We start from the raw sequence: 278554 nt of genomic DNA, 5'->3' as shown, positions 1-278554 counted from the left end.
TAAATACACCTCCCTGCATAGGTAATATTTAGAAAGATTTTTTGGACTTCAATTTTTTAACCTGAATTTTAAAGCACATGACTGAGTATTTAGACTGAACTTTCTTTCACAGACCTCTTGTTTTTATCACCTACCATCATGAACAGTAGAATTATAGTTCAGTCTTGGAAACATCCTTCAGCTAAGTGTTTGGATTACAACATTTTGGGCATTAGACATGAGACACCTAGTAAAAAGTTCATGTGTGAAGTTAATAATTACAGCAGTGATGGCACAAATAATAACAAAAATACTGAGTATCTGCCACGTTCCATAAACCATACTAAATACTACATGATATTTCACTTAATCTTCAAAATTATAAAAGGAGGGAGAGAGATAGGTACTACCCATTTTACAGATAAAACTGACCCTCGAGGGATAAAGTGACTTGCTTGAAATCATACAGCTAGTTAGGAGCACAGCTGGCATTTGAACTTAGGCCCAACTCCAAATTTTTATAATGTTTAAACAGAAATTAAGGGTAATTCCCTGTTACTTCCAGTAGAAAAAAATGAAAATTGCATGATAACCTTATTGAACAAGAATTCCTTTCCTTAGAATACATCAGAGCAAAATACAAATTATTATCTTGTGGCTGACTTCAAAAACAATGTTGATGACTGACTTTCTTCTTTGTATAATATTTAGCAGTTCTGAAACTATTTTCCTAGAAATATTTTTCCTTCTTTGTTTAGAAATGAAAACATAAAATGTGTAAAGGATAGAATCTTCAATAAATGGTGCTGGAAAAACTTGATATCTACATTTAAAAAAGAACAAAAGTAGATCCATTTATACACAAAAATCATACTCAAAATTAAAGACTTAAACACAAAAAGTAAAGCCATGAAACTCTCAAAAGAAAACATAAAAGGAGATTTCATTGATATTGGGCTCAGCAATTGTTTTTATTTTTGAATTGGACATCAAAAGCATATGCAACAAAAGCAAAACTAAAAAAAATGGGACTACATCAAACAAAGTTTATGCACAGTAAACAATCATCAAAATGAAAAGACAACTTAAAAATGGGAGAAAATATTTGTAAATTATATAACCAATAAGAAGTTAACATCCAAATATATAATTAATGCATACAATTCAATAGTAAATCATTAAATAACTCAATTAGAAAATAGGCAAAATACCTGAATAGACATTTCTCCAAAAAAGACACTCAGATGGCCACCAGGTATGTGAAAAGATACTCAACATTATTAATCATCAGGGAAATGCAAATCAAAACCACAATGAGATGTTGCTTCAGTCCACTAAGAATGGTTATCACCAAAAAGACAAAAGATAACAAGAGTTACCAACAGTTTGGGAAAAAAGCAACACTTGTATACTGTATGTGGGTCTTTAAATTAGCATACTCATTACAGAAAATAGTATAGAGGTTACTCAAAAAATTAAAAACTCCAACTATTATATTGATTTGGTCAGTGTATTGGTTAGGGTTCTCTAGAGGAGCAGGATTAATACAAAATATATGTATAACTATGTAAGGGGATTTATTAGGTAGGCTTAGGGTCAGAGGTTTGAGAGTTAACAATCACCATCAATTCACTAGAGAGACAGAGGATCCAGTATCAGCTCAGTCTAAGAATATGGAAGCCACTGAACAAGAGGCATCAAGAATAGATAGCACCAGCCAAAGGCTGAAGGCCTGGAAACTCACGGGGAGATAGTGATATTAGTCTGCATTGGAAGGTTGAAGAAACTAGACACTGAAGTCCAAAGGTAACAGCAACAAAAGGTGCACCCACTGAAGCAAACTGGAGCTCTCCAAATGCACCAACTCCCAACCCCTATTTCTTAAAAAAACAAATTCAATCCAGACTACAAGCCTACTGGTTAGTGACACTCACAGATGGGGTGGTTCTTTCCCCCTCAGTTTGCTAGTGTGCCAGTCATCTCTGGAAACACCTCACAGTCACACCTAGGGCTGTGCTTTACTATCTGCTAGGCATTTCTTAATCTGGTCAAGCTGACATATCACAACACAATCTACCCCTTGTCAATTTGACAACCAAACACACCTCCTTAAACCATACTTAATCTTCACATAAACAATAACAAGTTGATAATTCCACCTAATCTTATACAACTATTTTGTGTACAACCAAAAGTGCAATAATTCCTCTCCTGTAGTCTCAGCAGTTCCAGCATTCTTCGAATGTCCAAGTAAAGGACTCTTCTGAGACTTGAGGAAGACTCTTAGCTGTGAACCTCTATAAAAATCAAAAGGAAGTTATATAACCCCAAGGTACAACAGCACAGGGGCACCGGGTAAACATTCCCATTCCAAAAGGGCAGGGGGAGGATGGAAAAAAAATAGACCAAAGCAAGACCAAAACCAGCCAAAGCAAACATGAAGTCCTAAGACTCTATATCTGACATCTTCAACACATACTGGTGAGACTTGAGTTCTAAAGGGCTTGGGCAGCTCCAACTCTATGGCCTTACTTGTTGCATCCCATATGGCCTCTTTCTTGGGGTGGTTCTGTTAATCTGAAGCTTCCCTCAACAGACATTCCATGTTTGGGGCATCTCTGACTTCCTGAAGTCTTTACCACATCTTTGGCTTCAGTTTCACAACTTCATACACTGTCTCAAGGACTCCTTGCCTGAACTCGCATGCCTTCATTTGAAATATGGGTGAAAGCCTCCCTGATCCCATAACTCTTGCATTCTACATGCTGATAAAACCAACACTGCATGGAAGACACCAAGGTATGCCACAGCATGGACAGTATTCAGGCCCCTTCAGTCATGGCAGTGGCAGCATTTGCATGCATGGACAGTGAAGCAGAATGAAATGAATGAATCCCGGAGAGCTAATTCCCTAGATAGCCCTTCTCTAGCAGATGTCCCAAGGATACTCTTTTCAAGTGAAAGATTTACACTTTTGCATTTTTTGGCCTACAATGAGTGGGGTTTTACCAATTCCTGAGATGCCTTCAAGGCATCTTTTTCCTTGTCCCTGTAGAAAAGTACTTAACTTCTTTTCATTGACACTGGTCTCTTCAGCAACCACACATCTTTTGGCCCCAACTTTACCCATGGCTCCTTTTGGGCCAAAACATGTTTTTCAAATTTATCCTTTTTTCTTTTTGCCCCTAATTCTCACTATAAAAAACACCCATGTGACAGCCTAAATAGTGGATTGCCTCGAAATTTCCTCTGCCAGATCAATCAATCCATCACCCTTAATCTCAGTTCCCTCAAAATCTCATGAAAAATGAAATGATAGGCAAATTTTTTGCCACAGTGTATTACACATGGCTTCTAGTCTAATTGCCAATGGAGCCTTTGTACTCAACTTTACTCTCTTGAGCCTGGCCTTTACTACCCACATTCCTATCAGGACTCTAATCTTTCGAGCTATGGCCAGAATCATCTATCAGGCTCTGCTTACAACATTCTAAGACTGCTCTACCCTCTATCTCCCAAACTTTCGAAACTACTTCCCTAAACCATTTCCAAAGACTTCCAAATCACATGATCAGGCACAGTCACAATAATGACCATTCCCCAATACCAATTTTCTATATTAGTTTTCATGTTACGAGGACACAATACCTGAGACCTACAGCTTAAAGAAGAGGTTTAATTTATCTCATAGTTTCAGGGGATTTGGTTGATGTCAGCTAGGTCCAAGGGAGTAGCATCATGGTGAAAGGGTATGGTAGAGAAAAGACAGATATTTAGTTCACAGTAACCAGAAAGCAGAGCAGTATAAAAGTACCAGAGAGGGAGGAGCCAAAGTCATACCTTGATGACCTTCCCAGACACACCTAGAAGAGTACTTTACTAATCTGATAGGCATTTCTTAATCCAGTCAAGTTTATATATCATGATTAACAGTCAGTCAGCTGTCCTATTGCTAGAGCAAATTAACACTACAGCTTAAAGGAAGAGAGATTTATTTTGCCTCACAGTTTCAGAAACTGTAGTCTATGGTTTACTGGCTCCAAAGGAGGACCATCATAGTAGAAGGGCATGGGACAGCAAAGTTGCTCAATTCATAGTGACTGGGAAGCAACACACAGGGGAAGTGTACCAGAGAGGAAGGGGCCAATGACCAGATATAGTCTCCAAGGTCACACCTGTACGACCAGCCCAAAAATACAAAGAAATGTGCTTGATTAATTTTTCTAGCCAATCAGCTTGACAATCAATAATACACGCCATCCAACAACTGCACATCTGTGTGTATTTTTAAAGGAAATAAAATCAGTATCTCAAAAAGATATTTACACTTCCATATTCATTGTAGCAGTATTCACAATAGGCAAGATATGGAAACAAACTAAGAGTCTATCAGATAAATGGATAAAGAAAATGTGTGTGTACATGTGTGGATGCATGTGTGTGTATATACAATGGAATATGATATAGCCTTTAGAGAGAAGTTCTGTCAATTGCAACATTATGAACGAACCTTGAGAACATTTGGCCAAGTAAAATAAGCCAGACACAGAAAGACAAATACTGTGCTATCTCACTTATACGTAAAATCTACATATGTCAAACTCCTAGAAATAGAGTAGAAGGATGACTATCATGGTTTACAGTATAGAGGAAATGAGGAAATATTGATTAAAGAGTGCAAACTTTCAGTTATAAGTTCTGGAGACATAATAACACCATGGTGATTATAGTTGTTAATGTTTTGTATACTTGAAATTTGCTAAAGAGTAGATCTTCAGTGTTCTCACCACAAAAAAAATGAGGTAGTATATATGCTGCATGAAATGATGATGGTAATTATTTTTTTAATGTATACATATATGAAAATATCACAACATATGCCTTAAATAAATACAAATTTTATTTGTCAACCATACATCACTACAGCTAAAAAATGGCTCTATTTTTCTTAGAGACTTGCTTTAATATTCTAATATACTCCAAAATAATATGTTATATTCAGCTCTAACAAATATATTAATAATTTAATGCATATATTCATTGTAGTTTATAAATCATGCAAAACATTCAATCATTTGGCAAATTTTTATTGACCCCTATTATGAGTCAGGTACCATGCTAAATGTTAAACATGAACTACAGCAAATACTGAAATGGCCCTTCAATTAAAGAAGCATATAGTTATAATGAGAGAAAAACATTAATCACATGACTACAAACAGAAATATAAAATTGCAGCAATGTCTATTCAGAAAGCAGAATTCCTAAATTTCCTAATTCTCCCCTTTCACATCCCAAAATTATACTTTTCATTCCAGATCAAAATCTATTGTTTCATCTCTCATGCAGTCTGGCTTGGGGTTCTACCCATTCTTCCAAATTTGACTTTTCTTTCTCATATATTTTCTGCCTCCCCTTCTTATCACTTTGTGTTTCTAATATCTCAGTACTTCCTGGCACAACTTTAACTTGCTCCTTTAACTTCTGCCTTAAGAGTTCCTAGGATAGGGGCTGAGGATTTAGCTCAGTGGCACCGTGCCTGCCTCACAAGTGCAAAGTCCTGAGTTCAATCCCTGGTACCAGAAAAACAAAACGAAACAAAAAAACAAAAAACAAAATGAGAGTTCCTAGGACAGATCACTATAGACTCATGACCTAAAACATAAGTAGGCTTTTTAGTGAAAAAAGAAGGATCAAAATCTGTAATGGATCTGGAGCTCCCACTCACCCGAATACTTTAGCCACTCACCTCACCAGAAAGTTGAAATCTACCTCTTTAGTCTGCCAGTCCAAGCTTTTAAAATCTGACCACAGTCTAACTGCTCAGCCTTAGATTACTTCACTTCCCTGCTGGAATCACCTCCCAAGCCAAACGGACAAATCAGTGATCTATAAATATATACTTGCTTTTTACTCTTCCATCTATCTGCTTTTGTGCATGCCATGTCACCACTGAGATTTCCCACTCCCCTTCCCCGTCTCCTCTACCTTTTAGTACTCTAAACTCCCTCCTAAGTCCAGCATGAATTATTGACTGGACATCTGTACTATTGTAATTTTCTGATCTGTGTTTATAAGCTTTATCTTCTCAGCTAAATTGTGAGCTCTTTGAAAAAATTGGCCATGCTCTAAGTCTGTCATAGTACATACATATGTATGTGGTACTTAGTAAAATTCATTGAAGTCCCATCTCAGGACAAGGAAAGTTTATTCAGATAGCTTATAAGACAAATATTTTAAACAGTAATTATGTGAATATGGTTTCCTTTGAACATTACAGATTTGAATCTTCCTCTTTTTTTCACTAAAAACTCATAAAACAAAACAATAAGATTTTTCTTCTTGACTACATAGGAAAAATAGTTTAATTGTTATACATGTGACTTTCAATGGGATAATTCAAGCAAAGAGAATAAGCGATAAAAGTACTTCTTTGTATTAATCAAGTCTTCTAGCTGCAAATGAGAGAAACCTAACTGACAACTATCTTAAGCAAAATTAAAGGTAATTCATTGATTGATATAATTGGGAAGACCATTCGTAAATCTAGTTTTAGTGACAGCTGGATCCAGAAGGATTAATGCTACTAACAAATCTCACTCTCCTTTTCTCTGAGAGTTTGCCTGATTTTTTATAACTCCAGACAACCAATTTTTGTGTGGTAGGTAAGAACAAAACTACCTATAGTTTCTATTTCACATTGTACCAGATTTGGCCCCCCAATTAAATAAAAGTTATCAAAGCATATATTCTATCTAGTGCTCATTTTCTTGCTCCCTCTTTTCTCTCTCCTCCCATATCTATAAAGTTCAGGGGAAATTATTGAACCTGGAATAGGTCATATATCAACTTTAGAAAAGTCATCTGTAAATAAATAAATAAACAAACCTTGGCCTGTGGCCAAGGTGGTAGGAGAAAAACATTGATTGCTTGTCCCTCCAAATCCACATAAACATGAGCAAAGATAAGGACCAGCTGCTTTGCTAAAAGAAAGAAGGCACATAAGGAAGGAAAAATAATCAGATATTCCTTTTAGTCAGAAAGTACCTTGGAGTCCTAAATCATCTACATTGACTCTAAATTCTGAGACATTCGTTCATCCATCCATACCCAAGTATTTATTGTGCAACTATTACACACCAACCAGTACACTGCTAAACTCTGTGAGTGACACAAAGATTATTTACTTTCATATATCCTAATTATAAATGAGTATGATTATAGATAATGCTGATCCACAGTAGGATATGATATGTAACATAAAAGTAGAGGTAAAGGTAAGGATTTGGAAGCCATACACATAGAAGTACAATGTAAGCAGTGGAAATAGAGACCAAACTTCTGAAGAATGAGAAAGAGAGAATAAAGAAAATGAGAAATACAGACTAAGGAGAGAAAGGAGAATTAGAATAAAATATTTTCTTCATATTCAAGATGTAGTTCATAAAGTATAAGCTCCTACAAGAGTGAAACTTGAGTCTATGTTTGGGCAACAAAAATAACAAAAAAGAAATGAAATAGGGCTAGAGTTGTAGTTCAACAGTGAAGAACTTGCCTAGCGTGCATGATGCTATGGTTTCAACCCCTAGCACCATAAAAAATCCTCAACACGAAATAAAATACCAATAACAAAATACCATTCTGAGTGCTTATTACATAAAAAGCTTTATCCTAAGTTCTTTCCATAGATTATCTCATTTAATTCTCAAAATAAGTCTATGAAATGAATATTAATATCTCAATTTTAAAGATGAGGGCACTGAGATTCAAGATTGCTAAATGATCTTCCCAAGGAAATGGTACATTTTGTTTTTTACCAGGCTGATCCAGATCAAGAGTGTGCCCTCTTTAGTAGTACATTATAGAGAATATTTTCGGTAACAACTTCTCTTCATGTCTAGAAACAAATTAATATAAATTTCCAGTAAATTTATGTTCTTTGAGTTTTTAGTTACTGGGACAGTTATTGGGACAGTTTCACACTGTCCCAGCCTCCTGCCTAATGTAAATACAAACTTCATTCTCTCCCACTTCATTCTGCTGGCCAGTCATCGAAAAGAGGTGTTGTTTGTGAAAAGAATGAATAAGGAGGACCAGAAAAAGGACCATTATTATGGCATAGAATAGGCTTTGAACTTTGTATTAGCAACAGAAACTTCTGCGGTATTGCAACGGGCCAAACTGTGACTCAGAATCTCACCTGATTTGGAAGTAGGTTCTTTGAAGAAGTGATTAAGCTCAAATGACATCATGAAATGATCCTAATCTAATAAGACTGATATCCTTAAAAAGGGGGAAATTTGGGAGCAGAGACAGACATGCACAGAGGAATGACCATGTGAGAGATCTCTACAGGGAGGTCATATAAAGACAAAGGCAGAAATCAGGATGATGCATCTATAAAGCAAAGAATGTCAAAGATTGCCACTAAACTGGCAGAGCAAACAGGGCACCACTCTCAGGATGCCACTGTGAATGGCAGTTTGGCTTAGAACTTACCATGCAGCTCTGTCCCAAAGAAGAATCATTCTGGGAAGTCAGTCAAGCTTCTAACACAGAGTTGTTATTAGGGAAACATTGAGAACTCTCCAAGCTCTTTCTCTGTAACAGAGCTGCATGTCCCAAAGGGACAGATTCTTCTTCACAGTTCCTTCCTGAGGAGAAGGAACCCACACTGTTGGCACTTTCCAGAGTTAGAAGATAATAAGTGTCTGTAGTTCAAGCTACCCAGTGTGTAGTACTTTGTTTATAGCAGCCTTAGAAAACTAATACAAGTATTTTCAAGAAATCTTATGACAATCCAAGCCTCTTGCTAATGAACAAGGCAAATCTAACCCTTTCTTTTATGAAGATGGCTACACAGCCTCAGAACCAGTTCACAATAATAGCTTGATGATTAATCTTCCAGTAGTGACTTTATGGCCTCACAGGAATTCTTACAAATAATTTTGCATAGGTATTACATTTTGTGTTTCTTAATATGCTGTCATCTTTTGCTGAAAGGTTATTTTTTTTCTGGAGAGCATGCTGGTTTTTCTATAAGAAACCTGACACCAGATTCATAAGTGATCATTTAATATTTTTTTTTATTTTTGGTTTGCAAGGCATGTCCAAATACTCAGAAAGGTTGTTTACCCATCAGTTCATAGGTCAAATTCATATTAAAATGTTCCCAATGGGGCCGGGGATTTGGCTCAGTGGTTTCACTGCCTGCTGTGCAAGTGCAAGGACCTGAGTTTGATCCCCGGTACCAAAAAAAAAAAAAGTTCTCAAATATCAAAAAAGTGCTTTATTTTAACAGTAATCAATAGTTCATCTACTGGCTAATTTTAAAGGGTTTGATGGGAAGTGTGGTGGAAAAACCTTATTTGAGGTTTTGTGAAGACAAAATCATGGCATGAACCATAGTTGAGATCAGCATTAACAGGCACATTACCAAAGAATGTACAGAACTAAAACGTTAAACATTTACTGTGTTCCTAAGTAAATTTCCCATGTGAATAAAATATATTATTGTTGAACACCAGTCAGTTCCCCTTAAGGAAAAAGTCATAAAACAAATGTCCCTCTCGATTTACCTTTTCTAGAGCAAGTGGAACTTGAGGGATATTCTGAGCCAGCAGAATGGTCCCTACTGTGCATTCTTTGGAGAAAACCATGACTTTCTTTCTTCCAGTGATACTTCACAGAGCCACTGATCTCAGTTTTGGACCTGACATGCTTTCCCTTTTCCTTCCCTCCATCTTTTCTTCCTTCCTTCCCTCTTTTCATCCCTCCCTCCCTTCCTTCTTTTCTTCTTCCCTTTTTAATATTGACATGTTTTCCCCACCAAAGTACAGTATTATATGTTGGGGTTTATAAAGGGGTCCCATTGTTTTATATACAAAACTATCAAAGTTTAACGAACTGTTTTAGTTACTTTTGATCATCGCTGAGACAAAATACCCGACACCCAAAGTTAAAGGAGGAAAAGTTTAATTGGTCTCCCAGTTTGTAGAGGTTTCAGTCCGTAATCACCTGGCTCCAAGGCAGTGCAGCATGGCAGAGGTTCATCACAGAGGAGAAACAGAATAGGCAAAGCGGGCAGAAGGCAGGAAGGTAACAAAGCAGTGAAGTAGTGAGGTAGCACCAAGCAGCAAGCAACAATCAACAAGCAATGACAGCAGCAGCCCTCTTTCTGTCCCTTAAATTCCATCCAAGCTACCTGCCCTTAAGGCAGGTAGCACTCACACCCAGAGTGGGGCAGCCTTAATTCTAGCATTGCTTATGAATCAATCCCAGAATCACATCCTTAATTCTGGCATTATACACTCCAGATCCAGCCACCTCTGAAAAACTCCACCTATGACTTTGGGAAAACATCTAGATACAAGTCATAACTCAAACTAAAGAAGCATTGTAAAGCAAGTCACTCTGTTTCTAATTTTATCAATTCCAAGTGTGAGTTTCACAGTGTAATATGTCAGGGATACAAGTTTGGGATCCAAATAGCCCTTGTTTTTTAAACTGACAGTCCTTTTATTAGTGATACACAACTTTAGGAATAGTACACAGGTATTCTATGCTTTCTTGCCTATAAATTAAAATAATCATTGTACCTCCATTATATGGTTGGTCTGAGAACTAAAAATAGATAACCTGAACAGCACCTAGCACAGAGAAACCCACGTAATGAATACTGAATAAATGTAGGCCAGTAAATGTGCTTTTGAAGAAAGAAGGCACCAGTCATATGGCGTTCTAAAAAAGTAAAAACTATAGCAATGGTAAAAATTATCAGTGGTTTCCAGGGTTTTGGGGGGATTAGATGATGGATGAATATGTTAAACATGAAAAAATTTTTAGTGTGGTAAAATGCTTCTGTAATGGATTCATGGCACTATACATTTGTCAAAACTCACAGAATGGGAATATAGAGTGAACATTATTGTATCCGTATTCAATGTAAATTTTTTAAAAAATAAAAACTATTTTGGAGATCAGAGTATCCCAATATGGAATGTGGAATGTGACAAAACTGTGTTACAGATATACAAAATAAATACAGTGGTATTAAAAATGTGTGAAACAACCTTGATGAAGAGGGAGGAATGGTGACCTAAATAATTTTGGAAATGAAAAGAACTTATAAGACAAAAGCAAAATAAATTGTACATCAGCTGTATATTCAAGTTGATAAAATTGTTCTTCATAGATATATGGATAATAACTGCTATGCATACATACTAGAACTGAGTAAGTAAATGAATATAGGATGGTAGGAGTCAAGTTTCTTGCTGCTGGAGTGGTAGACTACAGATAAGCAAGGTGAACAAACTATTAATGATCTGTATGGTAATAGATTAAAGTGGGAGACATTAGTATGAACCAATATTTAGCTTACTATAAATACAGATGGTCACATATAGAAACAATTATAAAATGTGTATATACATGAGTTACTACATGCACACATATTCCCTATGTCTGTCAGTGAAAAGTGTTAAGATGTAATGATGACACCTCACCACACAAATATAACACCCAGGTCTTGTTTTCTAATACCATTTTCCAGTAAAAAGAATCAGGGCTTCTTGAGAAATGGCTGATTCTTAGAATTAGTGCCAGAAGATGAAGAAATTCTAAAAAATAACAATAAAGAAATAAATAAAAGGCTAGGGAGATAGCTCAGTTGTACAGTGGGCTTGGGTTTGGTCTCCAGTATCTGACCCCACTGGGGAAGAAAAAAGAAAGAAGAATAAAAAGAAAAATACAGAAACCACAATGAATGAAGTGTAAAAGGGAACATAGTAGTCAACTAAGAAGGACCCTAATGTCTCAAAGCCAGAACTTCAGCAGTAAAATATAGTATTGGCTTATAATCTGAAGTAAAAAATAAATCTATGAGTCTATATTGATATGATAAATAATCCAATAAATAAATAAATGATGGAGAATAGAAAAATCTTCTATGAAAAAGAATTCTAAAACAAGTGTAAACACTGCTCTGAGAGAGGTGGAGCATAAATCTCCACTCTTTAAATGTGAGTGCATAGTGATTTTTTTCAATGAGTAGTATTTAAAGGGAGAGGAACAAACCACTTCACATTGGAGAAATCTGACAAACACTGGCCTAGCCAGGGGGTCAAGTTAAACATCAACAGTAATATATCACATTGATAGAATGTACTCTTTTCTTTGATGTGACAAGAATGACATTTTACTTGTTTGATCTTCATCCTAAAACCTCAAAACCTAGTCTTATAATGACCAATCTCAATTGAGGGACATTGTACAAAATATTTTATTAGTACTCCTCAAAACTGTCAAGATCATCAAAAACAAAGTCTGAGAAACTGTTACAGCCAAGAACAGCCTAAATAGTCATGAGGCTTTAAATGTCACATGGTATCCTGGTTGGGATTCTTAAACAAAACAAAAAAAAGAAAAAGGAAAAAACTGAAGAATTCAGAAAAATTACAGACTTTATTTAAAACAATATCAATATTTTTCATAACTGTAACAAATGTACCATGTAAATGTACAAATAGAAGATGTTGATAATAGATATAAATAGAAAAATTAATAGAAACTATTACATTAAACATAAAAACCAACATTACTAATTTTTTTAATTTGGTTGGGAAATTAGAATAAGGAATATCTACTAATCACGAGGACTTGGTAAAAACAAATGTTCTCAATGACTGCTTCAACTCACCCTAGCATAATTCTTATATTTGACTTCAATTCAAGTTGATTTCTTCTTGAAGTTGGAACCTGTTGGAATTGCATGTGGTATATTCAACAGAATTACCACTCACTTCAATTTACCTAAGGGAATCTGTGGATGGCAGTAGCTTTCACATTTAATCAGCTCCTAACACTCTAAATACACTATCATTCATCACTCCTTAATGTATAGATCAATGGTCAAACTACCCAATTTAATCAGTGAATATCTATCAAAAATGTAAGAAGTAAGTTATAAATTAAATTGATTTCTGTATTGGTTAATGTTCACTAGAGGAACAGAATCAATAGAAAATATTTGTATAATTAATTACACAAGAGGATTCATTAGATAGGCTTACAGGATAAGAGGTGGGAGAGTCCACAATGACCACCTGCCTTCAGGATCCAGTAGAGGATCCAGTAGCTGCTCAGTCCAAGAAGGTGAAAGCCATAGAACAAGAGGGATCAAGGATGCACCAACAGTCTGAGACTGAAGGACTAGCTCCCTAAACAGTTACGGCTATGAATCTGTGCTGGAAGGCTGAAGATTCTAGAGTCTGATGTCCACAGGCAACAGCAGCAGCAAAAGAGGCACCCACTCAAGCAAAATGGAGCTTCCAAAAATGCAGTCGACTTCCTCTTTCTTTCCCTTTCCTTTCATCCAACCTGTAAGCCCATTGGGTGGTGCCACCCACAATCAGGGTGGGTCCTCTTCTCTCAATTTGTTTGCCTGCATGCCAGTTATCTCTGGAAACACCCCACAGACACAGCCAGAATTGGCTTTACTAATCTCCTAGGGTGGCACTTATTAATCCATCAAGTTTCCATCTCTATTATTGTTCTCAAGTCTTGCATATCTAGAGTCTGATATGAATATAATATAAGTATAACTTAGAATTTTATTTTTCTAACACACATAATGACACGGCCCTTGACTTGGGCAGATGAAAATAAAGATAAAAGGACTGACAAACTTTAGTTTTCAAGAGCTCAAAGCCATTTAGTAGCAGAAGCAGAGTTCCAAGCCAACTTACCTATTCCTAAACCCAGTGAGTCTTCCCCCTTACCAAATGTCTCTGTGTACATACAAGCCTGAGCCAACTTTAATATACACTTGGTAATACGGGCCGTCATTTTATTTAGTGTGTGTTCTCTTCTTAGGACAGCAACAGTGTGCCTGATTTCCTTTTTCTCCACATCTTCGCCAGCACTTTTTATCTTTAGTATTTTTGATAGCAGCATTCTTGTTGAGGTGAAGTGATATCTCATTGTGGTTTCAGATTGCATTCCCTGATGACATGTGATGTTAGGCATGTTATATTCTTATTGGCTATTTGTATAGTTTTATTTGTGAAAAATGTCTATTTAGATTTATTGCCCATTTTTAAATTGTATTTTTCCTATTGAGTTTTTAGAGTTATTTCTATATTCTAGATATCAATTCTGTGTAAGATATATAGTTTGCAAACATTTTTCCCAATCTGTATGTTGTCTCTGCAATCTGATTTTATCCTTTGCTGTGCAAAAGCTTTTAATTTTGATATAATGCTTTTAATTTTGATATATTTGCTTTTGTTTCCTGTACTTTTAGTGTATTAGCCAAAGAAATACTTGCCCGTTTTAATGTCCTGAAGCATTTTCTTATTTTTTTTTTTAGTATTTCAAAGTTTCGGATCTTATATTTAAGTCTTTAATCCATTTTGAGTTGATTTTTGTAACTGATAGGAGATACAGGTTTAATTTCATTCTTCTCCATGTGGATATACAATTTTCCCAGTGCCCTTTATTGAAAAGACTGTCCTTTCTCCCATGAAAATGTAGTACTTTGATCAATTTTCTCACAGGACAAAGTTGAAATGTACATTTCTAGATAGGGACCTTACCTCTACACCTCTCTCTCTGATATCATTCCTTCTTTGTTCATCTTTATTCCCTTGTGTCTCCCCATCAAATTCCTTTCCCTTTCCATCCCTATTGTGGATCTCTCTCCTTGTTTGTTGTCTCTCTCCTCTTTGAATTTGTCTTTCCCTAATCTTTCATTTTTCTCTCCCCTCCAGATATACTGTTTCCTTTCTGCACTGTTTCTTTGGCTTTTTAGGAAAGATATCCACCTGGCCCTGTCATTTCCCTTCTTTGTTGCCCCATCTTAAAGCAAACTAAATCAGAACTCTTTATATTGCTCTGAAATTTAGCAAACACAATCATATATTTACTTTTCTAAAACAGGTATGTTGCCCTACATTTAACTTTGGCCTTTAAATTGTCTTCTCCTACTAGAAGAACAGTTTAGGTATGCATTGTAATACCAAATAAATAATAGGTAAGTATTTGAAATTTTTCAATTATTTTAATTTTCCTGAATGCATGTGAACTTTAGAGCATAATGTCATATTTTGCATTTGGAAGAACATGTGCTCTATTTATGAATGAATCTAAACTCTGATCTTTCAGAAGCAGCATTTCAGAATTTATATATAACAAAAATGAACTTCTGCCATTTTATGCTTTTACCTACAACTTCATTGATGTTCTTTCATTATTTTCCTCTATAATAATATTATGCAATTATTGTACTTATTATTGAAGACATCTTAATAGAGCTTTTAATATATATATAACTCAAAAAGTGTAACTGAAGGAATCTGACCACTGCCACCCTGATCTGAGTAAAGACCACTTTACATCCCTTCCCACTGCTATGCTTCTACACCTGCTGCAGATGTATCATCATGGGTTGATAAGTCCCAGTAATCACAGACACACCCTATAATTCTCAATCATTGTTCAGCCCTGCTCTTGACAAACAAAATGTAACTCCTTGTACATTTTCAAGCCCTGTTCTGGGCAGATAGCTACAACTCCTTTGCACTACACTCTCCCTGTCAAACGTCCCATTCTGACTTTCCTTCCACCTTTTTTCCTTTCCTTCCAGCCTTTTTTATGCTGATGACCCTATAAAGATCTTATAGCCAGTACAAGAGTTAGCTGGTCTATTCTCTAGTGCCAGAGCAGTCCACCTCAGATTTGTTCTGAAATAAACCTGTCCTGTTGAGCTTGTACCCATATTTCTTTTCTTTTTTTCTAACAGGAATATCTCCACATAAGGCACACTGACAATATTTACTTTCAGCTACAGCCTTCTTAGAAAGGTACTTTGTACAGAATTATTTTTATTAGTTCCATTCTAATAAGATTGAAGTCCATTTACAAATTAACATATAAAATAACATTCAAATGGGTTATTTCTTAATTTAGTAATGATTTGCTTCAATAAAAGTCTAAGTTTAAAACTATACACAAGTTCAAGAAATGAATAAGACTGAGTGAAATGGAGAGAGACCAATGTTCTTTTTCCAATGACATATATATGTAAACAACGGGACTCAGTGGAACAAATGGTACTCAGTATAAAAGTATTCTCCCACTACCTTTTCATTTTGAAAACATGACATATTTGCATCTATTTATCTGATAAAAGATACAACAATAAGACACATCCTCACACTGATGAAAGTCCCCCATGATAGAAGATTCTATTGCCCCTGATATTATTTGTATGTTCCTGGTATGTTCATGTGGCAGGTCCTACCATGCTAACAGCTCTGGCCTGGCAGGAGTTAGTTTTAAGTCCCAGAGCCCAAAGAGGATTTTTTTTTTTACGAAGCAATACATCTTTGCCTCCTGAATTTAGGAATAAATAAGCCCACTTTTCAGAAAGCAAAATGTTGCAAAAAGGAATCTCTAAGTTCACAGGGACCATAAGTGAGACAAAAGAATTGAACAAGAATGATATAAAAACCTGGGAGCAATACTTACTGGGTGCACACACATCAGAACTTCGTGGGTGATATTAGAACAAACTGAAGTAATAAGTGAAGCAATAAGTGTTGTAGAAACTTATGACTATTGTAGACACTGCTGAGACAAAATTCTGGGCACTCACAAGTTAAAAGAGGAAAAGTTTATTTCAGCTCAGAGTTTGTAGAGGTTTCAGATCATAGTTGGATGGCTTCAAGACAGGGTGGCATGCTCCCAGCCCAGAGGAAAGGGCTTTTGGACAGCTGTCTGTCCCGCTGCTCCCAGCCCAGAGGTAGGGGTTTCTGAGCTACTGTCCCACAGCTCCTGGACCAGAGGAAGGGGCTTCCCAGCCACCATCCCTCCCGCTGCTCCCAGCCAAGAGGAAGGGGCTTCTGGGGCACCATCCCTACCATCATTCCCGGCCCCTGTCCCACCTCTCCCAGCTCAGAGGAGGTGAGCTGCACCGGCGCCAACAGCAAACCCCCACCACCCCCAGTTGAAATGAGAAAACATGTAAATAAGTCTCAAAACCAGACTTCCAGATCACCTACAGCAATCCCAAAGGGAAATGAGATGGAACACTCTGATACTCAATCACCTGGACCCACTCAACTGGCAACAAAAAGGGATCTGGAAAAAATGAAATGAAAAATAATTTCTCAGATAAGAGGAGAAATTGTGCCACTAGTGCAAGACATGATTAATAAATCTAGAGAGGAGCTCAGGAACATGATGGAATCCCAACATAAGAAACAAATGGAATCCATAAAACCGATGCAAATAGATTTCCAGGACATGAAAAACTCCACTGAAAGTCTATGCAGCAGAATGAGCCAATGTAAGGAAAGAATTTCAGATATAGAAGATAAGATTGCAATTAATGACCAGGAAAAGAAAAATTACTTCAAAATTATAAGGGACCATGAGAAATCAATCCAGCAGCTGCTAGATGATCTAAAGAAGAATAACATAAGACTGATTGGAGTCAATGAAGAAACAGGAGAGAGTGGAGATGACATAAAAAACTTTTCACAGAAGTGATGGCAGAAAACTTCCCAAGCAGGGGAAAAGAACTTGACATACACATAAGTGAGGCATATAGGACTCCAAATAGCCTTGATCAAAAAAAATCTACACATAGGCTTATAATTGTTAAGATTCCAGAAACTCAACAGAAGAACAAAGTTCTCCAAGCAGTCAGAGAAAAGAAACAAATCACGTACAAAGGAAAGCCCATCAGAATCACAGCAGACTTCTCAACACAAACCATCAAGGCAAGAAGAGCTTGGAGGGACAGATTCCAAGCCCTAAAAGAAAACATCCTCCAACCCAGATTGATGTACCCTGCAAAACTCTCTTTCAAAATGGATGGAGAAATAAGATACTTTCATGACAAAGAGCACCTTAGGAACTTTGTGAATACTAAACCAGCACTCTAAAGAATTTTACACAATATCCTAGGAACAGACATTGAGGTTCACAACCACAGGAAGCAAAGCAGAATGAACCCATCTGACATGACAAGAAATTAAATGTAAAGGGGGAGAACCCAACAAAAAGAAAAAGTCATGGCAATGACAAGTCAATACATTTCAGTTATAACCATCAATGTTAATGGTCTCAATTCACCAATCAAAAGAAATAGACTGGCAGGATGGGTCAAGAAGCAAAATCCAACAATATGCTGCATACAAGAAACACACTTAATTCTAAAGGAAACTCATAGACTGAAAGTTAAAGGGTGGAAAACAGTACTCCATGTGACAGGAACCCGAAAAAAAGCAGGAGTAGCTATCTTCTTTGCAGATCAAGTACATTTCAAACCAACACTGATTAAGAGAGATGAAGAAGGACACTACATCCTTGGAAAGGGAAGAATCCAAGAGGAAGAGATGACAATCATAAATATCTATGCACCAAACACTAGTGCACCCAACTCTATAATACAAATACTAACAGACATGAAAAGTCATATATGCACTAATACAATTGTAGTGGGGGACCTCAGTACCCCACTGTCACAAATAGATAGATCAACTAGACAAAAAAATAAGTAATGAAATACTAGAACTCAATAAAACTCTTGAACAAATGAACGGAACAGATGTTTACAGAGTCTTCCACCCCACAAAATCAGAATACACATTCTTCTCAGCTGCACATGGGTCATTCTCCAAAATAGACCACATACTCACACATACAACATGTTTAAGTAAGTGCAAAGGAACTGAAGTTATCCCTTGTATATTATCAGACCATAGTGTGATGAAATTGGAAATCCATAGCAAAAGAAGCTCAAAAAATTTCATAAACACATGGAAATTGAACAACACACTTCTGAATAACCAATGGGTCACAGAGGAAAATAAAGATGAAATCAGACAGTTCCTTCAATTCAATGACAATGACAATGCAACATATCAGAATCTATGGGACACAATGAAAGCAGTCTTATGAGGGAAATTCATAGCAGTGAATATGCATATTAGGAAAACAGAATGAGCCCAATTAAACAACCAGATGCTGAACCTCAAGTTTCTAGTAAAAGAAGAGCAGGACAACCCCAAAGATCACACAAGGGAGGAAATTATAAAGATCAGAGAAGAAATCAGTGCAATGGAGACTAAGAGAACAATACAAAAAAATCAATGAAGCCAAGAGTTGGTTCTTTGAAAGAATTAACAAAATTGACAAACCCTTAGCCAACCTCATCAAAAAAAGGAAAGAAAAGGCCCAAATCCATGCAATTAGGAATGAAAAGGGTGAAATTACAACAGACCCAGCAGAAATCCAGAGGATCATCAATACTTACTTCAAGAACCTATACACCAATAAGATGGAAAACACAGAAGAAATGGAAAGATTCCTAGATACATATGAATTACCAAATTTGAATGAAGAAGACCTAAAAATTCTAAACAACCCAATATCAATCAAAGAAATTTAAAAAATAATTAAAAACTTATCAACTAAGAAAAGGCCAGGCCCTGATGGCTTCACTACTGAATTCTACAAGACATTTAGAGAGTAACTGCTGCCACTACTGTTTAAACTCTTCAATGAAATTGAAAGGGAAGCAATACTCCCAAATTCATTCCTGGAAGCAAGCATCACCTTGATCCCCAAAGCAGAGAAAGACCCAACCGAAAAGGGGAACTATAGACCAATTTCACTAATGAACATAGATGCAAAAATCCTTAATAAGATTCTGGCAAATAGAATGCAGAAGATCATCAAGAAGATCATACACCCTGATCAAGTGGGATTCATCCCAGGGATGCAGGGATGGTTCAATATATGAAAATCAATCAATGTAATACATTATATCAATAGAGCCAAGGACAAAAACCATATGATTATCTCCATAGATGCAGAAAAAGCATTTGACAAAATCCACCATGCATTTATGATAAAAACCCTACAAAAACTTGGAATAGATGGTCTCTACCTCAAACTAATAGAAGCCATCTATGAAAAACCAATAGCCAATATCATACTAAATGGTCAAAAACTGTGAAATCCTTCACACTCAAATCAGGAACAAGACAAGGATGTCCACTATCACCACTCTTGTACAATATAGTTTTGGAAACATTAGCCATGGCAATTAGACAAGAGAAAGAAATAAAAGGAATAAAGATAGGAAATGAAGAAGTCAAATTGTCATTATTTGCAGATGACATGATACTCTGTATAGAAGACCAAAGAACTCCACCAAAAGTCTTCTAGACTTAATAACCAAATTCAATAAAGTAGCTGTTTACAAGGTCAACACACAAAAATCAATAGCTTTCCTCTACACAAATGACAGACTCACTGAGAGAGAAATAGGGCAAATAATTTCTTTCACAATAGCATCCAAAAAACTGAAATACCTAGGAATCAACCTAGAGAAAGAAATCAAAGAACTCGTCTCTGAAATCTATAGCACTCTGAAAAGAGAGATTGAAGATGATATCAGAAAATGGACAGACACCCCCTGCTCCTGGGTAGGAAGGATTAATATAGGGAAAATGGCCATACTTCCAAAACTGCTATATAGATTCAATGCAATTCCAATTGAGATCCCAGCAGCATACTTCACGGACCTTGAGAAAACAATCCAAAAATTCATTTGGAACAAGAAAATACCCAGAATAGCAAAAGCAATTCTAGGTAACAGAGACATGGCAGGGGGTATCATAATCCCCAACCTGCAACTATACTACAAAGCTACTGTGATAAAAACAGCATAGTACTGGCAAAGAAACAGACCTGAGGACCGCTGGAACAGATTAAAAGATGCAGAAACAACTCCAGACACACTTAGCCATCTCATCTTCAATAAAGGAGCCAAACACCCTCACTGGAGGAAAGATAGCCTCTTTAATAAATGGTGTTGGAAAAATTGGGTTTCACCTTGTCAAATATTAAAACTAGACCTATATCTCTAACCATGCACTAAACTAAAATTGAAATGGATTAAAGATCTAAATATTAAATAGAAACTCTGAACCAGTTGGAACAGTGGTTAGGTAGAACTCTTGAAGACATTGTTGTAGGAAAAGATTTTATGAACAAAACTTCAGTTGTCCATGAACTACCACAAACAATCAACAAGTGGGATCTCTTCTTAATAAAAAGCTTCTGCACAGGGCCGGGGATTTATCTCAGTGGTCTCACTGCCTGCCTTGCAAGCGCAAGAACCTGACTTCGATCCCCGGTACCAAAAAAAAAAAAAAAGGCTTCTGCACAGCAAGAGAAACCACCAGCAGTGTGAAGAGACAACCCACAATGTGGGAAAAAATCTTCACCTGCTTTTCCTCCTACAAAGGTCTACTATCTCAAATCTATGAAAAACTTAAAAAAGATCGGACCTCCCAAATTTGAAGACCCAATACGAAATTGGGTATCTGAAATGAACAGACATTTCTCAGACAAAGAAGTAGAAATAGCAAATAAATACATGAAATAATGTTCAACATCACTGGTCATTTGAGAGATGCAAATGAAAACAATGCTGAGATTCCACCTCACTCCAGAAAGAATGGCTGCTATCATGAAATCAACCCATAACAAATGCTGGCTGGGCTGTGGGGAAAGAGGAACCCTGCTCCACTGATGGTGGGAGTGTAGAATGGTACAAGCACTGTGGAAACCAATATGGAGATACCTCAAAGAACTAGGACTGGAAGTCCCATTTGACCCTGTTATTCCCCTGCTGGGGATCTTCCCCAAAGAATTAAAAGAATCATACTACAGTGATATATGTGCACCCATGTTCATAGCAGCACAGTTTGTAATAACTAAAACTTGGAAACAGCCCAAATGCCCATCAACTGGAGACTGGATAAAGAAAACGTGGGGGGGTTTTAATAAAATGGAGTACTACTCAGCCATAAAAAATGAGAAATTAGAGATATTTATAGCTAAGTGTATGCACATTGAGGCAATACTCTTAAATGAAATAAACAGGACTCACATGTATATATACCGAATAGTTTCTCTGGTGTGAGAAACTGAAAATGTAAATAAGGACTAAAATGTATAATAGGTCATGTGAAATAGGAAGAAAAGGGGCAAAGGGGAAGGAAGTGGGAGGGGAAGGGAAAAGGAAAGAAGGGAATGGAATTAATATGAGAAAATGGAAAAATAGGAACAAAATCTTTGTAAATAGGGAGGACTGGAGAGGTTGAAGGGAGGTCTGGGCAAGGGTGAAAAATAAGAACCAAGAGAGACTATGTAAAGGTACAAATTTCCAATGATGAATGTCATTATATTGTATACCTAAAATGTACCAATGATTAGAATGAATAATTGATAATGCGAAATAGGAAGAAATGGTCCAAAGGGGTAGGGGTAGTGGGAGAGGCAGGGGAAAGGAAAGACGGGAAAGGAAAAATGCTGAGAAATGGAAAAAATGGAAATAAAGTCTTTGTAAATAGGGAAGGGTGGAGGAGGTGAAGGGAGGGCTAGGAATGGGGAAAAAAATAAGAAAAAAAAAGACAGGTTGGCATGGCGGAGGGGCATCACAGAGGAGAAACATAACAGCCAAAGCAGGCAGGAGGCAGTGAAGCAGCAAGGCAAGCCTTCCCTTTCCTTTTATCCCATCCTTTTTGGTGGTGCTATCCACACCCAGGATGGGCTTCTGTCTTCAGTAAATCCACTCAGTCACACCCAGAACTGTGCTAATCAGTGGATTAATTTAGTACCACACACTCTTTAACCCAGTATCACACACCCTAGATCCAGCCTTCTGAGAAAAGCTCCACCTATGAACGCATGAGGTTTTTGAGGTGACATCTAGATACAAGCCATAACACTAAGAAAAAAGTTCTTTTTATCATGTCTTTAAGAAAAAACTACTAAATTCTTTCTACTTCACTTTTCTGGCATGCATTCTCTGTGCCTGCATTTCCTGTGCTTAAAACTGGGAGTAACAGAACAGATCTTACAGAGTTTTTTGTAGATTGGGTTGGTTAATTCATTAAAACACTTAGAATCCCACCTGAAACACAGTGCTACTTCAATTAATGGTAAGTGGTGTTTCTGCTGCTGTTGCTATTTTTGTTGGTATGATGACATTTGGCAGTGCCATATGTAGCTTGTACTACTTATGTAGTTGCAGTACTTCATGGAATCTGAAAATCTGTGTATCTGAAACCTATAAGCAGCTTAAACATTGAAAACTTTCAAGTTTACTATCTTGCTAACTAGGATGGTTAAACTTAATTGTCCACTTGGCTACTCAATTGAGAGATTCCTGGAGAGGAGGTTGATCATTGGAAGTGCTAAATTCATCAGTGGGTTAATCCACTGACATTCATAACTGAATGTGTTTTGAGGAGTTAGGACCCAGTTGGTGTTGGGTCACTGAGGGCTTGCTCCTCCCTGTTCCCTGTCTCCTGGCTGCCAAGAAGTGAGCAGCTTTGTTCTATCATGCCCTTCCACCATGATTTTCCTGCCTTTAAGCCAGTGACCGTGGACAGAAACCATAAGCCAAATTAAACCTGTTATTTTTTAAATTGCAGGTGTTGGGAATTTTGTCCCAGCAATGAGAAAGCTAACTAAACAGTAACTCAGAGTATTGTCATAGACATTTTATAGCCAAGCACATCTTCATCAATTTTTAATTACCCAGAAAAGAGGCTATATAATAAATCTGGTTTTATTTAATATACTTAAGCAACCATGCTTTAAAAAGCTTTAAGAAATATAGAAGACAAGCTCAAATTAAGTTCCTAATTTTCAGGGGAACAACCAATATGAGAGGCTAAAAACATCCATGGAAAGAAAAGTCATTCAGAAATTATAGGTTTAGCCTATAATCATAGCATAGATAAGAAATTTTCCAATTTGTTAAATTGTTGACAAAATAGCTGACAATATCCCTCCCTATTCCCATGGACAATCCCTTCTTATACTGACTCTGGGCTTGGTTATGTGACTGGCTTTTGTTAATAGGATAACAGCAAATGTGATGCAAGCAGAAAAAGCATAATTGCAAATATATACATATATATATGTGTGTGTGTGTGTGTGTGTGTGTGTGTGTGTGTTCAAACAAAGAGAATTCCCCTTTACCCCACTTTTTGTTCTATTCTGGTTTCCAACTGAATGGATTTTGCCGATCAATATACAAAAGGCCATCAGCTTTACTCTGTCCACTGATTCAAATAATAAGTCACCTGGAAACACTCTCACAGACACATTCAGAATAATGTTTAATCAAACACATAGGCATCCAAAATCCCAGTCAAACTGACACATAAAATTAACCATCTCAATACTCGTACAACGAGTTTTTCCTCTTTCTTCCGGACTCTTCCCTTCATGATTCAACAGATACAGGTCAGCCTATTGTACAGGGAAGCTTTCCTGACACTTGCAATTTAAAGGAAGAGAAGTCTAATTTTGGCTCATGGTTTCAGAGGTTTTAGTTCATGAGCACCCATCTCCAAGGCAGAAACATGGTGAAGGAAAGCTGCTTCATCTCATGATGGCCAGGAAGCAGAGAGCAGGGGAAGAGCACCAGAGAGGAAGGAGCCAGGAACCCAGATATAGGCCGCAAGGTCACTCACCCATGACCCACCCAGACACATCCAGAAGTGTGGCTTCCTAAACGCCTACACATGTGTTAAGCCAATCAAGTTGACAATCAAGATTAACAAACACACTTGCTAGTGGCTGAAAGATCACATTCAGAACAGACAATGTGACTACCTGTCCCTGAGACCCTAGCTATGCAAAAGAGTTCCAGCCCAGTGCAACCAGACCAAACTAAGAACTATTCAAAAAACATAGGAAATAATTGTTGTTTAATGTTTAAGCCACTAAGTATTCTGGATAAGTTTTTAATACAAAGAATATTGAATTGCCTGTTGAACACAATTTTGAAACCTGATGTCATACTAAAAACTGAGGCCATATTATTATCTATGCTTAACAAACCATAGAAAATTCTACTCTAAAAATTTCTTAAATATACAAAATTTATAAAATAATTATACATTGATTTTTTTGTTATTAGCATGAAGGGATTTATATAAACAGATGTTAAAAATAAAGTTTAATTTGAAAAGTCCTTGTCAAGTAGGCACAAATACAAAATGAATCTCAAATCAAGCTAAAGAAAAATAGCAAGAAAAAATGTAAATATTGAAAATACTGGATAGACTATTGTGATTCTAAAAATGGTACATAGCCATTAAGTTCAAGTACCCTGAATATAAAGTAGTAGTTTTTTTATAATATAATTCTCATGCAATAAAATCCATCACTTAAAGATATACACTTCTCTGTATTTTAGCTCATTCACAGTTGAACAACCATCATACCTAATTCCAGAACATTTTAATCACCCCAAGGAAGAAATCCTGTACCTCTTAATAGTTAGTAATCCTTCCTCTTTCCCTTTCTTCCTCTGACCTGGCAGACACTAATCTACTTTCTGTCTTTGTGGATTTTCCCATTTTGGAGCTTTTACAGAAACAGAATCATGTAATATGTGTCCTTTCATGTCTGGATTATTTTACTTAGCATAATACTTTTTAGATTTATCTATTCCTGAGTTGACAGACACTTAGGCTATTTCTGCCTTTGGTTATTATGAATATTGCTATAAACACTCCTGTCCAACTTTTTGTATGAACATATCTTCTTTCTTCTCCTGGATATATACATAGCAACAGAAATGCTAGGTCACTAAGTAACTCTGTGTTCAACTTTTTAAAGAACTACCAAATATTTTCTGCAGTGCTTATTACTATTTTTATTCCTATCAGGATTAGACCAGAGTTTAAATTTCTCCTCATCCTCTACATTTCATCATTATTATTGATTATCATAGCCATCCTACTGATTATAAAGTTATAGCTCAGCTTTGTACAGATTGAGTCTCCCTTACCTGAAATACTTTGGAATAACAGTATTTTAGACTAAAGAATTCTTAGGCTTTTGGAATATTTGCATATACATAATGTTATATCTTTGGAATATCTCATGTCTAGACATAAATTTTATTTAATATATACTTTATATACATAGGTACAATGTTTTCAGTGCACTTGCATTTTGGCTACAAACCACCACATGAAGTTAGCAGTGGAATTTTTCATTTGTGATGTCATGCCAACACTCAAACAAAATTTCAGATATTGGAGTATTTCAGTTTTGGGGTGTTTGGATTAGAGAACTCAATTTGTAGTAAATCTTGGAATCAGGAAGTATGAGATATCCAACTTTACTTATTTAAGATATTACTGGCTATTTGGGGTCCATTGCATTTCTAAGTGGATTTTAGAATTAGCTTCTACATGTCTGCAGAAGAAAGGAGTCGCTATTTTGATAGATAGCGCCTTAAATCTGTATATCAGTTTGGGAAATATAGCCACTTAGTATATGTGCTGCCAAAGGGAGCACAAGGGAAATATAGCCATTTAAACAATATTCAGTCTTACAACCCATGAACATAGGATGCCTTTTATTTATCTATTTCTTCTTTATTTTTCAACAATATTTTCTGGTTTTAAATGTACCCATTGAGCACTTTTTTTAGATAAACATAATCTTAAATATTTGTTCTTTCTGATGCAATTGTAAATGGAATTTTATTTCAGGATTTTGCATTGCTATTGTAAAAAATACAATTGATTTTGTGCATTGATCTTGTACAGCTATGCTGAGCTCTTTTAATAGCTCTAATACTGTTTGTGTACAGATTTTTAGTGTTTTCTATATACAAAATAATGCCATTTTCAATGAGAAGTACTTTTTCTCATCAGATGCTTTTATTTCTTTTTCTTACTGTACTTCTCTGACTGGAAACTTCATACAATGTTAAGTGAAAGTTGTGAGCATGAAAAATCTTGTCTTGATAATAGAGGGAAAGCATTCAGTCTTTCATCTTGACTATTATATTAGACATAAGTTTTTGAAGATGTTCTAAATTAAATTGAGGAAGTTTCCTTCGATCTCTAATTGGTTGAATGCTTTATCCTAAAGTGGCATAAGATTTTGTCAACTGTCTACTTTTTTGTTTTTTTTTATTAAGATAATCATATTGTTGTTATCTTTATTTTGTTAACATGGCATATTATATTTACTGATTCATAGGTCAAATCATTTGTATTCCTAAAATATAAATATTACTGGGTCAGGGTTTATCTGTCTTTTTACATATTTTGGAATTGGTTTGGTAGTACTTTCTTGGGACTGTTATCTCTATATTTATAAAAGATACTGGTGTGCAATTTGCTTTTCTTGTGATGTCTTTGTCTGGTTTGGGTATTGGGATATGAATTGTTTCAGAATGAATTGAAAAATATTTTCTCCCGTTTTCAGGGAAGGAAGGGAAGTTTATATCAGATTCATTTTAATAATTCTTTAAATGTTTGATAGAATTTACTATTTATTACTATTTTTGCTTAATAATGTTTCTGAACTAATGCTGTAAAGTCTTAATTCTTTGACATATGTGACTATTAATGTCTTTACTCAGCTAGCTTAATGATTACTAATGATTAGACAGAAATTTCTTAAATTCCTAAAATCAATAAATCCATCAGTCTTTATTGAGGGGTTTTGTGCATATGTTAGGGCACATCTCCAACTCTACCATTGCTTCTAGCTCCTGCTTCTTCAGGGCTTCAAGCAAGCCAGAGCTAGGAGGTTAAAGCCTTCTCAGATCCATCCAAAGAATGCACACAGCCTTAAACATGTGTGTTACCTTCTAGATTCCCAAGAATATGAGGGAGGTTTTCAAAGCTCCTGTAGATTCTTCATTCCTCAGTTTTCTTTGTATAAGCCCTTTGTTGTTTACTGTTTTTCTCAACTGTTAGCCGCTGCCTTGGTATCACAATATTAAGCACCTGCCTGCAAATATTTTTGGTAAATGTCTATTCCAGGGAAAGGCTTTTGGCACAGGGCAAGATTGAGTCAGGTCAAATAAGGACAAGCTTTTCCTTAGTTAGGTCTACAGGGAATCATCAGACAAATCAAATAATTTTATTTCTTTGGGAATGACGCTCTGGACCTTCTGATACTGAGAATTCAAGCTCCTTTTTTGCCTCTAAGACTGGCTGAGCTGTGAAGTGGGACAAGAGACTAGAGCAAGTTAGAATACCACAAAGCTTGTGGTTCTTACCAACATGCAGCAGTTTGTCTTGCATAAATGCTTTCCGGGATGCTACCAACCTTTGGCTAATTTCCAGAGTTCTGAAAATGTACATTCTAATAATTTTGTCAGGTTTTGTTGTTAACAGGGGGATACAGTTTTGGATGCCATATTCACTACACATCACTATTTGTAGTAAATTGACTCCATCAAATTGAGCTAATACATTAGTCAGTTTACTAGTAGTCACACTAATTTATGACAACCAAGTTTTGCATGTTAACAAATATATATTAAATTAAATACAGTTAAACAAATCATATATTTCAACATCCCAACTATGAAACATGACCACAGGTAATGACACAAGAATATCTTACACAAATATGAAGAACAATGAGAATTCATGTATTAAGGTGACTACTTGAAAGAACTGTATAAGATACAGCTAATAAATTAATAGTAAATTGTGCTTGTAATATTAACTTATCAAAAAGAAAACAAAGACTGTTTATTAGAAACAGGGTACATAAGAACATGAAACCCATTTTGTACTTAAATTCTCATCAAGAATATTGATGATGAAAAATGAAACTAAAAGACACATATTTTTGTGACTGTACCTTATTTCTTGATACTAGCAAAAGCCAAATCTTGACACACAAAGAATTAATTCACAATGAAAAAACTCTAAATTTGGGGGGTATACTATACTGAGACAAAAACAAACTCAGAAAATGCTAGATGTGAAAACCAAGCTGATGCTAATTATTGTATTGCTATTCTTGTATTCTCTGTCATTTATCAAGTATTTTTATATTCAGTCTTCTCTGAATAAAATGAACAGGATTTTTTTTTTTTTTGGTACCAGGGATCGAACTTGGGTCCTTGCGCTTACACAGCAGGCAGCAAAACCACTGAGCTAAATCCCCAGCCCGAAATGAATAGTTTTTAAAACATACTTTGCACATTTGTCTTAGAGAAATCAAGAAGGTAGATAAGATAAAACTAGAAGCAGAATTCCAAACTAAATGATAAAGTAAAATTTATAATAGTGCGGCATAAGTGTCCCTTAAGATGGAGCGTTCAGTATTTAAAAGGTTACTTTAATTTGGTAATTTGGGAGACACATATGAAAAGATACTTTTTAATGATTACAAATAAGTTTTAAAAGCATTATAATTGTAAATGGGTGTAAAGGGCAATTTAGAAATGTATAAAGGGCAATGTTCTTCCTACAAAACCATCACAAACTCCAAGATACAGAGACTACTATTGTCCTCTAAATTGTGCCACATGGTTTTATAAAGCTAATTAACTCCTATAAGGAGAGTAGATAATCCTTAATCTCTGGATTCCAATTAAAACCATGATAATTACTGCATAAATGAAAGTGTTACTATCTTCTCTTGGTTTTACATATGTTAGCCTTGTCTTTTCAATGAGATAATATCCTCCTGAATTCTTAAACTTCTGTATCATCCCCTCCTCTCCTCCTCTTCTTTCATCTCTCCATTTACTGCTGTTTCTTCCATTTCATTCCAGTTCTCTGCTGAGCAACAAATGCTTCAACTCTGCCCTCACTTATTCAAATGATTTTATAACCATAAAGCCTCCTGATTAATTGAAAAAAAAGTTTTCAACTTTATACTGGTGCTGTCCCATCTAAATATAATTTCGAGACTTCCTCTTATCTTATTTCTCATTTTAAAAAACATATTGTCCATTTGGTCTATGTTAGTAGAGGTTTGTTTGTCCTGTTGTCTCCATTCCTAGTCACCAAAATGCAGATTCCCACCCCAGTTATTGCACTGAAATAATTCACATATTTCAATCTCTATCTTACTGGAAATTTCTGTAGCATTTGAAATAGTTGGCCACTTCTGTCTTGTAAACAACTCTTTCTTTGGCTTCCTTAACACTATGACCTCTCAGTTTTTCTTTTCCTTCTCTGGCCCATGCTTCTCAGCCTCATCCTCAGATACTTCTCATGGTCCTTTCCTCTAATGCTGTTTTTCCTCCAAGATCTCCTAATGACTCTCCTCTTTTCACTGTACATTCCTCATGGATAATTTTACTCACACCCTTGGCTAAAATTCTTATTTCTAAATTTACAATTGCTGAATAGTGGTCAGCTGAGAATTTTCTCTGGAGCTTCACATCTTCATACCTACCTCCAACTGCCTTCTGAATATCTCTATTTGTATGCCTGACAGGATTCAAAATCCAATACATCTAACTTTGAACTCATTATTATTCTCATAATTTCTGCTCCTCCTCTACTGATGGTGGAGCAGTAGCAGATATATATCCAAAATTGTTCCTTGCCCTTTTCTCCTTCCCAATAAACCTCCATTTTTGTTCAAACTTCCATACTTCTCTGTGAAATTCCTTAGCTTTAAACCTGATGTGTCATGGTTGGTTGACAGTGCTGTAAGTCAACAAGGTTAGACTTTGCCTTGCCTGTATGTAGATTTGCACAGGAATGTGATACTATTCTGACCAATGAGATGAGCTCAGGTCTGTAGGGATGCTTTGGGGAAAAAAATCACTCAGACACAGGAAGAATCTACTCCCTGTTGCCCTAGAAAGCTGTTGGGCTTGGAATCACACCTGATATTGTTTCAGGCATCTTGCATTTTCAGCAGTACCTTGCCTAAGAAGAAATACATGATAGAATTAAAAGAACAGTGGCAAATCATAGTTAGAGTCTCATTCCATAGGAAGCTCTTCTTCTGAATCATGGCTTATATTGGTTCTCATATTTAGCATGCTTCAGACTCACCTAAAAGACTTCTAGAATAGAAATTCCTCAACTCTACCCTTGGAGATTTTGAGTTAGTGCCTGTATAGCAGGACCCAAGAATTTGCAGCTCTAACCTGCTCCCAGGCAATGCTGGTGCTTTTCAGCTAAGGAATGCATTTCCAAACCATTGTCTTAAATAATTGACTTAAGATTTCCAATGACTTCCAGTAAAAAGCATTTTAATGGATAGAGAAAAACTATGCAGCCGATCATTAAAACCAGAATCTCATCCTAAATTTTTCTTCTTCCCCTACATGTGTACATCTATTGTGAAGTATTATTATTCTACCTTCTAAATATACTCATATTACTCTGTTTTTCTATAGTTCAATTTTCTACAGTTCAAGTTCCTAGTTCAAGCTACCCTCAACTCTCCCTTGGATTTCTGCAACTGGACTTCTACCCCAGCCTTCTTCCCTTCTAGCAGCTCTCCACTTACCACAAAAGAAAGTTTTCAAAAATGTAAATTTGGTCACTTCATATTTGCTGAAAAAAATCAAGGATCTCCAAAGGTCTTCTGGAAATTAGTGCAAGCAAAGTCTGTTCCTTGAAATACAGTCCTTGCTCATGCACACTTCAGACTCATCCTTATCACAGCCTATCTTGCACTTGCCAATTGCTCCTTCCAGTGTGTCTCTTAGTTCCCCATGATCCCCTGGGTCTTTGCTCCCCTGTGCCTTCACATATACTATTTTGTCCTCTTCCACTTTCTTCTCCTTTGCTTTCATTACACTTTCTTGTCTAGATTAAACTTTCTGTTTAGATATGTCTTCCTTGACCTCCCCGGGGTAGACTTGAGACCCTTCCAACTAGCTCTCAGAACACTGTTTATTTCCCCCAACAGCATTTATTTTACTGCTCTGTAATGACCAGGATAATTGCATTTTGGGAAACCAGAGATGATATCTACCATGTGAATTCCTCACAAATGACCACGTTGTCCTTATCATCATCATTTTCATCATCATTTGCATCATCATCATTTCACCTTCCTCCTCATTATCTAGCAAGCAGACACTGAGTTCAGGGGCTTGTAGAACATTCTATTTAATATTCTAACTCCCATTTTGTGCACATAAAGAAACTGAGGTTCAGAGAGACTGAGTTATTTTCCTAAAGGATCTGCTGGTGTGACACAAGATGTGGACACAAGATGTGAAAACAGAGAATCCAACCACAGAATTCACTCTCTAGTCTTCCTTTTTTGTATAATGTCACAGCACTTTATTTTCCTCTGGAAAGCTGTCCTTCTCTTCCCACTTATCTTTCCTCTCCTGAGATTTTATCTGTCAGATTACCTCAGCTCTAGTGTCCCTGTGGCCACACTGACTATGCAGTGGCCTGGGGGAATAGGCTTGCTTGGAGCTTCCCAAAGAAGTTCCAAGTTGGATCCCCATCCCAGCTGAGCCAGGAAACTTCTCAACACCACTCTCTGGAGGATGACTATCCAGAGATCCTGCTTTCTCGCAATACAGGTGAGAAAAGGCCTATATTAGGAAGAGAAGAGTTCTTTTTTTCTAAGTATGGATGTCAGTAAGTCCCACACAAATTGAGAAAACACTAGGTTTTAAGAGTAAAAATAAGTGTAAACGAACTCTTTAATTTTGAAAAAAATATACAGTTTATAGAAAAATAAAAACAATTATTCTAAAATGTAAAAATGAGAAATATTAGTGACGGTACACTATGAATCCCATCCCTAGGTCCCCTTAATCCTTGCCCCTTCCTCTCCTGGTGTGTGTGTCCACACCCTGTCTCTTTGGTCCATGACAGGTTCTATGAATGTTTGAGCACAGGGACTATTCTCCATCCCTGAATACTAAGCATCGAGTACAGCCCTTGATAGAGCAGAGGTGCTTTAAAAAAAAAGCATGAGAGTAGCTGTACATATAATAATCCCACAGTGAAAAACATACATTTCCATCAAAGGTTTTTCTTTAGCAAGGTAATTTAAAAAGGAATCTAGTGAAACAATTTAAAAATTAGACTTGAATCTGTCTGACCAAATGCTGTTGCTAGTATTTCAGAACTAGGGTCTGATAAGTTGTTTTCTATTCTGTCACCTCTGATTTTTTGAAGCAAGAGATTTACATAAACTGTCATCCTGTTCCACATTCCATCCATGTTTTGTTCTATGCGCGGCCCTCTTAGTCTGTAGTAGCATTCCATTATGCTTCCATCAATTCTCTTCACTCTGGGGCAGCTCTCATTCAGCCTTTCATTTTATACACAGGCAAGCAGGCATCTTAACACTATTCAGTGTTCTCAAGTGACAAGGCCACAAGCCCCTTCATACAATGTAGCGGAGGGAAGAAGCAAGGTGAAGGACAGATCTTGGGGCCTGCATGCCATCACTCATTCCTGTTTCTTCTCCAGGCAGAATGTAGACACCTGTCAGCCAGCTGGAGCCATCTATTCTGAAGACTGAGGAATTCTCTCCAGTCAGCACTATGATACTGTCATGAGTAGGAGCACATCCACAAAATGGAAGTTTCCTGAATAAAGAACAACCTGAAGATTGTTTAAACTGGATCACTGAAATTTGTTTTAATACGTGGTGACTCAACTCTGTTTGTTCATTGCAAACATAAACAGGGCTAACTTTTCAGGGTGTGCCTAGTTAAATGTATTGTATATACCTCCATATTAAGACTAACACCTGGTTAGAAACTGCAATTTATTTTGGAGCAAGTGTTTAATTTTCACATAAAACCTAAATTGAGAAACAAGACATTAAATAAGACTAACAGAAGTCAGATCTTGTCCTCATATGTTATACATTTTTTATAGGGAACATTGTTGAGACAATTAGAAAATCTTAAATGGTGCTTAAAGATTAGTGGGCACTAATTTATCATTGTCCCGATTGTGATCATTTACTTGTGTATATATTGGGCACCTATCACATTTGAAGCACACTGTGAGGTGTAGGAAAACAGTCCAAGAATTACTCCAGGTTGCTTACAGTATAACAAGAGATATATTTGCTGCACGTAAAACATGATGAAAAATGCAATTCACAATTGCCAATGACCAAACAAGAGAAAAGAAACTATGATTCTTAATATTTCTTCACCAATGACATAGATTTTAATACTCTGGAAGACTTATGAAGGTTTAGACACAAGTCACTGTGAGCCAAATGTAATTCAACTTATTTCTCCTCTATTGAATTGATAGTGGGAGGTGCGGGAATAACACTATTCTAATATTAGTTTTGAATTTATTTTAATTTAGTGTTAAAAGATAAATGACTCATCATTTTGGAGGCGTTATATGTACCTAATTCATCTCTAAAACTGCTCATTATATCTCTAAGTATAACTTAAATTAACAAATTTTGAGTAGAGCTGATTTTTAAATAGGGCAACAAATACAGTCACCACTGTCTTCCCATTAAGAAATAGATTCTGCCTACACTATATAAAGTAATAACTATGAGTTTCCTGGTTCTGAAATTTGAGACTTTTAATGCCTGTCATATTCACTGTGGTTCTTTCCATTTCCTCAAGAGTTTATAGTTGAGTAGAAGCTTGTAATAAACATGGGTAAACACCAATGTACATACATACAAAACATGTACAAGGGTAATTTAGGCATGAGGGAAAATCAACTTATTAGGGTCAAGTTTCTTCAGTGTGTGGAGATGGCAGGTTTCTTTACCTCTAGGGACAAACAAACTTACTATCCAGGTTGGAGACTGGATTCAGTATGACCGTGCATATGAAGACTAAACTTTAAACATTCCTCCCAGCTCTCTTTTTTACTTTCCAGGGTAGCTATAGGTCTCAGAATCCAATGGTCAAATAGAAAGGACTGATGGCAAGAGGAAACAGAAGGAGAAAGGGAGTTTAAAGACCTCTCTCTTCTACCATGGATTTGGCCCTCTTAATCCTCCCCCCATCTTTCTCTTTTGTTCTGGGGAAGCAAGAAAAGGCTTCTGCTTCCTGGTGTCTGCCCTCTTCACCTTCAGAAGTTAGGAGACACTTCAGCACCCTAGGTACCAGACAGAGCAGGCTTGCTCAAGTTGGGCTTACATTGATCTTTTTCTTGAGGACCTACAGATCTGAACTAGAGCTTCTCAGAATCCTTTCCACTCAATCCCTTACCCCACTACTCTCCAGTGCTTGACTCTATGCTGTGGTTCAGACCAAGAGACCACTATGCACTTCCTACCAAGCCACCCACAGAACATGGTTCCCCTAGCACCCAGCTGCCCGCCTTCCTGCCCCAGTTATATTTGCAGCTAGATGTTGGGACTTGGTAGAAGCAAGATGGGACAAACATGTAACTTTCCAACATCTTCTGCCGCCTCTTAGTAATTCTTAATTCTTGGCTGTCCTTTTCCTCCTCTATCCACTTTCATCATACTAGGCAATACTCTCATGACTTTCCAAAACTGATGAAACCTGTGAGCTTTCCCATTCTTCTTTCTCCCTCACCTGGCACAAAAACTAAATGAATCCTCTCTAGAAAAAGAAAGAGAGAGAGAAGAGGAAAAGGGAAGAAGATGGCAAAAGTTGAGAATACTCATGTGATATCAAATTGTGATTAGTCATGAGAAATAGTACATAAATATTCTAGAGTCATTTCTGATTTTTAAAAATGGGCTGGGAGGGGGCTTTAACTCAGTGGTTCTGCTGCCTGCCTTGCAAGCACAAGGATCCGATTTTGATCCCTGGTACCAAAAAAAAAGGGCTGAGAAGAAACTGACCAAGTACTTATCTTCACCTTCAGAACTTTCTGGATGTCATTTTGCTTGCTTCTGGAAGAGGTTTTTATACAGTTTTTGAGCCATGAGATTCCTATAGTCCGTGGAATCTCTCCTCAATGATTCTAAAATCTTGATTCTTGTATTTTGTATTACACTAAGGCAATTGAGCATGGTTTGTTAGGTTGGAGAAAAAATCTTACTGTGTTTTTGTGGTATATTCCACAAAGTTTATCAATTCTTCCCTTTTATTTATCTTGTTCCTCTAGAAGAAATGTACAAAATTAAAAGAAAGTACCAGTCCATATAACACTATTTGAGGAATCTCAAACTTTGAGCCAACTTTAACTCCTCAATTAATAAACTACTTTCCACTCAAATGTTAGGAAATATAGCCTGAGGTTGTCCTTACAGGATATGTAAAAGGGGCTTGAAAGCATATAATAAGCAGTACAAATTAAGGTGTTACATTTTTTAAATTTACTAAACTAAGATGAACACAAAACCTGTGAAAAAGAACATGAGACTGCCCTTAGAATAACCTCTTTTCTCTAAATATTGTAAAAGATCTTTGCAATGGGGAAGTCTCTGAAACTCACATATTTTTTATAAGTAGGAAAGTTTCTTTTTCTACCATGTGATGTCTGGGCTATAGCTATATGTAAATCTAACCCAGTGAGAGCTATCTTGCATCTTTTTCATTGACATATGTGCACAAACCACAATTTGAAATTCAAATTATTTGCTTGATAAGTTAATCTATTATAACTCAAAGCTATTCAGAAATAGATAAGAAGAACCAAAAGGCCAACTCCCTGGGTGACTAAGAGCTTAACATTCTAAATATAAGGACCTTAATTTTATAATTTGGGCACTATGCAGAAAGAAAGAGATAGACTTAATTTTTTTTTTTACTTGTTGTGTATAGAACTTAGTTTATACATCTTATTCTTTCATGTCACTGAACTAACTCACAAGAGGATAATGTTTTTACCTATGGGCATGAGACTTTGCACACCATAACCACTTAAGCCTTACATTTAGTGAGTATTTCCTTCTATTTCATACAATAATTCTGAAGTGCATTACCAGAAGATCACCATACATTAGTTTTTATTCTATGTTAGTTCTTTTTTTGTTTTTTCTGGTACCAAGGATTGAACTCAGGACCTTGCACTTGCAAGGCAGGCACAGTGCCGCTGAGCTAAATCCCCGACTATATAAGTTCTTATTTGGTGCTTATTTTCTCTGCACTGCCTAATATAATTACTTTCACAAAATTGAAAGGTAAAAACTCTTAGACTTTTTTTGTATTAAACATTCAATACCATGCTAATATGCTAGCAATACAGGATAGATGAGTTTTCTAAGAAGAACCTCTTTTCTTTCATGTATTCATTGTAGGTTGGCCAACAAACTTCATAAATATTACCAAGTCATATTATAAGTCATCTGACTAGTGGCAGCTGATGTAAGAGCAATGAAAATGTAGTTTAAAAAAAATTAAAACCTAAGCTAGTAGCACCAAGACACAAAGAGAAGGAGGAAAAAAATATATATATATATATATATTCCGATCAGTTTAGGGGACATAGTAGGACATAGTAGAGACAAATGACACATCTGAATAGAGATTAAAATATAGACACAAGGTACAGCATTGTTCCCTGCTTTAAGTTGTAAGTGTTGAGGCCAGGAAGGAAACATGGTAATCATGATCCAGTCACAATCAGAACCTGGAGAAATTAGAAGCTTTTGGCCAGATAGCTATGTTCAGGAACCACTCACACGAAGACTTTTCCAAGCTTTGAAAATGTTTATGCAGAAAGACAAGAGCTCAAGAAAACAACTGAGACAGAAAGATCAAAGATAATCGGTAAAAGAAATGGAAAAGTGAGGAGGATATGAAAAACAATGAAATAGCCCAATGTAGGGAAATAGAGAAAAATCTAAGATAAATACAGAGGTCCACCTTATTTGTCGTTTCACTTTCCTTGGTTTCAGTTACCAAAAGTTAACCATGGTCTGAAAACATTAAGTGAAAAATTCCAGAAAAGAAAAAATTATGAGTTTTAAATTGTATGGTATCCTGAGTGGTGTGATAAATCTCACCCAATGCTGCTCCATCCTATCCAAGACATGAGTTATCCTTTTATCCAAAGTATCCACACACTATCCACCCCTTACTCACATCAACTGGTATGGTAATATCAGTTCTAGTAACCCTTATTTTACTTAATGATGGTCCTAAATTTCAAAAGTAAAGATAATGACAATTTTATTACAATACATTGAAAATTGTTCTTAATCCTATCAGTTTTTGTTAATCTCTTACTCTTGTTAATTTACAAATTAAACTTCATCATAAGTATGCATGTATAGGGAAAAACAATGTAAATGTAAGGTTAGGTGCTATATAGAGAAATGATAATACTCCTAAAAAGGGAGACTGAAGAGGATATCAAAAGATGGAAAGATGTCTCCTGCTCTTGGGGAGGAAGAACCAACATAGTGAAGATGGCCATACTCCCAAAATTGTTATATAGATTTACTACAATTCCAATCTAATTACCATTAGCATACCTCATAGAACTAGAGAAAACATTCCTAAAATTCATTTGGAACAAGAAGAAACAGATTAGCAAAAACAATTCTGAGCAACAAAGACAAGTCAAGAGGCATCACAATCCCTGACATGAAATTATACTACAATGCCACTGTTAAAAAGAAAAGAAAAGAAAAGAAAAGAAAACAGCATGATACTGACAGAAAAACAGACCTGAGGATCAATGGAACAGACTAGAAGAGGCGAAAACAACACCAAATACACTCAGCCACCTTACCTTTGACAAAGAGTCCAAACATGTTTACTGGAGGAAGGATGGCCTCTTTAATAAGTGGTGCTTGAAAAACTGGGTTTCTACATGGCAAAGATTAAAACTAGACCCATGTCTTTCACCATGCACTAAACTAAAGTCAAAATGGATAAAAGATCTAAGAGTTAAAACAGAATCACTAAATCTTCTGGAAGAGAGAATAGGTAGAGCCCTTGATAGGGGTAGGCAATGACTTCGTGAACAAGACCCAAACTGCACGGGAAATAGTACAAAGAATCAACAACTGGGATCTCATCTTATTAGAAAGCTTTTGCACTGCAAAAGAAATCAACAACGGAGTGAAGAGACAACCCACAGAATGGGAAAAAATTTTAGCCAGTAGCCCCTCAGATAAAAGACTAATATCTAGAACATACAAAGAATTTTTAAAAATCAGACCCCCTACATTTAAAGACCCAATCCAAAAATGGGCATCTGAAATGAATAGACACTTCTCAGATGAAAAAGTAGAAACAGCAAACAAATATAAGAAAAAAATGTTCAGCATCACTGGTCATCCAAGAGATGCAAATTAAAATAATGCTGAGATTCCATCTCACTTCAGAGAGAATGACTATTATCAAGACATCAACCAACAACAAACACTGGTGAGATTGTGGGGAAAAAGGAACCCTTCTCCACTGTTCTTGGGAGTACAGACTGGTGCAACCACTGTGGAAATCAGTGTGGAGATTCCTCAAAAAATTAGAATTACAAGTCCCATTTGACTCACCTATTCCCTTGCTGGGTATCTTCCCCCAAAACTAAAAGCATCATACCACAATGATATATGTGCACCCATATTTATAGTGGCACAATTTGTAATAGCTAAATCTTGGAAACAACCCAATTGCCCAATTGTTGAATAAATTTAAAAATGTGGTTTTTCTATACAACAGAGTACTACTTAGCCATAAAGAAAGATAAACTTGAGAAATTTATAGCTAAATAGATGCAACTTGAGACTATATTCTTAAGTGAAATAAATCAAACACATATGTAAATTATGCATAGTCTCTCTACTGTGAGAAAGTGATAGGTTAAATAAGGACCAAAATGTATAATAGATAATATGAAATAGGAAGAAACTATTCAAAAGAAAAGGGAAAATGTGGAGAGGGAGGGGAGAAAGGGGTGAAATTGATAAAAGAAGGAAAAAATGAAAACAAAGCTTTTGTAAATAAGGGAGCAGGGGAGGTTGAAGGGAGGGAAGGGGAATGGGAGAAAAAGAGGAATCAAGCTTTATCATGTAAAAGCACAAACACCCTTTGATGAATGTGATTGTTATGTATATTTCAATTTTACCAATAAAATTAATTTTAAAAAATGAGGTTAGGTGCTATCTGCACTTTCAGACATCCACTGAGGATTTTGAAATGTATCCCAGCAGATAAGAGGGGCTACAGTATGTCAATTTTTAGAAGAAATTCCTGAGACCAAAAATAAGCATGCTACTACACAACTAGCAGCAGCCAAAAGCCTTTCCATCATATTTTTAAATAGCAAGGGCTTATCTTTTCAGAACATTTTGTTCCCATCCCAAGCACCAACTCAGCTTTCGCTGTGTGTATTTCACTTCAGGTCAATCTAAAAAGGAACCCTCAATGTCAAGCATCATCACCAGTTTTCATAAAAGTAACACTTCAGAATACCAGTTCTTGAGTTCGGTAGAAATCACTTGATGACTCTTCATCATCAGAGTTCATTGGTAGAAGAATGAATGAAGAAATAGGAATCCACACCATATTACCTCTGTCACTGTAGTGATTTCCTCTTATTTTCCAATCTTCTCTTTCCTTTCAGAGGGAAAACTACAAAGTAAATTCTCCTGTCTCACTCTAAACTACTATACAATGCCACTGAGACCTTCCTTATTTTTTAAAATTAATTTTATTGCTACATTTAAGGTATACAATATAATGACATTCATCATTGGAGATATGAACCGTTACATAATCCATCTTGGTTCTTGTTTGTTCCCCATCCCCCTCCTTCAACCCCTCCACCCTTCCCTATGGGTGGAGTGGACTTTGTTTCATTGTTTCATGGACTTTGTTTCCATTGTTTCTTTTTCTCATATTAATTCCATTCCCTTCTTTCCTTTCCCTACCCCTCCCTCTTCCCCTTCCCCTTTGCACTTTTTTTTCCTATTTCATATTATCTATTTTACCTTTTAGTTCTTATTTGCACTTTCAGTTCCTCACACTCACAGAAACTACTCAATATTTACATATGTGTCCTATTTATTTCACTTAAGAGTATCACCTCAATGTGCATCTATCTACCTATAAATGTCTCTAGTTTCTTGTTCTTTATGGCTTAGTAATACTTCATTTTATTGAAAAACCACATTTTCTTTATCCAGTCTCCAATTGATGGGCAACTGGGTTGCTTCCAAGTTTTAGCTATCACGAATTGTGCTCCTGTGAACATGGATATACATATATCACTGTGGTATGACTCTTTTAATTCTTTTGGGAAGATACCCAGCAGGGGAATAGCTGAGTCAAATGGGACTTCCAGTCTTAGTTCTTTGAGGTATCTCCATACTGATTTCCACAGTGGTTGCACCAGTTTACACTCCAACCAGCAGTGGACTAAGGTCCCTCTTTCCCCACAGCCCCACCAGCATTTGTTATTGGTTGATTTCATGATAGCAGCCATTCTTTCTGGGGTGAGGTGGAGTCTCAGTGTTGTTTTCATTTGCATCTCTCCAATGACAAATGATGCTGGACATTTTTTCGTATGTTTATTTGCTATTTCTACTTCTTTGTGTGAGAAATGTCTGTTCATTTCAGATGCCCATTTTTGGATTGGGTCTTTAAATTTGGGAGGTCTGATTTTTTAAAGTTCTTTATACATTCTAGATAGTAGACCTTTGTCTGAGGGACAACTGTTGAAAATTTTTTCCCATATTGTGGGTTGTCTCTTCACACTGTTGGTGGTTCCTCTTGCTGTGCAGAAGTTTTTTAGTAGGGAGAGATCTCACTTTTTGATAGTTTGTGCTGGTCCATGGGCAACTGAGGTTTTGTTCATAAAATCTTTTCCTACACCAATGTCTTCAAGAGTTCTACATAACCTCTCTTCCAGCCAGTTTAGTGTTTCTGTTTTAATATTTAGATCTTTAATCCATTTTGATTTTAGTTTAGTAGGTGGTGAGAGATACAGGTCTAGTTTTAATCATTGGCAAGTTGAAACCCAATTTTTTGAGCACCATTTATTAAAGAGGTTATCTTTCCTCCACTGAGAGTGTTTGGCTCCTGTGTCAAAGATGAGAAGGCTGACTGTGTCTGGAGTTGTTTCTACATCTTCTAATGTTTCACTGGTCCTCAGGTCTGTTTCTTTGCCAGTACCATGCTGTTTTATCACAGTAGCTTTGTAGTATAGTCTAAAGTTGAGGATCGTGATACGCCCTACCTGTCTTCATTACCTACTATTGCTTTTGCTATTCTAGGTCTCTTCTCATTCCAAATGAATTTTTGGATTGTTTTCTCTGGGTCTGTGAAGTATGCTGCTGGGATATCAATTGGGACTGCATTGAATCTACATAGCAGTTTTGGAAGTATGGCCATTTTCACTATATTGATTCTTCCTACCCAGGAACAAGGGATGTCTTTCCATTTTCCGATATTCTCTTCAATTTCATTTTTCAGAGTGCTATAGTTTTCAGAAAAGAGGTCTTTGATTTCTTTTGTTAGGTTGATTCCTAGATATTTCATTTTTTTGGATGCTATTGTGAAAGGAATTAATTGCCCCATTTCTCTCTCAGTGAGTTTGTTTTTCCTGTACAGAAAACCTATTGATTTTTGTGGGTTGGCCCCATATCCAGCTACTTTACTGAATTTGGTTATTAAGTCTAGAAGACTTTTGGTGGGTTTCTTAGGGTCTTACATAGAGAGTATCATGTCATCTGCAAATAATGGCAACTTGACTTCTTCATTACCTATCTTTATTCCTTTTATTTCTTTCTCTTGTCTAATTGCCATGGCTAATGTTTCCAGAACTATGTTGAACAAGAGTGGTGATAGTGGACATCCTTGTCTTGTTCCTGATTTGAGTGTGAAGGATTTCAGTTTTTGACCATTTAGCATGACATTGGCTATTGGTTTTTCATAGATGGCTTCTATCAGTTTGAGGTAGAGACCATCTATTCCAAGTTTTTGTAGGGTTTTTATCATAAATGCATGTTGGATTTTGTCAAATGCTTTTTCTGCATCTATGGAGATAATCATATGGTTTTTGTCCTTGGCTCTATTGATATAGTGTATTACATTGATTGATTTGCATATGTTGAACCATCCCTGCATCCCTGGGATGAAACCCACTTGGTCAGGGTATATGATCTTCTTGAAGATCTTCTGCATTCTATTTGCCAGTATCTTATTAAGGATTTTTGCATCTATGTTCATTAGTGAGATTGGCCTATAGTTCTCTTTTTCAGTTGGGTCTTTCTCTGCTTTGAGGATCAAGGTGATGCTCGCTTCCAGAAATGAATTCGGGAGTATTGCTTCCCTTTCAATTTTATTGAAGAGTTTAAACAGTAGTGGCAGCAGTTACTCTCTAAATGTCTTGTAGAATTCAGTAGTGAAGCCATCAGGGCCTGGCCTTTTCTTATAAGTTTTTAATTATTTTTTCAATTTCATTGATTGATATTGGGTTCTTTAGAATTTTTAGGCCATCTTCATTCAACTTTGGTAATTCACACATATCTAGGAATCTTTCCATTTCTTCTGTATTTTCCATCTTATTGGTGTATAAATTGTTGAAGTAGGTATTATTGATTCTCTGGATTTCTTCTGAGTCTGTTGTAATTTCATCCTTTTCATTCCTAATTGCATGGATTTGGGCTTTTGCTTTTTCGGATAAGGTTGGCTAAGGATTTGTCGATTTTGTTTATTCTTTCAAAGAATCAACTCTTGGCTTCATTGATTTTATTGTATCATTCTCTTAAGTCTCCATTGCATTGGTTTCTGCCCTGATCTTTATAATTTCCTCCCTTGTATGAGCTTTGGATTTGTTCTGTTCTTTTTCTAGAAGCTTGAGGTTCAGCATCAGCTTGTGTAGTTGACCTCACTCTGTTTTCCTAATGTGAGTATTCACTGCTATGAATTTCCCTCATAAGATGGTTTTCATTGTGTTCCATAGATTCCGATGTGTTGTATTGGCATTGTCATTTAATTGTAGAAACTGTCTAATCTCTTCTTTAATTTCCTCTGTGACCCATTGTAAACTCTTTCAGTTTCTTTTTTTATTGATTTCCAATTTCATCACACTATGGTCTGACAATGTACAGGGGATAACTTCAATTCCTTTGCACTTACTTAAATATGTTCTATAAATGAGTATGTGGTCTATTTTGGAGAACAACCCCTGTGCAGCTGAAAAGAATGTGTATTCTGATTTTGTGGGGTGGAACATTCCGTAAACATCTGTTAAGTTCATTTGTTCACGAGTTGATTGAGTTCTAGTATTTTGTTGTTTATTTTTTGTCTAGTAGATCTATCTATTTGTGACGTCAGGTATTGAGGTCCCCCACTACTGTCATATTAGTGCTTATTTGATTTTTTATGTCCATTATTATTTGTTTTGTATAGTTGGTTGCAGTAGTATTTGGTGCATGTATATTTATGATTGTCATCTCTTCCTCTTGGTAATGTCCTTTGTCTCTCTTAATCAGAGTTGGTTTGAAATCCACTTGATCTGCAAAGAGGATAGCTACTCCTGCTTTTTTTCTGGTTCCCGTCACATGAAATATTGTTTTCCACCCTTTAACTTTCAGTCTATGAGTTTCTTTTTGAATTAAGTGTGTTTCTTGTATGCAGCATATTGTTGGATCTTGCTTCTTGACCTCTTCTGCTAGTCAGTTTCTTTTGATTGGTGAATTGAGACCATTAACATTGATGGTTATAACTGATATGTATTGAGTTATCCTTGTTATGGCTTTTTCTTTTTGTTGGATTCTCCCCCGGTGTATTTAATTTCTTATTGTGCCTGATGGATTCATTCTGCAGAGTTTCCTGGGGTTGTGATCCTCATTGTCTTTTCCTCGGATATTGTTTAAAATTTTTTGGAGTGCTGGTTTGGTATTTATGAAGTTCCTAAGGTCCTCTTTGTCATGAAAGTATCTTATTTGTGCATCAATTTTGAAAGATAGTTTTGAAGGGTACATCAATCTGGGTTGGAAGCTATTTTCCTTTAGGGCTTGAAATATGTCACTCCACGGTCTTCTTGCCTTGTGGTTTTTTGTTGAGAAGTCTGCTGTGATTCTGATGGGCTTTCTGTTCTATGTGATTTGTTTCTTTTCTCTTTCTGCTTGTAGAATTTTGTTCTTCTGTTGGGTTTCTGGAATCTTAACTATTATATGCCTATGTGTAGATTTTTTTTTTTATCATGGCTAGTTGGAGTCCTATATGCCTCACTTATCTCTATGTCAAGTTCTTTCACCCTAGTTGGGAAGTTTTCTGCCATTACTTCTGTGAACTTTTTTTTTTTATGTCATCCACACTCTCTCCTGCTTCTTCAATGACTCCAATCAGTGTGATGTTCTTCTTCTTTGCATTGTCTAGCAGCCACTGGATTGATTTCTCGTGGTCCCTTAGTATTTTTAAGAAATTTTTCTTTTCCTGGTCATTAATTGCAATCCTATCTTCTATATCTGAAATTCTATCCTCACATTGGCTCACTCTGTTGCATAAACTTTCAATTGAGTTTTTAATCTCCTGGAAATGTGTTTGCATGTGTTTTATGGATTCCATTTGTTTCCTATTTTGGGATTCCATCACGTCCCTCAGCTCCTCTATTTTTCATCTTTGTCCACCCCAGATTTATTAATCATGTCTTCTACTGTGGGCACAATCTCTGCTGTTATCTGAGAAATTATTTCTGATTTCATTTTTTCCAGATCCTCTTTCATTGCCCTTTCAGGGAGTTCAGGTGGTTGAGTATCAGGTTCTTCCATCTCATTGCCCCCTGGGTTTGCCTTAGGTGATTTTGAAGTCTGGTTTTGAGAATTATTTATATGTCTTCTCTTTTCACCAGATGCAGCCTTCTGTGCCTTTGTTGAGGTGACTTTTTGCTCCCCCAGTGGTCTTGAATTCTCAGCAAGCCACTGAGCACCTTTACTCTGCTGCTCACCAATACACCAATTCCTGGGTTTAAAGTGGTGGCCTTCTGGATCCCTGAGATGACCTGTTGTTTGGGTGAGCTTCTGCCTGGTGCCTGTGCACACTTGGGGTGTTATCTAGGTGTGCCTCTAGCTGGGGCCCCTATGTAGCTGTTGTCCTGGAGGGCCTTTGGTTGGAGGCTCTGCACCCCATTTCCTGTTGTCTGCACAGGCTTTGGCTAAGGTCATCATGCACTTATCAGTGGTATCAGGTGAGTCTCTGGGTAGTGCTTGTGTGCCTGTACAGCTCTTGTCCAGGAAGGTCCCTGGCTGTGGCCAATGGTATGGTGGGCCACACAGCTTCTCCCAGAGATCTGCATGCACTTACCCATGGAATGGTGGGCCTCTGGCAGAAGCCTGCAAGCCTGTGTAGCTCCACTTTGGCCTGTCCCAGCCTGGGTGGGTGAGCAGGAGCCTCTGGGGTTGGGGCAGACCCCCAACTGGGATCCACCTGCAGCCTTGCCAATCTGGGCCACACAGCTGCTCCCCAGGATCTGCACATGCTCTCCAATGGAATGGCAGGCCTGTGGCCTGAGACCTTTCATCTAGCAATGATAAAGCTTCTGGAGCCTGGAGAGAGAGGAGAAAGTTGTAGCTGTACACTTTCTACCAGTACTTGCCAATGCTTTTTTTCCATACAAAGTAGAATGTTATGAATAACATGTTTTTATTTAACAAATATTAAACTTCTAGGGATCGTATGCAATCATTAAATTCTTAGTTTCAAAGACTAAGAATGTAAAATTCTTATGGTATGATGAGATATAAACCTATATACAACATAATAATTTTTATAAAACCATATGTTTATGTTCTTAAAAATTATTTCCAAAAATATACTGCAATACTAAAGTGTTCCTGAAGGATGAGATTATGGGTAATTATTATTTTCTTTTTTTATCATTTTATGTAAATGTTTTACCATGAAGAAAAATTTTTTGTTTGTTTTTGACCTCAGAAAGAAAAATGTGTCTGTTATTTTGAAAGATGTCTTGAAGTCATACTTGGAAAAATTGTTTTTATAATAAAGTGATAATCTGGTTACTTTGAGAGAAACCAGGTGAGAGCACAAGAAGTCTCTTTTTAAATGTGAAATACATACATATTTCATTTGTTCTTAAAACTCAAGCAATTTGATTTTTTGAGATATCAAGTAGGAAATTCAATCTTTCTAGAATTTAAATATACACTCATGTACAAGTAATACATTAGGATAAAGTAAAAATGAAAAGGAAAGAAAATATAAAAATAATATATGAACTAGAGACATTATTGAAGTTTTTAAAAGATACTACTTTTCATACAAAATGTCATTCTGAAGGATTTTACCAAGTTAATTGTGAAACTTAGCTGTTATCTTCTAAAATTAAGTGAAATGGTGAAATTTTACCTGAGGGCCACCTTTTTGATAAGTTGCTTTCTAAAAGTATACTCTAATAGTGTAGTCTCATATTTGTACTTACTAATCCCTTTAAATAAACTTCACAAGTATTGATGATGCAAGGCACTGACCACAGCTTCTCTTTCTCTCCCTGAAATGGAGATCTTTTTTATTCTGCCCAAATCCCTTGCTAGTGGGTAATAAACTTATTTAGGATATAATGGTACCACTACATTAATATATTCATTTGCCTATTCAACAAATACATATGTATGTCTAATATATGCCAGGCAATGTGTTAGGCTCTGACAATAATAAAATGAGTAAGAAAAGAATTCCTGCTCTTAAATACTTTATATTCTATTCAACTCAAGACACTGATAGGAAACCAAGCTACAGAGTTCACTGTTTGTCTTGAGTCTTAATTACACAATTAAGGACTTGCTTTCCATCTTTGAAAAAGTATAGTCCTTATTTTGAAGAAATTATGTCTAATTTGTTCCGTCCTTTTTTCATTCCTTCCTTCCTTTTATTTTCATTTGGGGGGAATTTTTCCTTTTGTATAAATTATATATACCTTAACTATACAATATGGTAGCCACTATCATGTATGATTATTGATCATATGATGTTGCTAACCCAAACAGATATGGGTGGTAAATGTAAAAATGCACATCTGACTTCAAAATTTTATTATTAAAACAAGAATATAAAATATCTCAATACTTTTTTTATTAATTACATGTTTAAATAATACTGTTTCAGACATAGTGGGTTAAATAAATGTAATTAAAATTAATTTCACCTGTAAGTAAGTAAATATTAAAGAAAATAAAATAAACAAGAAAACAAAACTTATTTCAATGCAACTACTAAAAATTTCAAAATTATTTATGCATCTCACATTATACTATAGAATATATGCATTGCATTAGATGTAGTCAGCTGCTACACTGCGGGAAAAATAGAGAAGCCTATCAGTTCTCAAAGCATATTTATATAAAGTATGATAACATATGCTTTACTTTTAGTAGTTGGTTATAGGGTCAGCCTATGTGAGCAAAAACACAGAGTTCAGCAGAAAGAGAATTGTGTATGAGTCATTAATAGTTTTATGTATCTTATGATGACTAAAATATACTTTAGAAACCAGTGACTCACCTCTGTATTTTATGTTTGGATGTAGGGTGAGAAAGATGTTCTTTTCTGCCTTGAGAAGTTCTTTCATATTATTAAAAACAAATACTTCATGTGTAAAACTCATCAACATATCCATTCTTGAAGTTTTTATGACTTATACTTCTTAATAAGATTATTTGATATTTCAAATACAAATTATATATACATGTCCTAAAGCCAGACAAGATCCTCTTATTTTGTATACAATAGCTCTGTTTTATATACACAGACTTCACAAATCATGAAATGATAAGAATGAAACATTACTTCTTTCTCCTTAAGCATAGAATAAAGAGAGCTGGGGGTGCAGCTCAGAGGCAGAGCACTTGCCTAGCATGCAGAAGGCATGGTTCAATCCCTAGCAGCACACACACACACACACACACACACACACACACACACACACACACGGGATAAATCAAATCCTTTCCCTATTTGTTGTGATTCAGAGTTAGTATTTATAGCCTGCCTTCCCATTAGATGACATTTAGCAGCAGCATTCACTGTTTTTTTTTTACCACACCTATAAAGACACTATGATAGAACTTCCAAAACTGCTTCAGAAAGTGGCAAGAAAGATGGGATAAATGTTTTTGAAGTGCTGGGGAGTATTTTGAGGGGAATTAATGACAATGTGTCTTATTGTAATAAATTTTTTAACTTAAACATTCACTGTATATTTTGACCACAGCTCATATATTGTGTTTTTCAGTAATATAATTTATAGTATTTACTTATAATTCATACCACATTACAGAGTATCCCACATAACTTTTAGTATAATTATTTTATGTTTGTTTGTCTGTTTGGGTACTGGGGATAGAATTCAGGATCTTGCACTTGCAAGGCAGGTGAGGTGCCACTGGGCTACATCCCCGGCCTACTATAATTATTTTTAAAGTGGAGAGTCTTATAAAATAATTCTGGATATGAAAAGAAAGAGTAAAAGAATCTAAGTATCATTTTACCTAAATCTGCACTCACTGTAACTCTCACCTTGAATTACTCTGATATAAATATAATATAAATATAATGCATAGCCATAAGTTCAATGTATAAAAGATATATTCAAAGAAAACATACAGGTATAGTTTTTGTTTAATGGGATAATTGCCATAATATTGGGTCAAAATAAATAAATCAGTTTCTGTTTTCTGATACATTCTTTCATTATTTTTCTCTGGAAGAGCAAAAAACATAAAATTTTCATCTCTGTAATTCAACCACTGAAATCTTGATGAAGATATTCCTTTCATCTGCTTAAACACTGAACAGAAAAAAACATTTTTATGCATTAATTTATTTAATAACATTTTTACTGAGCATCTACAAGAGCTACAGACTATATTAGGCTGTGAAAATAAGATGAAGAGCAAAATAAGAAAATGTAAGAAGGAGCAGGATTTAATTTAGGTCAGGGAAGCTTGGAAAAGCCTCTGTGAGTGACTAGTTTGGAAGAAGAGTAGATTGTGCCTGTGAAGTATTACAGGAGGAGCATTCTAAGAAAGAGCATGTGTAAAGATCTCAGAAACAAATTAACTCCATGCATCCAAAGTATTCAAAGTCAGCAGGTAGCAGAACCCTCCTCATCCAGGAGGATGATGAAAGATGGGGCTAGAAAGATTAACAGAGGTCAGATTATGCATGGTCTTATGAGGGATTTGGCACAACCTAACTGGGATCTGAAGATTGAAGGGTAATAAATAGTATTAATTCCCCAACTTTGATGGCTATATTTTGTTTTTGTAGAAGAATGTACTTGCTTGTGGAAAATATAAACTAAAGCATTTAGAGACACCATACAGGCAATTTACTTTCAAATAATTTGGAGAAGAAAAGTTATTTGTATGGTACTTGAAATTTTTCAATAAGTATAAAATTGTTTCTAACAATGGAAAGAGAAACAATATTGGACAAGGAAAGCCCCTTTCCCCTAATCCTCCAATAACTTTCTATTCAATTCAGAATTAAAACAAAAAATCTGAACAGGATTATTTTAAAGTATCCTGTTAGGAACCCCTGCAGAAGGTCCCAATCTCCTCCTCAGTGTTACAGTGCAAGGTGTGAAGAAAGACTCAGAGACAGAATGAAAATGAAACAGAGAGCTAGGATGGCCAGTGTTGAGTAAGCAGCAAAGACCCTGAACAACCAAAACTGCTGATATTTATTGGTGACACAATCATTGTGAAGTTGGGGTGGGGGTGGGGCTATGTGTGGTTGTTAGGCATGCATTGCTGACATAGGCAAGGCTTGTAAGAGAAGCAACAAAGGATTTTTGTGTTGGGAAGAGAACAAACCAGATATAGGTTGTGGTTAACAATTAACCTTGTCTTTTCAGTTAAGAAGGCTTTATTTCTGGGACTAGAATTTGGATAACAGTCACTCTGACCTTGGTCAGACTCACTTCTCTTTTTTTTTTTTTTTTTTTGATACCGGGGATCAAACTCAGGTCCTTGCATTTTCAACGTAGGGGGCAGAAGCACTGAGCTAAATCCCTAGCCCTAGACTCACTTCTTAAAACAAGCCAATTGCAGGGTTAACTCTTTACAGTCCATACTGCTTACAGCCTGTTTTGGGCATGATCAACAAGGCAGTCTCCCACAGTATCCAAGGAAATAAATTTGTGGGATAATTTATCCTTCTTAGTAGATACTGATTCATGTAATATGTTTCCCATATAACTATAAATGAGGTATTAAGGAGTAGTAGACTACACTGTGTGGACGGATGGTTTGGGACAAGGAAAGAGTAAATTAATTCCTGCCTAGGTGACAACCTTTCTTTGGTATTTATCAATTCTTCCTCACCCAGGTGTTTCAGGCCTACCTGATAGTACTTGAGGAACAAATAGAGACCTACACAGCAAACATGGAAATACCTTAAAATGATACACTGAGCTAGTAAATTGTTCAGTAAAATGCATTTTATCATATCTTGACAGTATGCCTTCATAGTCACCTAAAAGTTGAATTAAGGATTCATAAGTTGAAATTCAGAATTTCAACTCCTTAGAATCTCTCTCTAGAATCTCTTGGAATTTCTCTAAGGAGATGAACTCACACCTCCTTTTCAGCCTCTCAGTTTCCTGCCCACATACATAGGCTGTCTCTCACACACATGGGTGCTCTATACTAGGGAAAAAACACTGTTCCCTATGCCACCAATTCCTGGGTCTAAGAATCAACTGCAGGTATTTGTTCAGTATTTCAGTGATTCTCTTGCTTTTTGTCATGTTATTTCTTATATAACATTCCATGCCTTTTGCTAGACATATACATTCACATCTAATGTTTGCTCAATATTATGTACGTAAACATCTATATTATTGGTTAAGTAGATTTTCTTTTTAACTTTTTTGCACCATATAAATAATAACATATATACGCTCAGCTGGTTTTGTTCTAGAATAAGTCTTGATGTGCAAACCAACTTTATGATTTTCTTTTAAAAATTAAATATATATCATTGTGTCTGAGAGACAATGGACAAATGGACAATGGTCCGATCATATATAAAAACAGAATTCTGACAATCTGCAACAACCAGTAGATGAAATTAACCCAGAATCTCTAGTAGCAAACCCAGAAACTTGTTCTGCTACCTGGAGGTCACATTTGTTGGAAATCTAATCACCATCTCTAGCAATTTGCCAGGGAAGCCAAATAATAACCTCTGCAAGTCAGCCCCAAATGGTTAGGACTTGACTAATAACTGTCAGCTTATCTAATTTTAGCCCTGGCTTTCAATTTAGAACCAGCCAGAGAAAGCCAAATATGTACCCCTAGCCAATTACATGAATGTGAGGTGTTTGTTTAGCCAGCTAACAACTTAACTTTCCCATGGCAACAGCTTCCAACAGTGGAATAATGGAAGTCTACTATTTTTCCCACCATAAAACTTTTTCCCATTCTTCTGCTTGTCTTTGAGTATCTGCCAAAACATGATTAATGGTAGCTCACTCAAGCTCTAAATGTACAGCCCTAGCTTGTTCTCATTTGATTAATCATTTATTTTCACATGTAACAGGCAATAATAGTTTTCATGCTTAATACTATTATTATAATGAAGTTATTGGCAAACATAACAGTAACATGTCTCTGTTATACATTTGTAACTCATTCCATTAAATAATTTAATAAATACTATGAGAGCATTAATATTTCAGTTCTACTGCTAACCTTTTCTAACTAGATATAGCTAGAGTAAAAATGGAACTTAGATGGCCAAAAATCTTCAGAAGCCTTCATTCATTTTTAGAGTAAACAGTGAAGGGAAATTTTTCAATAGCAATTCATGCAGTAAATTATAGATTCTTTGAGTTTTTCATGTAGGAATGAGTCACCACCAAAGGAGTTTTTGTATTTTTTTTTAAGTGTAAAGCCTTTTTACACAATTTGTAAAAAGCCATTTTATATAATTTGCTTAACAGAGGGTGCTAAATTTTAAAATGTAGTTTCTTTATTACTTAAAAAGCATTTGGTGGGGGCTGGGGATTTAGCTCCGTGGCACCGCACCTGCCTTGCAAGCACAAGGTCCTCAGTTCAATCCCCGGTACCAAAAAAAAAAAAAAAAAAAAAAAGCATTTGATAAGTGGAAGAAAACAGCATGACACCATGACACCTAGAGCAGAATTGCAGAATTCTAAGAGTCAACAGAGGTTGAAAGCAACACAGGTCCCCTGATACTGTCTCAGTTCTGATAGTAAGCTGTTTATGAAATCTATGACATGAAGACATTTTAAAATTCAAAACATGAATCAGAAGAAGTCATTTTGAAGACAGATAAAATAACTGGTAATTCTAATTTCAGAGTTTTCTGGTTTTTGCAGATTGTACCAAAGCCATTTCCAAATTGCTACAGCTTATCCTTCTCTCCTTCATTGAGTACATGGCTTCTCTCAGCCTTCCAAATCTCTCCTGAATTCATTTCTTCAACCTTCCCCTTCCCCTACTATATCAGCACTCCTCAAAATGTAGGTGTGGGCTGTGTACACCAGAATCATCAAAAAGGGTCTTTAAACCAGGTGTGGGAGTGCACATCTGTAATCTCAGCTACTCGGGAGGGTGACATAGGAGGATTGCAAGTTTGAGGCTTGGCTGGGCAATGTAGCAAGATCCTGTTTCAAAATAAAAATTAAAAAGAGCTGGGGATGTATCTTAGTGGTAGAGAGCCCCTAGGTTCAATCCTTAGAACTGGCAGAAAAGTGGGAGTAGGGGATGGGGAGATGAAGGGTTGAGGAACAAAGAGGGAGGGAGAGTCTTAAAATGCAGATTCTCGGACTCTTCTGAATCAAATTCTCAGCAGGTGGAACTGGAGCGATTTGTATTTTCCCAACCTGTCCTGATGATTCCTATGCCTATTTGAAGCTGTAAGTTAGTATTTTATGCAATTGTCTATTCAGAAATTATCTTAGAGTCTTTTGGATTCACAGATAAGCTAATATGCTAATGAAGATATACATATATATGTACATATATATACATATATATATACACAGATATACTATATATATCCTAGTTACCAACTACTAAAAGCTTGAAAATAAGAGTCCTCTTTCACTTTTATCGTAGTGTTTTCATTCCAAGTAGCCAGTAATCATGTGACTTTTCCTTTTATTACACATCTGACTGTAGTCAGGTCCATCTTCAAATCAATAACTATTATCTGTGCACCTCCTAGGTACTAGGAACAATGATATGAAAAATAACCCAACACATTCCCCTCTTGGAGATACAGTGTAACTGGCATGAAAGACTCATAAGTAAATAATTCTTTGCACTAAGTGCCATGGTGAAAACATGTCAAAAGTTCAGAGAGCACACAGATAAACGAATGAGCCAATTAATGTTTCCTATGGGCTCTGTGAAAATCCAAAGCAGAGGCAACATTTGAGCTGGTCTTTGAGACAGAGTGAAGAAAGGATGCTCAAGAGAGAAAACAACAGGACAGAGAGCAAGGGGATGAAAAAAGTCCTACCTGTGTGTGCTGCAGAGAGATTGTGGTGGAGCCCAAAACTTGGGCCGTGTCCTTATTATAAAGTGTCTTGCGTGATGTGTAATATTGTGGCAGTAAGGTTGTGGCCATTGGGAGCCACCGGGGGCTGGTGTTTTCCTTTTTTTAAAATTTTTTATATTTGTGAAAATTATTTATATTGGATTTTAAAATTCAAACATGACTGTAAGGCTCAAAATAAAATTAACACATCTCTGTTCCACCACTCTCCATTTCTTAACTTTCCTTAGGCATCCACATACCATATTTAAAGCCTGTTTTTTAGTGTTCAATTTAATATTTCAAAATAAAATGGAGCACTGAGGAAATTTCATTGTGAAATCAACAAATATGAGTATCTTGGAGTCTTTTCTATAAATGATCTCTTCTCCAAAGAGAAATTAGTTCTCTGATCTCCTGCTGAAGGACAAAAGCCTAGTGACCCTGAGGACAGAGCCTCAGAAGTTACTGCTGGGTACACAGATTGCCTCAGTCATCTTTCATGTTTAACCAATCTAGGAGACTTCTTTTGATCTAAAGTTATGTCAATTTTCTTCTATTGAACAGGTCAAAACAGTAATTTTGGTTTTATACCTTGAAGATTCCAAGTTACCTAAATTTGACGTAGGACCTGGATCCAGTCTCTAGTAGATGAAGAAACTGAATAGAGCTAGAGTGAAGGTAAAGTCAGTAAATACTGAAGTCATTTAAAGCAGAAGTCAGTAATCTGTAGTGTGTGGGCCAAATCCTGTCTACCATCTACTTTTGTACAGTCCATGAACTAAGAATGGATTTACATTCCTAAGTAGGAAAAAATCAAATGAAGAAAGTAGTTTAATATGTGAGAAAATTGTATGAAATTCTAATTTCAATGTCCATAAATGAAGTTTTATGGCAATCTGTTTTTTTTAAGGCTAGGGATTGAACCCAGGGCCTCATGAATGCTAGATAAGCACTCTACCACTGAGCTATACTCCTTCTCTTTATGTGGGAGTAGTGTCTATGGTTGCTTTCATGGTACAATTGTATAATTTAGAACTTATGATGATATTACACAGCTTGCAAAGCCTAAAATAGTTACTATGGATTATTTACTGAAAAAAATCTGCAGACTCTCTTTCTAAAACAACTCATCTGGGCAGTGTGAAAAGCAATAGGTCATTTGGCCAAAGGAAACAGATTGCTTGTAGAGAAATTGAGAAGAAAAATATTAGATGTCTATTCCTTGGGCTTCTTGAAATCCCTTTGAATTGTCATTTTCCTGATTGATATTAGGTCATAGATCTTAAGCCTCAGCAAATTTAAATTACTAGTAATTCTCCAAGAAACTTTCCATTTCAACTTCCTGTCTCAGCCTTTCTAATATCATTATTGTCTATATTTTTACTGCATGTCGATAATTATCTGTATATGTTCTATTACTTCACATAAATTGTAAGCTTCTAAGTGGTTAAAAAAACACAAAAATAGATAATACATATATTCTCCTGAATTTATCTATTTCTAAGGCCTAGAACAATATCCTTATACTAATCTGCTCACAAATTTTGAAAATTATGATAATATGTATTATCTATACTCTTTTTTTCTCAGGGAAAGGAAAATAAATTTCTATAAAATATTTTTTCTCGTTTAATGAATTTCAACATGTACTTCTCTAGTTAAACTAGTTGGGAAAAAAAGATACCTTCATAACTCTCTTCTCTTTGGTATTCCATCTCCTCAAAACACACACACACACACACACACACTCAGAATTAGAGAAGAAACATTTGACAGTGAAATAAAAGTCAGAGAAAAGAGAGATTTCAAGTAAATATATGTTAAGCCATAGAGTGAAACAAATAAAATTTAAAATTATTTCTAGTTTATGTCTCTAATTTCCACCCAGGATTCTGGGGAAAAGAGTACTTCATTTTCATTTAATCAAATAAGACACCCATTTGGCAGGGTTGGCCATTCTCTCCGGAGTCTTCATTGATACTTAGTTGATACAAATATCTCTCATTAGGGCCTTAATGGGCTTCTGGCTGATAGCTTCGATTGGAACCTGTGGCTGTGGTTGTGCACAAGTGACCAGGACTCTGTTAACTGTGGTTGAACAGTAGCAAGCAAAAGAAACAAGTTTATGAATAATTGCTTAAAGCCTCTGTCTGAATCGTACTTCTGGATGCTTATGAGATTTCAATAGAAATGTAGATGACTTTTTAAAAATATAAGATGAAAAAATTGAAGATATTCTCCAACGTTGCTCAGTGGTATTGTTGGAAGGAAGCTTTAATGTGTTTGACTTTTAGAACACTTGTCCAATATAGTCAAGAAAGGATGAATTTTGAAAAAAATGAACAGGAAGTAGGAATGGCAGCGTGGACCAAACATTTGCCAATGTAGCAATGTAAAATGTAGCAGAAACAAAGCCTCTGAGAAAGACATTGAGAAATGACAGGAGGTAGAAAACAAATAACAGTTTTTTCTCACTTCTGTAATCCTAGCACACAAGGAGGATGCCGCAAGAAGATCGTAAGTTAGAGCCCAACTGGGCAATATAGCACTTTAGTGAGACCTTGTCTTAAAAAATTAAAAAATGACTAGAGATGTAGCTCCATGTGAGGGCCCTGGGTTCAGTGCCCAATACCACAAAAAGGCAATTTTTCACAAAAAATTAACCAATTCCTTAAAATCTCATCATCTTTTCCTCTACAGTGCTAGCAAACTGATGATACAGAGATACCAAACCATTACATAGACATTTCTCCCAACTGGAGTTATATACATTGAAAACAGTGTATATAGAGAGTATTTTCTAGTTTGTCAGTAATTTTGCTCTTTTTTTTTTTTTTGGGGTACTGGGGATTGAACTCCGGTCCTTGCGCTTGCACAGCAGGCGACAAAACCACTAAGCTAAATCCCTGACCCTTTGCCAGTAATTTTGAATCTCACATATGAAGAAAAATGTATTCTTTTAATAGAGTGTCTGCAGTCAAACCTGAAAATATAACAATGAGTGCATACAACATCCTTCCTAGTAACTTTGAATATACCTCACTCTTCAGCCACATTTCAGGTCAGGTTGTCAATTACAATATGAAGCTGAGAACCTGGAAGGCAGTAGGTACTCAATGATTACTGGGCAAATAAGCCTATGAATGAGCCAATAACTAAACAACTGGAAATGTGGGGGGTTAGATCCACAAATCCTATCAGAGTGGATAAAAGGAGGCACAAAATAGTTTGGATGTACAGACTGGGCATTTTAAATCCAAAAAATACCTAGTGTGAAATACTCCATGATTAGAAATTTTTTGAGCACTAATATGACTTTCCAAGTGGAAAATTCCACACCCAGCTTCATGTGATGGGTTACAATCAAAATGTTGGTACACTTGACAGTACTGTATAAAATAATCATCAGTTTATGTGTATAAGGTATAAATGGAACAAATGAGTTTTGTGTTTGGACTTGGATCCCATCCCCAATATATTTCATCCTGTATGTGCAAATATTCCAAATTTGGAAGAATCTGAACTCTAAAATACTTCTGGTCCCAAAAAATTCAGATAAAGATACTAAACTATATGATGGGAAAAGGCAAACATTTTCAAGACATCATCCAATGTACATTTGGTTATGGAATTCGGTATGGGACAGTTAATGAACACATTTCTAATCATGACTAAAATATTGACAGCACATTAGAAAAACACATTTGTGTATTTCTTATCCAACAGATAGTTGTAAATTAATATTGTTCTTGTGATGACTCTGTGGATACTTTTTATTGGAGAATCAATTATTTTTCATCATTGAAGGAAAGGGTTTGTGATTTGCTATGGAATCTTTTTTTCTCTTCATTCTCTAGCATTTCCTGTAAAAGTACACACTGACATAGTATAGTGTTATTTTATATGTGAATAATATCTATAATTTAGAAAATATGCTGTTCTTCATGAAGGCTGGAGAACTTGCCTTAATTCTTCATGAATATGCACTAGGAATAAATATCCTTCTAACCTGAAAGCCACCTTTTTGAAATTCTCTTTTTACAAATTACAATAATCCTATTGTTTCCATTTATCCCTTGAAAACAATGCTTTTTCCACAGTGTCTCAAAATCATTTATGGGAGGTAAAATACATAATGAAGTGGAATAAATGCAAATGTGTCAAAATGACCCTGGGCTGCAGATGTGGCCCTCAGCTCCAGTTTGCAGGAGATAAGATGACCAGGATTGTGGTAAATTAGAGACATGAGCAAAGTGTAAAGGCTCCAATTTTCTGAAAGAGTACAAAATTCAGATTGGGAATAAGGCTTTTAATGTTGATTGTGTTCATTCTGATAACTAATTACAATGTAAAAAACTATAAATGTCAATACCACAGACCAAACCAAGCTTGTCTGGGCTATGTGAAGCCAGAGAAAGAGCTCACTTCCCTTTTATATCATCAGATTGAGCTGCTGGGGATATTTCACTCTTCATGTGGATTGGCTTCAATTTATCAGCAGTGAATCACATTAAGGAAAACCCAAGAATGTTCTAAATAATGCCAACATACATAGAATAACTCTGTGGCCTCCCAGAGTTTCCACTTAGCAGGTTAACTAATTTTGCGTTGAGAGGTAGTGATATATACTGGTTAAAAACTTAGATCCTGGGGTTACACTGTGTTGTGGCTTGTGTCTCAGTGTTCCCCCAAAGCCTCATGCAGTCTTTTTCAGAGGTGGCTGGATCTAGAGTGTGTGATTCATGGTGCAATGCTGGGATTAAAGGTGAGTGATTACTAAATCAGTCCATCCTAATCCTCCCTAATCCCAGTAGCTAGATAGAATATAAAAAGTTCAACAAAAAAGCTCCTGAGGCCCCTTGTTGCTACTTTGTGGGCGCCATGAATTGTTTCTCCTCTGCAGTGCCCCTCTGCCATGTGCTACTCTGCCTTGGAGCCTGCCGATTATTGACTGAAGCCTCTACACACTGACTGAGTTTGAACCCCAGTTTTGTTACCAGCTATGTAAACTTGGGCAAGAGACCTAATTTCTTCCTGGCTAAGTTTCCTATCTGTGAGATGCAGATCGTGACAGTAATCATGACAGTTCTCATGACAGTTATGGAGATATGTATGTATGCCTACATACTTACACATATAATGCTTAATACCAAAATTCTTGTTAATTATTTGCTGTTATTATTCAGAAGTCATAGAGTTGGTGAAAAGTAGCAAACTTTTACATATCATTCTCACATTAGGCAGCAAGTAGCACCATATGTGGCCTCAGAAAACGTTCTTGTTCAGACAGAACATGTGGGAGAATGAGGTCCCAGTGGCCAATTCCCACTCTTTTTGTCCTTAACACCAGATTCCATCACTTCTTGGAGATGTCATAATTGCATATTTTAATGAGGATATATACAGTAAATTTTAAAAATATTAAAGATTTGAGCAGTTAATACTATGTCAAGCTCTTTCCATTTTTCCCTTTTTGAGAACATACGTTCTAAAGTTAGGGACATCCTGTTTCAGCATTGGAAGGCTGAAAAGTCAAAGTGCTCTTATTTTCCTCTTTTATGGGTTAGTGAAGCATGGAAATTTATTGACAGATGCTTGAGATAGTTATAAGTTGCTATGCTATTTCATTCAAATTCATTTTCACATTAAATAACTCCAGAGCTTTTAAGGTTTTTTAAAAGGTACTCAAAACTTTTCTGAATGGTTAGAAATAGAGAAAACAGGGGGTTACACTATTTCTTATCTATTTTAATCAAATCATATAAGTTTGTTATCATAAACTTACTACAGTGGTAATGGTTACGTGGAATTCATTTTTGAGATGCATGCATATTTGTTCACTGATAAGATTCAAGATACATTCTGCCCTTTAAAGATTCTGTAACTTTCTTTTTTATTTCTTATGTTGTACTCCTATAAATAAATAAAATGATCACACTCACTTTGTATTCTTTTTACTAAGTTCTTCCTTTTCAAGGCAGAAGACAATCAAAAACTCTCAAAATAATCCTGGTTTATTTTATTAGGACTTCCTTTCTGTTCCCTTTAAGTGTTATAGAAAATTCTCCAATGCTCAGTGAAATCCAAAACAGGAACTGAGGAAAGCAGAAATACTGAAGCACAGAATCGCAGAGGATGGAAAGGCAAAGAGAAATAATCAAGTCTATGCATGCATATATAAAGTTCAAAGTTCAAAGAGAGAAGTAAAGCTGACCATGGCGGTACATGCCTTAATCCCAGCACTTGGGAGGCTGAGGCAGGCAGGAGGATTGCAAGTTTGAGGCCTAGGCTATATATCAAGACCTTGTTTCAAAAGAGAGAGAAATGATACACAGAATCTACAAATGGGTGCACTGAGCCTCAAAGCTAACATTGTCAACTGATTAAAATGTTTTTTCTTACCTGCATTGAGTATCCATAAGCTGCTGGAAGTATATTAAAATTACAGATGCAGAACTTATAACATGAACTTCTTTTCTTCTCATAAATATGTCAGAATTCTTTGTATTTTCCAATATGAGGGGTAGATCACTTGCATCAGTCACTTGAGGTCTTGTTAAAACTGCATAACCTTGAGCCCACCTCAGATCTTCTAGATGGGGAAGGCATTTAGAATTTGGGAGTGCAGGTTTAAAACACAACTCAGCTGATTGTTATAAACACTAATGATTCAGAACAACTAACATCGAGGATCTGCTATGTACAGTAACACAGGTAGCATTATTGGAATAGAGAAAAACATCCTACTAAATATTCAAAATTGATATGCTTTAAAATCTCAAATCAGCTGGTTAAACAGCTGTAAGGAATAGTTTCTCCATGAATTCCAAATGTCCCGTCATACATTTGTGCTCACTGATTTTTCATAGGACCATTTCCTCACCTTGCTTTGAGCCCTTGGGAGTCATCCAAGGATGAGTCTTGAAAATCAACAAAAGCACTTAACTTGTGCTAGCTATAGGTCGTATATTTTGCTACCCTTAAATGCACTGCTACTGTTTAACCTTGTAGTGTTTCTCAAAGGGGAGTTTGTCTAAATGCCTTAGCATTTCAGCCCTGAAAAATGGCATAGAGATGGGTGTGGTGGTACAGTCTTGTCATCCTCACACTTGCAAGCTGGGGCAGGAAACCAAGTTGAAGGGCAGCCTGAGCAATACAATGAGTTTGAGGCCAGTCCGGACTACTAGTGAGACCCTGTCTCAAAAAACAAAACAAAAAATCAAACAAAGGCATAGAAACACCCATTGAAAGGTAATGTCTTTGTATCACACCATTTTTCTTTTTCATTTATTCCTTATTCTACAAAGAAAAACCACAATTAAAATTATGCACCATTGTAAGTGGGAGTTAAAATTATTTATCGGATTTAGAAAAGTAACAGCTTTTAAAATGCACTGAATCAAAAAAATGGCATTTCAAGTATAGAAGTATAGAAATACAGATAATCTTCTTGAACTCTGATTTAACTTTGGCTTTTTAAAAAATATTGACTCTATTATTTCCCATCAGTATTTTTAGTACATACCTGGCACTCTTTGCACTATGTGAGGAATTGGGTTTTTTTTCCTGAGATTCAGTTTCAAAACAAAAAAATTTTATCTTAATTTAAAACAATAATGTTTAGTAAATCCCCAAGGATATGTGCCCAATATTTGATTACAAAGGAGTTACTTTTCATTGTTTTCTGAAAATGCATGTATCACATATTTCTTTCATTATTACTATTATCTCTAATTTTTACATTTCTAGTATGCATAATTCATTATTATTATTACCACACTGGAGTTGTTTTCTCAATGAAAGCTATTCCTTTCAGTCAAGCACAAATTGTACCCATATTTGTATTAGACTGGTTCTATAATGTTTCCTCAAAATACTGGTTAAAAATTCCTGTATCTAAAAAGTTGTTGGAGGGCCAGAGATTTAGCTCAGTGGTTGCGCCGCCTGCCTCGCAAGGACAAGGACCTGAGTTTGATGCCCGGTACCAAAAAAAAAAAAAAAAATAGCATAAAAAGTTGTTGGAAAATGGTGGCTAGGAAAACACGATCTGATTGACTGACATTTGACAATAATTAATCACCAGATCCTTCCATACCTTATGGAATATGGGAATGCAAAGAGTTGCTGTGAAACTCAACACCTGAAACTAATTTTTGCACCTGGTCAACTTCACAGTTCTTATTAGTAATCCCTGTCTCCAAAGTCCATTCCACATGAAAGAGCAGAGCTCACACCTATGTCTACAACTAATTATTTTTTTTGGAGAACTTATTTGTACTAGGAGTTGTGTTAAACTCTTTACAATCTTATTTGCTTGTATAATCATTAAATACTAACAATTTTATTGCTGTGAAAACTAAAAGCCTGTGCTTTAGTGAGTGTAGCATATAATTGGAAACACCCTTTCTTGTGACAGTATCTTTGGACTGACAAGCCACTCCAGCCAACCTTGGCCAATATTTGCAGATATTAACAAAGCCTTCTTTTGTAGGGACCCTTAGCCTTTTTAAGTGGACACTTGATTGTCATAACTCCAAGGTGATCAGTAAAGAGACTATGCTCCTTATGTTAGGGTTGAGATAACCAGAGGGGTGAGAATTCCAGGTGACTTCCTTACCAAAGATTATGTAGTTCATTAACAGCAGAGCTAACTTAGAACGTTGGCCTTTTGATGACTCACTCAATGTTTTTGTAGCAGAATCCCCCTTAAATTTTTGGTCATTTGGTCCCAATATCAGAATTTTTATGAATTCAGTTTTTGCAGAAATATACAATTCTGTATGGAATACAAAACTGAGCTGGAGGGAAAAAGAGGTACAGAAACAAAGCAAAGATATTATAAACTGGAAGCCACATCTTAAACATAAAATAAAACATATGCTCTGGAAGTATAGGGCTTGAATCCTCAAAAAATCTGTAAGGCTGACTTTCATAACGCTAGTTCTTTACTTTATAATTTAATCTAATAATAGTATTTGGAAGACAAATCACCTTTGCAGCTTCTTTTGTTATTCTGACTTTTTTTTTTTTTGGTACTGGGGATCAAATTCAGGACCTTGTGCTTGTGAGGCAGGCACCAGAACCACTGAGCTAAATCCCCGGCCCTTCTTTTGTTATTCTATGCTAGGTACAGAAATCATTCATTTGTGCATGACCATTGATTATTAGTCATTGCCATTCTGGACTGGGAAGAACATCTAAGAAAATCTTAAGTCTCAGTCAAAACTGATACCAAGTTAAGCTATTTTAAATTTTTATAGGTGATCTTACAAAAGTAAGATCAGCATCACAACTTATATGCAGTTACTTTATTAATTAGCATTATTTGTATTTTTATCATTCATTATTATAATTTCATATAGCTGAAAAGTAAGTCCACAAACTGTAGGAATATCATTCTTTCCTTTGTCATCTACAGAGATTTTTCTACCTTAAGTGAGTGAACCAAAGCTCAAATTTGTCAGACATCTGCTCTCTTAGCCAGGTTGAATAGTTTCTGTTCCATTTCTCCCTAAGTGTCAATTTTATTCCCTCTCTGAAGATACACTTTCTCTGTGTATTTATTATCCCTGTTTTTCTATATTTTGCCTGTGATTTTACATGTGTAAACTTTATTTTTCTTTTTTCCTTTCTGAGACATGGACACTGTTTCCAAGTTCCCATGCCTTTTAGTTCTAGTACCCATATTTACCAGCCATAGTTTTACCTCAATTCAAATTTTCAGTGGACATACCAACATATCTCAGCCTAGTTTGGGAGCATGTTCCAGTCAGATATGATAAAATAGTATGAAACAAACATAAATAATTCTATCAAAGTTCACCAAATCAGGATAATTCCCAAAAAATAATGAGCCAGGCAAGCACCAAAAATATGTCTATGGTTAGTAAATATCTATAGAATATTTTCCTACATGCCATAATAAAGGAAAACATATGGTGTTACGAAAGCACATAAGCATGCTCTTAAACTACATCAGAGAGCATCATAGAAAGTTCATACTGGGCATGGTGGTACATGACTACTATCCTAGCACTTGGGAGGCTGAGGCAAGAGAATCACCATGAGTTGGAGGCCAGCCTGGGCTACATAGTGAGTTCAAGGACAGCCTGAACTGCATACCAAGACCCTGTCTCAAAAATCCCAACCTCCAAAAACATTCCTAAAGAAGATTTGAAAAATGAATGAATGATAACCATTAGGAAAAAGTAGTGAAACAGAATGTTGAATGCAAAGAAATGAACATATACATGAAATGCTAGTATTTTTAATAACATTAATGATAGCTAACATACATCTCAGGCACCATGACAAATGTTTAACATGAATTATCTCAACTAATTCTTACAAAACTCCTTAGGGTACTCCTGTTTCTCAGGGAATATAATTATGCTAATAAATACAGAAGCATAGTCAAGAATTAATTTAAGGGAAACAAAATTAGAAACTGAAAAAATAGCTATTGTGTTGTTGCATTAATCTTTGTCTGATATGACTGGGAGGGGTATAATCCAAAGCAGTAAATAGAGAAAGGAAAGAAAGGCTAGGTAGAGATAAAATAAAGGAGTCAGAAACAAAAAGTTTAGAGCATATTAGAGGAATGAGGTAACATTAACTACTCTGAAATTTCTATATTGGGTATTTGGGAAGAAAATAATGCCTGACAGGAAATCAAAACTAGAAAAGAAGATGTTGGATTTGAAGCAACTATGAGATACTAGAGCAGAAATGTCCAGTGGGCAAATGAAGGTGCTCAAGAGAAACACAATTTAAATGTAATTGGTCATCAAAAGAGCAGTGTTAGAGGCAACACAATACCAAATTTCAAGATATACTAGCAAACAGTTTTAACAGAAACAGAATGGTACTGGCACAAAAATAGACATGTAGAACAATGTAAAAAAATAGAGGCAGGCAGCTACAGTCATCTGATTCTTGACAAACTAGCCAAAAACTACACTGGAAAAAAAATAGCCTCTAACAAATAGTTCTGGGAAAATGGGATATCTATATGTAGGAATTGTAACTGTATCCATATCTCTAGCTTTGTAAGAAAATCAATTCAGCATGTATCAAAGATCTTGGTACAAGACCCTGAACTTTGACATTCCTAGAAGAAAACAGGAAAAACAACTGAAGTCCATAGGCACAGGCAAAGACCTTATGAATAGGATTTCAGTAGCACAAGAAAGAATAGCAAGAATCAACAAATTGGAGTACATCAAATAAAAAGCTTCACCACAACAAGAAAAATGATCAACAGAGTGAAGAGACATCCCATAGAATTAGAGAAAATCTTCACCAGCTACTGTTCCAACAGAGGATTAATATCCAGAATAAAGAATTCATGTAACTCCAAACACACACACACACACACACACACACACACACACACAGCCCAAATATTTAATGGCCAAATGAATTTAAGAGACATTTCTAAAGAAGTACAAATGGCCCATAAGCATAGAAAAAAATGTTCAATAGCATTAGCCATCAGAGAAATGAAATAAAGTTACACTGAGATTCCATTTCACTCCAGGAAGGATAACTGTTATCAAGAATACAAAAAACAATAAATTCTAGAGAGGACAGGAAAAATGGAATTTTTCTACACTGTTGGTGGAAATATAAATTAGTATAGCCATTATGAAAATCATTGTAGAGGACTCTCAAAAACTGAAAATGAAGATATCATTTGATCCTACTATACTATACCTTGGTACATTTCCAGAAGATTTTAAGCAAGTGTACTATAGATGCCAGGACACCCATGCTTATTGCAGCATAATTCACAATAGCCAGGTTAAGGCAAAAGCCTAGGTGCCCCATCAATAGATGAAGGAATAAAGAAAATGTGGTCTATATGCACAGTGGAGTATTATTCAGCCATAAAAAGAATCATGTCATTTGCAGGAAAATGGATGGAGCTAGGGGCTGCTCAGTGAAATAAGCCAGAGTTAGAAAGTTAACTATCACATGTTTCCTTTCATATCATATTAGGCGAGACAGAGAGAGAGAGAGAGAGAGAGAGAGAGAGAGAGAGAGAGAGAGAGAGAGAGATTGAGTATACCACATTATGCTATGAAAAGAAATAACACCAATTCCAGTTACTCCTCTAAGATTGTCCCACCACCAATAGCATAATGCAAGTTTGACCTTCCTGACTTTCTGCTTTATCTGCTGAGGAGATTAGCCAAAGTACTGAGAAAGTATATTGTAAAACTTTTGGATAACAGAAAATTATATTACCTAAAACAGGATTTTAAAAGATTTGAAGACAATCAGTGGTGGTTTAACATTAAGAAAATTTTGAGCCAGAGGTCCACCATTCTGTTCATACGTGCACAAAGATCCCGGGGAACAGCTGTAAGACCAAGACCCGCATGGCTGCAGGCAGATTCCACCCAGGGGTCTGCACCTACTGACCCCAGAGACTCCTGCACACCAGCCCAAGCCAAAGGCCCACCCAGAAAAGAACTGCACAGGTACAAAAGCTTCAGCTAGAGGCCCACCATACCTTCGGCCACAGCCAAGGACCCACCTTGAAAAGAGCTACACAGGCACACAAGCAATACCCAGAGGCTGGCCACAATACCACTGATAAGTGCATGGAGACCCTAGCAAAAGCCTGCACAGACAACAAGAACTGGGATGCACAGCCCCCAGCCAAAGGCCCTCCCAGACAACAGCTACATAGGTGCCCTAGCCAGTGGCACACCTAGCTATCATCCAAAGTATGCACAGGCCTCGGCCAGAAGCCCACCTAGACAACAGGTCAGCTCAGGGATCCAGAAGGCCATCACTCAGAACCCAGGAATTGGTGTACTGGTGAGCAGCAGAGTAAAGGCTGCTCAGTGGCTTGCTGAGAATTCAAGACCACTGGGGGAGCAAAAAGTCACCTCAATAAAGGCACAGAAGGCTGCATCTTGTGAAAAGAGAAGACACACAAATAATTCTCAAAACCAGACTTCCAAATTACCTAAGGTAACCCCAAAGGGCAACAAGATGGAACACTCTGATACTCAACCACCTAGACTCCCTGAACTGGCAACAAAAGAGGATAGGGAAAAATTGAAATCAGAAATAATTTCTCAGATAACAGCACAGATTGTGCTCATAGTGCAAGATATGATTAATAAATCTAGAGAGGAGCTGAGGAACATGATGGAATACCAACATAGGAAACAAATGGAATCGAAAAAACAGATGCAAACAGATTTCCAGAGGATTAAAACCTCCATTGAAAGTTTATGCAACAGAATGAGCCAATGGGAGGATAGAATTTCAGATATAGAAGATAGGATTGTAATTGGTGACAGGAAAAGAAAAATTACCAGGAGAAATCAATCCAGGAGCTCCAAGACAATGCAAAGAAGAATAACATCAGACTGATTGGAGTCAATGAAGAAACAGGAGAGAGTGCAGATGACATTAAAAAAATAGCAGAAAACTTTCCAAATAAGGAAAAGAACTTGACATACAGATAAGTGAGGCATATAGGACTCCAAATAGCCTTGATCAAAAAAAAATCTACACATAGGCATATAATAGTTAAGATTCCAGAAACCTAAAAGAAGAACAAAATTCTACAAGCAGAAAGAGAAAAGAAACAAATCACATACAAAGGAAAGTCTATCAGGATCAAAGCAGACTTCTCAACACAAACCCACAAGGCAAGAAAACCATGGAGTGACATATTTCAAGCCCTAAAGGAAAACAACCTCCAACCCAGATTGATGTACCCTGCAAAACTATCTTTCAAAATTGATGGACAAATAAGATAGTTTCATGACAAAGAGCACCTTAAGAACTTCATGAATCCAAAAAGGCACTCCAAAAAATTTTAAACACTATCCTAGGAAAAGACAATGAGGATCACAAACCCAGGAAGCCCTGCAGAATGAATCCATGGGGCATGATAAGAAATTAAACACAAAGGGGGAGAATCCAACAAAAAGAAAAAGTCATGACAAGGATGACTCAATACATATCAGTTATAACCATCAATGTTAATGGTCTCAATTCACCAATCAAAAGAAATAGACTAGCAGAAGGGGTCAAGAAGCAAGATCCAACAATATGCTGCATACAAGAAACACACTTAATTCAAAAAGAAACTCATAGATTGAAATTTAACGGGTGGAAAACAATACTCCATACTACAGGACCCCGAAAAAAAAGCAGGAGTAGCTATCCTCTTTGCAGATCAAGTAGATTTCAAACCAACACTGATTAAGAGAGGCAAAGAAGGACCTACATCCTTGGAAAAGGAACAATCCAAGAGGAAGAGATGACCATCATTAATATATATTCACCAAACACTAGTGCACCCAACTATACAAAACAAATACTAATGAACATGAAAAATCAGATAAGCACTAATACGATAGTAGTGGGGGACCTCAATACACCACTGTCACAGATAGATAGATCAACTAGACAAAAAATAAACAACAAAATACTAGAACTCAATCAATCTTTTAAATAAATGAACTTAACAGATGTTTACAGAGTGTTTCACCCCACAAAATCAGACTACACATTCTTTTCAGCTGCACATGGGTCATTCTCCAAAATAGACCACATACTCACACATACAACATGTTTAAGTAAGTGCAAAGGAATTGAAGTTATCCCCTGTATATTATTAGACCATAGTGCGATGAAATTGGAGATCCATAGCAAAAGAAACTCAAAAAATTTCATAAACATGTGGAAATTGAACAGCACAATTCTGAATAACCAATGGATCACAGAGGAAATTAAAGAAGAAATCAGACAGTCCCTTCAATTAAATGACAATGACAATACAACATATCGGAATCTATGGGACAAAATGAAAGCAGTCTTATGAGGGAAATTCATAGCAGTGAATACGCATATTAGGAAAACAGAACAAACCCAATTAAAGAACCTGATGCTGCACTTCAAGCTTCTGGAAAAAGAAGAGCAGGACAACCCCAAAGCTCAAACAAAGGAGTAAATTATAAAGATCAGAGGAGAAATCAATGCAATGGAGACTAAGAGAATGATATAAAAAAATCAATGAAGCCAAGAGTTAGTTCTTTGAAAGAATAAAATTACAAACCATTAGCCAACCTTATCAGAAAAAGAAAAGAAAAGGCCTAAATCTATGCAGTTAGGAATGAAAAGGATGAAATTACAACAGATCCAGCAGAAATCCAGAAGACCATCAATACCTACTTCAAGAACCTATACACCAATAAGATGGAAAATACAAAAGAAATGGATATATTCCTAGATATGTGTGAATTACCAAGGTTGAATGAAAATGACCTAAACATTCTAAACAACCCAATATCAATCAATGAAATTGATAATGTAATCAAAAACTTACCAACTAAGAAAAGCCCAGGCCCTGATGGCTTCACCAGTGAATTCTACAAGACATTTAGAGAGGAACTACTGCCACTACTGTTTAAACTCTTCAGGGAAATTAAAAGGGAAGCAATACTCCCAAATTCATTCCTGGAAGCAAGCATCACCTTGATCCGAAAAGCAGAGAAAGACCCAACTGAAAAAGAGAACTATAGGCCAATCTCACGAATGAACATGGATGCAAAAATCCTTAATAAGATACTGGCAAATAGAATGCAGAAGATCTTCAAGAAGATCATACACCCTGATCAAGTGGGATTCATCCCAGGGATGCAGGGATGGTTCAACATACGCAAATCAATCAATGTAATACACTATATCAATAGAGCCAAGGACAAAAACCATTTGATCATCTCTATAGATGCAGAAAAAGCATTTGACAAAATCCAACACACATTTATAAAAAAAAATTGGAATAGATGGTCTCTACCTCATACTGATAGAAGCCATCTATGAAAAACCAACAGCCAATATCATACTAAATGGTCAGAAACTGAAATCCTTCACACTACAATCAGGAACAAGACAAGGATGTCCACTATCACCACTCCTGTTCAATATAGTTTTGGAAACATTAGCCACGGCAATTAGACAAGAGAAAGAAATAAAAGGAATAAAGATAGGAAATGAAGAAGTCAAATTGTCATTATTTGCAGATGACATGATTCTCTATATAGAAGACCCCAAGAACTCCACTGAAAGTCTTATAGACTTAATAACCAAATTTAGTAAAGTAGCTGGAGACAAGGTTAACACACAAAAATCAATAGGTTTTCTGTACAGGAAAAACAGACTCACTGAGAAAGAAATGGGGCAATTAATTCCTTTCACAGTAGCATCCAAAAAATTGAAATACCTAGGAATCAACCTAACAAAAGAAATCAAAGACCTCTACTGTGAAAACTATAGCACTCTGAAAAAAGAGATTGAAGAGGACATCAGAAAATAGGAAGACATCCCTTACTCCTGGGTAGGAAGAATCAACATAGTGAAAATGGCCATACTTCTAAAACTGATATATAGATTCATTGCAATCCCAATTGAAATCCCAGCAGCATACTTCACAGACCTGGAGAAAACAATCCAAAAATTCATTTGGAACAAGAGGAGACCTGGAATAGCAAAAGGAATACTAGGTAATAAAGACAAGGTAGGGGTATCACGGTAGTCATCTTGAATACTACAAAGCTACTGTGATAAAAACATCATGGTACTGGCAAAGAAACAGACCTGAGGAACAGTGGAACAGATTAGAAGATGCAGAAATAACACCAGACACACTCAGCCACCTCATCTTCGACAAAGGATCCAAACTCTCAGTGGAGGAAAGATAGCGTCTTTAAAAAATGGTGCTGGAGAAATTGGGTTTCAACCTGCCAATGATTAAAACTAGACCTATATCTGTCACCATGCACTAAACTAAAATCAAAATGGATTAAAGATCTAAATATTAAAACAGAAACACTAAACCAGCTGCAAGAGAGGTTAGGTAGAACTCTTGAAGACATTGGTGTAGTAAAAGATTTTATGAACAAAACCTCATTCGCCCATGAACTAGCGTAAGCAATCAAAAAGTAGGATCTTGTCCTACTAAAAAGCTTCTGCACAGCAAGAGAAACCACCAGCAGTGTGAAGAGACAACCCACAATATGGGAAAAAATTTTCACCAGTGGTCCCTCAGACAAAGGTCTACTATCTAGAATGTATAAAGAACTTAAAAAAATCAGACCTCCCAAATTAAAGATGCAATCCAAAAATGGGCATCCGAAATGAACAGGCATTTCTCAGACAAAGAAGTAGAAATAGCAAATAAATATATGAAAAAATGTTCCACATCACTGTTCATTTGAGAGATGTAAATGAAAACAACACTGAGATTCGACCTCACCCCAGAAAGAATGGCTGCTATCATGAAATCAACCAATAACAAATGCTGGCGGGGCTGTGGGGAAAGAGGAACCCTACTCCACTGATGGTGGGAGTGTAGACTGGTGGAGCCACTGTGGAAATCAGTATGGAGATACCTCAAAGAGCTAGGACTAGAGGTCCCATTTGACCCAGCTATTCCTCTGCTGGGTATCTTCCCCCAAAGAATTAAAAGAATCATACCACAGTGATATACGTGCACCCATGTTCATAGCAGCACAATTCGTGATAGCTAAAACTTGGAAGCAATCCAATTGCCCATCAATTGGAGACTGGATAAAGAAAATGTGGTTTTTCAATAAAATGGAGTATCACTAAGCCATAAAGAACAGGAAGCTAGAGACATTTATAGCTAGATGGATGCACATTGAGGCGATACTCTTAAGTGAAATAAATAGGACACACATAGGTAAATGCTGATTAGTTTCTATTGTGTGAGAAACTGAAAGTGTAAATAAGAGCTAAAAGGTATAATAGGTCATATGAAATAGGAAGAAGAGGTGCAAAGGGGAAGGGGAAGTGGGAGGGGTAGGGGAAAAGAAAGAAGGGAATGGAATTAATATGAGAAAAAGAAAAATGGAAGCAAAGTCTTTGTAGATAGGGAGGGGTAGAGGGGTGGAAGGAGGGGAATGGGGAAAAAATAAGAACCAAAATGGATTATGTAAAGGTGCAAATTTCCAATGATGAATGTCATTATATTGTGTACCTTTAATGTACCAATAAAATTAATTTTTTTAAAAAAGAAATGTTTATGGTCATAGATGCAATGTAGTTCTAAAACACTAAATTCATGAGAAAAGAAGTAGTTAACTGCTCAACAACTGTTAATCTGAAAAGATCTTGATTTTAATTGACCACAAGATCAGTTTGGAGCATTGTTATGGTTTGAATCTAAAATGTGGCCCCCCTTTCAGGTGTATGGAAAGTGATTGGATCATGGATGTGCATATTATCAGTGGATTCATCCATTGATGAGTTCAGTAGCTGAATCTGCTGTTAGGAGGTGGGGCCTGGTTGGAGGCGGGTCATTGGGGTTGTGAATAACCCCCTCATTGAATACCCCCTCATTGTGGGTATTCTTGTCCCTGGCTCCTCCCTTCTCTCTCTGCTTCTTGGCTGCTAAGTGTTGAGCATCTTTTCCTCAGCTGTGCCCCTTTGCTATCCTCTTCCTGCCTTCAAGCCTGCAAACCATGGACTGAAACCATGAGCCAAAATAACCCTTTCCTCCTTTAAGTTGCCAGTGTCACTTATTGTGTCTCAGTGAAGTGAAAGTGACTAAGACAAACACTGTGATATACCTACTAAGAACCTAATACAATCTTGGTCTTTATTGGTAGGTTTCATGGATATGACAAAAAATGCTGGTATGCAAATAACTTCATATTGACCTGTTGTACATTCCAGTCTAGTATTTACAATTTATACCTTTGATTTCTACCTGTATCTTAACCCCATATCCAATTAATATTGTCCTATATATTCTATTTTTAAGACTATGTTATGATCTTTGTGTATTGCATCAAATTTGAATTGAAGGTATCAATATGAAATCATTATAATTATATATAAATAATACATATATAATTTGTCAGAGAGGCATACATATTTTTGTATATTTCTTTAGCAAAAACAACAAAAGAGCAATGAGCATATCAAATACTGAGATCTTCATTTCTAAATATTATTTTTTCACTCAAAAGAACTAGGAAGTCTTAAAGAAATAACCAAGTCAAAAGCTGGGACAGGTAAACTATAAAATGAGCTTGAACAAGTTGTGCCTGAAAGCCAGAAAGTGCTAAAATAATAATAGAGTAATGTCACAAAAAAATACAATATTGACTTTTATAGATGCTAAAATTAGTGGATTAAATCACACTCGATCAAAAAGAGATTTACAGAGTAATTTCAGGGTAATCACCTAAGAAATGACTTACTTGTTACAAAAAGAAAAATAGTTGCTTTATAGTAGATTAATCTAACAGTCATAAATTTACTTAAATAATCAAAGTTAATATTACTAATAGTGAAACAAACTGTTATTGTATACTTCCTGTAAGATACAATATCACTTCTGTAGCATTACAATAAAAACGCAATCCTGAAGCTAATTGTGAGGAAACATTAAAGAAATCCAAAGTGAAAAATACTCTCCCTTAAAGCATTAAGATCATGAAACAAAAATAAAGGCTGAGGAACTGTTTTGCATTAAAGGAAACTGAAGAGATATAACAGTACAGCCCTTGATCCTTATTTTATCCTGGAGCAGAAAGAAACAAAAAGAAGAAAGAAAGAAAGAAAGAAAGAGAGAGAGAGGGAGGGGGAGGAAGGGAGGGAGGAAGGAAGGAAGGAAGGAAGGAAGGAAGGAAGGAAGGAAGGAAGGAAGGATTTTGAAACAATACATGAAATTTTAAAATAATTATGAATTAGTAGTATTGTATTGATAGCTTTCAGTTTTGATGAAAGAACTTTGGCAATTTGAAAGACAGTTCTTAGGAAATATATCCAGATGTATTTGTGCATGAAAAGAAGAGAGACTAAATGGGGAAAAATGTTAAGAACCGTTGAAGATGGGAAGCAGGCATAATAGCATTCCTTGTGATGCTTTTTGCAATTTTTCTGTAAGGAATTACTTTAAAATTAGAAATGAAAAAAAAAGTTTTAAATCTGACCCAAGTTGTTAGCCAAAGATTGATTTCTAACTCTGGTGATACATCCAGGGCAAGATAATACATTCTTACTCCACTAATCTGGAAACTTCCATCTGCTATGTAGAAAGTTAAAAAAAAAAAAAAGGAAAATTTTATGAGCTCTTTTGTTTATATTAATCTTACACTCTTGTTTGATGCAATTTAGGTTTTAACTGAAATTTAACCATAGCAGGGAGATTATATTATTATAGAACAATCATCTGGGTAATCAATACCACTCAATACTGAAATTTCAGGAAGTAAGAAAAGTACAAAGCTAGGTCTAAAAGTCTAAGTTTTGGGATACTAAGAAAAAAAACTATGCTACAGGGTTCACAACATCTTGGGCAGTTACAACCTCAGAACACATCTACCATAGCTAATATCAGATGCTAAAGAGAGAATTTTCAGTGGACTACTCCAGCCTTGGTGTTAAAATTCAGCTCTACCAGTCACTGGATAATTTTTTAAAATATCACATATATTTAGTATAGTTATATTCCTAAAAAAGAATCCTACAAAGAAAGTATCACTCTTCCAATTTTATAAATGAAGTAAAGCAGAAATGTTTCAAATGATTTTTCCAAGTTCACATAGTCAGTAGCAATCTGAGGTAGGACTTGATTCCTATAGCACCACTAAAGATGATGCCTATTCTCCTCTCCCTTTTATCTTGCCATGTGAATGATTGAAAGATCCTAAAGACCACAGATATTCCAAGGATGACTTTGGTTAGACAGGATGAGTAGAAGAAATACTATAATAAGAGTCCATGTAGTTAGCCTCTTACCCAGGCATGCTCTTCTAGGAATCTATCCTGAATAATTTAGATTGGGCATTAAGATTTATCCTCATAAATGTTATTTATGTTGGCAAAAGTTAATTTTGATCATCAACTTGATTGAATTGAGAGATGCCTAGGAAATTAGTAAAGCACACGCCTGAATGTGTCTATGAGGGAATTTCCAGAGATGACCTGCCTATGGGCCAGCAAACTGAGGAGGGACACTGGAACATGGGTGGCACCATCTAATAGGCTCAGGGCCTGTATGGAACATATGCAGGAGGAAGCCAGCCAGTGAGCTCTTTTTCTTCCTCCTGCCATGAAGTGAGAGCTCTGCTCTGCCACGTGCCCACTGCCTTCATGTTCTGCCTCCTTACAGCCCAGGAGTGATGTAGCCAGTTGACCATGGACTGAGACCTCTGAAACCATTAGCCAAAATAAACTTTCCCTCTTTTAAGTTGTTTTCCTCAATTTGTCACAGTGAGAGAAAGCTAGCACAATATTCATCCAGTGTATTTTAAATAACTTACTTGTCAAATAACTTACATGCTTAAATATAGAAAAGAACAGAATACAAAATCCTTTAGACAGTATGATTGAAATATATGTAACTATATATTTAGTATATATGCTTTTTACACCCATATACCAGAAGAAGACTAGAAGCAAATACATCAAAATGCTACTATACTTATCACTGGATATTACAAGTTAATTTTGCTTACATTTGTGTATTTTGTTTTTGTTTTCCAAGCTTTTTAATATTAGTCTCAATTAATTTGAAAATTGAAAAAGCAAATTAGCATCACTGAAGAGTCAATATAGTTTTCAAAAAAGTAACAAGGAAAACAATAGACAAGATAAATCTAAGAAAAAAGCCAAAGGTATTTGGTGTCTCCTTTGCCTGCAATCATGAAATAAACCAGGCAGTAGAGACAACCCCAAGCAGTCATAGGATCTTTTGGAAAGTGATTTGAGGCCATTCTCTCTCTCACAAACACATTTACATTGTTTCCCAATGAGACCATTAATGTCATCTTATAAATAAGAGGTGGAAAAAATAATTTCAAGGAAAGCAGGATATATCCACTGTTTTTATAAAAGCACTCAGGGGAAAGGTTAAAATACCGTCTTTGAATTCAGAAATTAAAAAGAAAGGAAACCAGGGCAGTGGAAATATTCTTATGACACTACAATGGTGGATACACGTCATTATATGTTTGCCAAAAACCCATGGAATGTACAACACAAATCATAAATCATGAAGTCAAACAATGCACTTTGGGACATAATGATGTCTCAGTGTGGGTTCACTAATTGTGACAAATGTACCACAGTGTGGCAAATGCTGATAGTGAGGGAGTGAGGGGTGGAGAGAAAGTATGTAGCAACTGTGTGCTTTCTGCTCAATTTTCTTCTGAACATTCTCTAATAAAATAAGGTTTATTAATTAACATTTTTTCAAAGAAATGAAAAGGGAATTTTTTTATTAACTCTAACAACTTTTTATTCACTCCAACTCTAACCCATGAAATTGCTGAGAAAAGCTCAATTGGGTAAATTTAATTTGGATTGGATTTAATCAATTGGATTAAATTAAATTGAAATTTCTTAGTGTCTTTATTTTATACCTGTGTTTCTTAAGAAGAAGGAAATTTATTTTGTAGGAGTGCTTATGTGTGCATGTGTTTGGAGAGAGAGAGAGAAAGAGAGGAGACATAGATGTGTGCGTGTGTGTGTGTGTGTCCACTATGTTTTTATATAACCCCTCGTCAGACACTAGTATTAGCTACTGGATATAAAAAGAATCCAAAGTAAATTCTTGTCCCTTAAGAGACTGCAATCTAGCAGCCAGGTGGACATATAAATAGTCAGAGTGCCTTCCTTGGATACCCATGCTGTGTATTCCATAAAATCCAGGAAACCATCCATTTTATGGACTAGAGAATTAATGATGTAACATGATATTGTTCAATAGTCTTATAAAAAGCTATAAAATGAAAGGAAGGGTGTCATGGGGGAACTAGGCAAGCTACTCTGTCTTTTTTGAAGCAATGGCAGAATCTTCATAGATCAGATAACATAGGACTTGAGATTAGCAGGATGGGAAAAGAAAGGAATGTTACAATCACAAGCAAAAGCAGAACTGGGGAGGGGAAGACAGTTTTCCAAATTTCTAGAATGTGAAACGCAAGATGGGTAGTGGCAAGAGATAAACTGCAGAAACAGGCAACTGGTGAGGACACAGAAAGTAAAACTTGTATCCTGGAGGCAGGGAGTGAAGAGAGATGAAGAGCTTTGAATAAAGACCTGGCATTAAATGCTTATTTTAGAAAAAAAAAATCCTTGGGTAGCAAGAAGATTTTTTTTTCTAGAGACAGGAAGATACACTATTGTAATAATCTAAGTGAAAATAATTTCCCAAACAAGGGTGAGTGGTGTAGTTGAGAGAGGAGGAGGAAGCAGACCAAAAGAAAGGAAGGAGGTAGAGTTCTGGCTCTTGGTGACTAACTGGATGTGGTGGGGAGAGATGAATAGTGGCTGTTTCCTCTGGAGGGACCTAAAAAAGGGGCATATTCCAGGGAGGAGGCGAGCAGTTTAGTTTTAGATGGGCTGTATTAGGAGTGCCTGTGTCATCATCCATGTGGAAATGTTCAGATAACATCAAGGTCATTTCTTCTTCATGGAGATGGAAGAATTGGTGCCTTCAGTATCCCAAACGTCCCTAGATTTGTTGTGTGTGCACACATTCAGGGACCAATGCAGCCTACAGAGGGAAACAGGCCTTGCAGCTCAGGGACCCAGCTTTTCCCATGATGTTGTTCCTGAGTTTCTTCTCTTCCAAAGCATCTATCCCTTTGTGGTGAGACTGCTTCTCTGAGGAATGCTGGCAGGATGGAGCACACATCTTCTCTTTGATCAGAAAGGTGCTTAGCTAACGTCCTTGTACATGCAAAGGAGACGAATGAGCTGAAAATGCACATGGAGCACATTTAAAACACCCAATTCAGAAAAAGTCAAACCAACCACTATCTATGTAGCAATACTAGCATTAAAAACATTTATTAAGAGCGTACTTGATGAAGAACTCTGGCAGGCATTCCATGAAAATCATTTAGCACTGTCTATCACGCAACAGCAGGTAAAGAACAAACCTTCAAATGTAACAGGAAAACTGACAAACAATCACCCTCAGGCAAAAGTGATTAAACTTGAACAAATACAAACATATCAAAGAATACAGTTTGAAGCATGGTAAGCTTAGTTATACATGAGACAAAATAAAATATAGAGCAATAGCTACTTGCTTTACAAGCTATCAAAAAAAAAGCTTCATTGAGGACACAAGGCTTGAATTATTTGTAAAAGCAAGATCTTGGATTTCTAGGATGAGTAGAACTTGCCATGTTAAAAAAAATAGGTTAGAAATAGCTTGTATGAAGGAGCAAGATAATCTGATGAAAGAAGTTATTTTCTCAGAAAGAGAAGATATGTAGAATCATAGAGGTAGAGGGTACATATCATAGTTGCAACTTCCAATGGAAAGACCTTTTGATAACTATGATTACTGATGTAATATCTGTGCTCAATATTATCCAATGAGACTGTGTAAGTTATGAGTACATGTAAAACCACCCCATAAGGTACCATATTAGTATAATTAAGTTTTAAATTACATTACAGTTTTATTATTCATTCTTCCCAGGCTTTGTCTGAGTACTTCAGTTATAGGTTTTTAGTTTTCAAATATAATGAGAACGTGTTTAAACATGGATATTTTAGGTAGTAAAACTACATTTCTATTTCAGGTAAAAGAAAAAAACTGTATGAACAGAAAAACTCTTGGATAACAAGGAAATTATTTTCATTTCTTTTATCTTTAATGATTAGAAAATAGTCTGAAAAAATCCAGAACATTTTCAATACCATAATAGTTCTACCCTCAAATGATGGTGGAATGAGCATGTTTATAATTGCAACCAAACAACTTTCACCACAAATGTCTACAGATGTAAGAGGTTTTTGCAAACTATATCTTATAAACAGAAATGTATCAGGCTAAATTTTCTTATTCCTGTTAACATTGATAATAATATTTGTTTAAAAAGAACAGTCAAATAAAGCCATTTATTTTATACAAGTCAGATGGGTAATATGCAATATTCATTTAGAATGAAATACATATTTTTTACATCTGCACTCCCATGTTTATTGCAGCACTCTTTACAAATGTCAAGAAATGGAGATAATTATGTTAAGTGGAGTAAGTCAGGGACAGAAACACAAGTATTTCATGATCTCACCATATGTGAAATGTAAAAGACTAACCTCATAACAGTTGAGAGTGGAATGACAGTTACCAGTTACCAGAGGCTGGCAAGAGTAAGGAGGAGGGAGGGGTGGTGTATTAACTAATGATCACTTTAAGTGGGAATGCCCAGCTGAACTTAGTCATTGTGGTCCTGATTGCATGCTGCTGATTTCCCAGGAGAAGCTTTGTTGTGGCTGGTTTTCCTGATATGAACTCAACTGTGCCCAGAGGAGCTTGGGTCCTTGCTGTTGCTGGGGATGGCTGCTGTTCTGTCAGGGGAGCTCTGGTCTTCACCTTGAGCATTGCTTCCTGGCTCCTATGCAGATCCCTCAGGACTCTGACAAGGATCCTTCAGCCTGCCAGCGCAGACTTTCTAGCTTCCACCACTGGCCTTTGGGGCTTCCCAGTGTGGATCGTCCATGTGGACTTGCATGAGACACTGCTGTGGGCTCTAGGGCTATGGCTGGACTCATGGAGGACAACACCCTGGGATCCAGGTCCTGGGCTGTGTTCTTCAGGTCTCTCAGGTGGATAGATCTCTTGCACTTTTCTGCATTTGACTTTTTTGGTGAATGTTAGAAGATACTCATATAAATGTATGTGTCTTGTATCAAATCTATTTCCTTGCAAATCACTGACTACAATGGGAGGCCTGGAGAAAGGTGGCTGGTAGCTACTAGTTTCACTCAGGTAAGAGTAAGACGTTCTGGTGCACTATTACATAGTAGAATGACTACAGATAAAAATAATGAATTGTACTATTCAAAAAGCTAGAAGAAAGTATATTGAAAGTTTTCACCAGAAAGAAATGATAAATGTTTGAGATACATACGTTTAACCTGATTTAAACATTACACAATGTATATGTGTCAATTCAAGGCACATGTGACCCAATTAATGTATATAACTTTTGTGCTTTTGTATATCTGATAAAAATAAACTTAATTTAAAATAAAAATTATAATCAAGTATATTTTTATATCTTCCACAATAGAAATCAAGAGGATTCATTTCTCATATTCCATTGTATGCAAAGTAATTATAATATTGGCAATAGCAAAAACAAGTTTTAGTGAGCACCTACTTTGTGAAAGGCATTGTTCTAAGTGTTTTTCATATGCCCACTAATCTAAACCCATAAATCCCCTGTGAGGAGATACTGTATTTGAGGGAAGAAGTTAGCACTATCTATAATCTTAGGCATCAAAAATTTTCAGGTTACAATAATCTACTATATATTTTATGAAGGACTAAAAGAGAAGAGATCTAAGACTCCAAACCCAAAGAAATAATAAGGAAATGAAAAAGCTAATTTTCTTGATTTACACATTATATACATGTATTGAATTATCATACTGTATATCTCATAAATATGTACAATTATTAAATGCCAATAAGATATTTAGAGAAAATTATTTAATGTGTTTTGAATATTAACAGGGACCAGGACACAATATAAAAAATTTAATTCCTGATCAAATATTTGAATGTAATCTAAGAATAATACTAGAGGACAGCCATGTAAATTGGGCTTTACAGAGAACTTAATGAGGAGAAAATAATCTGTCAGGTAGAAAGTAAGGGACTTTTAGAGCCAAGTCAGATTTATCCTAGAAAAAGATTCATAGGGAAAAGGCTATTTGCCTTTCATGGTCATTTTGACTTTGGGGAAAAGCCAGAAATGACCTGCTGCCAGATCTAGTGAGTGAGGTAACACATTGTAATGTTTTTGCAAGCCTTCCTAGATGGCACACAGCAGCAGCATTCACTGTATTTTTGATCACACCTTATAAAAACACTCACAAAAGAAAACTTTCAGAACTGCTTCAGGAAATGGTAAGGACAATGGGATAAGTCCAAAGCTAGGGGGAGTATTAAAGGGAGACAAAGTGTTGACTCACTGTAATAATTTTTTAAAAGTTTAAACATCCACTGTATATTTTGATCACATCTCATATATAAGTATTGTTATGAATATTATCCACTTAACAAAATATTTTTCAAGTATAAAATACTATATAAATGAAATATGTATATTATTTTTGGGTTCAGTCACAAAACATTCTTTTTTTTAATCTCGTTCTTATTGACATAAATATCTTGGCATCAGTTTAGAATTAAGTTATGCTAAGCTTTTGAAATTCTTAGGCAGGTAATGACAGAAAGAGAAAGTATTTCTGTGCTGAGCCTGAGGCAGGATTACATTCCTGAGCCCACACTTCAACTTTTACACTTGAGCATCAAGTCCTCTGTTGTCAACAGAATCTTCTAGCAAAAAAACCTCATCTCATGGTCCATTATAGAATCTACCCTCTAGGCACAGCCCCAGGCAAGGGATATGCCTGAACTTGGAATCAGAGAGAACCGAACAGCAGATAATGCAAATAACCAGCTTAATAAATACACACTGGGTTACAGGATATTCTTTTTAGCTATTCCAGCATATAAATCTTGGGAAAGTTTAAATTAACTGGTTTTTCTGATTAACTGAATGTCACTCTCCATATATCATAGGTCTAATTCCCCCCTCTTCACCACCATGTCCTGTGCAATCAGCAGTAACAGTGTGCCAGAGGTTTAGTAAGGCACAATGACAAATAGAGGAAGTTGAGATAACAGGTCTGTGCCCCTTGGTTATAGAAGTAGTGGCTGGAGCTAGTGAAAACTATCATAAATTGTGCTGAAGGAAAGAAGGCAAGTCTAGAGCCAAGGGTAATAGAAAATTACACAATTGTATCTATCCACTGGAGTCAGAAGGAAAGCCTGGGTGGGGGTCAGTTTGGTGTTGCATGAATAGAGAACCTATGCCTTCTGTTCTAGGAGGTCCAGGGAAACTGCCAGCCTCCCCCAAACAAATCACCTATGACCATCCCTTGGTGCCACCAGTTAAGTCGAAATCATATCGGTGAACATGAGAGAAATGGAGAAAGGTCCTGCTCCCTTGTTTGTGTCTCATAGCTGCACAAAGGGATGTGGTATGAGATGTCTATGACGTGGGTTTTCCCCATAGAAATCTGTGGAGCTTGTGGTTACACTCTGTCTGACTATCAGCTCCTGCAGGTAGGGTCAGCTTTCCAAGACCATCTCTTGGAAAGTCCTTTGAAGGACTGAAGCTCATCACCTGTGCTGAGAACCTGGAAGGTGAAACTAAAGTTGGCAAGGTAACTTTGTTCCTTTTCTCTACCGTGTATCGGCATTGTGCAGGGAGCCCCCACGCATCCAAACATTTGGAAATGACTGAGTTTAAAACTGGAAATAGCTGAAAAAATTCTTAGTTTAGCTGATGAAACAAGACTAATATTCTGTATCAGGTTTAAAAAATGAAAGGTGTCCTTCAAGTCAGAAATTAATTTTAATATTGGAAAATGGTCACTGAACCTCATGCCTGCTACTATAATAATAACAAGTCAAATGTGCTCTTCTGGGGATTTCTGTCCTCCCTAATGTTCTCCTAGATAATCATCTGGCTGCCACTAAAGCAGCAATCTCAGTTGCATGGGAGCCAAGAAAATCTCGGGTCCTATGTTTGCTAATTGGACATAACAATTCATGCTCAGGGGCAGCAGGTGAAATGAGCTTTACTCAGCCAGAATTGTTTTGGCTTTTATTTTTTTGGTTACTCCCTTATTCTAAATTCTCTGGCCCTTCAAGCTACTTTTTGGCCAGTGGTTCTCTGATTCTTCACCCAGGCATAGTAAATACTCATTCCACTCTATCTGGAAATGCTGAGGCTTTCTGTGGGAGAAGATGAGGGTTTGACGTTGGATAGAGCTTTGTGCATCTCTGAAACTGGATCACTTTAAAATTAATAAGAGCTCATATTAAAACTAATTCATAAGGGACTAGAAGTTACAAACATTAGACAATAATATTCTGACATGTGACCTTTCCATTTTAAATATAACACAAAATAGAGCTTGCAAATTAAATTATTGAGAAAAATATGTGGGTCTGTGGTACAGCTCTAGGTTAAATTAAATAAAATTTAATAATCTTTAGTTTTAAAATTAAAAATGGAAGCACAAATGATTGCCTGTGACTGATTGCTGTAGTGGGTACTTATATTATTAAGGTATATTTGGGGAAAGGTTAGGATGCAACAACCAACTAACAAAACTCATGCTTCTATTACTTTTCAAAAGTGTTTTAATGGAATTTATTACATGATATGACCTCTACAGCAGGTCTTATTTTTTTCCCATTTTACAATCAGATGTTTGTAAACTGAGTGGTTAAGTGACATGCTACAGGGTTATATTGGCTTATGCTGGAAGCCAGAAGACACTCCTGCCCTCCAGCCTAGAGTCTATTAATTCATTCTATCTCAATCAACTCTTCCATGCCCCAGAGACACAGCAGAGTAGAAAACCAAGTCCCTTAAACACAAATGTACAGTGGTTCCGGTAGTGATTAGTACTTAAGAGAAAAATAAGACAGGATAGGGGGACTGGGATGGGAATGAGAAATGCCTCTGTGTCTGTTGGGAGAAGGGCAAATTTAATCTTACGGGAAAACGACCGGGAAGGCTACACTGATTACTTGACACCCCTGTCACCTTGTCATATTATTAATTTGTGACAATTAAGTAGAGACATGAAGAAAATGTAGGGATGGATTGTGAAAATATCTGGAGGAAGAGAAACACAGGTTAGGGATTGGCTAAATATGGCCCACCACCTGTTCTTTAGTTTTACTGGCACACTGCCATGGTCAGTTGTTTACATACTGTCAGGGCTGCTTTCCAGTACTACTGAGTAGTTGTGACTCAGGATGTATGTGACCCACAAAACTGAAAATATTTACTATCTAGTTCTTTAAGGAAAAAATTTGCTGACCCCTAGTTTATTGAGAAAGAACAATAAAAGCAATGCCCTGAGGCACAATGTGTGTACTGTGTTGAAGAACAGTGAGAAAGCAAGTGCAGCTATGTTGGAACAAGAGAGGAGAGAGGGAGAAGAGATAAGGAAAGACAGAGAGGGGACTGCATCCTGTAGGGCTTTTATAGGCCATTGTAAAGAACCTTTGATCTTTACTTACAGGGAAATAAGAAAAGTCCCTGGAGGACAGTGAGCACAGACAGGACTGATATAATTTGAGTTTCATTTTAAATTGGCCCTTCTGTTTAGAACAGATGAGAGTGTGTTTGATATAAAGTAATAATCAAGATGAAAAATGATTCTAGCCTGTCTAAGCAATGAAGGTGAAAGTTGTGAATATTTTTCAAATTCTAAATATATTGTAAAGATAGCGATGATAAGATTTGCCAATGAACTTAGCAGAGGTTTGGGGGTGGGTGTGGATGGGGAGAGGTGAGCAGGTGGCCTAAGTTTACTGGTGTGAGCCTGAAGAACATCTGGGAGGGTAGAATCACCTTGAACAGACATATGGAAGATTGTAGGATGTATATCATTGGTAGTAGGAAGAATTTAATTTGGATATTAAATTTTAGATGTCTCCTGAGTATCCAAATGGAGATATTAAAGAGGCATTATAAATTAAATCTGGAGTTCAGGTGAGAAGTTTGAAATGGATATACAAATTTGGGGGTCAGCCATGTTTACCTAATGTTTAAGTCATGAGTACAGAACAGAGTCAACTAGAGAATGGCTGCAGACATTAAAGAAAATGACTCGAATAGCTACCACTTAACTTCAATACATTAGATAGGAATTTTATACTGGGTCTCTAATTTTACAACTCCCAGGTAGGTATTTGTAGCCCGCATTTTTCACATGAGAACATGAAAATGTAACTGTTAAGGGACTTGTCTGACTCTCTTTAGGTTGGGACTAAATTCAAGATGCCTGCCTTTACATTTTAAGCTTTCTCTGTTATTCCATAACATAAGAAACAGAAATACAAAAGTGAACATCAGTTGGGAAGATCTGAATAGTTAAAGCAGAATTTCTCAAGTTGGCTGTGAATTGATGCTAACATTGTCACCAGGTGGGTACTTTTCTAAGTTTCAACTGCAATAAGATATGTTTTTGAGGAAACCACTGGACTTAGGAACCATGATAATGCTCTCATGGAACTTCCTCCTCAATTTACCAAACTCATCATAAACAAGCGCAAATTTCTAGTTTAAGAGTAGAATCAAAGGCAATCATTTCAAGAAATTTATGCATTGACCTGGCATTGCATTTTAGGCAAACTACAAGCTACCAAATTTAGATGTGCTTTTAGGACACTGGACAGTCTCAACCTATATCGAATCAGAGGAAATGAACTTTATGGCTGAAAATTGAATATGAATCATTCAAAACCATAGAGGAACAGAGTATGTTATTCATCAATTGATGTGACCTACAGTGTCATTAAAATTCTTACACTATTGCTTTTACTCTCATAAATATATTGGCCCTACAAAAAATTGTTTTGGTTGACTGATAGTCTCAACCTACTGCTTCCATTGGCTTCTCAAAAATGTGGTCACATCTAACTGCTAAAAAATAATGTGGAATAAAGACAAACCTCATACCACTCTTCTTTTTTTCCTTAAAGTCAAGGCTTGTTTATTTTATTACTACAGAAATGAAAAGAGGCTCAATGCTCTACATTGAAAGGAACTAACCCATATGAAATGTGCAAAGCTCCACATACCCCAATTATGATGCCACACCTTGAGGTTACACCCTTATTACAGTTATGAGGAAACCAAGGAAGTGAAGTTGTACTTAGTCCCTATTGAACAAGATCATGTCTTGGTGGAAATATTTGGGATATGATAGTCTGAATGAAGCCTAGGGGGACTAGTTAGAGGTTGGGATGGTGATTCCAGCACCTTTCCTCATCCATCATCCATGTTCTTCACCCTCAGGTGTTATAGCCTTGCAAGCTCATCATCTGGGACAAAGCATCTTGATGATGGGAGTGTGTTGTTATGGAGACAATGAAATGATAAATAGTTAATAATGCTCAAGGGAATAAAAAGCCTCCCTTGATGCTGGTTTTGCCTTCCATTTTAAGGCTTTTGTTTCCTTATCACTGTGTGGCTATTTCACTGACTGTTTCAATCAAGTTGCATCATAAATCAACTTTCTGAAGAGAGAGGGACATGGGGTACTTGAAAAACCTGCCATGAAGAAGGTATGGAAACTAATAAATGAGTGATGAGAATTCTTGGTAAGTTTTTCTATGCCAAGTGTTTAATCTTCCTTTGAAAATAACATAAAAGAAATATAGAAAATATCCTAAATTCTTTCTCAAGGCATTGGGAGCCCCTCTCCCTCTGTGTTGTGCTGAGAACAAAAAATGGCCAAGTTTTACTTTACATGGATAGTCAGTATCTTTCATACTGACTTTACTAATGCTTGAGTTTACTAACAAACATGTTAATAGGTTAATTAATAGAGATTTTGCATTAAAAGTTGCATGCCCAAAGGAGCTTGGTTTGTGCTATTGACATAAAACCAGAATAGTGTGGTAGCCATTGATGATAGACCAGGACTAAGAAAGAAAATAAAATAATAGTGCAGCATTAAAAAGAGTAGCTGACCAGGTGGCCAGAAGGTAGCCAGCAGGGAGTAGAAGATGTTTGACTCAGAAGTGGAAGAGGCAGATATTCCAATGATAGTTTTGCAGATGAATTGTCCTTGCTGGGCACAGTCAGGGAATCCATTCCAGTTTAAAGCTGAATGCCTGGTGCTGGGCTGAGGAACTGCAGCTTGTGCTTTTCTGCCCTCTGCAGAAAACCTCCAGGATTAATTACAATTCCTCCCATGTTTTTATTGTTAGTACTAGTGTCTTGGTTCCAGAAGATTCTTGGAGAGTGCACTGTTCCTACCCTCCTAACATTAAATTTTTTGTTTTGTTTTTTATCTCATGTGGTAGTCTTCAGTGTTGACGAGAAAAAAGTGAGTTGGCACCTAAAATTCCTAGAGTCAGGTAACTCAGAGATGTGACACAACACTGGGAGCAGCCCCAGAGCCTAAGCAGGAAGGCCTTGTCATGTGGGCGGTCTCAACTGACTGACACAATCTCACAGGCTGCCCTGTCAGGTGACTCTGAGGGGGAGAAGTGGTCAGGTTTTTTGTTAGTATGCTAGCACTCAGTGACTGATCTTAGTTTCCAGATAAAAGACACTAATTTGTGTGCTGACCAGTGTTTCACTAAAGAAAGAGAAAAGAAAAACTAAAGGGAGCTGGTAGTTCCCTTAGAGTCACAGTGGTATGCCTGATCTGTCCTAAGGGGATACAGAAGTCTGAAATATATGGTTCAATTTACAACAGTTGATGAATCTGCCCATGATTTTTCAACTTTGTGTTAGTGTGAGAGTGATAGCATTCAGTAGAAACTATACTTCGAATTCTGAATTTGGATCTTTTCCCCAGCTGAGCTGGTGACATGGCAGCTGGTATGATATTCTCCCTTGCACTGTTTGGAGGTGGCAGCAAGTGCAGCTCTCAGTCAATCCCTCCTGGTCACTAGGGGACAAACTCTAGCATACTGTGCTGCTAAGCTAGAATGCTGAGTAGACAAGAGATATTAAATGCTGTTTTGACACTATATTTTCAGTTATGATGGCTTTATTTGATGTAATCCCATTTAACTTGATATGTATCTATATTATTTTATGTATGTATGTATTTATTTATTTATTTTGGCACTACCGGGAATTGAGTTACCAGGACATTCACACTAAGCTATATCCCCAGTTCTTATTTTACTTTTATTTTGAGGAAAAATTTCACTACATCATTAAATTGCCCAGTGATCTCAACTTGTGATCCTCCTGCCTCAGCCTCCCAGAGAGCTGGGATTACAGGCATGCGTCACCACCTCTGATTTACTATAATTTTTTTTTTGCTTCCCTCCCCGCTTCCTTCTTTCCTTTGCTTCTTATTTGTCTCTGTTTCTTGGTGTGAGTTGAAGGTGCAATGTGAGGTGGGTGTGGGAGGAAGTAGAAGGAAGCACTCTTGTTCAGAATTTATTCCACTACCACACTATATTAATTGTGAGTAATTGCATAAGGTACTAACATGTTAATAGCTCTTCAGCCTTCCAATCATATTTTAATGAGTTATTTAAAAGAAAAGGTAGCTTTGTGGTAAAAGGTCAGCAAAATGCTCAAAATATATATAATGATATATAAATCCTAAAATAAGATACTGAAATTAAAAACACTGGGAGCATTATTCCTTCTTAATTCTATTCTCATTATAGAAATAGCATTTAAAATATATGAGAATCATTGAGGTATTCTTGATTGCCAATGAAGTCCTTAGTTTTAAGAATTTGATAAAATTTTTCATTTACATTACATTACATTTACATTACCTCATATTTTACATTGAATTGTACATTTGTTTCAATTAGTTTTGCTTTGTACTTTTGAAATTTTGTCTTTATTTGAACTAACTGGCATTTGCCTAGATATTTTCATCTACAGTTTAGTGATACTCTTACAAATAATACTAAATTGTGACAGAGGTAATCCATGGAATAGTGAAGGCTCTTTAACATCTACTTGGTCTGTTCTAGAAGGGCCAGAACTTGACAAAGATCACAATATAATGGATGTTATTTCCTGTTCCCAGACAAGAGTTGCTTATTTAGCTGATGATATTGTTGGGTCTATGACAGTACAAATGGTCACTGGAAATTACCCAAGTCATACATGTGGAAATTAAATGATAGTGCTGTCACTGGAAAGCCAGATCCTGATGCAGCAAGGAACTGGACACTCACTTTCTTGGTCCTTGGTTCTTTGTGCTCTTGATGAAACAATTCAGTCAAGACACACGGGTCATGTGGAAGTCTGAGTGGAATTTATTATCAAGTAGATAAAGAATTATGCCTTCAAGCAAGAAGGCAGGCAGTGACACAAAGTGTGAGTTTGCTCCAAGTGTGAATTTGGATACACTTTTATGCACCCAAGAGTTACTCTTGAGGTCTGGAGAACTGGGATAATTATGATGCTGATCAACATTTTCCTTAAAAGTTACATAGGAATTGCGAAATGTCTTCCTGTCCTTTTTAGATAGTCAGTGTTTCCTCATGGGCTTTAATCATGTAAGGAACCTACAAAAGATAAATTCTTAATTCCAACCAGGTCCCAGCCCAAGGTAGGAATATCTTGAAAGAACATTTCCCTTCCTGACATCACTGGGGTATAGGGTATGGCAGCCAGGAATGCAGTATGCCTTGCTCTGAGATGGCTGGTTAGGAATCTGTACAGTGTATAACCTCAAAATGTCATTATTCTTTGTGGGATCATTTTAGGTTGGAAACCTAACAAATGATTATTGTATTATACATTGAAATTTTTCGATGATTAGTGGACATCCCACCTTTCTATACTTAGGCTTGCTAATGTCTAAATATCTGCGTAACAGTACTGCTCTGAAGTACTTAGGACAAAACTTAAGGCCTCATTTTTGCCTCTTTCCTTTCTCTGATAACTCCTCATATCATAAGCAAATTCTCTTGGGTATACCATTAAAATATAATGCAGAACCTGACATCTTTTCCCCAACTGCCACTTTTAACCATCCTGATCCAAACCATCAACTCCTGGGTGGATTATCATGATGTCTTCTTAACTGCAGAGAGAATTGTCAGTTGAAGGTAAAAATGGCAGCTGCAATATGTTTACATTCTTTTACCTTTGATGGCAGGTGGAGTCTAAATTTCTATTCAAATATTTGATTGCAAAACTAGAAATCCACTCAAAAGAAAGAAGGGAGGGAAATATAAATTTAGCTAAATTTATAAGGAGTAAGGCTTTGGAACTAGCAAGTGAAGACTGGAGATTCTCCTTCCCTGGAATTACTGCTATTTGGTCTCAGAGTGTCTGCTTGATCCTCTCACATTCCAAGAGCAAGCACTCTCAGCTTCAGCGTAACCAGACAGAACATGCCACCTGGCCTCTACCTGGCTTTCTCCTAGTTCAGTCCAACTGGAAATGCTGCAATTCAATTCTAAATTCTCAGAAGATGAGCTCTGGGCTTGGTTTATTTCATGATGCCTGCTGATCATCTAATAAACTGGAACCCCAAAACAGGGTCACCTGATTAACACACAGCTGCCCAGGCCCCCATCATTTCAGTGGGGTCTAGGGAGCCCATTCAGAAAAGGGAGCTTGAACTAGGCAAACCAAGTAATTAACACCTATACTACAATTTACCAATAATTTAAATTCAATATTCTCTTAAATGGTGTAGTGAAGCAATTGTTGTCATGCTCACCTGCTTTGAGGGCTTAATAAAATGAAATGAAGACAATAAAAGTTAATGCTAGTAAGACAAATAGATTTGACCTAACTTCTCAAAAGTTTCTCATTGAAATGTCTATTTTCAATGTCCATTTTATCTGAATCAGCATCCAGCCGCCCCTATGATGTCAGTACCAGAGTCTTCATTGATATGGTAAATCTTAAACCAGGTAATGAGGAATGGCAGATTTGGAAATTCAATGAATTCCTGGTCTTTAGCCTTCCATGCTCCATAATTTAGTGGCCTGTCTTTCTTTTGGAGTGTATTCTTTTTTTTTAAAAAAAATTGTCTTTTTATTTTCATCTATTAACTCAATATTGTTTAGGGCCTCCCTGACTCAGCTAAATATAGTCTATCTGTCTTTAAATTGTCTGTGGTATGGTATTATGTCATTATGTCCTGGTTCATTTTTCACTAAGAAGGTAAGAAAGGATTTCATTTGGGAGAATGTCATTCGCCCAAAGGCAGAAAACTATGGAGTTGCTTGGAATCAACATACTGATTTATTCATTAAAATAAAAAAGAAAGAAAGAAACTTTGCTGAGGGAATATTACAGATAAATTCTCTGTTCTGTGATAAATTTTAATAATATAAATTATCAAATTTTTACTCAATTTATTCTAAATTTTAAAGACTTAATTTAAAACTTTTTTCTTAAATTTTTAATTCTAATTTTAAAAACAAACTAGTCAGTTAAAATAATTTGCTATAAATACCAGGAGCTTGAGGATCCATTATTTTATCTTTGTTTTCATGATAGTAGCTATTTTGGGACATCAGTATTTCTGACGAAATGGATTTCTGGGTATGTCCCACTCCCCTGGATTTGGAGGGGATGGATTACAATTCAAAAAGCTAATCTATAGTCATCTTAAAATTCAGGGATCTTCTAAGAACTGAAGTTTTGGGAATGCCAGGATGAGTTTATAATCTGATGACAGTGATAGGGTATGGAAACCAATAAATATTGACCAGGCTTAAATTAGTGACCTCTTGAAGTCTCTTTCACCTCTAAGATCCTGATGGGAGACCTTGGGAAACTGACATTTTTAAGTACCTGTAGAGTGCTAAGCAACGTGGTCCACACTTTTCTGATTTATATTCCCCCAACCCCCAGAGTATCCTCATAAAACTTTAGGAAGAAGATAGTCAATCTCATTTTATACATGAAGAATTTGAACACAGGAAAATTAAGGAATTTGCCCAGCATTGCACATATTACTGGAGCATGGACTGAAATTCATGTGTGGCAAATAAACAAAGCCCAGGATTTTCCCACTACACCACAAAGATTCTATTTAAATTGTCCTTTCTCTAAAGAGTTTTATAAACCAATGATGACAAATTGCTCAACAGATATATTTTTAAACTAGGTGAAAAGACAGACCATATATTCTAGGGGATATGATCTTCTTGTTTTGCAGTTTTGCCTATGGAGTGGTTTGTATTTGTAAAAACCTCTCCAGGTAATCCAGAGAGAGGGTTAGAGGGTAGTCCTCAGAGGTAATCCTGAGCCTCCCTCCTGTTCCCCTGTTCAACTCTAACTCTTCTGACATTAGCTATGCACTGTGTCCCTATTTCCAAGCCTTTCCTGGCCAAGTAAGTGCACCATTCAATTCTCCTCCTTCCTTATTTCACAGCTGAACTCATTATTGTTTTACAATTACTTATTCATGTGAAGTTCGTCCCTTTGAGTCTGTGGTAGGCTTGTTGAAGTAAGACTCACATTTGCGTGTCTTCGGTGCCTAGGCACACTGTGTCATACGTGACAAAAAGTGTCTCAGAGAACTAAATTAGTAAACCAAAAGTTCAGAGCCACTTGGAAATAGTTATCGAAAGTCTTCAACTTTATGGTTTCTTCCTCCAAGTGAATTAACTGCCTACTACAGTAAATATTAAACCACAAATGAAAAAATTTTAGGTGTTAAATACAGCGCAGTCCTGAGACGCAGAAATTCCACAGAGAACTACATTTCCCGAAATGCACGAGAGGCCCAGTCCTGGTTGGTTTGCTGACTGTTCCTGAAGTCAGTTCACCTCGGCCAATACTAACGCCGGAATTTCCTGAACCTGGCAGGTGGCGGCCAATCACAAAGGGGAAGGCGGGCGCTTATGATTTGGGTTCGGTAGACACAAGCCTTTTGTGGGTCTTCTGTGGCTTTTCGCAGGGACCCTGCGGGGGCGGGAAGTCTTTAATCCGGAGATTACCCTCCCCATCCCCGCCCCTCGAATTAGAATCCTCGTCTAGGCTCTTTCCACCTTCATATTTTCCACTCCCTTCCTAATTCAGTCCCAGCCCTCTTTCCTAGCAGTCTGCGGGAGGATCCTTCCTGCACGACTTTCTGCAAACTTGAGCCAGACCTGTCTGTAAACATCCGAGGTAGACAGGACAAGTGAAGCGGCGGGTAGGTGGAGCAAAAACTTCCTCCGGCTCTCCTTTCCCGGAGAAGTTCCTGGGGTTGCCGACAGTCTGATCAGCACTGCAGAGAGGATTTAAGGTCCCGAAAACTAGTGGCAGCGCGACCTCACAGGGCCGGGTCTGGGAGCCGTCCCCTTCGGCAGCCTGTTCTGTCCTAGCAGCGATTTGCCACCGCCGGACTCATTTTACCCACAGCAACAGCTTCAGAAGAAGCTGGGCTTCCCTGTGCCTCTGGGTTCCTCTCCATTTCTACCACCTGTCATTCTTTTGCCACTCGCATAATTTTTGCCCAGACACTCTTTGTCAAAACACTGAATCTAAATCCATCCAAAACGAACCCCTTTAGAATAAAGCGCCAACCCTAATATTGCAGCCAGCGGCCGGGAGCGTGCACCTCGTGAAGGTGGGGGAGAGGAGGGGAAGCATCACCCTTGCTTTAATGGTCAAATGTAAAGTCAAATTAACGTTCCCTGCTGCTTGTGAGTCGCCAACTTTTTACTGTGCCAGCTGCAGCAGAAGCAGCTGCGAACTCTGGTGAGGCTAGACTAGGGTGGGCGAAAGGGAGCCAGCGTCTGGGATTTTCGCAGAGGATCACTGAAGGACCCCGGTTTTCTCGCGGTTGGGGAGGAGGGTGGGGGTGGGGAGTCACGCCTGCGCACGCGCGGTCCCCGCTCCGCCGAGGCCCAGCTGCCGCCAGCGCCGCGGTGGGCTCCGGTAGCGCGGCTGCTGCTGCCTCTGCTGCTCGCGCGGGCTTCGGTGCCGAGTGCCCAGCGCCCAGTCAGGCGAGAGAGAGCCTCCGCCCGCGGCGGCGCCTGAGGAGGGCGGCGGGGTCGGTGGTGACGAGACAGGGTTGGACCGGCGGCGAGGCGCCCACCGCGGCGTCTAGCGTGCGATGCCGAGCGGGCGGCGGCGCTAAGCGGCGGGAGGCCGAGCAGCGGTGGCGGCGGCGGACCGCGGAGGAGCAAGAGGCGGACGCACCGAAGGACTACGGAGCCGGGGCGGGCACGGGGCGGCGGGCCGGGGGCCATGGGCGCCGCGGGGGCGAGGCGGGGCGGCGGCGCGGCGCGGAGCCCGCCTGCGGCCAGGTGAGGCCAGGCGGCGCGGACGCGGGGCCCCTCTACGGCTGCTGCTCCCGCGGGGCCGCGGGCCGAGGAGCTGAGGCGGCGGCCTCTCAGGAAGAGGGGTCGCGGCTTGCTCGCGCTCTCTTTTGCCGTCGCAGCGTTTCCTGTGCAGATTATCTCTGGCTTTCCCCCTCCGCGGCCGTCTGCTTCCCTTCACACTCCCTCTCCGCTGGGTGCTCGGACGAAGCTGCCCTCCACTTCGCCTCGCCCCCCGCCCTGATCTCCCCTCCTGGGCTTGGGGGGGACCCCGCCGGGACCATGAGGAAATTCAACATCAGGAAGGTGCTGGACGGCCTGACCGCCGGCTCGTCCTCGGCCTCGCAGCAACAACAGCCCCAGCAGCACCCGCCCGGGAGCCGGGAGCCCGAGATCCAGGAAACACTCCAGTCCGAGCACTTTCAGCTCTGCAAGGTGAGCGGAGCGCGCAGCCCCGCGAGGCTGTCAATGAAAAATTGGGGTCTTCTGAGGTGGTGACCGCAGCTTTACCGGGCAGGGCGAGGGAAGAGAGTGCCGATGATGATCATAGCTTTTGTAAGAGGCTCGCTCTTCTTGGCACCGTTTCCTTTCTGGGGTATTTTGGAAACTGATGTTTACTACTTTTCCTTAATTTTTTTCTCCTCTTCCCCTTACACATAACACCATTCATTTCAGGGCTGCTTCAGACATATTATCTGACCTTTAATTCGTATCATGACACCGCTAGCAGTAATCTGGACGCTGTCACATTCAAGCATTTTCATATAATTCGCCAACTTCGAAATTTCCTTTGGAAACAGTGTGGAATGAATATTGTTTATCAGAAAGCCAAACCTGTTCAACCAGATCTTAGCTCATCATTTTCCCCTAAAATGTTTATGAGTGGCTTACAATATGAAATCGCACCGTTCTTTTTGTTTTATATTTCGTAAAAAGTTATTTCGTGATATTGCCTCTTAATGGCACGGTATTTGCCACAGCGTTCTGTAATTCAGAAAGAATGATGCAGCGAATTAATTCACCAGCTGCTCGATGAGAAATAAACTTGTCTTGTTATTAATACCTGTCTTTCTTATTAATAGCCATGCGTTCATATGTCAGGGTTTCTTAAAAGTGTGCAATACACTTTTTGCCTTAATGCCCCCAAATTGTAAACTTGTTAGTAAATTTCGATGTGTTCATTTTCATTCTTTTACATTTATAAAATGTTGGGATATAGGTTTGATAATTGCCTTATTATATCCTTGACTTGAAGTACTTAATTGAATGACAGCTTTTCTTAGAAGTACTTGCATTTAGTAGTCAAATAAAGTAACCATGAGGTGATTCCTCCTGAAGCACGAGTCACATTTTAAAAAGAATTTATAAAATTTTGTGTGACTACAACATTTTGGCATCAGGCATAATCGTATAGAGTACTAACAGGAAATTTTATTGTATAGAGTATCAGTATTCTGGAAAAGGAGAAATTCATGTGTAAACACTGCTAATAGATTTTTGTTTCAGGTACTGTTAATAACTTTGTTAAGCTAGAGCTCACTTTTTTTTTTTAAAGGCAGTATTGCATGTATATGTGTTTTTGCATCAGGGATAGTTGGTTCTAATGCCTCTGTTGACTTTTCTGTTTTTGAATTTTGCTTGCTCCCTTGGTTACTGTGGTATCACTTGCCCATCTCTAGACTGTTCGCCATGGATTTCCCTATCAACCCTCAGCCCTGGCCTTTGATCCTGTACAGAAGATCCTGGCAGTGGGAACTCAGACGGGTGCTTTAAGGCTGTATCCTTTCATTTTGTTTTTAAGCTTTTGTTTCCCTCAGTCCTTCAGTGTTGCTAATTAGTTTCAATTGTTTTTAAATGTTTCCTGTTGAATTCCAAAGAAATAGTGTAATCAAGTATCTGTTAGGAGAAATTACTTGGTGCTGGCTTTTCCATTGATTATCCTTTTGATTATTCAAGTTATATGTTGCTGTCCTGGTTTCCAACTCTCAGTATATAGTACCAAAATATATATCAAAATACAGGTGTAAAGTTTTGTTGTACTCTGTTCTTTGCAAAGAGCTAGAAGTTTGTAAGAGGGGGAGTATATCTGCTTATGCCAGTGGTCTATTAAGTTGAAGGATGAGGTTTAAAGACAGTAGTATGGTGCACATTTTAACTGCCTTTTAAAATGTTGTGCATGGTAGATACTGCTTATGACCAATTTATTAGGCTAATGAATTAGAGGTTGGCTTTGAATTTGGTTTCCTACATGTCCATCTAGAAAAATCTAATATTAGCAGAAGACAAATGTAGCAAATTGGTTTTCTGTAAGTAGTTATGAAGAGTTAATAGTTTTGAAAGTCTTAAGAGCATTTTCTTATTAAATGCCTAGGGGTAAATGTACTTTCTTGATACATTTTTCCCTTTTATAGTCTATATTTGTGTTTTATTTATATATATATATATATATATATATATATACACACATACACATATCGGCTTTCAGGTAAAGTATTGATACAGAAAGAATTTTTTTCCTGGTTATGCATGAATTGTAGTGGTTTTGTCATAGCATTTTTTTTTTTCAAACACTTCAAAAGATATTTTCCAACATCACTTTTTTTTTTAGCTTGGGTAATGGAGAGCTCTTCCTCTTTTATACCATTCTGCTTGAAATAAAGTTTATGTTTGCTTTTTCTATGGCATTCAATCATACTTAACTAAACTATTCCTTTTAAACTTAAACATAAGATTTTAAAAAGTTTTTTTTAAAAAAATCTATCTGTAGGCTGCTTCCCACATATTTATTGAGGTACTATGTTGGTAATGAATAGAAAAAAATCATTAGATAATCTCACTGAGTATTGCTATTATTAACAAAAATGGGATAAGTAGAGCTTTACCTATTTATATATTTAGATTTATTTTCATTTGAGTTAAACACATGCCAGACATCTTTGATTTTTTTAAATCATTATTTTAAAGAGGTACTATATGGTATCAGGATCTGCCTCAAGTTTCATTCGTAGTTTAGTATGCTATCTTCAAAATGCTAATGATAGTTTTCAGATAGTGTATTGAACTATGCTGCTACTGGAAGTGTGCCATATATAGTAAATACTAATAGTGCATTTCTGTCTATTTAGAGGGTAAAATTTGACCAGGCTAGATCTGAATCTCTTGATTTCTGAGACAGTTTGTCTAATTGCTCTTGCCAGAATATCCAGATAATTGGAACCCCACTTTCTAGTTTAGGGTTCCTGTTTTAGTATTGTGAAGATGGGAATAAAGTTAATTTTGTCAGTATTCAGCAAAATTCTGTGATGTCAAGACTAGGGCATTGTTCTAGAAGGCCTCTTTGGAATTGAAAATAGGTTTTCTTTTCCCAACAGAATTTCATTACTTGACCAGAAGAAAAAAAAGTGAAGCTGAGTGAAATCAATTATTTTTAGATTGTTTAGCTTTTTTAAAGAGTTCAGTATTTACTGTTTTCTCAGTGTGGTCTCAGCAGTTTCATAGTGTAAAACTTTTTTCTTTTAACTGCCGATCTGGCCCTTGTTTTTGATAACAGGGACCTTGTGCTTGCAAGGCAGGTGCCAGAACCACTGAGTTAAATCCCCGGCCCCAATCAGGCCTTTTTATAAATTAGTTATAAGTAAGTTCAACCAACAAGGTTGATTTTATAAAACCAAATATTTTTCTTGGCCAGTGCATACTTTTAACACTAATGTATCTGAACAGTTAGCAAGTGGACACAAAAGGTATAGTTAAAACGTTAGGCCTAGTGCTAATTGCAATTAAAAGGAAAGATCAAGTGTACAGAATTATTACTTGTCTATCACTTTTGGTATACATGTTTTTATAGTTAAATATTAAATGAATGAAGGTGAATCTGTAATTACAGTTTACACTTATACTCTCTTTTAGAATCCTGTTACTATATTTAGGGTCTGGAAACCTACCAAATTTCTTTCTGCTTTTCTTTGTTATGAGATTTATATAAACATTCCAGAGTGATAAATTGGCTCGCCTACCAGTAAATACCACCTAGTCATTCCTTCTGTTAGGTTTAGTAGCAGATGAGCTTATGAGCTTTATTTATTATGGCTCTGATTTATAGAAAATGACTAAGCCCTTTTTATTTTTATCTTTCTACTTATGTGGCTTAAGATATACATTAAATTCTTTGTTATTTTTTGAAACTAGACACTTAAAATTTTTAGATTCTAATGGAATCTATCTATAGATTCTGTTGATTCAAGGTTTTTTTGTGTGTGGTATTGGAGATTGAACCCAGGGGCTTGAGCATGGTAGGCAAATGGACTTCCACTGAGCTACATGCCCAGCCTCCGCCTATTTAAAAAAACTTTTTGAGGCAGGTCTTGCTACGTTGCCCAGGCTGGCCTTGAACTCCTGATCCTCCTGCCTCAGCCTCCAGGTAACTGGGATTACAGGCATCTGGCTTCAATAATTTTTCTATAGATTCAAAACACTGTATTTAACATGCATATTCATTACAAGTCTGTTTATTGCTCTTTAGTTTTCCCTGTTGCAGTTGGTTTCTTCTGATCCTTCTCTTTATTTTCTCATATTAAACTCTAATAATTTGTAATATATTTTCCCTAAAAGGTGTCTTTAGAGGATAAATTTACTTTTAAATAAAACCTTTTCATTTAACTTCACAGCAAAAAGTAGATTCAGAAACTAGGAGAATTCTAAAAGTGTATCTAAAAGTAAACTTCCTTTTTATACTAATTTGACTAAGAAGGTATCTTCCTAAGTGTTGAAATACTACCCCTAAATGTTGATTTGTCTATTTTGAGTTCAAAACAAAATACCCTCCTCCCCAAATCTGGATGAGAAAGTTATATTAGGATCTAACATTTTTAGACAAAGATTATTAAAAATCTGAATCCTAAAATAATACCTAGCCAATAATGAGTCTAAATAGATTTAATGTACTTGCTTCATATACAGCAAGTAACTGATGTTATTATAAATATACTTAATGCTCTATCTTCTAGGCTTCGGGGGAGAATATGAGGTTGGAATTATTTAATAGGAAGCTGAAAGCAAAATTTTATATATCAAGTTATATAGCGATGATATGACTTAACTGTCTTAATTCTTTCCTTGTAATGTAGAAATACACATGACTTGATCAGAACTATTGAGATAAAATAGTCTATTATCTTTTTGCCTGTGCATAAGTAAAAGGAAAAAAAAGAGGGGAGGGTGTCCTAACTGAGGAATGAAGGTAGTTTTAATAATTCTGCTGTCTCTAAACTTCTGGTTCACTAGTTTAATTTGAAATTGTTTTATAATGCTAATACTTTTTAAGGTAAAATTTTATTTGAAAACACTGAGAATGTTTTATATATTGATATTTCAAGGACCAAGCATAAAAATGGAATTTTAGACTTACTGAATTGGTATAAAAATTTGAGATTTAAAAAAATTGCCAGTAGGCAATGTCTAGTTTGATAAGATACAGTCTTATAAATTGCAGGCTAATATTGCTGGATACAAGCTTATAAAGTGATTTTTATACCTTCTAATTAATTTAACAAGCACTTATCAAGTGTCAGGCAACATTCAGTTATAAATTGAGGTCTGAATTTGAGTTCTTGTTTTTTCATTAAGGAATAATGTGTCCTTGGATTAATTTTCCTTCTTAGTGTAAAAAATAAAGATACTGTATTAGATGATTTCTTCAAAAAACAATTCTGTGGTTTTAAGTAGCTATATATTTTTCTAGGTGAGTAATGCAAAAAAATGAAAATGTGATCCTCACCTTTAAGAGTTTCCAGTCCTAACCAGTGGACTAGAGCCAGTTAAGTATAATTGAAATTAGAGATTTATTTAGGGGTTTGAGGACATTACACAAAGTTAGATTATAGGTGAATTCTGTGTATTTGATGAATGTTTCTGTACATTGGTATATAAGATTCAGAATGGCAGGGAGGAAGGAAAAGGAAAATTATTTTAGGCAAGGAAAAATAGTGTTGGCATAAGTATAGCAAAGAGAATTGTATTAGTTTGAAAAATACTAAGAAAAACTGGATGGATTAGTAATTCTAGTTAAATTGGAGGGGAAAATAAGCCAGTTTGTTGAGTCTTAAGTGTTAACCTGAGGTATCTGCATATTACTCAGTTAGGGATCATAGTTATGTAATGAGATGTTGAGAGGAAGAAAGTGTGGTTGTTTTCATGTGATTAATGGGCCAGAGGTGTCCTGGATGAGACAAGTTGAAACCTCCTAAGTAACTGTTAATCAAACAGGTAGTAAAGTAGACCCAAGAGGTGTGTAAGAATGGGAATTGGAAAAAGACTTCCTGACTTGTGTATAAAATCTTAGGGAGTAACTAAAGATGATAAGGTTTTCCACATAAAGCCATGAAGCAGTTATAAAATGGAAATGGAAAATTTGGCAAAGTGATGATAGAAAAATGTTGAGATTGAAATTATGCCATCTTTTACTTTTATTATAATGCCACTTGGAGAAGGCAGCCTAGATGTCTTATTTTGGCATGGGAATTTGATACACTTTTATGTTTGATTTCCTTTTGGGCTAGTTCTTGGTGATTTCCTGAATTTTGTTACTGAATTATGTTCAAAATCTTTATTAGCTTTTTGGCTTTGACAATTCATTCTCTGTCATTGTTTCTCAATAACAGTTGCATTTTGGGCAGATTAATTCTGTAATATTCCTGATCCCCATCTACGAAATGCCAGTGTTGTCTCCCTTGTCAGTGTGTCAACCCAACCACTCCCACACTCTTCCACGTGTGCTTGGTTGAGAGTCATTGCACTTAGCCTGAGTTCCTCATTAGTGAAAAAAGAGTAAATAATCCCTACCTAGCTCAGGAGATTCCTGTTGGGGTTAAATGTGTATTGTGTAACTTTTAAGAATATACAGCGTCATTTTGGTGAGTACTGGAGACATGATTGTTATTATTCTGAGAGTTTTTCTATAGTTTTAATTTTCAGGTCCTTCATTATATTTCAGCAAATATATGATAGGCAACTAGGTGCCAGGCACTGTGTAGAAAGGCACAATATTTATTTCTGTAGCTGATGAAATCTTTGAAAAAAAGATTTTGAAAACTCCTTTTTTTCTTTTTGAGTTTGACTTTTAAATTGTGTTCTTCTCAATCACAAGTTTCCAAGTTGCTATTTAGATGTAAAGAGAAAATATATATTGAAGTTTCTTGTACATAGTGGATACTAAGTGAATTATTATTTAAAATCAGAATGTTTTACTTGATGTTTATTTTACACAACGTAATTGTATTACTGGAAACTAGATTGATACATGAATTTTGATTGAAGTAGTTTAGAGTAATTAGAATTTAGCCATATTTTTATTCACTCTTCTCCCCCTTCATCCTTTTGTTCATAAAAGAGTTCTAGTCATTTGGAATTCCAGCTAAGAGAGGAAACGGGCTTGAGATACTTTTACTTCTCAACTCTTAGATTTTTGTTAGAGGACTTTGCATACAAGGAAGAATGAGTTCTGTATTATAAGTTGTTGTTCTTTACATGGATGACTGCAGGAGGAATAGGCACGTTCAGAAACAACCACAAACAGAACTGACTGGAAGCAGTTTATTTTGCCATGGATGTGTGTGTGTGTGTGTGTGTGTGTGTGTGTGTGTGTGTATGTGTGTAGGGAAACAAAATGTGATAGAAATGTGATAGAAAGTGGAAGGAATTGAAAAGGTTATGTCAAGTATTGGGAAATCAAGTCCAAGCTTCATAAGCCACTATTCTTTAAATAAAATGGCTTTTATTTCTGGCTGATATTGTCTGTTTCCCATTTGATTTATAGTATAATTTGTTTGAAAATTATAATTTGACTTGACCATCATAAAGGAAAAAATGTGAAGAAATTTTGGAAGAATGACCTTATTATATTTGTGTTCTAATCTTCAGACTAGTTTTGTGTAAGTGAACTAAAATCTCTGTCTTCAGTTCCCTTTCCTATAAAATGAAATTGAATGGGTGATTTCTCTCTGTGTGGAGAATTTGGGAATTCTTTGGATTTTCTCTGTCTAGAGTGATCTATTAAAGAGAATGAAGTACAGTATTGGTCTCCATCCCACTGAGGCTCCCTTTGTGTGATTTACTACATTCATAATCTGTCAGTAGGTACAAGTATAAAGTTTTGTTTACAGAAAAGATCTTGAAAGAGCATATGAATAAATGCACAAACATTTTTTCCTTTCAACAACTCACAGTGAATATTAAAATGGCAGGTTGTAGCATTTTATTTATGTAACAGAAAAAGTCATTGAGATGTAGGAAAGTTGACCATTTTTTACTGTAATTATCAAAGCTTGCCTTCTTTTCCTGAGCATCAGTGGTTGACATATAAGTTTAAAATGAATGTGCCTAAAATGATACTGCATTTATAAACAGTTTTATTAATTTTTATGAGACTTAGTTTAGAGGCTATCTTCTTTAAATTGCTGGTATGTAATTTGGTAATTGTATAGTAATTTGGAAGTTATAACTGGATATGTACATGTAAATAGCTAGACCATGGGATTGAGTAGCAGTGGCACAACAACCAAAACTTATATTTTATTAATTTTGCTTCAACTTCATGTATTAGAGGAGGCACATTAGAAGAAGAAAGTTATTCATCAGAGTGTCAGTATAGTTTTGTTTTGCAGTGTTTAAAAGAATTATGTGTTTAAGTGAGAAGTTGATTTGTCATATTAGCATCATTAGTTATACTTAGTATACTATACATTAGGTACACTTAGTATTTTTGGGATTGTAGATTAAGAAAATAGTTTTTTATTTTATCTGCTTAGGAATATAGTAGGATGTTACAAAGAAGAGAACATTTTACTATATATTGCCTTTATTAAGATAGATTTTAAACAATCATACTATAAAACTTGTGAAGCAAAGCAGAAGTAATAGTTGAGTTGATTTTGGTGACATAAACTAAGAATTCATGAAATTGAAATCATATACAACTGCCAATACATCTGTTTTTCCTTCACATGCAACATAAATTCTAAGGAGAAGAAAAAATACCTTCTGATTTAATTACTCATACTTCTTCCTATAGAGATGTCTAGGCTTCTTTATAATTACTTTGTTCCTTAATTTGAACCAGTTTATTTTTATTTGCAACAATAAAAATGAAGACAATTTAGTGATAGTCTATAGATCTGTTTTTAAAATATTTTTGAAGAATTTAAATATATAGTAACCATCTGCTTTCAGATTTAGCAATTACAATTTCTTTAATTGTTCTCTTCCTTTTTCATTTTAAAGAAATTTTGGACACTGGCTCTGCTTTTGGTTATGTGTAGAAGGCAAGCTGAGGATAGTAGGTAGGGGACAGAATTGTTGACTGCGTTTACTGCTTACTACTCAGTATTCCACAATGGGCTGTGTGTTTAGTGACTCTTTAAATCTAGAATACTCTTTTCCCTCTTTAAATAATTCTTATGTTTAAAGCCCAGTGTCTCTATCTTTGTGATTTATTTTTTCACTTGATTTCTGTTCCACTTCTAACCTATTTAGCTATCTTTTTGTTCATCATCTAAAATCTAAGTTTCTACATTACCATTAGTTGTCAGTAATAGCAGGTAGTTATTAAATGTCTAAAACACTTTTTTGGAAATTACAAGTATGGGGTGGTATTTTCTTCTAAGATAAACTGTCAAGAGATTACTACATACGAGAGGATGCAGAACAGTTTAAAAACTGCAAATCAGGAAAATCAGCCGGTATCCTCTACTTTATCAAGAGTCCAGAAATTACATGGTGGTCAGTTCATATATTATAAAATCAGGACAGAGGGAACATACTCATTCCTAATCGATCAACTTAATATGTTCTCTAATAAGGATTATATAGAAGATACAGAAGGTGTTCTTGTGTGTGTGTGTGTATACATGTTAAAGGCATAAATGTCTCTCCTCCTTACTTTTCCTTCCAGTACTGTGAATTGAACCCAGGCTTCATGCATGCTAGACAAGTGCTTCACCACTGAGTTACATTCCCAGTCTGAATATCTAAATGTTCAGCTCGTGAGTCAGCAAGTGTTTTCTTTAAAGCACTAAATACTAAATTATTTTAGGCCTGATGGTCTCTATGACAACTACTCAACTCTGCTTATAGATAATGTAGTATAAAGAAATGAGTGTAGGTGTGTTTCAGTAAAACTTTATTTATCAAATTAGGCAGTGGACTGGATTTGGCCAAAAGCCAAAGTTCTCTAGTCTCTGCATAAGTTTACAGCCTGCCTTGCTTTTGAAAGTGTATGCAGAAAGAAATATTCAGAAAGGGATTACTGCTGATGCTTTTATATTTAAGTTTCACAATATACACTTGTTATAACAGTTGAAATTTAGCTTTTTTAGTCATAGAGTTAAAAAGTGTCAGTAATTATTTTTATGAGTGCATTTTTGATCTGTGATACAGGCATCGTCTGTTTAATTACAGTTAGGATAATAATAAAAGTGCTTAATTAGGTATCCTTTGAGAATAGTCCAGTGATCAGTTCTATTATTCATGTATTCAGTATTTACTTCATGATTTTAATTAAAAATTTATTTATAGATTTTTCTTGATATTTTCATTAGTACCCTATGGGTATGTATAGATACATTTAGATACAGACCTTTAAAGATAATAAAAACATTTTGCTAGAAGATTGTGACTTCATAGAGGTTTATAAAATTGGTCAAGGATATCACTCTTCGCCATGCCTGCTGGCACATGCCTATTTGGTATTCCCAGCATTCTGGAGGCTGAGGCAGGAGGATCACCGAGAGTTTGAGGCCATCCTAGGCTACATAGTGACTTGGGCCAGCCTGGAGTGTGAAGTGAGAACCTGTCTCAAAAAAAAAAAAAAAAAGAAAGAAAAAACACAAAAATGAAAAATGCATTAAAAAAACTCATAAGGCCCCTAGAAGCAAATTCAGATTCTTGGTTGCGTTCTTTAGAAGCAGGTATGTTATACGCTCCTTCTTGGAAAAAATGTATATGGTAACTTTAATTGGAAATTTAAGTTATATTTACTTATTGAAAATTTTTTTTATAACTATGCCCTCTTTGCATCACTTTCCAGTAGCAGTAAATATAAATATAATTTCAGTAAATATGAATAATTTCTGCTTGCTTCCATTCCTCCAGCTGCTTTAATTCTTTTGGAAATACACGTATATATACCAGTACATGGCAAGTGAAATGGTAATATGCTTAGCATATTTCTTTATATTTATTGATGTTATGAGTTTGACGTGAACACTTATTTAGAATAACTTAGATTCTTTTAAAATGGGGGAGAATATAAAGGTTTTTAAATAAATATAACTGGCAATTTTGAATTATTGGAAAAATAAAGTGTGCCCAATATATGCTATTTGCTAAATATAGACTAGTTTTAGAAATTATATGGCCATTATTAAATAGTACATCTTTAAAAATAATGGAGGTATTTTTATAATAGTTTTTCGTCTTATTTCCCTAGTACAATCTAGAGCTAGCTTTTCCTGATCTTTAGAAAAGTGATTAATCTTATCCTTTCTTGAAACTACATAATTTTTCCTGTAATGGCAGTTTCTCTGCTTTTTCACAGCAGTGTTTTGCTAAAGGTGACTATAAATCTGGTGGCATCAACTACTGCAGTACTTTCTGCTAAATTGCTTACCTTTTGTGTATTTTTTTGTCTTTTGTAAAGGAGAAAAAGTATTGAAATAGATTTTTCCATCTATTCATTTTTGTACTGTATTTTTTTTTGTATTAAATTCTTTTATTGGTACATTGTAGGTATACAACACAATTACATTTCTCATTGGGAATTGTACCTTTACATAATGCATCTTGGTTCTTATTTTTTCCCCATTCCTAGCCCTCCCTTCACGCCCTCCACCCTTCCCTATTTACAAAGATTTTTTTTCCATTTTTTCCATTTCTCATCATTTTTCCTTTCCCTTCTTTCCTTTCCCCTGCCCCTCCCACTACCCCTACCCCTTTGGACCTTTTCTTCCTATTTTACATTATCGATTATTCATTTGCACTGTATTTTTTATAATGTGTGTTTCTTTTTTATTTTTTTCCCGATAGCGGGGATTGAACTCACAACCTTGTGCTTACCAGTCAGGTGTGGCAGCGCTGCTGAGCTACATCCCTGACCCTATAATGTGTTTTATTTTTCTTTAAAATTCACTTTGCCTTTTTTGAGGAAAGAGCTTTGACGTTAGTTGTCTGAGAATGGATGTTAGGATAAAAGGTTGCTTTTACTTATATGTGAGAGTGTACATTTATTCTTGTTCATTTAACCCAGATCACTATTATTTATGACTATATTTCAGATTAAACTGAGTAGTTCATTTAAGAACTGTAAAAGTATATCAAAAGCCATTCTAAAGAATCTACTGTGATGATATATATAACTCATTTTGACCTTTTCAGAGACAATCCTAACTTCAAAACAGTGGATAATGAGAATGACTATATTCAATCCCTCTAATTTGTTTCTTAAAAAATTCTTGTTTAAAATAGTAGTGGAAGGGTTAACTAGTGGCCTGTTTCAACATAGTTAATACTATAATCACCTAATAGCCTAGATGCTGCAATTACTTTGTTTTGTTGGTGTTATATTTACATTAAAAGGAAGCAATTGATTGGTGTAAGCCTTCAAATTCTATAGGACATTTATTGTAAAATGTTGTAATTGCATTGAGGATGCTTTAAATCATATTTGCTTCTTTTGTGACTTTTTAGCATTTTGTTAGGTTTTAAACTGTAGAAATAGTGCATGTTATAATTTCACTTAAATGACAGATTAACAGAATGTTAGAATGTGAGTCAACAGTAAAAATTAACTATATCCACCCATAAGATTATGGGGATGAGGCTATTCTCATTAATTATGATATTAATTGTTAAAACAGACTGTTTTAAGAGCAATTTCAGATTCAGAGTTTCCATATGCTCCCCACCTATACTTTCTTAGTCTCTGGCATTGTCAGTATCCCCTACCAGAATGGATCTACATTGACATATCATTTTCATCCAGAGTCCATAGTTTATTTTACGTTAGGGTTCACTCTTGGTGTTGTACATTCCATGGGGTATGATAAATACCTAATTAATACATGCACACTATTGTAATATCTTAAATAATAGTTTCACTGCTCTCACAATTTTCTGTGCTCTGTTTAGTCATTCTATCTCCAAAACCCTAGTAACTACATAATCTTTTTATTGTGTTCATATTTTTGCCTTTTCTAGAATATTATAGAGTTGGGGTCATAGAGTATGTATCCTTTTTGGTTTGGTTTCTTTCACTTACTAAGTTGGCTTTAAGTTTCTTCTGTGTCTTTTCATGACTTGATAGTTCATTTCTTTTTAGCATTGAAAAATATTCTTTTGTCGGGACATATACCACAGTTTATTGATTCATTATTTGAAGGATATCTATTTCCTTCCAAATTTTACAGTTGTGAATAAAGCTGCTGTGAGTGTCATGTGGAAGAATATATTTTCAGGTTGTTTTGTTTTGTTTTGTTTTGGTAGAGAGGAAATAACAAGCATTGTTACTGCTAAAAGGTATGCTTAGTTTTTTAAGAAACTCCCAACTGTTTTCCAAATGGATGTGTGATTTTGCAGTCCCACTATCAGTGAATAAGGGTTCCTGTTGTTCTACCTCCTTGCCAGCTTTTGATGTCATCACTATTCTGGATTTTTGCCACTGCAATGGATAAGTAGTGGTATTTTGTTGCTTTAATTTGTATTTCTCTGATGATGTGTAGTGCAGAGCAGTTTATGTATATTTCCTACCTATATATCTTCTTAGGTGAAGTATCTGTTACAGTCTTTGGCTCATTTTTAAATTGAGTCAGTTTCTTGTTGTTAGTTCTTTGTATGTCTTTTGCGATAGTTTCTCTCACTCTGTGGCTTTCTATTCTCTTGACAGTCTTTTGTAGAGCAGAAAGTTTTAACTTTAATGAAGTTGACCTTATCGATTCTTTCATGGATTGTGCTTTTAGTGTCATTATCTAAACAGTCATCAAACCCAAGGTCATCTAGATTTTCTTTGTTAGCTTCTAGGAGTTTTACAGTTTTACCTTTTACATTTAAATCTGTGATCTATTTGAGTTAGTTTTTGAGAAGGGTATTAGTCAGCTTTCCCATTGATGGGACGCAATACTCAGCACCCATAATGTAAAGGAAGAGAGGTTTAGTTAGGCTCACAGTTTCAGGGGATTCAGACCATGGTTGGCTGCCTCCTGGTAGACACATTGTGGAAGGATATGGCATCATAAAGCTGCTTAGATCATGGTGGATGGGAAGCAGAACAGGGGAACAGTACCAGAGAGGAAGAAGCCAGGGACCATATACATGGTGTAATAGTCAAAGTTACGCCTCTGTGCCTCACCCAGACACACCCAGAAATGTGCTGTACTGATCCCTTGAGTGGCTCCCAAGTCAGTCAGGTTTGACATGATCCGCCTTAACTATCACATCTCACCCCTAGTTTGTTGTGTCTAGATTTGTTATTTAGCATGTGGATGGGTAGTTGTGGTTCTAGTAACATTTATTGAAAGTATATCTTTCCTCCATTGTATTGCCTTTTCTTTTATCCAAGGTCAGTAGACTGTATTTTAGATCTATTTTTATATTCTTCATTCTAGTCCATTAATCTTTTTATCACCACTACTACATTGTCATGATTACTGTAGCTTTGTAGTCCGTTTTGAAGTTGGAGAGTGTCATATCATTTTGATCTTTTCATTGAGCTTTTTTCCTCCCCACATAACTTTAGCATCATTTTGTTAATATCCACAAAATAACTTGCTGAGATTTTGGTTGAGGTTGGATTGAGTCCATAGATCAAGTTAGGAAGAATTCATACTTGGCAGTATTTATTCTTTTTAATCCATGAGTGTGGAATACTTGTGTATTTGATTTTTCTTTTATATCTTTCATCAGTTTTGTAGTTTTCCTAAAAGATTTTGTACATACTTAGTTGGATTTGTGTTTGAGTATTTTATTTTTGAGGTACTAATGTAAATAATAATTGTATTTTAAATTTCAAGTTTCACTTGTTCATTGCGGTACACAAGAAAACAAATGACTTTTATTTATTAACCTGTGTTCTGCAACCATGCTGTAATCACTTATTAGTTCCAGGAGTTTTGTTGTTCTTTCTCATTGTCTACATAGACGATCATGTCATCTGTGGACATAGTTTTTTCTTTCCTTCCAATCTGTAGACCTTTTATTTTGATTTCTTATTGCCTTAGCTAGGACCTCCAGGATAGTGTTTAAGGGCGTTTCAAGAGGAGATATTCTTGCCTTATTACTGATCATCGTGGGAAAGCTTTGAATTGCTCATCATTAACTACATCAGTGGTAGGTTTTTTGGTAAATATTCTTATTAAATTGAGCTTATAAACTTTCCTTGTGTTCTTAGTTTGCTGAAAGTTTCTGGTCAGAAATGAGTGTTGGATTTTGCAGATGATTTTACTGTATCTGTTGATACATGCATGTACTTTTTCTTTAGTTTATTGATGTGATGTTATATTAGTTAATTATTAAGTGTTGAACCAATGTTGCATACTTGGTATAACCCCTTTTAGTCATGCTGTTTGATTACTTTTGTACTTTCTGGGATTTAGTTTGCTGAAATTTTGTTGAGAAGTTTTGCATCTGTGTTCATGAAAGATAGTTGGTTTATAGTTTTCTTATAATGTGTTTGTCTGGTTTTGGCATTAGAGTGATGATGGCCTCATAAAATAAGTTAGGAAGTATTCCTTCTGCTTCATCTAAAAAGATTGTGAAGATTTGGTATAACCACCAGTGAACCCATCTAGGCCTAGAGCTCTATGGTTTTGAAGATTATTAGTTGATTGAATTTCATTAATGGATGTGAGCCTATTTCATATTATCTATTTCTTTTTGTATATGTTTTGGCAGAGTATGTATTTTAAGAAATTGGTCTGTTCTGTCTATATCATCAGAATTATGGGCATTATTTACAATATTCCTTTATTTTCCAGTGTCCATGGAAATTACAATGGTGTTCTGCTTTCATTTCTGATGTTTCATTTATCTTTATCCCCTCAATTAGCTTGGCTAAAGGCTTACTGATTTTTAGAAGGAACTATTTTGTTTTTTCTCTTTTAATTTCCTATGTTCAATTTCATCAATTTCTGCCTGAATTTTTAAATTTTTCTTTTTTTTTGTAATTTAATTTCCTCCTCTTTTTCTAATTTCTTATTTTAGGTGCCCCCTCCCCCCTTCTTTCCCTTTCCTTTTTCCTTTCCTTTTTTTCTCTTTCCCAACAGAGTCTTGCTGTGTATGTAGTCCAGGCTGGTCTTGAACTCACTATCTTTTTGCCTCAGCCTCCCAACTGCTGAGGTTACATGTGTTTGCCACCAGTCCTGGCTCTTTCTTCTAAGGGATATGGTCTCAGTATTTCCCAGAAACACCCTGAACTCCTGAGCTGAAGTGATCCTCCTGCATCAGCCTCCCAAGTAGTTGGAACTAGAGGTGCATGCCACACCTGGCAGATCATTCTTTTTTTCAATACTATAATTCTATAATCACTATTTTTGCTTATTCCACAAATTTTTATGTTGTGTTTTCATTCTTATTCAAAATATTTTAAAATTTTTCTTGAGAGTTTTTTTTTGGGGGGTTGGGGAGTAGGTACTGGGGATCAAACTTGGGACCTTGTGCTTGCAAGGCAGGCGCTGGAACCACTGAGCTAAATCCCCGGCCCGAGAGATTTTTTTTTTTGACTGCTTTGTTACCAGTTTTGTGTTGTCTAATCCCCACATATTGGGGAAATTTCTTTTGTTAGTGATTTCCACTTTAATTCATGTGGTTCTAGAGCAAACATTGTATGATTTGTTTTCTTTCAAATTTGTTAGTGTATTGTATTGCCCAGCATGTGGTTTATCTGTAATTGTTTCATGTGAGTTTGAAGGACATGGATATTTTGCTGATACTGGAGAAGTAGCCTATTAAATATGTGCATTATATCTAGTTGTTTGATAGTGAGTTCAGCTGTGTTGGTTGTGACCTGCCTGCTCTGTTTCTGATAGAGGTTTGCGATGTGTCAATGTGATTTCAGTAAGAACTGCCTAGCAGATGTGGATGACTGATATGTAGGCCCAGCAAACTGAGCAGGGAAGACACACCTGAGATGTGAGTACACTAGCCAAGAGGCTTGTAGGTTGGACAGAATAAAAAAGAAGAAGAAAGTACAGTATTTTCCTTTTTTGGAAGAGCTCTGGACTTCGCTATTGCCTTTGGATGTTAGTCTTCAGTTTTATCAGTCTTCCAGCACAGATTCTTTTTTGTTTTGTTTTGTTTTGTTTTTTGGTACTGGGGATTGAACTCAGGACCTTGCACTTGTGAGGCAGATGGCAGCACCACTGAGCTAAATCCCTAGTCCCCAGCACAGATTCTTAATGTGGACTCTTTGGCCTTCTGACACAGACTTGCAGCAGTCATTGTATAGTGAGCTTCCAGGCTTTCAGCTTTCAATTGCTACTTTCTCTGGCTCTTCAGTGCGTAGATGGCCACTTTGGATTCTTCCAGCTTTATTCCCACAGATGGCCATTGTGACCCTTCTGGTTCTGATCCTGTAAGTATACCTAATAAATACCTTTGTTTAATTATACATATATTTTAAATTGATTCGGTTCCTTTTGAAAACCCCAAATAAGATAGATTTTGATACCAGAGGAGTGGGGTTTTTGTGACTATACCTGACCATGTGGTTTTGAAGTCTTTGGGAACTGGTTTGTGGGAGTAGTTTGGAAATATTTGGAGATAATCAGCTAGAGAAGCCCTAGAATGTTGTAAGATGAGCTTAATGGGAGATTCCAGTTGGAGCTCAGAAGTCAGAATGTTAATAGAAAGGCACACAGTAAAGACTAGGCTCAGGAGGTTTCCATTGGGAACAAGGATTCCTTTGGCACTTGAACCAGAATTACACATGGTAGGAAATTGATGTACATTTTGCCTATGTCCTGAAACTTTGTAGAGCACTAACATTAAGGGATGGTCTTGTGTATCTGAATGGAAGAAATTTCACAGCCCAGCATCAGCCATGGACATCATTGACTGCTTTTAGCCAGATTTACCATGAAAGTCAGTAGCAAAAGGCAAATATGAAAATGTTTGCAGTTTCATCAAAAAGGAAGCATCTGCAAAGTTGCAGCATGGACAACATGGTTGCTAAAAAGATTAACATTAAAATGAAGCCAAGTAGTTTGGACCAGAACATTAGGAAAGATGTTTTGAAGGAATCTCAGAAATCAGTAACCTCCAGCCTTCAGAGTCTCAAGGGTCCAAAGCAGTAAAGCTCTCATGTGAGAAAAGAACTTCTGGGCCCTCTGCTGGAGAAGGTCCTCCTAGGGCCTGGGATTTGCTTCATTGTGCTCAGCCATCTAGGAACTCAGAGGGCACTGAAGCCATGATCCAAGACAGCTTAATTACTGCTTGAGCTGGTGACATACCTTGGCATCATCCATGTGGTTCTGGTTTTGGATCAAGAATTACAAGGTCATTCATCCAGATTTCAGAGGAAAGCCTGGAAGGTCAGGCAGGGTATCCCTTAGAGGGCAGAGTATGAAGCTGCAAGAGTCAAGCTGAAAGTGCAGGATACCCCAGGAGGTTGGAAATGCCAGAAATCTGGAACATTTGAGGAAAGCCATAGCCAGTGAGCAGAGCCACCTTCCAAGAAAGGCCATGTGAGTTGTAGTGGACAGTTTTGTAAGAGCAGGGCTGTCCATGCCCTTTGGAGCTTAAATGTCACTGCATCCCACCTCTGCTGCTGGACATGGAGCTACAGGATTTGTTTGCTCTCCTAGGTTTCAGTCTTGCTTTGGTCTGATTCCTTTTTATCCCCCCATTTCTTTCTTTTGGAATGGAAATGTTTACCTTGTGCTTTTTATGTTGGAAGTATTTAACTTTTTGATTTTTATAGGGACTCTCAGCTAAGAGTTTGCCTTGAGTCTCAGAGGAGACTTTGGACTTAAACTTTCCAGCAGTGCTGTAACTTAAGATTTTGTGACTCTTATATATATAAAATACATTTTGCATAATGAGATAGACATCAGTGTTTTGGGGTCCAGGGGCAAGATTTTATGGTTTAGATATGAAATGGCCCTAAAAGTCTCATGTGTTTGAAAGGTGATTGTATTGTGTGAGCTCTGTATTCATCCACTAATGAGTTTAGCAGGTGAGTGTGATGGTAAGAGGGCCTGGTTGGAGGTGGATCACTAGGTAAGAGAGCTGGAAGGAATATTTTTGTACCCAGCTTCTCCCTCTCTCTCTCTGCTTTCTGGCTGCTATGGATGTCCCCCCACCTAGGCCTTTCCACCATGCCCTTTTTTGCGTTAGAGCTAGTTGACTGTGGACTGAAACCTCTCAAAATCATGAGCCAAAATAAACCTCTCAGTGTTTAAGATCTTTGTGTTGAGTATTGTGTTTCAGTGATGGGAAAGTTACTATGTAAGACAAGGTGTGTTGAAAGCCTTCAGATGTAAGTCATAGTGGATTCATCTGTTTCTACTTGTAGCTCTTTGCAGTTTTTGTCTCACATATTTTAATACTTTGTTGTTAGGTACATACACATTAAGGATTGTTATATCTTCTTGGAGAATTTGACTTGTTTTTCATTATATGATGCTCCTCTTTATCCCTGATTACATTCTTTCATCTGAAGTATGCTGTGTCTGAAAATAGCTACTCCCACTTTGTTTTAATTAGTGACTGCATAGTAAATCTTTCTCCCTTTACTTTTAATTTATGTCTTTATATTTAAAGCGGACTTTTTGTCCAAATAAACTGGATTTCTTTAGATCACATATAGGTAAGTTTTGTTTTTGATACACTGTGACAGTCTGCCTTTTAATTGGTTTGTTTAGATCCATGGTGGTGAACCTATGGCAAGTGTGCCACAGTGGGCTGTTTGTATCATTGAAAACTCTAAAAGTTTTGTCATCACTGGTTTAGACCATAGCTATTCAAAATGATTATTGGTATAGTTGGATTAATATCTACTGTATTTGTTTTTGTTGTCTGTATTTGTTTCTATTTGATGTGCTTATTTTTTGTTCCTATTTTCATCTTCCATTGTCTTTTTTGAGACAGTCTTGCCTTGTCTATACTGATCTAGAATTCACTAGGTAACCCAAGCTGGCTTCAAGCTTGCAGTCCTCCTGCCGCAGCCTCCTTAGTGCTGGAGTTTACAGGTATGTGCCACTGTGACTGGCTTAATTGAGCAGTTTATATGGTTTCATTTTCTTTCCTCTTAGTATAACATTTATTCATTTTTAACTTATTTTAGCAGTTGGCCTAGAATTTGTAGTATGCATTAAGAACTAATCTAAGTCCACTGTCAAAGAACCGTATACTGTTTGGCAGATATGAGTAACTAATTCTTCTCTCCCATAACTGTGTCATCGCTGTCATTCAATTTAATTATGCATAAGTGTACCTAAATGTATATATACATAAGTGTACATAAACAAATACAGGGTTGCTATAATTACAGTGTTGTTATTTTGAAGAAACCATTATATATTAGATCAGTTAAGTGTAAGAACCTCCACTTATTTCTTCTGTGATGCTGGTCTTTAAGTTTTACCTCCAGGAACATCACTAAGTTCTCACACTGAGCCTTTAGTGAGCCTGTGCATCTGCATTATGAACTTCACAAGTGCTGCTCAATCCTTCCTCTTCACATTCGTCACCTCCTCTTAAGTGGGTTAGAATGGCTTGAGTGAATTGGAGTTCAGTGTTTCCTTTCCTCTACTTAGAAGGCTTGGGCTCACTAGAGTTGAATATTTTCCTATTCAAATTTAGTAAATCTAAGTTTTTGATCTACAGTCTTTGTCTCTAAAGAATTCAAAACAGTTCTTAGTAGGTAAATCAGCCAGCAACAAATTACATCAGTTTTTGTTTGAGCAAGTTTTTATTACATCACTTTTGGAGGCAAATTTTGTAGGATACAGAGTTTCAGTTTGATGATTTTCTTTTTTTTTTTTTTCTCCTGTCTAGATTTTATTTCTATTTTTTTCTCTTGTCTGGATACTTTCTGGGGAAGTCAGATGTAATTTTTATGTTTGTTTTCTTGTAGATAAGGTGTTTTTTGCCTCTGGCTTCTTTCAGCATTTTTTTCTGCATCTTTGATTGTTTTTTTAATCTGAAAATGACAGATCTGATTAATTCTGCTTAGTATTTTCTGAGCTTCCTGGGTCTTTAATTTGGTATCTGATATTAATTTGAGAAATTCTCATTTTTGCTTCAGTTATTTTTTTTCTGTTCTTTTTTCTTTCTGATATTCCTGTTCCACATAAGTTACACCTTTTTAAGTGTACCACAGTTCTTGGATATTCTCTTCTGTTTTTTCAGTCTCTTCTCTTTGTGTTTGAATTTTAGAAGTTCTGTTGAGACATCTTCAATCTCAGAGGTTGCTTCAGCATTGTCTAGTCCACTGCCAAGACCATCAAAGACATTCGTTTCTCTTACAGTGCTTTTGATCTCTAGCATTTTCTGTGATTCCCTTTTCATTCCTTTCATAGTATAGCAGTTACACCTCTTTTTTATTTTTAGCAGTTACTCTACACTATATAATAGCGTTAACAACCCAAGTCTACTTTTCTTTTTTCTTTCTTAGAATTCTGTTTCTGTGCTTACATTGCCCATCTGTTCTTTAGTACTACTTTATCCATTAGAACACTCAGCATACTAATTATGGCTGTTTTAAATTTCCAGTCCAGTTCCAACATTCCTGCCATTTCTAAGTGTGATTCTCAGGCTTGCTCTGTCTCTTCAGTCTGTATATTCGAATGACTTGGAACTTTTTCTTGATATCTGGATATGATATATTGAATAAAGGAACTACTGTAATACAGTCTTTAGTATTAGATCTTAGGATTTAGTGAGCCTGTGCTCCTGCATTGTGAACTTCACAAATGTGTCTCAATCCTTCAACCTCACATGCATCACCGTCTCTTTAAGTGGGTTAAAATGGCTAGCAAGATTTGGAGTTCAGTATTTCCCTTCCATTAGTTGAAAGGCTTGGGCTCACTAGAGTTGAATGTTTTCCTTCCTATAGATTAATTATGCTCAGGTAAAACCATATTAGGTGAGGTTTCAGAAAAATTGTTTTTTCTAAAGGCAGACCTTATTTTAAGAACACAGTACTCTGGCATGTTTAGCAATAGTCTTACCAGAAGCAGGAGAAGACATTTCTTTGATATTTCAATGTGAGAACTTGGTGATGTTTCTGGAGGTAAAACTGAGAAACGGGAAGGGTTTCTTATGACAGGGTCTATCTGGAGTTTTTAACTTTCAAATTTGTCTGCTGTGAGCCTCTAGCAATTAATCAATTCTAGTGCTTCTTTTCTTACCCTGGCACAGGTTCCTGTAGAGACTTTTGTTTATGGGTTTCTGCTTCAATAAATTGTGTTTCTCTGTATTTACCTATCTTTTCAATTTGAGTGCAGTGGTTTGCCTTGTGAAGTCACTTCTCTTGTAAATCTAAGAAGAGTTGTTAATTTTCTAGTTTTTTCTTTTTGTTAAGCATTTTATGTCTTACACAAGCTCCTTATGTGCTAGACCAGAAATAAGTCTGTACTTTTGTTTATATGTGAAAAGATACATAATCTTCCAAAAGAGGTTTTAAAACTGCTATTTGTCAAGTAGGCAAAACTACAGAATAAGGTTATAAAACCTAAAAGTATAAATTGTCTTTTCTAACAAAGGCAGATAGACTCATGGGTCATAATATAAAAAAATGAAATGATCATCATTGTAGTAATGTTGCTAGAGACTTACTAAACTATTGTTTGAGTATATGTCTTTGTTATTTTTTGCTGTACTAGGGATCAAATCCAGGGCCTTCTCCGTGCTTGGCGGGTGCTGTACCACTGAGCTATGCTATACTTGTGGCCATTGAGAATATTTCTATTAAGTCAATTAGCAGCTAATTCAGTTAGGTATAGGAAACCATTAAAAATTTGGGAAATAAGATTTATGAGGAGATATTAAGGGAATTTGTGATTACTCTGTTTGAAGAAAGGAAAAAGAAAATCTGAGAAAGTAAGCATTAGGGTGATGTATTATACATTACAATCATTTGTGGAGCTTAAAAAAAAGCTTACGAATAAGGCAGAAACCCATGCTTTCTGTGTAGAGTCTGATTCAGTGATTCTGGCATGGGATAGGACATCTGCAATTTTTTTGTTTTTAAAGCTCCATGGATGCTTGTGACATAGATAAGAATTGAGAAATACTTGTTTAAGTATTTGACAGTCTGCATAGCAGTATTCTGAGTCAGATGATAGATAAGAAATGTATTCATTACTGTGTGTGCAGAGGGAATATCATTTTAAAGCAGTTACATCTTGAGACCTGTAGTGAGTTAGGAAATACCTTGACACTTTGCTCTGATTCTATACTGTCTTTGGAGAAAGGGCTGTGAAACTGGGAATATATACTTGGAAATATTTGGAAAGAAACTCGAGTTCCAGGTTTGAGTACAGTGTTTTCCTTTCCTAGTAATATATCAGTGAACATGAGAACCAGACTCATAGTAGAAAAGACTACGTAAGTCTGATTATGACACTTCAAAAGTCTAAACTTCAGGTGACCACACTGATTAGGTGAAGAAGGCAAGTGATGTTTTCTGGATGAGAACACCACAGCACAGATAAGTTGCTTTAAATATCACAAATCACTTACGTCTTTCCATTTTTTTTTCCCTGGAAACCTGCTACTTGTAGCAATTTTATTCTCTTATAGTGCTGGGGATTGAACCTAGGCTCTTGCACATGCTAGGCAAGTGCTCTACTGATATCCCAGCTCCAATATTTTTTTGTTTATTGAGACAGGGTCTTCCTATGTTGTTCAGGCTAGACTCAAACTCACTATGTAGCCCAGGCTGGCCTTGAACTCACAGCAGTCCTCCTGTCTCAACCTCCCAAGTGCTAGGATCACAGGTGTGGACCACCATGCCTGGCTCTCCACCTCCAATATTTATTTTGTTAATAGGTTATATGATCTTCAGTTAAGATAAATGTATGGTGTGCTACCCCTTATTGGTCAGTTTCATTTATTCGTCATAACTGTGTGGAATTACAGTTGAAGAAAACAAAGCTTATATGCCAAGTGATTTGTTTATGTTCACACAAAATTACAAGTATTGATCCTATTCTAAAACTCATCCTCTTTTTCGCAAATGTTTTCATTAGTATTCTTTGACCATATTACAACTGTACTCATATTTTAACTTTGTTATTGAAGAATAATCACAAAAGTCTAAGACTTTTTTATGCCATTAAAAGAAGAAAATCATCCACTGACCTTTTGTTTACAAAGTAGTAGGGCAGCTTGGGATAGTAACACCTTGAAGGCTTACTGGTATACTTCCAGGTGTGGTATAGGTACTCTGCTAAAAGTATAAGAATGCAGTAAAGGAAATATTAACAGAAGATACTATTGTTTTTAAAATTAAAATTGTGCCCTTGGCTTTATCTTTTCTTCTGTAGCAAGGGGAAACAATTAGCCTTTAAAAATCTTTCTTGGAGGCTGGGGATTTAGCTCAGTGGTTCTGCCACCTGCCTTGCAAGTGCAAGGGCCTGAGTTCAATCCCTGGTAACAAAAACAAACAAAAATCTTTCAGGGCCAGGAATTTACTTCAGTGGTTCCACCGCCTGCCTTGCAAGCTAAGGACCCGAGTTCGATCCCTGGTACCAAAAAAAACCAAACAACTTTCTTGGTTTGGCAGTAGAGTATCTGCTCAAAGAAAGTTACTTTCACAAATATTATAATACATATAATATATTTAATTAAATACATAATTTATTAGATACTTTAGGATAATTTATTAGACACTTAAGAGTTTATGGAAAATATACTAGTCTTATACTTGTCTTTAGACTTTGCAGGATGTAAATGCATATTTTTAGAAACTATCCAGGATGTCATAGTTCACCATTTGCTATTTTATATGTACTTTACAAAATCTCCCATGCCTACCTATGTTGGGAAATTAAATATGTCACCTTTGTAGAGATTAAAACAATGCTATGACTTTCTTTGTCTTAGTTGACAGGAACTGATGAAAGATACTCTGGGAACATCCATGAGCTTCAAAAATGTTAATAATTTGCTAAGTATGTACCAGTCTTGATATTACAATATGCATAAAAGCAAAGGTTGTCACAGTATGCATGTCAGCCATTTTCATAACCCACAGTGGTAGTAACAGCATTGAAAACTTACTCAGGAACTGTATTTTCAGGTTTTTCAGAACTCATTGTTGGCTGGTTCTGTTGGTTGCTGTTTTCACTGCATTTTCATTCTACCCTGCTGACAATCCTAGAAGCTGGTATAGGCAGTAAGAGAAACTGTTGCTGTGATTATAATAACAATTTAACAAATGATTGGAAGGTAAAATGAACAGGTTATAAATGTAGATTTGTGAAATTTTAAGAGATATAATACACACTAGAGATAGTGTACTTCAATCTGTTGGTAAAGATAGGACTAGAATATGTTATCCTATACTTTCGCTTTTCAAAAATTTGTTAACATTAGACCTAAAAAGATATATCTGGATATAAGAATGTCTCTTAGATTTTAAAACACTTAATTATCCATAAATATTTGTTAGGTATTTACTATGTGCCATATACTTTTCCAGGCTCTGAGGGCAAAGAGATCCTATTGCCATGTTCCCCATTGTCCTAAAGGATACTAACCTGTAGGATGGATTGCTTTCAATTATATAGTTTAGTCACAAAATGTACCAATGAAAAGAAATGTATACATAAAGAATCCAGTATAACTATGTAACAAGTAAGAAGAAAAACAAAAGAACTGTCTGGGGATGTTGAAACAGTGTAAGAAACGCTCACATTTTGAATAAGAACTCATATTTTGAAAATAACTGAAAAAAATTTTTTTCAGTCAACATTTTTATCCACAAAATTCTTTTATACTTTAGGATATCTGTGAATTTAACTGCTAAATTATTTTTATATTTCTATTGGTAGACTTAGAGATTCTGGAGGATAAAGATTATGATTTGAATCCTTAATGCCTGTTAAAGTTCTCAAAAAACAAAATAGTGAATGGGCCAAGGAATATCATTCTATTGCTTGCTGCCTTTACTTGCTAGGAGCTACAGCGTGGGAAAACATGGGGACAAGTTAGATTCTTTAGTGCAACAAACTCTGCTTTGTTTCCCGTTTAATTTACCTAATAACCCCAAATTTGTAAATAATGAAAGAAGTAGGAGTTGGAAAGAAAACATCTGTGGTTATGGAGAAGGGAGAAAGACTCGACATGTGGCTTTTTGTTGCATTGTGTGAAGTAGCATGGAAACAAGGATCTCAGTTCTGTTTTTTTGGAAGTGATAGTGTGAGTTAGTGAGACAACTATAGTAACATAATGAAGTAAACTCACAATGCTGTCTGATTCTGTACTTACGCTACTTTTGTCCGTGTTGAAAACACACTAAAAGAAACTGAATTTATAAAGTTATGTTCATGGTTTAAAGATTAGCATGACAGAGTTTATAATGAAAAGTATGTGCTTTGCCTTGCCCATGCATATTCCTGCTGCCCAGAGGGAACCATTTAGCTGATTCTGGTCATGTTGCTAACTTTAAATAAAATGATTTGCCACTGTTTATTAATTTATCAACCTTAGGAATTATCTGTTGATTTCCTGGATTGATAAATGAATACTTGCTTCATATCTCTCCTCTGCTCCCACTGTAGTCAGGTCATCATTTTTACTTTCACTGCTGATTATTTCCATATATTTCACTAACTTTATTATAGTTAATTCAGTATTTCTTGCTCTATACATATTAGCTCTTGCTCCCCTACTTTTTAAACCCCATTTTTTAGAATAAGCATATTAACCCATTACTTTTCCCCTGCTTATTTCCTTTTCCTTGCTCCTTTCTTTTCCCAGCTCAGTCATGTCTATTTAGTATAAACTTTCTGTTTGATTCTGAAAGTTGAAAATGATTGAACAGTATGTATTGTGACTTCTTTTTTCTATTACAGGTATTTTTTGGGGTCGGTTGGTTTCTTGAACACATTTAATTCTACCGAACAACACATTTAAAAAATGAGAAACACTCAAAACTCATTATTGTTTCCCCTTAAATCTCATCTAATTTAAATTCTAGAAACAAATGTACTTTTAAAATTGTTATCACCAAGAGCCAGGGATTTAGCTCGGTGGTTCTGATGCCTGCCTCGCAAATGCAAGGTCCCAAGTTTGATCCCCGGTACCAAAAAAAAAATTGTTATCGCCATAGTGTATTTATGCATGAATAATACGTAAAGCTAATGACTTTTATAATTGATGCATAAATACAAGTTTATAGGAATTTATAAAATTAAATACTGGACCTTTTCTTCCTCTATTTATAAAACTTTGTCTTTTTCTGGATGTACAGTATGCAGAAACATTCAGATTTAGCGATGTAATGAATATATTGTTAAATCATGGTAATGACTACCATCCGTGAGTACAGTTTATGTGGTTTTTCACTGCAGTTCTGTAAGTTAGACTAGATAAGTCTTATCTGCATTTTATAGATTAGAAAGGTGAGATATGTAATAATCATATCCCCCTTCCCCAAACCAAGTAATGACAGAACTGGCATATGAACTGACTTGAAAGTAGAGACCTTCAATTCTCACTGTGCCTCAGATGTTCCTCTGATACCTAAAATAAACTAACCTACTAAGGCATTTTCTCTGGCAATTTGGGTTTATGACATTTAGGATAGGGCTGGATTTCAGGCATACTACCGAGGTTGACGACTACATGCTCGAAAATTTATGTTATTTTTTTCTTGCTACTATTTCATGACTATATGTTTGCAGCGTTCTTTTTGTTTTGTTTTGTTTTTTGGTACTGGGAATCAAACTCGAGTCCTTGCACTTGCGAGGCAGGCGGCGGAACCCCTGAGCTAAATCCCCAGCCCTGAACCCCTGAGCTAAATCCCCAGCAGCGTTCATTTTTAAAACTTATTTTTAAACTTTTGAACTCTCCCCGACCCCATATCCAATACGTAGGGCCATTTTGGTGGTAGGATTTTTGGAACTGGCTGCAGCTGTATAATACCTTTCTATTCAAAGAGAAAAAGAATGAAATCAATAACTTTGAGAAAAATGAGAGTAAAATGTTTATTACATCTAAAAGCAATATTCCAAAATGACATTTGCCTACTTTTATATTTGTTTGCTGATTTGGGCAAAATTCAGTGCTTTGTAAATTAATGACCTTTTCTCCTCTTTTTGTATTTTAAGAGAAAGAAAATGGCTTGGACCAGAGTAAAGTGTATTAACTTTATGTTGTCTTGTTTTTGTATATTGCTGATTTTAATATTCTTTTTTTTTTCCAGAAGGAACAGTTTCCTTATTTCTTATAGACCTGTAATCTGTGAAACTTAATATGTAATAACTTGAAATCTCAACTTCAGTAAGTGGCCTGTATTGAATAGTAGTAGGTCATTAGAATATTAGTCCTTTATATAACTAAAAATCAGTTTAAACAAAAATAAAAACACCCACATACACCAAACACTCCTTAATGGAAGTAATAATAGCTTTGGTCGTCCTGGAGTAGAATGTTATTGCCAGCATGACAGTGGAGCTGCAGTAATCCAACTCCAGTTCCTGATTAATGAGGTTAGTGAATTGTTTCACTCTTTCTTAGTTTGATCTGAAATCAGGCTATAATTTCTTGCTTATATCGATGTTTAAATATTTGAACAAAAATAACTTCTTGTGGATCAAAGACAATAGTAATCTAAGGCATCATCATGGGTAGTTGCATCATGTATTTTTTCAAAGAAGTGTTGTGAATAAAGTGGTGTAAGGTAAATATTTTTGGTACCAGCCAATGTATTTAAATTTTATTTCAGAGTTTGAAAGTCATGTAACATACAGAAATCTATATGAAATATTCTAAAAATACTGAGCTTATAAATAAAAGAATTATTTTAATGAATTACTTTCTTATATTCACATGCTCTTTCCCTTGCTTTCTCTTTTTTCTTTCCAGTCTTGGTGCTGGGGGTCAAACCTAGGGCCTTGTGCATTTTGAATGCTAGGCAAGCACTGCATCATAAAGCTATATCCCCATCCAGCCCTAGAGAACTGCTTTGAAATGAAAATAGAAGTCCAACTTAATTTTTGAAGTGATTATTGTCTCAAGTTTTGTCAGTTATTAGTTGAAGTAATTGATGATGCCTTTCTTTTTGGTAAGAGTATAAAGTATAAAAAGAGCTAGAGAAAACACCTTTTTATTAGCACAGGAAACACTGTGGTTGCAGATTTTTAAGAAGTATGAGCACCTCTGAGAATAGATCTTTACTGTAAGTGGTGACAGACAAGGAAAGCTGATCAGAGGAATAGGAAGGAAATTACAGTACTCTAGAAAAGGCTCTGAAATCCTTAGATAAGAGAGAGGATAGTTTATGAACATTCTTTTTGCTCCTAAATCCTTAGGATCCATGGAATAAATTCTTACATATGAGAGTAAATAAATTACTGAATACCTCTGGCTTTTGATAAATATTCATAGCAGAATTTATGAAAGGCATCATGAGAGTAAAATGCTACAGATGATAATATAAAAATTATCTAAATGATTTGTGACTGTATAGGTTTTTCATGGTCTGAGTATAGGTAAGCAGATGCTTTGTAGTAAAAAAGGAGAGCGTATGGACATTATGTATTTCAGCTTTCCAGTTGTCATGCTGTAGCAATAGGAGCTGCACAGTAGAATGGCTGTCATACGATTTTGAATATGGAAAGGAGTGGGAGAGATCGTTTCGTGTAAATCTTATCTTGACAGCTGTTTTAATCTTCCTGGAGAGATGAAAAACTCTTATTTTAAAAGGGGAATATTTTAGGGTTTCTCATAATAACATAAAGAATTGGGATTGTAAATCTTTTTTGAAATGAATATAAATTCTTTAAATTATGTCTCTTGTCTTACTCATCTTTAGTATTAATAAAGGGCATCTGACTCCTTTGAGGAAGAACATTTAGATGTTTTAATAAATTAGTCTTTAGCCTAGAGAGTTTTAATCTTATTCACACATTACTCACCTCAGAAGTTTTTTAAGAAGTCCACTCAACTAGGTCTTTGTTCAGTAGATTCCAGTTTTTTTTGTCTGGGATGAGACTGAACAAGTAGAAGATTTTCACATGCTGCCAAGTATTTGCTTCCTCATAAATAATAGTGCTTAATTGAATCAGATGTTTTAACTCTGCTTTAACCACTTGGATACTGAAGTTACAGTGTGCTGACTGAATGTTGACCTTGTTTTCCATACCACTCTAGTAGTAAATTATGATTAGATAAAGTGCTTTCAAAAGGATTTGCCTTCAGCCAAATGAATAAGATTTCTTTGTATCATATTTTGATCTATTAATCAAGGGAGTATTTACAGTACTGCCAGATCTATAGTCTGATCTCAAATTTTAAATAGCTAGATCTTAACCATACTACCTCTCTGGATCCTAGTATACTTTTGACTTATAAAATACTAAAGTATACTTTAAATTATTGAAGAAGTTAAAACAAATTTACATAGATATACATATAATACACTCAACACCTGCTGTTTAGAAATTGAGTAAGGTAAATGTTTTTTAGAATTAAATCTATTGGCAGAAAGCTTTCAAATTTGAAATTTTTTGGTAGTTATTCATAGCATTAATATATGTACAATGGTATGTATAAAATACACTTTATTTTTAAGGGAGCTCTTGTGAGTGCCTTGGCTGATGACACCTTACACTTATGGAATTTACGTCAAAAGAGGCCTGCCATACTACATTCACTTAAATTTTGCAGAGAAAGGTAAGAATTCTGTCAACCTATATAGAATATTTGCTTTTTTATATTGATTAATTTTCTTTAAACTTTATGTGCAATATAAAAAATTTTAAAACTTCAAAGAATATACAGTAAAAGCAAGATTCCTTCCTTTCCAGACCCAACTTTTTTTCCAGAGGCAGCCACATATATTTCTTTTATGTCCTTCTAGAAATAAATATAGCCTGTGTATAAGAGCAAAAATTTCTGCATAGCTATTTTTTTGCGCAAAAGTGAAGCCACTACATAGTCTTTTTGTAACCCTTTTTCACAGTGTATCTAATAGATCATCTAATATCAGTACATTCAAATCTTGTGTAGTTATGTTTTATAACCATATACTATTTTGTTGTATAGAAGTACTATAATTTATTTTGTCTTCATTAGTGGACATTTATTTCATTTCTAATTCATTTTGTTTTACTGTGGGGTTATGTTGAATTTATGTCTGCATGTACAAGAATATCTACAAGATTGTAAAAGTGGAACACAAATCTCTTAGTACAACTTGTGAACTTCGGTCATTGATTAAAAGGCCTTTTGCACTTTTTCACATCTTTTAAAAGTATTGTTTTCCATGTTATTATTGAGGTATGATAAAAAATAAAAGGAATGTTCATTGGCAATTTCAAATTATGTATGTATTACATTTATGTAGGCAGTATTGAAGGCATAATCTATTTTTCACACAAGCATTAGGCCATGTTTCTGGTTTAAGAAGTGTAAGTTAGTTTGTCAGAATGTAAGTTAGTCAGGTCAGTCGGTCGGTCTGGGTTTCTATCCCCATGGTCATCCAAATAATTAAGCTAAAGAGGCCACTGGAAATATAGCAGTTTGGACTGTTCCGGCCAGTGCCAGGGAGTATCTACGTGAGGGGTGAAATGTGGAGGATGGAGGGGTGTTAGAGACTAGACCTGGCAGTCAGTGAACATTTGCTTTTGGTCCGTATCTTGTGTGGGAAGATAAATCATCTAAGTGACTTCAGTTGAATCATGTTTCTATTTCTAGGAGTAGTGCAGAAGTGAAGTGTAAGTTATTAGGAGAGAATAGTGGAATAGGGGAAGAAAAATAAGCAAAAATTCAAGGTTCAGTTGTTTTCCACCTGCTGGGAATCAGGCTAGCCTCTCAACTCTGGGCAGAGTTTCTTAATTTGTTTGCCAGTGGGATCTCAGGGGAAGCTCTAGATCAGATTCAAATGTCAAAGAGTGTATGGAGATGGGAATGGGCATCTTGGTCCTAGTATGCACCTCTTTGTCATACCACCTGCTGAAAGTGAAACTGGAGATCTAATATAGGAGTTGTTAAACTGGTGTGATTTTGCACCCTTAGAGGGCATTTGGCAATGTCTGGAGACATTTTTCATTGTCTCAGTGTAGGGGGGAGTAGCACTATTGGCAGCTAGTGGGCAAAGGCCAGGAATTTTGCTACATATGATACAATGAACTGAATAGTGCCCACAGCAAAGAATTACCTGGTTCAAAATATGAATAGCATCAAAGTTAAGAAGCCCTGGACTTTAGCACATCAAAATGATGTTATTTGGTCAGTGAAGTAATACAGAAGTTCTCTTTAACACCATCTCAATGGAGAAATTCTGCCAGGAGCTAGAATTCTGGCAAAAGAATTATCTTTGGTACCTTGTTTGCCAGTGACCTGTCCTGATTTCTTACTGGGCACAGGAAGGTGGTAGTATGGGTTCTAAGTTCACAAATACACTCACTGTAGGTTATCATGGTAAATCTTAATAGGGAAAGGATCAAACCTCAAGGATTCTTAAGAATCAGGAGTTGACAATGATCAGAAATGGAGCACATCTCCTCAGTAATACCTATAAATGTGATCTTCTAGAAATTCTGGAAAACATGCATAGGGGATAGAAATCCAGTCTATATGGTGCATGTCGACAAATTTGGCAAACAAAAGGTGCCTTTGTACAAAGTGCAGAAAAGTTACTCTTTGTAGAGTGTGAAACCTCAGTTGTCCACCACTCCTCTCCTTGGTTGGGTGCTCTTATGCAAAGAACAACCTGCCAAGTTGTATGCAGTGGTCCTAAAAGTTACAAATGAAATGAGCTGATAGATTCCCAGTTTTGAGTTCTGTAATATGTTCATCTAGCTGACCAGCAGAAGCTAATTGGTTCCGTTTAAAATTCAATTCCCTCTTGACTTTCATTAGGGCAATAGTAAATAAGGAGCTGTAGCAGGAGTAACTGGCTCTTGAGTAACTCCTCTGGGTGAAATTCTCTAGGATGGCTCCAAACTTATTTGGCAGCTGATGAACTTAAAATGGCAAGAAATAGGCCCTGGTCCCACATGGATAAACCTTTTTGTACAGTATTTTCTGAAGACTGAATATTTCTTCAAATGTCTGAAATGATAGAGGTTGCATTTGGAGGAGTCCAGGTTTCCATAGCACTTCGCTCTCAGTGGGGTGGGGTAGGTGGAATAAAGGCTTTTCCCCAACTTTGGGAACCGGCCCATAGCAGCAATACTTGTTCTACAGTTCAACTCTGAGGCATTTATTACTTTCTGAGGCATTTATTATATTCCTGTAAATATGCAGGAATATACCCTGCATATTCCCTGGTAGAAACCTTCTGCCAGAGCAGCTTTCTCTGGCAGGAGCAGAGGAGAGTCTTGTCATTCTTTGCTTATTCTTCCATGGTTCATTTTTTGGAATCCACATCTCTTTTCTTTGTACAGTGTTTATGTTCTGTATCAGGTCAGGGAGTAATCTGGCTATGTTGTGTTAACAAATATTCTCAGAATTTCAGTGATTTAATATGATTTATTTTTGCTTATTCTGTCCTTTGTGGGCTTGCTGTTAACACTGTTCCTTTTCACTGTTATATTTCTTCTGGCTTCCGACCTGAGGAACCAGCAGCCTTTAAAATATTGCCAGTCACTATAGCAGAGGAAAGAAGAGAATGTGCTGAAGCCCATATTGACTCTTAAAATTTCTGCTTGGAAATATCACACATCTCTTCCACTCTTACTCTAAGGAGCAGAGCATACTATGTGGCCATCTCTAATTTCAGTCACATATCCAGGAAGAGAGAAGACTTGAATATTTGTGAATTGTCACAGTGACTACCTCCATGCTGCTTACTTTAATTGCTGACAGAATACAGTAAGCAATAACCTAGTTAGTTTACCCTTATTTCAGAGTAGATTTAGACTAACTTAAATTACTGTGTTTCACTATTATACCATTTGCATTTTTACTTCTAAAACTAGGAAAAGAAGGAAAAAATGAAAAGTTTACAAAGCTACTTCATAAAATTCTAAACAACTGTTAAACTTAAGTATTTTACACATTTTCCTATTTTATAAGTAGATTTATTAGATTTATTGTGGTAGAGATTTCTGTAATAGAAATTATGTGTAGTAATTTATATTTTTTTCATAATGTGAAACTATTCTGGTTTTATTTTTTTAAATTGTGGTGAAATACACAAAATTAACATCTCAATTTTAAATACACAGTTCAGTAGTGTTAAGTACATTCATTTATTGTGCAAGTCCAAATTTTGGTTATATTTTGGTATGATGTATTTTTATAACTCTTAAGAAAAAATATATGAGTTAGAGTCTCTAATTTAACTTGGTTTAAGTTTGAACTTGAGTAAATTACTTCACTGTTTTGTGTGATGGTTTTCTGTTTTGTAGAAATTTTTCCTCTGAGTCATAACCTTTGCCATTTCATTTCTCTTGCATATCTAAATGTTACCTCTCCCATTTTCTCTGTGTATTATTATGGAATGATGATTATATGCAGTTCAATGCTGGCTGCTGAGTACATATTTTACAGCATGTGGGATCTTGGTCAAGGCTAGACAAGTTTAGTTTCTCATATGCCTAAAAAATAAAGACATTGGTTCATAGTAAAATATCTATTTAATCTTACATAAGATGATTTTGATTTGAGGGATAATACAGCCTTACCAGTATCCTTCTTCATCAGCAGCTAACTAATTGTCCTTGCTTAGTTGTCAACTGATTATATCACAGACTGGGTGGGTTAAACAACAGAAATTTATTTCATCATAGTTTTAGAGATACTGGGTTGGATTTCTCTGAGGCTTCTAGGCCAGCTTGTAGATGGATAGCCATCTTCTTTTTGTTTTAAGTGGTCTTCCCTTTGTCTGTGTTATGCTGTAATTTCCTCTTTTATGAGAATACCTGATGTTGGAGTAGGGCTTACCTGTATGGCTTCATTTTACCATAATCACCTCATTTACGGCGCCATCTGGAAACAGTAACATTCTCAATTTTAGATATTAGGACCTTAACATATGAATTTGTGTGTGTGCACAATTTAGGTGTGTGTGTGCGTGTGTGTGTGTGTGTGTGTACAATTTAGCTGTAAAAGAGAAATGGGCTAAAATCAACTAGGAAGATAGAAAAATTTTCAAGAATCTGCAAATGGAAAAAAAAGTAAATGTGTTCTGAAAGTTGAGGAAAAAATAAGACTTTAAATTTTCTCCTTAACAATTATGTACTTGTGCTGATTGGCAGGCTTAGGTCCTATTAAGGCTTCATCTATAATGCAATTTTTTCCACAGGAACTGATTTGCCAGTAGTAGTAGCTATAGTATTAAAATGCTCAGTGGCCTGAAAGGGATTAGTAGCAGCAGAATGTCTTGGTGAGAAACTTGGAGGTATAGCCTTTACTGCCCCATCTTCTACTGTGATTTGAATTATATTCCCTCCCAAAATACATTTACCTTATTTGGAAATAAGATCTTTGCAGATTTAATCAAGTTAATATGAGGTTATTGGGGTAGGCACTAATCTGACTGGTATCCTTAGAAGAGATGAAGAGATGCAGATACACATAGAGGAAAAGACCATGTGACATTGGAGATAAAAGATTTGAGTATTGCATCTATAAGACAAGGAATGCCCAGGATAGCTGGCAGTGCCAGAAGCTCGGAAAGAGGCAGATAACAGATTTCCCTCTAGTGCCTTCAAAGAGAACATGGCTGTGTAACACCTTGATTTCTAACATCCAGCTTCCAGAACTGTGAGAGAATAAATTTCTTTTGTTTTAAGCCATGCTGTTTGTGGTACTGCATTATGGCAGCCTTAGGAAACTAATATATTTTCTTTGTTTTTCTTGCTTGATATTGCTGAACCTCATTATTATATGTTAGTAGGTTTATATGTGTAAAGGAGAAGTACTTTGTCTTTGGTAGAAACTGACTATTTGGTAAGTAAAATTCTGGCTGGTAGTTGCATTATCAAAATATGTTCCATATGGCTCCTACTTTGTTTTTTCCTTTTAAAATACATTTAATTAAGAAGTCATGGGTTGATAAGCAGCTACAACTGTCTGCTAGTTTTTTTTTTTTAATCACCATGACATAATGGGATCAGTATTTTTAACCATGTTAAATTTTTGCACAAGGTTTTTGAAATAACAGTATAAAGCATTTTAGGACTGAGGACTAAGTTGTATATATAGATTTTCCCACTAAGTACCTAATTTTATTGTCTAATAGTTATTCCTCTTGATCATGTAAGTTTTTATTGCCTGTGAAACCATTTCACATGAATATTATTTATTCTCAGGGTTCAAGAAAAAAAAAATCCCTATTGGAATTTTATAGAATGGACTTTTTTCCCCTTTCTGTTAAATACCTAAATAGCTAAATTTTGATATTAAAATCATATATTTCTCTAGTGACTTTTAAAAATTCTGTTTCTGATTTAGATTTTATGTGGCTGTTCCATTTGATGGTAAATGCATCTTTAAGTTTAAGGACTAAAATAAGAATATATATATTCTAAAATAAAGAAAAATTATTATTTTTTGCCCCTTTTCTTCCTATTTCACATTATCTATTATACTGTTTAGTCCTTATTTACACTTTTAGTTTCCCACACTAGAGGAACGATTCGATATTTACATGTGTGTCCTATTTATTTCACTTAAGAGTATTGCCTCAAGGGCTGGGAATTTAGCTCAGTAGTTCTGCTGCTTGCCCCACAAGATCAAGGACTCGAGTTCAGTCCCCAGTACCAAAAAAAAAAAAAAGAATATTGCCTCATTGTGCAGAATATCACCTCAATGTGCATCCATTTAGCTATAAATGTCTCTAATTTCTCATTTTTTATGGCTGAGTAGTACTCCATTTTTGTGGGAGGGGTAGGGGAAAGGAAAGAAGGCAATGGAATTAATACGAAAAAATGGAAACAAAGTCTTTGTAAATAGGGAGGGATGGAGGGGTTGAAGGGAGGGCAGAGGAATAGGGAAAAAATAAGAACTGAGAGATTATGTAAAAGTGCAAATTTCTAATGATGAATGTCATTATACTGTATACCTAAAATGTACCAATAAAATTCATTAAAAAATATTATATGAAACGTATTAATAGTAAAAATTTCGTTATAATTTAAATTTGTCAGTGGAACATTCAATGTCTAAAGTCCTCTTAAAAAAAAAAGTATCTGGCAAATTAATCCATTCAGATACCAACATGGCAGTGGGAGACTTGGTACTTAATAAGGTACTGCAGGAACTGGCTGCTGCCCCAGTGTAAGACTTTTTTTTTTTTTTTTTTTTAGTTTCACAAATAATGTAGAAACAACAACAAAAACATTATCACATTATGTTGTTATTTGACTATAATATTACCTAAGTATAGTGTTTTGCACATGTATAAAGTTTATAATTTGCCCAGTATGTACATGAACAATTTAAAACTAAGATAGCTTATAGAAGAGATTTTGGCCAAGTACAGGTACTTAGAAAGATTTTGAATTAATTCACTGCACGTATTAAGAAATTTAATCACAATATTGGAACAAATTAAAGTCCTAGAATTACAGTGTCTGTGGTAATTGTCAAAATACATTTCTTTGAAAGCAGCTTAATGAAAAGTATACAAGCATCAGAAAAGAGTGATTTGATGGAGTGAAATTAAGGACTAGAACACAGGAGTAGAGGGGAATTTACTCTGAGCCTAATTCTAATCCCCAAAGAGAATTGATTATTGATATGGAATGAGTCATCTTGGAAATTCTGCATATAAGAAATTCAGACAAAGAGAAGGGGAGAGATATTCAGAGAGATTTTGTCTATTGTACAAGATCCTTACAAAGTCTAAAAAAATTATATAGGCGATGTGTAACCAAAGGTGAATATTAGAGCAATTTAGTTCTACTAATGAACAGAATAAGACCTATAAAAATTAATAAAAACAAAAGAATAAGTAACTGAAGCCACTTTCAGTGGAAATCAGTATGGAGATTTCTCAAAAAACTAAAACTAGAATTTCCATTTGACTTAGCTATTCCCTTTCCAGGTGTCTTCTTGAAAGAGTTAAAGCTGTTATGTTACAGTGATACATGTATACCCATGTTTATAGCAGGTCAATTTTATAATAGCTAAATCTTGGAGGGAGCCTGTATGTCCATCAGCAAATGAATGGATAAGGAAAATGTGGTATTTACACATTGTGGAGTACTACTCTGCCATAAAGAAAGATACACTATGAGTCATTTTTTAGGAAAATGGATGCACCTTGAGACTCTAATTTTAAGTGAAATAAATCAGACACAAGCTTCAGTATCCATGATTTCTCTTTTATGAGAAACCCAAATTATAGATAAAGAGCAAAATAAAAGATAATAAGTAGGGCGTTAGATCTTTCTCAAATGAGCAGGGGATCAAGAGATGGACGGAGGGGCCGGGGGTTCCACAGCCTGCCTCACAAGTGCAGGGTCCTGAGGTCAATCCCTGGTACCAAAACAAAAAAGAGATGGAGGGAGGGGTAAGGTGTGGAGGAGAGGAAAAGGGGATGGAAAAAAGAATTAACGTTGTTATGTACATGTACATGTACCAACTCCACACAAAGAATGTACGTATTATGTACTGTAGACATGTACAAGTAAAAATAAAGAACAATTTCATTTGTAGATTTAGGGCAAGGAAGCTAAGGAGATTAATGTTAGATAGTGTTTGGACTTACATGATTCTTCTGACTGTATTAGTGCATTATTTGCCCAGGCAAATTTATGAAGCTGAAGCTTCACATTTGGAAATGAAAAGTTGGCTAGATTGTGTGAATTTCTTGTACTATATCCTGTTAGAGGGTTTTAAGTATTACACTTAATTTTTTTTTTGTATTCATATATTTCATGGCTCCACAGTTTCAGTTTTATATGTATTTCTGTGGTAGGTAGAATAAGGTGGGTCCCAAGGTATGTGTCTCTGTAAACACATATCACACTCATTCAGGTGAAGGAATTATGCTAATGTAACTACCCTAATCAGTTGACCTTAAAATAGGGAGATTATCTTCAGCAGGCCTGATTGCTTTAAAAAAATACTGGATTTTTCCTGGTAAAAGATTCAGAGTGTGAGAAAGATTCAATGAAAAGGAGATTTTTCCCTTGTTTTTGTTTTTTTTTTTGTTACCTGGGATCAAACTCAGGAACTTTGTGCATGTGCAGCAGGCAGCAGAACCACTGAGCTAAATCCCTGGCCCTTCCGTTGTTACTCTTGAAGAGGGAGGGTTCACAAGTTCTAGAAATGTGCTCTTGGATAGACAGGAGAGCGATGCAGACTCATTCTTACTACAAATTAAAGAAGTTGAACTTTACTAGCAACCTGAATGAGATTGTTTTTCAGCATTCCAGAAAGAGATGCAGGAATGCAGCTTGACTGAGACATGGTTCAGCCTTTTAAGTTCAGAGCAGAGAGCCCTCCTGGGTCAGGATGTCTGAGCAACAGAAACTGGAATAATAAATGGGTTTTGTTTTGTGATACTAAGCTTGTGGTAATTATACAACAATAAAAAGCAAATGCGGATTTTAGCCTCTGGAAGTGGGATACCACTGTAATAAATGCAGTCATATGTTGCTTATTGACAGGGATGTGTTCCAAGAAATATGTTGCTATGGCTTGTGTCTAGATGTCCCCTCAAAACCTCATGTCATAAGTGGGGGGTTTTTCAGTGGTGGCTGAATCTTGAGTGTGTGATGCTGGGATTAAGGGTATGTGATTACTAAATCAGTCCACTGATTGGTTTGGCACTGCCCTAAACCTGGTAGCCTAGATAGAATATAAAAAGGAGCAGAAAGAAGCTATAAGGTCTCTTGTTGGTACCCTTGTTGCCTTGCTACCATCTGCCCACCATGAAATGTTTCTCCTCTGCGATGCCTGTCTGCAGTGCCACTCTCCCTTGAAGCCAGCCAATTATGGACTGAAACCTCTACAAACTGAGCTAAATAAACCTTTCCTCCCTTAACCTGTGGGTGTTGGGTATTTTGTCTCAGGACCGAGAAAAGTAACTCAGACATATGTCCTTAGGTAATTTCTTCTTGTGTGAACATCATAAAATGTACTTACAGAAACAAAGATGGCTATAATGTCACTAGAGGAGATAATCTTACGGGACCACAGTTATATGTATACTTGTTGACATAAACATTACAAGAACATTGTTATGTGGCAAGTGAATGTACCTAAAAGTGTGGGAAGTTGCTTTGGAACTGGGCAGTGGCTTAGTAGAAGCTGGAAAGTTTTTGAAGAGCATGATAGAAAGCCTAAGTTGTTTGTAGGACTCTATACCTGGAGACTGTTGCCATTAAGAGTTCAGAAGGGAATGAGGAATTTCATTGGAAAATGGAAAATGGTTCCTTGTTATGCAGTGGCAGAAAGCTGATTCTCTTGCACAATAGATAGGTAATTAACTTGGATTTTTAGCTGAGGAGATTTCCTAAGACAGTGGTGGTTAACCGTTTAGAGACTACTACCCAAAATGCCACCCCAAACCGACTTATCACAAAGTGCCAACACTACAATTCAACCTGAATTGTATACTGAAGTTTTAGTTTAGAAAAAACAACTCATACATTAGCATCTTTTGTCTTAAAAGAAAAACACAATAACAGCGTTCAGTGATACAAGGAGTTTTTTATTGAAAGGTAAAAGTTTGTATTGGGGGTGCTTTTGTGTGCTGTTATCTGATGCTCAGATGCTGGGTGACTTGGTTCATGTGCCAACAGAGGGCTTTGCATGCCTACTTGCCATAGGTTCAAAACCACTGTCCTAGGAAAACACTGAAGATGCAACCTGATGTTTTCCTTGCTACTTTATTCACTGTCAGGTAAATAAATTAGTAAAATTAAAAAAGTTAGTAAAAAAATTAATTCAAGACGAGAGAGAAAATTAAAAGAATAATTACTAAAGGAATCAGGATTTGACGATTTGTGGAATTTTCACTCTGCTGCAGCTGAATGAAAATTATATAGATTTTCACTCAAGAGAGGTTGCTGTGAGCTAAATGTTGTGCTGCACACATGTTGGAGACTGAGGGATCTCCAGAAGAAGGCCAGCCTGGACAGTATAGACACTTCTTAGAAAAAAAGAAAAGGGGGGAACTGTATTAGGTTACTTTGAAACTGTGGCATAGAGAGGAATATAAGGGTGTGGCTCTACAACTGTAGTACAACTTTACTACAAATCTTGTAAAGATAAGTAGGTCATATTTGATCACACAGTGCCCCACATCTCTGCTCAACTAGATGAGAGAGCCTCATCCTCCCATAGGCATTGAAGCAATAACTAATATAGAGAAGGAATTCTATCCAAAATATTTGTGAGTGTGACTTTTGTCTAATGTTAAAACCCAGTGAAATGTATTTAAGACATACAGGAAGTTGTGGAAGTGGAAACATTGTCAGTTTGGACTGAAAGGAACAGAGGGAGTACCAAGTGAAAGGAGGGTATATACAGAAACAGGTTAGTAACACTAATCAGGTATGAATAAGTGCTACCTTTTATGAAAAAAGGTTCTTATTATCTTCCGATTAGACTCCAAATTCCATACATTTTGTTCATTATTTTATTTCCAGCAGTGATTCTGTTACTGGGTTCTGAAGTTCTGGGAACTCTTCTAAACATTCTAGGTTTTTGGTCCTGAACAAAGAATTGGACAGAAGCACAAAAGGTAGCGAGGTTTTACATTTATTAAAGGTAAGGAAATAGACATTCCCTATAGAGCATTTGTGGACCAATTAAAAGTAAGAAAAGAAGCACACTCTGCAGGGTGAGAGCAGACCACTGTGAGAGAGCACACAGGGACCAGGAGCTTAATGGTGACCATCTTTTATATCTCCCACTCCTCAGGCTGACATAGGTTTAGGCTGACTTATCAGAAAACCTGCTTGAGTTCTCAGGAGCTGAATTGAAGATAGCACTTTGTGATTGGTTCCAGGTACAGGGGTTGGGGCCTCTCTTCTGAATCTCTGTGATTGACAGGTCACACCTACTTGCCCAGCAAGCTGGCCACGCCCTAACCTCCTGCCTCAGTTCTAAGGCCTAATGCAGTGAATGCTAAAGGAAAAAGAAGTTCATTGATTGGCAGATACTTCTTTGCCTTTGTAGAAACAAAGAGGAAGGAGATTCCTCTCTAGAAGGAAGCCAGGGCTCGGCATACTTTGTTGGATGCCTAAGAGAATGGTTTGAAAAGGGAGAGTCTTCAAAAAGAAAACAAAACCAATAAAAACAAAGAAAAAGAATACTTGCTTCAGGCTCATTCTGTGTGTAATCATTATTCTTTCTGTTAGATCCAAAATTAGCCCCTTGGAAGATTTTGGTCCCACAGCAAAACTACCTACCTTCCTTCCTTCCTTCCTTCCGTCCTTCCTTCCTTCCTTCCTTCCTTCCTTCCTTCCTTCCGAATGGTGTTAGGTGATGTAGCTAGTATATTTTTCATAGTTCTCATTTTTAATGATATTCCTTCTACGATTTTACTTTTAAGTACAATGTTTACTGCTTACTTAAGCTTTTGCTTTAAGATACAATTATCTTTTTTTAAGAATTGGTTAGATTTTAGTTGAGTACCTTTTCAACATCTGTTTAGATGATCATACCATTTTTTAACCTTTCTTTTTCTTATTGATTTAATCAGTGACATTATTAGATTCCTTAATAATAAGCATTCTTGTGTACTTATGGAAAATTTTGAATAAGGTTAGCAATTCTTTGATTATATTGTTAAATGTAATTGCTAATTGTATTTTTAAGGATATTTCTGTTCATAAATGAGATTAGAATACATTTTTTCCCCTGTAGATGTCTATTTTGTTATCAGTGCCTACTTCTTTCATATACTGAATAGAATAACTTTTCTGTCTCCAGTCTGTCTCCCTTCATTACTCCCTTTCTCCCTCTTCTTTCCATGTTATTGTAGGACAGAGATTCATGGATGAATTACTTGTTTTGTGATTTTCTTCAACATATACTTAAGCATTGTCTTAGTTACTTTTCTCTCGCTAAGACAAAATTACTCAACCCTCAAAGTTAAAGGAGGAAAGGTTTATTTAGCTCACAGTTTGTAAAGGTTTTAGTCCATAATTGGCTGGCTCCAAGGCAGGGTGGCACATGGCGGACGGGCAACAGTTCATGGCAGCAGAACACAACAAAGGCAGCAAGGGAACCTTAACAGGGTCTTTCTGTCCCTTGTATGTTATTCAAACTACCGGGATTAGGAGGGTGCCAAACCAGTCAATGTACTGGTTTAGTAATCACACACCCTTAATACCAGCATCACACACTTGAGATTCAACCACCTCTGAAAAAGCCACCTATGACTGCATGAGGCTTTGGGGGACATCTGGACCCAAACTAAGCATTTTAGAACTAGAAGTTTTTGTCTGTACAGTTTTTTTTTTCCATTAAGTTTATTGGTACATTTTAGGTATAAAATACAGTTACATTTCATCATTGGGATCTTGTACCTTTACATGACGTATCTTGGTTCTTATTTTTTCCACGTTACCCTGCCCTAGCTTCACCCCCTCCACCCTTGCCTATTTGCAAAGACTTTATTTCCATTTTTTTCCGTTTCTCATATTTTTTCTTTTCCCTTCTTTCCTTTCCCCTACATCTCCCACTTCCCCTACACCTTTAGACCTTTTCTTCCTATTACACAGTAACAATTATACATTTTTAAAAAATTACAATATCAAGATTTAGAGGACATTACCACAGATTTTACAGAATTTAAAAGGATATGGAAAGCATATTACAAAAATCTTTTTTGAAATAAATTTGACAGCTTCTATGAAGTACCTTGGAAGACAAATTAATGAAACTGACTCTGGAAGATATTTAAAATTTGAATAGCACCTATTAAAGAAAATATATTCCTAGCTTGAAAACCTACCCATATGACAATAATAGGCTCATATACATTTTAACTGATAAGTTGTATCAAACATTTAAAGCAGAAAAAAGAAGAAACACATCTCCCCTCATTTTAGGAAATCAACATTGTGCTAATACCAAAACTGGATAAAGATAATAGAAGAAAAAAGTATGAACATAAATAAAAATTTGTTTAACAAACTATTAGAAGTGAGATCTGGCAGTATGTAGTAAGTGGTTTTAGTATAGGTATGGCAGTGTTGGTTCAGCATTGGAAGATCCACCCCCAAAAGTCATCATTTTAACAGAGGAAAGGAAGAAGCCATACGATCCTATCAGTAGTTGCAGAAAAAGTATTGGACTAAATTCTACAGCTGTTCATGGTCAAAGCTATCAGGAGTCTAGAAGTAGAACAGAACCTTCTCAACAGATAAGACATGTACTCAATGCTTCCAGCAAAAATGCGTTATATGAATGGAAAAGATACAATGCTTTCTCTCTAAGGTAGGGAACAAGGGCAGATATGGCTACTCTTCATCTGTCCATTAAACTTTGAAGCATAGTCCCATACCAAAATAGTCTGGCAATAAAAAGAAACAAATAGCATAGGATTGACAAAGTAGAAGTAAAATCTTTATATGTAGATGAAATGGTCATCTACAGAGAAAATACTAAGAAATCTCTAGGAGCCCCTAGAACTTCTAGATGAATTTAGCAGGATTAGAAAACACAAGATAGAAGGGCCGGGGATTTAGCTTAGTGGTTCTGCTACCTGCCTTGCAAGCGCAAGGACCCAAGTTCGATCCCTGGTACCAAAAAAAAAAAAAAAAAGAAAGAAAACAAAAGTTACATATAAATATTCAGATCTCTATATATGTGCTATAAATGAAGAATTGGATATTGAAATTTAAAAGTTATGTAGGAGTACAAAAGACCTGGAAAAGTAAAAAGAAAAAAAGAAACAGTATTGGAAGACATTTATTACGTAATTTTAAGACTTCCTCTAAAGCTACAGTAATCAAGGCAATGTTGGTGTAAGGAAAGACATAAAGATCCATGGAATAAAACAGAATCTAGAAATAGAACCACACATATATGATCCACTGATTTTTGAAAGATTAATTACATTAACATTTTGTAGAACAAAAACTCAACTCGAGCAGAGGAAAAGATAATGTTTTCAACAAATGGTACTAGAACACCTGGTATCTGTATGTAAAAAATTAATCTCAACCCTTTATTTCCATACATAAAGATAACTTGAAAGGATTATTAACCTAAATATGAAAGACTATAACTATAAAACTTTAAGAAGAAATTAGAAGGGAAAATGTTCATGAATTTAGGGTAGACAAGAATTTCCTAGGATACAAAAAACATGATGTATAAAAGAAAAAAATTGATAAATGAGATTCCATCAAAATTTAGAACTTTAAAAGACATCGTTAAGAAAATGAAAAGTAGTCCTTAACCAGAGCATATTTATAATACATATAACCTATGACCAGAATATGCAAAGAACTCTTACAGCTCATTAATAGGCAACCCAATTAAAAAGAAGACACAAGATGATAAATAGCTAGTACAGGCAAAGAAAGGTGTGCAACACTAGAATCAGGAAAATACTAATCAGTACAATAACAAGATCGAATTATACACTCATTAGTGAGATTAAGTTAAAGGTTTTAAAAGAACAAATGTCAGCTTAGGTGTGAACGAGTTAGAACTTTCTAACACTGCTAATGTGAATGTAAAATGATAAAACCATTTTGGGAAACAGTATAGAAATTTCTTATATTACCGTTAAGAACCAATAGTTCGGTTCTTAAGTTTTTACTTAAGAGAAATGAAAACATGTGTTCACAATAGATTTGTACGTACAGGTTGACTGTCCCTTATCTGAAATTCTTGGGACCAGAAGTGTTTCAGATTTTGGGTTGAAATCCATGCGATCTGCAAAGAGGATAGCTACTCTTGCTTTTTTTCGGGTTCCTGTCACATGGAGTATTGTTTTCCACCCTTTAACTTTCAGACTATGAGTTTCTTTTTAAATTTTGTGTTTCTTGTATGAAGCATATTGTTGGATCTTGCTTCTTGACCCATTCTGCTAGTCTGTTTCTTTTGATTGGTGAATTGAGACCATTAACATTGATTATTATAACTGATTCCTATTGACTTGTCTTTGTCATGACTTTTTCTTTTTGTTGGATTCTCCCCCTTTGTGTTTAATTTCTTGTCATGCCCGATGGATTCATTCTGCTGGGCTTCCTGGGGTTGTGATCCTCATTTTTTCCTAGGATATCGTCTAAAATGTTTTGGAGTGCTGGTTTAGTATTCATGAAGTTCCTAAGATACTCTTTGTCATGAAAGTATCTTATTTCTCCATCAATTTTGAAAGATAGTTTTGCAGGGTACATCAATCTGGGTTGGAGGCTGTTTTCCTTTAGGGCTTGAAATATGTTACTCCAAGCTCTTCTTGCCTTGAGGGTTTGTGTTGAGAAGTCTGCTGTGATCCTGATGGGCTTTCCTTTGTATGTGATTTGTTTCTTTTCTCTAACTGCTTGTAGAATTTTGTTCTTCTGTTGGGTTTCTGGAATCTTAATTATTATATGCCTATGTGTAGATTTTTTTCTGATCAAGGCTATTTGGAGTCCTATATGCCTCCCTTATCTGTATGTCAAGTTCTTTCCCCCTAGATGGGAAGTTTTCTGCCCTTACTTCTGTGAACAGTTTTTTATGTCACCTGCACTCTCTCCCTTTTCTTCATTGATTCCTGTCAATGTGATGTTATTCTTCTTTGCATCGTCTAGCAGCTGCTGGATTGATTTTTCATGGTCCCTTACTATTTTTAAGTAGTTTTTCTTTTCCTGGTCACTAATTGCAATCCTATCTTCTATATCTGAAATTCTGTCCTCGCATTGCCTCATTCTGGTGGGTAAACTTTCAGTGGGCTTTTTAATCTCCTGGAAATCTGTTTGCATGTGTTTTATGGATTCCATTTGTTTCCTATGTTGGGATTCCATCATGTTCTTTAGGTCTATTTTTTTTTTTAATCTGTTTCCTCTTTAGATTTATGAATCATGTCTTGTACTGTGGGCACAATCTCTGCTGTTATCTAAGAAATTATTTCTGCTTTCATTTTTTCCAGATCCTCTTTTGTTGCCAGTTCAGGGAGTCCAAGTAGTTGAGTATCATCAGATTGTTCCATCTCACTTCCCTTTGGGGTTGCCTTAGGTGATCTGGAAGTCTGGTTTTGAGGCTTATTTATGTGTCTTCTCATTTCAGCAGATGCAGCCTGCTGTGCTTTTGTTGGGGCAAGTTTTTGCTCCCCCAGTGGTCTTCAATGCTCAGCAAGCCACCCAGCAGCCTTTACTCTGCTGCTCACCAGTAGACTAATTCCTGGGTTCAGAGTAGTGGCTTTCTGGATCCCTGAGCTGACCTGTTGTCTGGGAGGGATTCTGGTTGGGACCTGTGCACACTTGGGGTGATATCTAAGTGTGCCACTGGCTAGGGCCCCTATCTAGTTGTTGTCTGGAAGTGTCTTTGGCTGGGGGCTGTGCACCCCAGTTCCTGTTGTCTGAGCAAGCTTCTGGTTAGGGTCTCGGGCACTTACTGATGGTATTGGGGTAAGCCTGTGGCTGTTGCTTGTGTGCCTATGCAGCTCTTTTCCAGTTGGGCCCTTGGTTTGGGCTGGTGTTCCCCAACCTCTAGTATCGGGACAGAGCCCTGGTTGGGATCTGCTTGCAGCCATGCGGCTCTGGTCTGCACAACTGCTCCCCCAACCAAGGTGGTCTGGTGTGCCTTTATTGCAGAGATTTTCTTCACTTCTCCGGTGAGCTTTAATTTTCATCAAGGGGCCTTAGTGAGGCCCTCTTTCTGTTGTTCACTTCTACTCTGTCTCCTCAAGCTCAGAACAATGCCCTTTATGACCCGTGCAACTCTGCACTGTGGATCGAGGTAATGGCTTGGCACAGCTGGGTTGGGGGAGGGGGTGCTGGCACTTGGCTCACCTCCTTGGCGTTCTGGGGCGGTGGTAAGGCTACCTGAGAAGCTCACCTCCTCGGCCCTCTGGGGCCTATACAGTTTTTAAATATATTTATTTTCATCAAGTTATTGGTCTTTTATGTTTTCTCCTTTCTTGAATAAATATTTTGATTTAGAATGTCAAAAAATTCATTAAGAGATTTTTTTGTCCCAAATGCCTGAATACTTATATTAATTTTTATACTCATTTCTTTCCACATTTTATTTTATCTTATTTCTATTAATGATTTTCAGAAGTTGGTTTGTCTTTTTAATAAATAGGTCATGGCTTAGTTTTACTGTTTTATTGATATCTGTTAATATGTTTATCTCTTCTATTTTGCTTTTTACTTCATGCATTAAAATTAAAATTCACTTATTTGAGTTGAAAATAAACTCTTTTGCGCAATGGAAGGAAAATGATGAATCAGTAGTAGAATTTAAGAACAGAAGGTAGAAATTTCTTCTGAAAGAATTGCAGGGGATGTTTGGTGGAGAAAACAGATCAGTAGAGGGAGAAATAATGATCAAAGGCATAACCAAAGAAAATTGATGAATCTAAAATGTTTTTACATTGAAAGGGCTAATTCTCAGTACAAGTAATAAAATTAAAAATAGCATGTTATATTCTGATAATATTGTCATCTTTCAAAAAACTGAGAAAATAGAGCACTTTCTTGACCCTTCTGCTCCACCAGCTAATTTTTTTAGACTTTGTTAGAAAGTTATACAGTCAAACATCCCTTAAAAGTAAAAGGGTTAAAAAAAAAAATTGTAAAAGGGTAACCACTACAAGAATAGGAAATATATAATATTGTAGCTATTAGAGGAGGAAAAAAATGAAGAGAATGAATCAATAATGGCCAGAAAAAGTTAAAATGTTGCAAATAAAAAGAATGGTGAAACCAAATAGAAAATATAAGTTCAACTATGTCAGTAATCAAGATCTTTTAAAAATATATTCATTAAGTAAAAATTTGAGATTTTTCATTCATTAAAATTCATTAAGCAAAATTTTTGAGATTTAAGTAAAATTTTGAGATTTTCAGATTGGACTTAAAAACAACAAAATAAAACTGTTAAACTGCCTATAATACATAAATACCTAAAGTGTAATTATACAAAGTTGGAAAGGGAAGGAAAAGAGGAAAAATGCAGATATTGCAAAAGAATATATATGTCTGTATGGAGAAAATATCTAAGTTTTTTCAAAGAATGAGAAAAGGTCTAAACGAAGGATTTCATAGGAAAAGGTGTTTTATAATGTCATTTCTTCCCAAATTAACCTATAAATTCAGTGTATTCCAAACAAAAATTTTTACAGGTTTATTCATGAAACTTTATAAACTTATTCTAAAATTACATGAGAAAATTAAATGCCTAGAATAGCCAAGATAATTTCCAGATGGTGGCATTTATTTCATTCATATTAAAAAATTTTATTATGCCGTAGAAATGAAAATAGTATTGTCATTAACAAGGGAAGGCTAATGGATCAGAACACAATATATAGTGGCAAAAAGCATGAATATGAAGAGAGAGACAGACTGGATATATGACAGGTGGCTTTACAGACAAGAAAAGGATACTATTAATAAAAGACACTTTGACAATGACAGTGCTTATGTAAATGAGGAAGAGTGACCCCGCTGTCCTAACTCAAATGAATTGTTAATCATTTAAAGGCTAACTGTGACACATCCACAGAAAATTAAAACTTGGAAAATAGTGATATAGGGAATATTTGTAAGACTTTGGCAAAGAGTGCTTAAAACAATATATTCAAAATTTAAGCTACTATAATAAAATAGAATTTCTATATTAAAGTTTAACAGTTCTATACAGAACATTTAACATACAATTAAAAGATAAACCTTACCCACCAGTGATGGATTAAAAATACAAGATTCAGAATAATTGATACAACATCTTTCTTTTTAAAATGACTCCCTCCTCACCCCAAATTTCTGTCTTACTTGTGGATTTATAAGCAAGAGAGTTAAGAATCCATTCCCCAAGATGATTGTAAATTGTATGTACTGCTATACTGCAAACATGTACATGTATATATTTATATTCATATTTATATTTTGGTACTGGAAATCGAACTCAGGGCCTCACACTTTCCAGGCAGGCACTGTGCCAGTGAGCTACATTGCCGGCCCAACATGTACTAATAAGTTAAAATTAAAAGAAAAAAAAAGAAACATAGGTTCCAGTTGTTAGTAGGACTTGTAGAGAAGGTAAAGTTTGGAGAAGAGAGAAATATAAAAATCATTTAAGATAGTAAGCTTATATGAATATATGAGTAGGGTCATACTTGTTGAGCTCTGATAATCCTGCTGCCTCAGTTTCCCTTTTGCTGGAAATACAGCCATGTGCCACCACATCTGGCTACGAGAAAAGATTTTCAGTAATAAGAGGTAAACCATAAGCTGCAAGATATTTAAGAGTACACCTATCCAATAAAGTACAATAAAGGATCATCTGATATAAAAATGGAAAAAATGAGACCTTTCATGAGAAAAGTTAACAGTTAACCGTTAGTAGTAAACAGTTGCATTTTATAGAATTTATTGTGTAAAAACACCCTGTCGTCTTCATTCCCTCAAATCAGTAAAAACAGCTTTAAGAATCGCTTGTACAAAAGGGAACAGTTTTTCAAATGTTATTATTTCTGAAGATACATATTGCTCCCATTTTGATAGTTAAACAGTGTCACTCAATGGTAATGAATTGATAATTAGTTTGATAGTTACTAATATTAAGAAATCATTTCATGAGAAAGATATTGTGATTTATTTGAATATATTTCTAAAAGGTTTAAAATATTTTGTAAGTATTGATGTATAATTAATAATATGTTAAACCAGTATAAATGTGAAACAGCTTTTGATTTGAAGCTTATTTTGTGAAACATATACTTTTTATCATTGGGTTATAGATAAAGTGAGGGTTTTCTATGAGTTTTTTAGAAAAGATACATGGGATTACATATAAAAAGAAAATCCTTTGAGCAAGTTTATAAATTGTTTTCAGCTGACTGCTGTTATTTTTTAATACATTTCTGTGTTCATTACTGTAAGCTTAAATTTTCATTTCATAACAGGACTGTCAGTGTAAGGTACAATTAATTTAAGACATGTATCAAATAATATGTTTCTTTTCTGTTTCTTTGAACATTAATTTATTTGATAAACATTCACTGAGTTTCTGGTCCACACAAATACTATGTTACATTCTGGAAAGATATTGAAGTTATAATTGACTATAGAAGATGAAATGGTAAATTGTAGTGCAGTGGAAGACATAATATGATATGAATGTAAGAACATTTTTAAGATTAAAAGGAAAAAGATGTATCATGTTTTGGATATTTTAGGTAAAGTGTTAAGAAAACCTGTATGAACACATACTGTATAAAGAATTAATAGGAAATTGCTTTTTTTTTTTTTTTTTTTGGAGACACGGTCTTACTATGTAGTTCAGGCTGGCCTTCAGCTTATTATGTAGTCTGTGCTGTCTTCAGATGCATGGCTATCCTCCTGCATTAGCCTTCCAAGTGCTGAGATTATAGGTGTGTGCCACCATGCCTGGCTGGAGATTCCTAAATTGACAAACAGCAAAATGAGTTTCCATTATATTCAGAGGCATAAACTCTTTGTGCATTCTCAAATATTTAAGGCACTACAGTTAAGAGTGTTTAGTCAAGAAAGGAAAATTTTAGAAAGGCAGGAATGGTCCACTTCATGAAAGGCTTTCTATATAATTGTAGAAGTTATACACTCAACTTCTTTATTTTTAAATCATTAAATGAACAACATTATCTTAGTAAGATACATTATAAGCTGGTATTTTATGGTCACTAGGTTCTGTCTTATAGGTGCTGTGTTAGGGTTTAACTCAGGAACAGAAACCCCTGAGGATATTTTAAGCATAAATCTTAATACAAGGACCTAGCTGCTTATAAAATGTTTCAAAGGGTGGTAGACCTATTAAATTTTAAAACATATCGCCATAACTATGATTCAGGGAATAGAAAATCATACTGTTTTTGTGACCTCTCACTATGTGAAGCTCATGAGCAGACCTGGGAATATTGCATCTGGTCCCCACTGCTGCCATTTATTACTCTTTCCACTCAGATCTCCATGAACATCTTGTTCATAGAAATGACAACATAAAGATAGTTCCTGCCTCACTCTTCCTAATCTTAAGCATATCCAATTAATAGAAAACATGTCATCTAGATCCTTACTGAAGGAGAATCTGGGAAATATCCATTTTAGCTTTCCAGCATCTGCATGGAGACATACGGGGAATGGGGAAATCGATGCTGAGTAGCAACCGAATAAATCCAGCACACTGTATCTCTACGTTCTTTTCCCAAGCACATCTACTACAAAATGCCGCTAAATATTGCTTAAGGAGCAGTATAATGGAAGGTAGGAAGCCATTATTTCAAGAAGATAATGATGTAATCTCTCTTGCTTTTGAAAAGATAACTCTTGGGTTGGCTTGGAATGAGTTTGATAATCAGTGGTGATGGCTTAAATTAGGCCCAGGCTATGAGAATGGATAGAGAAGGAATAAGTCAGGAACATCTGATTGTTGTATTAATTAACTTAGTAAGTCTGAATTTTTAATATATTTGTTCATTTAACAAATACTTATTGAATACTTGTTAGGTGTGAGATACTGTGATAATTGCTGAGAATATAGACATGATGACATATTTCCTGTTAATCTTGGGTTAATCTAATTGCATTATAGGCATGTAGATGAATTTACAGGTTCATATTCCTTTATATGAGTTAAACTAATCATCTTAATAATTACCTTTATGCTTATATTTATGAATAACTAATTTCATCTTAGGAAGCCATACATGTTCTTCTGTCAAAGAAAAGTTGGTAATAGTAAAATCTTCCAAATTTGGCACCTAACTATGTAATAGTTGATAGCCTTGCTAACTTTAAATAGTGAATAGGATATATGTATTACTGCCTAATACCAAACATTTATATATATTTTAAGTCCCTTAATCAGACATAGGAATTATCATGTTCTTAGTAATACTATGTATAAGATATGTTTAAATCAAGAACAGGGCTTTAGAATTCAAGTTTACTTAGTGGCATACTGAAGGAATTCTATTTTTTTGTCTGTACTGTATTTCTAATCAGTTTGTTTCAGCCAGGCTCCCTTTTTTCAGCTGGTTAAATTTAGCCATTTTAAGGTAACTTTTCAGGCTCAATTTAATATGGTATTCTTATAATATCAAAATATATAAATTTATTAAAGTATTTACTGAATTTTAATGTTTTTCATGTGTGTCTTAACTGCATATATTAGTAAATGTTATTGTTTTCATTATAACTTTATGCTTTAATAATAGAAGCCAGCACATAAAGAAATTAACTTGGTCTCCTGGTATTATTAAAAACCAGAGTCACAAAAAACAAAAAAACTAGTCATTTATTTGTTATTATCATCATTAATTATCAAGATACCTTAAGATCTAAAAACCCTTTATAATGAAGATATGAGAAAAATAATAATCATGAATTTGATTTTAACCTATGATAGTTCAGTGTTTCAGGCTGGTGATTCCTGGCACTGTCGAGACTTAAGTCTATCTTAGCAAGGGTGATCTTCCCTTGTAGACACTTACACAACTGCAGTTGTCTCACTGGTTACCTGGGTTGGGTGATGTAATTTGCCTTTCTCATATGTCTGGTTATTGGTTCTGGCTATGTGCTTGGCCACAGTCTCCAACTGACTACTGTGGGATTCATCACATGACACCTGGGTGGTTTCCACATGCATTAAGAAAGAGGGCAAGCCCCGATGTGCCAGTGCTTTCCTAATCTCTGCCTTTGGCACAGTTGCTAATGATCCGTTGGTGAATGCAAGCACATGTCTTCATCTTAGCATCCATGTATTTTTCACGCTTGTTGATTTAAAATATTCTAAGTTTGAAATATTTGTCCCAAGACTATTACTCAGTACCATTCGTTTCATGACTTGTACTAAAAAAAAAAGTTAAGATTTCTGTTGTAAATTATTTTCTTAGAGTTATCAGACAACAAAATCCCCTGTGTGTGTGTGTGTGTGTGTATGTATATATATATATATATATATATATATACGCACACAAATATATATATATACATGTTACTTCTTTTAAGTAATCAATATATTTTTCATTTATTATTATATAAAAGCTTAGTTACTCTTTAACTATTTTATCCTTTAAAACCTCTATAAAGAAGACTAAGACTTTTGTTTTGTAAATTAGGAAATGAGGTCATGTATATATCAAATTGAAAGAACACTGTTAAATATAGTTAAATCCAGTTTGTCTCAACCACTAGTTTTATATTTTGGTAACTGACTGATGAAATTGCCCATAATTTAGAGTCTTAAAATTCTTGGTAGGACATATTGATTGAGTTACTTTCTTAGTAATATGTTTTGGGGAACAACCTTTCTTACTGCCTTTCTCTAGTTAATCACTGCCATGAATTACTTTATTTGGTTAAAACCATAATTTTAGTTTTTCACTCTTCCAATAAACAACACATTCAAAGTCAGAAAAATGCTGGTTGAGAAATTCTTGAGTTAATGGTAATTAAAAAAACCAAAACATGCTGTGCCACCCCCCTCCCCAATTTATTTAAATAATGAGGGCAGTTATGGAACTGAGTAGTTTTAAAATTTCGTGTGCTTTATACAAATACATTTCTATGACTTGTATTTTTTAAAATATCATGAGCTATTTAAAGCTCATGATAGGGACCTTCTTAAGTCTCAGTGCCAAAATATTTAGTGAATATTTAAATTCTTGTTTACAGGATTACATACATACTACATAGTTTGTTCTTCTCATTTATGGAAAACAAAGATGCTTGAAAATCCCAGGAGTGTATGTTGGTTTTACAGTTGACTGAGAAAAATCTTAGGATGGTAGCTAGTATTGACAAAGCAAGTTTATGCAAAAGTTCTAGACTTTATTTCTGAACATTGAATACTTCCTTCTTTTAATAAGGAAAAAAATTTAAATTTTATAAGCATATATTTAAGTAGTTTTATTAAAATTAAAGATAGGTTATATCAAATCAGTAGCTTTTGTAGAGTTAGAATAGTGGAGTGGAGAATTAGAAAGAGCGGAAAAGTTGGGGAAGTTGAGTTTTCTGATTTTTTTGTCAATGTGTTATTTCAACTTAATTATTTGAAATACAAATTTTCAAAAGGTTTAGTATGTTTTAAAGCACATTTCAAACGTGTCAGCTGTTTTTATGATATTTGTTGCATTCATTTTATAACTAGCATGTTGTTGATTTCATTTATTTGACCTAGTTAAATTTTGCATACAGTTTCTGATTGGTAGAATATCTTTCATTTTTAATATTTCACTAACATTTACCAAACACTTAATGTCAGGCTCCATTTTAAACATTTAACATACTTTGTCTTATTGATCCTCATATAGACACGATGAAGTAGATGTGCTTTACTACTTAGAAAGTCTTGCTCTGAGAGGTCAGATAGTTTACTTAGGGTCAGATACTAGTGAATGAAAATCCTGGACATTGAATCCAGGCAGTCCAGCTTCAGAGCTTATGCCTATATATTAATCATAACCACAGTCTATTTTCATAATTTCTAAGTCCACAAATCTCTGAGAAAAATTGCTAAGTTGGTAAGCTTTGACATACAGACACAACCATGAACCATTTCCACAATCAAGATAATGCATTTACTCCTCTTCTTAAAAAGTTAACCAGTGAAAATCCCTCTGCTTTCTTGTGGTGCTCCCACCCCAACCCCATCTGGATCCCAGCACTTTCCAGGCAACCATGAATCTACTTTCCATTACATCTTTTATGGCTTGTAAAATGTATATAAATGGAATCATGCAGTGTGTCTTCCTTTTGTCTGACTTGTTTCACTCATAAAGATTTTGGAATTCATCAGTGTAGTTGCATATATTAATAGTTTCATTTGTTTATATTATTTCTGCTGAGTAGTTTTTTATTTTAACTTAATACCACAGTTCATCTTACTTAGCTCTTAAAGGATATTTGAGTTGTTTCCAGTTTGGGCTATACAAAACTACTATGAACATTTGTGTACAAGTGTTGTATGGACATAATACTTTTAATGGATTGCTCAATTACACTGTCAGTACATGCTTAACTTTATAAGCTGTCAGAAATTATGAAAAATATTTAGTGTGTTTTATGGGATGCTATTTCTATATTATACACATATGCATAAATATACATTATGTTCTTTTCTCAAATCTGAAAGTTCTAAATTTGGTAACGTGTGGCTTTCAAGTTTTCAGACAAGGTCATAAGCACTTCTGTCTTGAGGTAACAAGGTATAGGTTGAGCAGCCATAGTCCAAAAATCTGAAATCTGAAATGCCCCAAAATCTGAAAATTTGAATTGTCCATGTGATACTACAAGTGGAAAAATTTCATACCTGCCTTTATGTGACACGTTGCAGTTAAAATGCAGGTACACTAAAAAAATTGTATAATATTACCTTCTCACTATATGTATGAATTATGTAGGAAACATAAACGGAGTTTGTGTTTAGACTTAGGTTCCATTCCCAAGATATCTTACATATGTGCAGCTATTCAAAATCTGGAAAAAATCTAAACCCAAAACATTTCTAGTCCCAAGCATTTTTAGATGGGATACTTAGTCTGTACTACAGCATGATTTCATTGACTCATTAAGCATGTCTATACTTTGTTAAATTTACGTAAATCCTTTAGAAAGAGGACATACATCATTATATAAAATACTCAACAAAAATAGAAATCTATAAAGCTTAAGTAATTGCCTCGGAGTTACAGCTTGTGGTTTAAAGGATTAAATTTGTGATATGCCCAGGGTTACACAGTGGATGGCATAGCCAGAATTGAAACACATTCTAACCTCAAAACTCATTTTCTTTTGTTATGCCATGCTATTAACTGAATGGCTTATGTTAGACGTATAAGTTGAGTTAGCATAATTAAATATTAATCATAATGAGTAAACGGTTCTTTTTGTTTTTTCTCAATTATACATATTATAATTCATCTTCTAATGCAGCCAATAAAATTTACCAGATGTTTTTCTAATTTCCTTTTGGATGTATTTTCTCTTGTAGGGTTACATTTTGCCATCTGCCTTTCCAGAGTAAGTGGCTCTATGTAGGCACTGAACGAGGTAATATACATATTGTCAATGTGGAGTCCTTCACACTCTCAGGCTACGTCATTATGTGGAATAAAGCCATTGAACTGTGAGTTTGAGCAAATTCCATATCTAAAACCATCAGGACCATATATGATAATATCATATAGTAGCCAACCATATTGAATTAAATGTGTTAGACAATCTTTATATTTAATACAGATTTATTAGTCTTTAGTTAAGTATTCTATTGGCTTGTTTGCAAATGCTTTATGTATAAAAATTATAATGCATTTATTCATATATGTATAAACTGTAAATCAAGATATAAAGTAGTCATTATTCTTAATAGGTGAAGAAAATACTCTAATTTTTTTCTATTCTTTAATATTCTAATTTTTCTTTTAAATATTGGTCATGATACACAAAAGTTTGCCTCCAGTGTTTAGAAAACAACTGATGTAAACTACTTCTTGATGGAATTTAATAATCAACAAATAGATGTAGATATTTGCTAAAGTTAACATGTTATGGAAGTAATTTTAAGGTTAAATTTACTTAATTTTGTTTCAGTGATGATTGTTTTTAATTACTAATATTGATAACAAAAACTGAGTGGAGCTGTAAGGCCCTGAGGATTTTTAATGCTAACTTTTCACTCAAAAATTTGTTGTATTTAACCTCTTTCTACAATTTTTTTCTTACAATTTTTTGGACATAAAAATTAAAGCTTAAGGATATTGGCAAGATCCCATTTTAATGTTTCTTTTGTTTTAAAACAAACAGTCTTGTATTGCATTCTGCAGTATTTATACCTTTGACAGAAGGATAATTTTTTGACATATAACTTAGGTAGAGTGTTGGTGTACTTGTAGTAGTGTATTTTTACTGGTTTTCTTTTCTGTGGAAGGGACATTATTGTCATAACTCACTTCCTTGGGAGTGTGAGCTGTCAGAGTCCGGATTTTGAGTTGATCACGACATCTAATGGTTAAAGCCGGGTGCAGGTGTTTGTAGCTTCACAGACTCATGAAGTGGAGTGGATTTTCCACCTTCAGAGTTTATGAATAAGGATATACTTTATCTCACTGTATTTGCATCATTTTGGCCATATTCTTATGTGTGTAAATTCTTTTTCTCTAAGAAGGTATAGGCAACATTACTTTGTTGATTTTTTAAAAAATGTAATTGAATATTTCCTACTTGGAACCTGATGGAATGTCTGAATTGGTGACTAGTAAAATAAGATAACGATACATTTTTTATTTTTTTTGATACCGGGATCGAACTTGGGACCTTGTGCTTGCGAGGCAGGCAGCGGAACCCCTGAGCTAAAACCCTGGCCCGATAATGATATTTTAAATGACTGCATTAATGAATTCTACATTGCAATTAGATTTTCTGCATTGATTGCTTTGACTAAATGGAAGATTCTTTTCTACATAGAAAGTATAGTTGTTAAAATTTGTTGATATGTATCAATGTGAGAGTCATTTACCGCTTTTTCCTTGTTCCTGTTTTGACCCATATTAAGAACTATATATTATTGATTACATACTGAGATGCTTTCTTTTTTAAATAAATAAAATAAAAATAAATCTAAAAGCAAGGAAAATGAAATATTTATTTTTATTCTTATTTTAATGACTGTGTAGTCATATTGAGATTTTTAATTAGAAAAAAGTATTGACTTTTATCTCTTTTAGGTCATCTAAATCTCACCCAGGACCGGTTGTCCATATAAGTGATAATCCAATGGATGAGGGAAAGGTAGAATGTCTTTATTACTTAAATGAATGATCTTTTGCATTTTTAAATATGCAACTATAGGAACACACTTATGCTGAAATGTTGAGATTGCTATTATGTAATTGTATATCATATATTCTTAATGACTTTATTGTGAAGAGCAAGGGAAAGGATGATTTGTAATTTGAAAGGACAAAAATATACTAAAACATACATAAAATTTAATAAATATAAGCTACTACTTTCTTTTTATTTTTTGATACCGGGGATAGAACTCGGGACCTTGCACTTGTGAGGCAGGCGGCGGAACCGCTGTGCCAAATCCTCGGCCTTAAGTTACTACTTTCTATTGGACTACTCACAGTACTTTCCCTTTCTGATGAAACAAACAAGTTTTCTTTTGGTTTGAGATCCTTTTAAATTGAATTAGCTATTCAGTTTTTATAGCTCTTATCATGTGTTGCCTTATATTATATGTCTCATCTTCCTTAAAATGTTCTTTATAGGGCCGGGGATTTAGCTCAGTGGTTCTGCCGCCTGCCTCGCAAGCACAAGGACCCGAGTTCGATCCCCGGTACCAAAAAAAAAAAAATGTTCTTTATAAATAGTTAATAATCTAGAGATTTTTTTGAAATGTTATTTAATTTTTTGTACTCTGAAACCAGTTCATACAGTCAGTATCTGTGTACTGTTAAATTTAGGGTAGTTAATACATTAAAAATATAATAAATTTTTCTCGTCAATGAATCTTTATTTCCTAATTGAAAATAATCTTCCAGGTAGTTCTATTTAATAATTCTATTTTTCAGTCTATAAACTTTATGCTGTTGACCTAAGTAAATACTAGGAAGTTTATTGCTGTCAGAAGTCAATGAATTAAAACGTCTGCATTTTGTGAAGGAGTTTACACAGGTTATCGCTTTCCTCAGTTAGTGGGTGAGGTGAAGTCTGTAAATTATTCAACACTGTTTTTCACTGCTGCTGGGAAAACAAAAGGATAACTGTTTTGAGTTAGAAACATAATCATAGAATTGTATGTTTTGATAGAAACTATATATAAAGCTAGTGTACTTTAACTTGGATCCTTATTTTATGTTCTTTTATACAAGATACTTGTTTGAAAGCCAAGCCTTTGGGTGGGAGGCATGGTGAAAGAATTACAAACTTTCCTTCCATTTTGAATCATTAATGGAAGAATTCCTTCCTTTGTAGTACTGTATCTCTTTTGTATTCAGATTCATAATGCCACTGAATGTTCAAGGCATTCCAGCCCATTTTTTTCTTTTTCCAGTACTAGGAATCTAACCCAGGTGTGCTCTGCCACTTAACTACATCTCTAGCCTTTTTTATTCTTTATTTTAAGACAGACTTCTCTACGTCTTCCCTGCTGGCCTCAAACTTGTGATCCTCTTGCCTCAGCCTCCCAAGCAAGTGGGATTATAGGCTTGCTTCACTGTACTAAGATTTGCCTAGATTTTTTTGTTTGTTTGTTTTTGTGGTACTGGGGATTGAACCTAAGTCCTCAGACATGCTAGGCAAACATTCTTTCACTGAGACACATAACTAGCCCCTGCCCTTTCTTGCATCATTTCTAGATGAATCTTCTTAGAGCACTGTTTTAATCTTAGCGTTCTATTCAAGTCATGTTACCAAATTTGGACTTTGTCCTGAAAATAATGTCAATGCCTTAAAGAGTTTTAAATAGAAGCATATAATAACCTCATCGGGTTTGTATTTCAGAATTACTCTAGCTACAATATAGAAGGCGTTAAAATAGGAGGAAGACTGGAGTTAGGGAGATCAGAAAAGAGATCTTTGTCTCTTGAACTAGGATTGGAGGTACTAGTAAGGAAGGGACATAAATTAGATAGTAGAATGAAATCTTAAATTTACATGGTGATTTTTGTCTTTTGGAGAAACTAGAGTTAAGGTTGACCCTTAGGTTTCTGGAAGAACAGTGATAAGAGACATACTATAACCAGGAATGCCAGAAAAATAGGGTAGAGAAGAGTATAACTAATTCACTTTTGGACATATCTACTTTTGGATATATCTACTTTTGGACATATCTACGTTTAGGTTCTAATGTAAATAACTGCTGATGTGATCACTGAAATTATGTATCTCATGAAGAGATCTAGGCTGGGAATGATTTATAACTAATTAATATATAGATGGAGTTTGATAATGTGTAGAATTTGGAAAATTTTTAATTGCTAAAGCACATACAAATTAGTTTTTTTTTTTTTTTGTGGTACCAGGGATCGAACTCGGGACCTTGTGCTTGCACTGAGCTAAATCTCCAGCCCACAAATTAGTTTTTAATAGTACTTTGTTAAACTATATTAGTGAAGATGTATACTTCAGACATCAAGATAGTACTGTATTCTTTTTCAAATATCAGTTATATTTTGAGTCCCTAATTATTAAAGGCATATAAATATGCAGTGCATACACATTCTTGTTTGTCATTTATGCGATTAGTAATTAACAGTGGAGATGTTTAATTATAATTTTATGCTGGAAGGATATGGGTAATAGTTACAGTTATCAGCAAATAAATGTTTTGTATAATAGATATCATTCTTAGGTAATGTGCATCTTTCTTTTATTACAGCTTTTGATTGGCTTTGAATCTGGAACAGTGGTTTTATGGGACCTCAAATCAAAGAAAGCTGACTATAGATATACATATGATGAGGTAACAAGTTTATTTTTGATAATAAAAGTTATTGTCATTCTTTAATTCAAAGCAGCAGCTCTAAGAACTTACTAATTTAGTTTAGGAACCTGTGTAATTGCACTTAAACAATGTATTTTTTTTCACATTAATGATATGTTCATATAGTTTGAAAGAGTCAAAATCTTCTTCCACCCCTCACATAGTGGTCATTTAATTCCTTTCTGGGTATCATGTTACCAGTTTCTCATGTGTTCTTCCAGAGAAATTCTATGTATTTACAAGCTAATTCTCTATTATTTCTATTATGCTGATGATAGTATGCTTCCTATAAAGTCCAAATAAGGATTGTGATTGATAGGTCTTTTAAATCTTTTCAGATCTGTAGGCCTCTCCTCTTACTTCTTGTTTCCCTTTCTTATCTTACTGTTCCTTTTGGGTTTATATTTATTGAAAATCGCATCTCCCAAATGCTGGATTTTTCTGTCTGCATTCATTGTTTTCATCAATTTCATCATTTTTTTTTTTTGCCTATGAAATGGATAGTTTACTACAGTTTGATAAAATTCAGGTCGAGTTTTGTTTTCAGCAAAACTACTTCATAGATGATGCAGGTGATGCTGATGCTTTCTATCAAATGAATCCTCTTGTGCCAACTCTTAGTAATGCTCATGTGCAAAATAGGGATATGCTATCATTCTTTTTTTATAGCATGGACACTTTAGTAAAGAGAAATTTCCTTTTAGATACTATTTGGTTATCTAGTAATGTAGTTTATATAGGAAAGGCAGAATAAATTCTTGATTTTGTCTCATTATTTTAGTATAGGTTGAAAAACCCTAATCTGAAGATCTGAAATATGACATACTCCAAAACCTGAAACTTTTTAGGCATAACTGAAAAGATTTTGGAGGATACTGAATTTTCAAATTAGGTATGCCCATATATGCAAATATTCCAGAATCTAAACAACTTGGAAATCTGACAACATTTCTGGTTCCAAGCATTTTCAATAAGAGATAACCTGCATTCACTCTAAAGAAATTATTATTTTGTGGTTTTAGTGATGAACAATTTACCCTTATTTTAGTTTCACTGTGTGATCAGTGAGTTAAACATATTTGGTTTACTTCAGTGCATTAAAGTTATTATCCTTATTGCTTTTCAGATTGTCCTGTCTTCTGTCAGTGAAGCTCTAGTTAGTTCCTGAATTATTTGATGGTAACTGTGTATTCTTAGATAGCTTCCTTGCTATTTGATACAACAAAATACACTTATTCGTGTATGTTCTTAACTAAGAAAAAGACATTTTGCTATGTAGCTATCACTTTTTTTGGTGTAAAATGATAATTGGTAACTATAATTTGAGTATCAGGTATGTACATTGTTTCCAATTCAGTGAATAATGCTGCTTCTAGGAAATGTGTAAGTGGTTTTGCCTGCCTGTTTATTTTAAGATAAAGTGGGCTATGCTGTCATATTGGTACATTCAGTTGCTCAAATCACTGACTGCATTGAGTAAGCAGCAATACTTTGAATACTTTGCAAATGCTTGTGTATTAAGCATAATTAGCAGGCTCCAAAGGAAACTCATAGCTGCACACTATTTGTTTCTCCCTAATCAAGATCTTCAAACTAAAAAGAAACCTTTTTAAAAATAAAGAGTTCTTATTATTTCTGTGGGAGTTTTCGCCTATAGAAATTAAAGCAAATTTTTTTAAATAGAGTTTTTAGGATTTGCTTTTTATAAATTTAAATAATGATCTTAACTTGAGGCATTACTGAGTCACAAGGACTAAAGAAACCAAACAGTATATGAAACAATAGTTTTCAGCAGTTATACAGCAAGCAGTATTAAAACAAGATTCCTTAGAGAAGGGAAATGAGCAGGGAGAACCCTTCAGCTACCTTTGCTGATGGCCTGGACAGATTTTTCCAGGTCTCATTACCTAAAAGGAGAACCTAAATGGAAGCCTAGCATTCTCCCTGAGTTGACCAGTCTGGAAAATTCGGGAAGCCAAGACATCTGTATCCTATAAGGCAGGACACCAGAGAGCAAATGGTTGCTTAGAAACAGGTTTAGAATTCTGTTGAAGACCTGTCACTGAGTCTTCAGCTGACTACTGGTTAGTGCATGGGTATGAGGACTGGAAAAGATCCACTGGAAAGGAAGAATAAGTAGAACAATTCCCATAGCATACACAGGACTGGAAATAGTTCACATTCTCAAAGAATGGAGAAATCTTGTAATGTGCCAAGTATGAAGAGAAGAGTACTCAGAAATTAGTGGCATCACATTATCCCTATAGCAAAAACTGGCCTAATCCAGCCTAAGAAAGTTTAAAGCAAACCCTGAAAAGGTCAAACTATTTCCAGGTATGTAACTGCTTCCCAGAAAAATGCTTCAAAAACATTTAAAAGAATGTAATAACAACTCAATACAAATTTCATTATATGTAGCACCCAAGCTGAATTTTATGAAGTATGAAAAAAGTAATAAAATATGGCCAGTAATGAGAAAATGCAAATAGCAACAGATTCAGAAATGACAAAGGTGATAGAGTTAGTATCAAGGATATTGAGACAAATATACCAACTTCATATACTCAAAAAGGTAGATGAAAAGATGAACATGTTCACTCTAGGGATAAAAAAATTAAAATGAGTAAGGTAAAAACATACTCCTATGTGAGTACCAAAAATTGATATTGCAGGAGAAAAGATTAATGAACTTTGAGGATATTGTTATAGAAACTGTGTATTGTGAAAGACTGGAAAAATGAACAGTGGTCTGTGGTACAATGTCTGGCAGACTGATAATGAGCATTGAATCCTCAAAAGGGGAAGGTGGACAAAATATATTTGAAGAAATAATAACCAGAGTTTTCCAAACTTGATAAAAACTATAAAACTAGCAGTTCTAAAATTTAATTTACTCAGGAAGAAGAAACATGAAGAAAATTACAAAAATGCAAACTTTAAAGTTGCATAAAACTAGTGATAGAAAGCATTTTAAGAACAACATGGGATTGGAATGAGGCATTATATACAGAGAATCAAAGTTAAAAATAGTAGCAAATTTTTTTCCATAGGAACAATCCTTTCCAGAACACAATAGAACTACATCTTAAGCAGTATTGAAAGAAAGAAATTATCAGTTTAGAATTTTATATCCAGCAAAATATAGATCTTCAGAAACAAACCCTAGCATAGTCAGAAGATGATAGGGTGGAAGCAGCCTGCATGCAAATCAACCTACAATACAAATCCAAAACACAGGCTCAGAATATCCCCACGTTTTCTATAACTCAAAGAGGAAGTAAATGTCCACCCTGACAGCTTGGTTCCAGAAAAAAGTGGCTGTGACATGATAAAACTAAAATCATGAGATTAGGTAAAAAAATCCACAGCCCCTGGCTTGCTGGAGGACAAACTCTGACTGGAAGAATCTTGTGATGAAGATGGGTAATGTAAAACAGTGGCAGTTTGAAAATAGCGGGTGGCAACAAGTTCAGCTACATGGAGTTTTGTGGTGAGAGACTGCATGAGTCTGGGCACCACTGCTAAGACCAGTAGAAGGCTGAGCACATGAGGTAGTGTAAAGACAGACCCTGTGTGCCTATCGCTTTCATATCTGTTCAGAGGCAGTTAGAGTAAATGCAGCAGCACACAGATCTGGCCAGCTGCATCTCCTAAAGACAGCCTGGAAATTTATGGAGCTTCTGACTTTCCCACAGATCACTGAAGTACAGATTTGGTCTGGATTTTCCAGTGCACTCTTTCCTAGGTATGGAAGAGACTAAATTGGTAGGTTTGAGCCAGTCCCACCACTAGCAGACCTGAGTAGTCATCCACATCTACAATGAGGTAGAGCTCAGCCATCTGCCAGGTCAAAAGGCCCTCTCCTTTGTGAACGGAAGCAGAAGCAAACTCCAGACTAAAACATAGAATAAAGATTTTCCCACCCACATTTTATCAGGAAGCATCCAAGAATCCAAGAATTGATTGGATTACACTACAGTATAAATACCACAGACCTTACTTTTGTTTCCCCTTTTCTTTTGTTGGTGTTTCATTTTTGTTGTTGCTTCTTTTTGTATGTGTGAGGAAGAGGAAGGGCATATGTGTATGCATGTGTGAGTTTACAATTGCTACTTATTTTGTCTCCATAGTGTCTCACTGTGTTGTTTCATATGTTCTCTCACAACAAAGATTGTTTCATTGGGTTTGGTAAACTTGTTTCAGTTACTTCATTAATTAATTGGATTCAATCTTCATGTGTCTTTTCTCACTCCATGTGTATTCGCACCACATCTCTTCTTGCTTCCTTTCTTTGCACTTTCATGCCTTCTGAAATCTCCCTTCTCCCTCCTTGTATATAAATAATATCATTAAGGTCTATTTTTTTCCCCTTTGTGTGTCTGTGTGTATATGTAACTATGTATCAGAATTAATTATTGCTTTTGCATCTGTAGTGTCTTACCTTGTTTTTCATATTGTTTCCCACCTAGGGTAGTTTCTTGGGACTTGTTTCTGCTTGTTTCTTAATTGGATCAGTCTTCTGTACATTCTCTCACTTTGCATTTATATTGTCTTCTCTAGTCATCTTTTCTTGACCTTACATGACTTCTCAAATCTTTCTTTTCCCCCTTCTTTCTTGTTATGTAATTATTATCATTGAAACCCCTCTTTCTCTTGAAATAGTCAAGAACTTTTTAAACAAGTTTTAAATTATATGTTAATATATGGTTGTTTCTTTAGATGTTGATATTGCTAGTAGTTGTTCCTACAGTGCTGTGCTGGAGATTGAACCTAGTACTTTGAATGGTTGAGTGGCTGCTTTCATGCTTGAGCAAACCCAAAGCAAAGCTCACATCACAGGGATAAGGCTGTTAATTGAAGATATCTCCACACAAAAGTGTGGAGATATTTCTATCGCAACCGATCGGTAAACTTCAACACAAAAACACAAGAATCATGAGAAAACAAGGCAACTGGAGACCTTCAAAAACTCGTAACTCTCCAAAAAGCTGAGCTCATAAATACTGTAGTGAATGAAATTCCAAAGAAAGAACTTTAAAAACTGATAGGTAAAATGAGGTTAAAGAAGAAACAAATATCTGAATGAATCAGTTACTAAAGTGATCACTGAATTAAGAGAAGATGAAAGACCATTTCCCTGAAGAGATTAATTCGAATTCAAAACTCAGTTGTAAGTCTCAGCAGTAGGCAAGGTAAATCAGAAGAAGAATTATCAAGATTTGAAGACAAAATAGACATTTTAGAACTTAGTAGTAATAAAAACACAACAGTAAACATTTAAAAAATTGTCCAGTTTATAATCTTAACACTTTAGGAGGCTGAAAGAGGAGGATTACAAGTTCTAGCCCTGCCTTAGCAACTTTAAAATTAAGGAAAAAACAAAAAAGGGGGCTGAGGATGTAGCTCAGCATAAAAGCCCAGGTTCAATCCCCAAAACATAACATACATACAAACGTACATACATACATACATACATACATACATACATATTATCCTAGAGCTCCCAGACATCTCTAAAGAATAAATTTAAGAATCATTGACTCCAAAGAGGGGTGTAGAAGTACATGCTAATAGCATAAAAAGTGTGTTCCCTGAAATCATTGCAGAAAATTTCCAAAATGTGGGTAATGGGAAAGAACAAGCAAAAAAAAAGAAGAAAAAAAGATAAACAGAATGAAATGCAGAAAATAAAAGATAAGGAAGAAGAAAAGAGAAAAGGAGATAAATGAAAGCAAAGGAGGAAAAAAGGGAGAAAAAAAGCATGGAAAGATAAAAATAATAAAAAATTTTTAAAAATTAAGTAAAGACTGTGGGAACAAAAGATTCCTATGTTTGGAATGAGTGGTTTCTTTCCAAGATCTGCATTCTCTACCTACTTTTAGAGCTTATGGCCTTTTGAGATGCCCTCCCTCCGTCAGAGGACCCTCTGTCCATTCATCCTGAACTGTGGTTATTGTCCAAGCCAATGCATGTCTTTGCTGCCATTGGTAGAAAGAAAATGTAATCAGCCCTCAGGTTTCTGCTGGATGCAGGCTGCAGGGAAAGGGTTCAGCTGGACTGTTGGACTTAAATTTCAACAGTCTTGGAGTCTGGTTGTTTTCTCTTTGGGCATTGTCCTTGTCCAGGATCAGGTGTGTTGGTTAGTCCTCGCGGAGCTCTGCTGCCCTCTGCCATGAGGAAGCAAAATTTAGAGCCGGCTTGAAGTTGGTGGATGATCTTGTCCTTGTGTCAGGCCACTGTTGAGCGAGGGGCTGCTTGCTTGTGTGCGAGGAAGGGTGTGATGTGTCTCAGGAACCTTTTTCAAAAGAATATTGAGATAATGTTTGGAACTCAGCACTGGAATTAATAACTGCTTTGAAAGAAATTTTTAAACTATAGATACTACTGGAAATACTTTTTTCTTTAAGGTGTTTTCCATAATTAGAGTGGCAAGTAATTTTCTGCTAATTTTTCTCTTTTTCTCACTCTGTCTTCCCACTAAAGAAAAAATTAAAAGAGTGATGATTGTGGTCACATTTTTAAATTTTGAAGAAAGTTCTCTGTGGGTTTTATTTTTAATGGAAAGGGGAATGTATTCTATTTATACCTGTTTAAAGTCATTATATATATTATATATATTTCCATATATATTTATATTTTTTTCATATGTATTTATGTATATTGCAATATATATTTCTATGTATATATGGAAAATCTATACACCACTTAATGTCCAATTGTAATATTTTTTCAACTACCTTACTAATTGTATGATTCAGTAATTTCCTTATTTAAGTAATACACTATTACCGTTGTCTCCCTTGTATAAGGGAATATTGAAAAGATCACAAGTTATACGACTAAGGCAGAAGCACAACTTAATGTGTTATCTATATATGCAGAACTGATTCATTCATAGCTCCAAACATTTACTTTGTTTGAGTTGCATAAGAATAATAAAATAAAAATAGTACTTTTAGTATTTCCTTTACATGTATTTGCAAATATTACAATTTAATATTAAAGTCTGTTATTAACTGCGTAGTTAATGCATGCCTTTAATCCCAGCTGTTTGTGAAGCTGATGCAGGAGTATTACAAATTTAATCCCAGCCTGGGCAACTTGGTACCTTATCATAACCCTGTGTCTCAAAATGAAAAGGGTTGGACATACTAGTTCAGTGCAAAGGTAGTGGCTTCAGTCTTTAATATTACTACAAAAAAAGTCTATTATAAATTTTCTTTCAGCCTTGTTTAATATTTGTCTAAAGATTGAAGCAATAATAGATAATTACTTTGGAAACATACTATTGAATAGAGGAGTAAATTTTATTTTGTAGGAGAATAGTTTATAGTGTATATATACACTAAAGTGGTAATCACTATATAATGTAAGTAGCGAGATTAGGATTTATGGACAGCTTTTACTGTGAAGTCATTCTAATAATACGGATAAGCACACAAAATAGTAGGTTGAGACTGTATTCAATTTTCATTTCCCTCCTATTTTGAATTAGTGATTGTAAAATTTGGTAATCTTGATCTTTATTTCTAGAAAGTTTCACCTCAAAATTCCCTCTTCTTTGAAACAGTGTCACAAAACATATGTGCTACTTTTGGCAAAGCCTGGTAGTTACTCCTCTTTAAAAATATAGCCGGGTGTGGTGGTGCACATCTATAATCCCAGTACTTGGGAGGCTGAGGAAGGAGAATCATCACAAGTTTGAGAAGGCCAGCCTGGACTACATGGCGAGATCTTATCTCCAGAACAAAATACAAAAAACAAAAAACATAGTAGGCAATCCTTTTGCTTTTTAATTTTACCAAGAATGAAAATACTAATGTCATACTTTTAACCCATTATCTCTTGCATGAGCTTTTTTAGTTGTTAGAAAAACATTATATTTTTTAAAGAAGTTTTAGAATTATGTATATAGTTCTTCTGTGGGTTGTGCCAATAGCTTTTTTTTTTTTTTGGTACCGGCAATCGAACTCCGGTCCTTGTGCTTGCTATACACAGAATTCATCTTGTTCTTTTATGACCGTTGTTTATCTCCCACTTCCTATGTTGTTTTTCTGTTTCCCATTCATCTTGCCCTTTATCTCTTCCATGTATTTCTCTGACTCATCTCTAACTATTTATATTATGTAATATCCTAGTCTCCTGGAAATTTTGTATCTTCTTGAAAACAACCTACACTCAAAATTCCTTAACCCCAATTTGTATTTCCTGTTTTATGTGTCGTATCTTCTTACTTGAATTATTCAGGTTTGCTTTTGACTAATTTTGTATCTTATTCTGAGCATATTGCAGAATTAATTTGTGAAATTTACTGTTTCTACTTTGTTTATCTAAATTTCTACTTTATTTTCTCAGGAAGACTAAAGAAAAAGTCTAAATTATATGTTTTATACATGTATAATTTATATATTAGATATTGTACACATAAACTTTTTATATGAAATACTTATATGTACATAAATGCTTAGTATTAGTGAGATTATTAAAATTAAATGTCACATTGGGTTTGTGTTTAGATAATTGTATAACTGGCAGTAAAAAAGTGTGTGTGGTACGTGTCCATATTTATTTTCTTTTTTATTATCTTAAATATAAAAGGTACCTTTAATCAGAGATATATGTTTTCCTCATCAATAGAATATTAGTTCTGTATTTATACATAATTACGTATATAGTATACATTTATATATAATAATACTAGAATGTTTTATAGGTTCCAGGTGGCACTATAGGCCTCTTGTATTTCTTATTAATTTTATAAAAATATTCAAGAAATTTATTATAATTTATAGTTTCTCAGCACTACTCATATTTTGTGGAAATAATTTCATTGTAAAGACCTTATGAAGAGATTGCTTATTTTAAGATTTAATTTTTGGGGGTATCATACATATATCTTGGAATTAGTTTATTATTATTTTAGAATTTTACTTAGAATTTAGTTACTTTGATTCAAAAATTATATTAACTGTTGGTACTTAGAAATACAGTTAATTCTCTGTATTTGTCATCATTTAAATATTTCCTTCTGGTCTTTAGCAGAAAAATATTTTATACTATTTAACTTAAGTTTATAAGTTGGACTTTTAATGAGATGATAGAAAATGTTGAATTTGTATATACTGAACTCTGAGTTTCAGATGCATGGTTTTTACACTACACTCTGCAGTTTGACATTTCAGTTGGGCAGCTTTTAAAGTCTGTTGGCCATTAAAAATGACAAAACATACCAACTTCAAGTAATTCAAAAGGAATCTAATGGAGCAATTTTGTTTTTAATTTATAAACAAAAAAATAATAAATATTAGTGCAAAAATTTTTCCATTATATAAAAATGTTTTTTTAAGCTGGTAAGTTTTTTTTAAGTGACTCAGAAGTATAAAATATTCTCATTAGGAGAAGGTTTTCTCAGATTAAAAGCTACCCTAATAGGTGCTGGGGATTTAGCTCAGTGGCACCGCGCCTGCCTTCTTAGCACAAGGTCCTGAGTTCGATCCCCAGTACTGAAAAAAAAAAAAAAAAAGCTAGCCTAATAATCACTGAGAGATAGGGAACATGTCTATATTCCAAATCTATATTTTGTTTCTTTGGTTCTTAATTTAATTTAAAAAATTTGGTCCAAACTGTCAATGCAGCTAATTTTTTCAATGGGAAAATATTGGTTGTAGTAACTTGGCAATTTATGTTTAACTAGGATTTATTTGAAAAAACTATTAAGATACATTTTGTGTTCCTTAACTTGTCAGTAGTGCATAAGTCATTGTCATCATCCTTACGCTGGCTCTAAGGACAAAATAATAAAAAGTAATTAAATAGTGTCAATATGAAATAAAATCTGAATTGCCACAGGGCTAAATTTTTATGGGAATATAAAGTTTAAACCTATTCATCTTGGAAAGCACTTTTAAAAACTTGAAGTTAAAGTTGCAGAATAATAGTTTATTCATAGTTTGATAATGGAATTCCTTGCCTTTCTTCTGTAGGCTATTCACTCTGTTGCTTGGCATCATGAAGGAAAACAGTTTATATGCAGTCATTCAGATGGCACCTTGACCATATGGAATGTGAGGTCCCCTGCAAAACCTGTACAGACAATCACACCACATGGTAAGAATACTTTGATTTTATACACTACCTAAATTTTGATGGATAGTAGACTGTTTCATTTGAGTTTGGATTTGAATTTGTTTGGGTTTTTTTGTTGTTGTTGTTTGTTTGTTTTTGGTACTGGGGATTGAACTCAGGACCTTGTACTTACAAGGCAGGCCACGGAACCACTGAGCTAAATCCCTGGCCCTGTTTGTATGATTTTAATGAATGAGTATTATGTGCATTTAATGTAATGAATGTTGTATTATCGTTGAATATAATTTCACTGGTCCAAAAGCAAATAGTTTTGTGAGTGATACAGCTTTTGTCATCTTAAAGCTATTACTTGCAAGTTGTTAACATGTATGTAGCAGTGTACTTGAAACACTTGGACCTCTGTAGGAAGTAATTTTATATTGAATTGTATTGGGAGTCCCCAGCGTCATCCTATATTTGATGACTCACTAGGAAGACTCATGGGACTCAGCATATGGTGATATTCACTGCTGTGATTTATTACTGCAAAGGACCTCCAGCAAAATTGGTGGAGGGAAAAGGCATATGGGTTGAAGTCTGGAGAAAGTCGGGCTCAAGGAGTCCTCCCCCATGGAGTTCCATGGGACATGCTTCATTCCTCTACCAGTGAGTTGTTTTACCACACTTGTGAAATATTATCTATCAGAGAAGCTTACCTGAACATAGACGTCCAAGATATTTATTGAGGACAGTCATATAGGCATCCTCTGGATTAAAATGTACCAAAATTCCACTCAGAAGGAAAGAGGAGTTCAGCATAAATTACATTCTTTGTAGAAACAGTTTAGGCACAGTGAGCCAGTCTTTCAGTCATAGAACGATGGGATTTATCTCAAGAGCCAAGTTCCCATACATCAACCAGAAGCCAATTTTACAAGTAGATTTTCCTAGGGGTACCAATTTTACGCCTACTGTTTAAACTTGTTTCTGCACAAGAAGTAGTTTAAAAACCTGTAAGAAATTTTTATTGGGATATTTATTGAAATCAAGTAAAGAAGCCCTTCTTTTTATTTTGGAATCTGTATTTCTTTATTAATCTGCATTTTTCCATACCCCTTTTCCCAACCCAAGAGAGTCTTTCCTGAGAAGTTTAGACAATCATGTTAAAGAAACTCTTCTACAGAGAATTTTTGTAACCTAATGCTAATATTTCATTGTTTGATTTAAAATATGAATATCCACTTTAAATAATACATTCTGAATTATTGCATCATGGAAATTAAAGAAACAATAAAAATCTAGTTTTATCTATCTGTGGTAATACAGGATTTTAGGCTTGTTCATTTTCTCTGAAGAGTAACAGTTCTTCACACCACATGCAAGGATGCACTTTGCTGCTGCTTTGTCGATAACAGTCATCTTTTAGAGAAGCACTTTCTTTCAATTTGCTACAGACCTACTTAAGAGTAAATCTAGAGGCTATTCCTTATGATAGTATGTTCTAGTTATTTATTTATCTATCTATTTATTTATTTATTTATACTGGGGGATCAAACTCAGGACCTTGCGCTTGCAAAGCAGGCAGTGGAACCACTGAGCTAAATCCCTGGCCCCAGGTTCCAGTTTTTCTTTTATTTTTATTCTTTTATTTATTTTATATTAATTTTATAGGTACATTTTAGGTATACAATATAATGACATTCATCATTGGAAATTTGCACCTTTACATATTCTCTCTTGGTTCTTATTTTTTCCCCCATTTGCCTACCCCTCCTTCAACCCCTCCATCCCTCCCTATTTACAAAGACTTTGTTTCCATTTTTTCATTTTCTCATATTAATTCCATTCCCTTCTTTCTTTTCCCCTACTCCTCCTATATTTTTCTTCTTCCATACTGCCTAGGTCTGTCATTGTGATATTCCTGAAAATTCTCATAAATATTAGAATCTCCCAACCCTTTTGGAACTTATTCATCCAGAAAACTAAAAAAGCAGCAATAAAAGGTAGTTAGTTCAAAAATCTTTTGTCTCAAACCCACATGAATATCACAGATGATAGAAATATATATTGATTTCATGTTTTGAAGCTTTTCTTTTTTACCTTTTTAAAAAAGAATAGTACAGGGGGCTGGGGATTTAGCTCAGTGGTTCCACTGCCTGCCTTGCAAGTGCAAGGACCCGGGTTCGATCCCCGGTACCCCCCCCCCCCCAAAAAAAGAATAGTACAGGATTAGGAATGTATTTCAGTGTTAAAATGCTTGGCTAGCATTTTCAAGGACCTAGGTTCAATCCTCAGTGTTGCAAAACCAAGCAGAACAAAAGGAATAGTACCAAGGGTATTTTTGCTTTGTAACCATTTGACAGTGAGATGTTAACATTGTGCCCAATCTCTCCCGGGTATTCCATTGTGTACACACACACGCGCGCGCACACACACACGCACACACACACACACACATACACACACTTTTTATGTATTTTCTTCTATAAATGAGATAGTTTTCCTGTACTACTAAACTTTGCTTTTTATCATGAATCTTATTTGTTAATTAGATGTGGTATTTCTTTTATAATCCTTAAAACTGGAACAGTTCCCGAGCCTTTTCTTGACTTTCATATTGGATAAATTATAAAACCTATATGTTACTTACTTTGTACAGTGTGCCTCAGTATTCTTGGACATTTCTTCATGATTAGATTCAGGTTATACTTTTTTCATCAGGCATGTCCCAGAAAGATTGATATATTCTTTTTACATCTTCTCAAGTAGACCTTATTTTTTAATGTATGTACTCTTACCCTTTGATTAAAGTTGTGTATGCTATGTCTCTGTTACAAAATTGTTTTTTCCCCTTTAAAATTAATAAGTATTTTCATTTGTATTATAATTATTTTGATTTGAAGGTATTTCTTTGATACTATTTGGATATTGTTCCTCATCAGACTTTCACCCTCTAGTTTTAGCATCTATTGATGTTTCTTGGCTGAATTATTACTGTGATACTGCCAAAGGGTGGTTTTCTATTTAATCTTGGTTCTTTTTTACACTACTAAGCTATAAACTTAGGTCTTTGAGAGCAGAATTTAGAAAGTGGTATAAGTCAGTTTCTAAAATGTTTGTAGTGTCTTAATGGAAAAGACCCACTAACTAAAGTTGTTTGTAAATCAGTAAGACAAAGAATATTTGATTTACCTACTGAGTTTTCTCAAAATTAGAACCCAAACAAAATGTAAATCAAATACATTTTTTTCTGTGATAGGTGTTAAAAAGTACGATGGCTTTTTTTGCACAATGTAATCATCTAAATGTAGATGGTCAAAATTTTATTAATTTTATTTAAATAAAAAGTTTAAATTTTTAAAAATTAACTGTAGTAAAGCATACATTGTCATTAGTCTTGCTCATATTACTCATCCTCAATTGAAACACACACCATTGGTCTTGCCACTTTCTGTAACAGTTCTGGAAGTCCTTTTTTTATGTCTGTGAGATATAAAAAATAAGGTGACTGCTGCCGACAAGTTCCATCCATTGGAAATGTGTGCTGTTAATAACATTATGAAGTGTCTTCATCCACCTTATTCATTGGATCTGGCATTGTGGGATTTCTGGCTCTTTCTCAAGGTCAAAGAACCATGAAAGGTAAACCTTTTGAATCAATTCAGAACATTAAGTCAGTCAGGACAATACAACTAAAGACAATCATGAAAGAGGGCTTGCAGAACTGCTTCTGAAAGTAGTAAGAATTGTGGCATAAGTGTGTTTGAAGTGAGGGGGAGTATCTTGAGAGGGATTAAGGCAATGTGTTTTACTGTAAAACATTTTTTTTTTTTTTTTTTTTTTGGTTCCGGGGATCGAACTCGGGTCCTTCCACTTGTGAGGCAGGTGGCAGAACCACTGAACTAAACCCCCAACCCCTGTAAAACATTTTTAAGATGTAAACATTGACTATTTTTCAATCCTGTATCATGTAATAATTCATACTTATAAAACATGAATCCTTTCAAAGAGTTATATGTTTATTACTTACTTCTTAGCTTACTGCTGGTGGTAGGTAACCTACCAGAGCAAATATATGTTGACAACTGAGTTCATTGCAAAGCTAAATATATTTTTATACATTGAAGGAATAAACATTGAGGAACCTGAAGACTTGTGTTTAAGTTTTAGTTCCATAGTTTCTGGCTGTGTAATCTTTGCAAAGTTAGTTAACATTTCTAAGCCTCATCATTCTCATCTATAAATATAAATAAAAACAATTTAATCTAGTCTCTTCATGTAGCTCTTGTTGTGGGGACTGTATTTATTCATTCAGCAAATATTTATTGGTTCTACTGTGTGATAGATACTATTCTAGGTTGTGGATCAAATAAACAGTATGGAAGTGGAAGTCCTTGACCTTGTTGTGTAAGTAAGTGATTCTAGTAAACACAGATCTGGAAATTGTTACTTAGTTCTCAGGATAGATTAGAATAGTGTTCCCCAAAATATATTTTACAAATACTATTTTTATTGTTGATGATGGGTTGTTTGGTTTAAGAAGTATATCATGGTAAAGAAGTTTTGGAAATACTGAATTAAAGTTGAATATTTTTCTTCGATACAAGAAACAACATGATTTTTGACTACCTAAAACAAACACAAAGTTATAGTCTCTTTATCTAGTTTTTATGAATATCCAAAAACATTTTCTAACTTGATAGTCAAATCTGATTCCAACTTCATTATATGTGAATATTTTATATAATTTTTATTCTCTGGAACTTAATTTATTTGGAAAATGGAAGGATTGAATGAGATGACTTTTAAGGTGTAAAGTTTTGTGCCTATGTGGAAATTAAGTGGAATTTGGCTCCATATACTGACTCTGCAAAATTATTTCAGTTGTCTGTAGATTCTGTATTTTTGTCTGGGGTACACTGTGCTTCTCCTCTCCTCTGACTTTCATTATTTAGGAGGGAATAACTTTGATAGTCCTGGATTGTCTCATATTTGTATCCTGAAGCAGTCATTCTGGTTATGTGATTTGATAGGTCAGGGGCCCACAGGATGTCTCCCACAGCCCTGGAGTGGGAATGGTGTGTTGCAGAGTCAGACTTTCTGTTTCTTTCACCAGAATACGGTAATTTTCTAAGGAAATGGAGATGTTAGGCAGTCAAAATCAATAGGTGTCCACAACAGGAAGTGATATGTTAAATTTTAGTTTCTAGAGCTTGTTTATCAGTATAGTCAATCCACTTTTAAAGAGTAAACCAAGATTGTGGAAATTTTATTCTATTAAGGGTCACAAGAAAAAAATAGTATCAAAATGCACATACATAAAAGCCTATACAATAAGGAAGAAACACACCAATAATTCTATTTAACTACTTTTTAAAATTCACCTAAAGCATAAAAATTAAGCTATACCTCAGGCTTTATATAATTTAAACATTTTTCCACTTTATATATTTGAAAGGGCTTACCTGACTCCAGAACGTGCTCAGATAAGGTTTTATTTGTAGGCACAGAAAGCCAGAAGGAGAAAGTGAATGCAAGCAATCTTCCTGTAGCAGCTCCTATGCAAGATCCACGTGGGCACTTACATGCAAGAATTGTGCAGTCTTCAGCTGCAATCATCAAGGTGTGGCTTCTGAAAAAAGACTTTTTCTTTAAGAGAAACTCTCACAGAGGCCCTTTAAATGATCTATCCAGCTGTGCCAATCAGTGCTCTGGGGGCTTCCAAGGGAGTTTAGATCTTGAACAACACTTCATGGGTCCCATTGGCCTTATCTTGGCCAAGGATTAAAAGCCATATATTCAGCCATCTCCAAGCCCCAGCTTTCAATCAACTGTACTTCCACACTCACTAGGAAAAGTACACCAACCCCCACCAATTCAGATTAGTATTAACATCAACAATGTGATTCTCCAGTCATTGTATTTTCTAGAAAATCACTGTCCAGTAGAAATATAGCATGAACTGCACGTGTAACTTTATATTTACTTTTAACCAAACTAAAAACAGTAAAACAAAACAGGTAAAATTAAATTTAATAATAAATTTCATTTAACCATCAGTATGCAGAAATGTTCATCATGTAATCAAACATATAAATTGACATTGTTCACATTCTTTTTGAAGTTATTAAAATACAGCACATTTTATCTTTCACTAGCCACCTGTCTGGTGCCCAGCAGCCACATGCAGCTGGTGGCTACCATACTGGACATCGCTCTCACTGAGTGCAGTGTAACAGCTGTAACAGTTGGAAAATACATCCTACATTGGAATTGGCAAAATTATTAAAATTCATTTTTTTCAGTTTTTATTCACTTTTTTCATGAAAATTTATTCAACAGACATTTACTGAATACCTCTATGTGCCAGAGATTAAATGGTGGGAATATATTGCCCTTCTAGAGCTTATAGTCAAGTGAATAAAAATGATCAATAGACTAAAACCATAAACACTGATAAAGACACACATAATACAGTGTGGAAGCAAAGAAGTAGTAGTTGTTATGATTTTGGCCGAAGGGTGTAGGAACAATTTAGGACTTTAGGACATTAGCTGGATCTGAAAGGGACATGTGCTATAAGAAAAGAGTAAGGCAAGATTATTTCAATGAGAAGGAATACAGGCACAAAGAAGTAATCATATTCAGGGTATTTTAGAAAACTGCTAATAGTCTGATATAACCAGAGTTTAAAATTTCCTTGAATGAGTTGCAGGAGAAAACAGCCACATACAGAAACAAGACTATACAAAGTATGCTAAGAAGTTTGAACTTCACGATGGAAACCTAGTAAATGAGTTTAGTGTGAAACCTACCATTTACATTTTAGTAGTGGTACATTAGGGGACCAGAGGTCAGAAGAGAGTGATCATTTAGGAAATTTTTGTATTTATAAACAGTAAATAAGGATTTCAGTTGTGAGAGAGGAAATGAGAAGAAACTAAAATGCATTGATGAAATTCTGGAATTAATATCAATAATACTTAGATCAGTTCATTGTGGCTGAGTGGTTAAGGCATCTGGGGAAGTAGGGCATAGTGAAAGATAAAAAATCAGATATGGCACATAGGTTTATGTGATTTATTGTCAGGTGTGATTAATTAATGAAATCTTTTCAGTGACTCTTCAAGGCAAGGAGCAGGTAGTTAAAACATACTTTTTTGCTCCTCTGGTGTCATAGTACTTAAATAAAATGACACCTAGTGGTGAAATCTGGTTATCCTCTAAATGTTCTTTATATGTGCTTTGTAAAAATCATGCCTTCTTCCTGTTACTTGTTTTGATTAAAAAATTGTTAGCCTAGTATTACAGATAAATAAATTAACCTTTCTGGACCAGGAACAGTAATCGATGACATGATTTAAAACATCTGTGTTGGAAAACTATCAGAACATGCTGATCAAAAGGACTCACTAATTTCTAAGCTAAATAATAGAGAACGATTACTATAAAAACAGCAACATTTTTGTGTCCAGAGATAATGAAACTTTCAGAATTCTTAGGGGCCGGGGATTTAGCTCAGTGGTTTCTCTGCCTACCGCACAAGCACAAGGACCCGAGTTCGATCCCTGGTACCTAAAAAAAAAAAAAAAAAGAATTCTTGCAAGGAAAAAAGTCAACTTATATAGGAATAACAATTAGATTGGCCTTATACTTCATTATAAGTCTGAATGGTAGAACACAATTGAAAAATACTGAAAGACTATTGAGCAAGAAAAGAAGTTAAGAATTTTATACTTAGCCAGATTTTATGCAAGATATTCAAGCTCTGTCTTTTAGTGTTTATGTAAAATACACCACCCAATAACCTTCTTTTGATTTGATCTGTTTTTGGTGGTCATTGTTTTATCAAAATTATGGTTAGTCTTTTTTGCATGTTGTTTTTCTTAATCTACTGTACTTTAAGAAAATCTGTCCAAGTCTTCTGGCATCTGTCTTCAATGGCTCTGTAATAGCCAGTTGTTTGTGTCATATTTATTCAGCCTTTCCAAATTAATGGGCATTCAGTTTAGCTTCTTTTTTTTTGGTACCAGGGATTGAACTCAGGTCCTTGTGCTTGTGCAACAGACAGCAAAACCACTGAGCTAAATCCTCGGCTTAGCTTCATTTCTTAATCACTACAAATTATGTTGCAGATACTGTTCTTGTATAAACTTCTGAAGAATTGGCTCTTTTGTTGCTGTGGACAAAACTTTTAGGAATATAAAAACTTGGAAACAGATTTATTTATATTTCTAAAGAATGTCCTCACTGCTTTTCAGAGAGACAGTAAGCAGTATCCTTCATAATTCAGCAATGAAGGCATCAGAGTCTGGGTTCTTATTTTTGTGTAGTTTAAAAAAATTCTTTGATCTCTTCACTTATTGGTCTATTCAGATTTTTTTTTTTTTGGTTACTTTTAATGTGTCTTTCTAGGAACTTGTTCATTTTCTCTACGATATCTCATTAGTTAGCATACTTTTTCATAGATCCCTTCATATTTCTTTTTCTGATTCTGTGACTTGAGTTTTCTCTTAGTCAATCTAACTACAGGTTTGTCAGTTTCATCTCAAAGTGTCATGATTTTTCTTTGATTTTTGCCTTTAACCCAATGGGTATTTAATAATGCATTAATTTTCACATACTTTTTAGTATCTCAATTTTATTCTCTGCTAGTGATTTTTAATTTCATTCTGTTTTGGTAGGAAAGCTTACTTTGTATATGTTTATGCTTTAAATTTTATTATTGAGATTTACTTCATGGCCTAGCATATGGTCTTACCTGAAAATATTTTATGTGTACTTGAGAAGAATGTATATTCTGTTTTTGTTAGGCAGCATATTCTATAATGTCTATTAGGTGTTGGTAATTTAAGTTGTTCGGCTCTTCTATTTTCTTGTTAATCTTCTGTTTACTTCATCTGTACATTATTGAAAATGGTGTATTGAGGTCTCCAACTTTTATTGTTGAAATGTCGATTTTCATCTTATTTTTATCTATTTTTATGCCATGGTTTTTGGTGTTCTGATGTGAGATACATATATGTTCAAAATTGTTGTCTTTCTGGTGAATTGTCCATTGGTAAAAAATTCTTAGACTGCTGATAGAAATTTAAATTGGCAACAGTCTTTCTGGAATTTATTTTACCTAGTTATCCTTTTTCTGGGAATTATTCCCATGGAAATAGTCACTAATTTATTCACTAGTTAAATAATTATTGAAACTCACTATATGCCAAACAGTTGTTTAGCCACTAGAGAATCAGCAGAACACATAGAAACACACACAATATGAAACCACTTTTTTTCCTGGAATTTATATTCTTGTTGGTTAGCCAACCAAGAACAAAGGAATAAGCATAGAATATATTAGAATGTGATAAGTGCTGTGAGGGGAAAAAAAGGTGTGAAAGAGGATAAGATGTTTTGGGTAGAGGTATATTTCTTGGGATTCCCAAGGCCATCCTCAAATTTGGTACTTGCCGGAAAAAAAAAATAATAATCTTGAGAGTAATTAATCTCTAAAAAAATAGAAAATAGAATTTTTTTGAGTTTTTTATGGTTTCTACAATGAACATCCAGAAATTGATAATGAAAATTACAAACTTTTAAAAAATAAAAATTTTTCGATAAATGAATTTCAGATAGGTTTTAGAAAATTGGTGTATTTTAGCACATTCAGAATTGATGGATGGCTTTTACTTTAGGAGAATAAATATAAATGAACTTATTAATAGTGTTTAATTTTTTAGCCTTTCTCATTTTGGGTGGAAATATGATTTATTTTACTCAAATCTTACTATTTTAAAACTTACATTCATTTAGCAAATTCAACTTATATTTTACCTATAATTAAGAACATTGGAAAGACTATCTTTTCTGTTAGTAGTATTTTACCACATAAATGTTGCTTTTAAATTATTTAGTTTGCCTTTTAGCAGTGAATTTCAAATTTCAAATAGTTTTCTCAGTCATTTAAAATTATCTTATTATTTATTAGACAGTTTCAAAATCATGTTAAAATGTTTCATGGTGTATTCATTGTACTTCACTTTTCTTTTCAGAATTATCAGTGTATTAGAGTAATTTAAAATTTTAGAATTTAATACAGGAAAATATATTTTAGGAAAACAGTTGAAGGATGGGAAGAAGCCAGAACCATGCAAACCTATCCTCAAGGTGGAATTCAAAACGACTAGATCTGGGTAAGATTTTACTTCATTGCCAATATTTATTGTATGTAATAACTTGTGTAGCATGGAAGACTATTTTATTATTATTATTATTTTTTGGGGGGTACGGGGGATTGAACTCGGGTCCTTGCACTTGCGAGACAGGCGGTGGAACCCCTGAGCTAAATCCCTGGCCCCTATTATATTATCTTTGAAGAAAATAGAATGGTCTACCTAGCCCAGTCTAAACTTTTATTCTTTCTTTATATAATAAAATAACTGAAATTGGTAAATTTAGGATAAAATACTTTGTATTCTTTCGTTTTAGTAGTTGTACTATATATCTTGAAAGTTTCAATTATTTTTCTTATCAGTCTTCATATATTATTAGATTAGTTTTTGGAAACAATAAGTTTATTCATTAATGAGAGCCGTGGAATAAGCAGTGAAGGAAAGATTAACATTTAACATAACTATGCTCTATATGTTAATTATAAAAGTTATTGTGTTCAAAAATTAAATCTCATGAAATTATTTGGCAGTTAAATACTTTAATATTAAAATAATTTTGTCAGTTATATTTGAAGACATTGGTTGTTACTGTATAGATTACATGTGAGGTACTTTAGGTGCATTTTACAATTTAAATACATATGTTTGTATATTTCAAATGTTATATTTAAAAATGTAAAAGGAAAATCTTATCTGTTGTTTCTTTGAAAATTTTACATTTCTTTAACCTCTGAAGGAACCCTTTTATTTATGTTCTAGTTCCCAGGGAAAGTATATAATTTTATTTACTGTAGCTTTATAAGAGTGAATTTATGTAATATAGCACAATGATTTTCAAATTGTGGTTGCTGGACCCACAGCACTGAGAACTTATTAGAAATGCAAATCTTCAGATTCCGCCCCACCACTACCATCACCACTGTATCAGAAACTCTCCGGAGGGCCCCAGCAATCTGTTTTAACTAGACCTGCAGCAGATTCTGATGCTACTAAGGTTTTGAACCACTGACGTTTTTTAAATGTACACGTGTATAAATACTGATATTGGAACTCTCCCATTTCTCTTTTTATCTGTTCTCCCATCTAATTCAACTTTGCTCTTTTGTCTTTTCAGAAAAGACAGTAGGCTGAAAAACATAAATTTGCCATTATTTTTTTTCCTTCATTCTCTCTGGTCTTCTGCTGAGATCCAACAGATATACTATGTTCAGACAGTAGGTTGAATGAACAGCAAAAGGTATAGCACCCATTTAATTACTGTGCCATCCCTCTTTATGTGACCTTTGGCACAGAATTTTTTGATGTCTTTGTGCTTCAGTACCCTCACATATGACAGAGATGCATAAGAGGTCAAACACTGGTTGTGATGACTTAAGTGAGATGTGCATATATGCAAAACATTTCACACATTGCCTAGCATATTATAAAATATAAATGTTGGAGAAACCATTTTTATTAGGAAAACCCCTGCCAACAATTGATTTTTGTCCTGTTTGTCCTACAGTAAACGATTTAGTAGAAAAGCATGGTAACAAAACAAGAAAAAAAGGGGAAGCAAGCCAGAAAAAAAACTGTAATACAACATAAAATATATTGCTTAAACATTTAAAGGAATGATGCTGGTTGCCTTCTGAATTCTTATCCATTCAATTTAACAATTACTGATTGACAAGAAAGGGAATAGTACTGGGAAGATGTTTTTCCTCAGTGGTCACCTGTTCCTGTTTTCTCTCCTATGTAGTGTTGATACACATGCATTCTAGATTTCTTTAAGATGAAAGCAATATTTTTCCTTTCATATGATTAGAAGTGAAATTTTTAAAAAGTGCTTTGTTCTTTTGTAGGTATCTCGAGATGCTATTAAATAGATCAGTACGATCACCCTCTTGTAACAGTCTTCCAGATTCTCAATTTCTTTTCTTTTTAAGATGGAACAAGAAATTCAGTAAATTTATTTTTTTTCCTTCCCCACCCTCTTTTCTTGAAATAGCTCCTCAATATTATAATGTTGAAATTGAGGACTACCACACTACTACTTCTCACCTAGAGGAGAATCACCCTTTATTAAGTATGCTAGGCAGCTCTCACCTTTTATTCTATTCCTTGGGTGTGTCTTAAGTAGGTACCAACAGAATGTTTCAGTTCCTTTTGGCAAATTAACCAAATTTTATAGATGACTCCCTCAAGGCCATCTATTGTTTCTTCTCTTTGCCTAGAAATCATTCTAGGAGGGAAGAATCTCTCTCATTTATGATACCACAGCATAAACCTTAAAGATATATTAACCTTATTTGCCTACTTTAGTTCCTCCAGTGATGTAGTCTGAAGCCAGGCAGTACTTTTCCTTTCTACATGCTGTAATAATGAAATTACTGGACGTATGTCTCCCCATTAATATTGCGCTTGATGAAAGCATGTCTCATTTCTAATTGTCTGGTTCTTAGTGTAGTGTTACTAAATGTGATAAATTCAGAATGTAAGTAAAGGTAGGTATATATGAACTGTAGCGGTGAAGAGTTATCTATTAATGGTAAATGCATAGTTGAACAGTGAGGGAAACTGACCAAGAATAGAATCAAGATGTTATATTGCTTTTATTTTCTACTGAAGTAATGCAAATAAAGCATATATTATACCTAGAGAGACCAAATTTTCTCTTTCCTAGGGAATAATGACAAAATGATTAAGAAAGAATTTTAATAGTACTTTTATTTGAGATATGAAACTATTCTTTACCTGGTCAGCTCTTAATTGAAATCTCAAAACATCAAAAAGTCAAAAGTGAGTTCTGTTGAAGTCAAATATGACCTGGGCATGGAGTCCTGTGGTGATTAGCCCCATCTATCAGCAGAGTGGTTGGGAGTGTAAACTCTGGAGCCACACTACTTGGGTCTGAATCTCACTTCCAGTGTGCAATTAGGGGCAAACCAGCTATACTTTCTGGGTCTGTTTCTTCATCTGTAAAATTGTAATAATAATAATAATAATAATAATAATATTGGCAACCTCACAGTATTATTATGAAAATTAGATAGGCAGATTAGTAAAGCAGTGGTAACACTCTTCACCTCAGATGTCTCACATATGTGGTGTCTCAAAACAGCATTTGATGCCCTCCAGCAAACATCTAAAATGTAGATGTTCTTCATTTTACTTTCATAAAGGAAGTCCACAAGTGGCACAGTCGACCACACTTTATAAAGAACCAAATATTCTTTCCTACATTGAAAAATTTCTTGTCTGAAAGAAAAACACTGAGATTTACTGCAGTAATTTAAAAAACAATGAGAATTAGGAAATGACGATTCACTAGTGGGTTGTAAAAATAATTTTGTTGGTTATGAGCATCAGTTCTTAACTGATAGAGTAGGAAATAATAATACAGTGCATTGCACATCTGAGGATGTTGGTTCATGAAACTTCCAATTTATATATTCGTGTACCAGATCATGAAGGTAAATAATAATTCTTATCATGGGCCATGAGCAAAATATTTGAAAGCCCTTGACTGAGTAGAAATAATTGAGGCTTTGTAAGACTTGCTTTACTAATTAACTTTCACCAATTACTATTATCTTTAGCAAGTTGCTTTCCTTCATTTCACCTTTTTTATTTCAATAAAATAGTAATAGTACTTCCTTCTTGATGAAGAGCTAAAAGAAATAATATGTGTCTGGAACACGAGACATATTTGACAAATTCTAGATCATTTTCTTATTTCTTCACTTTTGTTTTCACTGTGGACTATGTAGGATTTTTTAAGCAGGGTCAAATTTTTAACAAGAAGCAACTTAGAATGGGTTCAGATTTTCAGATGGGTTTTCATGTGACCTCTTGAGAATTTTGTACTGCAGAGCAGAAGAGTTAGTTTCTCTTCAGAAATAACTTCTGTTCTAAGAGTCACCAGCTTTAGGGGAAGATCTCTGTTATGAAATCTGAAAGTGAAGCTTATTATAGTTAAATACAGCAGCGTAGCCACACTTACAGAATCACACCTAAGAGATTAATTGCTCCCTTTCATAGTAACACATACTAGTGTAGATACAAATTAAGGCAAAGTTTTTCTGTTATGGTGCCAGAAAGTAAATATTTTAGATTTATTGGCCATATAATCTATTTTGGAAATATTAGGTTCTGCTTTTGTGGACTCAGAGCAGCCACAGGCAGTAATGAATGAATAGAGCTATGTTCCAATAAAACATCGTAGGCACTGAAATTTGAATTTTATGTAATTTTCATGTGTAATGAAGTATTTTTTGTGTTTTTCCCCTCAAGTATTTAAAAATGTAGAAACTATTCTTAGTTTGCGGGCCATACAAAAATATGCAACAGGCTATAGTTTTGCTGACCTTGGGTATACATGTACATACATTGATTGATACCATACACATCCATGATGTCTTTATGTTTACATAAAAGTTATTTTTGTCATTGTTTCTCACTTGGTACTAGTATATAAGTGGTTTAAAAGTTGATTTCTTTAATTTTAATGGGAAACTAGCTATAGATAAATTACTTATATAAGAATTTACAAAAAACAGATTGTAATAAAAACCCAGGGTGGATTTATGATATTCTAGTTCTGAAAAAATGGCTTCAAATGGCTTGCTAGTTAACCTTCTCCCTTTGTGTTCATTTTACTTTAACTATGTTAATCCAAAGGATTCAGTCTTTGATGAGTATACTATCTTCAGAGGTAGACAATCTATTAACTATCCAGATATATCTATATTATTTTTATTCTCTCAAAACTAGAACATTTTTCCTAATCTTACTCCCCAAACATCATACATAATTAGAAAAAAAAAAGAGCGAAGTAAATGTTAGATAATAGGAATTAGGGAGATCTTTTTCAAATGAAAAAAAAAATTTTAAAGGCATATAATTAGTTCCAATTGTATTAATTGCACTATTACTAATTACATATTTTATTAGTCTCACTTTTAACTACTGGTGATTATTTTATGAAGTGTTTTGAGGAATAGTTACATTTTTAAAAACTTAAAATATGAAATTTAATAAAATCCTGATGAGAAAATCATATTTCCTGTAATTCCACCAATCTAAAACAAATTTTTCACTTGTTTATTGTCCCTGAGTCTAACATATTTCCCTAACTTTTTACTTTTCCTTGTGGGGCCAGAGATTGAGCTCAGGGCCTCATGCATGCTAAGCAAACATTCTACCACACAATTACACCCCAGCCCACCCTCTTTTTTTCAGATACACATCCATTTTCACTTGACTACTTATTGTAGTCTTATAGGATATTCAGTTAAGTATTTTTTCTATTCTATTTAACATGTCTAAAATATTACCAGTTTTTAATCAGTTTATGTTTTAAATAATTTATGAGCTTTACAGTTTACTTAGTATTGTTGCTTCCTGTTTACTTGAACATTCAGTGTCTTTGATATTACAGGTATCAGTGTTTTATATTAAAGATAAAAATATGGTACTAAACACATTTTCTTTTTTGGTATTCTAACAGTATAACAGCGAAAGTCTTCTTTTGAATTATTTCCATGAGATCAGTTATGCCTCTTGCCCAATTGCCTTATTGCTTTCATACGTATCTGTTAAGTACTTTAATGAATCTAATACAGAATCTATAGATTTCAACAAAAATCTCATCATTGTAGGATCATTTTCATTTTATTTTGTTAATTTACTAAATTAAAAATCAGCACTTATACTTTAGAATTACTTTAAATATTATAACCACAATGTGAACTACTAAATAGATATTCTTACTAGAAAGACAACTTGGTATCGTAATGTGGGGTAATGTGGGGTTTAGGTTGAATTTGTTCTTACCTGTGTGCAAAGCAATAGTTTCTCATAGAAACTTTCTAATTTTACTTTTTGCAAGCAGTTATCCAGCCAAACATTTATTTTTTAGTAGGATCACTAATAAGCTGATGGCTGTTTGTGCCCGTTTCTAGAAACTAATGAATTTAACATAATTAGTATCCTCGTGGTTGACAGCCACGTGATAATAGTTCTTTTATTTCTGAAATCCTAAAATAGAATTTAAAACTTTCTTTAAAATAGAATTTAAAATTTTCTAATATGTATTTATAAAAAGTTTTATTTAAATATTATTTTTAAATTTATGTTAACTTATTTGTTAAGCTGTTCCTATATCTTGTGCTTATACTACTTCTGGTTTATTCATTCTACTTTCCTACTACTGAATTTTATTCTGAGCATTCCTACATTCTCTTCTTCTAGAGCCATGCCTTCATAATCTAAATTGGTTTTCTGGTACATCATTAAAACTTTATGGATTGTTTAAGTTAATTTAATAATAAATTTTTCAGCAGTTTTTATCTTATCAACCTTTTCCCCATTTCTCTCAGAAGAACTTTCACTTTTTATCTGTTCATTAACTAAATAGCTTACTAAAGATTCACTGATTGTTCTCTCACTTTTACTTGACTGTTTATTGTATATGTTGATATATATCTAGATTGTGTCTTTCTTGAGGCAGGGATTAAGTTCACATAAGACCATGTCTACAGAAAACGTTTGTGAGCACTATGCAGTGTTCTGTCATACATGAGGTTTGAGTTGTAACACCAAAGAGTGTATGCAGGCCATTTAATTAGAAATTAATTCTAAGTAACAAAAGCTACATTGAAGGTTTTAGATTTCTCTTTAAAAACAGTACCTAATTGTTACATAATAGCATCTTCTTATATGTATTGATACAAGAACCTAGTATAATATACGAGTATTAATTCCTATTGTATCTTCATAGATCTCATGCATGTCTGCCAATTTGCATATTAAGACGACAATGAATAGAAATTCCAAAATGTAATTTTTGTGGCCTTTGTGTGATTTGGATACATCTGTCAAATTGTGTCTGTCTCATGAAGTTCTCATGTTGATGCTTAATGTTTACTTTGCTTTGTATTTTAACTTAAGCACTTTGCTTTCAGCAAAAGCATAGGTAGAGAAGAAAATTGTTTTGGCTATAGACATGACAACTTCATCATGGTAGCTTTTGTTATGACTGTCAGGCTTTATTGGCTACAAAGAGCATCAGAATTTTTCTAAAGTTATTCAAATTCATGAAAATTTCAATTTATAACAGCAATTAAGCAAGTTACTGCAACCAAATGAGGCAAAGTGTTCTAAGATCTTTTTTTTTTCTTCCCTATTTCTTATAATTGAGAGGACTTTAGAATTTTTGGATTCTTTGCCCTTATTTCTAAATTGTGACTTCTGAACCAATCAGCCTTTTAAGTGAAGATCTCAGATATTAGAGGAATGATGCTAAATAGCTCAACTCTTGAGTGATTAGAGAAAACATTAAAGTTTATGTTATGTGAAAAGAACTCATGATAGTTTCCAGAAATATTTGTCACTATATTAGTGGTTAGTATATTACAGTATAGAGAAGGTCATTTTATTTCTTTTCATGGCACTAATTAAATCTTTTTAAATAAATTTATGGCCACTATTAGCTTTATTAATTACAATAACCTTTTGTATAACATTTCAGTAATTATAGTAACCAGTTAATTATCATAGCTTTTATTAAAATGAAAACATGAGATTATTGCAGATTTTCTTTTTTGTGTGCTTAATTTTGGCCTGTATGCCAGCAGCCCTCTCAAATTGATCTCTAGACCTCTTAAGCTTTTAATTATTGAGAACCCCAAAGCACTTTTATGTGTGTTTTATGCTTACTAAACTAGAAATAAAGCTTAGAATTAAAAAAATGCTTATTAACTTTAAAATAATAAAAATAACTTCACACATTAGCATAAATAACACTTTAATAAAATGAATAGTGGACGTTTAACTTTTGCAAATCATGTTAACATCTAATTATAAAGGAGTATGGCTAGATTCACAGATCTGCTTCTACAGCCACTTTATTGTAATGTTCTAATTGAAGTATATGAAGGAAACACAGCTTTACACAGATACATAGTTAGACTTAATGGTAAATATTCTTCCATATTACACCAAATTTGATAAGTGGTAATTTATTTAAAGGTAGTCATAGTGTGGAATCTGAATCTGTATTTTTAAAGCTTTGTATTAAGCTTCACTAAAATCCATTAGTCTTTCTGCACTCTCTCAGTATGTCTCTTATCCATGCCTGGTTTTAGAACATTATAGCACATGTCCATCAGAAATACTGATTCAGTGAGTCATTCAAATACTCCATGTTTTACAGGTTTTATTATATAACAAATATTAATTCAAGTTGTTAATACCACCACTGATCTTATTAGGAAAATCTTTTAAGTAAAGCTGTGAAGCTCAACATGATGAATAAAAGGGTAAAGTCTGGCTTTTGTCCAAAAGCCTTGATTTTATCACTACAAATAAATAATGTGAGTTATTTTTCTTAAAATGACAGACTCACTTCATTTGTCTTTGAAAAAGTGTTAATTACCCGGGCCTAAATAATGATTGTTTTTCTGTTATTCTTTCAAGCAAAAATGATAGTGGCCAATTCACTTGATTCATTCAAATGATTGCACTAAGTACTATTGTAGAAATAACTATTGAACTACATATGAAGGAGTGCTTTATGCATACTAGTCATTTTATCAGTACAATATTAAAAAGATATAACTGTTTAAATCTTGACCATGACAACATTTTACTTTTTATCAAGGACGTTTTAAATGCATGCATAGGGAACCTTTTCTTTGTGTGGCAATGCAGAATACAATGAATAGTTCAGTTAGGTATCTTTGTTTTGATTTATGCCTAGAGTCTCATCTACCTATTATTATTTTGGATCCATACTGTAAATATTAACACAGTGAAAAGTTAGCATCTTAATGGCATACTGAAAATGGTTTTGACCTCACAGACCTTTGGGAGTCCACAGAACACAGTGAGCATTGCTATTGAGTACTACATAGCAATGAAGAGGATCTGTGCAAAAGGAAATGATTTGGGCTTCTACGTTTATGATACCTAAAAGGAAATGAATCGCTGCAGTTGTCATAACTAAGAAGTAGTTCTCTGTTTTTGTCAGAATAATTCTTGGGATTGGCCTCCCTATGCAGACATTCCAGCTAGAGTATGTGATTTCAGATTTAACATCAGAATGTGAGGGGATGGTATAGGGCCTTGCAGTGAGACTTCAGTGACATTCTCACATTGCCCCTCACCTTCCTGCCACCCTCAATGATAGGGTAGTCAAGTAATAGTATTAGCGGTACTAGGTTTTTGTGTACTACACTATTGCTACTCGGAGTGTGACCAATACTTGTCTGCTCACTGGTCTGAGATAAAAATACAGAAATCAAGATTAAGAGTGTAGAAACTTTAATGTCATTTAACATTGCTGGAACTTTTACATGCATATTCATATTTAGTTTTGTATGTGTATGCACTTCTTTTACAAAAGCATTGATTTACAATGAATTAAAAAATTTAAAAAGTTATCCAACTGCTATATGAAAGCCAGGACTAAAGTGATTGTGGAGACCAGTTGTAGAGATCCTAATAGAGTAAAGAATATGTTTACAGGATTTGGAGTTGTATTATCCATTACCATGTGTACCTTCTCACTGCTGTAGCCATGCTAGCCTTTTAGTTCCTCAGGCACACCTAGCTCATTCCAGACTTGGAGTTTTTGCAATTGCTCTTCTTTCTACCTCCTTCTTCTCTGACCTAAGCAGTTTGAATGACTGGCTCCATTTTGTTTTGATGCCAACCATATATCATCACTTCAAGGGCCTTTTCCTGATGATGCTGTTTTAGTGTAACCCCTCTAGCCCACCCTTGCAGTCAGTGCATCACTCTATTTTGTTTCATTTTCTTCTTGGGTTAATGTCTGCCTAGTCCAAAACTTTGAGTACTTGTTTATTTCCAAGAAATAAACAAATATTTGTGAGTGAATAGATAGTGTTATTGAACTGAGTTAAGCAAATTACTTATTCAAATGGCTTTTTAGATAGAGATGGTTCCTATAAGGAAGGCTTCATACAGAAACATAGTTTTCAGCCAAAGCTATTCTCAAGGTCATCCTGAGGAGATTAATAAGAAGTAGTCCCATTAAAATTTTCAGTCAATTTATAATACTTCCAAAGTGACACCTCTCTAATGTGGATGTCCTAGAAAAGAACATTATAGTTAACATACAGTATCAATAAACGGAATTGTACTAAAGTTCTCCTTAAAAGTAATAGGGTAAAGATTACATTGCCTCTAGACCATTTTATAACATCAAAAAGGCTTGCCTTTTAATTAAAAAAAAGAAAATAAAATATTCTCCATTACGTTACATCTTGTTATGTAATCCAGACTAGCTTCAAACTCAACTACTCAGCCCTAGGTTGCCTCAAATTCACTATCCCAAATGCTGGGATTATAGGCATCCACCATCATACCTAGGTTAGAAGTTTTATTTATTTTTTCCCTCATAGTCAATGAAAGAAATTTTTCACAGTGGTTGATTGTGACAATAGGATGATATTGACAATTATAATAGGCAACTCTTACTATGGACTTACAGTGGGTTCAGGCGCTAATTTAAGAATTTTCTTAAGTTAGATACTTATCTCCATATCTCCTTTTTGTACATATAGAAGCTTGACACGGAGAGGTTAAGCAGCTTGTTCAAGATTCCATAGAAAGTAAAGCCTGAGCTGAGATTTAAATGTACATGGTTTAGTTCCAGAACCACCAGTTTTAACTACTGAATATTACTGGATAGTAGGAAAAAGAGGGATACATGGAGTGAAGTGGAATCTCAGCGTTTCCATTTGCATCTCTCGAATGACCAGTGATGTTGAACATTTTTTCATGTATTTATTTGCTATTTCTACTTCTTTGTCTGAGAAATGTCTGTTCATTTCAGATGCCCAATTTCGGATTGGGTCTTTAAATTTGGGATGTCTGATCTTTTTAAGTTCTTTATAGATTCGAGATAGTAGACCTTTGTCTGAGGAAGAGCAGGTGAAGATATTTTCTCACATTGTGGGTTGTCTCTTCACACTGCTGGTGGTTTCTCTTGCTGTGCAGAAGCCTTTTAATAAGAGATCCCATTTGTTGCTTGCTTGTGCTAGTTCACAGGCAACTGAGGTTTTGTTCATAAAATCTTTTCCTACACCGATGTCTTCAAGGGTTCTACCTAACCTCTGTTCACTCCAGAAAGAATGGCTGCTATCATAAAATCAACCAATATCAAATGCTGGCGGGGCTGTGGGGAAAAAGGAACCCTGCTCCACTGCTGGTGGGAGTGTAGACTGGTGCAACCACTGTGGAAATCAGTATGGAGATACCTCAAAGAACTAGGACTGAAAGTTCCATTTGACCCTGCTATTCCCCTGCTGGGGATCTTCCCCAAAGAATTAAAAGAATCATACCACAGTGATATATGTGTGCCCATGTTCATAGCAGCACAGTTTGTAATAGCTAAAACTTGGAAACAGCCCAAATGCTCATCAACTGGAGACTGGATAAAGAAAATGTGGTTTTTTATAAAATGGAGTACTACTCAGCCATAAAAATGAGAAATTAGAGACATTTATAGCTAAGTGGGTGCACATTGAGGCGATACTCTTAAGTGAAATAAATAGGACACACATGAATAAATACCGAATAGTTTCTCTGGTGGGAGAAGCTGAAAGTGTAAATAAGGACTAAATGTATAATAGGTCATGTGAAATAGGAAGAAAAGGGGCAAAGGGGAAGAAAGTGGGAGGGCTAGGGGAAAGGATAGAAGGAAATGGGATTAATATGAGAAAATGGAAAAATAGGAACAAAATCTTTGTGAATAGGGAGGACTGGAGGGGTTGAAGGGAGGGCTGGGCAAGGGTGAAAAATAAGAACCAAGAGAGACTATGTAAAGGTGCAAATTTCCAATGATGAATGTCCTTATATTGTATACCTAAAATGTACCATTGATTAGAATGATAATGTAAAATAGGAAGAAAAGGTCCAAAGGGGTAGGGGTAGTGGGAGGGGCAGGGGAAAGGAAAGAAGGGAAAGGAAAAATGATGAGAAATGGAAAAAATGGAAATAAAGTCTTTGTAAATAGGGAAGGGTGGAGGGCATGAAGGGAGGGCTAGGAATGGGGAAAAAATAAGAACCAAGATGCATTATGTAAAGGTACAATTCCCAGTGAGAAATGTAATTGTGTTGTATACCTACAATATACCAATAAAACAATTTAAAAAAAAAAAAGGGATACATGAACAATGGGTGAGGGGGAAGATATACTGGGCTGAGTGTAACCGTTAAAAAATCAAATTATAAATGGAAGAAATTTAAGAAAATACGTAGAAAAATTTAAATTGTGTAAGATCTGTAAGTAACTTCACTCCTGACAGGTATCAAGTCAAATATAAGAAATATACCCAGACTATAATATGTGAAAAGATATTCAGAATACAGGTTTTAAAAAAATGAGTCTAGATAAATCATTTTGTTCTAATACTGATTATTAAAGAGAGTAGAAAAATTAGAGTTGTAAGACTGATTAGAAGTGAGAAGTTGGCAGCTGATAGGATGTTTGGGAGGAGCTAAAGTTTGAAAGTAAATTCAAGGATCCTGAAGAAAATTAAGGAAATTATTTGACTGAATATTTTCTCAGTTATCAAGGGAAATTTGTAGCTAGTAAAATTCATGATGCATCCTTGAGAAATCAGTTTGTTACAAACTGGATTCTTCAAGGCATTAAAATCCTCTCAGGGAATTATTGTTGAGTATCCCTTGTTAGAGCTGGAAGAAAAAGCCAACATTCAAGAGACTTACCAGCAGAAATGCAGAGATTTTGTGAAAATTTCATGATAAAAGAAAGAGTTTTAGGGACCAAGGAGAAGTATGAGAGTCAAACATGATCTATATTTATTTTTCTTCTAGTTTAATTTTCAGGAATTTGCCTGGATCTTGACCTAATCCACTTTAACATTCAACTTTATGATTATAAAGTTTTTAGAATTTAAAATTTCATTATTTCACCAATAAATAAAATATGATACCACAAGAAAATAGTCTCCACTGTGCTACGTATAATCTAAAATATTTTATTTTGTTTCCAGGGAACCTTTCATTATTTTATCAGGAGGTTTGTCATATGACACTGTAGGAAGAAGACCTTGCTTAACAGTGATGCATGGGAAAAGTACTGCTGTGCTAGAAATGGACTATTCAATTGTTGATTTTCTAACACTGTGTGAAACACCATACCCAAATGGTACGTTTTGCATCTCTAAACCTCACTTTCCATAAATATTAATATTTCAGAACAAAGACCTGTATTTTGTCTTAAGTGTTTTCTTTATCCTACCATGCAAATTCTTCTGGGGAAGAGATGCTACCTTCATAATCTTGGAAATTTCATGTTATGTTTGTTTTATTTAATAAACTTAATTTATTTAGTAATTAGATATTAGTAGTGTCTTTGAAAGATAAACACTATCCACATTAAGAGACATTTAAAAATTCTATAAAACATTAGTGCAAAAAGAAAAAAAAAATAGTGCATTAGATTGCTCAGGGTTGTTCATAAAAGCTGAACCAGTAGGAGATATATACCATAATTTCCCCAAAATAAGACTCAGTCTTGTATTAATTTTTGCCCCAAAAGTTGCAGTAGGGCTTATTTTGAGGGAATGTCTTATCTTTCATGTACAACAGTGTATATTAATACATGTACAAAACCCTACATTTATTCAAATTACAGTCACATCATCATCTTCTAGAACATCATCATAATTCTACAAATCCAAATTCTGGCCTGAATTTCTTGCTCCTCCATTTTCTGTACATCCATTGGCCAAAATCTCTTATGTCCAGCAATAGAGCTTTGTTTCAGTGAGAACTTCTTGTCCATGTAGCCTGCTTGTAGTACATTGTTACAATATACGATATATTGAATTATAGAGATTCATATTAGTCACAACCATGTCCATTTGTTATCAAGGCGCACATTACTTGTGCGTTGTGGTCCTACTCCAATTAGTCCTTCAACAGTAAGTCTCCAGTTGACATAGGTGTTTACCTCTTATCCAAAGGTTCCTGCTTGGGTATTTACAAACTTAATTATAATTTATATTATTATTTATTTTAAGTATTAATGTCAATAATATTTATATTTAGTTATATTTTATTATTCAGTGCATTCAGCATGTGTTGCAGTAGACATACTAAATTCATCTGTTTGGCTGATAGTCTTAACTGGGGTTTACTTTTGGAGTATGGCTTATAAGCATCCTGAAAAAAAATGACAGTAGGGCTTATTTTATAGTTAGGTCTTATTTTGGGGGAAATACAGTAAATACCTATTTTTACATGTCTTTATCAGTGAGTTCCTTCATATATACATCTGAAGGAATTGTGGAGCAAGCAAGTCTGAAATCTTTAGAGCACACCAGTGGACTAGAAATTCAATAAAGAATTAAAGTCTTGGATTCAAAATCTGCAGGTTGGAATCTCAGGCAGGATTCCTGTATTTTAATCTTGAGGCTAACTTGCTTTTGTTGAGGGAAACCTCAGTCTGTGCCCCTAAGGCCTTCATCTGATGGGATGAGGCCCACCCATTCAGAGGGTAATCTGCTTTACTCAAGAGTTTACTGACTTAAATGATAATAATACCAAAACAACAACAACAACAAAAACCTTCACAGCAATGCAGTACTATAGCATTGACACAAAATTAGCCATCACAGTTTGAATATGTAATTCAAGAAGAATTTATGTATATCTTATATATCTTTTTTACTTCATTTGAAACTATTTGAGGTGTAAAGATGTAGAATTTTATAAATGTTAACAGGCACATAAAAAACATTTAAGAAAGATACATTGTTATAGAAGAACTCTGTTCAGTTAGTCTGAGATCTAGTAATGGTAATTGTTCTATTTAAAGTTTGGTTTTGTTATCCATATTCATCCTTGGGTTTGTAATACCATGGAAGTTACTGTGGTCTTCTTGTCCTATTCATCTTTACAAAAGTGAAAGAATTTTGTCTGAATTAAGTGAATATATCTCATCTAAAATATAAGCTTTAAATTTACATGAAATATTGAATTATTTTTACAAAATAAAATATAAAACAAATAAATGTTCATTCTCTAATTTGCTGTTCTCTTGAATATTTAAAATTACTGTTCACACATTGTTCTTATATTCCAGATTTTCAAGAACCATATGCTGTCGTGGTTCTTCTAGAAAAGGATTTAGTACTTATAGATCTTGCACAAAATGGGTAAGAATTTCTTCAGTCTGTGGTAAAAAAAAAAAAAAGAAGGTATCTTTTATCATACGATTAGCTATATCATTTCTTTGAGAAGTCTACATTTATGTCCATAGCCTTGCTCTCATTTTAAAGCTCCTGACTCACCATTCTAATTACTTGCTAAATTGTTCTATTATGACAAATTTCATAGTATTTTCGTTTAAGTCAAATTTAGTTGAATTTTTGACATTTTCTTGTTTCAACTTCATGCTTGTATATCGTAAGGCCACACAAAATCAGTATGTCCAAAGTTGATCCTATTATAGTTTACCTCTAAATGAGTCTTCTGACAATATGCCATTGTCAGATTAATTTTCTGTGCACTACTAGCCCTGTTGTTCTTCTGATTACAGGTGTAGTAGAATCATGGAAATAAGGAAAGACGTGTTATAGAGAGTTGCCTGACTTTCTGTTATTGCAGTTTTGTTTATCTTTGTTTTGACTGTTTGTGGCTAAAGGTGATAATAGCTGGGTTCATTTTGCAGTCTATAAAGAACTTTTCTGAAATTTCTCTCCTGATCAATATATTTAATATTTACAGATTAACAGTTTTGTAGTTTTTTTAGATACTTTAATCAGTTTCTGATTTTGCAGACACTTTAAAGCAAGTATTCTCATTCTAAGGAATGTTACTATATTGTATAGTTTTAATTTTATGATCTTAAAAGCATTTTGCTTTATTAAAATAATTTCATATCTAAAAAACATTTAAGGTGGAATTACATTTTAGATTATCATTGAAACAAGGTAACATTCTGGACTTAATGTTGGCCTCGGTAATACACTGATGGAGAAAAAAAGAATTGAAATTTTATATTGATGTTGATGTAAGGATGAGGTTCCCATTATTGAGAACCGTATAGCTTAATAATGATGAGCACAGTTTAAATTCTGATTCAGCTGCTTCCTAGATGACATGCCTTTGACACATTACTCTTTGCTTTTGTTTGTCAGGATAATGTCTGCATCATAACTTTGGAACAAGAAGTAAATAAGACACATCTGTAAATAGCACTTAGTCTGTATCATAACTTTGATGCAAGTAAATGAAATATACTATAAATAGCACTTAGTCTAGGATAACACATTGTATATAGTTGGAACCACAGCCTTTATTGTTATAATCGAGCATCTTTTATTATAAAATACCTCAATTTTAATGTATATACATAAATCAATTTAATATATGTGATGTATATTTTAAAAGTTTTTTGTTGTGTATTATTTAATGATAATCCATTAAATTAATGTTTTTGTTTTCTGTGTTAAAGATATCCTATATTTGAAAATCCCTACCCTTTGAGTATACATGAGTCCCCGGTTACATGTTGCGAATACTTTGCTGATTGCCCTGTTGACCTTATTCCTGCACTTTATTCTGTTGGAGCTAGACAGAAACGTCAAGGTTATAGCAAAAAGGTATTGAACATGAGTTTTATTATTTAATGTTACATTTTCGTATTTTAAATTTATTACCTTGGGATGTTTAATAACATTGATAGCTTTTCTGTAGAAAGTATATGGAAAATCATTTTTGGAAGTAAAATACATTGGTTACTGTTTCCATATATGTATTATATATAACGTATAGATTATATGTACATTGCAAACTGCTTTATACAATGATCTTTTCTTATAGGAATGGCCCATCAATGGAGGTAATTGGGGTTTGGGTGCTCAAAGTTACCCAGAAATAATTATTACAGGGTAAGTAAAAGTCTCTTTTCACCCATTAAATCAGTAATAACTAAATATGGTTGATTAAGATTACATGACTTTTTACTTATAGGGCCAGTAGAGCTTTTCTTCATGTTACAGTACAATAAGAAATGAGTTATTGTCAAGAACCTACCAGTTTACTAGTTTTTACCTTTTTTCTCATTTTGGTGCTATCGTAAAAATAACAACATACATTTAAAGAAGGAAAAAATTAACTATTTTTTTCTTTTCTTCATCACATTCTTAACTCCTTTGCTTTGTGTAGACATGCCGATGGTTCAGTTAAGTTCTGGGATGCTTCTGCAAGTAAGTAATTTGAATATTTATTGTTTGTTTTATGTTAAGCCATGATAGCTTTTGTACATCTTGTTTTACAGTAATTAATCAACATTTAATTTGAAATTTGTAGGCTGTAAATTTAATTTACTGACTTATGAAGTATATATATATCTTAAGTTTTTAAGGGTAAAATATTTTCAGAGATATTAGTATATCAAGAATAATTCACAGCAGCAGTATTCCAATTCTTTCTTCAAAATAGCTTTAAATCTCTTCCTAACTCAGAGATGAGAAGTGGGAATGGATTCCAAATCAACAGAAAGTTCTAAAGTAATTTTAATGCCTGTTTCTAAACTGGTAAAAGTTTGTAATGTCTTTGTGAAAATCCCTGGTGGTTACATAGTAACAGAGTGCCTTATGATTAATGTTTGCAGAACATACATGACAAACTTTCATGGGAATTCAATTAACTCCAGATGCGTTGTTTAATCATGTAGAGTTTCTGATAACACTGGTATCATTTTTTCAGAAAATATGTAGAAAATCACTTTAGGAAGCAAAATATGTCCCCTATTAGTTTTGATGTATTTATACATTTTTCCCAAAATCTTTGTTACTCCTTTTTTTTTTTAAGTTATCTAAACCCATCATGATGGTGGATTTTTTTTTAAATGAATACAATGAATGCATCCTTTTTGGCCAGTGAGCAAATATATACATTATCTAAATGTACAATAGGCTACTTTAAGGTAGACTGAGAAATGAACATCTGGTTTAGATAAATATAGGATATTTTCCTTACATAATATGACTGATTAAACATGTTTGATCATTTTGTACTAAAATATCTAACATATGTTATCTTTTTTCTAGTAATGCTACAAGTATTATATAAATTAAAAACATCTAAAGTATTTGAAAAGTCAAGAAATAAAGAAGACAGACCGAACACAGATATTGTAGATGAAGATCCATATGCTATTCAGATCATTTCCTGGTGTCCAGAAAGTAGAATGTTATGCATAGCTGGAGTTTCAGCCCATGTCATTATTTATAGATTCAGCAAACAAGAAGTGGTTACAGAAGTTATTCCAGTAATGATCTCTTAATTATGTTTTGTGTCAAGTGTCCTGTTATTTTCAATTTGTGCTTCATTTAGAAGACTATTTACAATCAGTTTTGTATAGGAATTTTGAAAAGACCTCAGTATTTAAATTTCCATCTATTTTTTGAAAAATAGCATTTATTGGTAAATCTTTTAACTGATTAAGTAAATCCTTAAGTGCATTGTAAGTTTTATTTAAGCAAAACAAATATAAATATGAGTATACTCTAATTTTGGATTGCTACAAATTGTAAAATCATGAGGTGTGTGTGTTTTTGTGTATAATTCCCACATACACACATTTTTTACAAAGCTGAATCAGGAAACATTTTTTATTTACCTTTGGAAATCTTGTTAAATTTTTAAGTATAAAAATTTTAGGAGCCAGGGATTTAGCTCAGTGGTGTTGCACGCGCCTCATAAGTGCAAGGTCCTGAGTTTGATCCCTGGTACCGAGAGGGAAAAAAAAATGTAGTTATGTATATATATAATTAAAGTAAAATGATTACTAGCTATCAGAAATAAGTCAGCTGGCTTACTTTTTTTCAAGATGCTTGAAGTTCGATTGTTATATGAGATAAATGAAGTGGAATCTCCAGAGAGTGAGCAGCCACCACCTTTGTCAACACCTGTGGGAGCCTGCAGTCCTCAGCCCATTCCTCCTCAGTCCCATCCATCCACCAGTAGCAGTTCATCTGATGGGCTTCGTGATAATGTACCTTGTTTAAAGTAAGTTATAACAAGGGAAATTATAGTTGTTTGCATGTTATCTTTTAATTTAAATAAATTATAAGCATCAGTAAGCTGCAATAATATTTTACAGTAAGGGAGTAAACCGGCATAAGAATCCTGTGTTTGACTGTGGCTAATCTCTTTGTTTTTAGTGGCATGAAAGAAGTATGATTGCATTCCATGATTTTATCCTTGAAATACTAGGACTTGATCTCCAAACCTAAGTAGTATATGTTACTCAATGTTCTAAATCCATCAATGCTTATAATCTGGATTTGTATGTAGATTAGATTTATACTCAGACTACTTTGTACCACTCTGAAAATTCCATTTTTTTAGTCTTTAAATTTTTTTTTCCCCCATTAACTTTATTGGTACATTTTAGATATAAAATACAGTTACAGTCATCATTGGGATCTTGTACCATTACATGAGTCTCTTGGTTCTTACTTTTTTTCCCCTTCCCTTCTCTCCCTTCACCCCCTCCACCCTTCCCTATTTGGAAAGACCTTGTTTCCATTTTTTTCCTCTTCTCATATGTTTTCCTTTCCCTTTTTTCCCTTCCCCTACCCCTCCCAATTCCCCTGCTCTTTTAGACCTTTTCTTCCTGTTATACAATATCAGTTATACATTTTTTAAATTACAATATTAAGATCTAGGAGACATTACCACAGATTTAACAGAATTTAAAAGGATATAGAAAGCATATTACAAAAATCTTTTTGGAAATAAATTTGACAACTTCTAAGAAGTAACTTAGAAGACAGATTAATTAAACTAACTCTGGAGGAAATACAAAATTTGAATAGCACCTATTAAAGTATATTCCTAGCTTGAAAACCTACCTATATGACAACAGCAGGCTCATAAACATTTTAACTGATAAATTATAACAAACATTTAAAGCAGAAAAAAGAAGGAACACTTCTCCCCTCACTTTAGGAACTCAACATTGTGCTAATCCTAAAACTGGATAAAGATAATAGAAGAAAAAGTATGAACATAGATAGAAATTTGTTTAACAAAACAAACTATTAAAAGTCAGATCTGGCAGGATGTAGAAAGTAGTTTTATTATAGGCATGGCAGTGTTGGTTCAGCATTGGAAGATCCACCCCCAAAAGTCATCATTTTAACAGAGGAAAGGAGAAAGCCATATGATCCTGTCACTAGTTGGAGAAAGAGTATTGGACTAAATTCTACAGCAGTTCATGGTAAAAGCTATCAGGACACTAGAAGTAGAACAGAACCTTCTCAACAGATCAAAGACATGTACTCCATACTTCCAACAAAAACTCCTTCTATGAATGGAGACGATACAATGCTTTCTCCCTAAAGTGGGGAACAAGGGCATATATGCCTACTCTTCATCTGTCCATTAGACTTTGAAACATAGGTCTAAACCAAAATAGTCTGGCAATAAAATGACATAACTAGGATAGGATTGGCACAGCAGAAGCAAAATCTTTATATGTAGATGAAATGATCATCTACAGAGAAAATACTAAGAAATCTCTAGGAGCCCCTAGAACTTGTACTTGAATTTAGCAGGATTAGAAAACTCAAGGTATATATAAAAATTCAGGTCTGTGTATACTTGCTATAAATGAAGAACTGGATATTGAAATTTAAAAGTTATGTAGGAGTACAAAGGACCCAGAAAAGCCAAAAACAAAAACAAAAACAGTGTTGGAAGACGTTTGGCACTCAATTTTAAGACTTCTTCTAAAGCTACAGTAGTCAAGGCAGTGTTGGTGTAAGGAAAGACATATAGATCATTTGAATAAAACAGAGAATCTAGAAATAGAACCACACATATATGGTCCACTGAGTTTTGAAAGATTATTTTACATTAGCATTTTATAGAATATAAACTCGATTCAATAGCCGAGGAAGAGATAGTGTCTTCAGCAAATGGCACTAGAACACCTGGTATCTGTATATAAAAAGTTCACCTCAACCCTTTCTTTCCATACATGAAAATAACTTGAAGGAATCTATGAACCTAAATAAGAAAGCCTAAAAGTATAAAACTTTAAGAAGAAATTATAAGGGAAAATATTTATGAATTCAGGGTAGGCAAGAACTACCTAGGATACAAAAACCATGATGTATAAAAGAAAAAAAATTGGTAAATGAGATTCCATCAAAATTTAGAACTTTAAATGACATCATTAAAATGAAAAGTAGTCCTTAGACCATATTCACAATGCATATAACCTATGAGCAGAATATATAAAGAATTCTTAGAGCTCATTAATAGACAACCCAATTAAAATTTAGACATAAGATGATAAATAGCCAGTATAGCACAAGGAATGATGTGAAATTCTAGAATCAGAAAAATACTAATCAGTACAATAATAAGATTGAATTATACACTCATTAGGGAGATGAAGTCAAAAATTTTAAAAGCCTTGTCATGACTTTTCTTTTTGTTGGATTCTCCCCCTTTGCTTTTAATTTGTCACGCCCAATAGATTCATTCTGCTTGGTTTCCTGGGGTTGTGATCCTCATGGTCTTTTCCTAGGGTATTGTCTAAAATTTTTTGGAGTGCCAGTTTAGTATTCATGAAGTTCCTGAGGTACTCTTTATCATGAAAGTATCTTATTTCTCCAATTTTGAAAGATAGTTTTGCAGGGTACATCAATCTGGGTTGGAGGCTGTTTTCCTTTAGGGTTTGAAATACATCACTCGAAGCTCTTCTTGCCTTGAGGGTTTGCATTGAGAAGTCTGCTGTGATTCTGATGGGCTTTTTTTTGTATGTGATTTGTTTCTTTTCTCTCACTGCTTGTAGAAATTTGTTCTTCTGTTGGATTTCTGGAATCCTAACTCTTATATGCCTATGTGTAGATTTTTTTTGATTAAGGCTAGCTGGAGTCCTATATGCCTCACTTATCTGTATGTCAAGTTCTTTTCCCCTCCTTGGGAAGTTTTCTGCCATCACTTCTGTGAAGAGTTTTTTTATGTCATCTGCACTCTCTCCTCTTTCTTCATTGACTCCAGTCATTCTTATGTTATTCTTCTTTGCATCGTGTAGCAGCTGCTGGATTGATTTTTCATGTTCCCTTACAATTTTAAAGCAATTTTTCTTTTCCTCCTCACTAATTACAATCTTCTCTTCTATATGTGAAATTCTATCCTCACATTGGTTCATTCTGCTGCACAGACTTTCGATGGAGTTTTTAATCTCTTGGAAATCTGTTTGTATCTGTTTTATGGATTCCATTTGTTTCCTATGTTGAGATTCCATCATGTTCCTCAGATCCTCTATTTTTTTATCTGTTTCCTCTCTAGATTTATTAATCATGTCTTGCACCATGAACAAAATCTTTGCTGTTATCTGAGTAATTATTTCTGATTTCATTTTTCCCAGATCCTCTTTTGTTGCCAGTTCAGAGAGTCCAGGTGGTTGAGTATCAGAGTGTTCCATCTCGTTTCCCTTTGGGATTGCTGTAGGTGATCTGGAAGTCTGTTTTTGAGGCTTGTTTATGTGTCTTCTCATTTCCACGGTGGGTGTGTGCTTCTGGCACCCACTCGGCTCACCTTCTCTGCCCTAGGAGCTTGGGATGGAGGCAGGGAGCTTCCTTCCGGGTGCTGGGACCTGCTGAGCTTCACTGCCCTAGGAGCCTGGGATGGCAGCAGGGGAGCTTCCTTCCGGGTGCTGGGACTGGCTCACCTTCTTGGCCCTAGGAGCCTGGGATGGCAGTGGGGGAGCTTCCTTCCGGGTGCTGGGACCGGCTGAGCTTCACTGCCCTAGGAGCCTGGGATGGAGGTGGGGAGCTTCCTTCCGGGTGCTGGGACCAGCTCACCTTCTTGGCCCTAGGAGCCTGGAATGGAGGCAGGGGAGCTTCCTTCTGGGTGCTGGGAGTGGCTGAGCTTCACTGCCCTAGGAACCTGTTTTAGTCTTTAAATTGAATCAGTTTTTCATAATCATTTTTCAGACTTTTACTAGTACACGTTTACAGTACATAATGCTTAACGTTCCTTTTGTGGAATTGGTACATTTGCATAACACATCCGTAATTATTTTTTCATCTCTTTCCTTCTCTCTGCCCCATCCCTCTCTTGGTCCCCTTCCCTTTTGAGAAAGATCTATCTTCCTACTTCCTAGTCCTACTGTGTCTTTATTTGAAAGCCTTTGTTTTGTAGCATTACCAATATAAATACATCCTGTTATTATATGGGGATAAATTACATAAAGTTTTTTTCTATCCAACTTATATTTTTGAGTGACTAAATTTCTTAAAGTTTATGGGTGGAGAAGTAATGCAATGAGTAAAGAGTTAAAATGATTGAAGAATTACATGGAGACAGTTTGAGTAAAAAATACTACATTTACAGAGAAATCAGTAAACGTAATGATTGAAAGGTAGCTCTGAAAGAAGTCAAGAGATTCAGGAGAATGGTGGGTGCAAAAGCCAGACTGTAATAGATTCAGAATAGACAGGGTGGTTAAGTAAGAGAGATATTTTGCACTTATGTAAAGAAAAAGCTTTGCACTCACTATTTTGCTTTAGGTTTGCTAAAATTTCTCCTATTGGTGGATAGTTTAACAATTGCCATGATGAGTATCAGTGAAATAAAGAAGGCACTTCAAAGATAAAGCAGATTTTTTTAAAAAATCATAATCATTTTTAAAGGATAGATTTTATAAAAATTATTTGTGCTGTTCATAAAAATTTGTGTTTATATAGTTTAAGCCAGTGGTTCTCAAGTGTGGGTGATTTGCCCCTGTGGAGATATTTAGCCAATTCTAGAGATATTTCTAGTTGTCACAACAGAAAACAGGGATGATGCTAAAATCTGTTGTCGTGTACACAACAAAGAGTTACCCAGTTCAAAATGTCAGTAGTCTCAAAGGTCTAAAGTTTCTCTTTGTCTTCTTGAGTTCACTTTTGCTGTCATGCACATAGGCATATACACGGCTCCTTTCAGCTACAGTTCTGGCTACACTTAAATGAGGCTTGGAACAGGGAATCCCACTTTTTTTTCATTTTGTTAATTATTCAATATTGCTTTAAATTTAAATTTGTAAAAATTCCTTTAAGACCTTCTGATTTTAATGAGTTTTGTCCTAGTTCTTTGTTTAGTTTTATGAGCATATAAAGTACAGCTTGTCTTTGAATGATTGTTAAGCATTTCTGTATTTTTAACAGTTTTATCAGTTACTGAAGTGGTCTTATCAATATGTATTCAAAAATTAGAGTACTTTATTTATTTGGTGCTTTATAATATCTTACACTTCTGTTAGTCAACTTTCCATCTCTGTGACAGAATACCTGAGATAATCCTTATAAGGATTCCTTATAAGGAATCAAGATTGATTTGGCTCACAGTTTCAGAGATTTCAGTCCATGCTTTCTTGGCCTTGTTGTTTGAGGCCTGTTGCAAGGCAGAACATCATGACAAGGAACACAGGCAGAGCAAAGCTACTCAGCTCATCAGCAAAAACAAAGGAAGAGGGTGGGATCTGAACATCTTCAAGAGCATGACTGTAGTGACTCAATTTCTTTCACCTCCTAAAGTTTCCACCACCTCCTAGTACACCATTAACTGGGGAACAGGCCTTCAACACATGAGCTTTGGGGGAGGGACATTTAAGATCCAAGTCATAACAGCCTCCAAATGTTTGGGGGCCTGTGACTACAGATCCAGCAGTCTAAAATATTCAGTCATTTTCTAATCTGAAGAATAAGCACCATCACTGCATTTTTTCTCATGATGAGATAGGTCAGACAAATAGAATTGACAAGAGATTAGAGCAGCATGACCAGACCTTTTACATTGGCTTTCTAGGTGTCTGTTAAAGGCAGTCTCAATAGATGAGTTTTTGTCCTCTGTTCTCAGAAAGTCACTTTTTTCAATTATTTTTACTGACTGAGAGAACCAGAAGAAAAATACTGGAGGTATTTTTACTGACTGAAAGAACCAGTTAAGGCAGTAATGAAGAACAAATGTTAAAACTAGCAGCTAGTAAACTAGAGTTATGCAGTGTCTAAATCCATTTAGCTATCAACTTAATTCTAGAATTGGGAATTTTCACTACTGTTCATTGAAATCATGGTATGGCCATCTTTATTGTTTGAGAGGAACTTTCATACCTGTGTGCAATGTGTTGACAAACTATTAATCTGTATTTAGTAGACTATCACTTAATATAAGAATATCTTTTAAGCTGGGACATTTGGAAGGCGGAGAGAGTGTTGATAAATAAATAGAAAGTCTCAGCCATTCCATTAATATTTTCTGGGAAGAAAGTCTTTTTGTTGTTAGCATTAAGTGCTGAGACTTGTTTATTTATATACTTTGCCTAACCTGGGAATATATACACAGTTAAATATAAACAAATTTTTTCTTAATCCTACAAATATTAATGTGACTGTGATTTGGTGATAATATTCTTTCCCCCACTTTGGAATATTATCATGGACTAATAGGGCCTTTTGCTTTAACTGATTGAATTTGGTTAACCTACAATGATTTTGTCACAGCTTCCTAGAGGGAGCTTTTGGAGTGTGTCCTGAGTCTTCCCAGCATCACATCAGCACTTGTGTTACTATCCTGGATTTCTGTCAGGAACATATTCTGTGCATGACTTGAACTCCTGCTTTTGCACATGGAATCAGCTTCTCCAGGAAACTCTGGCTCCTTTTCATGGAGAATAGAATAACAGACCAAAATATAATTGGAAGAAATGTATGTAACATTGTTTTTAATAAGCGCCATTATAGTAGGCCACTCAGTGAGAAAGGCTGGAAAAAAATGTATTAAAAAAACCCCAGGTATTAAATTTTATTGAATGCAACCATTTGATTTCCCCAAACCACTCTTCTCCACAGATTAACTTGAACTCATTCTTTTTTTCCAAATCCATTTGCAAAAGTAAGTTCAAAATGACAGTTTTAAAATTATCACTTAATAGTAAAACTACTTAGACGAGTAATAAAATGTGACGTTATATTTGTCTTTAGACCTTTGAGCACATATATCAAGTGAGTGATGTGTAGTCACATCTCTCAGTTACGGAGTTACTTATAATTTTTCCAACTATTGCAATTATTTACTAGCACCATATATAATTCATTTCTATAAAATAATTTTGAGAGTTTTAATGTTTTAACTGGCAGTTCTTTTTGTAAACAGCATTTGGTATCAGATAAGAGATGAACTGTCTTATCACTGTATTTTGTGAGATGGATGGAACTTTAAGCTGTTAGAACTGTAAAAACATATAAGATTATCAACCAGAATCTGTTCACACATAAATTTCTCCTTGAGGTCTACAAGATAGCAAAATAAGTATACTACTCTTTCCCTATCTATATTCTCTACCACATTAAGAAGTAATTTCAAGTCATCACTAAAAATACCATCTTAATTGTTGATAAAGACTAGTGATGTCAGCTAGCACAAAAGCCAAATGGGCTTTCTGACACTGACTGACCTGCAGACTGAGGCAGAAAAAAAGTATAAAAATAGGTGAGTTTCCCAGTCGTGGTGGCATTAAGCATACTATCTTTGTGGGACCAGAGGAGAGCGTGGGCAGACTTGTCCTTGAATGGACACAGCATAAGGGGAAAAGGAGCAGGCCTCATTAATTCTCTTCTTTTTTTACCTTACCCATAGTAGAGTTAGAAAGTGAGTAGAGAGGGGCCAGGAGTTCTATAGACTCTCACGAAGAGATACAAGGAGAGATGGAGAAGCATCCCTGCTGATTGGACTCTGTGTGTCTGAGCTTTATATGTCTGGTTTGTTTTGTTTTGATAGTTAAATAAGTAGAAATTATTACTAATTTTAATATGTGATGTTATATATTTGTATATCAAACCATAAATTTATATTAAAACTTGAAATTACTTCACATTTTAAAACGGGTTTTAGAGTAGCAGTATAAATAAGTCACAAGAAAGCATATCATAAAATAATGACTATACTCTCATAATTAAGACTGTTTAGGTCACTTATTTTGTGCTTTCAGAAGAATAATAGAATTCCAGAGAAAAAAAATGTATGGGAAGATCATAAACATATTATTGCATAATAGTTCTCTTTACCTACCTATATCACATTAAATTACTTACCACATTAAGCAATTTCAAGTGGTCACTAAAAATATCTTTGGCCATTTAACCATTTTCTCAAGATTCGTTTGCACTCTGGATAATTCTCTAGTATTACCTAGTTTACTAAAGGATCAGGATTTAGAGGGAAGGTCCTAATCTGTTTTCAGGGATATATTAGAGAGAGATAATAGCCATAGTAGAATTTTGGATCAATGACAAAAGATATAAGGTACATGTTTTTGAGGTATTTATCTAAAATCCATACACAGTAAAGCCCCAAATTATGAACATTCATGCTGTGAACTTTCATAGGTGTACTATGTAAGACCTACTTTGTCGGATTATGAACGAATCCAACTTACAAACATTCTCCCATAATGGAACTCATTTATAAGTTGGGACTTACTGTATTCGTTAGTGACGACAGTTCTTTTAATCACAAGCAGTTTGAGTTATACTTCATTTTTCCCTCTTAATAGTCTTCAAGTAAATGCAGGTATCTATTAACTATACGTTGTTTTAGTCTGTAAATCTCCAAAGCAAGTTTATAAAAGTAGTAAGAAATATAACAAAATTGATGTGTTTTAATAAGTAATACTATATTAAGATTTTTGTCATATGAAATGTCTCTGTACATAATTGGTTGTTTTGAAGAAACTTTTGAAAAAGCCATTTGATTTGTTCCTTTTACCAATGACATTTTATATTTTAATTAGGTATTTTGTTTGTCCCTTTGCAAGTTACTTGTCCACACACAGTCTCATGGTGACATTATGGGGCTCCAAACATCCTTTAATATTTAAAATGTTTTTGTACAAATTATGAGGCTTTTTTAAAATAAAAGTTTGACAGCTTGTCTTTAACATTTAAAGTAACAAATATATTAAAAGCATTAAAACGATAACTTACATATGAACTATTATAGACAGAAATTGTAACAAACTGATCATTCCACTTGCTATTTTAAAAACCTAACTTCTGTTATTTCTTGATCAAGTTTTAAATTTTTTTAGTTGAGTGTTTTTGCATCGTGTTTGGCTGGCATTTTCCTCCCCCTTAAGAACTGTTTTCTTATACTAAAATAAAAAACTCTATGAGTTGTATGTGTTCTGATCACTTGTCTTAGATGTGCCTGTATATAAACTTCTAAAATTGTCCCTGGAAGCTTGTTCTTATTCTTGAGAACCTAATCTGATGTGCACATTTCCTATGCCAGAGATGGAAGCATTTCCTTGAAGGCTATCTTCTTTGCCCAATTCATTCAAGGAGAAAATAGCCCACTCCAACTCTTCAGCCTATGCCTATGTCAAGGCTCTTATTGGATAGAGATGAAATGGCTCAGTAGTTATTTCTGTCTTGAGTTGGACAGCTATATTTGACAAAGGGTATTTGCCCAAGAAGAATCAGAAATTCACATTCTTCAGAATCAGGACAGGGCACACACAATTCTGAGTACATTGCCTGTAAACCTCTACAACCAGCAGTGACTATACCTCAGTTCATATTGTGAGTACCCTCAATGATTCACATTTCCCCTGAAGTCTGGACAGCTTACCTTATCTAGTAAACTTGTCTTCCTCACACCAGAAGTACCCACTAAAATGACTCAAAAGCATTCTCACCCCTGAGTTTGGTGTCAGGAGATTCAGCACCGAGGGTTCTTGTCTTCACACACTGTCACTCCAAAGCAGAAGAATTGCTGGAATACCAGGGTTCCTGTATGTTTTGCTAAAGCAAATGTGGGAAAGAGTCTGTGCAATCAAAAATGTTCTCAGTTTTAGTCAGTCACAGATTATAGTAAAAATAATCATACACAAAAATTGTTCACGTGTTTAAAAATATTATGTTTTCAATTCCACTTGAAGTTTGCTGACTTTGAGTTTGATGGGTGTTTTATCTAGGTATTTATTACTCAAAACATATCTTATAAAATTCTCCCTCATATACTTATCTGAGGTTTAACCAAGATAAGTTCAGCATGATTTGTGTGGTTTGGGAATTAAGCACATTTAATGATATGCTGAGTAGTTCCATCTCTAATTCCCTGCCATCACCTCAAACTTACCACATATCCACTAAAGCTACCTCTTCATTTTGACATCTAGTTAATTAACTTACTTATTTTTGACCATAGAATCATTTTGGCTTCTTATCCTCTCCTACCTTACCAGGGTAACAAGTTGCCCAGTCAGCCTCCAGTACGTTTATGTATTCCGTAAATATTAAATACCTCATTTATATCAGAGTATTAAAAGTAGCCACAGTGTTTCTGCCTTACTGAAAGCCTTGTCAGTTCTTCATGTTTTTCAAATCTATCTTTAAGAAATTATTTCACATCAGAAAAATAACGAGGATTTCCTTATTGGTCATTATATTCTACTTTACCTTGCATGTCCACCAAATTAATCTTCTCCAAATATTTCTTGTAAACCTTCATTATTTTTTATTTCTTTAATAATGAAAATGTGTTACTTTTATATAATATGACGATCTAAATTGCACTTCCTTAGGTACCCACTGTTTCCTCAAACCAAGATTAAGTAGTAATATTGCAACTTTTTACAGAAGCAGTTGGTAAGAAGGAACCAGGACTTGAATTCTAGCCTTCCAAAAGCCTAGAGTTTTCTTTACAGCCAGGAAACCTTCCCACCTCAAGACCCTCAGAAGTCTGACCTTAGTTTATCTTGCTAGATTGATTTTTCACTTTTACTACATATACTGATGTCTATAAGCAAATTTACACTTACAGATTCTTAATTATGAGTTTCCTATTTTGTTATCTTGTTTTTGCATGTATTTTAAAATAGCAATATTTTACACTGTTTGGCATTCAAAAGTACTATCACCTCAAAGTCAGGAAGAGTTTGGGGTTTTTCTTATAGTAAAAGTGGTCACACACAAAAATAAATTGTTCACATTTGTTTTTAACTTGCTCTTGTGTGTTTTGGGCCAGTTTTTCTTTAATTAACATAAGCTTCTAAGTTTTACATCTGCTTTTCTGACTTGCATTTTTTTCTACCATTTTTTCCCCTCTTTATTTCATGCTCTGCTGTCTCTCCTTACCCTTCTCTTTCTTTCCTCCCTTCCTCTCCTTCCTTTTTCTTTTTTCTCCTCTTTTCCCCTGACCCCCTATTTCCTCTCCCACTTTGTATGTGAAATTTGCATATAATTCTTATTTTTTTGTTATTTATGTAGATAATTTAGTCTCCAGCTAAATCACATACTTGTAAAAGAGTTCTGATTTTTACATTTTAAAAATTAATATAATTTTATATATAATTTTGTATAATTATGTATAACTATATATACGTAGGGTAACAGGATAATTGAAATGGATTCAAAAAGTAAATTTTTTTTTTTCAGAGTTAAAAATTCACCGCTTAAACAATCACCGGGTTATCAAACAGAACTAGTTATTCAGTTGGTATGGGTGGGTGGGGAACCACCACAACAAATAACCAGCCTGGCAGTCAATTCATCATATGGACTGTAAGTATAAGACATGTTTTTTTTCAGTCTTTTTTGATAGTATTCCATATATTATTTTTATTTTCAAAAATAAAATCTTGCACTTCAAATTCAGCATTTGGAGCATAATTTTGTTCTGAATAATTTACTCTGGGTATGTATACTGCTTCCTGATATAAAGTAAATATCTCCTGAACCAAGGAATTATTTAAGATAAAGTTTTAAAGTCAATGTATTCTCCCCTATGTATACTCCTAGAAATAATTTTCGTAGTATCATGGAAGTCTAGCAACATAAACCCAGAAGACATTTATTAATTCTGTGAATACTGACCCATAACTGTGTCATTTTTTTCTCTTTCCAAAGTTGTGCAACTTATAAAGACATAGTAATAATTTAATGAAGTATTTGTAATACAGGCATATTTGTTTTATTATCAGTTTGTGACTGGAGATAGAGTGTTAATTATATACTTTATTATAATACAATAGGTATTTGTCATTTTTTTATTTCAAAACTGAACAGTGCAGTGTAAGAAATTAATTACTAATGGTTTATCATTTGCAGATCACTCTTTTCCTGGGTGATAGCCCTAGGGACTCAATCATCTTTTTTTGTTGTTGGTAGCTATGACTACCTCCTTTTCCTCTTGGAATTGTACATTGAGCTAAGACTGGCTGCAGTCTAAGATAATGTTCTCTGATATCTTTTTCTTGATCCTTTACAATATAGGAGCACAACCCTCCTTCTTTTAAGTATTTCATTGCCTTCAACCACAGAGGAAACAAAAAGGGGATAAACAAAAAAAACCAGTAGGACATTTCACAGGGAGTTGCACCTCAGTTGATGACAGGCCTCACTGGGCTCATAGCTGTATTTTGTTTGGTGCTTTATATGTATTTTTAAAAGTTGAATTAATTGCCAAAACTAATGTATAAATCTTATACATTTTTTTTCTAACTTTGTGAGACAAGGTCTTGCTATGTCGTTGAGGATGGCTTTGAACTCACTGTGTAGCCCAGGCTGGCCTCAAACTTGTGGTAATCTCCTGCCTCTGGCTGGCCTTACAGGGATGTGCTACTATGCCCAGCTAAATCCACATTTTAAACTTCTACTAAAAGTCTAGTTATGGGACAGTATATATACTCCTGTGTGGCAGTAGACAGCTGGACCTAAGTTAAAGTTTTTAATTTTTAAATATACACATACTTTTACTTTTTTAATAGTCATACACTCCTTAAGTCACCACAGTTCTCACCTGACTTCTTTTAGTACCGATATACATGCAGCTTCTGTGTACATGTCAGCTTACAACTTTTGGCTTAAGAGACCTTAAAAGAATTATAATCCTTGATTAATTTATAGCTCCTGACATATAATTAAAAAGATATTTTGAACACCCCAGAAAGAGTCTTCTAAGACTTTATGCTTTCTAATTTTATTCTTGACTATAGAGATTACCAAAACTTTCCCTAGTATATCATCCTCTGTTTTTCTATTAGAAGAGAACGTCTTCTTCTGAAGGGCTCAGAATGCCCTCATGGAAGAAAAGTAGATGTTACATTGCCTAGTATGGGGGATTTATATCCTGATCCAGTTCTAATTCCTGGTGAAATATTTTTTACAAATTATATCACTATTGAACAGTTACATGAGAAAGTAGACATAACCTGTTTTTCCATGTCTGTGGTTGTCTTTTGTTTCAAAGAAGAATTTTTTGAAAGACCAATTGTACGTCCTCCTTCAACGTTACAGAGTATATTTTCTTATAATTATTTGTTTTCACTAGAATGTTTTCTCTTTTCCAGGGTGGTTTTTGGCAATTGTAATGGCATTGCTATGGTTGACTACCTCCAGAAAGCAGTGCTGCTCAACTTGGGCACCATTGAATTATATGGCTCTAATGACCCTTATCGGAGAGAGCCCCGATCTCCTCGTAAATCTCGACAACCTTCTGGAGGTAAAAAGAAAAAAGAAAAAACTACTGAGCTGTAAAATTTCTATGAATGCTGACTTAATTCTTCTGTAAATATAAGTACTTCAGTAGATAATTTGTCTGATATAGATGGTATATGTCAGTCAAAAACAAGCAAAAGCATTAGTCTTTTGTATTGTTACTGAGTTTTGACTTTAATGTATTATATATTTCTCAACTAATGTTGAGAATGAACCAGTGTCAGACTTCTTCAGCTAAGTTATAACAACAAGAATATTTGCCTCCTTATTAGGACAAAGGTTTAACTTTAAAATCTTTACCCCTTTTTAAAGATTGTTTGGTCTTTGATAAACCAGTAATTTATTGTTCCAAATGTTGAATTCAAAAGAATCATTTGTATGCAGAAAAAAATGTGAATGCAAACAGGAATTTGAATTCAACAAAATCTTAATATTCTCAGCCTTTATTCAGTACCGAACTGGGTTAATTTTGAATTCTCTGTATAGGACATTCTTTTGTGTTTGCTAGGTAATTTAGACTTAATTTTAAATATTTGAACAGTACTGCTCATAAAACAACATGTATAGTTGGCTATCTATCCTGTACCTCTTGCTTTTTTTCTTTTCTTCATGACGCACACAGTAAATGTCATTCAATGAATGGCATGCAGGATACACTAATGAGACTTCCAGCAGACACTGGCCTGTGAACTTTGGTTTCCCCTGGGCTGCCCAGCTGGCTTAGGACTTGAGAGGAGTCCTACTTGATGCCTGTTTGCCTCATTTTCAAGACACTCTTGTGCACTGAAGTACCCTTTGAGAGGCTCTTTCTATACTTGGTAACTTAGTTTCTCTGGGGTGTAGCTCAGGAGTACAATATTGCCTAGGTTCCATCCCCAACACTACAGAAATTTAAAAGGAAATAAAATTTTCCTTGTGATTCATTTTTTTCAGTTGCTCTCAGTCCATTGGAGGTTAATACTACTAATTTTACAACATATGAGAAAAAACAAAAAAATCTCGCAAACAAAACCTAAGCAATATAGAACTTTCTTATCATTTTGACTTGATGGTTGAATTTTTCTTTTCAAAGTATTTTTGAATTTTGTTTGTGAGTCTGATTATTTGGTCATGTTGTATCTTCAGCAGAAATTGCTGTTCCGAACACACCATTCTAGTTTGTCTCCTTTTTTTCCTTCCCTTTTCATTGCTTCTCTGAGGAATGCTGATTGTGACTTTTTGCATGTGCGGCTTTTCTAGCTTGTATTCTGAGTCTGTGAAAACACTTTGTTCTTCTTAAGTAAGTCATTTATGTCTTAGCATATTTATTTTTTATCTGTAAAATCATTATTTGTCTTTCATTTATTTTGAAAAGCTTATTAAAACATTTTATACATAAAATACTATATTCGTTTCTTAGATTCATTTCATAACATGTAGATAGAAACAGCTATCTGAATGCTGTGTTCAGTCCAATTTCTAGTGTCTGGTCAATTTTTAGTGTTAGAAAGTGAATGAGGTTTTTTGAAGGGTAAAAACTTTAAACAGTTTTTTAGAAACCTATGGTAAAAATTTTTTCAGGCTTACTGCTTTTTTCTTTTATAGCAGTATATGTAAAATTACTAATAATTAAATGCCTAAATTTAGCCAAGCATAAAGATCAGTCTTATCATGCAATTTTACATTTTTTTCTTAAATTTCACTTTACCTTACTTTATTCTATAATAAACTCCGGGGTGTTGTTATTTGATTTATTTTATATTGAAGAATTAGGTGTGGAATATAGAACTATTTGAGTTTTTTCTTACTAGTTGAGTATATTTACGCACTGTATTTTTTCCTTACCCATTGTTATGCTAAGATTTCTCAAATAAAAATTAAAATAATTATTTAAAATATGGTTTGAAACAATATCTTAAGAATATATGTGCCTCTAATTACAGAAGATAATTATTTTTCAAATGAAATTAACTGGAATATGTACTAGGATTCTTTGCCTTGATATAAAAATTATACTCTTGCCAAAGTATAATTTTAAATTTTTCTTGAAGGATAGCCCAAATGTCATCAAATTATTTTTCAATCATTTTTAAATAGGTCAGTTTGAAGGGAGAACATTTTTTGCTAGTAGATGCTAATATATTTTCATCCACAATCTAGTGTCACTCCTGAATTTATAAAATATCACTGTTGAAGTTTGACTGTGTTATAGATGTATTACAATACAGTTGAACTGTTGATTAAAATATAAAATGTGTTTTCATAATAAAAATTGTAAGTATCACAGGGACAATGCAGTGAAGTATTTCAACTGCTCATATGTATGTTTGCTATAATTCTGACTCTGCTGAAGGAGAAACATGGGATCATACATATCTTATTTTGCTAGTCACTTAATCATTCAGAAAGTGAAGGATACAAGAAGGGAAATTTCTATTCTGAATATAATTCTAAAGGCCAAATAAGATCTGATTAGGAGATGGAAGTAATAGAAACATGGAGAAAAGTGCCTGCTTACTCTTGGAAGTCGGTAATGTAAGAAGGAAATTAGAGATAAAAATGTATCTAGACTTTAGGAAAGTTTTTTTTTTGTATTAAATTCTTTTATTGGTACATTGTAGGTATACAACACAATTACATTTCTCATTGGGAATTGTACCTTTATATAATGCATCTTGGTTCTTATTTTTTCCCCATTCCTAGCCCTCCCTTCACGCCCTCCACCCTTCCCTATTTACAAAGACTTTATTTCCATTTTTTCCATTTCTCATCATTTTTCCTTTCCCTTCTTTCCTTTCCCCTGCCCCTCCCACTACCCCTACCCCTTTGGACCTTTTCTTCCTATTTTACATTATCGATTATTCATTCTAATCATTGGTACATTTTAGGTATACAATAGAATGACATTCATCATTGGAAATTTGCACCTTTACATAGTCTCTCTTGGTTCTTATTTTTCACCTTTGCCCAGCCTTCCCTTCAACCCCTCCATTCCTCCCTATTTACAAAGATTTTGTTCCTATTTTTCCATTTTCTCATATTAATCCCATTCCCTTCTGTCCTTTCCCCTAGCCCTCCCACTTCCTTCCCCTTTGCCCCTTTTCTTCCTATTTCACATTACCTATTATATGTTTAGTCCTTATTTACACTTTCAGTTTCTCATACCTCCCAAATTTAAAGACCCAATCCAAAAATGGGCATCTGAAATGAACAGACATTTCTCACACAAAGAAGTAGAAATAGCAAATAAATACATGAAAAAATGTTCAACATCACTGGTCATTTGAGAGATGCAAATGGAAACAATGCTGAAATTCCACTTCACTCCAGAAAGAATGGCTGCTGTCATGAAATCAACCCATAACAAATGCTGGCAGGGCTGTGGTGAAAGAGGAACCCTGCTCCACTGCTGGTGGGAGTGTAGACTGGTGCAAGCACTGTGGAAATCAGTATGGAGATACCTCAAAGAACTAGGACTGGAAGTCCCATTTGACCCCACTATTCCACTGCTGGGGATCTTCCCTAAAGAATTAAAAGAATCATACCACAGTGATATATGTGCACCCATGTTCATAGCAGCACAGTTTGTAATAGCTAAAACTTGGAAATAGCCCAAATGCCCATCAACTGGAGACTAGATAAAGAAAATGTGTTTTTTTTATAAAATGGAGTACTACTCAGCCATAAAAAATGAGAAATTAGAGACATTATAGCTAAGTGGATGCACATTGAGGCAATACTCTTAAGTGAAATAAATAGGACACAAATGTGTAAATACCGAATAGTTTTTCTGGTGTGAGGGTTTTTTTTAAACATATATATAAGGCTCCAAAAGTGAAGCATTTTCATTTTTGTTTTGATTTTTGGTTTTTAGTTTTACTACAGTTACAATTATTTTGGAGTCTTCAATAAGACAGAAAAGGAGAAATAGCTATGGAGCTCAGGAGTACTGGTTAAAAATTTCTGTGTGTGTGTGTGTGTGTGTGTGTGTGTGTGTTATAAAAAAAAGAAATACTACCATAGTCACCCTGATCTGCAGGAGATACATTTCAAGACTACAGATGGATACCTGTACTATGTTTTTTCCTATATATGTACACCTGTAATAAAGTTTAATGTACAAATTTGGCACAGTAAGAGATTATCAACAGTAATAAAATGAACAATCATAACTGTATACTGTAGTAATGGCTAAGTATATGTGGTCTTTCAAAATATTTTAATACACTGTACTTGTCCTTTTATGACAGTAGGAGATAAAATTTACAGGCATTTTGTTGGCTTCTCTCTGGCAAATCTGAATTAACAACGCCTCTACTCTTGTGAGTTACTTGATCACAAGCACTGAGATGGCATCATGGTACTAGGATAATAGATCTGATACGAAAAACAGGGAAGTGACTAAAGATTAGGTAGCATATAGAGCATGAGAGCATAATGACTTCTGTGCAGGACTGTGCAAGGTCTCATCATATTACTCAGAATGGCACCTAATTTAAAATTTATGAATTGTTTCTAGACTATTCCATGTTGTATTTTGAGACCAAGGTTCACCATGAGTAACTGCAACCATATAAAATGAAAACATAAGGCAAAGGGGACATGTGTATGTATCTGTGAAATAAAGGATGCAATAAGAATGTACAAAATACTACATCAGTCAAAAACTGGTGTGTCAAATTATAAGGGTGGTTTCCAAAATAATGGGATATAAAACAATGAATGCTTGGTTATCATGAAAATACGGTGCAGGAATTAGGACCCAATTTAGAGGTGATGTTAAATAATAATTGAAAAACTGAAGATAGAACTTTTTCAGCCTTCCTTTATAAAGAATGCTATTTTTTTACTAGAAAGTATAAAAACTAATTTAAGAGAAATTAAACCCCAAGCTACTTTATGTAAACAAAGCAGACCAAACATAATACGTGGTTATCAAGGAAATTAATGAATTTTAAAAGTATCCCAAATTGGTGAAGGTCAAATATATTAAAAATCAGTTCATTGAAACTACAGATTAGTCACAATTACAGTTCTAAAATGAGTGGCTGTGTAACTGATGTGTTGTGTGCATATAAAAGTGGAGGTAATAAGTTATACTAAAATTGCCACAAAATTAATTTTACTTTTTTAATCTAGTAATGTATTACTGGCTTATGGCAGCCTGTTGATGTAGTTTCTGAAGTTAATTAGGTATTTGATAAAGAATTCCATGATAATTTTTGAACCACACCTGTAGAAGTGATCTAAATACCTAGTTTAGTTTGACAATTTCAAGATTAAACCATAAGTTAGCAAAATACTGTCTGTTGGCCAAATCTGGCCTACAGGCTAAGTTTGTAAATACAGTTTTATTGGGGCTCATTTGCTTATGTGTTATTTCTGGCTGTGTTTGTGCTACAACATTAAACCTGAGTAGTTGCAACAGAAATTTTAGATTGAATAAATTATTTCCTGTCTGAATTAGTTTAAGGTTAAATTCCTGTTGACCCCTGAGTATCTAGAAACCATGGTACCTACTGGCTCATTTGTAACTGATGTAGTATGCATTGGTTAATGGATTCATTATGTTGAATAACACATGATTGTATTTGTTGAGCTTTTAAATAGTAAACTAAACTTTCTATGTGAATATTTGAAAGAGAAGGTGTGCTTGTCAAAATTGTCTCCTTTAAGTGAGATGGCGTATGTAACAAACCTGATCTTGTAACTGGAGCATTGTTGGCCATAAGTGGTTGCTTTATTACTATTGACTACAGCATAATGTATCTCAATAACATGACAAAACTGCTGAATACACTAATGTGAGAAGTATAGACTATTTAAAATTGTGTTTCTATGTTTATTTTGTAATTCCTCCTTATTTTTAAAATAGGTTATTTCTTTGGGTTTTTTTGTTTGTTTTTTGAGACAGGCTCTTGCTGTGTAGTTCAGGCCAGCCTCAAACTCACCATGTAGCCCAGGTGGACCTTGAACTCACAGCAATCCTCCTGCCTCAGTGTCTTGAGTGCAGGCCTACACCACCATGGCCAGCTAAAGCAGGTTATTTCTTTAAATAAATATTTACATAATATGTGAAGTACCTTTCACCATATAAATATCTGTTAGTGACCATGAAATGAATTATCTCCTAAAGTTTGTATCATTATAAATTAACATACTGCTCAGTGCTTCAGTTTCTTTTTCCATAAAATGAGGATAATACTGAATTCCTTATTTGCCACTGTGAGCTTTAAATGAGTTAAGAACTTAGAAAAGTGCCTGATACCTACTAAGCATTCAGTATGTTAGATGTGACCAGCTACCTAATAGGGGTAGTTACATTTGCTCAAAACATGGATAACTACACCGCTAGGGATATTTGTTGAAAAGATTCTGACAGTAACAGAGTGGATTAGATTATATGCTATGAAATTATTTCACATACAATCCCTCATTCAACAAACGTTTATTGAGCACCCACCATGTGGTATGTGTCATAGGAAATAAAACAGACAAACTATGAAACCTTCTGTCCTCATGGAACTCACATCCTACTGGAAAACAGGCAACTAAAATGATGAGTTCATTAAGTTACATAATAGTGCCATGGGAAAATAGTTAAAGGCAGGGGGGTTAAAATGTCATTATTGGGATGTTAAAGTAGAGTATTCAGGTGATGTTAGAGTAAAGATTTAAAGGAATTAAGAGAGCTCTTTTCTGTGAGGATGCCTGGAGAAAGCAAGAGAACAAGAAAGCTCACTTAAGTACAAATTACTTTGAAGTAGTATACCTGTTGAGTTCAGAAAACAATGAAGACCTAGTGTGGCTAGAGTAGAGAAAGTGAGGATACTGGGAAAGCAGAAGTGGAGAAGGGAAAAAATAAAATCAGAATTAGAAGTTAGAGATATCGTATAGCATAGGGTTATCATATGAACTTAACATGTAGGGTTGGACTTTCAATCTTACCTTAAATGAGACTTTGAAGGGGTTTTAGGTCACTTTAAGGTTATTGTAATACATTTAATATTTAAATCAAATCATCTCAATCTACATTCTTTAATTCAGCTTCCCACATGTTTTGTCTTAGGCTAGTAATTAATAATTATGCAATTATACCATATGGTACATTTTTTGTTTTATAGTATTTATAGTACATTTAGTATGTTGGTGACAAAAATTCCCTTGGGTTAAAATTTCAATATCTGTTGGTTTTTAATATTCAGTACTTGGAACATTATCACGTTAGAATATATTATCACTACTAATTAGAAATCTTCAACTTTAGTGTTCTATCAGGAAAATGTTCATTTATGTAAACAGATATTTTATCAGAGATTAAACCAATTATCTTTGAGCTATAGAAGCCACGGGGTTCTTTTAAACTTTTATTAGTATATGTTTGCAGTACAAAATGATTACATTTATTGTAGGGAATTGGTACATGTACATAACACATTTCAGTTTTTTAAAATTCAGAACCATTAATTTGGTGAAATTTAAAAGAAACATTACAGAGTCTCATTCAAGAACTTTCTAGAAATGAAAACAAATAATATATAATTCAAACTAGAAATTACCACTTATTATAAATCTAGAGTACTCTGTAAAATATTGCTATAAAAGCTTTCATAGAGACATTAGAGATTGGGGCATTATGTCTAAAGTATTGGGAGAGCAAGTACTGGCCATACACACAAGTACATCAGTATGACACCTGATTTCTCCTGAGACTTAGACAGGCAACCCCTTGTCTGTTGACTAGCTAGTCCAAACTCCTGATGTGTTTTTTGTTTTGTTTTGTTTTTAGTACCGGTGATGGAATTCAGGTCCTTGCGCTTGCGCAGCAGGCGGTGAAACCACTGAGCTAAATCCCCGGCCCTCCTGATGAGTTTTTATTAGTAATCTTTAAACAGTTCTCAAGGAATTTGTTCATGTCAGTAACTAGACAAATGAATATTTATACTTTTTTTCACCATAGCTTTTAAGTTCTTGTCCATGGAATAAAAACCTTCCTATGATTTTTGCTAAGAATTTAGGCCATGCTATAAAATAGATCAGTTTTATATGTGTATTTATGTATATATGCATGTATATTTGAAAAGAAAAGAAAATATTTTATTAGAGGTCTTTTAAAACTATGGTGCTACAGTTTTAAAACATGTAATAATGTGGAATATTTTAAATATTGCAAAATTGGAGATAATAAATGTTTTCTTAATTATCATTCAGAAATATTTAAGGAAAATGTTTGAAGTTTGAGTCAAAGGTCCTTATGGTACAAATATTACCAAACCTATTCTCCCTTTAGAAATTGAAAAAAATGTCATATACCTCACATTTCTGACTTCCAACAAAGTTCTACATTATGTCTAATGTCTTTTAAGAAGACAAATTATCTTATTTGGAAATTTTGTTTCTAACTTGTGTTCTTATTTGTTTAACTGATAACTGCCACATTAGTATGAGATATTTTAATATTAAAATGTTCCTATTGTACACCTAATGAGCATAATATAGATTTCAGTTCTTTATTAATCTACTGGCTTCTTTTAAATGGACAGCAGTGAAATATAAACTAGGTAGAAAGCAATCTGCACTTCTATAAATTTGTGGTGTGACTTGTTTATTGGTTTTGTTTTTTTAGCAGGTCTGTGTGATATTAGTGAAGGGAGTATAGTCCCAGAGGATCGCTGCAAATCTCCAACTTCTGGTAATTTTTTAAAATTTCGTTTCTACTTATGAGCATATATAAACCACAGTGGGATATCAATCTTTTTACAGATAAACAGTTGAAATATATCAACAAAAAGCTGTTGTCACATATTTATTATTAAAATCAGAACTGTATTCTTTGTATTTTGATTAAGTGAAAAGTAATGCAGCTTGTGCCAGATAAAAGTGCATAGCTTTTATCTGATCAAAGTCATATAATTGTTTACTTTGTAATATTTACACTTCTTGCATTGTCTGGTAGAATCAAAGAAAAGTTGATGTTGTAATCTGGTGTTCTGTAGTCACTATTTATCTATTTAAATGTTATGAGAGATTTTTTTTTTTCCCCTTTCTGGCACTAGATAGAATCCAGGGCCTCTGGTATGCTAGGCAGCCATTCTACCACTGAGTTATATTCTCAGCTCTACTCATTAAAGTTATAAAAGATTTTTTTGTACCTATAATCTAGTGATGTCCATAGAATATTAGAATAAATGTAGGCTAGAGTTTTGCTTTTGATCTTTTGTTGATATCTTTGTAGCTTTATTAAGCAGTTCTTTCTTATCTGTAAATGAGTTTGTATATGACCTATGTGTATATTAATATTTCAGAGGAGCATATTTCGGTTGATTTTGAGACCCTTAAGGTTAAAAAGATTTTGAATTCATTTTATTTTAGTGGATTGAAACTTTGCTAATATTTAATAAAGTTGGCTTCGTAGTTTTATCTGCTGTATTTCTAAAATTGTTCCGGCTAAGAATTTTCATAAGCTTTCAACTTGAAAAGTTAATCTTAACATAAGTAAAAGTTTTTAGATAGGTTTTATGCTTCCATAGCTAGCTTTTCTATACCAGAAATAATCATAGGAGTAGGAAATACTGAGAAGGGTATTTTTCTTTACACCCTCAGGTTTCAGTTTAGCATTTTATTAGATCTTAGACCATAAAAGTTTTTGTGGTATTTCCTTTTACAGTTGCAAGCTGATCGTTTCTTTTTTTAAAGTTAAAATTATCCACACATTTTCTTATTCTTTAAATTTCACATAAACATCTATTTTACTAAATGAATAAAACATATAAAGACAAAGGAATCACATCAGATCTGTAGTAGTAAGTCTTAATCTTGCTATAATAAAGTTTGGATAAATGCTATGAAATAAATAATTGTTTTCTACCTCATAGGACTAGAATTATTTCTAAATTTAGAAATAATATCTTTTCATTATTAATGATCTTCCTCCAACTACATGCAGTACATTTCTGATCTTCTCACCCTCCCAGAGTCCACATGAATGGAGTTGTCAGTCACTATGTTAAGGATATAAGTCAAACTGGAGAATTTGGACATGTAATATTAAATAACCATCAAAATTATTTTAATAAGATTCAGCCAAAATAAAACTCACTTTTATCCCACACCAGACTCTCAAGAAGTAGGTATATTTAGCAATTCACAATAACTAAAGAAGAGATAATTATAGAATTACAGACTTCCAAAAGGTGGGTACATCTAGCAATTTAGGCTAACAAAAGAAGGGGTAACTATAGATGAATATATGTGGATGTTTAAATAGAGGCATATAAATACCAAAAGTACATACAGGTAAAAAGTTCTCCAAATTCATTCCTCTTCAAGCCAGAGAAATTCAAACATGAGTCAACATTTTAAAGTATATTTTGCTTTTGGTCATGTGAAAAGACATAAGTATGATTTTTTAATGTGCTAGAAATTCATATGACACTATTTTATTGTTTATCTCAGTGAGTATGATACACAGAAAAAATTGTGTCATCAAAAAATCCCTGACAAATTATGATTCCTTTACCTATAGGACCCTTATTCAGTCTTTAGTTATGATCTAAAAGATTTAAGAGTTCTTTGAGTTATTTCCATTTCTACCTATCAAGAAGGACTACTTTGTTTCTTGAAGTCAAATTTTATAGGTAATAATTTTATCCAAAAGATGTTTCAGATGTCTCATGCATTAATACTAAAAGCATTACAGTAGAAACTAGAATGAGATTCTAGCAAACCCTTTTAATACTATACTCTTACAACTTAACGTTTGTCTCTCTGTTTGCTTGCTTAAAAATAGTTAATAGTAATTTTTGCTATTGTGGGCTACTTAGCTTACCTTATTTGGCACATATATAACTTTTTTATTTGCCTTCATCCCATGAGCATCCTAATTGTGAAAATAAGTAATAATTTATTTTCACTCATTGCTTTTACCAACACATGCAAATTCTTCTAATTTGAGTTGGCTAGAAAAGAATTAGATGGATATGGTATACCTAAAATGTAGCAATAAACTTAATGGAAAAAAACCAAAGAATAGATGGAATGAACTTAAGGTTAATCAAAAGGTTAAGCAAAACAAAGGGCTCGTGTTACTAAAAATTTAAAAATTAGTAATTAAATTGCTAGCTTTAAATATTTCCAGAAATGAATAAAATATCTAAGGGATACATTTTAAATTATTAAAACCAATATAGTTGGTTTGTATGGGAAAAGAAGAACTGTATAAAAGTGGGTTGGAAGTCAAATCAGTCCTTCATAAATATTAAGAGGAGGACCTGTGTTATATACACTTACAGTGTAGTTATATGCCTTTTGTTAAAATCAATATACTTACTGAAAAATTAATTCATAAATGGATAAACTTTTTTGTTGTACTGGGGATCGAACTCAGGACCTTGGACTTGCGAGGCAGGCGGCAGAACCACAGCCAAATCCCTGGTCCCATAAATGGATAAACTTTTAAAACCCCATAATCAAGATTTGTGATTTCACATGTTTAATCAGTATCAAAGCAGTCTTCAGAAAACATCATGAAGAAATACGAATAATAAGTGTAGTTTTCCTTTTCCATTTAGTTTTGAATAATCAATAGTCCCTCTGAAAAAGAAATTAATTCTACCCACCAAACTGGTCTCTGTTTGGTCTTAATTTCAAAGAACTCAGATTGTTTCACTGAGTATGTTAATAATAATGGTATATATATATATATATATATATGATGTTAAAATGATAAAAATCTGTTAGGTTATTTTCAGTTGTAAGGCTACACATACTATGATGTAAATGGTGCCTTGACAATTTGCTGTGTGTCCTAGGAAAAGTAGTAAGGATAGATACCACTTGTGTTTAATTATAGTGATTTAGTAAATTTATTCAACTAGAATATGCTAAAATCCACTCTGGAAGCTTTTCATAAGCAGTTGTTACAGAAGTTATGACAGTCAGTTGTAGGCATTTTCAGTTAACAGGAAAGTAAATGTGCTTGTTTTATTTTTAGCATAGTTACCTGTTCTTATTTTTAAAACATTTTTATAATGTTATAATGTTATCATATATATTATCATGCCAATACTGCTTTAAGATATATCAAAACTAGTATTAATAATACCTTTTTATACATTTGTGTGTCTGTCTGGTATCATATACATTTGTGTGTCTGTCTGGTATCAGATGACAGAAATATCTTAAAATACTTGCAGCATACCATAACAATTATATTCTTTAAATCTGAATTACATGTAAATGCTAAAACAACTATACGTATTTCTGTTTCTGAAAATGTTACTGAGCTTAATGTTACTTATTTGATGATTTTTTGGGGGGGGGGTACTCTATCACTGATTATGGTCCCAGCCCTTTTTAATTTTGAGACAAGATCTTATGAAGTTGCCCAGTCTGGGCTTGAATTTGTAATCTTTCTGCCTTAGCCTTGGATCCTGCCCCCAGCAGCTATGATTATAGGTATGCAAGACTATGCCCCAGCATGTGGTATTTTTAAATAAGGGTTATATAAGAATCTACTAATTCTAATTAGAAAAAATTAACACGAATTTTTACTGTAATCTTTTAAAACCACTATAAAATTAATTAGATTTTGCCAGTGTTGACAGGTTTTACTTGGTCAGAGAACACCAAGAATATTTGCCACTTGGCAAAAGCAAGAAAGTGAGGTATTTGGATGAAGGAATGTATGGGGTGTCAAGTTTTGATTTTTAAGTCATTAAGATTCAGAATTTTACTAGGATTGTTTTTAAGTACACAAAGGAAAACTTTTGGTGTACTTTTGATTGTATTACATTCATTCAACCAATGTTTTCTATAGACACCTACAAGCATGTAAATTTAAAATACAAGATAATAAATGATTAACACAAGAAGTACATAGATACATTGTTACAGGAATTCACAGGAGGGCAAGTGATTTGAAGCTGGGGAGATTGTGAAAAATTTAATGAATGAGATGTGGCTTTAAAATGTTATTTTTTATATATTCTGTAGCTTTTATATGAAGATTTTTGCCAAATTGTTATTTAAGGAAAAATTAGAGTTTATATATATACTAGAGTCTATCATGAAAAATACTATACTACTGATTGCTGTGCAGTAATGTTATCAGAATTGCTATCAGCCACATTAGTATCCTCCCTGTGTGGTCAGTAACATAGGAACTTGCCTTAGAGATTACCAGAGTTTTCATTTGTATTTTATATATGACAGCTCCATGTTTGTTACTGATTGTGTCTGTTCCTTTCATTGTCTTCATTATGTAGGTTCTTCATCTCCACACAATTCAGATGATGAACAAAAAATGAATAATTTTATAGAAAAGGGTATAGTATCTTAATTTTAAAGTATTTTCTTTATTTATGTTTAATTTGTTTGCTTTACATTGAATAGATTTTGACATTTTATATCAAAATATTATTTTCAGTGAAGACCAAAAGCAGAAAGTTTTCCAAGATGGTAGCCAGTGATATAGGTAGGAAATAGAAATTTCTCTTCTGTTTCTAATCCTTGCTATATGCAGTGCTAACCCCACACCAGAAAATGATCCAATGCATTGCATTTTGTATATATTAATTTTTTTATTCCTTTGCTAAACAATAATCTCTTGGGCTGTGTCTCTTCTAAACTTACTGGGGCAATAATTACTTAAAATCATTTAAATTGGGTTTACAGTTCTTTCTCTGACTTGCAGTGTGAATTCTTCTGTTAATTTTTATTTTTGCTTTTATTTTAAAATAAAGCAGGGTTCAATTTATGCTACACATAGCTAAATTTTATACTTATCAAGCTTTGAAGTAATTTTTTCTTTATAGTTTTATTTGTATGTTTTTCTATCTTTACTCAATTTCTCTCATATTTTTAAGACCCCAAATTTCACATAAATGGTTTTCAAACTTTGACTTTTTAATCTGTAATCTATACTACTTTTGGGTTAAGTGAGTTTTCTAGTGTCCCCCCACACCACAGATAAAAATGTTACTCCTGTTCTTGTGGTTGTGGATATTCTTTGAAATGGATTATTTAGTTCAAGATTCTCAAAGTTTAAAACTGAAAGAAAAAATGTGCAATCAAACTTTAGGGACATAGATTAGATTTTCTTTTTTTTTTAGTCACAAAAAATTTAATGTTCTCCAGAGGCTTTTTAAAGGCTTGAAAAACCACTGTTATTGAAAAAACATAAATTTGATTTTTTTATTTAAGTCAAGTTTTTAAACAGTTATTACAGCTGTTTCCCCTCAAGACTTCTGCTACATATTCCTTAAATTAAATTAAATTAAAGGAACTTGTTGGGCAACTGGAATAGCTTGACTTTTTCTCAAAAGATAAAATTCAATATATGGTTACATTTTCAAAAATTCTTAGAAGTAGCATCCATGTTGTCTGCATGTTGTAAATTGAGCCCTGTTTAGTCATATTAATGGTGGCTGTTAGCCCCTCTGGGTATTTTTAAAATAAGGTGGTTTATTCTTGGGAAAAAGGCTTTTTATTTAAAAAGAATCAATTATTTACCTCTTTGTATTTATGTGGTTTTTTTAGTGAGTCTGTTGGTAATAGGTAAATCATTTTATGTGCTAGCACATACTTTTAAACCACTTTCCTTTATAATATATTCTATTTTAAGAATACATTAGAGGATCTTTTATTGTCACATAATATAAAAAGCTAGAAAGGACTTTCCTACGCATATTTTACTAAATAATTTTGAGAATTCAGTTACGTAGAAATTTTATTTTACTTAAAGAGATTTTGGTACATAATGAAATCTGTTAAATTAATATCTCTGATTTGTTTTTTTAATCCTGAGATCCTATTTGCTGTTTTAAATGTGTCAAACAGCTTCCTATTTTTTGTGTGTTTTAAATAGAATATGTAACTGGAAATACTGGAGCTTGACTTTTTGAAAGACTTCACTAATAAATTTGTCAGGGGTGACAACATTATTGGAAGGATAGTTCTTTGATACCATTCTTGATTTCTTTTTATGTTATTCATGAATTTTTCTTTTTGTCATGCCTGTTTCTGTAGTTATTTTTTGGGAAACATAATAACTTTACTTTTCAAAATTATGTTATTCCACAGTTAGGCGTTTTTATTTTTAACCTTCCAGAACATTTGTATATCCCCAATTTTACATGTAATTTTCTTTTTAGTTGGAAATTTTTAGTGTGTTGTTTTAATCTGAAGATTTGCTTATTTTAAATATGGAAAAGCTAATGTCTCAAATCTTTCTTTTTACAAGTGGAGACCGCCCAGTTTTTAGAGTGTCAAGTTTTCATGGTTGAAAATATGACACATCTCTTTATAATAGTGACTATTCTTGTAATAAGAGTTAGCATAAAATCTGCTATTAAAAACGTAAAATGTCAATGAAACATTATAAGAAAATTCATAAATCTTCTGAGGATCTCTGTCAAGATCAGTGTTTTCTGTGTAATGCTGGGTTGACAAAAGTATTACTAATTAAGAACCCTTGAGCACTCTGAACACACTATGTTTTCTGTCATCCAGTCTCATTTGCTAAAAAGTTTCCTGAACCTTCTGAAATTATCACTTCTCTCTATCTCAGTCTACTAACACTCACAGCTTTTTCTTACATAGTTAGGCAGTGGCCTCATAAAAGGAAGGCATGAGATTAGACCTTGGAGTGCCACAGTTGAAACTGGTGAAAGAGCCACATTGTATGGATGGCTGATTGAATGCTTATATCCCTAAATTTTACTTGTTCTTTGTGAGTGTTGCTGCTGGTGGTGCAGAATGCCATTCATACTTAAAACAGTTTAACCCAAACATAAAAATGAGCATTTTTTTTTTTCTGCCTGACAGTTCAGCTTGGATAGCTAAGATGACACCAATAAACTTTTTAAAACATAGGTATGGTTATAGTCCTGCCTATGTACCTGGTAATCTGGAAAAAAGATGACTCATACTAAATTCTGTCCTAGCACTATATCCCAGATGTTAACATTGGTACCCATTATCCAGGTATACAGGTCCTGAAAATCTATTGTCTTCAGAGACAAACTTGAAAATGATAACTAGAGCAAAGTGTGGAGTGCCCTAACCCGTCTACCCAAATTTTAGCTTCACAGATTGCTTCCTGATTGACAGCTAAATCAGGTGAATGATTCTGACAATGCTAACTTTCTCATACTTGAGAGCAGCTGATATAGAAGTGTCTTTAGTATCCTTAGTTTTGCAGCAAAAATACCATATAATGCAGTTACATCATCTACAAAGAAAGTTACATAAATGTAGTATAAATATAGTACTATAGTTTGTTTTGCCTACTTATACCTTACAAGTTTTTGTTACTAAAATCTTAATGATCAACATTTTCAAAATCAGTCACTTTTCCTGTACTGTCAGCAATTTCTGTAAATCACCTAGAAAGTAAGATTGGTTATCAGTTTTTATTTACTCCTTATAAAAATTTGAAAGTAAAATTGTAAAAGGCTTTTAGTTAAAGTTTTATAAAACAGTTCTTAATGTATTTTTGTTACAAGGTATTAATCAAATTTTTCATGGTATACATGTGAATAAAATGTGTTTAGATGTTAACATTATTTGGTAAAATTGAAAGTGTATGATTTTCTTTTTTTAAAGACTGCTATTTCATAATGATTTTATTTCATGCTGAAAGATTTCTCACTGGATTTCATAGTCTGTGACATGACCCTTGTTGCATTTTATTATAAATTTCCATGTAGAAAGCATGATTATGAAATTGCCTTATTACATGAAGCTATGAGATGAAAATAATACTAGGAAGTAAAATATAGAGTTAAAATTATAGTGACTTAAAAGAGTGCTTTGCCGAGCGAATAGAATAGCTCCATTTAATAGATACCTCCTAAGTTGTAATCAGTACATTAGATAATTTTTCATACGGCATTTATTTGTTAATATAGGAAAGATCATACCCCTAAGGCCCTTTATAGCTTTCCAGTTCTGAGAGTATAGTCATTTGGGTCATTATTAATTCTCAGCAAAAACCAGAGTAATTTTTGAAGTGAATTTTAATGAAAATAGTATTGTTCACTAATCCAAGTGTTATTTTCAGTAGTTCTGTTTGCATGAGTTCCAGTGATTCCTTTTGAAAATCAGTGTTCTAAAACAGCAAAAATCCATTGTCATTTTATTCTAAATCACTAACTCATTAAATCACATTATTTTAAAGTACTCTTCTTTATTTTCCAAGAGAAAAAATTGAGTCTTAGAGAAGTTAAATAGCATATCCAAAGTAATACCCTCTGGTAATGACCTAGTCAATGCTGGATTCTAGGTGCCTTACCTGTTATTTTACATATGTCCTCACTGTCATGTTTCATACTTTATACTTCATATGCAAGCATTCACTGTTTCTTCCTTTTGTGGTCTCTTTTTCTGATACTGTCTTCCCAATTCTTTTATATTTATGAGTTGAAAAATAAATTCACATAAGTCCATTCAGAATTTGTTGCCATGCGAATGTAAAGGTATATATCAAATTAAGTAATATTTTAAGTTATGACATTATTTAATTCATTATAAAACAAAATAACACTGATAGTTCTACATTATATTCCCCAATATAATGTGATTGCTGAGTCTGTAGAAGCTCATCATTATACTCAACCCACAAAATAACTGTTGAAAAAGTAGAAGGTTATCTTGAAAGAGAAGACGAGTAAGCGTGCAACGATATCATTTTTACTGGTAATTTTAATATTTCTCATTTTGAAAGACATTTTTTACCCTCAGTTGGTCAAGAACTAAATTTATAGGCAGATAGTTCAAAACTGTTCTACAAGTCCATGTTCCTGTAACAAATCCTTTCTTTTTCAGGACACTTAAAATCTGAAGAGTATTGACATATTGCACATTCAAATTTTAATTTTATTTCTGGATGTATTTTCTGTCAAGTGTCTTAATAAATATGATTGAAAGCCTTTTTGTGTTCCATATTCCAGTATCTACTATGTGTACATTTATCCTTCTTTAAAGCCATCTTTTTCTTAAATTATAAGGATGTACAGTGATCTTTCTAGAAATAACTTTGATTTCTAACAAAATTAATGTGTGTTGATGTTACATTACTGAAAAATATTTTTGTCAACAATTCATTTGAGCAGAACTTTGTTTTGTCATTACTTATTTCATTAGTTTGTTAAGACACCTGTTACAAAGTACCATAGACTGGGTGGTTTAAGCAACAGAAATTTATTTCCTTACAGTTCTGGAGGCTAGAAGTCCAAGATGAAACTGTCACCAGGTTTGCTTTCTTCTGAGAGCTTTCTCCATGGCTTGCAGATGGCTACCTTTTCAGTGTGTTCTCATCTGGTCTTTCCTCTGTGCCTGTCCTTGCCCCTTGTGTCCATTGTTTATGGATATTTCCTTTCATAAAGACATTGAGTCAAATTGGAGCTGAACCTAAAAATTTCACTTTAACTTAATTACTTAATGACCCTTATCTCCATGTACAGCCTCATTCATAGGAATTGAGGATTAGGGCCCCCACATGTGAATTTTGAGGACACAATTCAGCCCTTACACTTATTATGTTAGTAGTTATTATGTTAAGATATATGCACATTTTCTGTTCTTTGGAACTTTCTTTGTAAGATGTTGCAAAAAGATTGACAAAAGCTATAGGAATTCAAGAATGAAAAGAACACAACAAATTATTTATGAGACAAGTATTAAGGTTTCTTTAAAATTTTCCTTTCATTTCAGATAATGAATATATGTTCTGTGGGTATTTCTGAAAGTCATCTTTTTTATTAAAACGTTTGTTTTTTTTTACACTGTTTATCTTTCTTTCATCTCATTTTATTTGTGAAAAGCTTCTTATACAAGTAAAGATCTGGTGACAATTTCTGTTCATCCATTCATTCATTTCTTGTAGCATTTATGTTAAGTGCTAGACATACACATAGATGCAAATATTTTGCAAGATAACATTTCTAAACTCATAAACCTTACTTCTAATGATAAATAGACACTGGTGTTATTGGTCCTAATAGCTTTTAAAATAACACATGATAAATGACAAGAGTTCTGCTACTTGGTCTTATCTTTCTCTTTGGATTCTTTACCATCCAGAAGCTTATTTTTAGGTCCTTTAACTATCCTGGTGGTTTCATTCAATATATGTATACTTAAGCATGATCCTTTTGAAAAGAACAGCATTGGATCACTGCATGTGATGAAAACAGCAGTATTTTTATTTTATTCTAAATATTGAATCTCATAAACAATAATCAATTTGCTTTTCTGATAACTTCATCATAGTGTCATAGGAAGTTTTTTTATCTTTATGTTTTTACTATACTCTGGGGAGCTGAGGCAGGAGGATCACAAGTTTGAGCCCAGTCTGGGCAGTGAGGTCCTGTCTCAAAATAAAAAATAAGGTGCTGGGGATGTAGCTCACTGTGAAGGGCTGGATTGAATCCCCAGTCTCACAGACCTTCCCCAAAAACTCATTCTACAAAGTAGAAGTTATGGTTCTGTTTTTCTTTCTTTTAAAAAACCATGTATAGAAAATTAAATATGGGCACAATGGGTAGAAAAACTGAAGGAAAATTATAAAATATGTTTAATTTCAAAGAAACAAATGAGAATCTCCACAATTGAGAAACATTACAAGATTTCTCCTGTTTCAGAGGACTAAAAATCATCAACTATGAAAAAACTCATAGTGGCCTAAGCAGTCCTTTGCCTAAAGATTTGTTTCTTGAACATCATACATCTTTCCTTGGTATTTGCTATGATTTGGACATGGTTTGAGTAGGTCTTCTAGAGTTTCACTAATTGGAAGCTTAGTCCCCAGTGTAGCAATGTTGAGAGGTAGTAGAACCTGTAAAAGGTAGGGCTTAAGACAAAGTAATTAGGTCACTGGGGGTGCTGCCTTCCAAAGGGAATAATATAGTGTTTGGGGGACCCTGGTTAATTCCCACTAGTATGGGTTGTTATGAAAAAGCCATGTATCCCTCTCTGGCTTCTTTTCTCACTATGTAATCTCTTCTCACATATACTACCACTGTAAGGCAATCACCCTTCAGGCCCTCATGAATGGCAGAATCAATAGGTCTACTCACTCTTGGACCTTCCACTTCCAAAAATGTTACCTAACTAAGCCTCTTTTCTTTATAAAATATCCAGCCTCTGGTATTTTGTTACAGCAATTTTCCTCACCAATTTTCCTCAGATTTAGGAACTCTTTGCTTTTGTTCCCATTGTTTATGTGCATAAAAGCTTAGGAAAAGGAGCTAGTTTGTACTGTCCAGTGACAAAGAATTTTGAAAAAAAGGATACTGAGTGTCGGGGACAACAGTTGAGTACACAGGTGAAGAAATGAAAAACAGCCTATCTTCCAGGGACCCCTTTAAATCGTGTGCCTTCAGCTTGAAGGCCACAGTGGAACATGAGCAACATCAAGGCATGAACAGAAGTTTCTTAATAAATTCAGTAAACTCAGATGACAGAGTAACTGGATTGGCAAGTGCTTCTGAGAAGTAAAAATATCAACATCATAAAATCATTGGATAAAATCTATAATCTTTTCATGTCAAAACTATGTCAAAGTACAGGAAATGAACCACAAGGGCTGACCAGATAAGAGGTTCTCCAGAGATGGATCTGCCTCTTTTGGACCAGCCATCCAGGAAGTTGACAAACAGACTTGCAAACAAGTATATTCCTCAGAAGTCACAGAAATGGAAAGATGCAGACTTTTATTCTAAAGTTCTGCTTTAAACCTTAATGTTTACAGTTTAACTTTCCTCAGAAAACCATAAAATTGATCCAAATATTGGAACCTATCATTCCCAGGAATTGAGCAAGCATTCCAGGACTGTCACCTTGAAAGAAAGAAAAAGCATGAGGTGAACCTCCCAAGTCTCCCAGCTGTCTGCCTCACCATACTCCCCAGTTCCAGCACAGGCTGGGTGGAGCCCAAGTGGAGTTGCACTAAGCCAAGGAGATGGACTGTGATTCTAGGCTGCTACAGTGAATAGAATTTGTGGAGCTGGGTATTAAGAAAAGAACTGCTCAGATAAGAAAGAATTCCTAAAGGTTTGTGAGAATTGAAGCCAAGTCTGGGAAGTATTATACTTTAAACACTTATATTTGAAAAGAACCATTCTCATTCGGTGATCTTAAGTCTGCATCTTAAGAAGTTAGAAAAAGAAGAGAAAATTCCAAATTAGGAGTGAAAGTTAGGTAAATACTTATCAGTAATCATCTATTGCATCTATACAAAGAGAATCAGAAGGATGTTTAGTTACTCTTAATGATTATTGCTGGTTGACAGGATGTCTTAAAACTTGTATTTTTTTGCATTGTTTTCTTTATAATAATATATTATTTTAAAAAATAACTTTGTAAATCTAGTTTAACTGTTGTTGATGATATGTCTGGCACACAACCACTGCATGAAATTGTTCAGGCTTCACACTAAAATATATATGATGCAAGAGAAAAATGTAAACATTAAATTTTAGTAAAAATCATGTAAGGGTAGATGATTATAGCTCAAGTTAGTCTCACTTAAGACGAACCCATGCTAGATCCACAGTTCTGCTGCCTGTCAGTTAATAGACATTTAGATAGATGCCTCATCATACAAGGAAAAGAACCCCTTTAAAAACATATCTTAGCAAAAGTTCCAATCCCAGGGATTTAAATCCCTTCCATCACTCCTCTTCCTTCATCTTCCTGCTATTCAAAAGTATACAGTTAATAAAATTCAGAAGGAAACCTAGTGATATTTTTGGTAGAAACATGTCTATTTACTGAATGAAAGCATCAATAGAAACATTTCTAATTGATAAACTCTCAATCTATTTAAAGAAAAACAAGCTTATTATTTGTATTTTTAAAATTACATTATTTCTCCTTGGCATGTTTAGCTATATATTGAAATTAGTCTTTGAAATGAATTTGAAAGCTTGTGCTTACTCTTGTCCCTAAGGTTTTTTTTTTTCCATTTCCTTGTTCTGTGTTACCTGGAATATTACCATAGACTTAGAATGAAGGACCATTGGATTATTTGCAAATATAGTTACAGCTTATTTGTATAGTGTTTTATAGTTTATGATAAGTTACTCATTAGTAATAACTAACATCTATTAAATCTTTGTGTGCCTAGTATTATGCTTAATTCTTTGCTTACATCATGTTACATAGTCCTCACAACTGGCCTCATTTCCTCATATGAGGATATTCAAGGTTTAGAGAGACAAAGTAATTGGCCAGGTAACTGGTTGAGGTAGATTCAAACTCAAGTTTAGTTTGATTCTGAATGCAGCCCTAACCACTGCATACCATATCCCAATTATTTTTCTTCCCTGATCTTTCCCTTCCTCCCAATAGAGAAGCTTGATCAAGAAATGGGGTGTGTATGTGTGTGCATGCGAGCTGGGCACACGCATACTTCCCATATATACATACTGAACTTAATGAATTTGTGCTGATTTTGGCCATAAAGTACTTAGTCTAGACACCTTATATTCAAAGTGCAGTCCACAAACCAGCTAAGTTTGCATCTTCTGGGAGCTTGTTAGAAATTTCAGGCTTTAGAATTATCATGTGCATTTCAAGAATATCCTGGCATGATTGGTATAAACATCCAAGTTTGAAAAGCACAAGCCAAAGGCTGAAAATAACTTGTTGAACAAATCAGACTAGAGGTAGCATTCATATCATCAGATTCTAAGATCTTTATGTCAGGTTGATCTACTTTAGATACTGTATATATTGTATAGATACTACTTATCTGTGAATATTGAACCTATGATGTTTGATATAAATCTCTGAATTCTTTCAGATTGTACAATACTGCCTTTTAGGGTACTGTTTTGGGGATGTAATGTCCTCTAATTTTAAGGGTATTGTGTATCAAACATATGACAGCCATGTATGTGAGATCAACTAACCATAGATTTTATTTGGCTATTTTAGTTTTGTATTACACTTTAACTATTAATTGGAATTTATAAGTTGATGAAAATAGGATGACTGATGTGTAAATGAGATCCATTGGTTGTTTATTAAAGAATACTAATTAGATTAATAAAGCTTTGAGATTTTTTTTTTTTAAAAACGATGTCATCTTCCTTCATCCCTTTCCGGTCTACCTAATGCCTGTTTCCTAACACTGGATTTGTCATTTTTTTAGATGTGGAAGTTATATACTATGACTGGATTTCTCTTTGTTTACATGGCGCCCTTATGGACTAGCAGGGTCTGTGCTTTAAATATCTCCTAACAGTCCAAAGTTTAACCTAGTGTATGCATTCATATATTAACAAACACATACTTTTTCAAAATTTCACCTAGGGAGCCCTATTCTATTACGCATGCACTACCACTAACATAGTAAAAATAGTTGAACAACTCCTAACTTTAAATTACTTCCCAGATTAAGACAATAACTGATTTTGAGGATGGAAAGTGAATTCCTCTAGGATTATTTATATGTTAGCTTTTAATTTTTCTAATACTACATGAATCCTATTATATAAATACTGTACTTTTAGATTAAACATGACTGATTTTTTTTACTGAAATATAAATGGAAATATTAACATATGAAGTAATGGCTGAATCAGATATGATGTGATCAAATTTTTTAACTTGATTGTGGAAGTAGGTGTGACTGTATTCTACAAATTAACTTTAAAAACAAAAAGCCCTATAACTGAAGGCGGGACACCGGAAAGATTTTCTGTCACTTACCTGAGCTTTGCCTGGGGCCTCTGTTGCCCTCATCTGCGACATCTTCTGGAAATGACTTTTCTTCGCTTAGAAAAGTCTAGCCCTTTCCTGTAAGCCTCAGTAATAATTAAATGTTAAAATGTAAAAGGCTTCCTTGAAGTAAGCACTTCAAGGATACAAAGACACTACATCAAGTAAAGTAAGTACTATAAACTTATAAGAAGTTGGAAGTTAAGATTTTATTTCCACTCCTAATATTATTAATCATATTTTAATTATCTTAGCATCTAGGCTTAGTAATAAAAGTATTCACTTCTATCTTGAAAATCAGTTGGTGTTAATCAAAGAATAAAATATTCTTCAAAATTTTAAAAATACATTTTATTTTTCAGCAAAGATGTCAAGGAAATTAAGCTTGCCTACTGACCTAAAGCCTGATTTAGGTAAGTAAAATAAATATCCAAAAATATCGAACTGTCTGTAATGGACAAAAAGTCAGAAAATATAAAATTCTGTCATCTAGAATTTCATCAGAAATCAAGTTTAAAATGACTAAGATCTTTGATTATTAAATATCTTTTGGACTAGTTTAAGCTATGTGTAAATTGTAAATACAGTACAAATGCAAGCAAACCAAAGCAGTAAATTTTCTCACCCATCTCATACTCTATATCTAAACAAAATTCAACATGAGATTGAAATTTGTGCCAAAAGAGCACGTAATTATCAGTAAGCATATATTATTAGTGAGTAAATATATAATATATTTAGATGTCATCTGTAGAATGTTGTATTTATAGGAAAAACAATTTAACAGAACTGTGGTATCATTGGTGTAAGGGAAACAAAAAACAGTATATATTTTGAGAGTGACATAGTTCCCTTGACTTTTAAAAATAAAAGGCATAATTTGAACCCAAATCTGAGGCTTGTACATTTTTTCCCTTCTAAGAGGACCCAGAGTTTTCATTTAACTCTCAGAGGTTCATGATTTTGATAGCATTTAGTAATAATTTAGTAATAATTTCAGTTATATGCCTTGAATTTTCCCATGTTGCATAAGTATTTTCCTTCAAGTCATTGTTCTGCTGAACTATTTTTTGTGTATGTGGAGATTGTTGGCTATTAACTTTGTTAGACATTGATTAAGGAACCAGTGGGGTTAAAAGCTCAACTGTATTAATAGATTCAACACTTAAAACTAAACATTCTATTTGTTAAACTTGCCAGTTTCTAAAACTTAAACCACGGAGACCCATGACACTAAACTTATTCAAAGGTATAATTCGTAAACTACTGAGAATTCCAACTTGTTTTCAGTAGTTCCTGGTAGATCATAAAATAAGCAACCTAGATTTACAAAGTTCTTGCTTGATTCTTATTCAATCCATTTTTTCATATTGATCTAGCCTTGAGTTTTTTTGGGAATCTAATTTTTATAAATAAGTCATATAATAAAAATGCATTTGTAGTTTATGACCTTTAATGGTTAATTTAGTCCACTAAAATAAAACACTGTTCTTTTGGCCCATGAATTAACAAACATGTAGATTATTGCAAATCATCTGTTGTAATTTTAATAGATATGGATACAAGTTTTTCCACAGTTCCCATTGAAATTTATATTATCAAGTTTCTTGTCATTATTTTCCATTGTTATCACTAGATTACAGCTAAACATATCTCTATTCAACTTTTAAGTCTGTTGTTTAAGTAAAAAATTTATATATTATTAGGAAACATTTAAATTTTCTATTATTTCACTAAGATAGGCTTCGTAATTGTAAAGAGTGAGTAATACTTGGAATCAATGTCATGTGAGAAGCCCATCCAGTAGTGAACTGTTGATTATGAAAAATTGCCTCATTTACATTAAGTAGTTTAGTCCATTTTCTCTTGCTGTAACAAAATACCTGAGGCTGGGAGCCTTATAAAGTGAAGATGTTTATTTAGCTCATAGTTTTGGAGATTCAAGAACATGGTACTAGCCTTTCATTAGCTCTAGTAAGGGATTTCTGCATATCACAATGTAGTGGATGACATCATGGTAGGAGTGCATGAAAGCTATCAAATGGCAAGAAAAAGATTCCAGGTCCTAGTTTGCTCTTTATAACAACCTTCTCTAGCAGTAACTGACCTGGTTCTCTCAAAAACTACATGTATCTCCTCAGAGAGTGATAAGCCCTCTATGACCTGTATAATAAAAATAACAGACCCCCCAGTGGGCCTCTTTCTTAGAGATTCCACCACCTTTCCGCATTGCCACACTGGGGACCATCTTCTGGCACATTCCACCTTTGGGGGACACACTCAAGCCATATCTGAATCGTGACAGTGGTCTTTTCTACCATATCATAATCAGTAACATCAAGTAATGTCTGAGGCACAAGAAAGAGGATTTTAAAAACTACAATTAGAAATTACCCTTTTCTATTTTCTTATTATAATTTTTTCTTTCCAGAGGCTAGCTATAATCACAGAATTATTGGAAGGAATATTTTCAATCTCAGAACCTAAATTTGATTGCAAAAGGCTTTTGGGCAATTATAACTAGGATTAGGTTGCATCTTTCTATTTAACAATACATTTTAGGGCATAAGTTTTTTTTTCATAACATTATAAAGAGGCATTTGTTTCATAGAAACATTGAAAGCAAGTGATTTGAAAAGTGATTTATTAGACATTAGTTGTAGAAGCTTACTACGAATTTATAGCCTAATGAAACTACAGAAATTATTATTTTGATACTTGGTTACAGATCTATCTTCAGGGTGTATTGGACACCTTTTATTTTATGTTATTTTTTAAAATTTTATTGGTACATTTTAGGTGTACAATATAATGACATTCATCATTGGAAATTTGCACCTTTACATAATCTATCTTGGTTCTTATATTTTCCCCTTTTCCCTGCCCTCCCTGCAACCCCTCAGCCCCTCCCTAATTACAACGATTTTGTTTCCAGTTTTTCATTTTCTCGTATTAATTCCACTCCCTATATTTTTTTCAAATATGCAGTGTCAATTCCATTCCCTTGTTTCCATTCCCCTACTCCTCCCACTTCCTCTTCCCCTTTGCCCCTTTTCTTCCTATTTCACATTATCTGTTACACATTTTAGCCCTTATTTACTCTTTCAGTTTCCCACACTAGAGAAACTATTTGGTATGTACACGTGTGTCCTATTTATTTCACTTAAGAGTATCGCCTCAGTGTGCATCCGTTTAGCTATAAATGTCTCTAATTTCTCATTCTTTATGACTGAGTAGTACTCCATTTCATGGAAAAAAAACCTCACATCTTTATCCAGACTCCAGTTGATGGGCAATTGGGGTGTTTCCATGTTTTATCTATTACAAACTGTACTGCTATGAACATGGGTGCACATATATCTCTATGGTATGATTCTTTTAATTCTTCTGGGAAGATAAACAGCAAGGTAATAGCTGGGTCAAATGGGACCTCTAGTCCTAGTTCTTTGAGATGTCTCCATACTAATTTCCACAGTGGTTGCACCAGTCTACACTCCCACCAGCCAGTGGAGGAGGGTTCCTCTTTCCCCACAGCCCCGCCAGCATTTGTTATTGGTTGATTTCATGAAAGCAGCCATTCTTTCTGGAGTGAGGTGGAATCTCAGTGATGTTTTCATTTGCATCTCTCCAGTGACCAGTGATGTTGAGCATTTTTTCATGTTTATTTGCTATTTTAACTTCTTTGAGAAATGTCTGTTCATTTCAGATGCCCATTTTCGGATTGGGTCTTTCAATTTGGGAGGTCTGATTTTTTTAAGTTCCTTATAGATTCTAGATAGTAGACCTTTGTCTGAGGGACAGGTGGTGAAAATTTTTTCCCACGTTGTGGGTTGTCTCTTCACACTGTTGGTGGTTCCTCTTGCTGTGCAGAAGCTTTCTAGTAAGAAGAGATCCCACTTGTTGATCGTTTCTGCTAGTTCATGGGCAACTGAGGTTTTGTTCATAAAATCTTTTCCTACCCCCACTGTCTTCAAGAGTTCTACCTAACCTTTGTTCCAGGCAGTTCAGTGTTTCTGTTTTAATATTTAGATCTTTAATCCATTTTGATTTTAGTTTAGTGCAGGGTGAGAGATACAGGTCTAGTTTTAGTCTTTGGCAAGTTGAAACACAATTTTTCCAGCACCATTTATTAAAGAGGCTATCTTTCCTTCAGTGAGGATTTTTGGCTCCTTTGTCAATGATGAGGTGGCTGAGTGTGTCTGGAGTTGTTTCTAAATCTTCTAATCTGTTCCACTGGTCCTCAGGTCCATTTCTTTGCCATTATCATGCTGTTTTTGTCACAGTACCTTTGTAGTATAGTTTCACGTTGGAAATTGTGATACCTCCTGCCATGTCTCTGTTACCTAGAATTGCTTTTGCTATCCTGGGTCTCTTCTTGTTCTTGAATTTTTGGAGTGTTTTCTCCAGGTCTGTGAAGTATGCTGCTGGGATTTCAATTGGGATTGCATTGAATCTATATCAGTTTTGGAGGTATGGCCATTTTCACTGTGCTGATTCTTCCTACCCAGGAGCAAGGAATTTCTTTCCATTTTCTGATAATGTCTTTAATCTCTCTCTTCAAAGTTCTACAGATTTCAGAGGAGGGGTCTTTGATTTCTTTTGTTAGGTTGATTCCTAGGTGTTTCAGTTTTTTTGGATGCTATTGTGAAAGGAATTGTTTGCCCAGTGTTTCTCTCAGTGAGTCTGTTGTTCATGTAGAGGAAAGCTGTTGATTTTTGTGTGTTGATCTTGTATCCAGCTACTTTACTAAATTTGGTTATCAAGTCTAGAAGGCTTTTGGTGGAGTTCTTAGGGTCTTCTATATAGAGTATCATGTCATCTGCAAATAATGACAATTTGACTTCTTCATTTCCTATCTTTATTCCTTTTCTTTCTTTCTTTTGTCTAATTGCCATGGCTAATGTTTCCAAAACTATGTTGAACAGAAGTGGTAATAGTAGACATCCTTGCCTTATTCCTGATTTTAGTGTGAAAGATTTCAATTTTTGACCATTTAGTATGATACTGGCTGTTGGTTTTTCATAGATGGCTTTTTATCAGATTGAGGTAGAGACCATCTAGTCCAATTTTTTATAGGGTTTTATCATAAAGGCGTGTTGGATTTTGTCAAATGCTTTTTCTGCATCTGTTGAGATGATCATATAGTTTTTGTCCTTGGATCTATTGATATAGTGTATTACATTGATTGATTTGCATATGTTGAACCATCCCTGCATGCTTGGGATGAATCCTACTTAGGGTGTATGATCTTTTTGATAATCTTCTGCATTCTCTTTACCAGTATCTTATTAAGGATTTTTGCATCTATGTTCTTTAGTGAGATTGACCTATAGTTCTCTTTTTGGGTTGGGTCTTTCTCTGCTATGGGGATCAAGATGATGCTTGCTTCCAGGAATGAATTTGGGAGTACTGCTTCCCTTTCAGTTTCTTTGAAGAGTCTAAACAGCAGTGGCAGTAGTTCCTCTCTAAATGTCTTGTAGAATTCAGCAGTGAAGCCATCAGGACCTGGGCTTTTCTTAGTTGATAAGTTTTTAATTACGTTTTCAATTTCATTTGTTGATATTGGGTTGTTTAGAATTTTTAGGTCTTCTTTGTTCAACTTTGGTAATTCATATGTGTCTAGGAATCTGTCCATTTCTTCTGTGTTTTCCACCTTATTGGCATATAGGTTCTGGAAGTAGGTATTGATGATCCTCTAGATTTCTGCTGGGTCTGTTGTAATTTCACACTTTTCATTCCTAATTGCATGGATTTTGGCCTTTTCTTTCCTTTTTCTGATAAGGTTGGCTAAGTGTTTGTCAATTTTTTTAATTCTTTCGAAGAACCAACTATTGGCTTCATTGATTTTTTTTTTTGTATTGTTCTCTTAGTCTCCATTGCATTGATTTCAGCCCTGATCTTTATAATTTCCTCCCTTGTGTGAGCTTTGGATTTGTCCTGTTCTTTTTCTGGAAGCTAGAGGTTCAGCATCAGGTTGTTTAGTTGGGCTTGCTCTGCTTTCCTAATATGAGTATACACTGCTATGAATTTCCCTTGTAAGACTGCTTTCATTGTGTCCCATAGATTCTGATATATTGTATTGTCATTGTCATTTAATTGAAGTAACTGTCTGATTTATTCTTTAATTTCCTCTGTGACCCCTTGGTTATTCAGAAGTGTGTTATGCAGTTTTCATGTGTTCATGAAATTCTTGGGGTTTCTTTTGCTATTGATCTCCAGTTTCCTCATACTACGGTCTGATAATATACAAGTGCAATTCCTTTGCACTTACTTTAACATGTTCTATGAGCAAGTATGTGGTCTGTTTTGGAGAACAACCCATATGCAGCTGGAAAGAATGTCTATTCTGATTTTGTGGGGTGGAACACTGTAAACATCTGTTAAGTTCATTTGTTCAAGAGTTTGATTGAGTTCTAGTGTTTCATGGCTTATTTTTTGTCTAGCAGATCTATTTGTGACAGTGGGGTATTGAGGTCCCCCACTAGTATTGTATTAGTGCTTATTTGATTTTTCATGTCCTTTTGTATTTGTTTTATGTAGTTGGGCATACTAGTGTTTGGTGCATATATATTAATGATTGTCATCTCTTCCTGTTGGATTGTTCCCTTTACAAGGATGCAGTGTCCTTCTTTGTCTCTCTTAATCAGTGTTGGTTTGAAATCCACTTGATCTGCAAAGAGGATAGCTACCGCTGCTTTTTGGGGGGCTCCTTTTGCATAGAGTATTGTTTCCACCCTTTAACTTTCAGTCCGTGAGTTTCTTTTTGAAATCCATGTGCTTCTTGTTTGCAGCATATTGTTGGATCTTCCTTCTTGACCCATTCTGCCATTCTATTTCTTTTGATTGGTGAATTGAAACCATTTACCTTGATGGTTATAACTGATACATATTGACTTATTGTCATGAGTTTTTCTTTTTGTTGTATTCTCCCCCTTTGCATTTAATTTCTTGTTGTGCCTGATGGATTCATTCTGCTCGACTTCCTAGGGTTATGATCCTCATTGTCTTTTCCTAGGATATTGTCTAAAATGTTTTGGAGTGCCGGTTTGGCATTCATGAAGTTCCTAAGGTGCTCCTTGTCATGAAAGTATCTTTATTTCTCCATCAATTTTGAAAGATAGTTTTGCCGGGTACTTCAATCTGAGTTGGAGGTTGTTTTCCTTTAGGGCTTGAAACACATCACTCCAAGCCCTTCTTGCCTTGAGGGTTTGCACTGAGAAGTCTGCTGTGATTCTGATGGGCTTTCCTTTGTATGTGATTTGTTTCTTTAGCTGCTTGTAGAATTTTGTTCTTCTATTGGGTTTCTGGAATCTTAACTATTATTTGCCTATATGTAGATTGTTTTTGATCAAGGCTAGTTGGAGACCTATATGCCTCACTTATGTGTATGTCAAGTTCTTGCCCCATGCTTGGAAAGTTTTCTGCCATTACTTCTCTGAACAGTTTTTTTTTATGTCATCTGCACTCTCTCCTGTTTTTTCATTGACTCCAATCAGTCTTATGTTATTCTTCTTTGCATCACCTATCAGCTGCTGGATTGATTTCTTGTGGTTCCTTACTATTTTAAAGAAATTTTTCTTTTCCTGGTCACTAATTGCAATCTTATCTTCTATATCTGAAATTCTGTTCTTACACTGGCTCATTCTGGTGGGTAAACTTTCAATGGAGTTTTTAATCTCTTGGAAATCTGTTTGTCTCTGTTTTATGGATTCCATTTGTTTCCTATGTTGGGATTCCATCATGTTCCTCAGATCCTCTATTTTTTAATCTGTGTCCTTTCTAGATTTATTAATCATGTCTTGCACTATGGGCACAATCTCTGCTGTTGTGTGAGAAATTATTTATGATTTCATTTTTTCCATATCCTCTTTTGTTGCCAGTTCAGGGAGTCCGGGTGGTTGAGTATCAGATTTTTCCATCTCATTTCCCTTTGGGGTTGCTTTAGGTGATCTGGAAGTCTTGTTTTGAGACTTGTTTACATATCTTATCATTTCAGTGTGTGGGGGGGGTTGGGTGGGGGGAAGGGTAGTGTGCTGCTTGTGCGTACATGGCTCACCTCCTGGGTGCTGGGTGCGGTGGTACGGGGGCCTGTAAGGCTTACCTCCTTGGCGCTGGAGGCAGTTCTGCTGCTCTTCCTTGGGGCCAGTGGTATGACAGCCCGGAAGCCCGAAGCCCCTACTTCTTAATACCATTAACACAGACAGTTCATAGAGGTTTCAATCCACAATCGGCTGGCTCCAAGGCAGCCATGGCAAGCAGGCATGTCAGAGGAGAAACAGCATGGTGTGCACAAGGTAGCAAAGGCAACAAGGAACAGGATACCTTTTTTATGAGCAAGGCCCTGTGTAGAATTCTCCAAAGTATGAAAATGACACAGTCCTTATACTTGAAACATTTGCAGTCACATTAAAGCAGAGGACAAGACAAGTCAGAAGTTACTGCAGAACAGATGTACTCTGAGTGTACTGGGAGACAAAGTTCTATGGCTGTGTATCCAGAAGAGAGAGAAGATGTCTGTGGTTGTTAAAGTCAGGATAAACTGAAGTGGAAACTAAGCATAACTTTGATAGGAAAAAGATGCTAAGTCAGAAAATCACAAACAACACCGTAAAAGTAGTTAAGTGGTTATGTTTGGAGAAAATCAAATGACTCAGTTTATTTTTCACAGTGAACTGAAGAGTGCACCATTAAGAGATAAAGGCTGGAAGGTAGCTTAAAGGTCTTTTGTGAGTAGATTGTAAGCATGATTCAATAGAAGAGGAGAAGCCAGTGTGAACTTTTTAAATTGATGTGACAGAATTTAATTGGGTTGTGTTAGAACTGAGAGACTGAAGGTGGGGAAATGAGGCTAGGTAAATGGTAATGATAGGGTGATAATTTGATAATAGAAAAACTGAAACAGAACATTTAGTAAAATAACAGGGTTTGGCATTCCATCAGGTGTATAGGTAAAGTGAAAGGGAGAAATCAGAACTATGGCTTGTTTTAAGTGTTATTTCTTAGGAAAATGGCAGTGTCATTAATATAAATAGTGAGATATAACAGAAGAGTCTACTAAGTATTTACAAATGCAGTTACCAGAAAAATGAGGCTGTGGTATGAGACATGCTTGAGATTGGCCACAGAGAAAGTAGCTGAAGAATTAGTATAATTTTAAAATATTCTTGTCATTACAGAACTGAGCAAAGGGAATATGTCTGGTATCCAGTATGATACAGATATCAATTATGTATTTTGCAGAAAAATGTCTTAGATGAATGTTGTTATACCTAATATGGCATTCAAGAAAAATGAAAACTAAATCTTTATTGTTTGAAGGTGTTCGTATAGAAGTCTAAAAAAATAAGAGGCTTATCATCAGAGTACTGCCAAATACCTTTTTTAACATGTAGAAAGCTAAAAAGAGCTTTACTCTTCTATTTCTACCCAATCATGAATTGTGTAGAGTAATGGAGGAAGAAACTCCACCATGAGAACAGATTAGAGTGCTGAAATTAGAAAAGCAGCTAGGATTACAAATGTCACATATTCACAAATTCACAAATTCATTGTGATGCACCTAGCTCATTTCTGCAAACTGGATTTATTCATTTGTATTTTAAATTTAAGCAACATGGAAATTGTATTAACGTAAAAGTACATTTATTTTTTTCAATTAAAAAAATTAAAACTAAATATTTGTTTTTTTAAAGATTAAGTATTTGACCAAATTTATATCCCCAAAAGTGATATTTTATAATTTGAGCAGTCTCACAACATTTTAAATTGTTTCAGATGTAAAAGATAATTCCTTCAGCAGATCGCGGAGTTCCAGTGTGACAAGCATTGATAAAGAATCCAGAGAAGCGATCTCCGCCCTTCATTTCTGTGAAACTTTTACTCGGAAGGCAGACTCCTCTCCTTCTCCATGTCTGTGGGTTGGAACTACCCTAGGAACAGTGCTTGTCATTGCACTGAACCTTCCCCCCGGGGGAGAACAAAGACTTCTTCAGCCAGTGATTGTGTCTCCAAGTGGTATGTATGCTCTGATGCTGCACATATAATTCTGTTATGGGTGGAATTTGCTATGATTTAATTAGAAGCCTTTCCTTTTTATTATTGAATTAATGTAAGAATTTTAAAATACAAAGTAATTGGAGAGAGTGATAGTCATAGGTTTTTAATAAAGGAATACATGGAATAAAATTTAAAAATTATTTGTACAGCCACTCAAGTTTTATGTTTTTTAAAACTCTAGGATCATGTGGAAAGTGATTACAACATAAGAAAGTTTTTTAAATAGTTATAATAACATATTCCCAATACCTCAAAATATTATGTTCTCCAAGCAAAAGTATGTTATATACTTAGGGACAAAAAACAGAAATGTGTACTTCTAAACATTCTACCCTTGGTTATTTTTAATTTCTTAAGTGTGAAATCAAAACTGTGGCTTATTCTAAGTGTTGTTCCTTAGGAGAACAAGAGTGTCATTAATATAAGTAGTCTCATGAGAAGAATTTAGTACTTTGTTTAATGATGTTATTTAATTGTGCATAATGAGACATAACAGAAAAGTCTAGTAAGGTGTTGGAAATGCAGTTCCAAGAAAAATTAGACTAGGGCTTGAAATAGGCTTGGGTTTGGCCTCAGAGAAAGCAGCTGAAGACAAGAGATTGAAGTCAGTTGAATTATTGCTAACTATAGGACAAACATATTTAAAGTTATTTTGGGCCATTTTTAGAAAAATCCACAGATTAGGACTACGTATGTTCTAAAAACAGTTCCCAGCCTGGCATGCTGACATACACGTGTAATCCCAGTGCCCCGGGAGACTGAGACTGGCAGATCACAAATTTCAGCCCAGCCTGGGCAACTTGGTGATTTAGCAAGACCCAGTCTCCAAAAGAAAAAAGGAAAAGGAAAAGAAAAACAGTGGTTTCCAGATTAACATGAATAATTCAACTGACTTCATCAAGACTTAAAGCTAGGACTCTTTGAGTAAACCAAAGTAAAAAATAAGAGCCTTTAGGAAAATTGGCAGCTCTAGAATGTTTTGAGGAAAAGGACAATTTATAGTGATTAAAGCTATAATAACTGCTCCATGTTTTTCATTTTTCTACCAAACTGTTCAAAATAGTCATTTAAATTATTCACTTGTCAAACCTGAACTGGTGGTTACAGTTAGTAATTTTACCCAATGAAAATATAGAATGCCCAGTCAAATTTTAGTTGCACATGACAAATACTTTTTAAAATATGAGTGTGTCCTATGCAGTGTTGGGAAAGATATATAGTATTTGGAACATAGTTTTACTAAAAGAATATGTTTATCTGAAATTCAGCTTTAACTACATGTTATTTTATTGAGAACTCTACTGTATTGAAAACATAAGTGCAAAGAAGAAAGTATATTTTTTCTCCTAAGAGAAAATTTGAGGGGGCATCAAGAACTCTTCCTCTTAGAAATAAAATAATTTGTAGAAAATTTTTTGTAAACTACAAAAGATTATTATAAATGTAAGTAATAATACTTGAAAAATCTTTAAAATAAGAACTAGAAAACAGTCAATTCTGTATCCTCCCTTAGCTTACTTAAAAGTGAATATAAAGCATTTTTGTACATTTTTGAGGATGTGTAGGAAAAAGACACCACAAATTAAAGCAAATAATAAACATAACCCCTAAATTAAGGATATAAATTAACCAAATTAATACTGAGTTATATTTGACATTCATTGGTAAGTAGTTCAAAAGGAAACTATGCTTTTAGAGGTGATATTTAGAAATATATGGAATTTTTTCCAATATCCCTTCTAGATCAGTACTGTATTAATGAGTGTAAATTAAGCTACATATTTAATTTTAAATTTTCTAATGGCCACATAAAAATGCTAAAACATAAGTGAAATTAATTTTAATAATACGCTGTTGTTTTAGCATGTAATCCGTATTTTTTAAATATTGATATATTTTACATTTAAGGGGTTTTTTTGTACTAAAATCTTCAAATGTGGCATGTGCTCCACTCTCATAGCATACCACAACTGCCCAGCATAGTTTGGACAAGGCACATTTCCCTTGCTCTGCAGCTACATGGGACTAGTAGTTGCCGTATGGGACAGCACAGCTCCAGTTGCCATGTGCCATCTACTTGCTCTCATACTTGTTGATGGAACACTTACACAGGGTATGAAAGGAGACATAGATCCAGATACCCACCATGCCAGTTGCCTATTAATCTGTAGGTCAGATACATGTTTGCAAATTCATGTTTAATTAGATTGTGAATTTTTAGTTAATGGTATTTACCTATTTGGGATGTGTAATATTAATAACCTTGTCACAGACTCATAAATATCATGCTTGATTTTCTAACCCTGTCAGTGCACCAAGTATAATTTCAGTTTAACATGTGTTTAACATATTTTTGAGTGTCTATTTAGTGTCAGAGTTGGAATAAGCATATTTACTCTGTGAATTAAAGTATTTGAGTGATTTATTATAGTTCTATATTTTAGGTACTATATTGAGGTTAAAAGGTGCAATCTTGAGAATGGCATTCCTGGACACCACAGGCTGCTTAATGCCACCTGCTTATGAACCATGGAAAGAACACAATATTCCTGAAGAAAAAGATGAAAAGGAAAAATCAAAAAAAAGGAGGCCTGTCTCAGTATCCCCCTCCTCTTCTCAGGAAATTAGTGAAAACCAGTATGCAGTGATATGTTCTGAAAAGCAAGCAAAAGTAATCTCACTGCCAACCCAGAACTGTGCTTATAAACAAAACATTACAGAAACCTCATTTGTGCTTCGCGGAGATATTGTAGCATTGAGTAACAGTATCTGCCTTGCGTGTTTCTGTGCCAATGGCCATATTATGACTTTCAGGTAAGAAGGAGTTTTTTTGTTTTTTTTTTTTAACACGGATATGGCCTTTTCTCCCTCAGATCATATTGTAGAATTATGTTCAATTTGAAAAAAATCCTTTTTTGCTTGTAGTATTACATACTCAAAACTTATTCTAATTCAGTTAGTGAACAAGTATATGAGAAATGCAAATAATTTTTTTATCCCCCACTCAGATGTATAAACTAAACATAAGATTTGCAAGGTCTTTGCCATTTTAACTTCTATGATACTCTGTTCAAGACTAAAATCTATCATGTTTTTGTTAACAAGTTTTAATTTTTTCCTCAAGTTTGCCAAGCTTAAGGCCTCTGTTGGATGTATATTACTTGCCCCTCACCAATATGCGGATAGCCAGAACATTCTGCTTCACCAACAATGGACAAGCATTATATCTTGTTTCACCTACAGAAATCCAGAGACTTACATATAGTCAAGAGACCTGTGAAAATCTTCAGGTAAATAACAAAGCTATTGCTGTCATGTCTTCAGAGGTGAAGATTTCTCTAAAGAACCTTATATTGTCCATCCCTGTCTTTCACAGTAATGTACGAATGAGCTTATTTAGGAAAGTTGAAAACCTTTTTATTAGACTGTTTTGAGAGTCATATGATAAAAGTGCCTTCATTGTAGTCTTGTTACATGAAGGACTTCATCTTATTGAGTCATATTTGTCTTTCCAGGGATAGAAAAGAAATACAAAACATCACATGCATTTTAAACCCCTCCACATAGAATAAATATCTATTATAGATATACACACAGGACTTTTTAAAAGAAGTATATCAGTGTGAAAATAATTGTATCTATTTCTGGGCAAATTATTCGAGCCTATCTTACATACTTTGTGTTCACAAAGATATTTATACATGCTTATAAATATATTTATGCATATTTATACATATGTTTCCTCTAATTTTGTTTTTGAGAGACAGTGAACACATGCATTGACATGTTTCTGTTCTGAGCCACCAGTGGCACCTTCATAACTGTCCCATCCAGGTGACTTGTACCACTGGTGGAACAAATGGATCTAATGACTTTTATCAGTCCTTTTACTAATAAGATTAATGAAAAGCCACCCAGTGGGACAGTTATGCATGTACCACCAGTGGTTCAAACCATCTGGCAGCGAGACATATAAATTATGGCCCTGTCATGAACGTGTTAAATAAGGAACTATGTCTTTTTTAGTATTTGAGTGTCCTGTGTACTTATATGTAATGACAATGATCAGTGTGGCTTTACTTTCTGAAGTAAAAGTGTTCTTGAAATATTGATTGACATTTAGAGGAAACTTTAAAGGGGCTTTATAGTGAAAATTTTTGCAATTTATTAGTCTTCATTAGTAAATTTGAGTTTATGACTTATTTTTAAAATACAAGCTTTAAATAGTCAAGAAGATTGAAGTCAACTTCACCTGTGTGCACTATACAATTATATGATTTTTAAATAAGTTACATACTGTCTCTGAGTTTCACCTTATTTCAAATTAGAAGAAAAGTAGGTACATATCTCAGACAGTATAGTGTAGACTATAGAAGGTGATAAATATGGTTTTGCCAACCTACATATAAACCAATATTCGTTATAAAAATAAATGCAGAACTTCTAAGCAAAATTCAGTTCAGCAATATAACAGAAGGATAGTATGTAATGGTTCAGTGAAAATAAGATCCATAATGAGGATGTTAATCCAAGCAGAATGAACATAAATGTTAGAATTCACACAGAAGTGTATGAAACCAGTATTATTGCTGTATTCTGGATATTCAGAAAGTTAGAGATGTGGAAGGTGTGAAAGATCAAAGAATTCTGGAAGTGAGAAGTTGCAGTACTTGACATGAAAAACATACTGAATGATATTAACATCAATTTTAACATTGCAGAAGAAAAGATCAGTGAATTTGAAAATGTAACAATAGGGAAAAATAACTGAGTGTTTAGATATAGGGGCAAATTTATAGCACTAAAATCCTGTACTAGAAAAGGAAAAAAGTCTCAAGGTGTAGTGGCCTCAGTTTTCACCTTAAAAAAAAAGCAATTTGAACCCAGTTAACAGAAACAAAGAAAATAATATCCAAAGGGTAATCATTGAAACAGAAAACACAAAAACAGGAAAACATTAATGAAACCAAGAGCCGGGTATTTGAGAGAATCAATACAGTGTAATTCTACTTAAGCTAGACTGATTATGAAGAGAAGTTACAGATTACCAGTGTCAGGGATAAGAGAAGCATCATTACTAGATATATTGTATAGACATTAAATGAATAATGAGATATTATGAACAATTTTATGTCAATAAATTTTACAACTTAGATGAAATAGTCAAATTCTTTTAAAGACGCAGATTATCAAACTTAACCTGGTGCATCCTATTTTTATTAAAGAAATTGAAACTGAGGTTGCAACTTGGGACCAATGAAAAGTTTCAGGCCCGAATGGTTGTCTTTTGAACTCTCTCAATAATTCAGGTAGGGGATTTAGCTCAGTGGTTCTGCCACCTGCCTGGCAAGCACAAGGACCCCAGTTTGATCCCTGGTACCAAAAATAATAATAATAATAATTCAGGTAGAACTAGTACTATTTCTGTACAACTATTGCAAAAATTGAATCCTAGAAATGCTACACAACTTATTCTATGAAACAGGTATTAATCTCCACCAAAACTGAAAAGGAACCTACATATAAACCAATATCCCATACAAAAATAAACGCAAAAACTTCTAAGCAAAATTCATTTCAGCAGTATAACAAGGATAATATGTAATGGTTTAGTGAGATTTATCCCAGGAAAACAGTTCATTTAACATTTGAAAACCATTGTAATTCATTGTGTCAAGAAACTAAAAAAAATGAAGAGCATTTGAGAAAATCTATCATCCGTTCCTGATTTTAAAAATATCTCAGCAAACAAGAAATAGAAGGGAATGTAAAGAACATCTAAGAAAAACTATGCCTAACGTAATACTTAAGGATGAAATACTGAACTTTTTCTTTTTAAAGTTAGAAAAGGATGTTCACTCTCATCATTTGAATTCAGTGTTGTTTTTAAGATTCTAACTAGTACATTTAGAGAAAGAAGGGAGGAAGGGAATCAGCGTTGGAAAGGGAAAAGTTAAAACTCTTTGTTTATAAATGACATGGTCATCTACATGGGAAATCTGATAAAATCTACCCAAAGAGCTACCAGAGTTTTGCAAAGATGGAGGATATGAGAGGAATATACAAAAATAATTTCATTTATATATAGTAATGGTAAACATTTAGAAGCTGATATTTTAAAAAGCAATATCATTTTCAGTAGTAATAAAAATATGAAATACTTTTGGATAAATCTGACAATGTGAAATATTTCTACACTGAAAAACTACAAAGAATGAATGAAAGAAATACATTAAAATCTAAATAGAGATACATACTTTGTTCATAGAGCCAAAAAATCAGTATGGTTAAGATACTGATTCTTCCAAAATTGACCTGTAGACTTAAGACAATCCAATCAGAATCCTAATGGGATTTTTTTTTGTTGTAGCAATTCACAAATTTATTCTAAAATTCATATGTAAATGCAAGAGAATTAAAATAGGCAAAAATAACTCTGAAAAAGAACAAAATTGATGAGTTAACACTACGTATTTTAAGAATTATAAAGTTACAGTAATCAAAACAAAATGATGTTGGCATCAAGATAGGAAATTAGGTCAGTGGATCAGCGATGAAATGGAGAGACATTGCTGTTTCAGTAAGTGCTTCTGGAGCTACTAAAATCCAAAATGAAAAAAACCTTTCATACACGTACAAAAATTTATTCACAGTGGATTTTGGACCTATATGTAAACCCCAAAACTATAAAACTTCCATAAAGAAACATAAAAGAAAATCTTTATTACCAAAGATTTTTTTAGCTGTGACACCAGAAATACCATCTTTAAAAGAACAATTGATAACTTTAACAAAATTTTACACTTTTGCTCTTCAGTAGACAAATTAGAAAAGATAAGCCACAGACTAGAATAAAACATTGGCAAAGTATGTATCTAGTATAATCTTGTCTCTTGAATATATAAGAGACTCAAAGGGAGGGCAAGGGAAGAAGGATAATGGGGGGTGTGAAAGTGATAAAGGATGTTATATGCATATATAAATGCCAAAGTTAAACCCATTAATCTCTGTAACCAGTTAAAAAAAAGGAATGGGGGCCACAAAAGAAACTCCTAAAGCCCAATAGATGAAAGACAATCAAATAAAAATATGAGCAAAATACTCTTAAGGGATACTTTATCTTGAAAAGATGCTCAGCATCATTCATCATTAGGGAATTATAAATTAAAACCTCAGTGATTTCATTAAACACCTATTGGAATGGTTAAAATTAAAAAGAATACCATGTCTAGTTTTGAGCAAGGTTGTAAAGGATACAGAACTCTCCTGCAGTGTAGTTAAACATTTGTGAATCAATGCTCCAGCCATTCTACTCATAAACTGTTTTATATTTTTTTCTTAAAGCAAAAGGAAATTTATATAGCTGTTTTTTTGTAATAACCAAAACGTTCAAACCATCTAGATACCCTCAGCAGATGAATTGATATAAATTGCTGTATATTCATACAAGGGCATATTACTCAGCTATAAAAATAAATAAACTACAGATTCAATCAGCAGCATTGTTGAGTCACAGAGTAACTATGTTGAGTAAAAGAAGCAAGCTTATAAAGGGTACATATTACATAATTCCTTTCATATAAAGCTCAAAAAAGTGCAGATGAATCTGTAATGAGGAAAGCACACAAGCAGTTATTGAGGATGGAGAAGAGAATTGAGAAAAGGTTTTACAAAAGGACACAAGGAAACTTGAGAATGATAGATAACGTTCACACTCTAGATTATGGTGAAGATTTCATGGGTTTATATAAAGGGCTACTTACCAAGTCATATACTTTATGTACAGTTTTGGTACTTCAGTTATACTTCAAAAAAGCTCTTCCAAAAATTAATGGGCTTAAGAATTTTTATGATTAAGAGGCAGTTAAAAGTACGTATTTATAGATTGAAATGTTTAAATTCCATTGTATAGTAATATTCTAATCATACTGTAAAGAGAAAACAAAAAACTTATTTTTTCAAACTAATTTGATTCATTTGTAAGCTTTAAAGCTTACCACAATCATATAAATGAAAATTACCAATTAATTCAGTTTAAACAATTAGGTTAATAACTTTGCTAAGTACCTTGAGATTATAATTTATAAATAAAACCCCAGGTACTCATTTTAAAAATAATTGATAAACTAGTAGTTTTCTTAAGCATACACATTCTGTATGAAATTTACTGCTGTACTTATCTTGGAGATATTTATTTTTCCAGACTCAATTCTAATAGAGTCTTCTTAATCAGAATTATTAGAATCAGTGTTATTTGATGTACTATAAAAGAGTTTACAATGATAACCAAAACCCATATATTGACACATTCATGAAATTGATCCTACATTTTATTACCTAAGCTGATTAGCTCGCATATAAGACAAGTGAGATGTAAAGATCTAAAATAAGACAAACATACTTTTTACTCTATATTCATATTTTAGATGAGATAGTCACAGGTAAACGAGGTTGGTTGGTGACTCAGGCCTGTCATCCCAGGCCAGTGAGAGACTGAGGCAAGAAGTTTGAGCCCACCTTAGACAGTTTAGCAATTTAACAAGTCCCTGTCTCAGAATAAAATGTAAAATAGGCACTGAGGATATAGCTCAGTATGAAGGCTCTGGGTTCAATCCACAGAAAATCCACAAAAAAGAGAAGAAAACGGTCACAGGTACTGTTTGATAAATATAATTTATTATGCATATAGGAAGATTTAAAAATACAAATCTACTTTCATCAACATTTACTAACATTATTGATCCTAAATATTAAATTTAATTGTAGCTGAAACTTATTTAAATACAAGTAAAAAATACTTAGAGGTATTATTTAATATTTCCCCCAGATATTAATACTAAGATTATAGATACTTCCAAAAACATCTAACATTTACTGTTGAACTGCCTTTAAAGATGTCTGTTTATGAGGTTAATCTATTGACAAACGACCTGCATATTTTCAAACTTCACTAAGAAATCCTTCCTATATGAAAAGATGTTTTTCGGTTTTTGTATGTATATCATTAGTGTCTACTGTAGGCACTCATATGTTTATTATCGTTAATCTTACTAATGTTCCAAAGAACCCAGTTTTTAAAGTTGAAGAAAACATTTCTCTGGAGAGACTCATTTTTGTAAGATTCCTCTGCTAGTAAAAGAAACAGGTGAGAATATAACCCAGAGCTATATGGTTCCAGAATTTATTTTTATTCTATTACCTAGAATATTCCTCATAGGTATGATTGATTTTTTTAAAATTCTTTATGCTTATATAATCATAAGCTCATTAAACACCAATTAGATTAAGAAATATAAATCACAGTTTTAAAATGAGGTAAAGCTTAAAAGCAAATCTCTTTACTATCACCATTTATATCACTTTTGATTTAGCACAACAGACTCTCAAATGGTAGCTGTGTTGCCATTATTGTTATATCAATTTAATATTTGCTTTAAATTAGGATCTTTGAAATACAGTTTTAAAAAGTTGGAAATATGCCTAAAATTATCCTTGACATAGGGTCTACTATAAATTTCAGTATAATAATAGATTCAGTATGTTGTATGGTAAGTTTTAATAGGTTTGATTTGTTGAATTCCTGAAGATTTTATTTCAGGTTTACTCTACTTTAAAGCAGTCCAGAGGGAAGAAAATAAAAATCTGAGGATTTCAATCCATTTCAGTATTGTAAATGAAATTCTGTTCCATGTAATGTTAGTTATTTTCTCCTATTACAATCTGGCTGCAAAGATATTAATATGGATATATTTGAAAGTAAAACCTTTGTACATCCTTTATTAACTTTCTTAGCCCAACCCTGAAGAAGAAACATGAAAAGTACCTATTTTCACCCCAACTGTAATACAAGAGTACAGAAGAACTCCTACCTAGAGCTAATAGTGTACTTGGCCTTTATATAGTGACTACTTCTATATGTAGTAACTACTTTTATACCTTTCTGAAACTTCTTTGTAAATAATGTTGCTACCATCCTCTTATAGAATCTGTCTTCCTTCTCTGTATATTGTTGACAATTTCAGGAAAATCTGACAGAGTAAAACAAACCCTTCCCATCTTCCTAGTAGATTTCTGAAATTCCAGGTATAATTCTTTGCCTAGTATATGTTCATGCAAAAAGGAAATTACTGTTTTTAAATCACTAATTTTCTGACTCAGGTAGGGGTTATAATTCTAAAACTTTATATTACTATTATTACACAGGACTTCTTCACTTGATCTTAGCCAAAAGGCTGAGAAGCGATACTGTTACACAGGACTTCTTGACCTGCTAGTAGAAAATTTTCTTCTTTCTAATATAAGAAGACCTAATCATTAACCTAATTATCAGTTCTTACTGAGTTACGTGAAAATTTTGATTTGAGAATTAAAAATCTCCTTATGGCCTAAGCAGAAATATCATCTTTACCTGAAATGCAAAGGAAATATAATCTAGTGAAAGGAGCAGGCACTAAGTCTTAAAAACATACTTTTTGAATCAGTCAGTACTACCAAATCTGATCATTTGACATATGCTCATTAATTGTGAATTGCAACAGTTAATTGACTGTATTATATTAGAGTTTACAGAAATGGTTTTGTTAATCATAATTTAGTTTCCCTGAAGCTTTAACAATGAAAATTTGTTTTGATTTTGAAGGAAATGTTAGGTGAACTCTTCACTCCTGTAGAAACACCTGAAGCACCAAACAGGGGATTCTTTAAAGGCTTATTTGGAGGTGGTGCACAGTCTCTTGATAGAGAAGAGCTATGTAAGTTGATTTGTTTAATTTATCTTTAAGGTAGAAACATTCAACCCATATAAGTTTTTACATGTATAATATATGTTCACTTTTTCTCTTTGTCTCAATAATTAATATATCCTCATTTTAACAGAATACTTAGAAATATTTTGTCATTCTCTCCCAAATCAGAAAAATATTTCTCCAGGGAACCAAAATCAGAATGTGGAAAAGAAATATTCACAACTTTGAATGAATAATTCAGAGAATATTTTATTTATGTTAAAAGTCATCTTCATTATTTTATTCCTGTGATTGTCTTTCACTGATGAATATGTTAAATCAGATTTCCAAGAAAATAAACTTAGAAGAAAGATTTAGTTTGGCTCAAACATTCAGAGGTTTCGGTCTATGGTTGGGTTGATCTTGTTGTTTTTGAGCATGTTGGAAAGCAGAACATTAGGATGGGGCATATGGCATATGGGGTAGATGGTATATGGTAAAGCAAATCTGCTCACCTCACGGTAAGGAGAAATTAGTGGAAATGAATGGAAAGCCATGGTCTTAGTATCCTTTTCAAGGGCAAGCCCTAAGTGACCCATCCTCCCGCTGTTAGGCTCCACCTCCTAATCATTACTACAGCACTATCAATTGAGACACCAAGCCTTCAACACATGAGTCCTTAGGAGATACCTAAGATCCATGACATAATATTCTTTTCCTAGCCTCCAAAGGCTCATGTAGATCTTGTAGTACATGTGAATATTTGCATAAAATTTACCAGTTGAGCATCTCTAATTAAAAATAATTGTAATCTGGAATGCTCAAAAATCTGAAATTTTTGGAGTGTCATGTTAGCATTCAGAAAGTTTTGGATTTTGGAGTTTTGGATTTGGCTTGGTCAATCTATTTATGTTCAAGAGGATAAGTATTATGCCTGGACATTTTATCAGATAACTGAAGATAATAAAAATCAGTAAAGTAGATGGAAAAGGAAAACTAAAATGGATTTCTAGAACTGAAAGATTGAAAAAATGATTGTTAAAAATTCTTCAGATGAGGGCTGGGGATTTAGCTCAGTGGTTCCACCGCCTGCCTCCCAAGTTCAAGGTCCCTTGATCCCCAGTACCCATAAAAAAAAAAAATTCTTCAGATGAATGTTAAATACAAAGTAAGAGAATTATATAACTTAAATATTAGTCAGAAGAAATCTTCCAAAGTATAGCACAAAGAAACAAAAAAGTAAAATACAGAAGACAGGATTTAAAAATAGAAATTGCTCTGAGAATATATAACATGTTTAGATCTCAAGAGTGAAATAAGAGCATGAAGAAGAATCAGTATGCAGTATAGTGAAATATGCCTGAAACATTTTAAAAATAAATATTAAGTTTCAAAGATATGTTTAAACTTCTCAAGTAGATGTATCTTATGAAAATATACACTAAAGACAGAAAGTCTTTAAAGTGGCTAGAGAAAAATGATAGATGCCTTTGAAAAAGCTATAGATTGAGCCAGATGTGGTGGTGCATGCTTGTAATCACAGCACTTTGAGAGGCTGAGGCAGGAGGATTGCCATGAGTTCAAGGCCAGCCTGGACTACATAGTGAGTTCAAGGCCAGTCTGAGCTGCATAGCAAGACCCGGTCTCAAAAACAAAACAAACCAACAAAGAAAAATTATAGACTGATAACTGGCTTCTCAATATATGATAGGATAATCTATGTACTGACTAATTATTGAAAGGTATTTTCATTTCATATAGAATTTTAGATTAAGATACTTTTAGGCAAATGAACAAATAAATAAGCATTGCTACCACACTAAAGGGAATTCTAAAGAGTGTACTTCAGATAGAAGGAATATAATCCTCTGGAATGTCAGAGAGGTAGAAAACAATGATTTTGAAAGAAAGTAATAATATGTGCATAAGTACTTCTTCCTGTATCTTCAGTGGGGAAAGAGAACAAGCTAGCTCTCTGATCCTTATAGAGGCACTAATCCCATTCATGAGGGCTAAGTTCCTCTCAAATGTCCCACCTCCACCATCACATTGGGGATTTGATTTCAGTATATTAACTATGCAACAAAAGTAAAAAATTGATTTTTAAGCAAAAAAGTAAAACTAATAAACCTCTGGTGAAACCAAGCAAAAACAAAGAAAGGCACAAATAAAAAAAGAAATGAAAAAAAAAGGTATCACTATTACCATTTTGAAAAATAACTGTACAGTAAAATTTTTGAAAATTTTGCTGAAATAAATCACCATATAACAGTGTACAAAAACAGTAATAAAGATCTGAATAGCACTACAACTATTCAATATTGAAACTGTTACTTCATACTTTTCTACAAGTAAACTCCTGCCACAAAATGGGCTTCACTAGTAAGTTCTACCAGATATTTAGAGAAAATATAATTGAACTTCTGTATAAACTCTAAGAAAATAGTAAAAGAAAAATTTTGTGAGGTTATTATAACCTTCAATACTAAAAGCCAAACTAGTACAAAAAAGGGGGAAAAAAGATAAATATTACTCATGAATATAGATACAAAAATTAAATTGGAGTATTACTCTGTCATATCTAATATTTAGTAATAAAGGCAATATACCAACCTCATGTTTGGTTTGTACCAAGAATTCACAATTGACTTACCTTTACAGAAGAAAAGATCAATCAGTAATTTACCATATTTAACAGATTAGGGAGAAAAATCACCTGGCCACTCCCACAAATGCAAGAAAGACAGGAGTTAAAATTCATTATCCATTTATGACAGAGACTCCTAAAACGTGAGTTGATAAAATTGTAACTACAAAGTATTATACAATATTTAGCTGCCAAACCCAACAGCAAATATCACAATTACAGACATTAAAAGGTAATAAAAACTTTACCTTTGAGATCAAGAATACACATTATCTTTACTTACTACATGCATTCACTTACTACATGCATTTACTACAGTATATTGAGGTCCCTAGAGGGTATAGAAAGATGAGAAAAACTAAACGTTACAATAATTGGAAAGAGAAAACAAAACAAGTCACATTTTCATTAGAAAATCTGAAAGAATCTATAGCTAAATTCTTAGAAATAATAAAGTTTAGCAGACTTACTGGGTATAATCAGTACAGAAAAATAAATTTAAATTTGTTTATATTGTATTAATAAAAATGAGAATTAAAAAATTATTTTCATTAGTTTTCTGTTACTGCTGTAACAATTATCACAAACTTACTGGCTTAAAACAACTCAGTTTTTACTACCTTGCATTCTATAGATTAGAAATCAACATTGGTCTTACTGGTGTTGCCAGGGCATATTTTTTAGAGGCTTTAGGGCAGAGTTTTGTTTCTTTGCCTTTTTAGCTTGTAGAGGTCATCTGTATCCCTACACTCTTGGTCCCTTTGCATCTATATTTTTCTGAAGTCCCATACCTCCTTCTCCCTTTCCCTTTCTCTCTTCCTCTTTTTTTCCCCTACAGCTAGAAAAGCACTTGGCTTTTAAGGACTTGTGTGTTTAGATTGGGCTTACCTAGATAATGCAGGATAATCTCTCCATTTCTAGGTCCTTAATTCAGTCATATCTGTAAAGTCTCTTTCCCATTATAAGGCAACATATTCATGGGTTCCAGGGATTAGAATATGGCCGCTTTTCAAGGGAAGGGTGGCATTTTTCTTCCTACTGATATAGGAGAAATATAACTTTCAACTTGCTAGATGTAAAATGTGCTGAGTTTGTGTCCCCTGAAATCAAAAAATGAATTCCAAAGGACAACAGAGATTAAGAATAGGAAAGATTTATTGAGGCATAGCTCCTGAGAGATAGGAGGGTTCCCAAAAGTGGGTTGCCACTGAGGCCCTTTGTCAGGAATAATTTATACACCAAAGGCACAATGTAGGTAAAATGTGGATCAAACTACAATCAACCTATAGGATTACAAGCATAGTCATTTAGCTAGTATTGATCCACTAGGAAAGCTAGTCACATAGCAAGGGTATATGGAAAGAAGAAAGGTATTTTTGGGAAGGGATGGTCCAGATGTTCTGATCACCCACCTGGGTGACCAGTGTCTGTCTGGACTTCACTGGACCATGTGTTACCAATAACAGTACAATCTCAAGTTATCGTTTATCTCTCAGGAAGGCATGTAGGCATAGTTATTGCATCTTTATCTTGAGGCCTGGCCTTCAAAGTATGCACCTCCAGCCACAGTTTTGGTATGTTCTCATCTTTTGCACTGACTCTCAAGGTCTTGTCCCTGTCTGACTTCCAATTGGTGTTTAACTTAGCTGCCTATAAGACTTCCACAGATTTTCCTTTTTAAATTGTTCAGGCATGTAGCTTAGTGGTAGAGTGCCCATGCACAAGACCCTGGACCCGGCACCAAAGTTAAATAAAATACTTGGAAATAAATATTAACAGAAAATGTTCAGGACCCCCATGGGGAATATTAAAAAATTAAAAACTTTGTTAAGAGACATTAAAGGAGACTCAAAAGGAAGCATACACTATGTTTATGGAATAGAAAGATTCAACACAAGATGTCATGTATGTGTGTCCATATAATATACATAATCAAAAATTCTTCCCCTAAAAATATGGCTCATTTAAAATAGTATATGGAAGTTTTTTACTCATTGAAAATAGTATATGGAAGTTTTTCAAAGGGTTCTGATCACTTCAGTCCAACATTGTGCTAGTTCTAACCTGAACAATTAGGCAAGAAAAGGAAGTAAAAGACATGCAGATTGGAATGGAAGGCATAAAACTGTCTCTATTTGCATATGATATAATGTTGCAGAAGAGCGTAAGATATTCACACCCTCCAAAATCAGTGATATTTCTATATGCTAGGAATGAATAATCCAAAAATGAAATTAAGAAAACAGTTCTATTTATAATAGCACAAAAAGATAGACCACTTAGAAATAATTTGATAGAAGTGAAAGATGTATGCACTAAAAACTTCAAAATATCATTTAAAGAAATTAAGACCTAAGTAAATGCACCAGCATCTCATGTTCATTCACTGGAAGAACTATTGTTAAGGTATAATTATTCTCCAAATTGATCTACATATTTAATCCCTATCAAAATCCCTGTTGGGTCTTTGCATAAAACAAGAAGCTATTTCTAAGATTCTTATGAAAAGACATGAATACAAAATAGCCCAACCAACCAACCAAAAATCTTGATGAAGAAAAATCCTAGAAGACTCAAATTGCAATTTCAGAACTTACCACAAAGCTGTAGACATCAAGACAGTGGAGTGCTAGCATAATGATAGATATATGGATTGATGGAGTAGAATCAAAAGTCCAGAAATAAATCTTGTAACATTTATAATAAATTAATTTTTACAAGGATGCCAAGAAAATGCAGTGTGAAAGAATGTCTGGTTTCAAAAATGATGTTGGGAACTGAATATCCACACTTTAAAAAGAGTTGGGTTACAACTTCACAGCATACACAAAAATTCAAACTGTTTTAAAGATTTCAGTCTAAGAGCTAAAATATAAAACTCTTTGAAGACATAGATAAAAATCTTCTTTGACCTTGGATTAGGCAGTCGTTTCTCAGGTATGGTACCTAAATCAGAAGCAAACAGAAATAAAGAGATAAATGTAAACTAATCCAAATTTAAAACTTTGTGCTTCAAAAAAATTTCAAGAAACTAAAAAGAATAATCCAAAAAGTGATTAAAATTTGCAAATTCTATATCTGATATCTAATAAGACTTAGTATCTAAGTATGTAAAGAATACTTTTATAACTTGAATAAAAAGACAAGTAGCCTAATTTTTAAATGGGCAGAAGGTTTGAATAGATATTTCTCCAAAGAAAGTATACTACTGATCAATAACCACATGAAAAGATGCTCAACATCATTTGTCACTCAGGAAATGCAAATTGAAACCACAATGAGATACAGCTTCAAACTTACTAGGATGGCTGTCAAAAGATGCATGGTAACAAGCATTGGCAGATGTGAAGAAATTAGAACTCTTCATGTCTTGCAGGTGGGAATGAAAAGTTGTACATTCTCTTAAAATTGTCCCAGAGTTCCTCAAAAAGTTAAACATAGAATTAACTATATGACATTAATTTATATACTTAAAAATTACTCTTAAGAATTCAGTAATTCCATTTCTGAGCATATACCCAAGAGAATTGAAAACATTTGGACCCAAAAACTTATACAAATGGTCATCATACCATTATTCATAATAGCAAAAAATAAAGAGCCCCAATGTCCATGAACTGATGAATGGATAAGCAAAATGTATCATTAAATGATACATTATTCAGCTATAAAAAGAGATGTACTGATACTTGCTACAACATTATATAAGTGAACCTTGATAACATTATTTTCAGTGAAAGAATTCAGCCACGAAACATGCTGTATGAATCCATTTATGTAAAATATTAAGAATAGGTAAATATATAGAGATAAAATAGATTACTGATTGGCAAAGACTGGGAAAGGAGGAATGGAAAGTGATTGTTAACAGGCATAGGGTTTCTTTTGAAATGTTGAAATGTTCTGAAATTAGGTAGTGGTGATGTTTCCATAATCATGTGAATAAATTAAATGTCACTGAATGTTTACCTTAAGGGCCAATTTTATGGTATGTGAATTATATTAAAGAGAAAAGTAAGGAAGGAGAGGGGAAGGGTTAAGGGAAAAAAAGAGAAGGAAGGGGAGGAAGGAAGTGAAAGGGAAGAGGAAGAAAAGGAAGGAAAGAAATGTAAGCTGAAGGAAGGAAGAGGGAATGAATATGGAATAAGACTTGGAGTTATCTGGGTGTTAGGTAATCAGGAGCTGGATTATGGAATAAATGGATTATGGAAGGAAAACAGTGAATCCTAAGATGTTCTGAAGGAAAAATTTGATCCTTTTGGTAAGTGACATGAAAAGGAAGCAGCATATCTATAGATTATGAAGACTAAAAATGAATACTTAATAAATTCATTTTTCTTCTGAACCTAAGCATAGTCATTAAAAGTGTCAAGTAAAATCAAAATTGTATTTTTAAGCTTAAATCTATATATTTATAAAGTTAAATAGCTTTAGGTTAATAATCTTTAATATTGTGATCCCTTAAGAGTAATTTTTAACTGTATAAACTAATGTCAATGTACCAATGGCCATGTTGTTTGAAGTCACTGATTCATTTCAGCAAATAATTTCCAACTCCTTTTTGCAGAAGTACTGCAGTATGAACTAGCATAGGATTATTTATGTACATTGTTATTTTTGCATATTCAAAAAAGTATCTTGAAATTATTTAGACCATCGTGATACAAGCAAAATATTTATTAAAGACAACTATGTATTAATATTCTAATTGTCACTCAATTCAAAATTATACTTCAGTATTATCATATAGTAAGATTTTATACTTACAGAATTTTCACTATTTGTGTTACTTTTTATATTTATCAATCCAACTAGTTGGAGAGTCATCCTCAGGAAAGGCTTCGAGAAGTCTTGCACAGCATATTCCTGGCCCTGGTGGCATCGAAGGTGTGAAGGGGGCAGCATCTGGAGTTGTTGGTGAATTGGCACGAGCTCGTTTGGCACTAGATGAAAGAGGGCAGAAGCTTGGTGACTTGGAAGAAAGAACAGCAGCTATGTTATCAAGTGCAGATGCATTTTCTAAACATGCCCATGAGGTATGTCCATCAAATAGATTAACAGAAGAAACTTACATAAAGCTAGTATGAAAATTGTTGTAGCTATTATATTTCTACACATGAAATCTGTTGTATAATCACAAATTTCTAATTTTTATCACCAGAGGGGACCATTACAAGCATATCTTACAAGCCTTTGCTCTCTTACTGAAATTTAAAAATTCTGAAGGGACCTGGTCATCTGGATCTTTATAAATAATGCCAGCAGTTTTGTAACTGTTTCTTAGGGAATACAGTAACAATGCTAATTTGCCTTAGTTCCTCATAACGTACTACCACCTTGTCTTAGAAAAGGAATAATTTGCCTCTGTGATTCTCTCAGATAGATCTAAATAACTGAAATTGGCAAACATCTGATTCAAATAAACAACACAAAGTCTGTCTCATGGACCAGTTCACATGGATGGATAGCAGGGTGTCTTTTGCAGTGAATTCATCTTGATGGATCTTAGAAGTCATGGGGAGCTCAGAAACAGAGTAGGAGCCCTAAACAACCCTCTGACATGTTTTTATAACTAACATAGTACTCTCTAAAAACTGAATTTAAAAGCCTTGATGTAAAATACACTTTCCGTTTTTTCACACATCTGCCATGCTTTGGACTGAGATACCCATATTTAGTTCTTAGCTTGAGGATATTTTGAGTTTGTTGTTTGAAGGAACCATATCAAAGTTATTTTTAGATTTGAGCATCCACTATGGTAGTATCTTTCCTTTAAACATTTCAACCAAAAGTCATCTCTTTACTCAAAAATGCTGAAACCTAGAATGCATAAAAGAAGTAACTTGACCTGGCAGTGTGGACCAGAGCGGTGCTGCTGCAGGCAGGTCCACACAGGGCCCCACCCCGAGCCCAGCTGCTTGGGCCCACAAGCACCAGCCAAAGACCCACCTGAAAAATTGGTGCAGAGGCACACAAGCAACAGCCAGAGGCCTGCCCCAATACTGTCGGTAAGTGCACACAGATTCCACTGAGAAGCCAGTGTAGACCAGAGCTATGTGGCTGCAGGCCTTCTAGTCAGGGCCCCACCCTGCCCACAGCCACCTGGGCCCACAGGCCCCACCCAAGGACCCACCTGGAAAAGAGCTGCACAGGCACATAAGCAACAGCCAGAGGCCTGCCCCAATACCATTGGTAAGTGCACCCAGACCTTAGCCACAAGCCCGCCCAGACACCAGCAACTGAGGTGCACAGCTGCCAGCCAAAGGCCCTCCCAGAAAACAGCCATGTAGGTGGGCAGGCCCTACCAGAGACACGCCTAGATACCATCCCAACTACACACCAGCCCCAGCCAGAACCCCAAATGGACAACAGGACATCACAGGGATCTAGAAGGCCACCCCTCTGAACCCAGGAATTGGTGCAGTGGTGAGCAGCAGAGTGCTCAGTGGCTTGCTGAGAATTGAAGGCCACTGGGTGAAGAAAAAGTCATCTCAAAGGTGCAGCAGGCTGCATCTGTTGAAATGATAAGACATGTAAACAAGTCTCAAAACCAGACTTCCAGATCACTTAAGGCAACCCCAAAGGACAACAAGATGGAACAATCTGATACTCAACCACCTGGACTCCCTGAACTGGCAACAAGAGGATCTGGAAAAAGTGAAAGCAGAAATAATTTATCAGATAACAACAGACATTGTATCCATAGTGCAAGACATGGTTAATGAATCTAGAGCAGGCACAGATAAGAAAAAATAGAGGACCTAAGGAACATGATGGAATCCCAACATAGGAAACAAATGAAATCCATAAACAGATGCAAACAGATTTCCAGGAGATTAAAAACTCCATTGAAAGTTTATGCAGCAGAATGAGCCAAGTTTATGCAGCAGAATGAGCCAATGTGAGGACAGAATTTCAGATGTAGAAGACAGGATGGCAAGTAGTGACCAGGAAAGGAAAAATTTCTTAAAAATAGTAAGGGACCATGACAAATCAATCCAGCAGCTGCTAGATGATGCACAGAAGAATAACATAAGACTGATCAAAGTCAATGAAAAAACAGGAGAGAGTGCAAACAACATAAAAATCTGTTCACAGAAGTAATGCCAAAACTTCCCAAGTAGAGGGAAATAACTTGACATCAGATAAGTGAGGCATATAGGATTTCAACTAGCCATGATCAGAAAAAATCTACACCTAGGCATATAATAGTTAAAATTCCAGAAACCCAGGAGGGAAAGGGGAAAGGAAATAAGGGAAAGGAAAAATTATGAGAAAAGGAAAAAAGGAAAACAAAGTCTTTGTAAATAGGGAAGGGTGGACAAGGAATGGGGAAAACATAATCGATATATCATGTACAGGTACAAGTATCCAATGATAAATGTAAATGTATTGTATACCTAAAATGTACCAATAAAAGAATTTAAGAAAAAAAAAGATTCCAGAAACTCAACAGAAGAACAAAATTCTACAAGCAATTAGACAAAAGAAACAAATCACCTACAAAGGAAAGCCCATCAAAGTCACAGCAGACTTCTCAACACAAACCCTCAAGGCAAGAAGAGTGTGGAGTGACATATTTCAAGCCCTAAAGGAAAACAGCCTCCAACCCAGATTGATGTACCCTCCAAAACTATCTTTGAAAATGCATGGAGAAATAAGATACTTTCATGACAAAGAGCACCTGAAGAACTTCCTGAATACCAAAACAGCACTCCAGAAAATTTTAAACAATATCCTAGGAAAAGACAATGAGATTCACAACCCCAGGAAGCCCAGCAGAATGAATCCATGTGGCACAACAAGAAATTAAATGCAAAATGGGAGAATCCAACAAAAAGAAAAAGTCATGACAAAGATAAGTCACTACATATCAGTTATAACCATCAACGTTAATGATCTCAAGTCACCAATCAAAAGAAATAGACTGGCAGAATGAGTCAAGCAAGATCCAACAATATGCTTCATACAAAAAGCATACTTAATTCAAAAAGAAACTCATAGACTGAAAATTACAGGGTAGAAAACAATACTCCATGCAACAGGAACCTGAAAAAAAGCAGGAGTAACTATTCTATTTGCAGATCAACTGGATTTCAGACTAGCACTAATAGGCACAAAGAAAGATACTACATCCTTGTAAAGGGAACAATCCAAGAGGAAGAGATGACAATCATTAATATATATACACCAAATACTAGTGCACCCAACTATATGAAACAAATACTAATGGACATAAAAAATCAAATAAGCATTAATACAATAGTAGTGGGGGACCTCAACACCCCACTGTCACAAATAGACCCACTAGACACATAATAAGCAACAGAATAGTAAAACTCAGTCAATCTCTTGAACAAATAACTTAACATGTTTACAGAGTGTTCCACCCCACAAAATCAGAATACGCATTCTTTTCAGCTGTACATGGGTCATTCTCCAAAATAGACCACATACTTGCTCATAGAACATGTTTAAGTAAGTGCAGAGGAGGAATCAGTTATCCCCTATGTTTTATCAGACCACAGTACAATGAAATTGGAGATCAGTAGCAAAAGAAACCACAAGAATTTCATAAACACATGGAAATTGAACAGCGCACTTCTGAATAAATAATGGGTCATAGAGGAAATTAAAAGAAATCAGACAGTTTCTACAATTAAATGACAATGTAAATACAACATATCAAAATCTATGGGACACAATGAAAACAGTTTTACGAGGGAAACTTATAGCAGTGAATATTCATTGGGAAAACAGAGCAAGCTCAAATAAAAAATCCTGATGTTAAACCTCAGACTTCTAAAAAAAGAAGAGCAGGACAAACCCAAAGTTCATACAAGGGATGAAATTATGAACAGCAGAGCAGAAATCAATGCAATGGAGACCAAGAGAATGATACAAAAAAATCAATGAAGCAAAGAGTTGATTCTTGGAAAGAATAAACAAAATTGACAAACCCTTAGCCAACCTTATCAAAAAAGGAAAGAAAAGGCCCAAATCCATACAATTGGGAATGAAAAGGGTGAAATTACAATGGACCCAGCAGAAATCCAGAGAATCATTAATACCTGCTTTGAGAATCTATATACCAATAAGGTGGAAAACACAGAAGGAATGGACAGATTCCAAGATACAAATGAGTTACCAAAGTTGAACGAAGAAGACCTTACACTTCTAAACAACCCAGTATCAGTAAATGAAATTGAAAACGTAATTAAAAACTTAGGAACTAAGAAAAGCTCGGGTCCTGATGGCTTCACTCCTGAATTCTACAAGACATTTAGAGAAGAACTATTGCCACTACCATTTAAACTCTTCAATGAAACTGAAAGGGAAGCGATACTCCCAAATTCATTCCCAGAAGTAAGCATCACCTTGATCCCAAAAGCAGAGAAAGATCCAACCCAAAAAGAGAAATATAGGCCAATCTCACTAATGAACATAGATGAAAAAATCCTTAATAAGATACTGGCAAAGAGAATGCAGAAAATCATCAAGAAGATCATACACCCTGACCAAGTGGGATTCATCCCAGGGATTCAGGGATATTTCAACATATGCAAATCAATAAATGTAATACACTATATTAATAAAGCCAAGGACAAAAACTATATGATCATCTCAATATATGCAGAAAAAGCATTCGACAAAATCCAACACACATTTATAATAAAAACCGTACAAAAAATTGGAATAGACGGTCTCTACCTCAACCTTGATAAAAGTCATCTATGAAAAACCAACAGCCAATATCACACTAAATGTTCCAAAACTGAAATCCTTCACACTACAATCAGAAACAAGACAAGGATGTCCACTGTCTCCACTCCTGTTCAACACAGTTTTGGAAACATTAGCCACAGCAATTAGACAAGAGAAAACGAATAAAGATACGAAATGAAGAAGTCAAACTGTCATTATTTGCAGATGACATGATACTCTATATAGAAGACCCCAAGTACTCCACCGAAACTGTTCTAGACTTAATAACCAAATTCATTGAGTAGCTGGATACAAGGACAACACATAAAAAATCAGTAACTTTCCTGCACTCAAACAGCAGACTCACTGAGAAAGAAACTGGAGCAACAATGTGAATACATTAACATCCAAAAAACTGAAATACCTAGGAATCAAACTAACGAAAGAAATCAAAGACCTCTGCTCTAAAAACTATAGCACTCGCAAAAAAGAAATTAAACAGGATATCAGAAAATGGAAAGACATCCCTTGCTCCTGGGTAGGAAGAACCAGTATAGTGAAAATGGCCATACTTCCAAAATTGCTATATAGATTCAGTGCCATCCCAATTGAAATTCCAACAGCAAACGTCACAGACCTTGAGAAACAATCTAGAAATTCATTTGGTACAAGAAGAGACCTAGAATGGCAAAAGCAATTCTAGGCAACAAAGACAAGGTAGGGGGTATCACAATCTCCAACCTGAAACTATACTACAAAGCTACTGTGATTAAAAACAGCATGGCACTGGCAAAGAAACAGACCCGAGGATCAGTGAAACAGATTAGAAGACCCAGAAACAACTCAGACACACTCAGCCACCTCATCTTCAACAAAGGAGCCAAACACCCTCACTGGAGGAAAGATAGCCTCTTTAATAAATGGTGCTGGAAAAATTGGGTTTCAACTTGCCAAAGATTAAAACTGGACCTATATCTCTCACCATGCACTAAACTAAAATCAAAATGGATTAAAGATCTAAATATTAAAACAGAAACGCTGAACTGGCTGGAACAGAGGTTAGGTAGAACTCTTGAAGACACTGGCCAAGGAAAAGATTTTATAAACAAAACCTCAGTTGCCCGTGAACTAGCACAAACAATCAACAAGTGGGATCTCTTCTTACTGAAAAGCTTCTGCACAGCAAGAGGAACCACCAACAGTGTGAAGAGACAACCCACAATGCGGGAAAAAAATTTCACCACTTGTCCCTCAGACAGAGTCTACTGTTTAGAATCTATAAAGAACTTTAAAAAGTCAGACCTCCCAAATTTAAAGACCCAGTCCAAAAATGGGCATCTGAAATGAACAGACATATCTCAGACAAAGAAGTAGAAATAGCAAATAAACATATAAAATTATGTTCAACATCACTGGTCATTAGAGAGATGCAAATGAAAACAACACTGAGATTCCACTTCACTCCAGAAAGAATGGCTCCTATCATGAAATCAACCAATAACAAATGCTTGCGGGGCTGTGGGGAAAGAGGAACCCTGCTCCACTGCTGGTGGGAGTGTAGACTGGTTCAACCACTGTGGAAATCAGTATGGAGATACCTCAAAGAGCTAGGACTAGAGGTCCCATTTGACCCAGCTATTCCCCTGCTGGGTATCTTCCCTAAAGAATTAAAAGAGTCATACCACAGTGATATATGTGCACCCATGTTCATAGCAGCAGTTTGTAATAAACATGGAAACAGCCCAATTGCCCATCAACTGGAGACTGGATAAAGAAAAGGTGGGGTTTTTTTTTCCATGAAATGGAGTACTACTCAGTCATAAAGAATGAGAAATTAGAGACACTTATAGCTAAATGGATGCACATTGAGGTGATATTCTTAAGTGAAATAAATAGGACACACATGTGTAAATACCGAAATTTCTCTGGTGTGAGAAACTGAAAGTGTAAATAAGGATCAAAATGTATAATAGATAATGTAAAGCAGGAAGAAAAGGTAAAATGGAAGGGGTAGGGGAAAGGAAAGGGAATGGAATTAACATGAGAAAATGAAAAAATGGAAATAAAGTCTTTGTAAATAGAGAGCGGTAGAGGAGTTGAAGGGAGGCCAGGGGAATGGGGAAAAAGTTAAGATTTATTATGTAAAGGTACAAATCTCCAACATTGAATGTCATTATATTGTATACCTAAAATGTACCAATAAAATTAATTAAAAAAAAGAAAAAGAAGTAACTTGACCTGGGAGATATTTGTCCAGGGCTTCAGAGAGATTCAAAGTTTCTTTGTAAGTACTTGTACTGTGCCCACACGTACCTCAAATGCAGGTTAGGTAGCATCCTTCAATCTAGGACAGAATTTTTGTTGTTATAACCCTGCACCTGATTGTGTGATTCCTGGAGTATATCGGAACTTCAGTCAGTTTCACAGTATGTCCACGCTCTAGTTAGCAAAGTGCATGATCTCAAACTGATAGCTTTTCCCTTTGTCCATATTTTGTTCTTCAGCCATATTTGAGAGTCTAAGGGAGACTTACATTGAGATAGTTGGGATCATGCATTTTTAAATCAGACTGCCTATGTTTAAATCCAAGGTTTACCATGGTATTAGCTTTGAGAAGCCCTGAGAACCTCAGGTTCTTCTTCATTTATAAATGGGAAGAAAAATAATGTGTAATTCAAGAATTGTTGAACAGATTGTATAAGATCAAGTAGGGAAAGTGTGTCATTCAGTGCCTGGCTCTGAGTAGAAACTCAGTAAATATGAGAAAATAGCAATAAAATTTCTAACTTTACATTTCTTGGTTCACTGTATTTGTAGGTTATCTCAGTCCCCAAATTATGTTACATTACTAAGAAGTTTGAGGGCCTACTAGGCTAGTTCTTAATGTTTATGGTTATTTTTCCTCTAAATGGAACAGTTTTTATTGCTTTCAATAAACTTATTTTGAGTAAGCAATATAATAACACTACAGAATGTTACAGAATATGTTTTTGTAAAATATAGAAACCAGTTATTATTGTTCTTGAATTTTAAAAGCATGTTTTTCTTGTTTTTTCCTCTTATAGATGATGTTAAAATACAAAGATAAGAAGTGGTACCAGTTCTGACAACTGAAATCGAGCAAGTTCAACTTTTGCCAGGAGGAAAAAAATTTTCCCGTTTTTATTTCATTGATTATTTAGGAAAGTTAACATTAACAGGATATTCATCACTGAATACTGTTCTTTCCTAGCGCAATCATGCACTGTTTTACCTCAGTCTTTTGGCTTTACCTGAGGAGTGTACACACACACTCAAACCAGAGTATATGGTGTATGCCAGCTTGAGTTGACAGTTTCGGAACTAAGCAGGTCACGTGACAAATGAAGAAACTAAGGGGGATGTTGAGACATGGCAGGGACTATTCCTTGGATCATTCCTGTATTAAACTTTCATATGCCAAAAGATTTCGTGCCGTTGTATCTGCCATCAGTGTTTGACCTTTTTTGAGGGACAGGCAATAAGTCCGAAGTCTGAAGCTGAAATATTTATATATGTGTCATTGAACTGGATTATAAACAGCTGTATTGGACTTTCCTTCCCTTTGTTACCATATCTTTAGAATAAGCTGAATGGTGGGCTTTAAATAATAAAAACATACACATAGTTGACTTGTGTATGGGCTACTCTTGGATTCTTGTTGTTATATACTTGTGTTTAGTTCATATTTTGTCAAAAGCAAAACAAGGTGATACATCACTTTTCATTGAAAAGAAAAGTGTAGAGCATGACTGAATTGCTCATCATTCTGGGAGTTTCCATGTAGTGGCCATGCAGTGTGGAAAGTGAGAAAAACCTCCATTGTGGTGAGGAGAATACTTCAATGTCCTTTGTTTTTGTTCTCATTAATTCAGCTAAAAGTGGATTTGACCAAAACAGTTATCAGTTAAATTTGTAGAAAAGTTAAAATTGGCTACATTTTTAATTTTGCTTGAGTTTTTATAAAATGTTTAACCAAATGTATCTTTGCATTATTTAATTAAAATTGCTAAAAAAACAATGTTTCATTATTTCAGTAAAATGCTCAGCTCCCTTTTTAAAATGCCCTTTATTTGCTAACAGTTCCAATACACTCAGGTGATGAGCCAATTAAGTCTTAGTGCACATGCTATCGCATGGAAAATTACAAGCATCTGTTGCCAATAATGATCTATATGAGTCTAGTCTAATGACCTACAAAATATTTTCTGTAGAAATATAAATCTGTATATATATCCTTTCAAAGTTTTAAAAAACAAAAAGGAAAGGATAAATATACTTTGGTAATTAAATTATTTCTGTAATGGAGTACAATGCAAATTGAGACAGTAGGAGACAATGAATGAGTGGTTCCTAGAATGGTATCACAGATGGGAAAGAAACCACTCCCTAGACCTGGAAATAAGCAATCTCATAGTGCAGCTAATCTGAGATTAAAATTGATTCTTGTTAAAGCATCAAAGAGCAAAATAGAAGTTTAAAATTAATGTTAATGAAATATAAATATTGTCTTCTATAAAAATTGTTTAATTTTCAGTTTTTCATTGAGAGATAACCAGAGCACAAATTGGTAGCAAACATAGTTGCTTTTCTATTCTATATGATCATTAAAAGTATAAGTCTTATACATATTTTCTTCCTTACTGTTTTCATTAATAAAGCTTTTGTTTACATTTTATAATGCACAATATTGAATATGAAAGTTTACATCAAAATTTATTTTATTGGATAGAGACTAGGTATATGTAATATAATTGGTTGAGTCAAAAGAAATATTTTAAAAGTAAAATTATTTTCAAGTTTTTGAATTTGTAGAAAGTACCAGTGAATAACATAATTTTGTTTAATGTCAGCCATGTGATGAACATCCAGCAGTTTACAGATTGCTTAATTTGTAGTTTATATTGTCCAGAAAATCCATTGTTCATGATGTTTCACATGAAGGATTAGGTCCTTCTTTAAAGGTATAGCTTTGTGAATGTCATCAGCAGTTATGGATTTGAAGAAGTTGAGAAGTTTTAAATAAATTAAAATAAACTGGTTGATTTCCTATCCAGGTAGAAGCTCATATTAGCTTCTTTTATTTAATTTGCTCTATTATTATTTGCATATAAACTTTATTTTTCTTGTATATAAAATGAGCCAAATTTGTAATTATTTCCAAATACAGAAGTAGATTTACCTGAGAGGGATTTTATACAAAAATGTTACATCAGCATTTTAAGTTATTTCTGTTTCATTTTTAATCTGTAAATTATGCTCAAGAAACTGAAGACTACTTAGGATTGTAAAGCTTAGAATATTTTTGAATATAAGAAATAAGGTTCTCAGAGTATACTTGATGCAGTCTGTAGATAAGAGATAGTTTAAAGTAATAACTAACCCAGGGAATTTATTGTAATTTAAGAGATAACATCTCTCTTTTTTTTAAATGTAAAAAGTGGTAGTCACCAGCAAGCCAGGACTTCTGGAAAACTTACAAAAAAAAGTCAAAATAGAAAATATCAGAAAAATGAAAAAATTTTTTCTTAATTTGTGCACTTTGTCCATATTCTTAACATTGTTGCATTGTCTTGGACTGGAAAATCATTGAAGTATTCATCGATTAGCCGTTTGTCGGTAGGAAGTGATTTTCCTGTATGTACCACATATCTAGTTCCTTTCATTTTGCAAGATAAAATTCATATGTGTATTTGCTTAGAGTCACTTGAAATCTTACATTTTGACAAATTCTGTACATTACATCCATTTGAATTTTGCATCATCTTAACACCCTTGGTTTGCATTTCAGTCATAAAGTGTGTTTCCAAAATCTGGTTACAGATTCAACTGAGCTATTACTAACTTCTTAATATGATTTTTATGGATGTGAAAAAAATGCTGCTACTTTACTCTGTGTAAGTATATTGCAATTTAATTTAAGTATAGTACTTTAAAGGAAGAAGCTTTTATTTTACTTAGAACTTCTTAGTTGTAGATTCCTCTGAAGTTATTTTATGTAGATATATGCAAGTGTTTTAAACAAATCTGAAAGTGTTACATACTTTTAGGTTATAGGGGATTCTGGGGAGACAGCTGAGGAAAGGAAAATTATGTGGAAAATACTACAAAGTTTAAAGTTTTACCCTGAGTTCTATGTTTTGTACATGTTTTGCGTAAGGTATTTCTCATGTGACATTAAGAAAAGCTATATCCAAAGGTAAAATATTTTGTGGAAAAGATTTATTTTGCATTTTAACCTTGAGGATTTTATTTTGTTTCTGCAAAGTAAAGAGCACTGAACTTTAAACTTGAACTGTTCTTGCACTTTATTTGGAGTAATGAAAACGTTTTATTATCATTTGATTTATATTTCTCCATTTAAATCAAGTGATCGATGTGTATAAAATATACCAAAATTATGAATATGCTGCTAGCCATACCTTAACCTGATCAGTTTTAAATCCTGTAATAGGGTTTTATATAGTTTTCAAAGATTAAAAAAATGTAAAACTATTTGCTGTATGTTTCAGTGCTCTTGGTCTTAAATTACTGCAACACTTTCAGATTTGTTTTACAATCATACAGTAATATGTTATATTTATACATACTGCTAGAGAATATACTTTTAGTTTTAAAATGGAACTTTTATAAATGTACTCTTTCATTTAAAAAATGGTGAACTTGTTAAGTCATAGTACTTAAAAAGTATGTATATTATCCATACAAAAAGTTACGTTTCTGCTTATAATAAGAAATACTGGTATCTCATATCGAGATACAATTAATTTTAAAAAATCATGCATCATTTAAAAGTCTTCACACATGACAGGGAAGATACCATTACTATGTTCATTTTAAAAGAAAACCCTCTATTAAGTATTTTCAAATATTTTATTTTGGGGGAAATGCCCACAAAAATAATTTTGAGATCTTTCACAATAGCTATAACTTGCTGTTGGATGTCTACCTTAACTATTGTTTTGAAATATAGATATATAGATATAGATATAGATATATATTTAAAATAGTTTTCCAGGTATTTTCTTCTACCTTTTTTAAAAATAAATTTCCAAAAGTGAAAACAGAGTTTATGTATTTTTGTCAATGAAGGTTTTTATTTTATAGTTGATAGAATTTGTTCCTTATCAGTACAATACTTGATCAATATTCCTAGACTTTTTAAACTGTATTTACTTTGAAAAAGAACAGTCCTATATATTGTTTTCTTTTTCTTTTTAGGGTATTTGTTCTCTTGGATTGAGATTTATGCCCACTTTTTTTCATTTAAAAATGAATGTGAAGATACTGTTTACAGCTTTTGTTAATTGCTCTTGTCATCATTCTGATCAATTTCTTGTAACTTACTACTGCCTCAAAAGTTTCAAAGGTTCTGTGGATAGAAAGTGATTGTTGAAACCAAAAAAAAAAAAAATTTAAAGGGAAAACTTTAGCTTAGCATTCTCAGCTGAATTGAATTATTTTAATAATGTACCAGTTACCAGGGTATAACATTGCTTTCTTCAGTTATTAGCACAGTCAAATTGTTAGGCATAATTCACTTATAAATTGAGTATGGTAGTCTAGTTCTACTTGTAAGTGCTCTGTTTATTTTTTTCCTTACATCAGAAAAATCATGAATAGTTTTGCAATGAGGAAGGCTTATAGGTTAAATTAAAATTTTATACAATATATAAATAAATATGTACTAACTTATTGTAGGTCTTTTGACTCAGGCATTCAAAAATGGGTATGGGTTGATGGCAATGGAATTCTATTTATTTGAGTTTGTTATTTTTAAATACTTTTGCTATTTGTTTTGTGTTGTCTAAACTTTGCTTCAGCTGAAAACAATGTAATGAATTAAAAACAGACATAATGTATCAGTGGAAAACAATGCAAAAAGGATAAGTCATTTTAATTTTTTTTCTTTTTTTGTAAATCAATAGTACTGTGATACTTTAGGTGTGGCTTCTACTTAACATGGTAGTTAGAATTAGAAACACACTTTCCTTTCTAGTTATACTATTGGTTCATTGTAAATGCATTACCAAAAGATAATATGAGAGAGAGCAAGATTTAGTTTCTCTTAACATTGTCCACGTCAGGGGCAAGCATGCTTGGTGTAGAGCTCTAGCTTGTGTATACCTTAAACTGTACATGCAGGTGTTTTTTAGTTGCTGCACTTGTTTTTTGTTTTGTTTTGTTTTTTAATCTTGCTCAGTCCCAGTAATTATTTCAGTGGTAATTGCTGGAATATGCAGTTGAAATAGTTTAAAATTTTTTCTGTGTACTGTTTCATTAAAAACAAAAAAGCATTATTGCTAACACTAAAAATGTGCTAAATCTTTGTAGTTATTTTGCATTCCTGTACTTTATCAGAAAAAAACTGTCGGCCCGGGATTTAGCTCAGTGTTTTCGGCGCCTGCTTCGCAAGCGCAGGGTCCCGAGTTCGATCCCCGGGAGCAAAAAAAAAGAAAAGAAAAAACTGTCATCATAGCAAAAGGTTTAAAATTAGATAATGAAATCTTTTTGTAAATAAATACCATTAAGCTGGTATTTTTTAAAAAATGTATTATAAATGTTTCTGGAAATGTTCATATATATGTATATGAATGTCTCTTTATGCTGAAGGGCTCTGACGGGGCAAAATAAAATCTCTCATGAAATTAAACAAGCCCTTTTTTCTGGAAAATTTTTAAATATTTTTCTGAATTGTACAATTAAACTATCAATTTAACCTAAGAAAATAATAAAATAGACTTCCATACTTCCAAAGGGAAAGACAAGTTAGTCAGATAATTCAAGTAAGATGTTTTTCTTCACTGTATGGAATTTGTGGTGAGGGTCACCTAGCTCTGTGGTAGATGGTTAGAGAGGAAAGGGTATGGGAGTGGGAGCACAGGAGACCTAAACTCAACCTAGATGTGTGCTTCTCCTTGGCCTTTAGTGTGTACACCAGCCACTCAGCGATCCTGTTAAAATGCAGATTACCATTCAGTTCATAGGAGCTGAGTCCTAACTTGACATTTCTAACCAGCTCCAGCTAGGACAGATGCTGCTGACCTCTAGAACATATTCAGAGTAGCAAGACTGGATAATTTCCATAGTGGGCATTTTGTTAGCTGATCTTGCAGTATAAGTGTCCAACTGTTTGTATAAATAATGCATATCCCATGTAACTAAGAGAAGATCAAGCTATTTATTTGTCATTGTTTCTGTTGCATTTTAGAATAAAGAATATGGTGATTCCCTTAATAAGTTGAAGGATTGCTTGATTTTAAAACGTGTAGTCTTGCTGTGGTATATGCCTGTTCCACATGGTGGCAGTCTTGTCTCATTTTGTGAGGCATCAACAAGAAGCATTTATAATCTTAGGAGGAAAAAAACCCCACAGGTTTTGCAAAGGTTAATTATCATGACAGATACTTTTTACCTAGAAGATTATTAAACAATCTTAGATATGAGGCAGCATATCTTCCTGTTATTTATTATACAGTAATATAGATCATTTGGTAGAATGATCTCATTATCAAAAGACTTCATTTTGCAGAAAATTTAGGCACAAAATGATCAAGATTTGAAAACTGAAGATTGTCATCATGTCTCTTGATCATGCCTTTTTAAAGATCATTGCTTTGATTGTATCCTGTATAAATAGAACAATGTCATCCACTGCTTTAAATAGAAATACACGTCATTTTGTCTTTTTTTAAATTCCGTTTTGTCTTTTAAAGTGAGTTTCTAAAAAGATTCTGATTTTCATCCATTACTTTAAAGATGTTTGCTGTCATATTTTTCAGTTTTGTGTAAAAGTATTTTATATGTACCATAATGAAATTCTTATTGTTGAATAAGACAATAAGAAAAGTCTTCTCTAAGTCATTTTTTTTAATTACATTTGCCTTTTCTAACATCAATACTTTACATTCTAATCACTCAAACTTATGGAAGTATTCTAACATGTAGATTTAGCCACCAGTAATTTCATACTGTTTTAAAAAACAAAACCCCAAAGCATGTTTTTATAACTGCTTTTGAAAACAACTTAAAAACAAGATACACATTTAATACAAAGTTTCAGACAAAACAGTGTTTGTTACTAGCAAAGGAACGTTTGAAGATTTCATTTAAATATCAAGCAGCAGTTCTTAACAAGTGTGTATCTGTCTTTCCATACCAGAGACCTCCTTTTGCATCTCCCTGAGGGCATTCACCCCGAATCTTTCTTCCCCACTTCATTCTTTTCACCTTTTATTTTAGTTCTGTCCTTGTCACCCATGCCTCTTAACCTCAAATCTCTACTCTTCAGTAAGTGCCTCTTTGCCCATGTAGGGGGGGAAAATATAGTAAATCCAGATGTTTCTTGAGGCCATCCTAAATACTGAATGGATTTGTCAATAATTTGTATAAATATATCATCCCTACTCCTGATAACCTGCAGACAATGAAAATCTCAGCAACAATTTGGCACACAGCGCTGCAGGGGCAGTGATTTTAAAAGGTAGGAGGACTAGAGCAGTATGAGGGAAGTTCAGTACTATGCCAGCATCCCTCTGGTCCAGTCCTAGCCGCTTGACTAGTGTTTAGCCAGATACCCTTCCAGTTATAATTTCCAAAGAATTATAGCTTTTCATGAGGAAAAAAGTAGATCACAATTCAGAAAGTGTAACCCATGGTCCTTTAACAGTAATGTGACAGATGTCTGGAACTTAACCATCAGATTCTTTTACTCTTGTTAAATTGCTGGAATACACCTGCAGTACCTGTGGAGTCCACCAGAAGGAGATAGAGGGTTTGTATTTTTAACCAGTTTGGGCAATGCCATCTGCTGGTTTAGGGGCCACACTTTGAGAGCCCCGATGTTGAGGCTTACCCTAAGAGTAGTTTCTTCTCTCTGTCACAGATATTTTGGCTGTCCCCTCTGCTGTCCTGGAGCATCTTAACTAATATGCTTACCGATACATTTAACTTTTAAAAATCAATATAATGTCTAAACTAGTACCAGGTATATGAAATGAAACAGTTGATAATTTTTTAAAGTATTTCAATGTGTAAATGCTGAAATTACACACTAGAACAAAAACATCCCCACAAATTTCCAGAGCACTCCCTACAGCATAGTAACCCTTTCTTCCCCAGCCTCACACCCTGTGACATTTGAAACCTTGAACAGAGAGTAAGGTCCACTATAGAACCTATTTTCTTCAACCTGTTCCTGTTTAGTGGATTGTCATAAATGTGTTTATGGATGCTATGCCAGGATATATACCTGAAAATGTAGAAAAGTGGTGGCTACTTAAATATTAGTTTGGATATTGGGCATTTTTATTCTTACAAGTTCATATCCTCTTTTTTATCTATGTTTTGAACTAGTCAGTGAATGAGAGAGCCAGAACCTACCTTTGTAAATTTGTGCCTGTAGCCCACAAAACAATACATGATGACACAAAAACTCCCATGATGAGCAATGCATCCATTCTGTGTGTATAGATTCTCATAGATGACTAATAACATTTAAGTCTATTAAAAGTGGCCATTACATAGCACTCATTTCCCACATGATATATATTTCCTTGTCATGTTACATAGGAATGAAAACTACCAATTTTACAAGATTATTTGAAGGACTCTTAATATCGATAGCGTAACTCAGTTGAGGAGTCACTGCTATGTAAGAGCACCTGTGTGTGCTCTACAGTCCCAGAAATAGTGCATTTTGCAAATCCACATGAGGGCTTTAAGGTAAAACTAATTCCTTCCTCTGTGATACACATAACCACATACGGATTATTAAAACTTCGTGCTTAGGTCTCCTAGTCTGCAAACAAGACTGATTATTGAGCTAATTCATGTAAAAGTACTCAGGATAGTCTCTAATGCATACAGTACTTAAAGTAAGATGCTACTGATAGGCACACCATTATTGATACTAGTCACAAAGAAAAATACTTATAATTGTAAGACATCTTGTTTTTCAAAATGTTAAACTGAAGATGGGTATCAGAATAGATAAGAAGCACTCAATAAATGTTTACCATTACCAAGAGAAGTGTAATTGAGACTTCCTCCATCTGCTTGTAACCACATACAAGACTAGGTCCTGTCCAAGGGGAGCAGGACAGAACTTCTAAAACTTCCTCTCTCGAGTCATTTCCTGGGTGCTGTCTTTTCTGACTGGTGCTGGCAAAGCCAGGATTCATGAGGCTCCACACAGGTAAAGTGTTTCACGAAGCCCAACAAAACAAATGAAAATTAATCTTAAAAGAATGTTACTCTTATTCAACTCTTAGACGATGCTAAAAGGAATCGAACTTACAATCTCCCAAACAAGTTTTTTAGCCTTTTTCCTTTTGAGTCTTTAATCCCTGGATACTCCCCTGAAGGCTTTCAAAACTTCAACATGCTCCTTCCCTTTCTCCCTCAGACTCTGGCTCCCACATCTGTAATGACAAGAATGGTCAAGCTCTCTCCTGCTTCACAGGTAAAGTGCTTTCCCATATCACTTTGGGCTGCTACACACTTGGGGTGTTGTGGGGCCTTCTGTTATGTCATGTGGTTCTGGAGTAGGGACCTCTGCTTTCCCAATGGCAGTGGAGTCTTTGTCCTGCACTCAGACCCTCAAACTTTTCAGTGAGTTACATCATTTCTCTGGCCTCTTTGGGATCAGTCTCAGCATCCCCCCCCCCCCCGCCAGCCTGTTCAGTTATCATCTAGTCTGGAGAAAATCATCTGTATGCCCTTTGTCTAGGCCAGAACCTCAGTTCTTGAGGTTTAAACCCAAGCTGCCACTTACTCAAAAGCCCCTTTGTCTGGAAATCATTGTCTGTACTGTAGACTAAGACTCCGAGGAATGGTTGTAGTTCAGGTATAGAAACCTTTGCCTAGCAGGGGCAAGGCTGGGTTCCATCAGTATAAAAAGGGAGAACTTTATTTGGAAATTCAATTATTAGTTTCTTTTTCAACAAATATTTATTGAAACATTGGGATGGGTTCTGTTAAAATATTTGAAATAGAAAATAAGCCCAACACTCTGCCCTGCAACTTGAGCCCAGTCAGTGACAGTGACATTTTCTTTTTGTCTGTTCCTTTGGTAATAACACCAACTTCAGAACAAAAGTGAAGTACCCCAGCTACCTGAGGAAGAGGA

The 278554-nt window shown here is 34.7% G+C and overlaps 1 protein-coding gene across 3 annotated transcripts; it reads left to right on the top strand.

The window, feature by feature from the left end:
* The first annotated feature begins 93610 nt into the window (after positions 1–93610).
* Positions 93611–273909, top strand: Stxbp5 (syntaxin binding protein 5). Of its 3 annotated transcripts, XM_004856906.4 has the most exons (28): positions 93611–94469; positions 95714–95811; positions 122653–122734; positions 124819–124919; positions 151293–151427; positions 153025–153088; positions 155685–155768; positions 165773–165896; positions 175960–176038; positions 189046–189200; positions 191142–191214; positions 192516–192663; positions 192884–192951; positions 193229–193269; positions 194116–194336; positions 194898–195076; positions 206509–206634; positions 208422–208573; positions 217175–217240; positions 221814–221873; positions 221975–222022; positions 232638–232688; positions 242050–242289; positions 244776–245145; positions 245456–245621; positions 252971–253082; positions 260518–260738; positions 268473–273909. In XM_004856906.4, the coding sequence occupies exons 1-28, from the start codon at positions 94317–94319 to the stop codon at positions 268512–268514; spliced, it is 3459 nt and encodes a 1152-aa protein (XP_004856963.1). In that variant the 5' UTR covers positions 93611–94316; the 3' UTR covers positions 268515–273909. The 3 variants fall into 3 exon arrangements, with proteins under 3 accessions (XP_004856963.1, XP_021093664.1, XP_004856964.1); XM_021238005.2 differs by lacking the exon at positions 221975–222022; XM_004856907.4 differs by lacking the exons at positions 221814–221873; positions 221975–222022 and having other exon boundaries at positions 93612–94469.
* The last annotated feature ends 4645 nt before the right edge of the window (positions 273910–278554 follow it).

Source organism: Heterocephalus glaber, unplaced genomic scaffold (assembly GCF_053883595.1).
Source record: "Heterocephalus glaber isolate CG9 unplaced genomic scaffold, H.glaber_assembly_v1.0 deba00001593, whole genome shotgun sequence".
NCBI classification, from domain to species: domain Eukaryota; kingdom Metazoa; phylum Chordata; class Mammalia; order Rodentia; family Bathyergidae; genus Heterocephalus; species Heterocephalus glaber.
Note: the sequence above shows the minus strand (reverse complement) of the source record. Positions and strands in the feature narration are given on the sequence as shown.

What these genes read in the sequence shown, in the direction of transcription:
- Stxbp5 (XM_004856906.4), top strand. Translation starts at nt 94,317, where the DNA reads ATGAGGAAATTCAACATCAGGAAGGTGCTGGACGGCCTGACCGCCGGC. An exon ending in CTTAAATTTTGCAGAGAAAG is followed by an intron (nt 124,920 to 151,292) that starts GTAAGAATTCTG and finishes TTTCTCTTGTAG; the next exon opens with GGTTACATTTTGCCATCTGC. An exon ending in GTCAAGGTTATAGCAAAAAG is followed by an intron (nt 192,664 to 192,883) that starts GTATTGAACATG and finishes CTTTTCTTATAG; the next exon opens with GAATGGCCCATCAATGGAGG.